General features: G+C 40.7%; 3 protein-coding genes and 1 pseudogene across 6 annotated transcripts; 3 read left to right on the top strand and 1 right to left on the bottom strand.

Annotated features, from left to right (window-relative positions):
* The first annotated feature begins 81,825 nt into the window (after positions 1-81,825).
* GRIN3A (glutamate ionotropic receptor NMDA type subunit 3A) lies at positions 81,826-252,770 on the top strand. Of its 4 annotated transcripts, XR_010407841.1 has the most exons (12): positions 81,826-83,385; positions 124,954-125,558; positions 140,670-141,717; positions 184,461-184,606; positions 188,526-188,641; positions 197,089-197,240; positions 226,865-227,029; positions 228,300-228,376; positions 229,783-229,911; positions 232,717-233,045; positions 235,002-235,232; positions 252,717-252,770. XR_010407841.1 is itself a non-coding variant. In XM_064579873.1 (11 exons), exons 1-11 carry the CDS (start codon positions 82,687-82,689, stop codon positions 235,046-235,048), a joined length of 3,513 nt encoding a protein of 1,170 aa, XP_064435943.1. In that variant the 5' UTR covers positions 81,826-82,686; the 3' UTR covers positions 235,049-236,772. The 4 variants fall into 4 exon arrangements, 3 of the variants coding, with proteins under 3 accessions (XP_064435943.1, XP_045738763.1, XP_045738764.1); XM_064579873.1 differs by lacking the exon at positions 252,717-252,770 and having other exon boundaries at positions 235,002-236,772; XM_045882807.3 differs by lacking the exons at positions 229,783-229,911; positions 252,717-252,770 and having other exon boundaries at positions 81,827-83,385; positions 235,002-236,772.
* Positions 144,912-145,685, top strand: LOC123849857 (actin-related protein 2/3 complex subunit 3-like; annotated as a pseudogene).
* On the top strand, positions 211,802-213,031 carry PPP3R2 (protein phosphatase 3 regulatory subunit B, beta). Its single transcript, XM_045882810.3, has one exon. It carries the CDS (start codon positions 212,058-212,060, stop codon positions 212,568-212,570), a length of 513 nt encoding a protein of 170 aa, XP_045738766.1. The 5' UTR covers positions 211,802-212,057; the 3' UTR covers positions 212,571-213,031.
* RNF20 (ring finger protein 20) lies at positions 242,484-267,331 on the bottom strand. Its single transcript, XM_045882803.2, has 20 exons — positions 267,176-267,331; positions 265,914-266,068; positions 260,677-260,844; positions 260,411-260,558; positions 260,073-260,255; positions 255,486-255,604; positions 253,672-253,818; positions 253,418-253,495; positions 253,106-253,225; positions 251,148-251,327; positions 249,848-249,983; positions 249,398-249,519; positions 248,912-249,282; positions 248,004-248,121; positions 247,255-247,404; positions 245,914-246,126; positions 244,928-245,053; positions 244,636-244,776; positions 243,839-243,940; positions 242,484-243,593 (listed from the first exon to the last, which is right to left on the bottom strand). Exons 2-20 carry the CDS (start codon positions 266,040-266,042, stop codon positions 243,417-243,419), a joined length of 2,928 nt encoding a protein of 975 aa, XP_045738759.1. The 5' UTR covers positions 266,043-266,068; positions 267,176-267,331; the 3' UTR covers positions 242,484-243,416.
* Between the last annotated feature and the right edge of the window lie 21,027 nt (positions 267,332-288,358).

Below are 288,358 nucleotides of genomic sequence, written 5' to 3'. Positions count from 1 at the left end.
ACAGAATATGGTCAAGAAAGAAAAAAAAAAGAAAAAGATAAAAACAAACAAATAAACAAACAAAAACAGAATATGGTCAAATATGATCAGGCTGGTGCGTAGATCAGTGCCACACACTAGATTTTGGGTGTACCTCTGAAACAAATAATACATTATATGTTAAAAAAAAAAAGAAGAAGAATTAGAAGAAGATAGCAGGAAGGGAAAAATGAAGGGGGGGAAATCGGAGGGGGAGACGAACCATGAGAGACTATGGACTCTGAGAAACAAACTGAGGGTTCTAGAGGGGCAGGGGGTGGGGGGATGGGTTAGCCTGGTGATGGGTATTAAAGAGGGCAGGTACTGAATGGAGCACTGGGTGTTATATGCAAACAATGAATCATGGAACACTACATCAAAAAAGAATGTAATGTATGGTGATTAACATAACATAATAAAATAAAATAAAATAAAAAGAAATATAGATGGTATTTAAGCCATGAGGCAAGATGACATTACCAAAAGAGTGAATGTAGATAAAGAAGGCAAGAGTTCAAAGATGTGAGCTTTGGAGCACTCCAACTAATTTAGAAGTTTCAGGGCATAAGAAGAAAACAGCAAGAAAAGACAGAAAAGAATTAGCAACTAGTGAGTTAGAAGGAAAATTACATGATGTGATACTCTGGAAGACATGTAAAAATAGTCTTTCAAGGAAGAGAGTCATCAGTTACCTATTAGTGGTAGGGGGAAATGCTGATTAGTATGTGTTTAAAAGATACCAGGAATGATTATCTTGATCTCAGGTAAGGTTGAATTCAAGGGAGAATGCATAAATTATAAAAATAGGGTATTTGGGGGATGCCTGGCTGGCTCAGTTGGAAGAGCATGTGACTCGAATTTGGGGTCATGAGTTTGAGCCCCACATTGGGTGTAGAGCTCACTAAAAAAAAAAATAACCTTTAAAAAAATAAGGTGCTTTCCAATTATAAGATGCACAATTTATACTTAAAGAATAACAGTTATTAATATATGCACCAAATAACATTTATAAGGTAAAAATCACAGAAGATACAAAGATCAATAGGTCAATATTCAAAATAATGGGTTTCCATTTTTTCTCTTAGCTCATGGCAGATCAAATGGACTAGAATACATTTTTAAAAACTATCAAAAGTGAAAAATATATGTAATTGATATAAATATAAAAGTCTATACTTTGAATATAAGTAATAGACCTTCTCTAAGTTAATGCAACAGTCACAAAAATTGATTATAGAGTCAACCACTAAGCAAACTTCAATAAATTCCAAAATTTAGACTAAGTATAGGCAACATTCTCTGACCATAACAAAACCGAGAACAAAAATTCCTCCAACTGGGGTGTTACACTAGTGCTTCTCATCCATATTTCTAGTATCTCTACTTTTTGTCATTCCAGAACATGGTAGGATTGTATTTCCCTACACTCCTGAATGTAGATATGGTGACTTGAACTAGCCGATAAAATGTGAGCAGACATATTTAAGGTGCGATTCTCGATTCCTCTGCAACCTATGCTGCAGTGACGGGCAACATTTCAGATGGTTCTGGGTAAGCATTGACTGAGCACAGTCTTCAACTGACCCTAATCAACATGAAGTTAGCATTAATCTATCCCATATTGACTGATACAAACACTTGACTAAATAAGTCCAAATTGAAATTATAGAACAACTATAAAAAAATAATAAAAACATTATATCAAAGCCTATAATATACTTTTTTAAAAGCTATGCTTTAAGTAAACATAAAAATATAGAAGAAAGACCTTCCTTCTAGAACACTGCCATTAATGTGACCCACTTTCAAAACTTGCAGTCTCTTTCCCTCCCTCTTCCAAAATTCACAATTCCAGGAAAGAAAACCCAACTGGCCCAGCTTGAGTTAGTTATATAAACAAAAGTGGGGGATTCAATAGCACAACCATGGCCTCTTAGGCTTTCAATGCCCTCCATTGTGTTTTGAGCTATTTCCAGATGAGAAAAATTATTTTATTACATTTCACTGTTTAGTCACCTGCTGCCTACAATGACTCAACTCTGTAGATCCTGGACTTTGTTTTATTTTAAGATTTTATGTATTTATTTGACACAGAGAGAGAGGGAGACAGCACAAGCAGGGGGAGTGGCAGACAGAGGGAGAGGGAGAAGCAGGCTCCCCACTGAGCAGGGAGCCTGATATCGGGCTCGATCCCAGGACCCTGGGATCGTGACCTGAGCCAAAGGCACATGTTTAATCGACTGAGCCACCTAGGCGCTCCAGATCCTGGACTTTCTAAACAGTGACACCAAGATATAGTTGCTAAATGGAAGATTACTACATGATGTTCTACTGTCTCCCACTGAGGAAGTACTTGGCATTAGTGATACATGTCTGGTGGACAGGGCTATCACTTGAATAAGAAAGTTAATAATATGCATTGAAAACTGTATGTTCCTTGCCAGTTTCTCTCAGAATTGTCATGAATTCTAAACTTAGAATCTAGAAATTTATAAAGTTTTATAATAATGCTAATGTGCTGTGTATATACTGTACAAAGAGAAATAGTGTTTATGGAGAAAAATATGAGGAGAAGCAACATACATTTCTTTGAATTAATCAGTTGAGGCATTTTGGTCCAACTTCTTTTGGCATGGTTGTTTGTATGTCCTGACTCCTAGAGCCACCACAAATGTCTGGTACAGGTTTTCCAAACTTTCTCTCTTGTCCTCTCCACCCAAACAAAGGATTTTCATCCAACTTGACTCTTGCCTTTGATGGGACAAAAGCCAATTTACTTCAGTAAGGCCCACTCTTTAAACAGCTTCCAGAAGTAGAATTGTGTACTCCATAAGGAATCATGGACATCACTAAAGCCTCTTCAATGGCAAGAGCAAGGGGAAAAAAAAGAACATCCAGATGGCTATGCTGGAAGTCTTTTCTCTCTTCTGGATCTACCCAGGGATGGATTCTGATCAGATGAATGCTACTGGACTCCTTTCAAGGCATTAAATGTAATTAGCTGTTAATTGTTATCGTTAAAGGACTCTGCTAAGTGGCTATCAGGGCACCATCTGGACAACTCATCGCATTCACTGGGGAAACCCTGAAATCTCCGTCCAAAATGTTTGTGTCACTCGAAGACATTTACAATACCTGTCAAAAACCTTGTATCCAGTGGGAAAGTTGTTCACAGATGGTTGATATTAAAGACAGAAATGCTCTTTTGTGGGTCAAAATTTCACTTTATTTGCTCTTTAAAGCAATCAGTTTTGAGTGAGTATAAAGAATAATATGTTTTCCTACATCTTTAACAACACCATCTATATCATCTGGGCATTTGGTTGCAAACAACAGAAAATGACACAGATAGTCTAAAGCACAAAGAGAATTTATTGGAATGATATCGGAAGACTGGAGGACCAGGCTTGTAAACTTGACAGGTACCAAGTGAGTTCTGGAGAGCTATGCAGAAGGTAACCAGGGAAGGTCACACAACTCCAACAGTTACCAATTTGCTCAAGATTCCAAGTCCTACAAGATAACACCTGTTGGCCAAGCCCATGTCTGATTTTACTGGGATAAAGAAAGGGGACATATGTCTCTCAGTTCATACCATAGAAGGTAACAACTGCCTTCAAGTAAAAGGCCTCTGAATGCATACAAGAATACAACTAAGAAGCATGCCTAGAAGCCATACATCCCCCAAATGGGAGATATTTATGTTATTTTACCACAAATCAAACCCCTATATGACAGCTGGAAAAAACTCTCTTCCAGTTATATTTGGAAAATCATTCTTGACCCAATCATTAAGCAAATCTAAGCACATTTTATTTAGAAAATATTACAGGGGGAGGGGAACCTGGGTGGCTCAGTCAGTTAAGTGCCTGCCTTCGGCTCAGGTCATGATCCCAGGGTGCTGGGATCGAGCCCCACGTCAGGCTCCCTGCTCAGGGGGAAGCCTGCTTCTCCCTCTCCCTCTGCCTGCTGCTCCCCTTGTGTGTGCTCTCTCTCTCTCTCTCTGTCAAGTAAAAAAATAAAATCAAAAAAAAAGAAGAAGTTATTACAGGGAAATCCTGGCAATTGTGGAGGAAGCAGTACACTCCTTACTCTTTGAGATCAGTATGATAAAAGGAAAAATCATGCTGTTCTCCAAGATAAGCTACTGGTCTCATTAGCCATTTTCATGATACATAATGTTATTTTTAAAGTTTCATTAATTTTTTTCACTTATTCAGTCCGTATGCATCTGTTAAGTTTTTTATGTGTCCCCGTGTATGGTGATGGTGGATGGATATGAAACAGTATTTAGCACTGTCTCTACTTAATCTAATTGGGAAAACAAGATGTATTTACCCCAAACAATTAGTGAATAATATAATATAAATTATATACTTTGATTAAAGTCAATTAAAATTCTGAATATCCTGATGCTTTCTTAATATTCAGTTCCCGACAAGTCTTTCTGGGCTTGGAAAACAGATATGGCAGAAAAGCTAATTTTATTTTCTACTTCCCATCTGCTACGTAATAATATGCCAAAATGTTACCAATTTTCTCCTTTTACCCAGATATTTAGGTACATCCTATCTAGTTCTAGCAACCTGCTTGCTCCTCCTTTTTCATCCTGTTAACTCCAGTTCATCCTTCAAGAGTCACTTCTGAAGCACCTCCCATAGGAAGAATTTCCTGATACACACTCTATAGATTAGGTATCTTTAATCTGTGTTCTGGACATCCTGTTTCATCCCCTAATCCCCCAGAAAATTCATCCCCACCTCTACTCCCCTACTTCATTTCCCTTCACCCACCCCTCAAGAAGAAGGAAGAGTACCAATGAGGATCAAGGACAAAATGGAATTCTCAGGGACATACATGTAAACCAGAATACCATGGGATAACATTCACAGTCGGCGGTGGGGGTGGTGGATGACAGGATTATAAAGAGAATTAGAGGAGAGAAAATGCTGGCCCTTGGAAATTTGGCAGGGCCCAGAAGTTCTAAACAAGTTAAATAATGACCTCTCTGCAGAATCCAACATGTTTCCCTTCTTTAGCATGCTTAGCTGATTGATTGTCAGCTGCCCTGTAGCAAGACCTGTGGATCAGCATCATTATTGTATCTCTGTGTGGAATAGATAGGAGAGGTGCAGGCTGTGCACTTCTATGGTGAAATCAAAGTAGCACTGGGGCTACTGGAAACATTCCTGCAAAGTAGGTGTATCAGTCACAGTCACACTTATCAGTGATTTACTATAAAGAATTAATGAATAGGATAAAAGGAGTAAAAAGGCAAAAAATAAATACTGAGGTATTACAGAAATGGTAAATGCAAGAAGCAGCTACTGGCCTAGGGAACTAAGAACTTAGAAGCTTAGGAGAAAGGTTCTAAAGAACTGGGCATTCACCTCTAAAGGGGGCACTGCTAGCTGGCACTGGTACCTCACAGCTCACAAGAGGCCCTGGGGGGGACACAGCTGGCGAGTGTTAGTAACCTGGAAAGATTCAATGAGGCTGGCACAGGAAATATAAAAAAGGAAGTGAAACCTGGAGCCACCTGCTGCTACTGGAACCAGTGGCTGTGTTTAAAATGAAGACCATTGGGGCGCCTGGGTGGCTCAGTCGGTTAAGTGTCTGCCTTCGGCTCAGGTCATGATCTCAGGGTCCTGGGATTGAGCCCCGCATCGGGCTCCCTGCTCAGTGGGGAGCCTGCTTCTCCATCTGCCCCTCCCCACTCATGTGCTCACTTGCACTCTCTCTCTCAAATTAATAAAATCTTAAAAAAAAAAAAAAAATGAAGCACCATTGCTGGAGTGGCCCTGATGGGATTAGGAGACAAAACAGAGCAGTCTCCTCTTCCATCCTTCAGGTTTCCCATTTCTCTCTAGTTCCCCATCTTAAGAGTGTCTACTAGGAGCCAGCTGGTAGAAGGGGACTGTGTAGCTTTCCGAATCCCAACCGCCGAAGTTGGGAGATAAGCACTTCATAGTCAGTAGGAAAGGCCAGTAGGCAGGGAAGGAATCTCTAAGGTTAAAGTTAGGTGTCAATTCTTCTCCTTTTTAGATTTCAGACTCTGAAGTTTAGGTTTTCAACACTTCTGAGGCCATCCCAGACACTGCCATAAGCCTCACAATTATACTTTTTATCAGACCTTTGACATGAACCAACTTGTCCATCCATTAGGGAATGGCCTCTAAGTTGCCTCTAAATTACCAACTTGTCCATTCTTTAAGTTGCGTTGCTGATTTTTTTTAAAGTTTCTAGAAAGTGACTAATTTCTTGCTGCTTCTTTCATCAACGTAATTACTGATCCAATTAGAAATACTTCTTAAAAATGCAAATTTCCCTTTAGTTCCCAGGAACAGGGCTTTCTTGATCTTGTCTGCAAAGGTAGGGACCCATTTCTACTCTGAAAACTTCTGACCTTTAGACAAAGAAAGAATTCGCACACCGTAGAGGGAGTAATGAGTCTGATCCCTAGGCAGCTATGAGCTGTCAGTCACATCTCGTTTTCATCACATTTATCAATTTTTGTTCTTAAAAAAAAAAACATGTTTGTAATTCTGCATGCCCTTCTTTAAGCACGATTAACCAATACAACAAAAATGAAAGATAAGTTTTCCATGAGCCTCATAAGGCTGTACTCCAGCTGAGCACAGTTTTATCAGTGAAATAATGATGAATGTTTTTTTTCATACCTACGCACAACATTGAGTTAAAATCAACACTGCATGACTCTCTTTTAAAACTCTTTTGACAGTTCTACCCTGTAGCTTGGCCTTAAGCCTGTCTTGTCTTTATGGGCTATCAGATTTGTTCAGGAATCTCCAACAAGCCGGAGCCCTCAGGACATGCAGCTTAGTGGTACACAATGGAGGAAACATTCTTTCCTGGCTTTGAATCTACTAAGCAATTTCTCCCCCTCTGATTTTACAGCTGGTGTCCAGTTGGTCAGTGAAGCATATCTGCAACGAAAGGAAAATAGCTCTGGGGAGGTAACATGCACTGTAGAGTAAAACAATCAACAATGGAAAGGTCCTTTGTGGTTTATTCTCTCTCAATTTTTGGAAAACGTCTTTCATACTTCCCCTCAAAAATTAAGCAATATAAAATCATTGTTCAATTCAAGAAATTAACTTTTACAATGACAGCCTTAGCACTGTGTTAGAAACAGTAAACCGGAGTCTTAAAATTCCCAAAGTTTTTTTTACAATGTAGTAGGAATAACATACTTTTTTTCACTCAACATTTTAATTTAACCATGGAGAGGTGAGGGTCTATGCCCCTTCCCCCTGATTTCGTGTGCAGTCTGTGATTGCTTTAATGAACAAAATACTGCAGGACATAGGAAACGGACAGATCCACTTCCTTACTTCCTATTTCTTTTGGAACACTCCCTCTTTTTTTAAAACACATATAGCAATGTGTAAGTTTAAAGTGTACAACATGGCGATTTGATACATTTCTATATTGCAGTATGATTACCACCATAGTATTAGCTACCATCTCTATCACATCACGTACTTATCATTTCTTCTTTGTGGTGAGAGCATTTAACAGTCAACAGGCACCCACTATACAGGGTTCGTCACCTAATGGAAGATAGCATCCTTAAGACATTTGGAGGTTTTTAGTCGAGCACACTAGTAACCCCCCCTTTTTTTTTGGCCCCACACATATATACCCCATCTTTGTGTAATGTGTACTCTGAAAGAGGGGGAAAACATTGACATACAAGAGTCCATGATAAGGTAGACAATTCTAAGTTCCATGTCCTATGATTTACCCTGACGTGAGCAGCATCTCAGGAAGGAGGATTAGTAGGCATTGCCTCTGATTTCCCTCCCATCTTTCTTTTGCTCCTCCTTCAGCCGTAGTGTCTTCCTCACTCATTCCCACCTCATCTCTGTATTTGATCTCACCAAATCCAGAATGAAGACTCTGGCCACAGAGAGGGAGAATAGAGCGGGAAAATGAGTGTCAAACCACCAGAAATAATCCTTCATCAGCCGCAAAGCATTGTTTTTTGTTTGTTTGTTTGTTTGTTTGTTTTGGAGTGGTGTAGGGAGTTTTTTGTGTTCATGGCTCCTGGAGCATTTCTTCAGCCACTGCAATGAAAACCACCTATTAAAATTGCAACCCTGGGGCGCGTGGGTGGCTCAGTCGGTTGAATGTCCGACTCTTGATTTCAGCTCAGGTCATGATCTCAGGGTCGTGAGATTGAACCCCATGTTGGCTCCGCGATGGGCTGGGCATGGAGTCCATTTAAGATTCTCTCTCTCCCTCTTCCCTCTGCCCCTTCCTTCCCACTCACATTCTCTCTCCCCCGCTTCTCTCTTAAAAAAAAAAAAAATTGCAACCCTACTGATACATTCCACGTTCCTCTATCTGATTTATTTTTCTCCATAGAACTTATTGCCAGATGCTATACTATGTATTTACTTATGTGTCTTGCTTATTTTTGTCCCCCCTAATAGAATGTAAGTTCCAAGAAAACAGGAATGTCTATTTTATGCACTAATATATCTCTGTCCCCTAGAATAGAGCCAGGCCCATGTAAGATTCCCAATGAATATTTGTTAAATTATTGCTGTTAAATGAGCTTGTATAGGTAACCCTCAGAACATATCATTGTTGATATTAGAAAAATGTGCTCCAAAATTCAAAGGGCCTACTTTGGAATATTAGCCTTTAAAGCAGTCTACTCAGAAATAGGGGTTTCATTTTTTATTTATCTTTGCAGCATCTAATTTTTTAAGAAACTCAGCAGTGTAAAAATATTCCATAAATTAGTGTTAAATAATATCAAATACATAATTTTCTTCTCGGATTTTTCTCAGCCTTGACCTTGGTCAAGACAAACTATTAATAACTTGCTAAGGAATAAAATTTTGCTTCTTGCTAATGAAAATTTTCTATACTTAACCCATTTCTGTGAACACAATCTGGTGACCTTTTTCCATATCTAGTTTTTAGCATTGGGCTTTTCTCTACTGTTTCCTTTTTTTATAATTATTTATGAGTGTTAAGAACTTCCAAGCCATTTGTACAAATAATAGGTGACCACAATAAATATATATCACTTTGAACAACAACAACAAAAAAAAAACACATTGACATAATAACTTGAATGCTTGGATAAATGCTATAAATAACTAAAATTAAAATAATTAAAATCTATGTCTTGTCACTCTTCTGTGTCTTCATCTCCAATAACCCATATCTTAAGGATTTTTTAACTCATGTGTATATATTACTTCACAGTTTGCAAAACTCATTCATGCATACGGTCTTACTTAATTCCCACAGTAACAATGAAGTATTTTTATCAGTTAGCCATTGTTGTATAACAAACCATCACAAAACCTCAGTGGCATAAACCTTTTATCTTTGCTCATGAGTTGGTCGCATTGGCTGCACTGTTCAGCTGAGTTCAGAGGGGGCTCATTTATGCATCTGCAATTAGCTGCATATCACCTTTACAGCTTTGGTGACCTTACCTGGGTTCTCTCACATGCCCTGGGCCTTAGCTGGTCAAAGTGGGCTGTCTTAACTGCTTCATATTCCTCATCCCTTAGTTTGGGCATGTTCTCATGACAAAAAGTAGAGGAGCAAGAGAAAAAGCCAAGCCTCAGATTGTTTTATTTGCTACTGTACCATTGGCCAAAGCAAGTCACATGCTTGACCCCAGAGTTATAGTGTGAGGGAAAAAAATGTTGCTATAGGAGTGCCATTAATTAAGGTCATGAAAGATATCAACCTACAGCAAGGACTATTATTTTCATTATTTTATATATAAGGGAACAAGACTTGAGGAGGTTAGATAATTGCCTGAGGGAAATCAGCCATGTGAATGAGCCAGAAGCTCAGGTCTTCTGACTCCAAATGTGTTCTTTCCTCTAACATGACTGACCTATTCATTTATACTTATAAAAGCTGAAAACTTCCCCCCAGCCCCCACACTCTGGAAGGATAGAACCACCCACACTCTGGAAAGATAGAACCATTTCAAATTACATGGTACTTCAGTATTCCAAAAACAAAAGTTAGGATGTCAATAAGATTACGTGCCCTTTTGTTTAGTAGATAAATGCAAATCCTATTAGTTCATACTAATCTCTATTGTTTTTAATTATCAAATTGTTATTGAACCTTTGATGTGCATTGTTTGTCCCTCCAGCTAAATTACCACCTTCTTCCAGAGATTCCACGTCCTATATGTTCTATGGCTTTGTATATCTCCTAGTGCCTGACAGAGGGCTGATGCAGATAGTAGCTGTACCACATGATCGATAAAGCTAAAATAACATGAGGTCAGCTTAATAGAGTTCTCTGTTGAAATTAAGATTAAAAGGAGAAATCAAAATTGATCTGGGATTGAGTGAATGGTAAGAAATGATTTCCAACTGTGCTTCCTTAAGATCATTCCAGCTAATATATATGAATATTTTCCTTATATTTATTTGCTCTGCTCTCACAGTTGGAAATCAACTAAGGTGAACTGCCAAGGGCTAATTGGTGAACTAATTCTTTTATTCAGTGTAATAGCCATCACAAATGTTGGGTTCAATGAGGTAATCACTTTTCCATTACAAAAATCGCATCTAGATTTTCTTTACTACACTCAGAAATAACTGGGTTCATGTCATTCTCTATCCTCTATAGTTTTTTAATTCAATGACTTTATCAGAATTGGAAAGGGTAACTGTTGAGAGGAATATAAGGTTCTGCAAATATTTTTGTGTATGGGTAAGTCAGATTGTCCCCTTTCCCATGTCTGAGTCACCCTCTGGAAATGGAAGAAGGGAACAAAAAGGTAATGTAATAATTTTCTGTGAAAACTCTGAACACGCCATTCTCTTTTAGCAGTGTTTGAGTTTTAGAAGAAAGCACCAGATGATGCATGTTGTTTAGTTCCCATTGACAAGACTCTATAGAGAAAGGTAATGGAAAAACTCTACGGTGCTAAAATATATGGGCATCAATTTCCACATTTCAGTAAAAACTGAAATTCTTTCTTTAATGTTGAGTTTTAGCTCTTCGGTTGGGAGCAACTCAAAGCCAAATCAAAGTATATAGGCACCTCAGAATCCTTGAAAAGGGGAACTTATCTTCCTCATAAATAAACCTCTCAAAAAGATCCTGTTCATAGTCAAGGGTAACTTCACTATTAAAGCAACAATTAAGTGGCTATAAATGTGAAGAATGCTTCGCATTACCTATAAATAGGTCTATACTTTTTGAAGCACATTGCGGTAATGCCTGAGGATAATGCTATTTCCTTCTGACTTAGAATGACATTGGCTGAATTGTTACAGATATGGAAACATTGATTGAGGGGCGCCTGGGTGGCTCAGTCGTTAAGTGTCTGCCTTTGGCTCAGGTCATGATCCCAGGGTCCTGGGATTGAGCCCTGCATCAGGCTCCCTGCTCTGCAGGAAGCCTGCTTCTCCCTCTCCCACTCCCCCTGCTTGTGTTCCTGCTCTCGCTGTCCCTCTCTGTGTGTCAAATAAATAAATAAAATCTTTAAAAAAAAAAAAAAACATTGATTGATAGTGACAGGCAAACCAAACTGCTGTACGAAATTTGAGATAAGGGTGGATTCAATGGTAGATTATTTTTGAACAATAGGACAACATAGACACTGGAATTCTGAGTTCAGAGTTAGACTCAATCAATGTCAGTTTCTGAAAATAAAAAACATAACCACTATGATGGTTGATTTTATGTGTCAACTTGACTGGGCTAAGAGATGCCCAGATAGCTGATAAAACATTGTTCCTGGGTATGTCTGTGAGGGTATTTCTGGAAAGATTAGCATTTGAATCAGTAGACTAAGTAGATCTGCCATCACATTGTGGGCAGGCATCATCCAGTCCACTGAGGAACCAAATAAAACAAAAAGGCAGAGGAAAGGCGAATTCTCTTTTCTTGAACTGGCATGTCCATCTTCTCTTGCTCTTAGACATCAGAGCTCCTGGTTCTTGGCCTTTGGATACCAGGATTGAATTACACCACTGGCTTCCCTAGTTCTCCAGCATGCAGATGGCCAATCACGGGACCTCCTGGCTTCCATAGCTATGTGAACCAATTCCCACAATAAATCTCCTCTTTAATCTCTATTTGTATCCTATTGGTTCTGTTTCTCTGGAGAACCCTGATTAAGACAACCACTAAGAAGAATCTTTTCCTATGTGCAGATTGACAATAAACAACTCATCCCTCTCTCTAACAACAGGATTCACATAAAATGCATCATCCGGAGCAGCTTCATTGTGGAATAACATGGCCAACAGCATGGCCCTAAAATGTTTTCCTTCAAGACTCTTTATAAGTTGTAATAACAACAGTTTGTGTATGTGAAAATCAGACAAGGCCTAAAGGAAATAAGATTTCCTATAAGAAATTTTTTAATGTATAATAATGAAGTATATTTTTAAGGGACAGCAGTTCATAACCACCAGATATATTTCATGGTAATAACGATGAGGCTGAAAAAGATGCCAAAAAAATTAGGGGAATAATGATTACAACCAGCATGATTACAACAGTTATAAGCTATTTTAAGACTGGATGTTTGAAGAAATGGGTGCTGCATCCCTATATGCCACCAACAAGCCTTAGGAAAGTCTCGTTATGGTTTTCTCTCCAACACAGTGGGAGATTGGATTATATGATCCCTTCTACCATTGGGACATATTGACCTTTCTCTCTCTGGATTTTGGGAAACCATACAGTGAACCTCATTATTACCTTTTCTAATTTTCATTATGCTTTAATTTATTCTCTATGATAATTTTCAAAAGTTATTTAATACCAGGGAATAATACCTCTTATTTGATTCACAATGATGATGTGGTTATTAAGTCTCTAGCATTTATTTTAATTTCTTGGAAGAAAGCAATAGAAAAAGGACATTTTATGCTTCAAATACTGTTATATAATGGTTGTCATTTTTTATAAAGTCACAATTCTTATGAAGAATAATTTCCCTTATTAATAATGAAATATTAAAATATTCTTCAAATGATATTTTATTGCTGAGGATTATGTAACAAAAGTTGTACTTTCATAAATTGTTAGTGAATAGATTAGTATAAGCCTAGTAGAATGAAATTTGATAGCCTGATCAAGAGTGACAAAAATGTTCAGTATTTTATTTCAATGTTGGCTGTAGACTTCAAGTAGCTCAGTCCTACAGAAAAAAGCAACTTAGAGCTTAACTCTGTATCATTATATCATATTTGAAAATGTGTTCAGAAGATAGAAAATGGGATCAAGCATGAAATCACAAAATCAGCACTTAGGCTTGTGGATCTTAAAAGATGTTTCCCAAGATTTCACATCTTGAAGTTCAGACTGTTTCAACTGTTCTATTCAAAGCAAAAGTCACTATTCCTGAAGTCCAGTTCCAGAAGTAGAAAGAAAAGGAAGAAGCAAGAATAAGTCAATACATGGAAAAGCATGTCTCTTACTGCCTAAGTCTAAAGAAGTAAGATACCAGTTTATCAGCAGTAAAACTCATTTGATTACATCAAAAAATAATGGCTATCTTTACATTTTTGTTGTCATTGTTGTCATTGTTGTTGATGTCCAGGGGAGAGTTTGCCAAAAATAAATAAAGAAATACAATAAAATAAAAAATAAAAATAAATAAATCACTGTAGCTGATGGCAGGAAGGCAATGTGCTGTGAGTTGCCCAATGCTTGGAAATAAGACATCAGGTGCTCTGCTCATCTAGTCCACCAGGTGCCATCTCAGGATGAAGGACTAGGCCTATAGGTACTTTTTAAGATTTCAAAAATGTATATCTTCTTCACATGTGTTACTTTTTTATTTTTCCTTTTTCTGTATGATTAGCAGCTAAGCTATTAAAAACAGCCATTTCTAGTTGCCATCTTGGTGTGTGACAGCAAAGTCAGTTGAGTGGAGAGGACCACTGGGAAGGCTGGGGAGATGGGAGACCGTTGCACTTCATAGCCATATCCTGGGGAAGCAATGCCCAAGGCGTGGAGTAGATGATAAACCAACTGCAAAGGAAAAAAGGAGATACAGTCCAAATCTGAGAAGTGGGATTTAGCTGGAGAAAAACTGGGGGAAGGGGATGTGCAAGGGAGTTCAGGCAGCCTAAAAATGACCATAACAATTTTAGATACAGATTTAAGATGAGTCCAGAAAATCAGTTTGCTAGAAAAGTGAAATAGTTGTTTTTCTGCCAACTTTCATGACTCTATTATTTTCATGCATCTATATTAAAATCCTTACATTGCCATGTTCCCTCCAGGGACTCCCCCATTGTTTCACACCTCTAGCACACACTGCCGAAAGCTGACTCTGGATTTCACCTCAAATGAAAATGTTCACAGTTTGAATTTGCAAAGCAGTGATACTAATTCCCTCTAAGGCACCAACAACCTATAGAGAGGTGAGAAGCTTCATATTTTTTAAATTTCTGGAATCTATATAGCAAATAGGACTATATACATACATATGCATATATATACATGCATACATATTTACACCATATGTGTATGTATATACAAACATATTATCCATGCATATATATACAAAATATACAGACACACATGTTAGGAAATGTTAAGGAAGTGACAGAACCAAGAAGTTTGTTGTATTTTCCTAGGACATTTATCCTATTTCTTGGTAGGATTAAATCCAAAGCAGTCCATTTTATAGGAACTGAAAACTAGGGAGAAATAATCCAGAAGCTCCATTTCAAGTGGTTTTCAGGGGAAAACAATTAATTTAATCATGACCTAAACATAGCACAAGCCACAGATATTGGAAGAGCAATATTGTCCAGGAATACTATTGCACAGAGATCAGGCATTGCTGATTTCATGTAATAGTAACCTCTTGGATGTGGTTGACAAGCATACTCCAAGTTGAAAAAGAGAGAGGAACTCACAGTTATGAAAATAGAGCCTAAATAGAGCTTGAAATGCTGTAAGATGGTATTCCCTGATTGGGTCCTCCTAGTCTGATTCACTTGGGAGTCAGAATCACTAGATTAATACAACATAAACTAGAAAACCAGCACTAATTTAATCTACTTGTAGTATTAAAAACCCCCTTCCCAGGGCACCTGGGTGGCTCAGTTGGTTAAGCATCTGACTCTTAATTTCCGCTCAGGTCATGATCTCAGGGTCATGAGATGGAGCCCTGCATCAGGCTCCATGCTTAGCACAGAGTCTGCTTGAGATGCTCCTCCTCTCCCTCTCCCTCTGCCCCTCCCCCTACTCTCTCTCTCTCTCAAATAAATAAATAAATAAAATCTTTAACAACCCACTTCCCTTTTTTTTTTTAAACTGGCAGCTCAGAAGAATTTCTTGCTACTAGATAAATAACTTAGTGATAAGCACCAAAAAAGTTTAAATTCTTGAGAACATCCACTTTCCCTTACTTACATCATCTTTCAATATTCTTGTTAAATATCATCAGTTCTTTAACGGTTGTGTAATTTGTGTCCTGCATAAATGCATTCGGTCACCGGGTGCAAAGACAAAAGAATCCAGCCCCGGATCTCTTTAAGTCATGCGCCCTGGGAAGGGGTGGCCTCTGCCAGGAAGGAGGGAGGACCTTTTCCTAATTCACCTCCGCTGGCATTCTCAAGCTAACATCGGCTCTGCTCTAGCCTCCTACTGCAATACCGAAATTTCCATTCTCTGTCTTCTCTCTTCTCTTTTCTCTATCCACCTCCAAAATCCTCTTCTTTTCTAAGGCAAACTCTTTTGGTTGTCACCTAGTTTCTTGACCCCTGGTGACCCATTTTCTCAGAGTCTGACTTTACCCAGAAGTTTCTTATTTTGGTGTTGACCATGATCACGATCTCTTTTAACCCCATGATTTTTGCCCCTGTTTCTGTGACAATGCGGCTTATTAGCCATAGCTCTTGTAGCAACGGGGCACAGAGCTGCCTGCAGTGAAGGCTAATACATGCAGCAGACCGAAGATTGCTTTCTCAGGGCAGGAAGCCGTGCCAGGGACATCAGGCCCAGGTAACTACAGTATACACATTGATGGGCATCTCCAGAAGTGCCGCATTTCCTTCAGAAATAGTTGCAAGGAGACTTAAAGTAAGAATGGAAAACTCACACAGTGAAGTGCAAGTCAACCTAAAACTATAGATACAACCATATTTGAGAAACTAGCTGGATTTAGAAAACATAATTTGTTTTTGTAGCAAGTTTATATAAAGTACACAGTGGACTATCTCAGAAGATTAAGTTCAAAACATTTACTTAGGCAATAATTTGTACGGTTGTGACCCATGTCGAAGTGAGACTATACAAGTATATCTAGTGCTAGAGTATGGAACATCAAAGTTTAAAAAATATAATATGGAGTTGCGCCTGGGTGCTCAGTCAGTTAAGCATCTGCCTTCGGCTCAGGTCATGATCTCAGGGTCCTGGGATCATGCCCCATGTGAGGCTCCCTGCTCTGCTGGGAGCCTGCTTCTCCCTCTCCTTCTGCCCGCCACCACTCCCTCCCCCCACCGCTTGTGCTTGCCCTTTCTCTCTGTCAAACAAATAAATTCTTTAAGAATATATATATACGTGTGTGTGTATATATATATATATATAAAATATGGAATATAGAAAGTAGACATGAGTGCCTACAGAAAGAGAGGGACTAGTTATAAAAAACAGTGATTGCATATTCAGGGGATGGAAACTATAGGCCAGTAGATTCAATAGGTATCTTAGAGGATAGCTATCTATCCTCTAAGGGGTAAAACTATAGTCTTAGTTTAGTCTCTCCTTAATTTAGGAGAGGCACTCCCTAAAATTAAACAAATCTATTTTCATCAAATGAGATTTCTGATTAAATGTTGTAGCCTTTGTCTATTGCCTACAGGGAAAGAAAATGCTGATCTGCTAACAAGAGTAATTCAATCCTAGCTATGGTTATATTTTTTCATTACAAGTGAGTAAATTGATATTCTAGTTTATACATCTCTCTGTCTTTATTGAAATGAAACAATTTCCTAGGGTCTAATTGTCTCAGAGTTGTGACAAGATCAAATTTCTGGCTTTGCAAAGCTCAAGACTAGACCCTGGAATGTGATGAGTCAACCACTAGACCATATCTCTAAATGGCTCTCCTAACCTGCAGTCACAATCCCCAGTGGACATCGCAACATCATGAACCTGCGAAATCACTACACCTTGCTTTCTGAATTTCATATGAATTTCATTTGTTTGCTTTCTTAATACTTTCATTTGGTATATTTACTAAAAGATGTTCACCACATTAGCAGTTAGGGGACATATATAGTTTATACATAGTGAATAATTTAAATTTAATAATTTAAGAAAGAGTCATTTTTTACACATGCATAATTTAAGTTAAATTCCAGGATTTCTAAGGCTGAGAGTGATATTTAATAACAAAATAGGAAAGAATATGAAGCCAATATCTTTTGCATCAAATGCAAAACATTTTCCAGTACTCAAGTAGAGGCCATTGTCATTCAATCAAAAGCTAGCACAGCCTATCTGGTCCTGATAAACCACAAGAGAAGAGAAAACCACTCTGGGCCAAAGGTAACTTCAGCCAGAATGTTTCAAAGCTTGTATCACAGGAAAATTAAACTCCTCACTTTCTAATTAAAAGAGCTAAGGGGTTAAATAAAGAATTGATGAGAACTGCACTTAAAATTTTATAGTTGAGAAATTACAGCTAAAGACTGGGAATTCTCTGCAATTTGTACAATATTAAAGATCTAATATTCTTCGCCATTCCTTTGCCACAAATAAATGCCTATTGTAATACTGTGATTTATAATGGAAATATATATTTGGTCTTCATCCCCATTTCTGGCACCAAACTCCTAAAACCCTTGGAATTTCCTAAGTGATTAGAGTGATAAAGATGTCTTTTGTTGTATTACTGAGGTGACTTTTGGAAAGCACCTAAGGCTAGAGGCCAGTTGCCAGAGGACCCAACAAAGTGGATCAGTCATTAATGGCCAGTGATTAATCAGTCATGCATATGTAAGAAGCCTCCATAAATACCCAAAAGGACTGAGTTCAGAGAGCTTCTGGGTTGGTGAACACATGGAGATTTGGAGAGAATGGTGCTCTTTGAGAGGGCATGGAAGCTGCACATCTTTTCCCATACCTTGCCCTATACATCTCTTCCATCTGACTGTTCCTGAGTTATAGCCTTTCATAATAAACTGGTGATCCAGTAAGTAAAATGTTTCTCTGAGTTCTGTGAACCTCTCTATTAAATTAATCAAACCCATGGAAGGGGTCATGGATACCTCTGATTTATAGCCGGGGGGTCAGATATACAGGGGCTCTGTAACAACCTAGGCTTGCAGCTGGCATCTGAAGTGGATGTGGGAGGAGGGGAGTCTTGTGGGACTGAACCCTTAACATGTGGGATCTGATGCTATCTCTAGGTAGATAGTGTCACAGTCAAGCTAAATTGTAGGACACCCATCTGGTGTCTGACAATTGCTTATTGGTGTAAAGAAGCCCCCACTGCCCACCCCCCATACACACACACACAATCACACACACGTCAGTATTGGTTTCAGGAACCCAAAGACCTATGCTCAGGTAGACCAGCGCATCTTGTGTAGAGGTCCTAAGTAAGTGGGTGTGCCATATGTTTGTACACTTAAAATTTGCACATGGACCATGAGGCCAAAATGTCTAATATTCCTTTCTAACCACAAGGAATTTACCTCCCCATCTAAAAAAAAATTAAACTGTAAAAGCTTTTCAAAAAGTTTGTAGAATTGTCTTCAGATATATGTACATAGCACATTATAGAAGAAGCAATGAATAAAAGACTACCACTGCCTTCTGGCTTCCATTCAGTGGGGAGATCATATAATGTCCCTGTGTTCCCATATGCGAAACAAATAATCAAACCAAACGATCCAAGGTTCCTTCCATTTCTGACTGTCCAAGATTCTCTAAGACACCAAAAGTGGGAGGTTTTGAGGAACAGTTGAAGAAAAACCATAGTGCCCTGCAAAGCAACAATAACATATTGGCAAGGCATTATGCAATTATGTCCAGTAACATTCTCAGTTGATAGTTCCTTACCAAATGTGATTCTCTGGTGACATTTTTCTGCTTATAGCAGCTAGAATTTTCAGAGTACAGTCAATAGTGGAATATTAAACAGTGTTTTCACTAAGCATCTTCAAAATACCTTCATTATCTCCCATAACTTCGTTTTTTAAACTCAGAGGTTTTATCTGAAAGACACATGGCTTTTCTTTACTAAATGTCATTTCCTGTTTTTCTACATATACAATAAGTATGTTTATATTTTACTAAATTTGGAAAATATAGCAAAATAAAAATTATTTGCAGTGTCTCAGATGACTCTCACAAAGATCAAAGATATTCATTAATAACACCTTTCAGTCTTTTTTTCCATAAAAAGAATAGAATGTTGTAATTTTTTTAAAGATTTATTTATTTATTTGAGAGAGAGAGAGCAAGCAGGAGTGGGAGGGGGGAGAGGGAGAGGGAGAGAGAGAATCTCAAGCAGATTCCCCACTGAGCATGGAGCTTGACACAGGGCTGGATCCCAGGACCCTGAGATCATGACCTGAGCCAAAACCAAGAGTTAGTCGCTCAACTGACTGAGCCACCCAGGCGCCCTGAAAGTTGTTATTTAAAATTAGACATTCTGGGGGCGCCTGGGTGGCTCAGTTGGTTGAGTGACTGCCTTCGGCTCGGGTCATGATCCTGGAGTCCCGGGATGGAGTCCCGCATTGGGCTCCCTGCTCGGCGGGGAGTCTGCTTCTCCCTCTGACCCTCCTCCCTCTCATGCTCTCTGTATCTCATTGTCTCTCTCGCAAATAAAAAATAAAATCTTTAAAAATAAATAAATAAAAAATAAAAATAAATAAAAAATAAATAAAATTAGACATTCTGGGCGCCTGGGTGGCTCAGATGGTTAAGCATCTGCCTTCGGCTTAGGTCATGATCTCAGGGTCCTGGGATCGAGCCCCGCATCGGGCTCCCTGCTTGGCGGGGAGCCTGCTTCTCCCTCTCCCTCTACTGTTCCCCCTGCTTGTGCTCTCTCGCTCTCTCTGGCAAATAAATAAATAAAATCTTTAAAAAATAAAAAAAATAAAAAATAAAATTAGACATTCTGTAAATATGTTTATAATTTACATTTTCCATTTAACAATATATCTTGAGCACTTAAATATGTCATTAAATAGTATTATTAAACATGATTTTAATAATTGCACAATACTTCATTCAACTCTTTATGGGAAGACATTGAGTTTGTTTTGAATATACCAATATTATAAATCATGCCTCAACAAAGATTCCTGTATGTAAATCCTTTGGTGGATCTCTTTAGATGTTCTAAGAATATATTCCTAGAGGAGAAATTACCCAGTCAAAAAGTGCAAGGATGTTAAGGCTCCTCTGGCATATTGCATCACTTCCCTCCAGAGAAGTCATAATTGCACCCTAGTCCAAACTAGGCATTACCATTTTTCAAAGCATACACATTTGAAAATTTAAAGCTGATAACATGCTTCTATTTATTTTACTTTGGTTGTTCTTGGAGTTGAATATTTTCCCCATATTTTATTGGCTAGTTTTCTTCTTGTGAATTTTTTGCTCATGTTCTTGACCTATTTCTCTATTGGGGCATTTGTATTTCTCATATTGATTTCTATCACTGTTTTTTATATTAAAGATATTAAACTCTCACAAAATACCCAAGATACTTAAAGCCAGGTTGACATATGACCTCCAGTAGGCATATATATTTGTTGTTCAGATATTTTTAGTAAAATCTCATTATAATGTTCTTTCCTTTGATTTTATGTTTGGAGAATCTTTTCCTACCCTAAAATTAGAAACATATTCAACATTATTTTCTTCTATTTTTCTATACTTTCATTTTTTTCTCTTAACTCTATTCATACTGGACTTTATTCTGATATGAAATCTGAGAAAGAGAACTAACTTTATCTTAATTCCAAAATGTTTATCAATTGTTAAAATAATATCTGTTTAATAATCCCACTGATTTGAAAAGCTAGTGATTCATCCATTCAGATGTTACTGAGTGCCTATTATGTTTACTGTTCTGTCATACAAAACATTTTTTACTTATTCTGTTTTCTGTACGTAGGTTCATTTGGATTCATTGACCTATCTGATTATCATCAGGCCAATACCATACTTTTTAAATTATTATAGCTTTGCATATCTCTTAAAGAATTTCTACTATTCTAAGTAGTCTTCAGCCATTACTTGACTTTAATTTTGGCCCAATGCTTATTGAGAATGTCTTTTTTTTCAATTCCCACAAAAGTAAGTTTGAGTTTACATGGGGGGTATATTAACTTACATTAATTTCAAATTTTAGCCCATTTTGATCAAAGAATATGACTTTTCATTTGCTGGTTTGGAGAGTTAATTGATGCCTTTTATAGCCTAATTTAAGGAAAGGTTTGCACATGTTCTATGGAATTTTAAAAAGAAAATATATTCTCTGTAGCACACAAAGTTTGCTAGTTGTCTATTAAATTAGAAATGTTTTTCTTTAATAATTTCAAATAACTAGTTTGTTTAAGTTATTCCATTTTCTTCAACAAATGATTATTTGAACTCTCCAAGGCACTGGGTAAAAAGTGAGCAGCAAGCTACATGGTATTTATCTTCAAATATGAAAGTTGAATATGTTGATGTTTATCTGAATGGTTTACATATTCCAATTTGAACTTTGTTTCTGCTCCTCTCCACTCATTGGTTCTCATTGTTGTTAACTCTTTTTCTTCGTGTCTGCCTTCAGGTAGAGTGTTTCAGTTTTATCCACCCATGATTGATATGATTTTTTTCATGTTGTTTATCTTGCTTTTTCTTGTCAATAATGCATTTTAGTTTGTTTTGTTTTTAAATAATGCATTATAGTTTTAAATCCTAGATAAACATTCCTTATTTCCTCAATCCCTATTTTTATCTAAACCTATTTACCATTTTGACTTCTTTTTTTTCTTGACCCTATATTCTTGCATCATACTGGAAACACCAAACAATCGTCTCTGTCCCACAGTACGAATTTTCCGAAGTATACTTTTGTCTGAGTCTTCAGGATGTTGTTCCCTTTCTTTTGTTCTGCTTTATTCATTCATATGTTTATATTTTTCTCTTTAGTCATCTTCAAGCAAGATAAGATTAAATTTAATTCTTGTCATTAGAGAAATTTTGCATTTTGCCTTCAGCTTCAATCACTTTATTATTTACGTGACAGTTGGGTTCTATTCTCAAAATCTACAGCTGGAAGACAGACAAGCAATTTTCAACCCAATTTCCTAGAAAATATGTATTTATAATCAGGTTATCTGATTTTTTTGTTTTGTTTTTGTGGTGTAAGAGTTCTTGGTGTATTTGGATATTAACTCCTTATCAGATATATAATATGTAAATATTTTCTCCCATTCTGTAGGTTGCTTTTTCACTCTGTTGATGTGTCCTCTGATGCCCAAAAGTTTTTAAGTTTGATGTAGTCCCATTTGTCTACTTTTGCTACCAGTGGTGACATATTTAATAGTATCCCCAGACACTTAGTCAACAATAAACCTTATAATTTTCAAATGGCCAGAAGATTAATCTGTTTGTTTACAAAGTATGTTATTAGAGATACAAATCCTAAAGGGTCATTGTGAAGGGTTGTTATCTAAGCACTGTGTGAAGTTTCCAAATTTTCTCAATTCCTAACACCCTTAGTGTCTTCTGAAAAAATGTCACCCCCTAAGTCAAAAGAAACACTGAACATTTCTGTTTATTAAGTAGTTTGGTACTAATAGGCCCTAGAGCAAGTCTACTAGCAAGATGGCATCTTATATATTGTAACAATCAGTGACATCCCATCACCTTTGTCCTATTCTGTTTGTTAGAAACAAGTCACAGATCCCACCCACACTCAAGGGGCAGGGATCACACAAGCACATGAACACTAAAAGTTGGGGATCATGGAGGCTACCTTAAAGTCTGTCCACCACAATAGTTAATATGAAAATAAGTACATGTTTAATCTGTATTAATATTTGATACTCAGTGATATAAGTGTGCTAAAAAAACTTTAATTATCCAAATCATGTCTACTATCTTAATGAGCATTAGCTGTTATTGCCTTTATTTAAATGTCAATTTTGACAAAAATATAACAGCACCTCACAGGCAATTTCAGAAAACTGGAAGTGTTTTTAGCAATAATTTGGTCCTACATCAACACTCAGCAGTGAGGAACGTGACTGTCTTCGTGGAGGCATCATTTTCTCTTCATTTAATGACATGTCATAGGTATATTACCTGTTGGAAGGTGTTAAGGTGTAAATGGGCAAATCATACCAAGCAAGGAAAGATCCAATGCAGACTGCACATTTTTATGAAAGAGTACTGTGGTATGGTTTCTAAAAGTTCCCTTACTTATTTATTCAGCAAATTTTTTTTAATATATATATTTTTTAAAGATCCCATTTATTTATTTGACAGAGAGAGACACAGAGAGAGAGGGAACACAAGCAAGGGGAGTGTGAGAGGGAGAAGCAGGCTCTCTGCGGAGTGGGAGCCTGATGCAGGGCTCGATCCCAGGACCCCAGGATCATGACCTGAGCTGAAGGCAGACGCATAACGACTGAGCCACCCAGGAGCCCCTTATTCAGCAAATATTTATTGTTCATTTACTATATGCCATATACCGTGCTAGTTATTAAAGACACAAAGAGAAGAGTAGGTAGTTACAATGGATCTGTCTTTGTATTAGTCCCTAAGTATTTCCCTAGGAACTTATCCCAGTCTGACTTACTTAAGGTCCAGATTTCTTACAAATTACATTTTTATTAATGGTTTGGCAAGATCTTCATTACTCTCTAATCAGCCACATTTATTTTCTTTCCTTTTCGTATTGATGAGCAATGGGCTCATTATTGCCTTCATTTTAGAGTCATTAATTTTACACTCTTCATTTCTTGGAATAATAGAATAGAATGACAGAAAGGATCTTCAAATGTCATTTTTATGTAAAAATCCATCTGATCCTGGAATCCTGTATACAACATCTCAGCCAACAGTTATGTCTAGTTCATTTCAAATACATTCTGTGATAGGCAACTCCCTCCCTCCAAAGGCAACCTATTCAGTGTATGTGCCCAGCCAATGTTTCTTAAACTACTGCCCATCAGTTGGGTATTATACGAGGTGCTGGTTACACAATTGTTGTGTTGTGGGAGTCAAACACTCATGGCCCTTGCCCCTCAGGGGAAGACAGACAATAACCAAGAGAGAAATTAATGATGCCTACTGGTAAGTAGTAATGGGTTCAAAAGGGAGGGAGCACAAGGCTATGATAGAGAATAGCAGAGGATAGTCAGAGAAGGAGTTTCTTGGGAAATAACAGTTAAGATCTTAGGGATGATGAAAATACAACTGTGTTGGTAGTGAGGTGGCCCGAAATGTCTGGGTATGCTTAAGGAACAGAAACAGAGCTAGTGTGGCTCTGGCCTGGCAGACAAGGAGGGAGAGTGGCATGAGACAAGGCTAGAGAAGAAAGTTCTCATTTTAAATGGAAATCAGTCTCCCTTTCATTCCTACTCATTAGTCCCACTTTTCTCCCTTTGGGCCATTCAGAACAGATGGACCTGATCTGCCTCTAAGAACATTTACTAGAAGCATCTCTCTTGGACATCTGTGGCTTCCCTTCACTCAGTGAAGCCTCTCCATCCCTTCACTCCTTCCTAGGACTGACAGGCCTCACTTCCAGAGTCTGGTCTGGGTTTCAAAGGATGTTCTTCTTCTTTTTTTTTTTTTTTTATTACTATGTTATGTTAATCACCATACATTACATCATTAGTTTTTGATGTAGTGTTCCATGATTCATTATTCGCGTATAACACCCAGTGCTCCATGCAGAACATGCCCTCTTTAATCCCATCATCAGGCTAACCCAAATGATGGAAAATAAAGAAGCTGAGAAAAAGAGAGATAAACAACTACTGGATCACGAGGGCAGAATTTGAGAGATAAGCGATACCATAAGATGAAACAACATTAGAATAATTGGGTCCCAGAAGAAGAAAGAGAGAGGAGGGCAGAAGGCATATTGGAGCAAATTATAGCAGAGAACTTCCCTAATTTGGGGAAGGAAACAGGCATCAAAATCCAGGAGGCACAGAGAACCCCTCTCAAAATCAATAAAAATAGGTCAACAGCCCAACATCAAAGGATGTTCTTCTCAGTAAAAACACAATTAGTTCAAATTGCCTTCTAACCAAGAAGGAAATACCTCACTACTTCCCGCTTCATCCCCTGGGTTTGAGTCTTTTTAAATATCTTCTTTAGACCTGGGGATTTACCAGCTCTCTCCCTGCTAAACCTCCCCTCATTGTTCTAACTTCTGTAAAAAGCACCACCTTGACCCTGGCATCCCAAACTCTCCAGATTTTGTATTCTCTCACACCCTTCTCTGTACCACGTCAAATCGCCTCTGGTCTGTGACTCTCTGCTGCCCTCTTTTTGCCATAATCGGTGTGAGCTGATGACAAGCCCTCTGTTGCCACACATCCCCCTGTACACTGAAGGCCGGAAAGCTCCATCCTAAAACAGAGCAGCCCCTCCCCTGAGTACAGGCAGAAACCATTTCCTCAGACAGAAGATACAAAACCCACAGGATATACCAGCCCTACCCACACACTGTGAGTGTGTGTGTGTGTGTGTGTGTGTGTGTGTGTGTAGCCAAGTTTCTAGAAATACAGTAGGTCAGAAAGTTCTTGCCCTTTAAAAGAGTATGGCCTCATGGGGGATCTAGCTATATAAACTGGAAATACTATACTTTAGCCAGTGCTATGATCAGGAAATTATATAATGCTATAGGAACATTTAAAAGGAGGAATATAACTATGATTTGGGAACCAAAGAGGCTTCAGGTCTCAAACTGTGATCTGAAAATAGGAGTGAAGACTGTTTCATATAGAACAAAGTTTAGCACATAGAACCCAATATGCTTGGCCACCTGCAGAAAATTGTGTAACTCACATGACACATGCCATCACTTCAGACCTTGGGTTACTTATTCTGCTTCAAGATCTACTCATCCATCAAAAACTAGGGCCATCTTTTGGCCAAAGATGACTTCTAAGAAACCTAACAGTTAAGCCCACCCATCTCAAATCTCTGCTGTCTTTCCTAGTACCCAAGGAAAGCCTTCTTATTTGCTATCTTTAACCATATCACCAGCTCATAATACTCTGTGCTGCTTTCCCCGAACACAGCCACCATTGCTCCCCTCAGTCCCAAACCTTTCCACTGTGCCCTCTAGAATCCCAGTTGAGTTATAAAATCCCTTTATATCCACAGGCTTTTCACTGTTTCCTTCATCCCTCTCCTGCCATAAGTTAAACTTGTTTCAGCCATTTCAGGCTGCTAGAGTACTATAGACTGGATGGCTTGTAAACAACAGAACTCTATTTCTCACCGTTTTGGAGGCTAAGTCCAAGATCAAAGTGTTGGGGACTCTCCTGCAAGGACCTGCTTCCTGATTCATAGACGGTGTCTTGCTGTGTGTTAGCAGAAGTGAGGGAGCCCTCCGGTGCGTCCTTTATGCGGGCCCTGATTGCACTCATGAGGGCTCCACCCTCATGACCTAATCACATCCCAAAGGCCCCACCTCCTAACACAGTCACACTGGGGATTACGTTTCAACATTTGAATTCTGGGGAACACAAACATTCAGTCTGCTGCACTCCTCTCAAAATCTTGTTTCTCCTGCAACCTTCTCAAAGGAAGATTTCCCATTCTCTCGCATTCCAAACGTTGTTCTTAGCACTGTGAAGGATGTGGCATCCTGTCATCTAGTCACTCTCCCCTCCTAGTCGCTATCAGTCACATCATCTACTGTTACCTGATCATTAAAGACGAAGCAGTAACTGTCTTCATCCCCACTCTGCTCTTGCCCTGGAGAGCTTCAGGATCCACATAGATGATAGAAGCTACCATGGTCCATCACTTATGAATGTGGTTTTCCTCTTTCTCTCTGGCAACTCCATCTCGGTGTCATTTACAGGATCTTATTCTCTGCATATCCCTGTAGTAGTAAACCACAGTATTGTCTCTCTTTTCTTCTCAGTCCACACCTTCTCCCTGGTAAATCTTATTTACAACTACAGCTCTAATTTACATCTAAGTGCTAATAAATGCCAAATCTTTGCCTCCATCATCATATCTCTCTTGAGCTCCAGAGACACATACCTAACTGTTTAAACAGGTAATATTTTTGATGGCCCACGGGTAGCAAAACTCAGTATGTCCACAGATAAATTCATTCCCTTTTCCCCGAACGAGGTGCTCATCCTCAGAGTGACACATGTGTAAGCCAGAAATATGGGTTCATCTCTTGTTGTTCCTTCACCAGTTCTTCTGCCCACCCCACCTCAAGGCCATTTCTAGACCTCCTCTCCATTGCCATTTGTCTAATTCCAGGTCACCATCTTCGCATACGTTAATCTGATTATACCATTTCCCTGATTTAAAAATAAAGAAATAGAACCCTTATGCCCTCAGGATGAAGCAGACTTCCCAACGTAGAATGACCTTCCCTTCTGATCTGGCTCCTTGTCACCTTGCCTTTCATTCCTCTTTCATTGTCTTTCATTCCTCTAGTACCACACACCTCCATGTGCCCCAACCATGCTGAACCACTGAACCTCAAAAGCTTCTCGGAACAATGACAACTCTACTTGCATCTAAGACTAGAAGACTTCCTTATTAATTGTCTGAGGGTGGAGGACAGAGGTTTCTAATGAAACCATCACAATGAACCCCCAGATTTGTGAATAAAGATAGCTAGTTACACATAGATTTGGTTTCTACAGAGAATTCTGTTAAGTTCTGAGGGGGCCACTAGAAAAAGAGGGGGGGTGAAACACCATTAACAAGAAAATTTTAGCTCCACCGGCTCTTTAAATTATGACAACACTTACACATGATTGGCCCAGAATTTAGGCTGCAGTGAACCATCTCTAATGACTCAATTCCAAGGCTAATAGAGCCAAGCAACTCCTTGAAGATCCTCTGTGTCCTCTCATTTTTAAATCTCCAGATGCTGGCACATAATCAATGCCTCACTGTATGCTGAAGATCCCTTGCAGGGATTGTAACCATGTAACCTAGATTCTCCAGGACAATTATCATCTCTATTCTTCTCTGTAAACCATGGAAATGTTACATAAATTACAGTTTTTGTGAAAATAATCATGGAGAGGATCAAGTAAGTAAGCATTGCAATAAAATTATATATGTTTAAAGACAAAGAATGGAAAAGATTTGAGAAATCAGAAGCCAAGAAAGTACTGTGATATGTCATGAAAATAATGCATGCTAACCCATGTCACACATGTCTAGGTATATCATGTTAAGTGTGTATACAAATAGATCAGATAAAAATAAATCACATTAAGGCAACATTCTGCAAGGATGTTACTCTCCTGGTTGGCACAATCTTAGTATCAGAATTAAAATGAAGAGCAAGAGGACTTGCCACCTTCTTGTTTTCTTTCTTTCCTTTTAGTAACTCTTGGGACTTAATGAATTAATTTGAGAAAACGGAAAAATCTGAGTCAATTATATGAAAACAATATACATTTTACAATGGAGTTAAGTCCACTATAGCAATTTATAACCACTTTGACTACTGTTTTGATAGACTCTCATAGCTTCATTTATTCACTTAATACTGAGCACCTCCTATGTGTCAGATACTGTTCTAGGTACTTGGAATATGAATAAAACAAACAGAGGTCCCTGCTCTTAAGAAACTTATATTCTAGTAGTAGAGAGACAGTACCAATAAATGTGTAAATTAGTATGTTAAGAGATGATAAAGTCTATGAAAAAAAAGGTGTAGGGCAAAGGGATTGGGAGCGCCAGTGAAGGCAATTGGGGTGGCAGTTATAATATTAACAGGATGATCAGGGAGGGCTTTATTTGGAAGGCAAGAGTTGAGCAAACACGTGAAAAGGATGAAAGGGAGAACATGTTTCCAGGTGGAGGGGCCAGCAGGACTGAATGTCCTATGATGGGAGGACTTTTCACAGTGTGATTTCACATTTATATTTTGATTATTTCCTTAATCTGCCTCCTTCATTAGCCTATAATCTGCGAAAAGGAAAGACCATATCTATTTTGTTCCATTTCTCTCCAGCATGTCGTCCAGGGGCTGGTACAGATTAGGTGCTCAGAAAATATTTGGTGAATGATTAAATAAATGAAGATTAACTTGTACATTTAACCTAATGAACTAGAAAAACTCCTAACCTGCTTTGACTAAGACAACATTGTCTATTCTAGCCTACTCTGGATTTTGCTCCTTCATTCCCTTTTGGCTAATTCTGGCCTTACTCCATTACTGACCAACCTAATCTGAAATAGGATGATTGTTTCCTTGCATCAGATACCTATTACTAATTGCAGAAAATCGTCAGCCTCCTTCTCTATCTGCTAACTTTAAGTATGAGAATTCTCATAACCCTTCCTATACCTCTAATAAATGTCTGCAAACAATTACTTTTCTCCACAGGAATTATTTCTGCTTTCTCTTGCATAACTGAATAGGTCCTTTTCTCTTTATTCTCTGGCTAGCTGCCTATGTTCAGCAGGAGCAGTATTCTGCTCTACTGTGTGATGGACAGGGGGTTATCCCACTTGTTTTTGGCAGGAAGAGGATCTTCAAATTTGGCTCTGAACTGAAAATGGGTAACACATTAAAAGATAAGGTCACCACTATTCTTCCTGTGTAACTTGCTATTAAACATTTTCTTTGCACTAATTAACTCAGGAATTTTGCTGTTTAACTATTTGGGGCTCAACACCATGAAAGATATAAAGATACAATAAACTGGTTGAGCTCACACAGACATTTGAAAACCTGCACAACTGTGGTTGAGAGAAAAACAAAATGACATTCTTGTAGTTCAAATTTGCATGAAGTAAGTTTGAAAATATTTCTATTTCTTTTACTGTTCAAAATAAAAACAGAGAAAATCAAACAGAACACACAGGGAAGTGTCCATCAACAGATGAAAGAATAAAGAAATTATAAGATAGATATATATACAATATACATACATATATATAATATATATACAATATACAATAGAATATTATTCAGCCTTCAAAAAAAAAAGGGGGGATCCTGCCATTTGCAGCAACATGGATGAACATGAAGGATATTATGCTAAGTGAAATAAACCAGACACAAAAAGAAAATAACAGAATGATCTCGCTTATGTGTGAAATCTAAAAAAAAAGTGAAATACATAAAGACAGAGAAAAGAATGGTGGTAACCAGAGGTGGGAAGGTGGGAGAAATAGGGACATGTTGGTCAAAGGGCACAGAGTTGCAGTTATATAGGATGAATACAATCTAGTGTAACCTAGAGATCTAATGTACCACATGTTGACTATAGTTAATAATGCTATATTGAGTACTGGAAATTTGCTAAGGGAGTAGATTTCAGATGCTCTCATCACCAAGAAAGAAAAAAAAGGTACCTATGTGAGAAGATATGTTACTTAGCTTGACTGTAGTAATCATTTCAATATGTATATGTCTATCAAATCATCATGTTGTACATATCAAGCATACATAATTTTTATTAATGAAATTAAATACACAAGAGAAATCTTTCAGTATAATATGTAAAAAGGAATACTTTTCCTAAATGGACCATTTACTCATAATATTTGGTGTTATAATGGAAATAAGGTTTATAGAACACCTACTATGTTCTAAGATTAAATAATATAATACATGTAAAATGTGTCTATTCATAATAGACACATAATGAATGTAAGATATTTTTATCAACATGAGTTCACCTTTATGCTTCATTCATCCATGGGCTAAGTACAGAATAATCTGGAAATAAATTTTATAGTAGAAGAATCTGATCCCACTTAAAAAATTTAATCTAAGAAATACCAGTGAGCCCTCAACTGTAATATATAGAGATTCAACAAAGGTATCAAATAGAGTTTGTATCAAAGGAGGAGATAATTCTATATTGTAATATTTAACATTTATCAGTTTAGCATATTGATTAAGAATATACTTTCTAGGGGTAGCCTCCCTGAGTTGAATCTGTTCTGCTGCTTATTTGCCATGTGTCCGTGAGCAGATTATCTCATCTTAAAGCCATAGCTTTTTTCAATAAAATGAGGCTAAATTCCACATATAAGTGAAGTCATATGCTATTTGTCTTTCTTTGACCAACTTACTTCACCTAGCACAATATCTTCTAGGTTCATCCATGTTGTCACAAATGGCAAGATCTCATTTTTTTTATGGTTGATTAATATTCCATTGTGTATATATACCACATCTCTTATCCATTCATCTATCAGTGGACACTTGGATTGAATAGGGAATATAGTCAATAAGATTATAATAATGTTTGGTGACAGATGATAACTACGCTTACCATGATGAGTACTATGTAATGTATAGAATTGTTGAATCAATTGTTGTACACTTGAAGCTAGTATAACAGTGTATGTTAATTATACTTCAATAAAAAAATTAGGCTAAAAATATTACCCACCTGTGATGGTTAATGTTATGTGTCAACTTGACTAGGTTGTGGTACCTAGTTGTTTGTTCATTTACCAGTCAAGATATTGCTGTGAAATATTTTTAAGAAATGATTAACATTTAAACTTTGAGTCAAGCATATTACCCTTCATGTGGGTGGGCCTCATCCAATCAGTTGAAAGCCTTAAAGAAAAGACAGATCCCCCAAGAAAGAAGGAATTCAGCCTCCTGACTATCTTCACCCTCAAGACTACAACACCAATTTTTTCCCTGGGTCTTCAGCTTGCCGCCTGCCTGCAGATTTTGGAATTGCCAGCCCTCAAAATCTTGTCAGCCAATTCATAAGAATGAATCTCTCTTAAGGTGATGATAGATAGATAGATAGATAGATAGATAGATAGATAGATAGATAGATAGATAGGTGATAGATAGATGATGGATAGATGATAGATTTCACACCCTATTGGTACTATGTCTCTGGAGAACCCTAATATACTACCCTCCCTCATAGTAGTATTGTAAAAATCTTTGCTCTGAAATTTACTTTGACTTGACATTAATATAGTCACTTCAGCTTCCTTGTGATTATTGTTAGCATGTTTCTTATATTCCATCCTCTTACTTTTAATCCATTTGTACATTTAATGTAGGTAACATATAGTTGAGTCTCACTTTTTTTATCCTGACAATTTCTGCCTTAAACTGGGGTGTTTAAAATATTCCTTGTTTTGGGTGCCTGGGTGGTTCAGTTGGTTAAGCGACTGCCTTCGGCTCAGGTCATGATCCCGGAGTCCTGGGATCGAGTCCCGCATCGGGCTCCCTGCTCGGCGGGGAGTCTGCTTCTCCCTCTGACCCTCCTCCCTCTCATGCTCTCTGTATCTCATTCTCTCTGTCTCAAATAAATAAATAAAATCTTTAAAAAAAAATAAAATAAAATAAAATAAAATATTCCTTGTTTAGCTCCACACTTATATTTGGTATTATTTTCCTTCCACCTGAAAGACTTCCTTTCATAATCTTATAATACAATAGTCTTTTTTATTTATGAAAGATATTTATACTGGGTATAGAATTCTAATTTGGCAGGGTTTGTTTGGGTTTTTTTAAAGATGTTACTCTACTGTCTTCTCATTTGCATCACTTCTAATGTGAAATCTGCTGCAATCCTTATCTGTGTTCCCCAAGACATGATGTATCTTGTTCTCTGGCAGCTCTTAAGATTTTTCTCTGTCACTGGTTTTGCAAAATTTATTTATGATGTATTTTGGCATAATTATTTCACATTTCTTGTGCTTGGGGTTCATTGAGTTTCTTGCATCTGTGGGATCATCCAATTAGAAATTTTTCAGCCTCTATTTTTTCAAATATTTTTCTGCTTCTCCCTTTTTAGGAACCCTAATTGCACGCATTGTAGGTGACTTAAAGTAGTCACACAGCTCACTAAAGCACTCCTAATTTATTATTATCATTATTATTATTTATTTATTTATTTATTTTTCCCCTCTGTGTTTCATTTTGGATAGTTTGTGCTTCTATGTCTTGAAATTCAGTAATCTTTTTATTTGCAGTGTCCAGGCTGTCTTTAATTCCATCCTGTATACTTTCATCTCAGGCATTGTAGCTTCCATCAATAGAAGTTCAATTTGGATTTTTAAAAATATATTTCATATCACTACTTAACATATTCAATATTTCCTATAGTTTCTGAACATATAAAGTACAGTTATAAATAACTGTGTCAATGTCAAGGTCTGCTAATTCTAATAATGTCTAATACCTGGACAGTTTTAATATAGGGATTTTTCTCCTTTTTATGAATTTTACTTTCCTGCTATATGACTGATGATTTTTTATTGGATGCCAAACTTTGTGAATTTTATCTCATCTGGTGCTAGATTTCTTTTTCATGTCAATAAAAACCCTTGAACTTTATTCCAAGATGCACAGTTTGATCTTTTTGGGCCTTGCTTTTAACATTTGTTGGGCAAAACCAGAGCAGCGTTTAGCCTAGGGTTAATGATTCCCCACCCCTGGGAAAGACCCTTCTGAATGTTCTTTCCAATGCTCATGAATTTTGAGGTTTCCAGTCTGGCTAATGGGAACAAGCACTATTTCTAGCTCTGTGTGACAGCCAGCTATTCTTCCCTCCGAAGCATTCAGATTTGTCTTTCTCCTGTGCCTCAGTGGTTTCTTCATATGCATATGTTAATTACCACTCTGCTAAATACCCAAGGGGGAATCTCTGCAGATCTCCAGAGTTCTCTGTGCCTTCCTCTCCTCTCTAATACTCTGTCTCATGAATTCCAGCTACCCTGATCTCTCCAGACTCTCATCTTTGTCTTCTGGACTCAAGAAGTTTCCTGGGGCAGGGGGACCTGGGTGGCTTAGTCAGTTAATCATCAGACTCTTGGTTTTGGCTCAGGTCATGATCTCACGGGTCATGAGATCAACCCTGCATCAAGCCCTGCCTTGGGCTCTGCATTCAGCAGGGAGTCTGCTTGAGATTCTCTCCCTCTGCCCCCCACCCCACTTGCACTTGCTGTCTCTTTTTCTCTCTCTTTCTCTCTCTCTCAAATAAATAAATAAATCTTAAAAAAAAAAATCTCTTGGGGTAGACCTAGATTTCCCCCTCCCTATATCATGGCATGGAAATGTTCTCAAGTCAGTAAGGTAGAAAAATTGCAGAGCTCACCTCAATTGTTTCCCATCTCTCAGAGATATCTCTCCTCCATTGCTTCATGTACAATGTCTTGAGAACTGTTCGTATGCTGTGGTATTTTTTAGTTATTTCAGACAGAAGGGTAAATCATGTCCTTGCTAGTCCATCTTAGCCAGAAGAAGTCCAATGTTATGGAAAATTTAATAAGATAATGTAAGAAAAGTGCTTGGAAAGAATTCAATGAATGTTAGCTAGTATTATTATTGTTATTAGCATTAGAGTTTTAAGCCATTTAGATTTTGAGGCACTTTTAGGCAAATCTCATTGTATGAACTCAGTTTTAATAAATATGAGGAAAGTGTGGAACAATGAAAATATTAACAGCAATAATAATTGAGCACTAAGTGCTTTAAATTAATTGTCCATTTAATTTCAGTTCAACACTATAAAGTAAGGTAATATTATCAGCATTTTATAGATGAAGAATCTCAGGTCCAGAGAGGTTAAATAAATTGTTCAAGGTTAAATAGCTCCTAAGTGGTAAGTAGAGAACAGAGCCAAGGTGTGTCTAACCCCAGAGCCCAAACTCTTAACCATCATACATCACTGCCAGATCACTTCTAAGCAACTGTGAGGAAATTCTTGTTTCATAGACCCAAAGACTTTGCAAAATAATTGATAAAACTATCTCTTAATGTTATTATGGGTTTTTCTAACTGTTAACATCAGAAAGTCATTTCCACAGGTATACAGTATCTTATAAAAGCATGGGTTCCAGTGTGACATTCTTAAGCTTGAAGTCCTGCCACATGGGGCAAATAACAAATTTAATGATGGTGTTTACTCTTCTCAGCACAAAGCAGATTTGTTGATAAGATGCTTAGCACATCAACGGATAACAGGAGCTCCAGGTTCAGTAGTGCAAAACATAAAGGTAGTAAGAATGATTTAATGAAGCTGTCAGTTAACTGCAAAAGAACAAGATTAGGACTAAGGGGCAAGGGCCAGGTGTGCAATCACTGTGCCAAATAAGTCATCTGATGCTTCTCCAGTTGATATGGTAGTTATTATAAAATATTCTATTGTTTCCATAGATACACCATACAAAAAATTAAACTTAAGACATTCTATGAATTTAAGTAAAGTTCAGACAGATTTTCTCATGTGCAAATGTAAGATTTTTAAAGCCTGTGCTTAATCCTAAAATAATATCAATATTTAATAGTTATTTTAATACAGAAAATTTCAAAGAAAAAAAAGGTCACCATAATTCTGTCCTGTCAACTTAAAAAAAAACCTAATCCATATATGTGGGCAAAAAATTCAAGCAATAAAGAAAAGTTAAAAAAAATGAAGTAGGAGCACCTGGGTGGCTCAGCCAGTTGAACATCTGGCTCTTGATTTCAGCCCAGGTCATGATCTCAAGGTCTTGGGATCAAGCCCCACACTGGCCTCCATTTGAGGATTCTCTCTCTCTCCCTCTGCCCCTCCCCCTGCTCCTGCTTGCCCTCTCTCTCTCTCAAATAAATAAATAAATCTTTTTTTTAAAAAAAATAAGCATTTCTTCTCTGTTCTTCCCATCCTCTCACCCCTCCCCTTTGGTTCTTCTTCCCAAAGGTAATTATGATTAATTTTTGTGATGTTCATCTTTGAAAAAAGAGAGATACATAGATATGTAGAAATTTTCTTTTTAAAAACCTATTGAAATTATTTTCATTATTTTTAAGATATTTTTAAGAGATTATACCACCACATATACTCTAGTTTCTATCACTAATTGAGTCTATTTCAATTATTTTCCATAGTATTATTTTCAAAATGTGCAGGCAGAATGTATCAGCTCAGAATGTATCAAACCAAAAACAAATACCTGAGCTTACATTGAAATTTAAACTGCTAGTAAAAGTGAGAAAATGGAGCATGCGCATGGTTCAGTGGTAATCACTACAGTTGGACCAAGTGAAGGAGGTGCAAGGAAGTTTTATGGTAATTGAATGGATTGTCCAGGTCATTGAAAAGAAATACTGCACCATCTTATCAGTTTTCCTGATTATAGCTAATAAAACAGTACAGAGATAATCTATGAAAACCTGGCATCTTTACTCTTTCCTCTCTTTTTATTTTTAATCTGCTTGCTTCTTTGCAGTTTCTGGCAAGTTGTTCTCATTTGGGGTTTGTTTTGGGGTTTTGTGACACTCTTTAGCTATCTTGCCTTTTGTTTTATGATATCTAATTAATAAACTCTAATCATGGTGAGGTATGATTATCTATTTGGGAGTCACTCTCTCTTTACACAGCATCTTGACTTATTCCCAAGACTTAGATTAATTGTATCACTGATCTGAAAATTAGTCTCCCACCTGAACTAAATCTACCTTTTGCAAAAATCAAGAAAAAGTGGGACTTTGGGCATGGGTTCTATTCTTAATTGCTGTGATTTCATACTTATTCTCTCCCTTGAGAACTAACAAGAAATTTTATAGAAAGGAAAAATGGGGGGAAATTGAGTTCTTCCCACCCTTCTCAAGAAAAAAGTTATAAGAATGTGGATCTAGGGGCACCTGGGTAGCTCAGTTGGTTTAGCTTCTGACTCTTGGTTTCAGCTCAGGATGTGGGATCGAGCCCCTCGTCAGGCTCCACACTCAGCAAGGAGTCTGCTGGAGATTCTCTACCTCTTCTTCTCCCTCTGCCCCTCCCTCCTCAAATAAATAAATCCTAAAAACAAAAAAGAATGTGGATCTAGAGGATTTCCACTGAATAAACTAAAAACTAAGTCAAAAAAGAGGCTATGAAAAACTCAGTTCTGATAATATTTAGAGTCTATAACTGATAAAAGGATGTAATTTTGAAATGTCTTTAATTCCCTACTTATTTCCATTTTTCTCTGCATAGTATCCTGTAGTGATCAGCAGCACAACATCCAAACAAAAAGTATCCATGTGCCTGTTTAAAGGGGACTTACGGATATAACCTAATAGGTAAACAGTTTTCTAACTCAGTTTTCTCACTCTGGTATTTGCCTGGGTTCAAATTCTAACTCTGTATTTTAGCACTCATCTTCAGACAAGTTATTAAATTCCTCTAAGTCTTGGTTTCCTCAATTTTAAAATAAAGTAATAATAGTTAACCCACCAACTGTTGTAAGGATTAAATGAGGAAAATGCACCTAGAACCATCAGTACTTAGGAAAAAGAGAGAAAGAGAGGAATCTAATGTGGTATTTTATGTCAACTCTTGCCAGACATTTATGCAACTCACTGTGTGATTTCTAATTCTCACACACATAGTAGCCATGATATTTTATCTCAAAAATAAGGAAACCGAGGCTCAAAATGAACAACCAACCCAAGAGCAAACATTTGGCAATTGGTGTAGTTGGGATTCAAATCCAGGTCTTTTTAACTTAAAAGATTTCTTTCCCTTCATACCACAGTGTCTTGCAAACAGAGCAAACTGGATGCAAATATGGACATAGTTCTTACCAAGAGATGGTATTAATCTCCATAGGGTTACTTGTGAATGTTTTAAAAAGATAAACTGTATTAAAGATTTAAGCCAGTGCTTGACACATACTCTTCATCATTATCATGATGTCCCATTTTGCTTCCTAAAACCCTTGTGGAGTGTGGATTCTGTCTTCCGTCCCCATATTGGTCAGCCTCTGCTGCACTTTCTTTTTAAAGTATATCAGAGTTGATCACTGATTCGTGGGTTAGATAACTAGACATTCTCGTTCTGTATTAATACCAGACACACGTATAACATATAAATGTAAATAGAATGCATGATGTTAATTTTAATATTAATTTTTTCCCAAGTACACATATACCCCAAGCTACCCTGTTACTTCAAATGAGCCAGGCTTAAGGGTATATCTTCAAGTCAAGAAGCCATATTTGTGTGTACAGATTAATATAAAAATATGAGAAAATGCAGAGTCCATATTATCCATACTATTCAATGTATCTGAATTTTTTTAAAAAATTTTTCCAGCTTTGTTGAGGTATAATTGACATATAACATTATATAAAGTGTACAATGTGATGATTTGATACACATATATATTGCAAAATGATTACCACAATAAGGTTAGTTAACATATCTATAACTTCACATAATTGCCACTTGTGTGTGTGCACATGTGCACACGTGTTGAGAACATTTAAGATCTACTCTGCAACTTTCAAGTATTTAATATAGCATTATTAACTATAGCCACTATGCTGTACATTAGATCCCCAGAACTTATTCATCTTATAACTAGAAGTTTGTATGTACCCTTTGACCAACATCTCCACATTTCCCCCATCCCCCAGCAACTAGAAACCACTATTTTACTCTGTTTCTATGAGTTTGGCTTTTTTAGATATCACATATCAGTGAGATCATATGGTCTTTGTATTTCTTCTTTTTTTTTTTTAAAGATTTTATTTATTTATTTGAGAGAGAGAGAATGAGAGAGAGAGAGAGAGCATGAGGGGGGTAGGGTCAGAGGGAGAAGCAGACTCCCCGCCGAGCAGGGAGCCCGATGCGGGACTCGATCCCGGGACTCCAGGATCATGACCTGAGCCGAAGGCAGTCGCTTAACCAACTGAGCCACCCAGGCGCCCCGTGTATTTCTTTACCTTATTTTACTTAGCAAAATGCCCTCAAAGTCCATCCATGTTGTTGCAAATGGCAGGATTTTTTTTCTCTCTCATGATTGAATAATATTCCACTGTATATATACCACATGTCCTTTATCCATTCATCCACTGATGGATACCTAAGTTGTTTCCATGTCTTGGCTATTGTGAATGGTGCTGCAATGAACATGGGAGTGCAGATATCTCTTCTAGATCCTGATTTCATCTCCTTTGGATAATATGCCCAAGATGGAATTGCTGGATCATATGTAGTTCTATTTCTTTGTTTTTGAGGAGCCTCCACACTGTTTACCATGGTGGCCGCACCAATTTTCAATGTGACTGGATTTATTCAGATGTTTTACTTAAGGTATCATCTCTTCCACAAAGGAATTGGAAGGCAGCTCACAGCACCTATCTGATTGTTCCTGGTTTTATTTGGTCTGATCAGTGGTTCTCAATTGGAGGCAATTTTGCCCCCCAGGGGAATTTGCCAATGCTTGGACAAATTTTTAGTTGCCACCACTTGATGGGCAGAAGAGTGCTCCTGGGCACCTAGTGGACAGAGGCCAGGGATGCTGCTAAACATCCTAAGATGCACAGCACAGCAAAGAATTACCAGCCCAAAATGAAGAGTACTGAGATCGAAAAACTGTTGCTTAGATCAGTAGTTCTCAAACCTGGCTGCACATTAGAATTACCTAGAGAACTTTTTAAAATGGCAAGATTGCCTGGACCTCCCCACAACCAAAAATTTGGACCTGAGTGGCCTGGGGTAGACGCTGGCATATTGGTACGTAGATATTTATATATGCCAGTTCCACAGGTGATGTGCAGGTTGCTGCACAATTCAAATTGTGAACCACTCACTGGTCTAGATGAAGCTAATGAGTTTAAATAAAGATATGGAAAAGATAGTTACAGTGGGAGGAAATCCTTATTGCGATTTTTGCCAGAACTTCTGCCCTCCCTCCTTCCTCTCCAGCTGTGCCAGGACTGTCTTTTGCCAGAGATCCCATCAGAATTCGCTCTTTGTTACGGCATTTCCCCAAATGGTGTGTTTGCTAATGGGAATAAATCTCATTTAAGTTAGACTCAAAAAACTCAACATGTTCACCACTCACAACACCATGTTTATGGCTTTTACCTAAACTCCTTCCTATGAACAGCCATGTGGTTATTTTTGTTTCTCTGTCCCCAAAATGCCTTTGTTTCCCTCTCTTAACTTGGATCTGCAGTGTTGCTCCCCTTCCTGCAAATTCATCCTGTTCTTGGCTCCTCCTTCACATGCTCTCTTTGGTCCACTGCTTAATTACTTCTAACTCATCCAGAAACGCACCTCTTCCAGCCAGATTCTCTCGCATGATCCTAAGTCAAAGTGCAGAAAACTGTGGAGTCCTCATGAAACATCAGTGGTTCAGAATCCCTTCTGGCTCTCTTCTCTGTACCAGAAGTAGCTTATTAAATTACTGCTGTTATTGTTTAATGGGAAGTCAAAATAAGTGGGGGGGAGAAAAGAGGTTATTTAATTTCTCTAATTTAAGTTTCTCCACACAGATTAACTTACAAAGCTCACTAGGCTGAGTGAAAGATTTAAAAATATACTATGGAAAATGATTTGGGGCACATTTGCAACAGGGCTGATGATTGTGAATGTTGTACAATAAATGTATAGATCATTCCCTCCTCCAGATAACAGTTTTACCATCAGCTGCTGGAAGTCCAATTTCTGCCAAAGGAGCAAGGTTATTTTAAGTTATTTGACAAAATGGTTTTAACTCCCAGAAATAAAGCAAGTTGCTCTAATGCATATCAGCTGTGGGCTTTATTTCCTCCTCATGTAACATGCTTCTGCAGAGTAAATGGAAAACTCCTACAGACTATGGAAGTTGGACATTTTCTGTTTTTAAAAAATGGCAAATGAAAATGGTAGAAGCAACATAGTTAGAGATTTCAGAGTTCTGAGAGATTTCAGAGCTCTGATGGCTGCCATATGGCAAAGGTAATCCTGTAACACAGACCAAGGAGAGCAGAGCATTAAACATAATGTGATTTGTATCATGGAAATATTTATCATCAGTGCCAAAGAGAATCTGAGGAGTGTTTGAACAAGAAATAACTTGGTGCAGCCATAAAAAAAGGATGAGATCTTGCCATTTGCGACAACATGGGTGGACCTGGAGGGTATTATGTTTAGTGAAACAAGTCAGACTGAGAAAGACAAATACTGTATGATTTCACTCATACGTGGAATCAAAAAGACAAAGCAAACAAAACAAAATGAAGAATAAACAAACAAAAAACAGAACCAGACCTATAAATACAGAGAACAAACTGATGGTTGCCAGAGGGAAAAGGGTGGGAAGATGGGCAAAATGGGTGAAGGGGAGTGGGAGATACAGGCTTCCAGTTATGGACTGAATAAGTCATGGGACTAAAAGGCACAGCATAGGGAATATAGTCAATGATATTGTAATAACGTTGTATGGAGACAGATGGTAGCTACACTTACAGTGAACAGAGCATAATGCATGGAGAAATTAAATCACTATACTGTATACCTGAAACTAATGTAACATTGCATATCAACTATATTCAAATTAAAAATTATTAAAAAAAGAAATGACTTGGAAAAGATAAACACCTATGCTCATGAATTACAAAGGAACTATTCCTTTCTTAGCCATTTTACCTCTTAACTCCCTGTATTGGGTAAACCTGTTACAGCTGAGGCCTATAAATTTTTTTTTTTTCATAAAAGACCAAATAGTAAATATCTTAGGCTTTGGGGGCTATAACTGTATCTGTTTCAACATCTCAGCTGTGCCTCTATGGTTTTAAGGCAGCTACAGACAACACATAAACAAATGGGCTTGAGTGCATTCATTAAGATCACTAATAACCTTCGCATTGCTAAATTCAGTGTTCAGTGTTTGGTCTCCCCTATGTTCCTCCCAGCATTTGACAGAGTTGATCATTCCCTCCCCCCTTGAAACACTTTCTTCATTTGAATAACAGGACACTTCACTCACCTGATCTTCACATTCTCTCACCAGCTGCTCCTTCTTGCTTTCTTTCCAATCTCTGGTATTAGTGAAGTGGCCCAAGATTCAGTTTTTGAGTCTCTTTTCTATCCTCACTTTTTCTATTGGAGCTCATCCAATCCTACAGATTTAAATACCTTGTATGTATTAATGACGCTTAGTCTCATGTCTCCATCCAAGTCTTCTTCACTGCACTGAGATTTATGTAGCCAGTTACCTTATGACATGTTCACTTCCATATTTAATTGGCATCTGAAATTATATAAAAAAATGGATCATCCAATATTTCCCGTTAACCTGTTCTGCCCCCAGCCTTTCTCATTTTGATTGATGGCAACTCCTTTCTTCAGTGGCTGAGGTCAAAAATCTTGAGTAATCTTTACTCCTTCCTGTCTTTTTCTCCCATGCCACCTCCAATCCATCGGAATATCCTGTTGTCTCTACCTTTAAAACATCCAGAATATAATCACTTTCCATTCCCTTGGTCCTACTCAAATCCAAAACATCGTCTTCTGGCACCTGAATTATTTTAGTAATAATAGGAGGCAATCATTTCCCAGCTAGTCCCCCTCTTCCCACCCCTGCCCCCTACAGTCTATTCTAAATGCAGCAACCAGAGCAATCCTTTTAAAGTTTAACTTGGATCATGTCACTCCTTGGCTCAAAACCCTCCTATGGCTTCCCATCTCCCTCAGAGTAAAAGTCAAATATATTACTGTAGCCTACAGAGACCTAAATGCTTTTGCTCCTTGTTATTTCCCATATTGGAATGTATAGTAATCCCCCCAAATTCATTGTCTACTTGGAACCTCAGAATCTGATCTTATTTGGAAATAGAGTCTTTGCAGGTATAATAACTTAGGGCAAGGTCATACTGGATTAGGGGGGCCCTAATCAGTGACTAATGTCCTCATAGGAAGAGAATCAGAGATAGAGACACACAAGGTGTGGGATAGGGCCCGGAAGAGAGAAAGACATGGGAGGCAGAGACTGGAGTGATGTATCTACAAACCAAGGAATGAGAAGAATTGCAGGCAACCACCAGAAGCTAAGAGAGGCAAACAGAAGCTCCATAATGAACCAAGCTGTCAACCCCTACAATCCAGACTTCTGCCTCTAGCATCATGAGAGAATACATGTATGTTGTTTTAAGCCACCCTTAAAACAACTTTGTGGCACTTGCTTATGGCAGCCTTAGGAAATTACACTTCTTTCATCTCCTTCTGCTCTTTCTCTTGCTCCATCTCCTCCAGCTACAACCTGCTTGCTACCCTCCTCAAATTATCCAATGCCTTCCACTCTTTCAGAATAAAATTTAAAGTTCCTAACAGAGCATACCGCCCTAATTATCCAGTATCTGTCTACCTCTCAAGCTTTATTTTCTGACACTCCCACTATTTTTCAACTTTACAAAAATATCCATTTCTTCATTCTTTTTATTCAGCCATTTGCTAAGCATTTGTGGAGCACCAACCCACGTATGACAATTCTGTTTTAACAACAAGAAATGTAATGAAGCTAGATGACGTCCCTATTCTCGTGGTGCTTATCATATTCTCTTTATTGAGACAATAACTAACAAAATTAACACATTCAAAGAGGAATAAGTGCTATGAATAAAATAAATCAGAAAACTGTTATGGAGTAACTAGATGGGAAAGGTGGTCAGAAAAGACCTGAGTACCAAGAAGTCAACCTTTGAAAATCTGGAGAGAACTTTCTAGAGAGGGAACAAGGGCAAAGACTGAGGAGAAAGGAGGTCAGCAGTTTCAAGAAACAGAAAGGTCAGTGTATTTGAAGAGCCACTGGCAGGGAGAGAGTGGACCAGGAGAAATAAGGGATTTGGCATTATGAAGCCAAAAGAGGGTACAGCAGGGGAGTGATATAACAGATTTTTCTTTTAAAAGGAGCACTTTGGCTGCTGGGTAAAGAGTGAATTATAAGGAATAAAGGTAGAAGCAGAATTTGTAGGTTCCTGAGCACACCACACTTGCCCACCATAATGATCTTGTATTGAAGGAAAGTAAACATGTGGTTCAATAAAGGACTGCTCAACTCTCTACTCCTATATCACTTTAATTTCCATGTATTTATTTATTCATTCATCAGGTATTATTACAGGTTAATTCTGTACCAGTAGGGTTAGATGTTCAAGGATATAGACATTACTATGGTAAACATTGGCCCTGCCCTTGTGAAATGTAAGGTTTAGTGGGGAAACATACATTGAACATATACACATGCAAGTAAAGATTACAAATTTTGTTAAGGGCTCAAGGTAAAACTATAAATTGTTCTGAGATAAAGTAGAGGTGTGGTGTATTTTGGAATTATTAGTAAAGGAAGGTGTTCAGAGGAAGGGACATTTAAACCAGTACCTGAAGAACGAGTACAGAGACTCGTTACAACAGAGACTCACTTCTCTATTTTACAACTTCAGCAAACTTTTGCTCATCCTATAGATCTCAGCCAAAATACTGGCACCTCTCTGAAGCCTCCTGTCATTTACCAAGGAAGATCTGAGTACTTTTTCCTCCAGAAATCCCGTTGCAACCGAGGGAATCAGAGCACATTGTTAGAGCCCACAGTCCTTTGGAAGGATCAGAGAATAATGTATGTTTCTGGTGTCTGTGTTATTTTTCTTTATATACTAGAGAAAATGTTGCCACTGTCACTCTGTCTCAATTTACTCCAGCCCCCCAAGTTGAAGGTGGATGAAAGAATTGGTTGCACTTTTAAAGGGGTCATAGCCATTTCTATAAAAAGCCAACATGCTAGAGCACACCTTAACCTAAATTCAGTACATACAAGTTAAAAGGAGAGCTTTAAAATATCAAGTGCTGAAAGAGATGGCTATATATAATAAATGTTTTTATGTTTGGTTTTTGTTTGTTGCTTCTAATGCTGATCTCAACACTATGGAATGGACACTACCCTGGATAGCTACCAATATCTTATTCAACCCTCCCAATAGTCCTGAGAGAGAAGTCTCCCCACTATAATCCTTACCAAGTGGATTTCTTTCAAGTACATCAGAATCTTGCATATTTATAAAGTTCATGCTGCTCAACTTTCAAATTCAGTCTTCACTGAGCAAGAAGTGAAGTATACATTTGATGGTTTCTTGCAGAAGAAATACATTTTTTCCTCTTTCCCAACCAGTTTTTGATTTTTCTCTTTTGTCCTCAGAATACTCCTGTGGGGATTTTCTCATCCTCTAGCCATTGTCAAACCCTAATCCTTCTTACAGGCACCGATATCTAGATGCCGAACCCACAGATGAAAAGCAATTTCCTCCTGAAGTTTCCTGATGGGAATAGCAGTGGACTCTCAAGAGCCCACGCTGGGAAATATTATGGAAACTTAGAAGGAATTACACCCTTTCTTCCAAGCCTTCAGACTGTCTGAAAACAATTCAACACATGTTGAGTGCCTAAGTGCCCTTAGGCTAGCTAGTTTCAGTGAGGTTAAAGGGGTTCTGCAAGCTCTCCCATAAAAACCAAATGAAAAGCTGCACTGAAACTCTGAAAGTCTAATCTAGAAAGACGTTGCAGTGGAACCCAAGGTTCCTTGATTAACACAATGCTTCCCGTTCCCCTTTCTCCTAATGAATGGGCCGTTGCCTCCTTGTCCAGTCGGTGTGACTTTGAGTTGCCACAGATGAGAAGGCCTTTGCATGACCACAGTTGCCTACATGGAAAAAGCAGCACACTCATGAAGTTGTTCGGGGCCAGCTGTCAAATCAGAGATGAAAGGACTGATTTTTTTAGGAGTTCACGGAGCAGATGAGGAAAACACTTAAAGTGCTGTCAAGGTGCAGCTGTCCTTGAAGAAATGGCTTCCTGACAGCTGCTGGTACATTCCTTCCTGCCAATGTTTAATTTCTCTTGGAGAGGCAGGGCTTTAATTAGGTTCCTAGGGCAGCTAGCTCTGTATCTTTGACCTTATCAAGGATCCAGGATTTCAAAGCACAAGCTTAGATAGGTCTCCCTTCATTACTGATCAAAAGTCTCCCCAGGAACACTTCTGGGCTCAGACTTCAGTTCCTCAAAAACCAAAGCTGCCTTTTCATGCTTCCTTCTAATGGGTAGTCTCCTACTAGCATCCCTGGTTCTTCAAGGGAGCAGGGAGTGTTCAGGAGACAGAAATTAGATGCAATTCGTATAAGAAAATTTTCATGTCTGAAGCTACTTACATACTCCACTCTAAAGGCCTTCTAATATTGGAAGAGGTTTGCATCTGGTTTATTGACTTGATTTTCAAATGTATAACATTCTGAGTGGGAGGGAAAAAAATTCCTGTAATTGAATACTGGGGCTTAGTTTCAACCTGGTTGAGAGTGAGTAATTCCTCTAAAAAGACAGATGTTGAATTTTAATAATAGAATTTTTCTGGCATGTAAAATTAAGCATAGAGCATCTGCTTTTACAATGCCAACATCTGTTTCTTTGACATCCCTGCCTTCCCTTCTGCTAGATCCAACTGTGAATTTGCTATAGAATCTGATATGAAAAACAGATAAAATTGTTCTTGACATGTTGAATTCTACAGGGCCAGCATAAACCAGACTATCAGGATTAAACTCACATTCTAAAAGAAGAAAAACTTCTGAGTCATTCCTGCTCATGATACTCAGATTTCCAGTTGAAATCAGGAAATGCAGACTTTTTTGAGGAAAGGTTGACATCATTTACAAATGACATTGCATGTTACAGGAAGCTTTTTGAAAAATTATTTAAAAAGCAACTGTTGGGGCACCTGGGTGGCTCAGTTGGTTAAGCGGCTGCCTTCAGCTCAGCTCATGATCTTGGGGTCCTGGGATTAAGCCCTGCATTGGGCTCCCTGCTCTGGGGAGAGCCTGCTTCTCCTTCTCCCTTACCTGCTGCTGCCCCTGCTTGTGCTCTCTCTCTCTCTCAAATAAATAAATAAAATCTTTTTAAAAAAATAAATAAAAGGCAACTGTCTGAGCCTGTCATTAATAAAATCATGTAGTAGATGTCAGTCACTGAGAAAATTCACCCAAGAAAAGATATTTCTTTGATTATAAGCTTTAAAAAAGGGCATTCAGAAAGACTAAAATCACTAAAAATGCAATACAGTTTTACAGTGAGAAGAAAATTATCATTAAGTGACCATAATGATCTTGTATTGAAGGAAAGTAAACATGTGGTTCAATAATGGACTGCTCAACTCTCTACTCCTATATCACTTTAATTTCCATGTATTTATTTATTCATTCATCAGGTATTATTACAGGTTAATTCTGTACCAGTAGGGTTAGGTGTTCAAGGATATAGACATTACTATGGTAAACATTGGCCCTGCCCTTGTGAAATGTAAGGTTTAGTGGGGAAACATACATTGAACATATACACGTGCAAGTAAAGATTACAAATTTTGTTAAGGGCTCGAGGTAAAACTATAAATTGTTCTGAGATAAAGTAGAGGTGTGGTGTATTTTGGAATTATTAGTAAAGGAAGGTGTTCAGAGGAAGGGACATTTAAACCAGTACCTGAAGAACGAGTAGACACTAATAATAAGGAGAAAGTAAGGTCTTAGGGATGGGGGAAAGGGCAACATATGAGAAACTGAAAAAGGCCAATATGGCTAGAAAGTATAATGAGTAAGGGCAGAGGATGAGATGAGATAAAAGAGATACAACTGGATCCATGCTGATCTCTGCAACCATCTCAGTATTGCCCTAGATTCAGAAGCCACTGTTGTTCTTGGCTTAGAACAAGGAAGCCCCAGAACAGAGACTTACTGGTCTACTGACTGGTGGTATGACCTCACTGCTGGCATGCCCCTGGTCACAAGTGCAACCCTATATCCCAATTTGAGTAATGGGTCACTTGCCATTTTACTCCTTGGAGTCCCACACTGAGGACTTCCACCAATGTTCCCAGTTCTGCTGGGCCTGAGGTCAGGCTGGTGCTGGCAGTGCCCCTGCGCTGATCATCAAACCTCTGCACCATGGTTGAGCATTCTTGTACTACACTCGAGGGTTATAAAAAACAGCAATTCATCTAAGTTCCTGCAGGCAATAGGAGTGGCTTTTAGAACCTGGACATCCAGGCCTCAGGAACAGAAGAAACTAGAGATTTGTGTTGGGTCCTTGGCAGCTCTAGGGACCTTATGCTTCTTCCCTCAAATGCTTATCAATTTATATAACATAGCTGTTCTCTCCCTGCCTGTGTCTCCTGGCTTCTCTACCAGCTTTGCGTCTATTACCCATGGCTCCTCCCTTGTAACTTTCATTCTACATGATTCTGCCATGTTTCCTCAGTATTATCCAGAGATAGAATCTGATGGAGTCAATTTGTCTTTTTGCATCAGCCCAGCTTATTGAGTACTTGAGCTTGGATCAGTATCATCCTTTAATCCCATCAGCTATGTCCGAGGGCATAGAGCCTGATATCAAAAAACACTGCTGCCCTTCCTGCTTTCAAACTATACTACAGAGCTATGGTAATCAAAACGATATTGTGCTGGCATAAAAATAGACACATAGGCCAGTGGAACAGAATCAAGAGCCCAGAAGTAAGCCTTCCCATGTACAATCAACTAATATTTAACAAAGAAGCAAAGAATACTCAGTGGGAAAAGGATAGTTTCTTCAATAACTAATGTTGGGGAAAATGGATAATCACATGCAGAATGAAATTGGACCCCTATCTTACTCCACTCCCAAAAATGAACTCAAAATGGAGTAAGGACTTAAACATAGGTCCTAAAACAAGAAAACTTCTAGAATAAAACAGAGGAAAAGTTCCTTGGCATTGGTCTTGGCAATGATTTTTAAAAATATGACACCCAAAGCACAAGCAATAAAAGCAAAAAAATAAATAAGTTAGCCTGTATCAAACTAAGAAACTTCTACACAGCAAAATAAATAATTAACAAACTGAAAAGGCAACCTACAGAATAGGAGAAAATATTTGCAAATTATATATCTGATAAGGAGTTAAAAAATATCACCTCACACCTGTTGGAATGGTCATCAAAAATACAGGAGATAACAAATGTTGGCAAGGATGTGGAGAAAAAGGAACCCTTATGCACTAGTGGTGGGAATGTAAATTGGTATAACCACTAGGGAAAATAGTATGGAGATTCCTCAAAAAATTAAAAATAGAACTACCATATGACTCAGCTATCCCACTTTTCTGCATATATCCAAAGGAAATGAAATCAGGATCTCAAAAGAGATATCTGCACTCCCATGTTCATTGAAGCATTATTCACAATAGCCGAGATAGAGATATAACCTAAGTGTCCATTCACAGATGAATGGATGAAGAAAATGTGGGATATATATATAATTCTGTATACATACATACACAGTGGAATATTATTCAGTCATGAGAAAGAAAAAAAATCCTTCCATTTGGGACAACGTGGATAGAACTTGAGGGCATTATGCTAAGTGAAATAAGTCGGACAGAGAAAAACAAATGCTGCATGATCTCACTTATATGTAGAATGTAAAAAAGCCAAACTCAGAAACAGAATAGAATGGAAGTTACTAGTGGATGGGGGAGGGGGAAGATGTTGGTCAAAAGGTATAAACTTTCAGTTAAGATGAATAAGTTCTGGAAATATAATGTACTGCATGGTAACTATAGTTAACAATACTGTGTATATACTCAAAAGTACCTGAGAGAGTAGAACTTAAACTTTCTCACCACAAAAAAAGAAATGGTAATTATGTGAGGTAAAAAAGGTATTAACTTTTCCTACTGTGGTAATCATTTCACAATATATAAATCTATTAAATCAACGCGTCGTACGTCTTAAAATTACATGTTTTATGTCAATTGTACCTAAATAAAGCTGAAAAAAAATAAAAATGAAAGAACATTGCTGCCAAGGTATTATCTATTTAGCACACATTGTATCCATAACGTGGCTGCTCAGAAAGAACTGTCTTAGTTGTTAAAACCTGTTTACCTCAATTTCCTCATTTGCAAATGAGGGCAATGCCACCTTTACCTCCTTCAAAAAGATATTATGATTATAATATGAGATGTGGGTTGTAAAATCACCTAAAAAGTTAAAATCACATACTGTGGTTCAGGCATTATTAAACCTAAAATATTATTATCATCATCAAATTAAAGATATAACACTAGAACTCCACCATATTGCTACCATATTGAAGGGAGAAGGATAATACCTATGATCTTCAAATATCATCTTTCAGCATCATTTCTCCTTCTTGTTCCTGTACCATTTATTGTATGTTTATATCTCTATTTCCTCCACTAGACCATTAACTCAGCAAATATTTTTTGAGCCAGACACTATGCTAGGAATCTGATACGCAACACTGGGCAATATAGAGTGGTCTCTGAACCCAAGAAGTTTATTGTCTAACTCAAAAGACAGACAACTAAAAATCCATACCTATAAGCAGTGATAAGCATACGACAGCTTCGTATGTCCTCCTTAATATCCAGCATCTAAATAAGTATTCACAAGGCCGTGACCATGTGTAACTGCTATCATCATGCCTCCCAGTAGATAACGGAGTGTTTGCTGGAGGATGAGTGCACATTTAACAAGTTCAACCTTCTGGGACCCATCCAGGAAAAGGATATCTGGTCTAGTCTGAAACTGAGAGGAGGAATTCCCAGGTGGAGCGTCTTTTTCAAGTTAGAGAGGCCAATATCAAAAAGTCAGTTGCTGAAATATATATGAAAGTAATAGGCACATGGTAAGCACTCAGTAAATGTTAGCTGCTATTATTTTTTTAATTTTTATTGTCTCTGGACTACAAATATACCACTGTAATGAAGAATCAAGTGACGCATTTAGAGGCTTTTCATAATTAAAAAGCTGCAACATAAACTATGTACAAAGAGCAAATTATTTGACTCACGTTATAATTGAATCGGGGCTAAAATTAGGTGTCTCCTAGTGGTGGCATCAAAATCAGTTTTATTTCCTTGACTGTCTTTGAAAATGATCCTGTAAACACATGATAGAAACAATAAGAACAAAGAGGGAATGATCAAACGAGGTACAGTTTGTGAGAAAAATGACTGTTTGTTGTGTTTAAATTTCTAGGAACGTGATGCACTCCATAACTGTGGTTTCACTCTCACTGCTTTCCATTAAATTTGGGAGATTGTTGGTTGGTTAAGCTGAGTGCTTCTTTTCATTATCCTTAGAGCACAAATAATAAGTTGATTTTCAAACTGCAAATGCTTTCTTTTTAATCAAGCTTTTGCCAGAGTGGAACTTAAGTTCAAGAGTTGTTATTACTTTAAAAATCTGTTTTAACAACACAAATCACTATGGTTTCTAAGCACTCTATTGCCTACAAATCGTGTTAACATGTGCACCCAGAGACTTGGGTGTTGGTCCAAATCTTATAAATCTAAATGAGAAAGAAAACAAAGTTCAATGACTATAGATAGAAAAACAAGTACTGTGAATGCCCTGGTTTTAAACACTTTGGCTTATTCTAAAGATCATACAGATAAATGATGTGAAGACATTGTCTACATATTTGTTCTCAAATTACTAATTCTGAAAAGTACAAAGAATATCTTTATTGGGTACCTGCACATATACCGATTTAAAGAAAAAAATCTTTTACAACAATAGTATCTTCACATTTAAGAAGATGCCCTATGAATAAACACCTCTATTGAATTTATTTGGGAACATTTAGGGTAATAGTCCAGTCAATTAAATAATAAACCCAGGGTCCGTTACCCAAATCAATGGTAGAATACCTATTGCATTGCTTTTTCCAAAAATTCAAAACATACTACACTGTATTTCATAACCCCATATAATGTTTGACTAACACTGAGAATTTGATCATTCTAAATCCTGGGATTGCAGGGCTCCTTATCGTATCATCCCCCTAGCATTTAAGTCCACTTGTCTTGAAGGTAATGTACGAACACCGGGAAGCCTTTGACGTTAATCTGCTTTGACGGTAGAATAGCCTCTTCTGAGTAGATAGAAAAGGATCAAAGAATAGCCCTTGTCCTCAGTCCTCTTTTAAAAAGCAAATAAAACAAGGAGGGAGAGTATGAAAGACACAAATTCTCCATAAAAAGACATATTATACATTTTTTATTTTAAAAATTTACATAGAAAGCCATGAATGTTGTTGTGTTTGTACGTATAAAAACTTCAAACAATAGTGTCTCTATTTTCCAGATGCTTTCCCCAAGACAGCTGCTACTCTATTTGGTTTATAAGCATACGGCACACATGTTCATATACAGATATGTAATTTTGTATTTCCTTTTTAGGTTAACCAGTGCCTTTATTTATTTTTCTGAAAGTTTCTTTTGGGGTGCCTGGGTGGCTCAGTCAGTTGGGTGTCTGCCTTTGGCTCAGGTCATGATCTTGGGGCCCTGGGAGCAAGCCCAGCATCAGGCTCCCTGCTCAGCAGAGAGTCTGCTTCTCCCTCTCCCTCTGCCCCACCCCTGCTTCTGCACTCTCTCTCTCTCTATATATATATATCTCTCTCAAGTAAATGAGTAGAATCTTTACAAAAATAAAAAGTGGGCGCCTGGGTGGCTCAGTTGGTTAAGCGACTGCCTTCGGCTCAGGTCATGATCCTGGAGTCCCTGGATCGAGTCCCGCATCGGGCTCCCTGCTCAGCAGGGAGTCTGCTTCTCCCTCTGACCCTCCTCCCTCTCATGCTCTCTGTCTCTCATTCTCTCTGTCTCAAATAAATTTAAAAAAAAAAAATCTTTAAAAAAAAAATAAAAAGTAAAAATTTCTTTTTTGCCTAGTAATATATCCTGGAGCTTTTCAAATGTCAGTACATATATATCTATCTGATTCTTTGGAACTCCTACAGACATGGTGTTCTATGAATGTGAGCACCACAATTCATTCAACTAATTGATTGATTTTGTTCTTACAAATAATGCTGTGGTAAACATACTTGTACTTACTATACCCACATCTGAATACCACTCTGAGATAGATACCTAAAAGTGGGATTGCTGCCTTGATGATTACACTTATTTAAATCTTTATGAGCAGGTGCCAAATTACCATCCCAAAAGGTTATACCAATTTATACATCCAGCAGCAGAGCATAAATGGGACTTCCCAGTTCCCCACACTCTCAAGATCGTGATTAAAATTTGCCAATGTGTTAGGTGAAAATATCTTATTATTTTTATTTCCATTTTCCTGATTATTAGTAAGGTTGAGTATCCTTACATGTGTTTATGGGGCATTTGTTTTTCTTCTTCTGAATTCTGTTACTTTTTACTATACATCTTCTGTTAGGATTGCTTTTCTCCTGATAAGACAATTTGAAGAGCTGGGCTTTGAGGGGAAGGATGGTACTTCAATGGGGAAATGAGAAATACTGTAGACAAACACATCTTCCATTGTTACTGAATATTGTAACCCACAACCATGACTGAGTAGTAATTGAGTAGATTTAATGTACTAACATAAGATAACATAAATTCTAAGATTCTGAATGCTATGTAAGTTTCACTTAATAGTATTTCAGGTAACCTTCAACAAATTGCTTTACTTCTCTGCAGCTTAGTTACCTCATCTGTAAAATGGAGATAATCTTACCAACTGATAGAGTTGTGTTGAGGGTTAAATGAGTTTGATGTATATAAAGTGCTTGGAATAGTGCCTGGCCTAGAGTAATTGCTATACTAGTATTAATTATTATTATAATTTCCAGGAGGAAGATTGTGTAAATAACTCATTGTACCTCATTGTACATGTGCAGTTGAATAGAATGTATGTGAAAAATGGTGATATAAAGAGCAATGCAAGAATTACATTATATATATAGTGAGAATTTCTCATTATGTCAGTGGGGATGGGGTGGTGAGCAGTAATTATGAAATCTCCCAAGAGAGGAACAGGTATCTGAGAAGCCTATCTGATGTTGCCAACCAGCTGTTTTGGTTATATTTCTCTTCCTGGAGTGCATGTTGGTGAGTGTGTGAAGGGCAGGAAAGCCAACTAGGGCAGGAAATCCTACCAGAGGAATTCAAAGCAGGGAGTACTAGCAAAACATCCAAGTCAAAATCTTTGAGGGCGACATGAAAGTTAGGAGCTCCTCAGACACAATGTGAAGAGTGGGAGGGACTCAGCCCAGTCCCAGAAACAGGACAGAAGTTGAGTCAGAATGAGAACAGGCAGGAATTCAAGAACAGGAAGTGAAACAATTGCATCACTCTTGCTTGAACTATATGCCTCACTTTTATGAGTCACTGGATGTTAGGCTTACACACAAGGACAAAAAGATTCAACACTGAAACAAAATGGGCAATTAGCGTGATCTAGATTGACTAGACTAAAACCACCATGATCTCAAGTGTGTGTATTGTTGCTTTGTGCCACGGACATGATATGCAGCAAGCACTCTGAATTCAGGGCTCTAAGGACTCTGAATATGACACTAAGGATCTGCCCATCACACTGCAGTCCAGGACTCAAAGACATGGATCAACTTTATAAGGTATCTAACCAATGCACTTCCAACATTAACTCCACTCCCCATTGATAAATGTTAACATTAAAAGGGATTTTAAAGTGTAAAGAGGCTTCTGTAACTAGCAAAAAAAAAAAAAAAAAAAGAAGGACGTAAATGAGAGAACAAGAGATTAATTTGCTTTCCTAAACCCTGGAGTTGAAATCATGGTGAATTCTTCCTAAACTAAGACAACTGCAATGAAGAGTTTACTTCCATACCCTTCTCCTGCAGCTTTTAGGCTCCTGCCTGTATTTACAGAAAGGTATCTTTCATTTTCTTTTTAAGATTCTGAATATTTAAGCTTGACATATCCTCTGAATTATTTCTGGAGACTCATTCTGGTATTGTGACCATTCACAGTTTGACATATTTGTATGTTATTGAAACCTTGCAGAGATTTTCCATGAGGAATTTTAGTGATAGTATTAATTTTGAGTATCAGGTGTGTGCTATTATAAAATTATATCCACAGCATGAATTGTAACAGCATCTTGACCATATTTTGTTAGGGAGGAGAGGGCAAGGTGTGAGGGGGTGGGGGAAGGGGGGGTTGAGGAGGGAAGCAGGTTGTGGAAAAGGCCCTGAACTTGCAGTCAAAAATCCATGATTGAGACAAGTATCACCACTTACCAGCTAGACAAATCACTGAACTTCCTTTCTTATATTTGTGAAATAAATAACTGTGGGAATTAAAAATCTAGTATGTGTGAAATTTCTCCATAATAATAATAGCTAACACTTTGGAGTGCATACCATGTGCCAAGAACTCAGCTAAGGGCATTATATGGATCATTTCACTTAATCCTCACAACAACCCTGTGAGTTAGGAATTAGTTGCATCATTTTACAGATGAACAGCTTGGAGAAGTCAAATAACTTGCCCAAAACTACAATGCTTGTAAGTGTAGTAAGTGGGGTTTCAAGCTCAGTACTAACTCCAAAATTAAACTTAATCACTGTTTTATATACTACTTCCTTCCATGTTTTATTGGCTCCTAATACACATATCAGCACAAAATAACTTTCAGCTGTTGTGCCAACTCTGACACTCAAGAATTCTATGTTTGATAAGGATTTTTCTTATAGACCACTATTACTCAATAAAACATTGTGCTGTGTTTCATTTAAAAATTTCATTTCATTTAATCCTCATAATAATCCTATATTGTAGAGTTATCCCCATTTTACAGAGGAGGGAAATGAAGCATAGAGAAGTTAATTAAATTCCCCAATATCACACAGCTAGGTATGTGGGAACCGTGATTTGAACTCAAATTCACCTGGCTCCAGAGTCCATTTCCTTAAAGACAATACTATACAGAGTCACCTCTTATTCAGGGGGTAATTCTAAAGTCAGTATATAAGGATAAGGCAAAAATTGCATTAAATCAAAGCTACCACTAAGAGTCCTTTTAATCACAGATCAAGTACCATACATGGACATATTCTAGACTACAATGGGGACCCATAAATGCAACACCAGAAATTTTTCCTCCAGGATTGGAACAGATTGCTGTTCCTTCAATTGAGCACAGATGAAATAGTTAGTTTATGTTTAGAGGCCATGTTTTTGAAAAGTAATTGTCTTTAATATAAGAATCATGCCCAGCTCAATAAAGTGTTCTTATTATAAGAAGTAAATGGAAACTGAAGCCAACTGACTGAATAGCGAAGTAATGTTTCCCATTTCATGCTCTCTCCTGGGCATATAGCCATTGAATGAAATGGCTCACCTGTAATACTGAATTTTTACTTTTCTTTCCTTTTGAACACATGTAATGTGCTGCCACTACACTGTGAGGTCACATCAAGGGTCACTCTGAATTCAGGGCTCTGAATTATTTAGTGTCATTATTAATGATTCATGTAGGTTATAGTATAAGAGTGGCAGTTTTTGCCATAACTGTAGTTCTTAAGTATCAGCTAAATCTGAAGCTCACTTTTCCTCTCATCTCCATGTAGTTTATACTTCTCTTTTGTAATATTTAACACATTTTTCTTATTTGACCATAAGTCTGCAAGGGCAGGAACAATGACTGGCCTGATAACCACTTTATCCCAGAATCCAGAATAGCTGGAACAATGGCCCAACTCAAAAATATGTTGAATAATGAATGAATAGACAAATCAATGATTATGTTCTCTTTAAAGTTAGAAGCTTGCTACAATGTCAGAAGAACCCATATTATTTTATGGCGTTAATCTTCACTCGGTTTGACCCTCTCATCCTGAAGCCATGGAGAACATAATCTGTTAGGTTTCCTGGACCTCTACCTATCAAATATGCTGAGTGCTTTATGACACAGAATGTTGAGTCAAGGTAAGAGAATGGACTCAGTAGTCAGACTGCCTGAGTTCATGTGCCCAGGCATTTACCTAACCTCTCCAAGCCTCAGTTTCTTCATCTGTAAAATGGGTAAGATAATAATTATAATTAACCTTTCTTAAGTATAAATTATGTGACAGGCACTGTTCTAAATGCTTTATACAGTTAAGTTCATTTAACATTCCCAGACTCCAAGCAAGATGGCATCTATAAATATAAGGATCTTGTTCTGATCTTGCAGCTAGGAAGCAGGAAGCTGGGCTGGCATTTTACCTGAGCATTGCAACTCCAAAGCCTGTGTTTGTAACCAGTGCTCTCACAGCATGGTCATGCTTACGGTGGCCAGCCTCAAAAAGCATTGGGCACAGTGTCCACTACATAAAGACGTCTCAATAAATGTTAGGTCTGATCATTAATAATAACAATAATAATATAATAATTGTATGCTCTGCATTCAACAGGGCATGGTAACCACAGGGAATGCTGTGGTCTGGCTGCCCTAATCCCCCATCAGAACAAAGACCTCCTTATCCCAAGCTACAATGTTGATGGCTGACAACTCATGACCAAGTCCCAAGTCTTTGGGAAATGCCCTCGGATAAAGGCACCTAGATTCACACCCTCTTGAGGCAGTTCTCTTCCAATGTCTGGTTGATGAGAGAAGGGTGGGGGAGTAGGAGCAAAGGCCCTGTCCCCTTGCCTCAATTTGGAACAACCCTGAGAGACCAGCCCTGCTCCCAAGGCTTCCTGTGGGATCTGTTGAAACTTCTACTGCAACTGCATCACCTCCTCCTTCTGCAAAATCTTGCTTCCCTCATCCCCTATGGTGCTGTTCCCCAGCACATTCTCCAGTAAACTTCTTGCATTCAAATCTTCGTGGGAGAGTCTGTTTCCAGAAGAACTGGCCTAAGACAATAAGAGAAGACTGCACAGTGCCTCACACCTTCCTGAAGCCATAGGATGCTCCATGAGCCCTTGGTTTCTCAAAGAGAATTGTATCCCAGGTCTCTCACAGACCTGGGAGAGCAGGAGCTTCCCAGGATGGGCCCACTCTTTCTGGAATCCTCTTTCTTTCTTTGTTACATTCCTACCCAAATGCTTTTCCTGATACATACCTTTCTCTACCCACCAATTTCCATATTGAATTTTAAGCTCAGGCCCCCAACTTTTTCATTGATAAGGTGATGATAAAGGTATATAAAATTACTTAACAAGGTTGGAGTCAATTTATCAATTATAATAAAAACGTTAAAACTAGAATTTCCAAGGAAATATAAAATTGAATCCAATTTAAAATGTCCTGGCATTCATTTCTTAATTTTGGTGCCTAAATAGGAGCACCATCCTCAAAATAATCTTGATTTGACTTATGCACAAATATTAACTCTTACATTTATAGCTTAAAAACTCAAGTTATTAATACAGAATTGGTGATAATCTTGCAATTTCCCTAAATCATACTGTAAAAACAGAGTCTCCATCTCAGATTACTCTTTGATGGAGCCCAAGTGAGGCTGCAATTTTATATGCTCTGGATTGGCTGAGTTGAGCTTTCCTGACCTGGGCCCAACAGTCTCCAAACTTGATAGGCTGTGCAAAGAGTTATGTATAGGTTAATGGAATTAACCAGGAAAAAAAAGGGGGGTGGGAAAGAAATGTTCATGAATCTTCAATGCCTGAGCATAAAAACACAATGATTCACTCCTAATTCTTGCAAAAGAATTATGTGGTTCACTTGCCATGCTCCAGCAAGCGATGGTGTTTCACCTGACAATTGATCAATTCTGATTGTAATATTAACTTTTGAGTGATCTTGGATTGACATTATTTTGAAGATAAAAAGCCTGTGTATTTTATCTATATCCAAACACTTGCTCATATGACAATAAAGTAATTTTACACTAATTGGCTAACTGAACATGTGATATGCTGAAGCGATACTAACAAAGCACAAACATAAGAGAAAGAGAAGAGTAAACACAAGCTGTCGTTCCAAGACTACAATCCTCAGAGAAAATGCAGCAGGCATTTGCCCATGAAGAAATGCCCACGGTCTTCCATATGGGGACATCCCTCAGCCTATTTTGGGTGCTGGTATAAATTTAAAATTGAGGGACACAAGGAACATTTTCCAGAGGGTTTGCTATGGTTGAATGTGTGTGCACCACTTCCCCCCAAATTCATATGTTGAAATCCTAACTCCCAAAGGTGATGGTATTAGGAGGAGGAACTTTTGGGAGGTGATTAGATCATGAAGGTGGAGCTTTCATGAATGGGATTGGTGCCCTTATAAATGAAACCCTCTAAACTCCTTAGACTCTTCCACCATGTAAAGGTACAAGGTGAAATTTGCCACCCAGAGGAGGGCCCTCACCTAACCAGGAGGCACTCTGATGGCAAACTTCCAACCTCCAGAACCATAAGAAATAAATTTCTGTTGTATACAAACTAGCCAGTCTGTAGGGTTTGGTTCTAGCAGCCTACCGGACTAAGACAGGGTTCTCACATCTAAAGATGACTTCTCTAAGCATCCACAGAAGCTTTCCCCTACAGAAGGAGTACTTGAAGTTTACCCAAAATAAGTAAGTGAAGCTTTTCTCCCTTTCCTTATCAGGGAAAGGAAGTGTCACAACCATCTACACATGACTCTTGAGTCTCTTAGAAGGAAGTGATTCCACAGAACAGTGCCTGTGAAGAGACTCACTGAATCCAGAAAGTGGATGATACAAAGTTCAGGATCCTACCCCAGCAACTTAGAGAAACCTCTTCTCTCAACACAGTCCAGCAGCCCCAGCTGTGATGACTGCCCATTCCTCCACAGAACCAGCCATAACTAGTGGTTTTATTTTCATTGGCAGCTCCTTTTATGATTCAGATGTTCCCAGTTTCCTCAGTTAGTTTTCCAGAGCTACTAAGCCATCTTTCCGTATTATGTGCAAATTGATAGGGTGTCAGGGAGGTGGGATGTAGTTAACTGACTGTATTCTTTGCAGTTTTTATCATTTTACACCTAAGGGTATACAGGCCCCTGTGTTGGGGATTAACTATTTACCTAGTTTCTAAGTTTTTTAAATATGCTACATTTTAAGCTCAGGCCCCAATTTGAATAATGATAAAATAAATTGCTTTACCTTTTTTTTTTTCCAGATCCTAGAAAAGTTTACAAAGACACAAATTAGATGTTGTTTTTAAATAGCAGGTAACCCTTACCTCCCAGCATTCAGATGCAGATAAGTAAGTCAGTTACAAGTGGTTTGAATGAACCTTAGGATATTTATGAATATATAAATTATGAGCAAAATAAAAGGGATCAAAATGCATTCTCTTTTAGTTAAAATTATTTGATGTGCTGCAATGTACATTATCATTATTGAGCATTTCTACCTTAATTTAAATGAGTGTGTTTTTAAAATGCTTGTTTATCACAAGATTTTAACGTGGAAGAACTATACACCAAGCTTTAGAAAATCTTCACAAGCAAACCAAGAAACAACTCTTAACTATAGAGAACAAACTGCTGCTTACCAGAGGGGAGGTGGGTGGAAGGTTGGGTGAAATAAGTCATGGGGATTAAGGAGTGCACTTGTGATGAGCACTGGGTGATGTATGAAATTGTTGAATCACTATATTGTATAGCTGAAACTAATATAGTGATGTATGTTAACTACACTGGACTTAAAATAAAAACTTAATAAAAATAAATAAATAAAAATTAAAACACTAAAAAAAAAATCTTTAGAAAATATGATGTCAACAAGAATGCAAAAACTAAGAGATCAAATGTATAAGTAGGTGACCTCTGAAGTCCTTTCATTTATAAGAATCTAACATCTAGAAATTCTTTGTTTGCATTCGGGGTGAGTATGCCCCTTATCAAATTTAAGAAATTTAGATAAATGCATAATGTGTCATTTACACACTTCTCTCTTAATTCAAACAGAATATACAGAATATGGTGGGATTGATTGATTGATTGGATGGTTGGATTTTGATCTATTATTTCACACAAAGGATTTGAGACAACTGGCAAACAAAAACCATGAAAGGCAATAGTGGGATATAAATGCACGTAAAACACAAAATCAAAAAATTAAAACAAAAAAAGCAAAACTATCCAATTTTCCCAGCACCATTTATTGAAGAGACTGTCTTTTTTCCATTGCATCTTTTTTCCTGCTTTGTCAAAGGTTATTTGACCATAGAGTTGAGAGTCCATATCTGGGTTCTCTATTCTGTTCCGTTGGTCTGTATGTCTGTTTTTGTGCCAGTACCATGCTGTCTTGGTGATCACAGCTTTGTAATATAGCTTGAAATTGGGCAACGTGATGCCCCCAGCTTTGTTTTTCTTTTTCAACATGTCCTTGGCGATTTGGGGTCTTTTCTGATTCCATACAAGTTTTAGGATTGTTTGTTCCAGCACTTTGAAAAATGTCATTGGAATTTTGATCGGGATGGCATTGAAGGTATAGACTGCTCTGGGTAGCATAGACATTTTAACAATGTTTATTCTTCCAATCCATGAGCATAGAATATTTTTCCATCTTTTTGTGTCTTCTTCAATTTCTTTCATGAGTGTTCTGTAGTTCCTAGAGTATAGTTCCTTTACCTCTTTGGTTAGGTTTATTTTGAGGTATCTTATGGTTTTTGGTGCTATTGTAAATGGAATCATTTCTCTAATTTCTCTTTCTACAATTGCACTGTTAGTGTATAAGAAAGCAACTGATTTCTGTGCATTGATTTTTATCCTGCCACATTACTGAATTGCTGTATGAGTTCTAGTAATTTGTGGGTGGAGTCTTTTGGGTTTTCCACATAAAGTATCATGTCGTCTGCGAAAACAGAGAGTTTGACTTCTTCTTTGCCAATTTGAATACCTTTTATTTCTTTTTGTTGTCTGATTGCTGTTGCTAGGACTTCTAGTACTATATTGAACAATAATGGCGAGAGTGGGCATCCCCGACGTGTTCCTGATCTTAAGGGAAAGGCTTTCAGCTTTTCCCCATTGAGGATGATATTCACTGTGGGTTTTTCATAGATGGATTTTATGAACTTGAGGAATGTTCCCTCTATCCCTATACTCTGAAGAGTTTTAATCAGGAAAGGATGTTGTATTTTGTCAAATGCTTTTTCTGCATCAATTGAGAGGACCATATGGTTCAGAAGAATGAAACTCGACCATTCTCTAACACCATACACAAAGACAAACTCAAAATGGATGAAAGACCTCAATGTGAGACAGGAATCCATCAAAATCCTAGAGGAGAACATAGGCAGTAACCTCTTTGACATCACCCACAGCAACTTCTTTCAAGATACATCTCCAAAAGCTAGTGAAACAAAAGCAAAAATAAACTTTTGGGACTTCATCAAGATAAAAAGCTTCTGCACAGCAAAGGCAACAGTCAACAAAACAAAGAGGCAACCCACAGAATGGGGGAAGATATTTGCAAATGACACTACAGATAAACGGGTGGTATCCAAGATCTATAAAGAACTTCTCAAACTCAACACCCAAAAAACAAATAATCAAGTCAAAAAATGGGCAGAAGATATGAAAAGACACTTCTCTGAAGAAGACATACAAATGGCTAACAGACACATGAAAAAATGTTCATCATCATTAGCCATCAGGGAAATTCAAATCAAAACCACATTGAGATACCACCTTACACCAGTTAGAATGGCAAAAATGGACAGGGAAAGAAACAACAAATGTTAGAGAGGTTGTGGAGAAAGGGGAACCCCCTTACACTGTTGGTGGGAATGCAAGTTGGTACAGCCACTTTGGAAAACAGTGTGGAGGTGCCTCAAAAATTAAAAATAGAGCTACCCTATGACCCAGCAATTGCACTCCTGGGTATTTACCCCAAAGACACAGATGTAGTGAAAAGAAGGGCCATATGCACCGCAATGTTCATAGCAGCAATGTCTGCAATAGCCAAACTGTGGAAAGAGCCAAGATGCCCTTCAACAGATGACTGGATAAAGATGTGGTCCATATACACAATGGAATATTACTGAGCCATCAGAAAGGATGAATACCCAACTTTTACATCAACATGGATGGGACTGGAGGAGATTATGCAAAGTGAAATAAGTCAAGCAGAGAAAGTCAATTATCATATGGTTTCACTTATTTGTGGAACATAAGGAATCGCATGGAGGACATTAGGAGAAGGAAGGGAAAAATGAAGGGAGAGAAATCGGAAGGAGAGATGAACCATGAGAGACTATGGACTCTGAGAAACAAACAGGGTTTTAGAGGGGAGGGGGGTGGGGATGGGTTGGCCCGATGATGGGTATTAAGGAGGGCACATATTGCATGGAGCACTGGGTGTTATACGAAAACAATGGATCATGGACCACTACATCAAAAACTAACGATGTAGGGCGCCTGGGTGGCTCAGTTGGTTAAGCGACTGCCTTCGGCTCAGGTCATGATCCTGGAGTCCCGGGATCGAGTCCCACGTCAGGCTCCCTGCTCAGCAGGGAGTCTGCCTCTCTCTCTGACCCTCCCCCCTCTCATGCTCTCTATCTCATTCTCTCTCTCAAATAAATAAATAAAATCTTAAAAAAAAATAAATAAAAAAAAACTAATGATGTATTGTATGGTGACTAACATAACATAATAAAATTTAAAAAAATAATAATAATAATAATGTCATTATACTTGCTTTATCTGAAACTCTTAAGTTGGTACTGAGCTTTTTGGTAAAGGCAGTGAAAGGGGTAATTAGGACCAATTATCCTTTTTATTTCTAGAAAGGAGGGAATATGATAGTTCTTAAAGAGAAACCAAGATTTTTCTGTAAATTATTTTTAAAAGAGTTGCTCACAATTTTATGTAAGCACAACTAAGTTAGATGGTAGAGAAAATCTTCAGCCTTATTTCCAGCAAATGCTTTCGCAAATTTTGTTGTAACAAGTAAAAAAAAAAGACGAGTGCATAATATTAAGTATAATTTATTATGTGCAATTCTTAAAGAGAAACAACTAATGCAATCTAAATGTACAGGTTTGTGGTGGTGGAATCCAATTGAGAGGGAGAATAAATGGATCTATGCCTTCTGTTGCACTCTATTGAAATGTAGAGAGGCTTTCAAAGACTTTGGAGTTAGATAATACAGTTTACCTATATATCGAAGCCCTGTATTTTTCATAGTTTTGGTGGTGGTGGCTTTTTATGGTATATAGAGTTTATGTTTAGTCAGTAATAATAGCTAATATTGAGTGTCTATCATGTGCCATTATGATAATCCAGGAGTTCAGAAAATTTACTCCATCCAAAATTTGAGCCTTCCTTCCTACTCAGATGTTAGGTCCTGGGGTTGATGATTGATCCATTCTTTTCACTCTATACACCACTTGGCTTAACTTTCTCTTTATGAATTTTCCAAAATCACCAGTAACACTTCTCATCACATCCTAACACTTATGTCACCTTAACACAAAGAAATATGTATTAGAACATTTCAGCCTAAGATGAGTTCCCAGCTGGGCTGAGTCTATTTGGCCACAATCGTAAACTCATAGGTATACAAGGATTGGCATTTTAGAGAGATTGTCTGCATCTGTAGGTCCTGCTCCCAGCAGCTTCTATCAGGTCCTTCTTTGTCTTGTCTGTTTGTGGGTGAGGACTTTTGTTTTGTTGTTTTCTATTGTTTTGTTTCTGCTATGAATCACTTTTATACTCGAGCAAACCAGAGGTGGAGGGTGGGAGGGAGAGCCAAAGCTGAAACCTCTAGTGGCCCCTACCACTTATTCATGCATCAGTCCATATATGTGATATATCTATTCTTCTGATTGCTAGATAGCAAGTAAAAAATGGTTAATACAGTTCATACCTAATCTGCTGGAAGTAGGAAAGTCTGCCCCCTGTTACTACATATTTATTTGGTATCATAAGCAAGTTTGGGGAGGTACCAAAGAGTTAAATTCATATATATCATCCAAGGAAGAGTGGATCTCAATATCTCTTTGTACAATCGAACCTATTTTCCTTGGCTCAAAGGTTAACTTATTAAAACAAACACATGACAGAAATGCAATACAATGCATTTAAGACTATAAATGTCAATGCTGTGTGGTATGTGTGTGTGTGTGTGTATGACTGATGAAAAATTACCAGCACCAAAACTGTTTCCCTGAGCAGTACTTTCATGGGTTCCAGAGAATCTAGAAAATATCAATTCATCTGGCTGAAAGGACTTTAGAAAATATTAACTACTTCATAAAGCCAAAAGATAACACGAGAAAAGATAACATGATGCTTCAAGCTCACTTCAAAGGAGTATCATTTGACTCAGGTTTCTATAGATCACAGAAGTCTTTGTTCATGATGTTCATGATGGAAGCTTTAAATGTCCATTTATTCAGGGCCTTCTCTTCTAAAATCCATGATATAAAGGAACACCAAGTAAAATTCTACATATTTCCATTCATTAAGATGTTCTAGAATGAAAATTGGCACCTGTATATGAAAAAAGCTCAGTGTCCCTAATTTTTTATTCCATGATTAGAATGAATACCATGGAGGTTAAGAGAAGTAGGAAGATTCAGAATCGCAAGGATGTTCTAAAAGAAAAGAAACCAACATCTATACAATTGTATGACCACTGAAGATATTTCACCTTAAAATAATGTCAAATCCAAAAGGAATAAATAGTAATCTGTCTATTCAGTTTATTCTGTATAGTGTCCAAACTTTAAGTACAGGTTTACCATAAGCATTTAAAATTTTCCATACTACTAACTAGACACTCTGCCAAGCACTTCACCTGCATCTTTTCATTTCATTATCACGAAAGCCCTATCAACGCCCATTTTATAAATGAAGAAACCAAGGTTTAGAATTCTCACAAAAGAGATAAATCAGGAGGCTGACTTCAGTCTGATCAGGAACCTACTATGTTGACACTCCAAGTTGGCAGACAATCAGATGTCACTTTTCACTGTTGTAAGAGGATGCACTGAAGGTAAAGAGATTTAGGAATTTGAATTTAGGAAATCTGAGTTTAAGTTATGTGATCTTGGACAGTCACTTAAACACTTAACATCTCAACATCCTCTTCTGTAAAATGGACACAATGAAAAAATAATGTCTCAAAGTTTTTGTATAAATCAAATGAAATAATGCATGTGAATGTATTTTTATCAATATGAAATTTTGTATGGGTCTTATTATCATTAATTTCCTGAGGTTTAATTCCTCTCTTCTGATTATCTCTTCAGATCTGCACTGGTATAGGAATCAGGCTCATTAGAATGCTCTAAGTAAAAGTTGGAAGTGTTTCTCTATAAATAAAATGTGTGAACTTCAAAGCATCAGCACTGCAATGTTTTTTGGTTTTTATTTTTTGGCTCCTTAGAAATGTACTTGCTTATTTCCTGCCTCCTAAATATATTTCAAATATGAAAGGTAACTAGGTGATTACTTGCTAAATTAGTTATAACTTTAATTTGCGTATCATTTTTTTACATTAAAATGTGTAAATGAGGTGCTGCTAATTTTTAAAAAAATGATAACCATTATTTTTACTAATAATTTTTGGTCATCTCCAATGTGTGAATGAAGATTTTATAGACAGAATTATAATCAAAGTGTATGCAATCCATACTTGGTGGGGTTTTTTCATATTTATAGGTAATTTACCAAATGCTAAAATTTCCATATTCATCATTTTTACTGACTGAATGAAATAACATAGAATTAACAGGCCATAAAAAACTTACTCATAGCCCTATTGTTTATTAATTATTTATGTTGCTTTCTAGGTTTCCACAATGTTTCAGTTGTGCAGCAAAATACCTTTCTACCTCTACTTTCTGGTTTTTCTTCCTTTCTACCTTCTTTCTGTTCTTTTTCTCTTCTGTTTTCTAGTATTAATTTTTCTGAAGCAGATCATTTCATCAGAAAGCATTAACGGGAGGAGTAGGAGACCTGGATTTAGTCTCCTCTCAGGAATTCAGCTGGATAGGGATCAAACCATTCTGAACACCTACAAACTCAACAGGAGATTGAAGAAAAGAATAGCAACAACTCCCTGAACAGAAAAGCGACCACTTTCTGGAAGGTAGGACGTGCGGAGAAGTGAATCCGAGGCAATATTCAGGAGGATAGACAGCGGGGGAGGGGCCTCCGTCGGCCGCTTCTGGCAAGTGATAGAGCCGTGGAGCACAAAATTGGAACTTTTAAAAGTCTGCTCCGCTGAGGGACGTCACTCCAGTGGCTAACTGGGGGGTGGAACCCTCACGGGACAGTGTGGTCTCAGGACCGTCGGGGTCATAGAAAGACCGGGGGTGCCTGAGTGTGGCAGAGCTCCCAGGTATCAGAGCAGGGAAGCTGCTACAGAGACGGAGCCGAGGAGTGGGCTCTCAGCTCGGGGTTGCCATAAACCGTGATCCGCGGCACAGTCGGGCCACTGCTCTTCCAGCAGGGACCCGACAAGCGGCAGATCCGGGGAGACTCCCCTTCTTCCCCCGGGAGGAGAGGTGCGGGAGCGCACCACAGGAATCTGCTGGGTTTGGATACTCCACCCGGGGTCGGGTGCCAGAGATAGAAACGCGCTGTCACAGGCCGGGTGAGCACGGAGTGTGGCCGGAGACCGGGGAGACAGGAGTGACTGACTGCTTTTCTCTGGGGGCGCACTAAGGAGTGGGGCCCCGAGTTCTTGGCTCCTCCGGGGCGGAGATTGGGAGACTGCCATTTTCACTCTCCGTCTCCAAAGCTGTACAGAAAGCTTGCAGAGAACAAAAGCTCCGGAGAGCAAACCCGAGTCCATTACTTAGCCCTTATTTTTGTACATATGTAAGTTTTTCTTTCTTTAAAATTTTGGGAGGCACTTTCTTCTAACAGACCAAAATACACCCAAAATCTAGTGTGTGGCACTGATCTATATACCATATAGATCATATTTGATCACATTCTGGTTTTTTTTGTTTTGTTCTGTTTTTGTTTGTTTTTATCTTTTTCTTTGTTTTTTCTTTTTCTTTTTTCTCTCTTTCCCTTTATTTTCCCACTGCTTCAGGTCTTTTGTTGATTTGTTTAGAGTATATTTTCTGGGGACGTTGTTACTCTGCTAGCATTTTCTTCTCTCATTAATCTATTCTCCTCTGCACAAAATGACAAGACGGAAAAAATCACCTCAACAAAAAGAACAAGAGGTAGTACCGACTGCCAGGGACCTACTCAATATGGACATTAGTACAATGTCAGATCTAGAGTTCAGAATCATCACTTTAAAGACACTAGCTGGGCTTGAAAAAAGCATGGAAGTTAGAGAAACCCTTTCTGGAGAAGTAAAAGAACTAAAATCTAACCAAGTAGAAATCAAAAAGGCTATTAATGAGGTGCAATCAAATATGGGGGCGCTAACTGCTAGGATAAATGAGGCAGAAGAGAGAATCAGTGATATAGAAGACCAAATGATGGAAAATAAAGAAGCTGAGAAAAAGAGATAAACAACTACTGGATCATGAGGGCAGAATTCGTGAGATAAGCGATACCATAAGACGAAACAACATTAGAATAATTGGGATCCCAGAAGAAGAAAGAGAGAGAGGGGAAGAAGGTATAATGGAGCAAATTATAGCAGACAACTTCCCTAATTTGGGGAAGGAAACAGGCATCAAAATCCAGGAAGCACAGAGAACCCCTCTCAAAATCAATAAAAATAGGTCAACACCCTGACATCTAATAGTAAAACTTACGAGTCTCAGAGACAAAGAGAAAATCCTGAAAGCAGCTCGGGAGAAGAGATCTGTAACCTACAAGGGTAGAAACATTAGATTGGCAACAGACCTATCCACAGAGACCTGGCAGGCCAGAAAGGACTGGCAGGATATATTCAGAGCACTAAATGAGAAAAATATGCAGCCAAGAATACTCTATCCATCTAGGCTGTCATTGAAAATTGAAGGAGAGATAAAAAGCTTCCAGGACAAACAAAAACTAAAGGAATTTGCAAACATGAAACCAGCCCTACAAGAAATCTTGAAAGGGGTCCTCTAAGCAAAGAGAGAGCCTAAAAGCAACATAGACCAGAAAGGAACACAGACAGTATACAGTAACAGTCACCTTACAGGCAATACAATGGCACTAAATTCCTATCTTCCAATAGTTACCCTGAATGTAAATGGGCTAAATGCCCCAATCAAAAGACACAGGCTATCAGATTGGATTAAAAGACAAGACCCATCGATATGCTGTCTAAGAGACTCATTTTAGACCCAAAGACACCCCCAGATTGAAAGTGAGGGGGTGGAAAACGATTTACCATGCTAATGGACACCAAAAGAAAGTTGGGATGGAAATTGAAGCAGTCATCAAAAATCTCCCAAAAAACAAAAGCCCAGGGCCAGATGGCTTCCCAGGGGAATTCTACCAAACATTTCAAGAAGAATTAATACCTATTCTTCTGAAACTGTTCCAAAAAATAGAAATGGAAGGAAAACTTCCAAACTCATTTTATGAGGCCAGCATTACCTTGATCCCAAATCCAGACAAAGACCCCATCAGAAAGGAGAATTACAGACCAATATCCCTGATGAACATGGATGCAAAAATTCTCACCAAAATACTAGCCAATAGGATCCAACAGTACATTAAAAGGATTATTCACCACGACCAAGTGGGATTTATCCCTGGGCTACCAGCGTGGTTCAACATCCGCAAATCAATCAATGTGATACAATACATTAACAAAAGAAAGAACAAGAATCATATGATCCTCTCAATAGATGCAGAAAAAGCATTTGACAAAGTACAGCATCCTTTCTTGATCAAAACTCTTCAGAGTATAGGCATAGAGGGTACATACCTCAATATCATAAAAGCCATCTATGAAAAACCTACAGCGAATATCATTCTCAATGGGTAAAAACTGAGAGCTTTCCCCCTAAGGTCAGGAACGCGGCAGGGATGTCCACTATCACCACTGCTATTCAACATAGTATTGGAAGTCCTAGCCACAGCAATCAGACAACAAAAAGAAATAAAAGGGATCCGAATCGGCAAAGAATTCAAACTCTCACTCTTTGCAGATGATATGATACTTTATGTGGAAAACCCCAAAGACTCCACCCCAAAACTGCTAGAACTCATACAGGAATTCAGTAAAGTGGCAGGATATAAAATCAATGCACAGAAATCAGTGGCATTCCTATACAACAAAAAGACAGAAGAAAGAGAAATTAAGGAGTCGATCCCATTTACAACTGCACCCAAAACCATAAGATACCTAGGCATAAATCTAACCAAAGTGGCAAAGGATCTGTACTCAGAAAACTATAAAATACTCATGAAAGAAATTGAGGAAGACACAAAGAAATGGAAAAACGTGCCATGCTCATGGATTGGAAGAACAAATATTGTGAAGAAGTCAATGCTACCTAGAGCAATCTACACATTCAAGGCAATCCCCATCAAAATACCATCCACTTTTTTCAAAGAAATGGAACAAATAATCCTAAAATTTGTATGGAACCAGAAAAGACCCCGCATAGCCAGAGGAATGTTGAAAAAGAGAAGCAAAGCTGGCGGCATCACAATTCCAGACTTCCAACTATTACAAAGCTGTCATCATCAAGACAGTATGGTACTGGCACAAAAACAGACACATAGATCCATGGAACAGAATAGAGAGCCCAGAAATGGACCCTCCACTCTATGGTCAACTCATCTTTGACAAAGCAGGAAAGAATGTCCAATGGAAAAAAGACAGTCTCTTCAACAAATGGTGTTGGGAAAATTGGATAGCCAGATGCAGAAGAATGAAACTGGACCATTTCCTTACACCACACACAAAAATAGACTCCAAATGGTTGAAAGACCTCAATGTGAGACAGGAGTCCATCAAAATCCTAAAGGAGAACACAAGCAGCAACCTCTTCGACCTCAGCCGCAGCAACTTCTTCCTAGAAACATGGCCAAAGGCAACGGAAGCAAGGGGAAAAATGAACTATTGGGATCTCATCAAGATAAAAAGCTTTTGCAAAGCAAAGGAAACAGTCAACAAAACCAAAAGACAACCGATAGAATGGGAGAAGATATTTGCAAATGACTTATCAGATAAAGGGCTGGTATCCAAAATCTATAAAGAACTCATCAAACTCAACACCCAAAGAACAGAGAAGCCAATCAAGAAATGGGCAGAAGACATGAACAGACATTTGTCCAAAGAAGACATCCAAATGGCCAACAGACACATGAAAAAGTGCTCAATATCCCTCGGCATCAGGGAAATCCAAATCAAAACCTCAATGAGATACCACCTCACACCAGTCAGAATGGCTAAAATTAACAAGTCAGGAAACGACAGATGTTGGTGGGGATGTGGAGAAAGGGGAACCCTCCTGCACTGTTGGTGGGAATGCAAGCTGGTGCAGCCACTCTGGAAAACAGTATGGAGGTTCCTCAAAAAGTTGAAAATAGAGCTACCATATGATCCAGCAATTGCACTACTGGGTATTTACCCCAAAGATACAAAAGTAGGGATCCAAAAGGGTACGTGCACCCCGATGTTTATAGCAGCAATGTCCACAATAGCCAAACTGTGGAAAGAGCCAAGATGTCCATCGACAGATGAATGGATAAAGAAGAGGTGGTATATATATACAATGGAATATTATGCAGCCATCAAAAGGAATGAAATCTTGCCATTTGCAATGACATGGATGGAACTGGAGGGTATTATGCTGAGCGAAATAAGTCAAACAGAGAAAGACATGTATCATATGATCTCACTGATATGAGGAATTCTTAATCTCAGGAAACAAACTGAGGGTTGCTGGAGTGGGGGGTGGGGTGGGAGGGATGGGGTGACTGGGTGATAGACACTGGGGAGGGTATGTGCTCTGGTAAGCACTGTGAACTGTGCAAGACTGTTGAATCTCAGATCTGTACCTCTGAAACAAATAATGCAATATATGTTAAGAAAAAAAAAAAAAGAAGAAGGTAGCAGGAGGGGAAGAATGAAGAGGGGGAAATTGGAGGGGGAGACAAACCATGAGAGACGATGGACTCTGAAAAACAAACTGAGGGTTCTAGAGGGGAGGGGGGTGGGAGGATGGGTTAGCCTGGTGATGAGTATTGAGGAGGGCACGTTCTGCATGGAGCACTGGGTGTTATGCACAAAAAATGAATCATGGAACACTACATCTAAAACTAATGATGTAATGTATGGGGATTAACATAACAATAAAAAAATTTAAAAAATAAAAAAGAAAGCATTAACAGTTGTGTGCCCCTCCATAGATGTCGATAGCTTGATTTTACAATCAGCATAGAAGTAGTCCTACTTCTTCAGAGCATCAACAACGTGGCCTTAAGCACTTTGATCTCTATATTTTAATTTTACTATGTGATTATACGTAGCTCTTTAATCTCACTGAAGTATATTAGGTAAAGAGTGAATTTTCTCAATGTCACTTCCAAGAAGAGGTCACTTAACAATAGCATCCCCCACTGTTTTTATGCCTACGGACAGGAATTATATTTTGATATATTTTTCCTTCTTGATAATCAATTTTCCTTAAATTGGCCAATTTAAGTTTTTCACCATCAAAAATGTACATTTGAAAGCTAAATTAAATTTTAATTATGCAGAAGTAAAGTGACATTTCTATAACTCAAGATGCGACCTAGTTGGAGACCATAAAATTTGGAAACCCCTATGGTTACTATGACAAATACAAATATATATTTCTATGTCTGTATACATATATTAACCTTATATTTAGGCTTTATTTGATCCTATTAGTCCCATATTATGATTTTTGGAATATATTATATTTTCTTTAATCTGTCATTGTTCTGTCGATTCCTTTGTGTTTGATATCCTTACAAAGAACCCAGTTGCAATTCAGGAAGTATCTTCCATTTCAAGCTTTATCCCTCATATCTTTTTAATGCTTTGTTAGAATGATAAAATTCTCCAACACTAGTGAGATCTCAAAGCAGGGACCTTTTCATTTGTTTCTGCATTCTACACTAGCATGCCCCTAACACAGAGCCATGACATGTGATGTGTCAACAGTTAGTAAATTATGAGTATTCCCAGCCTTTATCTAACTCTGGCGACTGAGGAAGATTCTGGCTTAAAGTCCTCAGTCACCTGACAACTGGATTGGGCCTGGTTCCTTTGGGGGAAGAAAGCTAGAGGCAGAGAAAAGACTGGGAGAAAACAGGCTAACACTGAGGAAATCTTCAAACAGGATAGGCTGGCAGATTTTAGGGACAATTTGGGATGAAAGAAATGTGAAAGCACTTTCAGTGAAGAAAGAAATGAATCGGAAAGATGAAAAATTTAAATATTACTGCAGTGTATGTGTATCTCTTCATGCTATTTGAAAAATGCAAGTAAAGTATTTGTTATCTTAAGATTACTTTGTGACTGGATGTGATCATTTTAACCTTGATACCACTTAAACTAGGTACCATGTGAATACATGGAATGTTTTTTCATAAGTCCATGCTGAGTATGTTCAATTTCATGATGGTTGAAGATCTTCATTGTGTTGGATCACACAAAGGATGTGAATCTTCACCATGTGAGAATGTAGAAGTAAATTAAAGTGCTTAGACTGAATGTAATCTATCCCCAGAATATACTATGGAGACATTTGAGGATTTTTTTCTTAATCCATAAATCTCTGCTTTATCTTTGGAATATTTCTCCTCAAAGTGAACAAGATGCATCTAATTAATTTTTTTTCCCACAGATTTATACTTGTGTCTCAGTCACTTTGCTGCAAAATGGATACCAAGAAAACCTCAGCAACCATAGCATTTATTTGTCACTCACCAGAATATTGTTCACTGGGGCTCAGCTGCAGCTCCCACCTGCAGTTAGGTCCAGGTCTGTTCTACAAACCTCTCATGGTCTTTGAACCAGCAGCCATTCAAGGAATGTTCTTCTATGGGTGAAAGGGATAAGCCCCCCAAAAAACAAGCTCAACTGTGCAAGCACATTTTAAGCCTTCATTTGCATCATGTCCACTAAAATCCCATTGATCAAAGCAATGAGTTAGCCAACCCACAAGTCAAAGACTAGGTAAATACACGTTACCATAGCATGAGGTCATATTACTACTATGCGGAATGCAGAATTGAGATGGATTTAACTTATACATACTGCTAAATTATATTTTCATTATACATATATTACATTTCACATTATATTATATGTGAATACATTGCTAAAGCCTTTCATACTACACTCATATTCAGTAATTATCATATTTTCTGATCTTATGAAAAACACAAAAATTGTATTGGCTAGTTTCATTTCTTTAAGCCCTATCCCTTCACTGTGTAGACAAAGAAGACTTAACTGGTATTAGAAGAATCAGAATGAAATAATGCCTGGGAAACCTATAGACATTGTCGTCACTTCAAACCTGTGGATGCCAAAGTGAACAAACTATAGGCAATCTCCCTAAGCCATCCCATACACACACAGATGCCTGCACCACTAACTGTGGACGCTGCCAGGACGAGGTTCCTGGCCACCCACTTCTGGAATGAAGATGATGTATTTTGGCACTGGGGAAGATACCAATAAAAAAAAAAAATTCGTAATAGTAAAAAACACCATGGTGGAGAGGCTGATAAACCAGGAAAATCACAACTTGATTTAGAAAGCAGCAGGGAGCTAGTAGGGACACTTAAAGAGGAAGATTGAATAGCTGGTACAATAGTAAAGAAGATTGCTTTTGCTGAAGACCCTTTCGAAACTCCACAGAAACATGACTGTGACGCTAACCAGATGAAGGACTTTAGGAAGAGCCATACTAAGGTGGGAGGAAACTGCAAATCTCCCAGTTAAAAAACATGAATGAGGATTAAGACAGATATGGTCATTAGAAACAAATGGGCTGCAAGTGTTTTCATTATCAGAAAAGCTCAGCCCTCAGCTTATAGGCATCAAATGTCAGAGCCAAACAGGGGTCTTTTTGCCTGGGAGCAGATCAGAAGAGAAACACCAGCTCCACCAGCTGCGGTCATCATAGTAGATGTTGTCTCCCTGTTTTGATTGCTATAGAAGAAATGGGGTTGTAGTTCTGTGTCTGCCTTAAGCTGTGGAACCTTGGACTACCATTTATTGACTCTCTGCCTCAGGCATCAGCTATTCATAATGGATTTAAAACTATATAAATATATTAATATATCTACTCTCTTTGACTTGAAAGAGAATTAAAAAAATTCTGCAAGAAAGCATTAAGCTCTTCAAAGAGGTGTCATCCCATTCCAGAGTACAGTAGTTACTATTTTCATCCTGCCTCATCTTAATCAGTCTCATTAGACCAGCATTCTTAATGGATGAAGTGTTTTCCCATTGAGTTCTTGGTAGAGTTCCATGTGATCACAAGCTAATTATTGCTGCTACTGCCTGAGTCTTGCTCAGTTTGCTCTCTATAGTGTACCCTGCAGTGATAGTAGTGTTGGCGGTAGGGGCCAACTGATTTTTTTTTAAAGATTTATTTATTAGAGAGAGAGAGAGCATGCGTCAGAGCGGGGGGGGGAGGGGCAGAGGGAGAGGAAGAGAATTTTTAAGCAGATTCCCCATTGAGCATGGAGCCCCATGCAAGGCTCGATCCCAGGATCCTGATATCATGACCCGAGCTAAATCAAGAGTTGGGTGCTTCACCCTCTGAGCCACCAAGAAAAACCCAACTGATTTTTCTAACCCAGTGATAGTACACCAAAAGAAAAGGGACAATGTATTTCTGAGGGGATTTCAAATTCTGGAAGAGATCGTTTCTATTTCGACAACAATTTCTAGATGACTAACTCTTATTTCAAAGAGAGGCTCAGTTCTCAGAAGGTTCTCCTTCAGCATAATCATGAGATTTTTTTTTTCTGCCTTTATCAATGATAGCACCTTGAAATGGCATGGAGGATAATTCTGCTCAGCAAAAGGTCACACTCCATAATACGACGTATATATCCAAACTCATTTTTGAGTGATCTAGCTTATACCATGCAAACTCTTCAATCCTTTGATCAAGATAGAAGCTTTGTCAATACAGTATGTGAAGAGGAGACTCCAGTCATGCCTTAGAGAGCAGAAAGTTTCCCTTTGAATTGAACTTTTCCCAATGAGAATATTCCAGAAGCACCATCTCAAATCACAGAGATTTTCACATATTAAAATATTCCTTGAGATCCTGAGTATGCGGTTGCTGAAAAGAGATCCTAAGGAGGATAATAATGAGTTATAAGATAATATTTCCAATGACATTTAAAACCATAGCCAAGAGGTGCCTGGGTGGCTCAGTCGTTGGGCGTCTGCTTTTGGCTCGGGTCATGGTCCCGGGGTCCTGGGATTGAGCCCCACATCGGGCTCCCTGTTTGGCAGGAGGCCTGCTTCTCCCTCTCCAACTCCCCCTGCTTGTGTTCCCTCTCTTGCTGTGTCTCCCTCTGTCAAATAAATAAAATGAAATCTTTAAAAAAAAAAAAAAAAACCGTAGCCAAGGTAAGAGTCATTTCACGTATGAAATAGACAAAAAATATCTGCTAGAAAGTTTGTGGCCCAATAAGAAAATAGAAAATCACAATCATTCATGCCTATTTATGTGTAGTATTAAACAGTAAGAAATCCATTTCTTAAGATCTCCTTGAATATTAAGACTTCTAGAGTTGGCATTTACATACTCTGACAGTGATAGTCAAGTAACTTTATGATTATGTTCATCTCTGTACATTAGCTAGATAGTGGTTCCAGAGTCAGTCAGGTCTGATCATCACGCTTCCATTCACACTTGGAAGTGGAAATGAAAAGAGTTTGGACTTTGGAGTCAGGGGATCAAATTTGATTTTGCTTCCCAGTTCTTAGCAAATGATTCAACCTCACTAAGCATGAGTTTCATCATCTATAAAATAAGGATAACAGTGTATTGAATCATAAAATTAAAAGATCATGTATGCAAACCGCCCCACATGTAGAAGTCACTCAAGATAATAAGCTCTAGAATGATAAAGATTTCATAATTCTTTTCTGGTGAAAAAACCTTCCTTAAAGCCTCTTTCTAAAGAAACAAAAACTGTTTTTCTTAAACAAAATGCTTTTCCAGATGTAAGGCATGAGAACCATGAAGGCAAATAGCCTTTGCAAAAGTCCCCAATTCTTTGGCTACAGCTATAAAATTCGTGCTACAAACTGGGCACAAAAAAGTCCTTTAAAAATGTTGCAGTTTGTGATGGGCCAAGTTTTATTCCAAAACTCATTTGGATAAACACTAAATTGGAGTGATTATTACCAAAGGGGAAAAAAAGAAGAGAGAGAGAGAGACTACCACATTGGCCTTTCCAAGTCCTATTTGAGTTTCCTGTAGTGTGTGGTTTAGGAGAAGAATCAAGAAATCCAAACACTCAGCTAATAATCCTGGTGGATGTTGAAAAGGCCACGCACTTGTCACAACTGATAACTTACTCCCCTGACAATAACTAGACTGAGGACACCCCAGTGTTCTTTTTCATAGCTGAAAGGCAAAAACTATTGGCAGTTCCTAATTTGTTGATAGGTAATAGTCTTGGCCTGAATTTGGTTTCCTGGGTGTAGGTGATCATGTGGTACAAAGGAAGAGACATTCCCTTTTATATTTTCCAGTGTCACGACAAAGACTGAGCACTATTTGAAATAGAAAAGACAGACTAATTTTTTGCTTCCCTTTCTTTGCCCCATTTTCCTAACTCCTGATGCTCCTTTTCTCTTATTCCAGTCCCTCGGGTTGCCTAAAACTCCTTCAGTGAAATCCTACTTAGTCCTTTCTTATGTCCCTAAATCCCCTTGTAATGCAAAATGAACTCCTTCCCCCCATCAAAAAAAAATTCCCAACAGGATATTAATTTTACAATAATCAGGGTTAAATAATTTATCCTAATAATCCCATAACCATGAAAGTTACTTGCATTTTTTGAAGAGAATGACTAGTGCCAAAATTAATGCCTAATGAGTAGAATATAGAACAGTATTATAAGGTATCAAGTGAATATAGGCTTTTTTTTTAAAGGGGGAACAAAAAAAGAATAATTAGGCTTTAGATAGATTGGACCTTAGGGTCTGCTCCTCAAAACTGACCTGATTTGTCTGTGATTCATTCCTTCTTCAAATTCTGCTACCATCGCTTCTCTACCAATTCTACATATTTTTTTTAAATTTTTGTTATTTAAGTATAGTTGATACACAATGTTATATTAGTTTCAGGAGCACAACACGATGATTCCACAATTCTATATACTACACAAAGTTCACCACAAGTGTAGTTACCATCTGTCACCACACAATGTTATTATGGGATTATTGACTATATTTCCTATGCTGTACTTTTCATCTCTGTGACTTAATTTATTTTATAACTGGAAGCTTGTGCCTCTTCATTCCCTTCACCTATTTTGCCCATCCCCCCAAACAGCCCCCTGCCTTGTGGCAACCACCACTTTGTTCTCTGTATTTATGATTCTGTTTCTGCTTTTTGTTTGTTTGTTTGTTCCTTTGTTTTGTTTGCTTGTTTTTACCCAGGAGGATTCCCATAAACACAGGGTCTCTGGCAATAGAGACAAAGACGTTGATGTGAGGAGGGCACCATTTGGGCTTAGGGAATTATTAGCTAGAGGTGAGCACATTTTTCATCTGAATATTGATCAACAACAACCACCACCTACATTGCTAATATCACATAAAAGTCTGACCCGGAGATAGGAACATGGCATTTAATATTATTGTCCACTTACAAAAACAAAGCTAAATATGGGTAGAACTTGAAATCTGTCAGGGTATAGGCAAAAAGAAAGAAAAAAGGTAATTTCCCAAGCCTTTAGAAATATGTGACTGAACTGAAAGGCCTAAAAAAGCCTCCCACTCCCATGGAACTTGAAAGGGTTCACAGGAGTCCACACACTGCCGGGTAGACAACTGCCAGGAGCTGTCACCACAACCCCAGTACAAAGGAGAAATCTGTGTTTCAGGAGGTTAAATGTTGCACCCATAGGGAAACAGTGCTGAAAATAGAATCCAGGTTTCTGACTCCCACAGCATCCTTCACTGCAGCCTCTCTTGGGCGACCTCCAGAATATCTCAGCGTTTGGTTTACCGGTTGCTGGTACCAGAAAGCACAGATGTGCACAAAAGCACATTTTAAATTGTGAGCATTTGGATTTGCTTTTGTTTATTTGACTCTCCAACATGGGTTCTTAGATCAGTAGTTCTCATTTAGAATCTGGTAATAAAAAGAGCTTCATCTTCTCTGGGTGAGCCAATGTTGAAATTTGGCTGATTCTTGCTACCAATAATGCAGCTGGGATGAACTCAGAATCTCAAATCCACGCTGCCACTCACTAACTATGCAATGACTTTGTGCAAATAACTCAACTTTTCTCAAATAAAATTTCCTATCCTATAGAATGGGAATAATTAACATTAATCTGATAAAATGGTTTATGATTTGACAGTAATGTCCTCTCTCACATGGATTATTGCCAACAGCCTTATATCTGGTCTCCTGACTCCTACCCTTGCCTACCTTTCATCTATTATCAACAGAGCAGCTAGCTAGAGTAGTCCTGTTAAAACATAAGTCCTGTCGGTCTTCTGCTTAACACCTGCCCCCATACCTTCTCACCCCCTTCAGAGTAGAAGCCAAAATTCTTCATTGGCTTACATTATCTGCCACCTCCTCATTGCTTCTCTGGCCTGACCTGTCACCACTCTTACCTAGAGCATTTTGCTCCAGCAACTCTGGATGCCTATTATTTTTTAAGATTTTATCTATTTATTTGAGAGAGAGTAAAAGTGAGAGAGATCACAGAGGGAGAGGGATAGGGAGAAGCAGACTCGCTGCTGAGCAGAGAGCCCAACATGGGCTCAATTGCAGGACCCTGAGATCATGACCTGAGCCAAAGGCAGACGCTTAACCGATTGAGCCACCCAGGTGCCCCTGGACCCCTCACTATTCCTCAGACATGCCAGAAACACCCTGCCTCAGGGCCTTTGCACTTGCTGTTTCCTCCACTTGGAAATTCTTGCTTGAATGTTTATATGAATCACCCCGTCACCTCCCTTTAACTCTTTATTCAAAAGTTATGTTCTCAGAGGGGTTTACCCTGGCTCTGCTCTCTAAAATTACAACCCACTCTCCTCCTAATGCTTCCTCTTTGCTGGTCTACTTTTCTTCTTAGCATCAACTAACATCTCCTACATTTACTTCTTCGTATGCTTTACTGTCTATCTCTCCCACTAGAATATAAGCTCAATGTCAGCATTTTGCTCACTCATTAAATATGTGGTTTGTGGGGGGAAAAACCCTCAACTTCCCTGATCTGGAGTTTATTCATCTACCCCCAGGACAGTTCTGCAGCAATACCTGGCACAGAGTAGGAACTTAATAAATGGTTGTTGAACTGATGACTGAATCTAAAAGAGCTCTCAACATTATGACCATTGAAGCATGAAAAAGGAGAAGAAGGAAGGGAAAAGAGAAAGGGAGATGTGAGGAAAGGAGAGAAAAGAATCATTCAGAGACACTCAGGTGACAGTGATATGGATAAAAAGAACCAAGCAACAAAAGACAATGGAAAAGGGAGCCAGTACATCATCCTCAAAAAGCCCAGGAAAGAAACAAAAAATGAAGCACAGGAAGGAAGGGCTGTTTGTCACTGTGAACACTCAGTATTTGCAAGATTTAGCTATGGTTTTATCATGAGCTGGTAGAGCACGTTCCTCAGAATCTTGGGAATCATCTTTTCTCCTGTGAATAAGCAGTTCAGCTGTTCCCTCAAGGGGTCATGGACTTGAGAGGCCTAAAGAACATAGGATCAAATTAACCACCAGACCCATCTATTCTTCATCACCATCTATTTTCTTGAGAACCTGATTTGAACATGTATGTAATGCCAAGTACTAAGATAACCACTCTAGGGCATGGTCATCATCTGGAATGTCACACTCCTCAATGCGCACACACACGCAAAGAAGCACATCTTCTGACTACACAATTAATAGATTCCCAGTATTCCTGCAATGCAAGGACCACAAAATTCTATACTTTTCTTATTCAGTGCCCAATCAGTGGAATCCTCTGAAGCAAGCAAGAATTTCCAGCATCCATACATGGGATGCTCTCCAGGGTCTCAGGAGGGACCACTTCCCTTGCGGTTCACCCTTTATTATGATTTTCACTCCTTTTCTTTTCTGGCACCCCAGGCTTGCAGGAGTTATTTTGGTTGTCAGATAAGTTTTACTCTGAGACGCCTTTAAAGGTCTGTTTTGAGGAAAACAGCATTCACTTCGCAACCTTCTTGGGAATTTTATTTAGCGAGAGCTAAAGGATTTAAAGCATGATGGAAACTTTAGCTCATGAATCAGAATAGCCCTCCAGAGCTAAAAGCTAGCTGTATTTGCATAACAATTTAGCAGCTCCAAACAGCAAGGCAAGGTCAGGTGAAATAAATTGCCAAGGTCATGGTTCTCTTGAAGTGGTATTGAAATTCAGAACCTGCAGTTCCCCAGTCTTCCTTACCCCAAGGATGTGTCTCCTAATCTCCTTCTAAAGGATACCGTGGCATAAAATAAATCTATTGCATGCGTGGAAACCACAGGCCCGCCCTTAACCCTCTGTTGTGCTTCTAATTTCAGATTCAGATCCTGGAGGAAGAGACCAAATCCTAAGCCACTGACTTCACTGCATTACTATACAAATGGAAGAACTTACTAGAAACAGTGATCTGGAGGACTCTTGGTCTAAACTAGACACTGCTGTTGATCGTGCCTGAAACTCCAAAAGTATTTTGAAGCTCTTTAATTTCTTGATCAAATAATTGCTTCAAATTCACTTTTTACTTCTGAGAATCTAAAAACATAGGGAATCCTTAAAAACCGCAGAGGCCCCCGTGCCCGAGAGAAGGAAGCTGAGGAGATTACATGTGTAAATTATTCTGGCTTTGGTGCCCTTAGCGAGAAAAACCTTTAAAGCGACACGCCGAAGAGAAGCTCGTTAAAGTCACAGCTTCTCAAAACCTATCCCAGTGAACCGCTGGAATTCAGAATCCTCAGGCACAACTCCGAATTCGGAATTCTCCGCGGCTCAGAGTCCTGCGTCGCACGGAATTTCGCAAACCAAGACCCGGCGCCTTTGCGGGGAGCGGACTTTCCAGGGGCGCGGGAAGCGCCACCCGGGAATCTCACCATCAGTGGGCGTTTAGCGCAGCCAAGCGACAGGCTGGCACCAGGGCTCAGCAACAGGGAGGCGCCGGCTGAGGCGGGGAGAACTTTGCTCTCCGAGCAGAACCACCCTTTGCTGGCCAGTCGCGTCGCTCCGCCGAGGAAGCAGGCGGCGGCGGCGGCGACAGGGCGGAAAGAGGAGCGAAGCAAGGAAGAGAGGAAGTAGCGAGACAGGAAGAAAGATGAAGCCAGTGCCGGGGGGCCCCGCCAGAGGGTGGCCGACGGTGGAGCAGGGAGGATTTGGCTTCTTTTTCGCACTCGGGGCGTGAACGCCTTCTCCTGCGCGACCCCAAGGAAATAAGGGGGTCTCGCCTGGGCAGAAAAGGAAAAGAAAAGAATCCAAGTGAGCGCGTTGCCCCCCTAGGAACTCCGGCTGCTTCCCAGCCCAGCCTCCCCGCGGGGCCGGACGCAGTGCCCGAGCCGCCCTGCAGATGGGGCGGGCAGGGAACGGGCGCCCAAGCCGCGGGTGACCGGCTACGGCCCGCCCGCCTGCCGGGCTCCGCGCAGGGACCGGGCGGGCAGAGGATGCGAGGCGGAGGGACCTGGGCGCACTAGGCTCCAACCTGGATGGCCCGGAGACCGCTTCGGCTCCTGGGGGCGCTTAGCCGTTCAGAGTGAGCTGCCCGCGGGACCTGGGGGCGGAGACCTTAGGCAGCGGCTGCAAGGGGGGTGAGTCGGCCGCAGGAGGGGGCGCGCTTTCTCCCTGGGGATCTCAGTAATGAGGAGACTGAGTTTGTGGTGGCTGCTGAGCAGGGTCTGTCTGCTGCTGCCGCCGCCCTGCGCTCTGGTGCTGGCCGGGGTGCCCGGCTCCTCCTCGCACCCGCAGCCCTGCCAGATCCTCAAGCGCATCGGGCACGCGGTGAGGGTGGGCGCGGTGCACTTGCAACCCTGGACCACGGCCCCCCGCGCCCCCAGCCGCGCTCCGGACCGCAGCCGGGCAGGCGCCCAGCGGGATGAGCCCGAGCCAAGGACTTGGCGACCCCCGGCGCCCTCGCCCGGCGCACGTCGGTTGGGGAGCGCCCTGCATGGCCGGGGCCCGCCGCGCGCCCGGAAGCCCGGGGAGGGCGCGGGGGCCGAGACCCTGTGGCCTCGGGACGCCCTCCTCTTCGCCGTGGACAACCTGAACCGCGTGGAAGGTCTGCTGCCCTACAACCTATCTTTGGAAGTAGTAATGGCCATCGAGGCGGGCCTGGGCGATCTGCCGCTCTTGCCCTTCTCCTCCCCAAGCTCGCCGTGGAGCAGTGACCCTTTCTCCTTTCTGCAGAGCGTGTGCCACACCGTGGTGGTGCAAGGGGTGTCGGCGCTGCTCGCCTTCCCCCAGAGCCAGGGCGAGATGATGGAGCTCGACTTGGTTAGCTCTGTCCTGCACATTCCAGTGATCAGCATCGTGCGCCACGAGTTTCCGCGGGAGAGTCAGGTGAGAGGAGTGGGGCGCCACTTGGGGGCCGGGACCTTATGGAGGGGAGAAAGGGGAAGGGTGAAGTCCGGAGGGACTTGGGGCTTTACAACTTTGATATTGTTTAAGGATCGGACCATATCCATAGATGGTTGGTTGAAGAAGTTCAGTAAAAGTAAAATAAGACAGTGTAAGTGCGGATGGAAATAAAATAAGAGGTAGGGGTAGCAGATGGAAGAAAGGAAGTGGGGGAAATAAGCGTAAAAAATACTCCTGTTTTGACCAGCTGGGGAAACCTAGTGAATGCCAGAGGGAAGTAGAAGTCAAAGTTCAGGAGCGTGGAGAGCAATGGATTTTCTAAAGACGATTGCGGGTGAGGGCGATGGTGGCGATGGAAGATCCCTGAGAATGCTAGTCTTTCACTCCCAAGAGGAACTAAGCATGTGGCGCCAAGAGCTGCATCTGCTCTGACTTCTTTAGAAGGTGTGCCTGAGGCTTGGGCGGTGGTGTACGGAAGGAAACAGCCCTCTGAATTCCTATGAGTAAATAGGAAATCTGCAACGAGTACGGAAGCAATAGGTAAAGAAGGGCGGTTAATTACGCTTGGGCATTGAAATGCATTAGAATTATTATCTGGTAGCGTAAAAATCGATGGGAGGACTCATCTGGGATTGGTTTTTTGGTCCCTACCTTTCTGTGTCATGTGGGCTCAGAGACTGGCTGTATGCAGTTGCTGTGTTCAGCTCATTTCTGTCTCAGTGATCTAGGACTAAAGAAAGAAGAATCTAATGCTTTCGTTTCTTATAGGTTAAAAAATTGAACATATTTTTAATAAAAGGAGCTATTTGTGAATTTACTGTTGACAATAATATAAATATTTAAAGAGAGGGCGGGAAAGGCAGCAAACTCCTATTTCAGCAATAGGAGTTTGCTGCCTTTTGTGCATTATTTTTATCAAAATATCAAGCTTCATTAAGCCTTGCACAAAGTATTTATGAAACAAATAGGTAATCGGTGTTGGCCCCATGTTAAAGATTGAGGAACTAAGGAAAGTTTTGGTCAGTGTACTAATAAAAGAGTCCAGACACTGCAGAATTTCTAACTCTACATATCATTTCACTATCCCTTTAGCTGGAAAAAAAAATTTCTAATCTCTTTTCTTCCACTTTTGATATATATACAGAGATAAAAGCTAAAATGAGTAAGGCCAAATACAAGTGAAAAGTTTGATAGAATCTATGCATAAAATATCAAGAGAGTACTAAAGATTTCTTTTTCTAGAAAAATGAATCTTACATTTTTAATCTTAGGAAGACTGGGCACCCGCTACTTTCAGCAGTTGCCCAGAAGATTGCTATTTAATGCTGAACTATAGAGATTTGATCTGCAGAGTGCAGGCTAATTAACTTTTATCTAAGACATTTCCGTCACCTGAATCTGAATGACTGTAGGCAGCAGATGGGAAGGCAGGGAAAACACAGGTGCACAATGCTGCCAATGGCCAAAGTGTTATAAACATGAAATTGCATCCATAGGGTGCATCATTATTAATATATATGCAGAATCAGATTGAACGAAATGCAAGAGTCAGCATCACGTGCTTCTCATCATTGCTTCTTTATTACCTAATACTTCATAAGTTGCCAATAGTGTTCACAGTCTCCAGACTCCTTTCCATTTGTAGATTGTTTGACAGATCTTAAATAGCAAGAATTTCCCCCAAATTAGTGTTCCTTAGTTAGAAAGGAAATTGTGCTCCATGCTGGATTTGTGCATCATCCAGCACATTACAACAAGGGGACTAGGGAAACCATGAAGCAGCGTCTAGAATCAGACAACTTCACAGCTTTAGGACCACTGTGGGAACAGTCTTCCAGGGACAACCCTTACAAGCTGACAATAAAATGAACACTCCGCCAAGCACAGTTTCTTCTGTACTTCAATTCAGAAATGTATTTTAAATCACTGTTGTCACTGTTATTTTCATGGCACACATCTTGAAAGGGGGAGATTATTATATTAACTCAGATCTCGTTTGCCCAACTGACATGTTCTTTCATTTATCTTTGTATTTTAAATTCAAACATATCTAACTTGTCTTACTTTTAGTATATCATTTAAATGTCATTCTATAATGTTCTGTATTAAGAATGTCCAACTCAGTGCCAAGTCACCTAATATGTAATTTTAGGATATGACCATAATCTGCTTTCAGCAAAAATAATAACTGATCTTTCCCTTGCTTCTGCTAAAAAGTAGACCTTTCTCCCATACACTGATATGATTAAAAAAAAAAAAAAAGAACAACTTTCAAAATATAGAAGAATGTCAGAGTCATTTTATACATTAAATAAAATTGACTTAATTGAGCCACTGTTCTCCTTGGATTCTACTGCCCAGTGACCTAATACATTGATTGGGCCAGTGCCTGAATAAAGGATTCTAGAAGAAAGAGGACTTGTCCACACAACCAAGTAAAATAAAATTGTGTCTCTTATTCAGACAAATCAAAATTGCTTGGAGCAGTAGTGACAACAGTGTTTTCTCTCAGTTTCTTCTGGGCTGTTGATTTCCTGCATATGAAACCTTTAATTAATAAATAGTGGTTTTGATAGTATTCTGCCACAGCTCATGAAAGGAGAGAGAGAGCACTGAAATGATCAAAACCCTGAGGAAAGCATTATAGTTTTATTTCACTATTTATTGGAAACAAACACATAAGATGATCAGCTTGTAAGGAACCAACTTTCTTCAAGCAGGGAAATCCATTATCAGTAAGATAATAAACTACCCACTTTTAGAAACCATATGTATTATCACTACATAATAAAAGCTTCATACAACATTACTACATAGGATAGGATTAAAGCACGTTTCCATCTAAAAAATTCTGACTTTGCTACACACTCAAACCTCCACTTGAGGCTAACTCATTTTATTAAAATGATAATTTCTTAGTTCTAAATTGTATTCCCATGACCTTCAAGTAATAATTCTGCAAATGGATCCAGATACATTTAAGTTATAGTAAGTTCCTAAAATTGTTCTTTCTCTTCCATTCCAGACCACCTTTTCTTCTAGGGTTTTGGTATAGTTTCTCCAAGGTTAACTCCTTGAAATTTGCCTGCTCAGTGACAGATACAGATTTCCCCCACTATCTGAAAGTAAAGCATTCCTCTGAAACCTTCTGTAAGCCAAAGTGGCATAAAGTGAAGAGTATTCCCCGCTTTCGATCAGTGCCACTTCACTTTGAGGAAAGACCTACCTTAGCACCTGTTTTCCCCGATGGAAAAAATTCAGAAGGAGATTTTCACTTTTATGAAAGCAAAGTGGCATAATGCGGAGTTTCAGAAAGTTGGGGATGGCGGTAGTGCGCTTTAGCCAAGGTTTTGCTTCCCACCGTCAGTCGCGGTCCGCTGTCGGGAAGCAGGTGATTTCTCCTCCCCTGACATAACGTCAAAAGGTCAGAGTAGCTTCCCGCCCCGCCCCCATGCCTACGTCTTCTTCCTCCGTTCATCTTATCACATAGACATTGTCTCATCTCATCACAAGAGGAAGGTGAGTGCAATACAATAAGATACTTTGAGAGAGAGACCATAGTCACATAATTTTTGTTACAGTATATGGTTATGTTTTATTTTGTTATTGTTAATCTCTTACTGTGCCTAATTTATAAATTAAGCTTTATCGTAGGTAGGTATGTATAGGAAAAAAAACACAGTATTTATAGTATAGGTACTATTACTATGGTTTCAGGCATTCACGGGGGGTCTTGGAATGTATCCCCCACGGATAAGGGGGGGACTACTTTATATATCAGGTGTGTCATTAGGGGATGAGTAAAGGACATTTATTTTTAAAAGATCTGCTCTCAACTATATTGGTTTTCCTTGACTTGCTCCATGCAAAGCACTGCTTTCTGTCCTCCGGGGGAAAAACACTCTTCTGTAATTCATGATGAATGGCTGATAGTAGCAGCTAATTGTTGCTGACTTGAAGATAAATGATTTCAAATTAAATGTCAAGTGATACAAAACTTTTCTTAGAAGTGATCTTTTACAGACTCCTTTTGAGGTACAGAGACTTGGGATTAATTTGGAAGTTTTTATTTTTAATTTGGGGATTTTTGGTTTTTTTTTTTACAATACTTAAATTTTTTTCCAGATAAATAGATCAGAAAAGGTTAGCAGATACATTCACTGGGCAATTAATCTGTCTCACCCGCTTTTCTTGTGCCTGCCACAGTCTAGTCATAGAGGATATTTGGTCTTGACCTTCTTTGACTATTCTGTCTTGGAGTTAATTTATGATTGAATCAACTGAACTAAGTATCTGCATCATCTGAAGACCAGTTTCATTGTTTAATTCCTTAATGTTTTATCTTTTGGTGTTGCAGAATCCACCATGGATTTTGTGCCATTAGACTTTATTTCATGAATACCTCCAGTCAAATGCCAATCATGTTGGTTAAAATGGCACAATATAATGGAAGGTACATTAAATAACAGTGAAAAGATTCTCAGCCTTCCTCTGCCTCTCACTGCCCATGTAATCTTGGGCAAGTGCCTCTGTCTCTGAACATCTATGCTTATCAGTCAAAAGAAGGTACTTACCAATCTGACAGATTTGTATTTGTGAATCAGATAAGAAAACAGAGTACTTTGGGAAAACTTATGGTGTCAGCCAAACAACTGGTAGAGAAGTGTTGGTCTGATAAGAATCATCCAAGTCCTAATTTTCCACTAATTCTCATTAGTAGTTACCAATCAAATTGGCATGTGATTCACAGTGTAACATGTCTTCATCCTCCACCTTACTCTCTATCCCTCATTTTCTTTCTCTTTAGAAAAAAAAAAAAGTAGGTTTAGCTCTCTCACAGAAAAGGGAAAAAAAAAAAAAAAAGAACTAGACTTCTAAGTACATTGTGCACTTGCCCCAAAATAGAAGATGTGCCGCAGGTACTATTTCTATGCCGATGGCAAATTTTCACCTATGACCATCTAACACAGTTTCTAGAGACTTAGGTTTGGCCATCGAAGCCTCAATAAGATGCCCGCGGTTTTTCAGAAATGTTGGTTTCTCACATCGGTTGTAAGTTTTTCCTATAAGTGAACTTAACAATAATAGATTGTTCATGAGAGTATGGCCTCCACCCACTATATCACTAAGCACACTGGCTCATCTGATACTATTTTCACAGCAAGTTTTTCTCGTTGGTTCATTCTGGCACAAGCTCCTTATCTCATCATGGACAGATAAGAGTTTGCAAACCAGGTACTTTGGGTACCAGTGCCCTAGACAACCATGGGGGGGCTCTCATAGCAAGGTATTGTTCATTTTGGTGACATCAGTAAATTCAGAGATGAAAGTCTCGTTGTCTCTTGTCCTGCCAACTCTAGCTGCTGCCACTCACATACACAGAAAAGTAGAGGAAGTGTACAACACCGGAAATGTGATGCTGAATCTATAAAACTAGGCAAGAAGGAAAAAAGAACATCTTGGCGTCTGCCACATTGCTTTTTGAGTGAATGCATGAATAACAAACTAACGGAAATCTTTAAGGCACTCATTTGTCTTTCTCAGATCTTTTCTTTATGGGATAGTGGGAGAAAAGAGCAATGGGGAAAAGGTGAACTAGGAGTAAGCTAGCTCCCTGTCCCCGCTCTCGCCCCATCCCTTCCCTTAAGCCAACCTAACACCTCAGCCAGATTTTCAGTTCTCCTTCCGAACATGTAAGATTCAGTCACTTTCAGGGGACACTGTGATCTCCTGCATTGAGGGAGCAAGCTGATCATACAGACCTGGACTCGTTGTGTCGGTTGGAGTAAATACTCACCCTGAAAGGCTAGTATCTGGCTGGCCAGGGATGGTCTACTGGTAGAGATGAGCCTTTAAGGATTCAAGTGGTAAAGAATTAAGCAGAATGACTTCTTTTTTCAGTCAGGCTGAATTATGCCCCATTGTTTTTCATTTGAGTCATAGATTTAGGAAAAAACTCAATCATATATATTTTTATGGCATTTATACTTTGCAAGTCTTCTTCACAAATGTGCTCACAGAATCCTCCTAACAGTCCTGTGAGGTAGAAAACAATGCATACAACATATAGAGTGCTAGAGGAGCCATGCATTCTAGGAAAAGAGAAGTCACCAAGAAGACAGACTTATAGCTCCTTACAAATTCAGTGTATTTGTTAGCCTACAATCCAAGAACAGACTGGATCCATCACTGCTTTTGAATTAACTCAGAAAAGAGGATAAAAGAGAGAGATATCTACGTCAGGTTTGATTGTTAAAAGCATATTTCATACTAAATAACCAATAATGGGAATTGACTTAAATGAATCATGATATATCTTTACAATGGAGTTCCACATACCCATTCAAAGGAAAATATATTGACACAGAGACAGAAAGAAATTTATATAATTTATATAAAGTATGACCTTGGTCCTGGAAACTATGAAGTCTAGAATTTTATTTATAAAAATTATAATAGAAGTCCATTTTTTCCCTATCCATGCTTTTATTTAAAAAAAGTGTGTATTACCTACATGATTAAAAATATTAAGAGAAAAAAGATAAGTTACCTGTATATTTCCTCACCAATGCTTTTGATACTTCAATATGAAAATATAGATTTTAGGAAAAAATAAGTTGTAGAGTATGCTTAGATTTATCAGAGTCCTTTCATATCTATTTTTCATTTTATCCTCACAATTACTTTGTGAGGTGAGCAAGACAAATAGTATTTATTACCTTTATTTTGCAAATGAGACAATAGGAACATAAATGAAAGAAATACAAAGTTGGAGTTAAGAGAAGAGGCTTTTGAGAAGCAGACTTATGTTTGACTCTTAGCTTTACAACTTTCTAGACATCTTACCTTGCAAATTATGCCTCAATTTCTTGATCATAAAATATGACTATCTCCTAAAGTTGTGATGAGGATGACACCATGTATGCAAAGTTCTAAGCACAGCATCTAGAGCACTGTGTGTTCTTATGATAATGATCATTCTTTTGATATAAAGTGTTGACATGGTAAGATTAATAAAAACTAAAATTATAAGAATAAGAACTCAAATATTCTGGGTCGCTCTCCAGAGTGTTTCTATATGCATTTTTTTTTTTAAGATTTATTTATTCCAGAGGGAGAGCGAGAGAAAGGAAGGGCATGAGTGGGGGGGGGGGCAGAGGGAGAAGGAGAGAATCTCAAGCAGACTCCTGCTGAGCATGGAGCTGGCCCTGGGGTTCCATCTTATGACCCCTGAGATCATGATCTGAGTGGAAACAAAGAGTCTGACACTCAACTGACTGAGCCAACCAGGCACCCCTCTATATGCATTTTCAAGATGCACAGGATATTCAAGCTTAGGAGATCCAGTTCCCTTGGACCAACCTAAGAAAAACAAAGAAAACTGCTGTTTTGAAACCCCACTTAGAGTTCCATTTCACTGAAATGCACCCTCAGCTTAGGTGTATATAAAATTGGGTAGCAAAAAAGTGAACTTTGAGGTCCAGTTTCAACTAGTTGCTCCTTTGTATTGGTTCTGAATGATTGGCTTTTTAGATCAGTTACATCAGAGGTAAAAATAATGTTCTATTTCTATTCGTTGGTGTGAGGAACTCATAATTCTTGCCTTATCTACTACCCTAATTTCTCATAGGAGTCTCCCAGGAATTAAACTTAAGGAACAGTAGAACCATGAGCCAGTTGATAGTTTAGACTTCTTGGGGGAAATGAGGTTGTTAGAGAGGGGAGAGTCTAATTTGACATGGATTGAAGGTTCAGAAGTTTCCCCTGTTTCATACAGACTTTATCTGTACTAATATAACTGACTTGTGGCATATGTTAGCTCAAAAGTTTAGAGACAGTAGCACTATTATATACTGAGGTTTACAGAAAATGGATACCCATAAGGCAGACTGTGTTTTATTGAATGCTGGCTATATCAAAACTGTTTGATACATACAACTTTGAGGGACTTTTTACATGCCTATTGCTGTTTTGATTATAAAAGTAATGCATATATATGCACTACTCCTTAAGGGTGTCCACAGATAACCTTGAGTAACATTTTGATATATTTTATTCTCTCAAGGCCAATGGTTTAAAATTTTTGGAAACCATTTAAAATTTTTAGAAACCATTGGGTATAATTAAAGAAAGCCCTACTGTCAGTCCAACTAGGTATTGACATCAAAGGACAGGAGAGAGAAAAACCTTTTTTTTTTTTTTTGTCCTAAAAACTCAGAATTGACAGGCTTTTTGAAACTTGGCAACTCTGAGCTGATGCTATTTCTATATTAAAAAGTGGTATTTTCCTTTGTATTTGCAATCTAGCTTTATATTTTCAACATTCTGCAAGTGGCTGAGTCTGTATAGTTCCAAACAATGGCTCAGTCTGCATCTTTCAGTACCATTCCTAAGAATGGCTTGGAAATGTGTTGTCACTACTCTCTTCTCAGTTAGGGGTGGTCATTAGCAGAACTTTCAGCATCAAGCACTTTGATGGCTGCAAAACCTACGTACAGACTATTGGTGTTTTTTGTATTGAAAGCCTCAACTCAAAGCCAAGCCAAACAAAAGTTGGGTTAATACTCTCCAGATTAAAAATAATTTTTTTTTTAAATTTCCATAAGCAAAGTGAGATGCTCAGCATGTCTTCATCTAACAGAATCACAACCTGGCAGATTGCAGAATTCTATTTGTTCGGTCCCAACCAGAGGTACTTAAACAGGGATTCCATTAAGTAAAGAATTTGCTTCTGTATATTGTGAATTTAATAGGTTCAGATGGAGAACTGTTCTTGTTTTGATGCTATACAAGGAATTAATTTGAGTCACCTCACATACTGTGTTACACACATAAGGAAATGGTTCAGAGTATATCTGAAAATGAATGATAAACCCATGCCTGAGTTAATCCAGTGTGCCTTCACCTGGTCACAGGCACAGAGAGCCATCTAGTGGTCCCTAAAGTACAGCTTTATGTTCAAGCATCCTAGAAATACAGCCTGACAAGGCAGGAAAAGGATTTCAAACAGCTTTCAGTCCTTGTCCCAGTCTTTTAACTGTGGGAAATTTAGGTTAATCCATCACAGAAAAGACCTTCTTCTGCCTTCCAAGAAGACCCAACAATCTGCTGTTTGGCCACCATATCTATAATTGCAGTTATAAACCTTAAAGATATCTGAAAGTGTATGTCTGGAAGGGAGGGGAAGCAAATGTGAATGACTCTTACTAACTTCAGCAAGGCAGAATGGCTAATTATTGTAGTGTTTACTCTCACTTTGGTTTATAATGCAACTTGAGAAGATGTAGCCATTTTATTGTGTTAAGCGTATCCTTTGCTCCTTTATTTCTAATTATTAAAAATGTATGCTCTTTGTGGATAATTCCAATAATTAAAAAATGCCAAAGAATAAAATAAAAATCACCCATAAACCCAAAACCCAGAGATCTAGACATGTGTATATATTATAAAATTGGGAACCATGCTATTTTATGATTTTTAGCTTGCATATTATAAATATCTTCCCATGTCATATTTTTTTCATTATTTTAATGGGTAGAAAATTTGGCTTTGAATAGATTGTTTCATTCGTTTAACTCCTGTTGTTTGAATCCAGGTATTTCCCACGAAAAAATCAGTAACACGTTAACTAATGGGACTTTACCAGACTCGTCCTCCTTAATATTCTTGTCATTTTTGGTGCTGTTTAGCACCCTCTCCTTGAGTTCTAGGACGCACCATCATGGTTTTCCTTTTTTTGGCTCTTTCATTGCTTTGTTTTGTTTTTTTAAAGATTTTATTTGACAGAGAGAGGTACAGCGAGAGGAGGAACACAAGCAGGGGGAGTGGGAGAGAGAGAAGCAGACTTCCCGCGGAGCAGGGAGCCCGATATGGGGCTCGATCCCAGGACTCCAAGATCATGACCTGAGCCGAAGGCAGACGCTTAACGACTGAGCCACCCAGGCGCCCTGATTCTTTCATTGTTTTTTTTACTGATTGTGCTTCTTGTCTTTGACCCCTTGTGGTAATAATCATAGAGCTGTGCTGTCCAGTATGGTAGCTGCCAGCCCTGTATGAATACTGAAGTTTAATTGAAATGATGTAAAATCTAAAAGTCAGTGTCCCAGGTGCTCTAAGTGCTCAGTGGCCTCATGTGGATAGTGGCTACGGTATTTGACATCACAGGTATACAACATTTTCTGTCTTCACTGAAAGTTCTGTTGGGTATTTCTATTGCTGTCGGAGGGCATGCAGTTGTAAGGAAAAGAGACTCACTGCAAGGAACTCAAAAGTGAGGGGTTTGTGCTGGAAACTATAGGAACCTGACCAGGAGCTGAGTTGGCAGGAGGCACAGACAGCCCGCACTGCTGGAAAGTGCAGGGGCAGCTACTCCCTTCCCTTCCTCTGGGGCCCAGAAGCTCTTCTCTGGGCTCCTCACTTCCCATCTGCTCCATCCTTCTCTCTGGAGCTTCTTCCTCTCCCCTGCCATAACTTCTACATGGATGGGGTTCTGATTTACCATGACAGGACATAGCCGGAACTTGGTAGGACTTTCACCTCTAATCATCTGTGGGTTTTATATCTCTTAGCTCACATTCTGCAGACATCTAATGGGCTCAAACTACATGGATTGCTTCCCCCTCCATCTCCTGTTCTATGTCCTCCGTTAATCCAATCAGCAATGGCCAGATTTCAGTGTTCAATAGAAGCCTTAGAATACAGCAGTAAATAACATAGCAAAACTCCCGCTCTCAAAGAATTTATATTCCAGTGGGGGAGATAGACAATAAGATATGCAAACATAAATATAATCGTTTTAAGTAGAGGCTAGTGCAATGGAGAAAAATAAAGCAGGGTCAAGGATTAGAGAATGACCGTGGTTAGTCACGAAGGCCTGTCTGAAGAGGTGACACCTAAGCAGAGAATGAAGTAAGAAGTGAATCATGCAAATTTCTAAGGGAAGAGCATTACAAGCAGAGAAAACAAAGTACAAAACCCCTGAGGTAGGAATGAGTATAGTAATAAATATTTGTTGAATAAATGAATAAATGGACTATCCCGAGGTAGTAGCCATTATAACATTTGTCAGTGGGCACATTTTCAAAAGAAGGTATAAAGAGTGAGGAAATAACCAGATCTAGCATACTCCGACACAGGGGTATTTCCCAAGGTGTAGACTGCTGAATTTGTTTCCTTGCCTATGGCAATACCAGGAATTTCTAACTGGAATTCCCAGTCATATCTCTCATTCTCACCTTAAATTCAAAATATTTAAAGATACCCTAAGGTGGTGTCCCCTCTCACCTCTAACAAGAATTCACAGGCTGTCTTGGACCTCTCTCTTTTCTTCGCATCTGATTCTGTTGCCTTCCTTAGTATATTTCCTTCTTCATCCTTCTTTTCATAAGACATTAGCTCCTCCCAGCAATACTCTTGAATAGCCTCTGTAGCTTTCCTTTCTTTCCTCCAAACCATTCTGCACCCTCTGTAGCTTTCCTTTCTTTCCTCCAAACCATTCTGCACCCTGCTGCTAGATAAATCTTCGGAAAGCAAAGCAACTTTCATTCATTTATTCATTCTTCATTTTTTATTCAACAAACACTTAGCAGGTATAATGCACTGAGCTTAAAGCCGCCTCCCTGCCCAAAAGCCATTTTACTGTGGCAGTATTATCATTCGTCTTCCACGCCCCAACACTCCTGAGGGACGAAACACATCTTAAATAACATTCACTACAAGAGTAATTCCCAGAATTGGAGCAGGGTACACCATGCTTAAGAGAATGTATCAGATTCTCCAAGTTTTGTGAGTATAGTTCAAAAAAGCCTTCCATCCCCCACTCTCAAGATTCTGACATGCCTCCCCTGAAGCTAGAGAAACACAGTTTAATAATTAGCAAACTTACAGAACCTGGTTCTCAAGACCTTTCACAAATATGTGCAAATAACTCTTTCTAATTCATGACATTCTTCTGACATACAGGTGTCCAGAAAGCATAAGATCTCTAGGGATAGAAATGTGTGTGTGTGATTTAAAAAAAAAAAATCAGTAAATGTAAGTTATTATATTAGAAAGCATTTCTCTATCATATATCTGTATAAAAAGGCAGATATACACCCAAGTTGTCATGATTTGCCGATGAATTATGCTCCTATTCAGAATTGATTTTTCCATTGAAACAATGTTATCTGTGGCTGTTAGGACCTCAGGCCAGGCCACAAAATCCTGTTTGGCCCATGATATGACAGAATTCTGGTATTAGTTCTGCAGACACTAAACACTATCTGTTACAGGCTCTTTCTGTTTGAGACCAAGGGGATATAGAGTGAGGAGGAAAACCAGAAGACCTGGCTTTTGATTATAATTCCAGAGTCATCTGTACAATCTTGGAAAACCTCTCTGAGTCTCACTTTTTTCTATTACAAATTAGAAATATTCACTCATTAAGCAGGTATTGGTGGAGTACTTCATGTGCTACTTTAAAGAATCGATATGGGTTTCTAAAGAATCGATATGGGTTTTATGTATATTACATAAAAACACTTTGTAAATTCAGATTTAAAAAATGGATGAGGGAGCGGCCTGGGTGGCTCAGTGGGTTAAGCATCCACTCTTGATTTCGGCTCAGGTCATGAGATCAAGCCCTGCCTTGGGCTCCCTGCTCAGTGAGGAGTCCGCTTGAGAGTCTCTCTCTAAAATAAATAAATAAATCTAAAAAAAAAAAAGAAAAAAAAAAAACAACAGATGAGAAGCATTCTTATTGAAACATCTTTTTTGTCAGGTAAACACTTCTCGTTCCACTTTTGGAAAGCCAGGACTTACCCTCCCCAGTACTGATTTGGCGGTGGGAACAGCCCACCCTTGTCCTGTCCTCCTGCACTGAACCAGGGTGGTCAGACCGCAACTCCAAAACGGGCAGCAGCCGCTGGGAAAGGAGGAAAGGAGAGCAGGGCCGTTTCACATTTACAGAGACGTGAAAAGTGCCTCTCCTGAACCCCCCTAGAGTCACGTACTCCATCCTAGGCCTGAGGAGGAGAAGAAGGGGCTTTGAGGAGCTGACAGGATAAGGAAGCTACAGCCAGGATGCAGGTTAGAATGAGAGACACTTTGGGAATCAAATATGAAAGCTCAGATTGCCCACTTACATCCATAAAAAAAAAAAAACCCGTTAGTTCAGAGTTAAGATTTCTTCAGTTTCTAAATAATATTTCATAATGGACTGGGATCCTGGAAAATAATCAAATCTCATTCTAACCTTCATTCCAAGTCTGCCTTTAATTAACACTTGCTGGGCAGGAGCTGCTTAGAAATCTTTCAGTTTCCATCTTTCAAAATTACTTCAGGATTCACCCCTGCTCCCGGGCCAGGAGAACCCTGACGATCCCCTTTGTACAAGGAAAGATCAGGAATAAACCAGCAGGCTTCACCTTGGCCACACCATCCATGCCTCCAGTACTTGATTGTCCTCTTAGCTGACTTCTCTGCCTTCATTCGTAGCTCGTCCCTTCCAGTTTCCAAGCTGCTGTCAGAAAGAGAAGTGTTCACTGGCCGCCTTAACCCTGAACCCTTAACTCCTTCCCGAAAACAACAGCGGCATTATTGCCCAGTTCAGGCCTACGTGTACTGCCTTCATAACTCTTGCCATATCTCGGCATCACCTATTGCTACCAATTTTTTTTTTTTAAAGATTTTTATTTATTTATTTGACAGAGAGAGAGATAGCGAGAGCGGGAACACAAGCAGGAGGTGTGGGAGAGGGAGAAGCAGGCTTCCTGCCGAGCAAGGAACCCGATGTGGGACTCGATCCCAGGACCCTGGGATCATGACCTGAGCCGAAGGCAGACGCTTAACGACTGAGCCACCCAGGCGCCTGCTACCAATTTTTTAAATTACTGTTTTACTTAAATAAATTTATTTTTTAAAATCTTTTTATGGTGACGTCAGTGAAGAACCAGTCCCCCTTGCCATAAGTAGAAAAAGGTACACCATGACATAAGTACCCCATGAAATCATTCTAGCTTGGTAGCCTTGCTGGAGCCCTTCTTTTAAACGGGGACATTTCCAGGTGTGAGGGAAGTGTTAAAGGCATACTGACACCGAATGGAGGCTTTCTCCTAGATGTAGCAGAAGGATTAAACACTAATTGAAAAGCGATTAACTTTCACACGGTGTGATTCAGTGTTACTTAATGTCAAGTCCCTGATCAACCTAAAATTCTCTCGTGAACCACCTCCCCTCTGCCAGCCTCTCACCCGTAGGCTGAATTCTAAGCAGCCTGGTGTGGCAGTCAGGACCCTTCGTTATCTGAGCCTTGCTTAACTCTTCTCATTTCTTCTTTATACTAACCCTCGGCCTTTGCACTCTGCTCAGCAATGCCGAAATGCACAATGCTGTTCCAAGCCTTGGCATGTGCTGTTCTCACTGCTTGGAATGCTCTTTCCCCTCGTGTCTGCCTGAAACTCCTGTTTCACCTTCAGACCTTTGCTCAAATGTCAGTTCACCGCCCATCCTCTCCCAGCCACAGTTGGCCACTTCCACTTCTGTATGACATTTCTACTTTGTACATTCTTCTTTACTAGATCTTCTTTATTCTTCTTTACTAGAGCTATCGGACGGGAGTGTTAATTATTTATTTACGCGTGTCTCTCTCTCCTCCACTAAATTAAACCCTAAGCTTCTAGCACGGTGCATGGCTCATAATAGATGCCCAGTGACTATTGTTTCAACTGAATGAATGGTCCGTTTCCATCCCTTCCAGTGTAACAGAACTGAGCATAAAACCTATGGAAAACCCACTGACTGCTCAGGTGGGGTCATGTGAACCTAAGAAAGTGTAGCACCTTGTGAAAAAGGATCCTCATTCACTGTGGTGGATAGAGTTCATGACCACCCAGAATTTACTGTTATGTAGAACAAAGCTGGTAGAGTCAGGCCTTGAGGAAATTGATTTTGTAAGAAGTAGAAAACCTGTTTCTACTCCCCTCTTAAGATTTTTTTTATACATCCTTCATTGTCCACAGATCGGTTTTCAATTTCCTGGAGACCACAAGTGACAGAAAAGTGACATTGCTCGCAGGTCTTTAAGCCACTGCTTTCCCGAATTTTAATCCCCTCCGCCTTCAGCCAATTTCGCTATATTGTATAGCCAAAGATTCTCGACATGTAAATTAAAGAAAGTCAGAGTGGATGAAAAGTAAAGTTACTGGAATAATCACCAGTTAAGAAGAGAAAAAGCCTGGAATTGTATTTTATCCTGTCATCCCTTGTCAAACAAAATAATCAGAAAATCAGACAAGAGTTCAGATCCAGCCAAGACTAACCAGTTCTATTCCTGGCTCCTTTTCTTCCATTACATATAATTCCTTAGGCTTTCAGACCTCTGGAGCGGTGGCCGTCTGTGTATTAGCAACACACAGATAACATTTCAAAATTTGATTTCCGAACTTACCAAATCAGAACCCCTGGGACCGGAGCACAGAAATCTGCCTAAAAACAAACAACCTCACAGGTGATTGTGTCCACAGGTGATCCGGAGTATCATATTTTGGGGTCACGTTATCCTAAGAGTCTCCCCTAATGTGATTTTCAAACTGTGACCAGGCACCACCTGAAAAAAAAAAGCCTAAGGTAATGTTTAAAGTGCAGATCCTCTCGACCTCACTGAGTTCCACTAAATTATATGCTATGGCCTCATATATGCTTTTTTTTTTTTTAAAGAAACTCCCCCAGGTGATTCATATATGCACAGTACAGTTTGAGATCAATGACCTGGGGCAGAGGTTTCAAACTCAGATGCCTTATAGGGGCCAGGAAGTTAATGGAAATGTGAAAAACAGTCCCAGATAATACGGTAGGGAGTAGTAAAAACTATAGGCAACTGAAGAGTGCCTAACCTTTCTAAAGGAGGCAGCCAGCCACCACTCAGCTGCAACCAGCTTTTCACCCATGGGGATGTTGCCAGATACTGTGAATGTTCAAAGGAAGCCAGGCTGGGGATTCTTTTTTAATGTAAACATTTCCCTAAATGTTGACTACGAACTCACTTTTTTTTTTTTTTTTGGCTTTATTGAGGTGTAATTGACAAATAAAACTGTAAGGTATTGAAAGCATACAACATGATGATTTGATACACACACACACTGTAAAAGGATTCCTTCCATCAAATTAATTAAGTAACTTACATTTTAAAATGCAATCTGCAGCCTCGCCGGGGCCAGAGGGTCACCAATTTGACACGTCTAGACTGGGAAGTGTCAAGGCATTTATCATAGACAAGTATTAACCAGAAATGCCTCAGCGACTGGCTAAGCAATAGGAGGTGACATGGGCCTGTCACCGTAAGTACCGTAGCTTTAAGGTGCAGCGAGAAAGAACTAAAATAAGTACCTATTGTAAAGGACAGGTGGCCACCCTCATTTGAAAGCAAGAGAACAAGAGGGAAAAAAAGGCACTAGAAGATAATGAATGTAATCAATTCCAGGTGTGCTCATAAATGGACTCTTAGAAATCTTACTCATAAAATAGAGATAATGAGATAATGATAACTCCTCGTGGTGTCTGAGGTATTGATTAAGTATACTATATCAAGTGGGTTAGCAACATCACCTGACATACAGTAGGTATTCAAAAAAAAAAAATGCTGCTACTCTTATTTCACCTTTCCTTAAGCCTCTCTTCCCTCACATTAAAATTCAACAGGCACTGAAGAAAAGTAAGCTCATGGCAAAAAGCTGACAAATTCCCTTGATATTCTTGTTTTTGTTTTCAAGAAAGCTGATAATACTTCTATGATGAGATCATTATCAAGGTAGTGATGACAAAGTGATTTTGAGTCCCTCATAAGAATGTCATTTCAGAATACAGAAATGTCCTTGAATCTCATCATTGGGTTTCTTTCCTCTATCATGAGTTCAGTGATTCTAAATCCTGTACAAAGGAAGTTGCTAAACAAGTGGTCTGAAGAATTCTGGATAATTTTGGAAAAGTTGATAATACTCTGGTCTAGGAAGGTTACCTTCACTTTATAGCACTCTGTTATTCATTGACGTTAAAAAAAAATAACAATTTTTTAAATACTTTTATATAAAAACAATCTAATGGTGATGTTAAAAAATGTATTTACAGTTTTAAAGACTAATCATTTCAGGGTACCGCTGTGGCTCAATTGGTTAAGGATCTGATTCTTGATTTCAGCTCTGGTCATGATCTCAGGGTTGTGAGATAGAGCCCCACATGGGGTTCCATGCTCAGCGGGAGTCTGCTTCTCTCCCTCTCCTTCTGCCCCTCTGCTCCCCCCCAAATAAATAAATCTTTTTTTTAAAAAAAAGAACTCACAATTTCATCACCTTCACATCTATTTCCTTCCAATTTTTATCCTCTTATGTACATTTTTATCTCTGTGAGGTCAATGTTTTCTGTTTTACTTGCCATTATAACCCAAGTACCTATTAAAGTCCTTTGCACATTATAGTCACTTAAATACCTATTTAAGGAATGAATGAATGCACTTCTGAAATGATAAATGTACAGTCAGTTTTGAATTCTGCTTTGCTGTCTCTCCCATTAGGTCATGAACCTTATGTCTCCACAAACTTCAAACAAATCCTATTGCTCTACTTGTTTTCTTCTAATTATAAAATCAGAGGGGCGCCTGGGTGGCTCAGTTGGTTAAGCGACTGCCTTCGGCTCGGGTCATGATCCTGGAGTCCCGGGATCGAGTCCTGCATCGGGCTCCCTGCTCAGCAGGGAGTCTGCTTCTCCCTCTGACCCTCCCCCCTCTCATGCTCTATCTCATTCTCTCTCTCAAATAAATAAATTAAAAAAAAAATCTAATTATAAAATCAGGAAAATATGAAAGCCTGGAAAAACTCTCTTAATCCTGCTGTCCAGAAATGCTCACTGTTAATTTGCTGAGGTATTTCTCCCAGTGTTTGTTACATAAAACTTTTTCTTTAAACATGGAGAGTTTCTATTCAGAGTCTTTCATTTGATGTGGTATTGCTAGTGTTTCCCCATGTCATGGGAAACACACTGTCATGATTATTTTATTAACTGCATATTATCCTAAGCTTTGGGATATGCCTAGAATGTTGACATTTAAGTTTTTTACAATTTTTTTCATAAAATTTTCCACAATAAAGATCTTTGTTCATAGACTCTTTGTCTACTTTATGGATTATTTCCTTAGCATCAATTCCTGGAAGAGGAAAATAAATGCTGTGTAGTTGGGGCATATGGATGGCATATTTTCTACACCATTATATGTTTCGGCATGTCTTTCTCATTTTTCTTACAAATAAAAGACAGATTAACAAGGCATAAAATTCCCAAATAAATTCACTTCATTGTCTTTGAGCATTTAATGTAGCAGAAATGAGAAACCCATGATATTTATAATTATCCTTTGGAAGGTTACTCTTTTCCTTTTCTTTCTTCCTAAGCGCTTGACGGTTTTTTTTAATTAAAACACGTTGCCAGATAAGTCTAAGTACTATTCATCCCTATTGATTATGCCAAGGATGAGCTAAATCCATCAAATTGAGGTTTTTGTTTGTTTTAAGAAAAAATTTTTCTTCAGAGATGTCTTCAATTAGTCCTTCTGGTCCTATGGTTATGGTTTCTTTCTTAGATACACCATAATTCTTAGGTTTGTTCCCCATATTTAGGTGACCAAATAGTTTATATCCAAACCAGGGCAATTTTGAAAGCGAAAGGGGTTAATAATTACACAGGACAATACACATGAAACAGGAACTGTGTGAGCACAAACTAAGACACATAACTTCCCTGCCATTGTTTTTCATTATTTACAGTTCTTGATCCTTTTGTTATGTATCCTGAAAGATTTTCTGTATTGTGTCTTCCATATCACTAATTCAATCCTTTGCAATATCTATTATACCTTTTATGCTTCCAGAGCATATTTGAAATCTATTATTGGATTTTTAGTTTCCCTGTTTCTTTCCATATAACACTGTTCTTTTCATTCCATCCTATTATTCATCTCAACATGTTCTCTTGTGAATTACTTACATTTCATAAAAGTCATGTTACCCTGCTATTGATTAAATATCAGGGGTTTTGTGAGTTTTGTTTTTCTATTTTTTCTTTGGCTTCTAAAATCATTTTCCTTTTCTTTGCCTGTTCTTCAGCATTTGCATAGGGCCCATGTTGTTTTGTCTTTTTCTTGGGTGAGGGAGGTTTTTATTATGGAACAATGAGAAACCTATACCTTGTTTGCCAACAGACTAGCTGCTTAGATTGCTAATTGCCTTACTTTGAATTCACTTATGTTCTGGCTAAATCTCCGTCTAATAAAAACAGGTGGACACAAAGTTGCTGTGTATAACACCTAAGCCAAATTTCAGTCTTAGCAGCCATCAAGCATGTGATGTGACTGCTGAACCAAGCTGGAATCTACTTCTCCCCTGCTGAGTTGCTTTTTGATGATATGAACCAGTGGCTCTCAATCAATTCCTCAACCTAGGGAATTCACACTTTCAAAATTCACACTTAGGCTCCATCCTAGATCTCCTGGCTCAAAACCTTAAGAAACATAGGCTTGTGAATATAAAAAAAATTCCCAGTTGTTTCCAGGTGCCACTTGGTTGGGAATCACTTATCTGAACCAATGAAATACATGAAAAGAACACCACACACACACACACACACACACACACACACACACACACACACTGCTCTTGGTTTGCATGTCTATTAGGGTGATTTCTGACTCTGCTACCTTCTCTGGTGCTTTTCTTATGGGAATTAAACCTCTCCCATACACACTTCCCTTGGAGATGCATTCTATCTAGATTCAGGAATAAAAAAATACTAAGCAGAGGAAGAAAATGATTGAATGTCATTCTGACTAACTCAAAAAGCAGGACCCATACAGTAGAGGGGCCATGTGACTCTTTAATTGAACTAAGTGGCAGAAGGAAAGATATTATAGTCAGTATAGGAATTAAGAGCTAGAGGACCCAGATTACCTGCTTGAATCCCATCCTACTACTTACAGTAGCTAAATGCAACTAGACAAGCCACTTACCCTCTCTAAGTTTTAGTTTCCTCATCTATGAGACAGGGATAATAGAATCTATTCCACTGGATTTTAAAAAGATTAAATGAAATAACCTATAGAAAGTGTTATGAAAGGCCTAGTACATATGAAATATTCAAGAAATATTAGTTACTATTCTTTTCAGATACAATATTAATTTCATATTTTTTCTCGTTCTGCCAGCTTGCAGTTTGTGCAACATCCTTGATTGTTAATAGAAGTTTCTAGAGTTGTGAGTTTCTGTATTTTTATGTCTCATTTGATATTTTAGTGGGAAGTTGAGGAATGCTGCATCAGATCAGTTTGTGCATTTTATTGGAATTTTATGAATAAGTTCTAGAATGGTTACTCATCACTGTGGTTTTAGCTTAAATAGAGAATCAATCATTTCATTTCTGTCCATGCCTTCACGCCATTTCCTGCTGGCTGCCTTGTCTACCTCATTTCTTCCTCCACCTAGTTCTGTGACTTAGAGCAGTAACCTGGTCTGAAACATGCCAATACTGGATAAGCTAGTGACATTCAGGACGAACGTTGTTCTGTGTGGTTCAAAAGGACCCCATGGGTGCTAGTCACTAGGAGGAAGTTTAGCTCAAAACCAAGATCTTTCAAAGCTGTCCAAGTGATTAAATAAACTGTCATAGATATTGAGTGTATCAGTGAGGGCCACTCAGGACATAGAAGCCACACCAATTATTTAAAGAGTAAAATCTTAATATAATGGTACAAAGTTGTTAGTCAGGTAGCTGGAAGGATAAGAAGAAAACTCCCTGGTATGAAGATAGCAAATCCTGGAAGCAGTTACCTTCCCCAAGCTGAGGAAACAATAGGAAGAGGCTGCAAATATTAACACTTAGAAGCTTAGAGGAAGAGCTCGTGAAGCTGAATCTCAGGTATTTGAGAAAAGTAGTGCTGTTCAGCTGCTGATGGTGGCTTTGAGCGCTGAGGAGGGATCCTAAGGGGCTCAGATCCAGACCCTAAACGGGCTGCTTGGTGTTGGTATCTTTGAGGTGTAGGATAAAGTGGTTCTGCAGGTGTTACAAAGGCTGCTTAGATTTAATGCTGCCCTGGGAAGGAACCGCTGAAGGGATGCAAACGCATTGCTGAGGTGATGCTTAAAGGAACCGGAAGCAGACATAAAACCCACTGGAAGTGAAGAGAGGACAGGAAGAAGCAAGTCCCTGCTCTTCCTCCAGCCTTGCAGTCTCCGTCTAGTTGCCTTTATTGGCAGAGCTTACCAGGATCCTCCTGGCAAAGCAGAAATGTGATGTGTCCTAGAGTACTAGCTGGCACTAGAGTACTAGCTCTTGCATCCCAAAGCAGAGAAGGGAAAAGTGGGTTTAGAGCCAAGAGGCAATAGCCACATCCACACAGTGAGTCACTTAAAGTATCAAAGAAATGGTAGTGTTGATTGCTAGCATTCACTGCACCATTACCATGTGCTAGGCATCATGCATTTTCATATTTCTTACTAAATCTTCTCAGGTTAATATTTTTTACCCACATATTATTGGTGAAAAGATTAGGAGTTACTTGGTTAAGGGCACTTATTTAAGGACCTCACTTGCTCAAGGTCACTCAACTACAAAAAGGTGTAGCTAGGAGTCAGGTTCACTCTTTTGTAGCTCCAAAGTCTCTACGCAGCTCTGCCTTCTATCGTGTACGGCATTGATGCTATGATTTCTTCTAACTCTGAGATGTGTTTGTGAGTAATTAATGTCTCTTTGCTCAACATTGTTGATTTTGTTTTATTCTCAATAAAATTATTATTTCACAACATTTAACTTATTATGTTAGGCATGTGTGCCTAACTGCTGAGAGCTGTGGAGACTGGGCAATTTTCCAATTCATCTGAACTAAACAGATAGTTGAATCAGACAATACGAAGTTTAGGAAAATATATTGATGTGAATTATTTGCTTTGGCCATGTACTTTGTCTTTCAGATTGCCTGGAACAATGCCTGGTTGCCAATTGACTTTATGCCTTGTAATGTCACTGTAATTGTTTGGCAAAATTCCCCCCTTGGGTACCTCATCATCAGAGGTTGACTGTCCTCAGTAGCGTCTCTATTAGAAAAGCATCTTGGATAAACTGATTATACATTTTTGCCATAAATAGAAATCTCTAGGTTATAATATAGATCTATGGAACAGGGTAGAAATCGGGAAGAATTAACCTATTAAAGATCTCTAACTAGTAGAGATCCCTCTTTAGATAATAAATTACTGCTCTTGAGAATAGACATAGGACATCAGTCACCTTCAAACATTAATATAGCCACTAATGTCTGCAAAAAATTACTAATATCTGCACACACTTTGGCATTCTCCGTGTAACAATAAGTGAATGTTTATCTTAATTCGTATTTCTGTTTGGGACTCAGAGAAATAAGAATTCTCTGATAGAGAATTTGGTTGGAATACAAAACCACTATTATCTGTTATTCAAGATTTTTTGATAGTTGAGGTTTAGATCCTTAAATATGTTAGCTCCCTAGTTTCTACTCACCCACCCCTACTCTGCCCAGACTCCCAGTTATCATTTACCTATAAATACTTCTCCAGTTTTTAAAGACTGGATGATACTGCCAATACTTCAAATCTCTTGATAGCTCTTCTGGCCTCCCAAATTACTGGGATTCACTCAGAATTCTTAAAACAAAGGATTTCCATGAAAAACAATTCAGAGGAATAAGAGTAAAAAAGATTGTATATTGAATAAGTTTAAGTTGGGGATATCCAAATAACACTTTTTGCAAGGCCCTTTCTTTACACCATCATATTGATAGAGTATGGAAATACCATTCCTTTATTTTCTAACAGACTCTATCATAACTGAAAGAGGAGTAAGTCCAGTGTGAATTTAGGGTAGAGTGTCTCATTCCCTTTAGGTCTTGGGTACAGGGCATGGGACTTTTTTGGTATGTGTATAATAAAACAAACACTCTCATTTGATGAGGATTTTACAATTTACAAAGTAATTTCCATTCACATAAGCTACGTACACATAACAACCTCCAACACTCTAGAAGGAAGGTGTTACTTCCCCAAAATACAAATGAAGTTATAAACTGAGCCTCATGTAGACTGTTTTACCAAGCAAGTATTAAAATGAAATTTGTTGATTTTAAGTCCAGTGCTCTGTCCTCTAAATCACTGTGGATTCAGAGGTTCTGCTTCTGAGAGCTTAGTAGCGAATGTATGAGCTGTTGTGGCACCAACTTCAAAATCCAAAGGTCCTGACTCCTCTCTTGAGACTTTAATCACCAGGCTCTGCTGCCTCAACAAAAACAGGAATATTCCACCAAAGGTCCCATAAGCAGAAAGTTGTACTCTATTTCAATAAATGATATATTCTTCAAAACTGTCTGTAGATTACCGCTTTGGCATCTTAAAACATTATTTATTATCATCTGAAGCTGCTGAAATGGATAAATAATCTTATTTCTTTCTGGAAAAGATTGTTTGAATTTTCTGAGACCTATTTGACCTTGAGTGAATATTAACATTTTTATCATTAGCTTCCCTTATTCATGTCCAACTTCTAGAAATTTTAAACAACCCATCATCTCAGGAAAAGTTAGCTTCAAAAGAGAAAAAAAAATACTTAAAGAATTGCAATACAGGTTATGGCTGGGAGAATCGGAACATGCAGTTAAAAGAGAAGGTCCATTGCCAAGGGTCATTGGAGCATTTTGGAATTGCCTGTGTGTTATGGTCATTTTGAATCTTTTTCAAAGGTTTATGAAAACATTTATAACAGTTACAGTTTTAATCTTGAGCTTTCTACTATTATATGGGATTCATAAAATATGTCCTACGACATATTCATATGTTGGGGATTTACTGCAAAATTTTATGTGAGAGTCTGCAAAGTTACTTTGAGGACTTTTAATAAACATCTGGGAGACATTAGTGTAGACCTTATAATTTTGGACCTGGATGCTCAGTTATCTGGTATAAAAATGTCAGGCTAGCCATAGAAATGCATAAGACAAATCATTATCCCATTATTTCTGAAGATTTATGCCTTAAGCAGATGATAAATTTAATTCTGGATCTCTAAATCAAAATGACTCATTCATTATTAATTATAATTATATAAATGGAACCCTATCATGGTAGGTGTCATATAGGTAATGCCTAGGCCATATTAATATCCATGACCTTGAGCTCACTGGGGGTGGCTAACCCACAGTACCTCATCTCTTCTTCCATACAGAGCATTCTATTCCCACACTGTGGCTTAGCAATACTAGCACATAGTTCCCCAGTGTGAGTGGAGCAAAATATGCTTTAATTGGTTCTATCTGTAAAGCCATCACAAAAACCACATTGTCTTTTTTTTATTATTATGTTATGTTAATCACCATACATCACATCATTAGTTTTTGTTGTAGCGTTCCATGATTCATTGTTTCGCATAACACCCAGTGCTCCATGCAGAACGTGTGCCCTCTTTAATACCCATCACCAGGCTAACCCATCCTCCCACCCCCCTCCCCTCTAGAACCCTCAGTTTGTTTTTCAGAGTCCGTCGTCTCTCATGGTTCGTCTCCCCATCCAATTTCCCCCCCCTTCATTCTTCCCCTCCTGCTATCGTCTTCTTTTTTTTTTTTTTAACATATAATGTATTATTTGTTTCAGAGGTACAGGTCTGTGATTCAACAGTCTTGCACAATTCACAGCGCTCACCATAGCACATACCCTCCCCAATGTCTACCACCCAGCTGCCCCATCCCTCCCACCCCCCACCACTCCAGCAACCCTCAGTTTGTTTCCTGAGATTAAGAATTCCTCATATTAGTGAGGTCATATGATACATGTCTTCCTCTGATTGGCTTATTTCGCTCAGCATAACACTCTCCAGTTCCATCCACGTAGTTGCAAATGGCAAGATTTCATTCCTTTTGATGGCTGCATAATATTCCATTGTATATATATACCACATTGTCTTGTTTAAAAAGATATTTAAAAGACACATGATGCCAATCTCCCCCACCATTGGACAACCCATTGCCCATAATAAATAATGTTAAATCTCTGAAAATCATAAAATTAGCAATTCAAGTCCTCAAATGTGATTGCATTAGTCACTTAGTGATCTATTGTCTACTCTTAGCACTTAATCACTGACATGGCCTCAGGGCCCTTTAGAATGTAAAATATTTTTACCCTCCTCAGCTAACTCACTTTATACTTTTCATCCAAATAGTAGATTTGTTCTCATTCCCTTTTTATCTAAATCTATTACATATTCAGTACCTCTAAGCACCACCGCCACCCCAGCATTTTCATTGAACTCCCTCTTTTCTTCACCTGATGTTCAGCAAGATACAACTGGTTAACATTAAGGGGAAAGTCTTGCCAAAGAACTATCAAAAGAGAAGTGAGCCACTTCTGACTTCATGCTCCCTTCCACTCTCCTTCTGTGCAGAAACATTAAATGTGGGGGATAGCAGAACATTACCCTTGCCTGGAGGTACCTAGCATTCCAAGAGGGGAGTAAAAGTTCACTGGCTACTAATCCCAAATCCTTAGGATAGATTGTCTGCCAGAGTTAAGAATGAAAACAATTGCACTGATACTATCTTAAAACTGTAGGCATATTATGCAGTGTTCAAAATGTTTCTGTTAGTACAGGGAGCAATTGTAAAAATCTAAAACAAAACAAAACAAAAAAACAGTGCTTACTCAAACTAGAGAGAAAAGTGTGTTAATAATGAGTCTGTGTTTAAAATAATATGAGCCCCATCTACATCCATATCTTATATCTGAGGAGCTGCCAATCTGGAATATTTTAAAACACATATGAAGAAGGCATCACAAGGGCAACCAAAAGGGAGGCCTCTCTGCTGTGCCAAAGATATGCAGGATCAAACAATAAACTAGCCATAAATAAGAGCAGTCAAGTGGGTGTATATGGGATTTGCATTGAATGCTATAGTTTTACCTTATTAGATATAAATAATTATTGGTGATAATAAGTTAAGCTAGCCAGTGTGTCCCCAGTTAAGTTCATTAACTATTACCATGGACAGAGAAGTAGAGATTTCTGCTGATGTAGCTACAGCCCTGGGGCTTATGGACTACTGTGCATGATGCTACACTCCGTAAGACAAAATATACTGTTGGGAAATTTTGCTCTGCATTTTTAACATACTATTTCCACAGTTGACATTTCAACATCATGATTGTTTGCTCTCGTGAGAGATACTAGCATCTTTTGCAAATTTCAGTGGTTGTTGAATAATTGCTGTTGGGATGTTTCTTGCTTCTCATTTGCTGATTTAGTCTCACCACCTCATTACAAGTCTGATTTCTTTCCTGAAATCTCTTAAGTTTCATCTGCAAGTGAAAAAAAAAAAAAAAGGCGATCAATCCTTTCGGACTTGAGAGACTATAAAATTTGGTCATTTGGCAACACATTCATTCTCGTTCTTTCTCTTGGTCTCCCTTGTGTGCAACGTTCTACATTTTTAGATAAGTGCTGGGGTGAAGAATGAAATCTGTGTCCAAAGAACAAATTGAAGCTTCCTGGCCTATCTGGGAATTAAATGAGCTGTTGCTTAAAAAAGAACCTATGATGACCTCCTCTGGCAGCACATTCTAGTGTTCTGCCACATGGACAGTGAGGAGTGTTTTCCTAATGACCTGCATTAAAAGGAGAGGCTCCATTTCCCTGAAATGGTTTACTATATAATGTGTCATGAACTAAATGCAACAAAGTCAGTCCTTCCAGCTCCCTGATTGCATAATCCGATTATATTGTTCTTAAAGAATTCCTCTCCAAACTATAGCTTTATCTACAAGTGGTGAGAATGGGTCAGGAAAGAATCATAGTTAATATTGTTTACTTCTTAGGGTTATTACTGAAGGCATCACATTCATCCTGAATTCACATTCATCTTGAGACAGACCATGGCCACCCAGGGAGTTTTTAGTGCATCTGACCCATTTTCATTTGTTCTGACTTTGCATTGTTAGCAATAATCGCGTCTCGGATAAACCTCATTGGCTATGATACTGCCATTGTGCAAAGCTTGACTTTGCATTATGTTAATCAACAGCAGAGATTGATTATTTTGCAGTAAGTGGAAAGGTCAGAAGGATGAATTAACTACCAAATTGTTGATGAGGAGCCTCTGTATTCCTTTGAAAAGAAGGTTCTAGTAGTAGTAGGTAGGGCAGAACTAAGTTGGAGGGAATGAAATATAAATTAATTAAGTCCTTCCCATCTGAATTTTAACACCATTTCTGTAAGAAAATCTTGCCTGATTCCCCAGACTAGGTCACTCTGGAATATACTCTCTATACCCTTTACTTCAGGTTCTTGGAACTTACCGTTATAATTACAAATTTACTTGGAATGAATTTCGCCTCTCATTTTTTTTAACAAGTCTCACCAGGCAGTGAAATGTAGTGTTTAAAAAGATGGCTTCTAGAGACTCATTTTGAATCCTATCTTGGCTTCTTACTAGTTTTGTGACCTCAGTTTTATCCTCTGTAAAATGGGCACATTAGTAGTTCCTATATCATAGAGTTATTGTAAGGATTGAATGAATTAATAGTTGTAAAACACTTAGAACACCACCTGGCACACAGTGAACATTCATCCATTAAGTGTTACCTATTATTATTCTATATTAATGTTCTATTTTATTAATGTCTGCCTCCCCCCTCAAAGTCTAAGCTACGTGAAGAGAGAGGGCACGTCTGTTTTGTTCATTCCCATTACATTCCCAATATATGTTACAGTGCCTGACATATACTAGCAATTCAACAAATGTTTTCTGTTTAAAAAAATAGCTAAAATATATTGCCTAGAAACCTGAGATACTCTGGAAGTGAATATGACCTCAAACACCAAAGGATTAAATTTTGCCTCTCTAAGCATTACATTAAGGTATCAAATGAATGAGCCCTATTCTATCAGAAAATACTGTATGAGAATATTTTAGGAAACATGATTTGATCCACAGTTATCCAATTTTGCAGTAAAGAGCCATGCCATAACGAGTTTTTTCAAATACTATCTAAAATGTATCATCTTTTGGGGCACCTGGGTGGCTCAGTCGGTTAAGTGTCTGCCTTCGGCTCAGGTCATGATCCCAGGGTCCTGGGATCAAGCCCCACATCGGGTTCCCTGCTCAGCGGGGAGCCTGCTTCTCCCTCTCTCTCTGCCTGCCGCTCTGCCTACTTGTGTTCTCTCGCTCTGTCAAATAAATAAAATCTTTAAAAAAAAAAGTATCATCTTTTTAGGACAATAGCAAAGCAGCAAGCTGTTTGAATACAATGATAATTGTTTCTAATGCTTAGGAAATATAGTCACTTAGCATTAGTATGCTCCTTTTAAAGAAAGCCCTTTGTCTTGTGTTTTTATACACTAGAGAAAACGAGAGAAACTAGAGAAACGGCCACAAAGGAGGTAAATGTTGAGATAAAGAAATTTAGAGACTAAGATAGAGATCAAGAAGAGACAGGGATGGAGGTGGAAGTGGGGGCAAAGGGAGCACCAGACAGGCTTGGATGGAGACAGAGGTAGCAAAGAAAGACAGGTTTCTGTAGGTCAAGCATCCCAAACTAATTCCACGGGGACAATTTCTGGGATATGTCTTATCAGTCAAAAAATGAGCTTTTGGAAATTTTTAGAGGAAAGGTAAGTTTTAATATGTAATAGAGAGATATCGAGTCAGTGTCAGTCAACCAACAAATGCCATTAAACAGTATTCTGTGCCCAGAGGATGTAGCGTCTGGGCGCTCCAAAAACTTTCAGCTTCATAGTGAGAGGGTGTTGAACAGATCCATCAACAAATAAGTAAGTTCATTTCCATCACGGACCAGTGCCCAAGAACATGAAGTTGTGTCCCATGAAGGTGATGGATTTGATGGTGGGTGGTTCGTGGGGAGGCTGCTAATGTTAAATAGAAAGCCCAGAAATGAACTGAATAGGAAGAAACCAGAGAGGGAGACAAACCATGAGAGACTCTAGACTCTGGGGAAACAAACTGAGGATTACAGAACGGAGGGGGGTGAGGGGATGGGGTAACCGGCTGATGGGCATTAAGGAGGGCACGTGTTGTGATGAGCACTGGGTGTTATACACAACTAATGAATCATTGAACACTACATCAAAAACTAATGATGTACTATATGTTGGCTAACTGAACATTAAAAAAAAAAAAAAAAAAAAGCCCAGAAATTTGAGCTGAGACCTGAATGTTGAGAAGGAATCAGCCATCTGGGGGAAGTGTTCTCACTTTGCATAAAGGAACAGCAAGAATTGTGCTGAAATTTGGTTGTCAAGTCCCTCCCCACCTCCACACCATGTATAGCTGTGTCTCTGAATTCAAGTAAATAGAAGCCTGATTACTTGCTTTTTTATATGCTCAATACTAAGATATTTCCAGTTGTGCATAGTAATAATAGGTTATTTTTAAGTTTCAAAATCCTAATAAAACTTCTGTCATCTTCCTTTATCTGTCCTCTTCTTTCTCTTAACATATTCTTCTTTACTTACTGTCACTTCCATGTACTTTGTTAGAACACCTTTCTCGGTTGGTCACTGGGATTCCAAAGTCATTTCTCTAGGGCTGTTACGGGTACTTCACTTGAAATAACAGATGAGCAACTGAACGGTTGCCTCAACATTGATACCTCCGTATATTGAGTTATGTTTTAGATGCATCAGTGTTGAACATTTAAACAAAGTCGACTATGAATAATTTATAAAGCACAATAAGTATTTCCCCGCAACCGTCTTTAGTGTAAAGAAAACGAGTGACACACACTGAGTTTGCACATGTCATGATTCACTTGTATTTCTTTTTTTTTTTTTTAAGATTTTATTTATTTATTTGACAGAGAGATAGCGAGAGCAGGAACACAAGCTGCGGGAGTGGGAGAGGGAGAGGGAGAAGCAGGCTTCCCGCCGAGCAGGGAGCCCAATGCGGGGCTCGATCCCAGGACCCTGGGATCATGACCTGAGCCGAAGGCAGACGCTTAACGACTGAGCCACCCAGGCGCCCTTCACTTGTATTTCTAAACAGTGCCTTGGGCACCTATGAAGTTGAGCAATTCTGTCAGTCTTCTCAGCATTCAGGTGCTACTTTCCTGATTGACAGCAGAGAATATTTGTGTCATCTGGAAGGAGAAGATTTTATGGGAAAGCAGATAATAATTACTCTTGCCTCTAGAGAGAAACCCTATTAGTCAAATAGGAAGGAAAATGACTCATCAAAAATAGGCCCACATCTCAGCTAAAGGTCAGGCTTCTCTGTCTAAATCTAAACTACACATCACCATTTGTTCATTCAAGCAACGAATCTTCACCGTGAGTCTCTTCTGGGCACTGTTACTCAGGATTTTACTATAAAAGACAATATATCTAGCTCCCAAATGGTCAGGGAAGGAGAGAGATGAGGAAAGGAGTAATGCCTGCATCATGTTGTAAGCGGTTGGGGGATGTGCAGAGCGCGGGAGGGCTGCAGATAAAAGGGAGGAAGTAACACAGCTCAAGGGTGAGGCAAGTCGGCCATGTTTAACTGAAGGAAAGCTGTCTGGAAGTTTGTGAGGCCAAAAGAGAGGGGAAGAGAGTTCCTGGCGGAGAAAGTGAACTACCCACGAATGTGGAGGCGACACAGCCAGGGCACTTGGGAGGTCCAAGTTTGGGGGGATTGCTTCCAAGATAAAAGGAAACTGATATATTTAGGCAATTGGATAAACAGGACGAGATGACACCACTGTTGTGCTTCCGAGGAGGTAAGCGTGAGGGTGAGAATACATAGAATGTCACTGACTGCTCTGATGGATCCTGTGTAATCTGGAAAGGGAGGCAGGAGATAGGACACCAGGGTTCTCCAGGACCAGCCAGGACACAGAAAGGGGAGAGAATCATCAACATTGTGAATTTAGCATTTTGAGTGCTGGTCTATATTATAAAGACAGAGTTATCAATTCCCTTTTTTTTTTTTTTTTCTGGAAATAATAAAGACCTCTCAGGGTCCCTGTTCTCTTTTTGGGTCTGTGCTCCATGACTGACTTAGAAAACTTAGTGATGGTCTTTGGAGGTTCTTCCCATTTGAAAGCCTAAAAGCTTTTGGCAGGAGTTTCGAAGAAAATAATGCCGACAGAGGCTAAAAAATGTTAAAAGAATGACTGTATAAGGACAGTAAATAATTCCAGAAAGACATAATTCCAGGGCTTACACAGTAAATCAGATGGAAACCCAGAAAACTCATTGTATTTGATTTGATTCTTTTTAACACTAAATATATTAGTAATTAATTTTTCTGTGCTCTCAGAATATGATGTGATTATATATGTTTGTCACAGTGGGGAAGAAAAATTATTGAATTCATAAATCAATGCACTCTTTCTACCTCTTTTATAAAGGGCAGTTATTTGTGGCTTAAGGACTACAGAGAGATTAGAGTGTGCAAATTTGGGCTGAGCCCGAATCTTTCCTTTAAAATTCAGGAGATAAAATTCAACACAAGCAGATATTCATAAATATTAAAATGCAGTCATATTCATTAAAGATCATAAGGAAGACAGACCACCTCAAAAAAATTAGTACCTTCCTCATTTGAGAAATGCCTTTAAATCATTCTTACCCTTTAATTCATGGCATTCCTTAAACGGTACAGGAGTTTGTGTTAGGTGAACCTTAAGGTGAACTTCCAATCCAAACCAAATCATAAAATCATAAGTACACTAATTGGCTTTTGGTAGATCATTTAAACTTAATCGTTCTGCCCTATCTGATTATTACTGGGCTTGAATGGATACAGGCAATGATTTGACAAGTGAGTTCACAACAGGGCCAGTTGCAATACAAATCTTAATTTTGATAACTAGCCAACTAGGTCTTTTTTCATTTCATAATCAGTGACAATGCTCATACAGACCCTCCTGGAAGAACATAGACCCGTTCGTTCAGGATTCATTGTCCTAGACCTGAGGTCGCCACAACTGCTTAAAAAGCCTCTGAGTTTGATCACCAATTCATGAGAAAGTATTGCCTTCTGACTAGAGACTTTAAGAACTAAATCAACATTTCCAGTGCCGTCTTACTCTAAACCAGGACTTGAAAGGTACAAAGAATTAATTATGCTAATGTGTGCCTGGTAATGCAAGTGAAATAAAATGTCATTGCAGCAAAGCTTAATCATAATTAGTGGATCACAAGTTTTAAAATAAGGTGCTAAAATGGAAATTTACTGAGATACTGTTTAATGGCATGCTAATACTCTTTATGGTGTTAAACTGGTCAATGTCAGGTAGCAGGCAATGAATGTGAGTATATACAAATTTTTTTAATTTCCAAATGAAATAAGAAGCTGTTATGCAATTAAACTGATTTAGTGTTAATCTAGGACACTAAACCAGTATATATGAAAGCCATATTACATCAAAATTAGTTGAACCATGGTTTAAATGTACAAAACCTGTATTTGTATCAGTAAAAAAAAATGGCTTAAGGAATTGAGAAAAAAAGCTTATGTCAACTGTGGTGTCGGTCCTAGAGGGTATCTAAAAATAGAAATAATCAGCATTTAGCTGAGTTTTCGTTCTCACTGTAATAAAGCAAATTAGCATGTGACATAAGCCATCTCTTAATAATAGTTTCAAGCTACATTGACCAAAGTAATCAAATTTCCATAGGAAATTTAACTTGCATGCTAGACAGTTTAATTATCTGGTGCACATTTCAATAGTTCCCATTATAAGAAAATATGCCAGAGTTTGTCACCGAGAGTGTCTGTAACAATAGTTTGAACACTTCGATAAATTTTAATTATCTTATAAATCATCTGCCTGCTGATACATACAAATGTGTACATTCATTCAAATATTACTTAATTTGACCAAAACCTGGGTGGTGAAATAGTAACTAAAGTCACTCTTAAACTAACAACTTTATTCCAAAAGTTCTTAAAATATAAAAATAATCTTGTCTTTTTGTAATATGAACATTCAAAAGTTGGCATAGAATTTGACGATTAAATCTAGCTTTAATATCCAACTCCAGAAATGCCTCCTTTACCTCTCTGTAGGTTATTGATCCTGCCACCCCCTACTGTCCAGAAAATAGATATGCAAACGGATCATGTCATCTGTTTTTATAATGCTCTGTAAAGTGTTTGTAAAGTACCTTCACAGGCACTCCCCGCCCTGAAGTAGTTGGTGGACTATTAGTAATTATTCTCTCGTCACGGTTGAAGAAATGGAAACCACAATCCCCAGAACAGTCCTGATCTCAAAACCAGTCCACAGCCTCCTAAGTACTGCTAAAGCTGATCCATTTTGCTTATAGGATGGTCTTGATGTATGTTACGCTTATTTTAGACAAAATCGTGAAATGAGAGTTAGGCTCTTTTTTTGAGGTCAAAGTATCTTAAAAGGGGTTTCAAGAAGTTGGTGAAGGTGGGCACACTGACACAATGAAAAGGGACGGGAGATAGCCTGACACCGTGGCAGGAAAGAGAGAAAATACACTTTCTAAAGAGGCTCAAGAGTTCCAACATCGCCAGAGCTCAACTCCCCTTGGTCCAGTCAACGTTGACACCTGCTGGCCCCATGGCCCTGCAGTCAGGTACAAAGACTACTGCAGACATCAAAATGCTGTGAGTCATCAGGGCAGGATCAACTGTGTCAGCCCAAGGAAGTGTGCTAGTTTTATTCACAACACTAATGATAATGATAGTAATAATAATAATAATAATAAGGAGGAAGAGGCTGATATTTACCAAATATTCACTACACATTAGGCATGTGACATAGCCTCCCTAATTATCATATTCTCCCTCCATCTAGCCTCCTCTTCTCTTCACATTCATCTGTGGGCCCTTGACCTCCACCTGTAGATTTGGTCCTGCCCCAGTGTCCAGGGCTTGTCCAAAATGTGAGCAAGAACGCTGTGATGATATTTGCCTCTTAATCTAAAACCGAAAAGCCAAATCAACATTCCTTTTAGTCTGGCTTAGACCTTGGGCCCTGTTTCTTGTCACTGGTCTCCTGCTTTATTTCTAAACTATCAATTTGTGTCCTGGTGGTGATGATAGTCCCCTATAGAGTTTAACGTCCGTGAAAGAAAAGACAGTATCGGTCTTATTCACTACTGTAGTCTCAATAGTCAGCATCCAGTGACTGGCACAAAATAGGTGCTCAAAATACGTATTCAACTGTTCATTAAATAAAGCAAATGGACCACCAGTCTAGCCCTTATACTTAGATTCTCCTGGTTTTAACGCTCCTAATCTCAGCAGCAACAGCATTGCTATGAACTACCACTTACTATTTACTGTGTGCTGATGCTTTAATGTATTATGTTATTTAATCCTCACAAACCTTGCAAGAATCATTTTCATTGCACAGAAAAGGAAAGTGAAGCTCCATGAGGCTAAATGATTTCCACAAAGTCTGTTAAACTGGTAAAAGAACCACAGTTCGAACAGAGATCTGAGTTACTCCACATAGAGCCACCGTGTTCTCCTCTGGACTCTCCTGGGAATTGCCGTGACCTGAAACCCAGACCAAGGTTTTGGATCTTCTTGCTTGCTGATAGTCTTTCCTGATGCCAAATGCCTCCCTGTCCTTGGTTCACCCTTTCCTGTGTTGGGACATTTTGCCTGAGCTGACTGCTCCCCTAAGCACCATACAACTACATATCTTCGGTAGCCACATCCTTTTGATCGAAGCCCTCCATTCCCCAAGTATACCGGTGACAGTTTTAAGCACCAGAAGTTGCCCCCTGGGTAGGGTATATCTTACCAGGGCTCAGAAAGTGAGTGGCAGCCAGAGACTTTAAAGATTACAAAAGGTCAGGTGAGAGAAACAAAGTATAACCACCTAGATACAAAAGGCAGAAATGGGGTGGAATATGGATGAACAAATTGGGTATCAATAATTAAATGGAAATCGAATGAGAAAAAAAATATGTGATGAAAAGCTGAGTGTGGATAACTTGAGTAATCACCACAAACCACACTGCTATGCCCCTGACTTCCCTTTTTGGAAATCAGCCTGGAATGAAGAAGGATTAAGTTGGTTCAAAGGGTATAGCACGCATGCTTCCAGTGTTTCTTCTGCCTGGAAACATGCATTGCTCTATCCATCGCCCAGCATGTCATAGGCTTTCAACACTTTTGGTTGGATGAATAAAGCAGCCAGTTGTTCTTGAAGACCATGTTATGCATGCCAACATTTCCTCTTAAGACCAGGTCCATCTAACCAGTTTCCTCTCTATTCCAGGAGGTGAATTCTAGTCTTCCCCATACTGCTGCAGTGAAAGAGACTGCACCCAGCCTGACTGGCAATATTATGCCCATTGCACCAGGCATCCATATTCCTGCCTTCTGAAGCATTCGTTGTGTTCTACTACTTTGTTATGTATTGTCTTATATATCACTCAAAAATCCTGAGGGATATGTCCTAAGATCTTTGCTGACACCCTCATACATTATGGTGGAACGCCATTACAGATTATAGTTTCAACCATGAAATTCAGTAGAATCTAAATGAAAAATTTAAGTGAGCCTTTCCAAACTTTCTTCTACCAAACACAAAAACAGATGTCATTAATTATACAACTGACTTTCTTTGTTCAACTGCTGTTAATGAAGAAATACAAGTCTTGTCATTTCACAAGAGTTGCTGCAAATGGAAGGACAAGTGAAGAAAACTGCTGGGAAGCCATGTGCCTGCTGAGTGGCAGGTTCAACCCCTCCCTGGCTCCCAGGTGCCAGCCACAGGGGGCATGTCATTCTAACCCATGCCATCACACATTTTTTTTTTTAAGATTTTATTTATTTATTTGACAGAGAGAGACACAGCGAGAGAGGGAACACAAGCAGGGGGAGTGGAAGAGGGAGAAGCAGGCTTCCCGCGGAGCAGGAAGCCCGATGTGGGGCTCGATCCCAGGACCCTGGGATCATGAGCTGAGCCGAAGGCAGATGCTTAATGACTGAGCCACCCAGGAGCCCCTGCCATGACACATCTTAAAAGTGACTGGATTCCATGAGCTTTAGGATTACTTGCAAATAATCGGACCTGCAAATATTGTCTATAAATGTCAAGGCTCTACCTCACAAGTGCTTATCAAGGGAAAGGAGTAGTATAGAGTACTAGCCAAAAGCACAGGCTTTCAAGTCCTACAAAGCTGGGTTTTGGATCCAGGCTCTTATTTCTTAGTAGCTGCGCAACCTTGGAAAAATTACTCTTTCTGAGCCTCATTTTTGTCGTTTATTTAAAAAAGCTAATCATTGTCGTCACCTCAGGAGGCCACTGTAAGGATAAAATAAGACAATATGCATAAAGCACCAGGGCTATTGGTAGATACTAGCTCTTCATTTGTATTATTATTATTAGATTACAATTTCTGGGCATGGACTATGCCTTCTGTTTGCCTGAATCCCTAATGCAATGGTAAAAAAAAAAAAAGAACCAGTTCATTTATTTAAAAGCCTGGACTTCTAAAGGAATAAGCTTTAATTTTCAGAAAAAATAAAAGTCTTGTGTATAATATAGGTCAAATGAGGTGTGAGATAATGAGAAACCACAAACCTCCTACAGCCTCCTTGGCTGAGGAGAAGTGATAACAGGGAGAACACCAGTTCTGAGCCCCTTGAACACTTCCAGTAATCAGCAGACTCATGAAAGGAAGGGAATTTCATCTCTGTTAAAAGTAGTGGAAATATTATGCCCATTTGAGCTTTCTGAGCTTTGGCCTAGAAGGCAAAACTAAATGGTTTGCTTGCCTGGGAAAGGCTGAGAGAATTCCATTTTTTTCTTCACTCTCAAAGCAAACCTGGCTTCGTTACCTCTTTTCTTCTGTCAGGGAACGTCTCAAAGCATCTCGCAAGCTCTTGACTGCCGCCAATCCTGTTTCTGAAACTTGTACTGATCCAGAAAATAGCTGAATCTCTGCTCTGGGGAAGAACAAAGATTGATGGATTTCCAGCAATTGGTGCCCAAAGTTCCTTACCTTGTAAAGTGACACTAGAATTAGTACCAAAGAAAGAGGGGTTTTGGGGTTTTTTTCTTTTGGGGTGGGAAGCAGATACTCTGCAGTGAACATAATGTCTCCCAAATAAATAGCCTCCCCCAGCCTGAGATAGAGTTGCTGTTTTCCTGCTAGGGAGTTGGTGTAATTGGTATTAGTAAAAGATGTATATTGCAGGGACTATTGTGTGAAAATAGACGAAAAGGAACAATAGCAAAGAAAAAAAACACATTGCAGTCACTTTAAAAGCACTTCCAACACCATGACTTAACTCTAGGCAAATTGTAATAGCTACCACTTCCTAGGCCTTCCCTGTGCACCAGGGAGATGGGGAATTTATGACTCAGAGACACTAAGTGACTTGAAGAAGTCCGCTTGGCTTATAAATAATGGAGCCAGAATTTAAGAGATTACCAGGATTACTGTCCCTAGCCATTCTACTTCCCCAGAAAAGGAGAGACAAGCTCAGCTGACTGAAGAAGACCGTGGCCGAGCCCCAGATTTTGATGGAAGTTTTATTTACTATTAGGCTTGAATTTTAGTGTTACAAGTTTTCATATCTGTGTGTGTGTGTATGTGCACGCACGCATGCATAGACATGCGCACCTCTGCTTTTATTATTATATGGAGAGAAACTGGAAGATGTTGCATCTGAGGCTACTAGATAAATACATCACTAGATGCTTCCAAACTATTATTTAGTAAATATTTGTTTGAAGAATGGTGTTAAAGGATAAATCTGTTAAAGGATTAACTTCAACAACTGGAATTTCTTAATAGAATTATTTGTGGGGACGAGTGTGATTATACAGATTAATAATTATCCATGGCGGGCGGGGGGGATGGTTGTCCTTCATTTTACTACCATGTCACTCTCATGCCAAATGCAGTTGTTTCTGCCTGGTGCTAAATGCTAATTTCACTTCTCTATTTAGCAAGAGGAGAATATTTTCATTTCATTTCTGCTTCCATTAAAGTTTGCTCCTTACATACCTATTTAATGAATCCCTCTGAAGGAAGTTTATGGAGGAGACTTTGTTCCAACTAGGGGCAAAATATTGGGTCTTGAAGCTCTGCTGGAAGTGGCCTTCTTCTCAGTCTTTCAGTGCAGAGATTATTATCATAGCCTAGGACTTGAGGTGAGCAAAAGAAAACTGCATTTGACAAATACTATCTCTGATTAATTAAGAACCGTGTGATAAGAGATGGCTGAGTTATGGTCTTTATCCTAAGGAAGCTTCCAGTCTAGTGTGGGAGATAAACACTTAATTGAATAGCTACAGTCTGGTGTAAAGAGTTCTGTATTAGAGGGATGACCAAAATGAGACCATGACACAGACATGAGATGATTAATTCTGCTTGGTTAGGAGTCAGAGGAACAATCAGATTGACAAAAAGCCAATTCACCATTACAGGAAATCAACAGGGCAAAAATATTGTGAGAAAAAAAGATCAACAGTTATGTCAACTATACTTCAATTTTTATTTTTTAAAACAAAAAAAATTTTAAAGTTTAACAGCAGCAGAAATGGTAGTAAATGTTACATGAGCTAGTTTCTGGAAATCTGCATGGAAGAGCTGAGTTTTGAAGGATAAATATGAATACAGGCAAAAGCATCCTGGAGATGTTGAGAGATCAACATACCCCATTTGTGTAGGTGTGAAAATGCTCACTCTGATACAAAAAAAAATAAATTGTCCACTATGACTCATCTTGGTTTGCATGTTTGGAGTGTTGGAGGGGAAGTTAAAGACTAGAAATGGCCTCCTAAGCCATACTATTGATTCTGAAATTTGTTCTATGGGTGACTCAGAGGTTATGGTGCAGAAGAATGGTATGGTCATATTTATGTTTTAGAAAGAAAGCTGGCAACAGAATAGGGAGCTGAGGACAAGAAGTTAGTTGGGAATAATTTGTTCCTGCCGGCTAAATGTAGAGCTTGCCCTCCGTTCCTTTTTGCTTCTGGAAGAGGGTTAAAGCAGAGGAGGAAATAGAAAGGAAGAAAAGCTAAAAGAGGACAAGAAGAACATTCTGGAGGAATTTATATTGATCAATAGTAGGAGTGAAGAAGGGAAGCTTCCATTCCTTTCACCTCAAGATCTTGTATGGTGGCATCTCAAGCCTGGAAACCAGGAACTACCTACTGGACGCCATCTCCTGGTTTCTAACACCCCTCCCTTTTTTGCCTCTCACATCTGATCATGTCATTAAATTTTAATGAAAAAAAAAAAAACTTTTCTCATGTCCTTCCTGCCATGACCAACACTGGCTTCCAGTTTAAATATTTAGCACCTAATAAACATGCCGAAGGGCTTATTTTCCCTCTCCCTGTTGAATGCTGCCCACAGATGATTCTCCAGAAGTTCTGCTTTTATCATTACAAACCCTGCTCAAAAGCTTAATTTGAAGGACAAAAGTTAAATTCTTAGAATAAATTTTAAAACTCCATCCTACCTACCAACATGATTGCTGTCATTTACTGCCTTTGGCCATGGTTTTTCTCCCATAAATCCCTTCTGAATCTTCACCTTTTAGTCTGCTCATATTAAAATTCTTTTGGTCCTTCATAGAATTAAAAGTTCAGCTCAGGGCGCCTGGGTGGCTCACTTGGTTAAGCGACTGCCTTCGGCTCAGGTCATGATCCTGGAGTCCCAGGATCGAGTCCCGCATCAGGCTCCCTGCTCAGCAGGGAGTGTGCTTCTCCCTCCGACCCTCCCCCCTCTCATGTTCTCTCTCTATCTCATTCTCTCTCTCAAATAAATAAATAAAATCTTTTAAAAAATTAAAAAAAAAAGTTCAGCTCAAATCTTATTTCTCGTTACACATTTTTAGGTGGGTAAGGGGAGGCCACACTTAAACCTTTTATTCAGCGCTTGAAACTTTATTGAGAAAACCTTCCTTATTTCTCTACAAATATTGTTTGCCTGAATGTTTAGAAGTTCTTAAAAATAGTCCTATAGTCTAATAGTTTCCAGTGGGAACATGTTTAGTTCGATTCAGCCAATATTTATTGTGCACCTAGAATGTGGAAGGTATTGTGCTAAACATTCTCAGGATGTCAATGTTAAGGGATAAGTAAGTCAAATGTCTGCTCTCAGGAAGAACAGTTAACAAATTTATTCATTGGAGAACTATTTCCACTTCACCTGTATGATTAGTGATTTGTGACTTTTCAAATAAGAAAAGATAAGAAAAATACTCTTCCTTCATTGATTTGGTGAATCCAGTAAGTAGATGAAATTGTGATGGAAGTTCCATAAATGTGTTTAAATGGCACACATTTCACATTTCACAGCAAAAATCCCGTCAGTAGACACAAATGCAATCAAGTCTTCAGTACTAAACTCTACACTTTATCCTAATGTATATATTGCTAATTATAACAGGTCTTCATCCATTCGGGCTGTTATAACAAAATACCACAGACTGTGTGGCTTGTAAACAACAGAAATTGATTTCTCACAGTTCTAGAGGTTGGAAGTCAGCGATCAGGGTGCCAGTATAATCAAGTAAGGGCCCTCTACTGGGTCACAGCCTGCCAACTTCTCACTATGTACTCATACAGTAGTGGGGGCTAGGGAGCTCTCAAGCCTCTTGGGCATTAATCTTATTCATGTGGATTCTGCCCTCATGGCTTTGTCACTTCCCAAAGGCCCCACCTCCTCCTACCATCACATTGAGCATTAGGATTTCAACATGAATTTGGGGGGAACACAAACATTCAGACTGTAGCACCATTATATTAAAAATGCCTTCCTCAGAGGCTAAAAGTTTAGGAAACTGGTGTATCCATTTTCCACACCATCCTTATATAAGTGCCTGCACTGTTTTAGACTTCTCTGCTATTCGTTTTATTTATTTATTTATTTATTTATTTATTTATTTATTTATTTTTAAAGATTTTATTTATTTATTTGACAGAGAGAGACACAGCGAGAGAGGGAACACAAGCAGGGGGAATGGAAGAGGGAGAAGCAGGCTTCCCCGCAGAGCAGGGAGCCCGATGTGGGGCTCGATCCCAGGACCCTGGGATCATGAGCTGAGCCGAAGGCAGATGCTTAATGACTGAGCCACCCAGGCGCCCTCTGCTATTCATTTTAAAGGAAAGCAAACATAATTTCTTTTAATTATTTCACCTGAGAGGAGAATTTAACAAGTGAGTTAATAAGAGCCATAGTTAGAAACGGAATACATGAAGGAGACAAGCTTTAAGGAAGTAGAAAAGCCTGATAAAAAGACCACTTGTATCAGCCCTGACATTTACACCAAAAACCATTTGCCCTCTGGTACTCTTAGCAAGGAAAATCAGTTGTAAGGATTCAGTGATTCCATTAGATAGGAAACATAGTTTTCCAGATGATGGGAATTTTATCCCAGAGGCATTTGAATACCGCAGGGAAAAATAAAGGACTAAGTAAGCCTCATAAGAAAGCAAACATACCCTCTGTTGCCATCTTTGGCCAATGCTTTCTAATTCTTCTTTTTCATATCTTTAAATACAGAATCCCCTTCACCTACAACTGAGTTTAGAAAATTCATTAAGTTCTGATGCTGATGTCACTGTCTCAATCCTGACCATGAACAACTGGTACAATTTTAGCTTGTTGCTGTGCCAAGAAGACTGGAACATCACAGACTTCCTCCTCCTTACCCAGAAAAATTCCAAGTTCCACCTTGGCTCTATCATCAACATCACCACCAACCTCTCCTCCACTGAGGACCTCTTGAGCTTCCTGCAGGTCCAGCTTGAGAGTATTAGGAACAGTACGCCTGCCATGGTGATGTTTGGCTGTGACATGGAAGGTATCCGGCAGATTTTTGAAATTACCACCCAGTTTGGAGTAACCCCCCCTGAGCTCCGTTGGGTGCTGGGGGATTCCCAGAACGTCGAGGAACTAAGGACAGAAGGTTTGCCCCTCGGGCTCATTGCTCATGGAAAAACAACGCAGTCCGTCTTTGAGTACTATGTACAAGATGCCATGGAACTGGTTGCGAGAGCTGTAGCCACGGCCACCATGATCCGGCCAGAACTCGCGCTTATCCCCAGCACGATGAACTGCATGGAAGCAGAAGCCGCAAATCTCACTTCAGGACAATATTTATCAAGGTAGGACGCAAGGCCTGTCTTACATCCCCACTCCTAGGGTTTTGACAGGAAGCAGAATTTCCCTGTCTCTCTCCTCTTTGCAGAAATCTTGACTTTGAGTAACTCTAATAAGATTTCTGAGAGGCTTCTGGTTACACAGGTGAGTATTTCATGATCTGTCATCTGGAATTGGATCTACAGATTTGAAAGCGCATGGTGTATCATAGGGAACACAGAGTCCTGCTTTTAAGCCCTGGCTTAGCCCCTTACTAGCTATTTGTTCTTGACAAATTGTTTAAAAACTCTGACCCTCAGTTCTAATTAATAAAGTAGGATTACATTGAATAGTTTGATAGATGATATTTAAGATACCATGAAATTATATATGAAAAGTACCTAACGCCGTGCTCAGCTCATAGTAGATACACAACAAATGTTTCTGTCCCTGCCCACTCTTATATCAACGGACTTAGACAAATCTCTTGAAATCTATACAGAGAAAAAAATAGTCGAGCAGGAAGTGGATTTTTCTCTCTCCTCCCAGTCTGTGATGCTTAAAGCAGTGTAGAGTTATAGTTAAAGACACAGACCCTGGAGCCAGACTCTCTGAGCTTGAATTTTAGCTCTGCCACTTACTGCTTGTGTGACTTGGTCAAGTTACTTAACGTCTCTGAGCCTTAGTTTCCTGTATCCTATATCCATTTTTGTAAAATCGACATAACAATAGATCCTACTATCAATGGGGTCCTTGTAATAGATAGGTGATAGATAGCTAGTTAGCTAGCTAGCTGGCTAGATGATCGATAGGTAATAGATAGCTGGACAGAACTAAGAGTTCTACAAGAGTTTTATTGCCAAAACATGGAGTTATATGTGTGTGTATATATATACACGTAATTAGGTACCTCTAATTAGGTACCTTTTTATTTAGGTACCTTTCTTCTCCAGTTTCTCAGTCTGGTTCAGAAGCTAGAATGAAAAAGCCCATTTAATTTAAAGAATAACCCATAATATGGAAGTAGTTTTCATGATCCCTGGGAAAAGGAGACTATCCTTAAAAGATATTTTGTAGGGGCCTAGTTTTTTTCATGAAAAGGACCACCTGTGATCAGACCAAATCAGAGAAATTTTTGCTCTTTTAGAGGTGAAGGCTTAGCTCCAGACTGGTCCCATTTTTAAAGTTTATTTACTTATTTTTAGTAATCTCTAAACCCAACTGGGGCTCAAACTCACAACCCTGAGGTCAAGAGTCACATGCTCTTCTAATTGAGCAGGCAGCTCTCTTGAAGCAAGGACATCTTACTATACTGAGAAACAAAAGACAACCTCACAGTGTCTTGCCTTTTAGAAAGACATGACTATTTGATGAAATGTCAGGTGGTCATAAGCATTTTACATTTAATCTTACATATATGGATTGAGCACCTACTATGTGGAAGGCAACATGCTAAATGCCCTATATTGGCAGTTTAATCACAGCCTATACAGTCCCTAAAGAGTGTTGTTAACACAATAAAATAATTCAAAATTCATTTATTAGGAAACTACTGATGATAAAATTAGGTATTCTGTCATCATCTGAACTTTCCATTTTCCACATACTGTATTTGAATTTCCACAAGATTAAAGTCTATGCACATTTTATTTTACAGTTGCTATCAAGATTTAATCTACTGTTTTTGAACTAGCACATAATTGAGGCTCAGGATTTTATCTGGGATAAGAAAATTCTTCATAACAAAAATATAAGCAAAACTTTGATGTGTAGTTTTGAATAGTCATTATTTTGGAAGGACAATCATAAACAGCAGACTGGAAAAACCCCTTATGAAAGCTACATTAAGTTATTTAGCATCTTTCTGCCTCATATAAAATGGAGGACACAAGAAAAATGATTCTGTTTGGATCCTAAAAATGTTTAGAAACTACAGGGAGAAATATTTGTGACTGGGGTTGTATATACCCTAGGGGTTCATTTTATCAAGATCAAACTGATCTTTCTGCTCCTCACGGTTTAATTTATATTAAAGTTATGTGCCTCCTCTCACAAGGATCCCATGGTACTTTGTACATGAAATTATATGATGGTACTTAGCCCATTCCATCATCATTATTTGTCTATGTGAGCTAAAGTTTATAAATTTATACTCTGAGCTAAAGTATAAATATTATTAAGTAGAGACACTATTATTCAGCCTAGTTTAATGCCTAGCACATAGCAGCCACTTAATAGACATTTATTGAAATAGAAGGAAGGAAAGGAAATTTTATATTATATTTACATCCTATATTATCTGTGGCTGTAGAAGAAAATTAGGTGGTTGGTAGATAAATACAATTTGGTCTAAATTAAAAACATAGTCTTTTTTTACTTAGGTACTTAGTGTCTTTCTTCTTTTCCTTTTTTTTTTTTTTTTTTTTTATGGATTGTTAGGTCTGTGGATAACCTTTGCCCCTGTGGCTGTTTCCAAATGTTTATTTCACAAAGTTTAAAGTTTAAAAGAAGAGTGTAAGGTTTGGAGCCCAGCAGCGATTCGCAACGTATAAGGGTCAGTGACAATGTTTTCATCGCTATAGATGTGTTTGAGAGTGAACTCTCAAGAACTTCAGGAAATATGCCTAGGACTTCTTAGGCTCCCTGAGGAATATGGTCAAAGAGAAAGTTTCAAAGTGTTCAGGAAAGGTTCAAGGGAAGTGGGCTAAACCCTGGAAGGAGTCTTTATAATGAATAACTGAAAAGCCTCCTTAAGCCATAAAACATCTGTGGAATTTCCATCAGTCTTATTTATTTTTGTTGAACACAGTCTTTTAGGAAGTTCGTTATTCTCAGTCCATAAGTCACATCTGCATACAGTAATTCTCTTAATTGTCCCTAAATTTTGTGAGGCTGACCCCACTCCTTCACTGTGTAATGAAAGCCGTGAGGATAATGAGCCATGAATAGCCGGCGTCAGTTATGCAAGCTTTCATTTCTCACACAGTCATTTTCAGTTTGGCCTGACAGAATTGTTAACATTTTAAAATGTTAATGAAATCACCAAAAACATGGATTTTTCAGCATAGGCTTTAGACTTGAAAAATGATTTCTCATGACAGACTACATAGGTGCAATTATAGGTATAAGGGATTTTTTTTTTTTTTAAGATTTTATTTATTTATTTGAGAGAGAGAGAATGAGAGACAGAGAGCATGAGAGGGAGGAGGGTCAGAGGGAGAAGCAGACTCCCTGCCGAGGAGGGAGCCTGATGCAGGACTCGATCCCGGGACTCCAGGATCATGACCTGAGCTGAAGGCAGTCGCTTAACCAACTGAGCCACCCAGGCGCCCGGTATAAGGGATTTTATTCTTCCAGGCTCCCCACTCGCCAAAGCTAATGTCCATCATAAGTACATGAAGACAAAACCACTTGGAGGCTAAGTTCATAGTGTGATCTTTAACAATTTATTTGCAAGTTTTTTTATTAAATGTTAATTATTTGAAGCGATGATGTCTGGTATGTTATTCAGTAACATGAGTGTTTTTGTGCAGCCGATGACTATTTGTTGAACTAGGGTGAGGTAGACAGAATGAAGACGTGCATCCTGCCATTTTCAAGCTGACAGCCTAGTGCCTGAGGTTGAAAAATAAGGAAATGATAAAACAAAAAGACACGTGATTCTTAAAAATAGAGATATGTTCATATAGACAGAGGAGAAAATAATTAACTCTTCTCAGAGACTGAGGAAGAAAGACTGGAATTGAATCTTGCTAAATGAGTCATTTTCTGGTTTGGAGCAAATTCACAGTCATAGGAAATGGCAAGACCCTAAAGAGAAATTTGGTACAGTTGGAGCATACATTGCATATGAAGAGGATTTGACATGATTCTGGAAAAGTAGTTAATTTGATAGCATGCCACACAGGGTTTTTATGCCAAGCTAAGAAGTGTGCATTTTATATGCATACGGGATGTCACTTGAATGGCGGAACATTAGCCATGACATATTTATAAAGTTATAATCCTGTAACGAATTAACCAGATAAAGTAATGCAGCATAAAAACCTTGAAAGTAATTTTTTCAACCATTATGATAGAAAAATTGTTTTTACTTCTCAAAATTAGTTTTAGCCTACCTGCATTTTCTCCCTTATTGCATTATAAACGCCAGATTCTGGCGAAAGTAAGTAGGAGTTTGACCTACTGTTTCTAGGTTTAAGATTTGCCCATGCTTACTTTAGGCCCTGGATGCTGATGAACCTGTTGTTCCTAGAGAAAGAGCTCCCTAGGGTTAGTCATAGCATGGTTGAAGACTGTTATCCTTTCTTTAAGGATTCCAAGAGTCTAAACACAGACCCTCGTTCTCTTGGCCTAAGAAGTCCCTGACCCTTTAGCTTACTAATTATGGTCCTGATAGTTATTCTAGCTTCTCAACAGGCCATAGAATCTTGCCTTTATTCTTTGAACAGCTTCTGCAGGTGAGTTCTGTATCAAGTAGGCAGTGATTAGTTCATTTATTCATTCAAAACCATTTGTTAAAGCTTACTAATACTAGGTGAAGCCTTTGGCTAATGCTGGAGACACAAAGAGTAGAAAATAGGGGCCCTGCTCTCAGGAAGCTTACAATCCCCTTCTTCTCTCACTAAGAGAAGATATGCTCCTCTAATTATCGGCATCTTTTTATCCACTTTCTTTGGCCTAGCTATCTATCATTCTTCATTGGGACAGCACCCATTCTATCATTATTGTCTGGCATTAGCTAGCATTGTTAGGCTCCCTCCTCATTTGTCCTTGAAGAATGGTCCAGCATGCTAGAGACCCTTTCTCCCCCAAGCGCTGTTCGTCTTCATGCTTGCATGGTCAAGCAATACCAAGATTCACTGCCCTTTCATTCATAGTAAATGTTGCTTTATTTATTGATTCTGCACATATTCTTTACACCCTACTATGTGCCAGGTATTGTGAGGCACTAGGAAACTTCAGAAAAGAAGACCAAAACAAATATCCATTCAAAAATCCCAAGATATAAATTGATGGGCCCCATTTTATTCCTGGACATTAAAAGAGTTCCAGAAGAACTTGAGGCTGCATGATATAATTCTAATTTTGGATGTTCTTGCCCACCTTTACAATAATTTGCTGGCACTGTGACCATAGCAAAGTTATTTAACCTTTGGAAACTTTAATTTCCTTAACTATAAGTAGTCCCACCTTGAAAACTCTAAGTGGTGTATGCCTAGGGTCATACAGCTAGTACTTTATAGGGGAAGATTTTAAACCGGTTCATCTAAATCCAAATTCCCAATTCAGAATTAATATAAACCTTCCTTAATTGGGATCCCATTACTTTGCAATTCATATTCTTTCAGTCAAAACTATATAAAATCAGCAGGCATGATGACCCATGTATAAGCGTTCTTGTCCTGAGGACCCTACTGAGTCAAACTAGTTAGCCTATAGGTTTCATCAGGTACTTAGAAGAGATACAGTTGCATTGAACATGGGAGCCAGGGGGTGGAGGCTGGTAACACCGGTTCCTTGTATCCCCAAGCAATGGTGTGTCCAGCTGTTACTCCTAAGTTAACACTCTCTGCTCTAGAAAGCACATGCCTTGGTGTCATGAATCTCAGGGACCAACACTTAAGGTCTGTTTCCAGATGTTTCCAGTAGGAACCCCTATCACTGGACTAACTTGACTGAAATCCTTTGGATTTGCCTCGCTCTCTCACTTAAGTCATGCCAAGAGCTGAGTCTGAAATTTTCACTAAGTCATGGAAGCCTCAAGTAAGGAACATTGGAAACTAGGTATTCCCTCAGGACTCTGTTTTGATGAAAACAGCTCAAATTTGCTTAGTCCAGCATCCAGCAGGTTTTAAACTGTGGAATTTTTCCAAATTAGGAGAGCTTCCAAGCTTTTATTTGCCGGAGAGGAAATTGTGCTCTTTGTTGACTTTTTTACTTTGTATGCATCTACTACAAAATTTGGAAATATGTCAGAAAGAGGTATGAAAGTACAGAGGGTAATACTGCAGCTCTACTCTGAATTCCAGATCTATCTCTCAGGCCACTTCCATCTCCAGACCCTATAACCCTTTAAATGGACGAGGGACTGGTAAATACTGCATGATGTGCCAGTGCCAGGGCTCTGCTGCTGGAGGGGGTACGAGCACCTGGGTTAGCGCTGGAGCCAGATCCAGAGAGCAAGAATGAAGCAAGTTGGGGTATTCCGCAAAGCAACCGGGAGTAGTCCGAGGCTTGGGCACAGACCACAGGTGTGGAGAAGAGTCAGGTCCATACCAAAAAGCAAAGGGAAAGGAAAACAACTTAAGGTTATGGAACAGACCTAACCACGATGTGAGAGAAAAACACAGAAGGAAAAAAGTGCCAAATTGTCACTTGTGGCACACGAAAGCAGGAGGAGGAGGAGGGTTCTATCCATGTGTCTGTGTTTTTGATGTGTATGTATTCACACCAGAAGGTATATTAACACAATCGCATAGGCTACTATTTTTCTCCTCTTGGGGAAAAAAACAAGAAGGACAGGAGCTGTCCTTCTGCTGTACAGTTCACTTGTAAGTAACTGAGTTTTGCTGATGATGGCAAAGCATAGACTCAAAGGATTCATATGTTTGTACATATGTATATTTAACATGTTACTAAATTGCTCTTATCCCTTAACTGATAGAAATTTATTTTAAGAGATGAGCTTTGTAAGTTGATGTGATCAGTGATTAAAATATGTGGGGGGGCCCTCTGCTCTAAGGGTTGAAATTTAGCAATTTCTAATTCCTATTAAGTTCCTTACCATCGGAGAGGTTTCCCGTTGAACTAATTTCTATTTTTGATACTGTGCATTATTCAGGGTGAACAATTTGTAAAGTGCAGATGCAGATACTTCCTGGCTGGCTGTTTTAGCCCTATTCTTCTGGCAAAGTGATGTAGAGCTCTTTAAGAGATACATGTCTGATCTGAGCAAAAGACATGTGTTTAATTTCATTTCATTTCATTCATTAATTTCATTTAATTTCATTAATCCCACAGACATCACTGAGCAGTGACCCTGGCCAGGCACTGTGCTGTGCCTAAGATACAAAGATGGCTCGGTACTCTCTAGGTGCTTAGATGCACGCTGAAGTCTCTTTCAGCTTGACAGCCTGCAGTGTTACAGCAGAGCAGTGGAAAGGGAGGGTTTGTTTATTCCTGCCAGCCACTCTGTGGAAGAGACTGCTCTCGGAATGTGGAGAGTGTCAAAATCCACACCCTCACAGATTTATGGGCCACAGAGTCAAAGATGGAGGTGATCATCTGCCAAATGCTTGCACTTTAGGATCACTACGAAGGATTAGAGAGGACAGTGAAGGCATCATTTCACATGGAGCTCAAGAAATCATCTATGTTTAATATTTAATTTGGAGAGCTGTCCCAATCACAGAGAACAAAATGGAAGAGAGCAATGTCCTCCAGCAGAACTGGACCATGGGTAAGCTCTGTGGCTGAGGTGGCAAATTCATGTCCTCAGGCAGGGGTCTGCTGCAATGAAAGAGGCTGCAAAGTCAAAGCTGAACTAGTAACAGCTGGCCATACAGATAGGCAAAGGGTCCCCGGGGCCATTTAAAAAAGAAAAGGGAGATGGTATAAAAGACGTGAAAAGAATAAAGGGAGGTAAATAGATGGATTTCAGAAAGAGTGAGAGAGGGCCTAGAGTGTGGCAACAACAACAAAAATCGTAAAAATTAACTAGGGATGATCAAGAGCTGATTCAAGACAACACCTCCTTTTAACAGGACAGAGTATGGGTGATTCTGTTCTCCAAAGTCCACTGACAGGAAAAGAGGGAAAGAGAGGAAGAAGAGAAAATTCAGAAAAATAAAATAAGAGAAAGAGCGTAAAGAAATAATGAGATAACCATGGATTAACCCACATGTCAGAAACTGTGAGGAACCTGGAGGAAGGGGAAGTAATCTAGAGCCCTGGGAAGAGACACAAAATGAGGGTAATTTAGAGAACCAGGGGCACGAGGGAAAAGTCTTGGAGAATGAAGGAAAACCACACTCATGGATTAAAGTGCAAACATAAAATATAAATAGCTAATAATTCAGACACCTGGATGTCTATACTGATTGTAAGAGATCAGAACTGTGTGTGAGTTCTCTAAAAGACGTTAAGACTATCCAAAGACAGAATAGTTTGGGGCTCTTCAATGAAAAAGAGCAGGAAAAAAACTGGGTGAGTATGAGCTTGTCACAGATGTAAAAGTGTAGAACTTTGGAGGATGTGACTTTTGACTGGCAGATTCGTTACATGATTGTAGATAATGAATCATGTGAAGAGAAGATGGGATTTCTGAACATTAGTAGATCTCTTCCCAACTTTCCTCCCCTCCCCCTTACCCCCCGCCCCAGGGAAAGGAGAATGGGAAACTTTAAGGATATTCCTTTGTCTCATACTAAAAGGGCTTCATTGAGCTTCTGCTATAGTCAGTAGCTCTAGAGCTAAATTAAAAGGGACCAAGAAATAAATACTTAGATTCACTGTATAGGAACAAGTCAACCTGACAGAATTAGGTGGTGCTGCTGCTGGGAGGGAAGTTGAAGAGAATGTCACTAACAATAATAGAAGCAAAGGCAAAAATTCAAAATTAAGTTCTCACAGTCTAAAAAATTTTATAGAGCTTTATGGAGGATGAAAAAACTCTCATTCCTCAGGGGGGTGGGGGAACATTAAATACGATGAGATGATCATGGGAAAAGAAATTCAGCTCATTTTTCAAGATATAAGAGAATGAGGATACGGATTCTTTTAATGATACAAAAGAAAGTTCCCAAAGGGGAGAATACATTTTATGGCTTTACAGAGTAAAATAGATATGCCCGTATACAAATAAGATTAATGGAAGGCAACGGTAGGGGAAAAGCAAAACAAAACAAAACAAAGATAAGAGGGCAATTTAAAAAGAAATAAAAAGCAAATGAGAGAAATAGATATACAAAGGTAAGTTGAGTGAAAAAAGATCAAAGTAGAAATAAATATCTGACCTATAAACACCTGGGCACCGAAGAAGACACGGGAGGTTGATGATGTATTTAAGGAATGATTTGGTTTCTACCAAAACCAAAAACTTGGAAACAATGGGATTATTACAGAATTAGTTCATAAGCAAGAAAAGGTACAGATTTATAAAAAATATAAAAAACATAATACTAGCAAAACTATACGCTGAATAAGAAGAAAAATCAGGGGGCAACAGATCTTAAAATCTGTTTAGAGCATGGCAACATTATTTGTAGTGGGAGATTTTTATTTAACTTTAGTAAATTTTAGACCAAGTTTTTACAAAGTAAAAATAGTACATGAATAATGTAATTAGGTAAATTAAGATAAACACTGCAGTTAACATTCTCTTATTAAGGAATATAGAAATATTTGACACAGTTGATCACTGCCCCTCCTTGAAACATCTCTTTTACTTGGCTTCTAGAACCCAACGCAGTCTTCTCTTCTCTTAGCTTCTGGTTAACTTCTCAGGTCCCTTTGCTAGTTCTTCCTCAGCAGCACTACCTTCGAGTGTTCGAGTGCCCCAGATTTACTCCTGGGTTTTCTCATCTACAGTTAACTCATCTTGTGATCTCATTTGGTCTCCTTAAATACTGTGTCTAGAGGGATGGCTTCCAGTTTCGTAGCTCCTGTTCACACCTCATTCCTGAGCTCCACGTGATCTCCAACTACCTACTTGACATCTGCCGTTGGATTTCTAGAAGTTACCTCTAACTTAAGCTGAGCAAACTGAACTGGTAGTTCTCACCCACATCAAATCTGATTCTCCTACAGTTTTCTTTACCTCGGTGGCAATTCCATGCCTCCGCTTGCTCGGGGCAAAAACTTTGGTGTCATCCTTGTGTCTCCTTTTCCTAGCAACCATATCTGAGCCATCAGCAAATCCTATTATTCCCAGCTCCAAAGTATATCAAGATCCGACCTTCACGCTACCATCTCAGGCTAAACCATCATCACCTTTTGTCTGGGTGTTGGAAACAGTCCCCTAACTGGTCTTTCTGCTGCTGTTCTTTTCTTCAGTTCATTCTCAACACAGCACTGTGGTGATCCTGTTAAAATGTAAGTCATGTCATATTGCTTCTCCTCTCAAAATCCACCGATGGCTTTCCACCTCATGCAGAGAAGAAACAAAGTCCTTACAATGACCCACAACATGATATTTCCCCAACTCCCACTACCTATACATTGTCTCTGACTTTGTCTTAAACTCTTATGCCCCTCACTCCTATAGGTGTTCCTCAAGCAATAGACACGACCCCACTTTAAGAAAGCCAGACTCGGTGCTCCCTCTATAGGGAATGTTCTATCTAGATCTCCTCCTTCTGGTTAGCTCCTTCCCTTTCTTCTGCTCTTTACGAAAATACCTCCTTCTTTGCTGGCCTCTCTAGTTTAAAATTTCACCCCACTGTTGCCAACCCAGACACATCTTATCTCCTTACTCTGCTTTATTTTTCCTCCTTTGCACTTAGCAGCTCTAATATCCCATACATAGTACCTATTTATGACATTTATTCTGTCTCCTTCAGTTGAATATAAGCTGCATAGATTTGTGTCTGTTTTGTTCATTACTATAGCCCCTAGCCCCTAGCACAGTGCCTGGCACACAGTACTGTTGAATGAATCAATGATTGAATGGATGACGTGTTGTTTTTTTAACATCTTTGTTCATTTGTTTTAATGAATAAGGAAATCCTTTAATTAGCATGTCAAGTTTTGTGTGCAAATGTGGCTTCTAAAATATATCTTAAATGTATTAAACACCGATCTTGCTTATACTGTGAACTGTCTCAAAAAGAGTTTTTATATAATTTGCAAAGTACACATTTTATCTTGGCTCCTATACAAATCGACACATATTCTTAATTAGCGAGATAATTGGGAGCTTTTCCTAAAGTGATAAGTTACCTCAATGCAAATTCACTAATGAGCTTCATTCTTTTTTTTATTTTTTATTTTTTTAAAGATTTTATTTATTTATTTGAGAGAGCGAGAATGAGAGTACATGAGAGGGGGAGGGTCAGAGGGAGAAGCAGGCTCCTCGCTGAGCAGGGAGCCCGATGCGGGACTCGATCCCGGGACTCCAGGATCATGACCTGAGCCGAAGGCAGTCGCTTAACCAACTGAGCCACCCAGGCGCCCTGAGCTTCATTCTTTTGAGCACAGTGGTATCTTGGGAGGTATGCTGATAAAAAACATAGATACCTGACTGCTTTGTTAAACACTAGACAGGAAAGGCACGGTGCTAAACTAGGCTCTTACTCAGAGAGACATCCAAGCCCTTATCACACATGACAAAGCTACCGTAATATTCTTCTAAGTGGTCTCCTGGTCACCATCTCTTCCCTCCTATGTACACAGAGTACCTGTTTCCAGATCAATATTACTAATGCAGACCTCTGCCTATATCATTACTCTGCTCAGAAATCTTCATGGCTCCCCTTTTCCCATTAAATAAAATCCAATCTCATAAAATGGACATGCAAAGCCTCTACAGTCTCGTTGCGATCTGCTTTTCCTATATTATTTTCTCCTGTTTTTCTACCCTGCTCTGCAATCAGATTTTTGTGCTTCCTACCTCTTGTTATATTTTCCACTTCCTTACCTTCCCTCATAATATTCTTGAAGCTGGAAAGTTTATTTAGAATTCATTTCTAGGCTAGAGCAGTAGTGCGATCAACACAGAGTGTGGTGATATTATTGGTCCCTGTGACCCAGGCTCTAAGTTTCTATTAAAAGAATTTAAGATCACTTTTCTCCTCTTTTATACCCACATTGCTCTATGGTCTTACACTGAGCTGATATTCAGCTAAATACTCCGGGACTTATTTATGTGACCTTCCATCAAGCTGAGTTTCACACATCCTTAGTGTGGTTTGTGGACGAAATGCAGCCCTCTGCATTTGGTGCCTTAAAATGACTACTTTTCTTTTTGAAGACTATCTCTCCTGATGACGCCATCATTTCTCCGCTTACACAGCTATTACCTTAGCTCTTGCCACCTTAAGCCCCTTATGAAACAAGCAGAGAGAGAAGGAGGGAAGGAGTATTATTCTTCACATATGAAAGTGTGCTCAGCCCCCTCCTCCCTCCAAACCATTTTCTATATAGCTAACAGGGGAAAAACCTTTTTAAAATCAAATCTGATGGTCATGTCCTTCCCCAGATAAAATCCCCTCCGTGGCTCCCCATTACCTTCATCATAAACTCAGACCTTTTGAAATTCATTTCCCATCTTTATCTCCCATCTTATTTCTCACCACGTATGACTCCGCTCCAGCTCTGGCTTTGGCACACACAGCTCCCTGGCATGATAATATCAGTCCCCAGCTTCTCTTCCCGGCTATTTTTTCGTACACACTCAACTCTGGCACCTTCTCTAAGCAGCTTCCCTGTCATGTCTGCAGTAGAATGTGCAGGAGCCCTTGGTCTCTGTCCCAGTGGCACCCAGATTTACCTCTATCATGACCCTCGAATTGCCTCTTTACTTCTCTTTCTCCGCATCGGAAGACTTTCACGTCCTTGAGAACAATGAGTGTGTCTTTCATCTCTGTAACTCTAAGGTTAAGAACGGTATTTGCATCAGTTTCTCCTGTCAATAAATTTATTCCTGATTTTTCGTTTTCTTGTTCATCCAAGAAGAATCCAGACAGAATAAAAAGGACCATGGTAGAAACTGATTAGAGCAAAAGTGACATTTCAACCATTTAATCAGTGGGCATTTCAACTTTGCTTTTGCATTGTCATCACGTTACAAAGAATATATAGTGAAGGGGACTATAACTAAAAGCTATCAATGAGATTATTTTACTTTACCCTCTCTGTAAAACTGAAAATAAAATAGACCGAAATCATCTGTCATAAATGGGGATTCTCTGAGACCCAATTTCTTGGTGCCAGTTGCATAGTGAAACAGGCACTGGGTTTTCTGGTGTGGGAACACTGAAGACATTTAGATTTGCGTTTCTGTGACAAATGGATGCCTCAGAGACAACTGAGCATTGTCCTTCAGTCACCACCATCTTGGATGTTATTGAACATCAATAATGAATAAGTTTTACTGGAATGAAGGAGTTACGTAATCTCTGAAAGATTTCTGAGATGAGTATATATTTTTTCAGTGGTAGTCCTTCAAGGGTCTATCCAGCTAGAAATCTATAACAAGTAAGTCCCAAATATTCTTAAAATAGTGAAGGGATTCTCTTTCTACAACTCCAACTTTACTGATCATCAAATTGACCAAATGAAATGTTTACTACAAACCATTTTGTTCCCTAGACTATGTCAGTTTGTGTGTGTGTGTGTGTGTGTGTGTCTGTGAGAGAGAGAGAACACATCTAATTGTAGATTGCTCATTAGAAACACAGTTGTAGTCAATCTTCCTTTATAGTACCTAGGTAATTTATCAATTGGTTAATCTGTATATTTTAATGATTTGGTTCCCTACTTCTCTAAAGAAGCATAAAACTATTTTAAAATCTAAGAACTGAGACTTCGTTACTTGTTGCAAAATAAAATTCATTTTAAGTGGTAGAGAGTCCCACTGGGGAATGCTAACATGAATAATTACCATTACATGCAATCTACCAAAATGAGCAGTTTCATTACATTTAGTGATAGGAGCATCTTCAAATGTGATTTACATTTATATCTCTAATGAAAATTAGTACATTCTTCACACAATTTGATTTTTCTAGGTCCTTTCTGTGACAGCATAACTTCTTACTACTTGTTTTTGCATTTATAAATTACTGAGTAATGTTGGTGGCAGGCAATGGATGAATGTGTTTTGCTGAGAGTCTAGACTTGTATCACCTGATTCCTCAAAAAAACTTCTATGTTACGTTCCACATTTCATTATAATTCCTTTTAATTTAAAATGTGTCTTGAGTACCCTCTATGAGTTTCTCGTAATGCAATACTTGGTGTCTCCAACTAGAGAAGTTCTGTTAGAGATTAGGGAAAAGTGACCTGGGGACAGCCTTGATTGAAAAAACTTGAATGACATTGAATAATAGGTACCATATGTGAAACATCTGTTCTAGGTCAAATGGTAGGGTATATACTTTCCATGTATTATTTCCAGCCATTGTAACGGAGGCAGTATCATTTTCCCCCATTTTGCTGAAGACAAAACCAAGGATAATGCTAGAAGGTGGCTGGACCAAAATCCAAACAGAGGTGTGTCTGATGTCAAAGTCTAGGCTTTTCTTTGGGCACAGGCCATAATTAAGAGTAAGAAAGTACCACAAGTTTATATATTACTTCGTATTGCCTTATCTTCCCAGACACTGACCAAGCATTTTCCTGCCTTGCCCATATCAGAACATATATTTGAGAGTGCCAGGTTCCCTAGGTTAGGAATCAGTATATCATTCAGTTGGTAATTTTCCTTTCTTTGACTTGGGCAGAGAAACTCTCTCCAGAGCCAGAGCCAATTGTTTTTCTCTAATGACTTAGAGGGAGGGTAGCCTGAGGTTATCCTGAGATCTGCAAGTCTATTTCTCATCTTTTTCTTTGTTCCGTGGCCAGGAGGCCACTTTGACTGGCCTTATGGGGATAGATGTGTTGATTGTTTCCACTGTGAAAAGAGAAACATTGAAAGTAAGATTAGGCTATTTTCTGGAATTATGAATGCAGTTTTAAAGCAATTATAAAAGGATAGGCATACTTACTAAAGCTTGCACCAAAAACGGTATTTATTGAGCTGATTTCATTGCAATTGAATAGAGTGAACAGTAGAAATGAAACATGTTAAAGATGCTGAGAACCTCCATAGCTTGGAAAGTTGTGAGGATATATAATTAACAGTTTACAACAGGAAACAATTAACACATCCCTTAACTAGGAATAAAGAGATTTGGAGTAAGACCAAGAGTCACGCACCTAGCCTAGATGTTAGACCTAAGGGTAAGATCTCATTTGCTCAATGAAATAAGACTCTTCTCTTAGGAAGAGTCTGGCTTATTAATTCCTGAGGAAATTATAGGCAGTGCCTTTAAAAAAAATTAGAGTTTCTTTTTATTAAGGCAGAGATGAGCACTCCTTCCTGTCTTTGGCCTCACCTCTTTTCCTTACTTTTTGCGTTTGCTCCTCTTTGCCAGGTTTCTAGCCAACACCACTTTCAGAGGCCTCAGTGGTTCCATCAAAGTAAAAGGTTCCACTATCATCAGCTCAGAGAACAACTTTTTCATCTGGAATCTGCAACATGACCCCATGGGAAAGCCAATGTGGACCCGTTTGGGCAGATGGCAAGGCGGCAAGATTGTCATGGACTATGGAATATGGCCAGAGCAGACCCAGAGGCACAAAACCCACTTCCAATACCCGAGTAAGCTACACTTGAGAGTGGTTACCCTGATCGAGCATCCATTTGTCTTCACACGGGAGGTAGATGATGAAGGCTTTTGCCCTGCTGGCCAACTCTGTCTAAACCCCATGACTAATGACTCCTCCATGTTGGACAGCCTTTTTAACAGCCTTCATAGCAGTAATGATACAGTGCCCATCAAATTCAAGAAGTGCTGCTATGGATATTGCATTGATCTGCTGGAAAAGCTAGCGGAAGACATGAACTTTGACTTTGACCTCTATATTGTTGGGGATGGCAAGTATGGAGCCTGGAAAAATGGGCACTGGACTGGGCTGGTGGGTGATCTCCTGAGTGGGTCAGCCCACCTGGCAGTCACCTCCTTCAGCATCAATACTGCACGAAGCCAGGTGATAGATTTCACCAGTCCTTTCTTTTCCACCAGCTTGGGCATCTTAGTGAGGACCCGAGACACAGCAGCTCCCATTGGAGCCTTCATGTGGCCACTCCATTGGACAATGTGGCTGGGGATTTTTGTGGCTCTGCACATCACTGCCATCTTCCTCACTCTGTATGAATGGAAGAGCCCCTTTGGTATGACTCCCAAGGGACGGAATAGAAGTAAAGTCTTCTCCTTTTCTTCAGCCTTGAATGTATGTTATGCCCTCTTGTTTGGTAGAACAGCAGCCATCAAACCCCCAAAATGCTGGACTGGCAGGTTTCTAATGAACCTTTGGGCCATTTTCTGTATGTTTTGCCTTTCTACATACACGGCAAACTTGGCTGCTGTCATGGTAGGTGAGAAGATCTATGAAGAGCTTTCTGGAATACATGATCCTAAGGTAATGCTTCTTTTTACTCTTGTCCGTTTTAACTCCATATATTATGTCTTATGCTGTAGTATGTCGATGTTCTTTCATCTAACAGAATATTCTCTCAGCCATCTCTGGAGACCAAGAGCTAAATTAAATATTTTGTTGTTTTATTGAATGAAACAAAAAGAGTGAGGGATTTTAAGGGGGTGTTTGTTCTAGAGAAAGTCTTTCTGCTGGGAATATCTATTAGTAAGTTTTTTATGTGTTATTTATGCATCTGACAGAATGGCCATCAAGGAATAGACTCACAAAGTATTTTCACCCAAAGCAGACTTCAAAAACTGATTAATTACTTCTCTTGGGAATTAATGGAAATAAATAGTAGGATCCACATTTAAATTGCAAGGAATCTTTTTTTTTCTTTTTCTTTTTTTGCCATTAAAAAATAGTAAAATGGATGCCTGGGTGGCTCAGTCAGTTAAGCGACTACCTTCGGCTCAGGTCATGATCTCAGGGTCCTGGGATCGAGCCCCATGTTGGGCTCCCTGCTCAGCGGGGGGCCTTCTTCTCCCTCTCCCACTCCCCCTGCTTGTGTTCCCTCTCTTGCTATGTTTTTCTGTCAAATAAATAAATAAAATCTTCAAAAAAAAATAGTAAAATGGAAAAAACTAACATTTTATCATAAACACCCGAAGTCAGATGCTAGAGAACTCAATGGGTATAGAACAAGGAGTACTGAACAAACTAAGATGGCAAGATTAGCTAAAAACTGGGTGTCTTTATACAGTAAGGAAAGCCATACAGCTGGCCACCTTGGCTGGATGGTATGGCGCCAGCAGTCACATTATAATGTCCAAGGTCATTCAAAGAAAGGATATCTATTCTAGTCTGCCTTTGATATCCTGGGCATCTGACCCTAAGGGGAGAAGGGAGGAGTTGGATGGAGTTCAGGTATACAGGTAAAGCGGTGGTGACACTCAAGTAAGGAGAGCCATACCTGTGTTCTGTCTGGATTAAAACAGGACCCCTTTCAGTGACTAGTCCAACCTAGGGGGAGTAGTAAGGAGGTGGTGGTTGAAGCTCAAGGAAATTGGAAGAAGGCCCAAGGGCATACTACAGTCCTGACGGGAAACAGAATTCAGATCCAGAGCAGAAGCATGTCCCAATGCATACGACCCATCTAGGAGAGATTAGAGTAAGTTGCAATTCACTGGGCATGCCTGGGACACGCTGTGTTTAAAGCAACTTGAGCTCAGCTGAGCATTTCAAATTGGGAAACACTCATCATGTCTTTTCAAATACCCCTTTTCACACCAAGTCTCAAGGTATTAAAACTTTACTATAAATTTCTATTGAACATTTAAAATTAATTTCATAGAGCATCAACATATAGGACATTTGCAACTATCTTTATAAAACGATGAAGTGGCCCAGAGGACTGCCTGCAGCTTTAGAGACTTCTCGTAAATGGTTTGGATTAAGATATAAGGTCTGTTCTGCAAACAAATGAACATGAGAAACTTGGCCCATAACTGCAAACCTCCTGGTAAGTGACATGAACCTCATGAAAAGGTTCAACAAACAGTGGCTTACTGATTAGGCAAGGATTGCATTGTCTTCTAATGAACACTCAGGGCTTCAGGTTATGAGCTGGAATCCAGTGAATACCAATAAGTCTGTAGCATAAATAGATGTCACCCTAAGGAGAGATTTTTGTGATGCGTCTGCAGTGGTATTAGCAGCTGCTGTTTATTCTTTATCCGAGTTGGCCTGTAGATCTCCCAAAGTTTCACTGTCTTGTTAGAGGCTTACCCAGATTTTTACATGAATCTTGCTAATGTAATGCTTAAATTAGAAACTTGAGGTGGGGGGCACCTGGGTGGCTCAGTCAGTTAAGAGTCTGCCTTCAGCTCAGGTCATGATCTCAGGGTCCTGGGATTGAGCCCTGCATCGGGCTCCCTGCTCAGCTGGGAGCTTGCTTCTCCCTTTCCCTCTGCCTGCCTCTTTTCCTACTTGTGCTCTCTCTCTCTCTGTCAAATAAATAAATAAAATCTTTAAAAAATAAAGACTAACTCACAAACTGGAGCTCAAAAAATGTTTGCCTAAGGAGTTGGAGCAGAAGGCTGACTGGGAAGAGGAGTTAAGTTGTAGCATTAGTTCAGTTCTGGTCAAAATCTGAAAAGAATTTTTTTTGACAGAAGTTATTCCAAAATTCATTTGTAGGGGTGCCTGGATGGCCCAGTCGGTTAAGCGTCTGCCTTCAGCTCAGGTCATGATCCCAGGGTCCTGGGATCGAGCCCCACGTTGGGCTCCCAGCTCAGCAGGGGAGGAGAAGCCTGCTTCTCCCTCTCCCTCTGCCACTACCCCCTGCTTGTGCTCACTTTGCTGTCTCTCTCTCAAATAAATAAATAAATAAAATCTTTTTAAAATTTTAAAAAATAAAGTACTTTCAATTTGAGATAATAAACTAATTTCCACTAAGGTTCCCCCTCAAAATGTATATTTCTCCTCCTGTGTTGTTTCTATGGTAAAGTCTCTCACTTACGGGTTTTTATCATATAAAGATACCCAGATCATTTGACTAAGCAATACTTGACATCTGGACTTCGGACGAATACTGTTGGTGACAGAAGTGTTCCATTTTCTTCCAGATATGTGGTATTATGCAAATGACAGTGTCTTCACCCTCCCACAGAGAGATATGATTAAAATAATTTTCCTACCCTTTCAGTCACTCAGCATTCATCCTTAAGTGTATTGCAGTTACTTACAGGAGTGCTTTTCGGTCCTACCAATGCTAAACTCTTTAGGAGACTGTATCTTTTTTCTTACACTAAGTGACGTAGAGAAATTCAGAGGTAAATAAATCCGGCAGAGGAGAAAACAACTTAGAAACTTGTAAACATGCTGAAGTTTAGAAACAGGAAATAGTGTCAAAGTTCAAGGACAGGGCAGTCTCCTTCCAGTTAGTACATCAAGGGAAGGCTTAATTAACAAGATAAAAATGTGTGCTTATTCTTGAAGAACACTTGGAAACTGGACACATGTGTCAAGGGGGGAATGGTCATTCCAAGCAAAGGGACAGAGTGAGCTGCTTTGCAGTGGAAAGTGGAAGGCACAGTTAGGATATCTTGAGGAGTTCGGTTTAGCCATAGCATATATTCCATGAAAGGAGGGAGGTGGGATCCATGTCTAAAAATTAAGTTTACCCTTCCGCCTAACTTCCGCCTACCCCGCCCGGGCCCCCGGACCGAAAGCACCGCGCTTGAACCCCAATCTCCTCGTCTATCTTGAAACACCAGCACCGCCAAGATGCCGGCTTACCACTCTTCTCTCATGGACCCTGACACCAAACTCATTGGAAACATGGCACTGTTGCCTATCAGAAGTCAGTTCAAAGGACCTGCCCCTAGAGAGACAAAAGATAGATATTGTGGATGAAGCCATCTATTATTTTAAGGCCAATGTCTTCTTCAAAAACTATGAGATTAAGAATGAAGCTGATAGAACCTTGATATATATAACTCTCTACATTTCTGAGTGTCTAAAGAAACTCCAGAAGTGCAATTCCAAAAGCCAAGGTGAAAAAGAAATGTATACGCTGGGAATCACTAATTTTCCCATTTCTGGAGAGCCTGGTTTTCCACTTAATGCAATTTATGCCAAACCTGCAAACAAACAGGAAGATGAGGTGATGAGGGCCTACTTACAGCAGCTGAGACAAGAGACTGGACTGAGACTTTGTGAGAAAGTTTTTGACCCTCAGAATGATAAACCTAGCAAGTGGTGGACTTGCTTTGTGAAGAGGCAGTTCATGAACAAGAGTCTTTCAGGACCTGGACAGTGAAAGGAACCTGAGCAGACACTTTCCACAGCCGTGGGCAGCATTTTACAGCAAGATGTACACAGTTATTTGCATTTATTTGATAAAGTTTTATACAGAAGAGAGAAGAGAGCATGTCTTCACTTGAAGAGCTCTTTATCAAGAATTTGGGTGAGGGAGGGAAAAATGGGTGATTTGAAATTGTCTGCAGTATTAAGCTGGTGCTTAATAAAAATAAGTAAGAATAAAGAAAAAAAAATTAAGTTTAGTTGACATAACAGAAGATCTTTGACATCAAGCTAAGACTAGTGAACTTCATCTGACAGTAGAGATGCACTGACATTCTTGAACAATGGAATGGCAGAGTGGAAGATACCCATTTAGGATGGTTGCTGTGGTAGCAGCACATAAACCAGATTAGAAGAGAAAGACCGTGAACAGAAGTTGTAGCTCTAGTCATTGACAGAAAGAAGACAGATGCAAGAAATCAGGTGGTGACTTGGCGATGAACTGAGTGTGAGAGGCAACAAAGAGTCACCTTCCAAGTCACAGGCCTCAGTGTCTGAGATGCTGGTACCATTCAAGTGAGCGGAGAAGGGAGTTTATTTTCACTAGAAAATACGTGATCAGGGGCACCTGGGTGGCTCAGTCGGTTAAGCGTCTGCCTTCGGCTCAGGTCATAATCCCAGGGTCCTGGGATCGAGCCCTGTGTCGGGCTCCCTGCTCAGTGGAGAGTCTGCTTCTCCCTCTCCCTCTGCCTGCCTCTCTGCCTACTTGTGCTCTCTATCTCTGTCAAATAAATAAATAAAAATCTTTAAAAAAAAAAAAAAAGAAAATACGTGATCGGTTCAGTTTCACATGTGGCATTTTAAAATCTGTTTTGGTCATCCAGGGGAGATCCAGCAGGCATTTGGAAGCCAGAGTTCAGGAATGAGTGAAGCGTGGGAGTCCTGGCCAGAGAGATGATCTTGTGTATTGAAGCTCTCGGAGAGTATGAGATCCCCAAGGGAGAAGGTGGTAGGGAGAAAAATTGCTGTTTGAAAGAAAGCAGCAGACATGAAGAAGTCTCATGGTGTTGGAGAACAGGATTTGTGGAGAGACGAGATGGAGAATTAAGGAGATAAAGGTGCCCTGTAACAAAGTCACACAGACCCTTGAGTGCCCCTCTCTAGAGCTTGGATTTTTACTTTTTTGAGGTGAAGATTGATATTATCCTATCTGCCGTGCCTAGCTTCTTGTCAGCAGTTATCAGAGGACAAAGGCCGATCAGGGCCCAGTCCAAACTGAGAATTGTTAGTGCGTGCGTGTGCCTGTGTGTGCCTGTGTGTGTGTGTGTTTTATGTCTGATGAAGCTGGGCCTATATGGTTTGCTTTTTCCTAGTATTTTTCCAAACTCCATTCAAATTCTCTTGACGGCATTTTAGTTCAAGTAAGTGAAAACGTATCATTTATGTAGAAGTCACAGATCTCTGTAGTTTTCTTGGGACATTTGTTTGTCTGCTGTAAGGTAAAAATCCCCTCAATCTGAATGAAAGGTGACATGATGGCATATTGGTCACACTCTGAAGATTCTTCTACCCCGAACTCACGATCTAATTTCTTTTCATCTCCTTTCATGCTCCTCACTTGCTAGATATTAGGACTGCCCCCAGGATACCATGCTGCCATTCTCATCCCAGTTCCAGCCCTCACAGCTCACTTAATTCACCTCAGGCAAATTTCCCTGTGCCTCCACATTAATGCCTTCTCTAACTCTTCTTTAGTTACCTCGGAATAATCTCCCGGTGCTTCCCTGTTTTGATTGTGTGCCTGAAAACTTTGAGAATCACACCTCTCAGACTTTTCTAGAAGCACCTTTTGAAGAAACATGCTCCTAGGAATGATGTCTTCAGCTCTTAGAGGCCTTCTAAGCCCCCAGATCTGAGAAAGGGACTCCCCAAGTTTCATCTCCTCTTTCCTTAAAACTACTTTTCTGTTGCATATAATATTTTAAATTGTAATAATAGTGGGGTTTTCTGGGAAATGGTTTATATTTCTAGCCAAAAATTTGAGCTACAGCTTTTTTTTTTTTTTAATATCAGTCTTGGAATCCAAACATCACCTATAAAATATTCCTATGGGAAAATGTGTTTGGATGAAAACCTATCGACTTGAAAAGTGAGATTTGTGATCTGTATTTATATACAACCCATCAGTAAATTGAGTCTTGGCCACATAAGTATTTGTAACCATGATATCAGATAACTTAGAGTGAATGTAATAGCACCATATTTCTTCTCGATCATAATAGTTTAGCATGCTGGCTATACATTTATCACAATTAATAAAACTTAAGAGCATGAGTATTTTATCACCATTTCAGAGTTGAGATTCACTGGCTTCAACCAACCACTTTGAATCAAATAAAATTAAAAGCAAAATACTGTGCAGGGCAGACCAGTTTATGACCTATTGCAGGAGCCAAGGCAGGTTGGAATACTTCTTTCTTTTACTGACGGGGGTCAGACGGAAGAAATCATCTTGTTGCTGGCTGCTCCTGTAGCTAACCCCAAGGAAGACGGCCTGGACCGCGGTGCAAATGAAATTCAAGAGGATGGTTCTATCCTCACTTAACTATTTTTGCCAGAATAATTTATTTTACACTAACAGTAATATATGTAGCTTCTCCCAGTCTCCCACCACCTCTTCTGGGAAGTAAGCTCCATGCTTCAAAGTGGGTGGGCTCCTGAAGCATGAGACCATGAAAGCAAGAATTTATGAGTGATATATTTAATAGAGCTTATCTGGGTATTTCTCCGACATAAAACTAGCACTATTCATTATAGGCAATGCAGAACATAGGGTAAAGTAGACAAATGGAAGCAAGCACTCATTGCCTCATCATCCAAAGCCATTTCCTCTTAGCATTTGGGGATGATTGACAGGTGGATAGAAACCACAGTATTATTTTTATCCAGCAAAGTCTTCATCTAGGTGTGTGATCTAAGGTGTAGACCTGGGCATTCTTAGAACCTCCCAGCCACTGACATTCGATCTGCAGAGATATAAGACAAGATGAGAAAATCCCTTCATAAAGCACAAAGTACACTAAGAAATAAAGCCCCACCTCTTCTCATTGAGTTGAATTGGCCCAGCTGAAAGGATACATGAGCATTCGAAATGAGCTACTTGCTGATTTTAATGGACCTTCTAGTTATTTTCTAGCTTCTCACATAAAGTGCCCCTTTAGCTCTGTGTGTCTAATACCAAAAAAAATCAGCTCCTTAGAGGGAATATGAGGTTAGGGTCATTTTTGTACAGGCAAATGATGGTGCTGCTTTAGAAAAACAATCCTGGTGAACATTCAAGTAAATATTAAAAATTAAATAGACCGCTGTGAAGGCAAGAGCAAACTTTAACCAGAAATCCTGAAGTAAAGGACACTCTCATAGCTCTAGTAGGAAATGATAAGCATTTCCCCAAATAATAAAAACCACCTTTGTTGATCTTCATATAACAGCATCTGGCTGCCCAATAAAATATATGAATTCATGCAGTAAAGGCTGGCCTTCAACAAAGGAGGGGTGCCAGAACTCCAAGGCAGATGAGACTGAACATGGAGTTGGAGGTGAGGTTAATTCATCCAGTAACAGTAGCTTCTGTTCTGGGCACCATGCTCGGTGGCTGAGAGTTTAGCAGTGAGAAAACTGACACCGCCCTTGTAACATAGAGTTTAGTGGGAAAGAAAGACACTCATCAAGGGAGCACATAGATCAGCTAATGATTTAAACCATGGTAAGTTCCTGTAGAGGAAAATACACCAGAATCTGAGAGTCTCACAGGAGACCCGATCCACTGGAGAATCAGAGAAGGCCCCCAGCCCGGCTGAGATCTGAAGAATGTAAATGAGCTAAAAAGGAGTCTCAGGAGGTGTTAAGAAAAGAGCCTGTGCAGAAGCCCCAAGACCAGAGGGAGAGAACTGCAGTTGTGGCCACTCCATCATGAGCTACGAGAGACTGGAAAGCCGGAGAAAGGGGGACAAGAGTAGGGAAAGTAATAAGGTAAAGGACAGACATTCTAGAGAGAAAATTTCTCAAAAGAAGAAAATAATCGAGAAATGCTATAGTCTGAGAAGAGCCACCATTCCCACGGGCTCCATGTACTTCCAGCTAGAAAACTTAATAGGAGGCGCATCCCATTCTCTCTGGCAGCAAAACCTCTAATAGATCAGGGAAGTGTTCTCCATGAGAATTGCATTAAAACACTTTCTTTTTTTTTTAAAGATTTTATTTATTTATTTGACAGAGAGACACAGTGAGAGAGGGAACACAAGCAGGGGGAGTGGGAGAGAGAGAAGCAGGCTCCCCGCCAAGCAGGGAGCCCAATGCGGGGCCCGATCCCAGGACCCTGGGATCATGACCTGAGCCGAAGGCAGACGCTTAACGACTGAGCCACCCAGGTGCCCCCATTAAAACACTTTCTAATGTACAAATCAAAATGGTTTGGGTAGAAAATTGAGTGTGTTGATGGTGCTGTGTATCTTACACATACTAAAAACTATTGAGTTATATACTTTAAATGGGTGAATTGTCTGGTTTGTGAATTTTGGCTCAGTAAGACTGTTTTAATCAATTATAAACAAATAAGCAAACTGCCATATTACTGAATTGGAAGACTGAATTTTTAAAGATGGTAAATATGCCCTTGGTTAGTTAATAGGTGTGAAACAATTCCAAAGAAAATACCAAAGGACTTTTTTGTTGACTTGGGTGATTGTTGCTGAATCTTCTAAAAATATATATATTAAATTTAATCTTAAAAAAGAAGATTCAAGGGATTTATTCTTCTAGATATTGAGATACTTAATATTAGTAATAATAACAGAATATCTAATACTCATTGACTACTCCCATAAGACAGGCACTGTTGTAAACGACATTAATATATTACCCACTCCCACCGAGTGATTATGGAAGTTAAAATAATCCAAGTAAAGCAACTTACATTGTGTCTGACAACTAGGGGATACAATATAAGAAAGTGAAAAGTCTTGGGGCGCCTGGGTGGCTCAGTTGGTTAAGCGACTGCCTTCGGCTCGGGTCATGATCCTGGAGTCCCTGGATCGAGTCCTGCATCGGGCTCCCTGCTCGGCAGGGAGCCTGCTTCTCCCTCTGACCCTCCCCTCTCTCATGTGCTCTCTCTCTCTCATTCTCTCTGTCTCAAATAAATAATAAAATAAAATCTTTAAAAAAAAAAAAAGAAAGTGAAAAGTCTTGTCAGATTTTAATACCAATATTAATTATATGTATCTTGAACAGTTAGTTCTCTGTCTCTTTCTCATCACTGTGAACTGGGCAAATGGCAAGATTCTCCTTCTGAGCTAACTTCTAGAGAGCTTGGAGGCAAATTTCTTGCCCACTAACAGCAGATTTATTTTCATTGCAGTATGCCTTTTAAAAAACATCGTTCCTGGCTTCATTTGGGTTTTTTTTTTTCTGCTTCATCCTATTTTAATGTATGCTGTCTTCTATTTTGTGTGACCTTTAAGCTGCTGCCTTAAATCTTTTCAGGAAGAGAGCAAGGTATACATTAAGTAATGTCAAAATGAGATAATAAATAGGGAATATTAATAGCAATTCAAAAAAGAAATAAAATTGACCAACAAATACAAAAAAAGTTAAATCTTACTTGAAATCAAAGAAATGCTAATTGAAACAGTAATGAGATGATATTTTTAGCTGTCATATTAGGAAACTTTTACTGATAGTTCTCAGTCTTGGTTGAAGTACATTGAGACCAACACCAGCATACCCTGCTATTGGGAGGGTAGTTTGGTACAGAAGTTCATAAATCAATTTGGCCATTTCTTTTTTTTTTTTTTTAATTTTTTTATTCTTATATTATCCCCATACATTACATCATTAGTTTTAGATGTAGTGTTCCATGATTCATTGTTTGTGCATACCACCCAGTGCTCCATGCAGAACGTGCCCTCCTCAATACCCATCACCAAGCTAACCCATCCTCCCACCCCCCTTCCCTCTAGAACCCTCAGTTTGTTTTTCAGAGTTCATCGTCTCTCATGGTTTGTCTACCCCTCCGATTCCCCCCCCTTCATTCTTCCCCTCCTGCTATCTTCTTCTTTTTTGTTTTTTCTTAACATATATTGCATTATTTGTTTCAGAGGTACAGATCTGTGATTCAACAGTCTTGCACAATTCACAGCGCTTACCAGAGCACATACCCTCTCCAGTGTCTATCACCCAGTCACCCCATCCCTCCCACCCCACCCCCCACTCCAGCAACCTTCAGTTTGTTTCCTGTGATTAAGAATTCCTCATATCAGTGAGATCATATGATACATGTCTTTCTCTGTTTGACTTATTTCGCTCAACATAATACCCTCCAGTTCCATCCACATCTTTGCAAATGGCAAGATCTCATTCCTTTTGATGGCTGCATAATATTCCATTGTATATATATACCACCTCTTCTTTATCCATTCATCTGTCGATGGACATCTTGGCTCTTTCCACAGTTTGGCTATTGTGGACATTGCTGCTATAAACATCGGGGAGCATGTACCCTTTCAGATCCCTACTTTTGTATCTTTGGGGTAAATACCCAGTAGTGCAATTGCTGGATCATATGGTAGCTCTATTTTCAACTTTTTGAGGAACCTCCATACAGTTTTCCAGAGTGGCTGCACCAGCTTGCATTCCCACCGACAGTGTAGGAGGGTTCCCCTTTCTCCGCATCCCCGCCAACATCTGTCGTTTCCTGACTTGTTAATTTTAGCCATTCTGACTGGTGTGAGGTGGTATCTCATTGAGGTTTTGATTTGGATTTCCCTGATGCCGAGCGATATTGAGCACTTTTTCATGTGTCTGTTGGCCATTTGGATGTCTTCTTTGGAAAAATGTCTGTTCATGTCTTCTGCCCATTTCTTGATTGGCTTCTTTGTTCTTTGGGTGTTGAGTTGAATGAGTTCTTTATAGATTTTGGATACCAGTCCTTTATCTGATATGTCATTTGCAAATATCTTCTCCCATTCTGTCGGTTGTCTTTTGGTTTTGTTGACTGTTTCCTTTGCTTTGCAAAAGCTTTTTATCTTGATGAAGTCCCAATAGTTCATTTTTGCCCTTGCTTCCCTTGCCTTTGGCCATGTTTCTAGGAAGAACTTGCTGCGGCTGAGGTCGAAGAGGTTGCTGCTTGTGTTCTCCTTTAGGATTTTGATGGACTCCTGTCTCACATTGAGGTCTTTCAACCATTTGGAGTCTATTTTTGTGTGTGGTGTAAGGAAATGGTCCAGTTTCATTCTTCTGCGTGTGGCTATCCAATTTTCCCAACACCATTTGTTGAAGAGACTGTCTTTTTTCCATTGGACATTCTTTCCTGTTTTGTCGAAGATTAGTTGACCATAGAGTGGAGGGTCCATTTCTGGGCTCTCTATTCTGTTCCATTGATCTATGTGTCTGTTTTTGTGCCAGTACCATACTGTCTTGATGTCTATTACAGCTTTGTAATAGAGCTGGAAGTCTGGAATTGTGATGCCGCCGGCTTTGCTTTTCTTTTTCAACATTCCTCTGGCTATGCGGGGTCTTTTCTGGTTCCATACAAATTTTAGGAGTATTTGTTCCATTTCTTTGCAAAAAGTGGATGGTATTTTGATGGGGATTGCCTTGAATGTGTAGATTGCTCTAGGTAGCATTGACTTCTTCACAATATTTGTTCTTCCAATCCATGAGCATGGAACGTTTTTCCATTTCTTTGTGTCTTCCTCAGTTTCTTTCATGAGTATTTTATAGTTTTCTGAGTACAGATCCTTTGCCTCTTTGGTTAGATTTATGCCTAGGTATCTTATGGTTTTGGGTGCAATTGTAAATGGGATCGACTCCTTAATTTCTCTTTCTTCTGTCTTGTTGTTGGTGTATAGGAATGCCACTGACTTCTGTGCATTGATTTTATATCCTGCCACTTTACTGAATTCCTGTATGAGTTCTAGCACTTTTGGGGTGGAGTCTTTGGGGTTTTCCACATAAAGTATCATATCATCTGCAAAGAGTGAGAGTTTGACTTCTTCTTTGCCGATTTGGATGCCTTTTATTTCTTTTTGTTGTCTGATTGCTGTGGCTAGGACTTCCTATACTATGTTGAATAGCAGTGGTGATAGTGGACATCCCTGCCGCGTTCCTGACCTTAGGGGGAAAGCTCTCAGTTTTTCCCCATTGAGAATGATATTCGCTGTAGGTTTTTCATAGATGGCTTTTATGATATTGAGGTATGTACCCTCTATGCCTATACTCTGAAGAGTTTTGATCAAGAAAGGATGCTGTACTTTGTCAAATGCTTTTTCTGCATCTATTGAGAGGATCATATGATTCTTGTTCTGTCTTTTGTTAATGTATTGTATCACGTTGATTGATTTGTGGATGTTGAACCAACCTTGCAGCCCAGGGATAAATCCCACTTGGTCGTGGTGAATAATCCTTTTAATGTACTGTTGGATCCTATTGGCCAGTATTTCGGTGAGAATTTTTGCATCCATGTTCATCAGGGATATTGGTCTGTAATTCTCCTTTTTGATGGGGTCTTTGTCTGGTTTTGGGATCAAGGTAATGCTGGCCTCATAAAATGAATTTGGAAGTTTTCCTTCCATTTCTATTTTTTGGAACAGTTTCAGAAGAATAGGTATTCATTCTTCTTGGAATGTTTGGTAGAATTCCCCTGGGAAGCCATCTGGCCCTGGGCTTTTGTTTTTTGGGAGATTTTTGATGACTGCTTCAATTTCCTTAGTGGTTATAGGTCTGTTCAGGTTTTCTATTTCTTCCTGGTTCAGTTTTGGGAGTTGATACATCTCTAGGAATGCATCCGTTTCTTCCAGGTTATCTAATTTGCTGGCATAGAGTTGCTCATAATATGTTCTTATAATTGTTTGTATTTCTTTGGTGTTGGTTGTGATCTCTCCTCTTTCATTCATGATTTTGTTGATTTGGGTCATTTCTCTTCTCTTTTTGATAAGTCTGGCCAGGGGTTTATCAATCTTGTTAATTCTTTCAAAGAACCAGCTCCTAGTTTCGTTGATCTGTTCTACTGTTCTTTTGGTTTCTATTTCATTGATTTCTGCTCTGATCTTTATTATTTCTCTTCTCCTGCTGGGTTTAGGTTTTATTTGCAGTTCTTTCTCCTTTCTTTTGGTGTCCATTAGCATGGTAAATGGTTTTCCACCCCCTCACTTTCAATCTGGGGGTGTCTTTGGGTCTAAAATGAGTCTCTTGCAGACAGCATATCGATGGGTCTTGTTTTTTAATCCAATCTGATAGCCTGTGTCTTTTGATTGGGGCATTTAGCCCATTTACATTCAGGGTAACTATTGGAAGATAGGAATTTAGTGCCATTGTATTGCCTGTAAGGTGACTGTTACTGTATACTGTCTGTGTTCCTTTCTGGTCTATGTTGCTTTTAGGCTCTCTCTTTGCTTAGAGGACCCCTTTCAAGATTTCTTGTAGGGCTGGTTTCGTGTTTGCAAATTCCTTTAGTTTTTGTTTGTCCTGGAAGCTTTTTATCTCTCCTTCAATTTTCAATGACAGCCTAGATGGATAGAGTATTCTTGGCTGCATATTTTTCTCATTTAGTGCTCTGAATATATCCTGCCAGTCCTTTCTGGCCTGCCAGGTCTCTGTGGATAGGTCTGTTGCCAATTTAATGTTTCTACCCTTGTAGGTTACAGATCTCTTCTCCCGAGCTGCTTTCAGGATTTTCTCTTTGTCTCTGAGACTCCTAAGTTTTACTATTAGATGTCAGGGTGTTGACCTATTTTTATTGATTTTGAGAGGGGTTCTCTGTGCTTCCTGGATTTTGATGCCTGTTTCCTTCCCCAAATTAGGGAAGTTGTCTGCTATAATTTGCTCCATTATACCTTCTTCCCCTCTCTCTCTTTCTTCTTCTTCTGGGATCCCAATTATTCTAATGTTGTTTCCTCTTATGGTATCGCTTATCTCTCGAATTCTGCCCTCGTGATCCAGTAGTTGTTTGTCTCTCTTTTTCTCAGCTTCTTTATTTTCTATCATTTGGTCTTCTATATCACTGATTTCCTCTTCTGCCTCATTTATCCTAGCAGTTAGTGCCCCCATATTTGACTGAACCTCATTAATAGCCTTTTTGATTTCAACTTGGTTAGATTTTCGTTCTTTTACTTCTCCAGAAAGGGTTTCTCTAATAACTTCCATGTTTTTCTCAAGCCCAGCTAGTATCTTTAAAGTGATGATTCTGAACTCTAGATCTGATATCGTACTAATGTCCATATTGAGTAGGTCCCTGGCAGTCGGTACTACCTCTTGTTCTTTTTGTGATTGAGGCGATTTTTTCCATCTTGTCATTTTGTGCAGAGGAGAATAGATTAATGAGAGAACAAAATGCTAGCAGAGTAACAACGTCCCCAGAAAATATACTCTAAACAAATCAGAAAAGACCTGAAGCAGTGGGAAAATAAAGGGAAAGAGAGAAAAAAGAAAAAGATAAAGATAAAAACAAAAACAGAACAAAACAAAACAACAACAACAAAAAAAAAGAATGTGATCAAATATGATCAGGCTGGTATATAGATCAATGCCACACAGTAGATTTTGGGTGTATTTTGGTCTGTTAGAAGAAAGTGCCTCCCAAAATTTTAAAGAAAGAAAAACTTATATATGTACAAAAATAGGGTTGATATGATGAAGGGATGGAATATGACTGTAAAGATGGAAATTATAAAAAAATTTTATAAAAGGAATTGATAAGAAGTTGTTTGAAAAAAGAAAGAAGAGGATTTAAAAAAAGAAAAAAAAGGGAGAGAATGTGATCAGGCAGGGAGTAGAAAAAAAACCATATACTGGAGATTTAGGGTATATTTTGATCTCTTAGAAGAAACTATCTCAAAATTTTAAAGAGAGAACAACTTATATATATATGCCAAAAATACGGGTAACTACTATGAAGGGATAGAATATGACTCTAAAAATGAAAAATAAAAATGTTTTTTTAAAAAAAGGGATTGATAAGATGTTGGTTGAAAAAGGGAAAAAGAAAAATTAAAAAAAAAAAAAAGACAGTTAAAAAAAAAATTAACTTTGAAAGACTAAAGAATCGGGCGCCTGGGTGGCTCAGTTGGTTAAGCGACTGCCTTCGGCTCAGGTCATGATCCTGGAGTCCCGGGATCGAGTCCCGCATCAGGCTCCCTGCTCAGCGAGGAGCCTGCTTCTCCCTCTGACCCTCCCCCCTCTCATGTACTCTCTCTCATTCTTGCTCTCTCAAATGAATAAATAAATCTTTTTAAAAAAAAAAGAAAAGAAAGACTAAAGAATCATTGTAAAAAAGCCATGAATTCTATGTGCAGTATTCCCCTATCGCTGGAGTTCTGCCGTTCTCATTGATCGGTAAACTTGGTCTTGGCTGGCTGTTCTCGCTGATCTTCTGGGGAGGGGCCTGTTGCCGTGGTTTCCAAATGTCTTTGCCGGAGGCGGAATTGCCCCGCCCTTGCCCCCTCCCGGCTAAGTAATCTGCTCGGGTTTGCTCTCCAGAGCTTTTGTTCCCTGCGAGCTTTCCGTACAGCTTTGGAGGCGGAGGGTGAAAATGGCGGCCTCCCAATCTCCACCCCGGAGGAGCCAAGAACTCGGGGCCCTGCTCCTCAGTGAGCCCCCAGAGAGAAGCCGTCAGTCACTCCCGGCTCCCCGGTCTCCAGCCGCACTCCTTGCTCACCTGGCCTGTGACCGCGCGTTTCTATCTCTGGCACCCGACCCGTGTGGAGTCTCCAAACCCAGCAGATCCCTGCGGTGCACTCCCGCGCCGCTCCTCCTGGGGGAGGAAGGTGAGTCTCCCCGGATCTGCCGCTTGTTGGGTCCCTGCTGGAGGAGCAGGGGCCCGACTGTGCCGCAGATCCCGGTTTATGGCCACCCCGAGCTGAGAGCCCGCGCATGGGCTCCATCTCTGCAGCCAGCTTCCCTGCTCCGATACCTGGGAGCTCTGCCGCACTCAGGCACCCCTGGTCTTTCTGTGACCCCGAGGGTCCTGAGACCACACTGTCCCGCGACGGTTCCACCCCCAGTTTAGCCACCAGAGTGACGTCCCTCAGCGGACCAGACTTTTAAAAGTTCCGATTTTGTGCTCCGCGGCTCTATCACTTGCCGGAAGCGGCCAACAGAGGCCCCTCCCCCGCTGTCTATCCTCCCAAATATCGGCTCGGATTCACTTCTCCACACGTCCTACCTTCCAGAAAGTGGTCGCTTTTCTGTTCAGAGAGTTGTTGCTATTCTTTTCTTCGATGTCCTGTTGAGTTTGTAGGTGTTCAGAATGGTTTGATCCCTATCCAGCTGAATTCCTGAGAGGAGACAAAATCCAGGTCTCCTACTCCTCCGCCATCTTGCTCCGCCCCAATTTGGCCATTTCTATCAAGAGCCTTAAAAGGGTTTCCTTATGCCCTTTCATCCTTGACTTCCACTTCTAGGAATCGACCCAAAGGAAGTAGCTTAATATATGGACAGTAATATAGTACAAAGATTCATTGCAGTGTTACTCAAAACAACAAAAACTTGGAAACCATGTAAATGTCCAACAATAACACAATTAATGCATTATAATATTCCTATGTGCTATAAAGATGTAGCCAGTAGAGATGATTTTGAAGAGCCTTTTAGAATGTCAAAAAACCATACACCTGAAACATAGTAATATATGTCAACCGTACTTCAACTAAAAAAACTATAATAAAAAAAATTTTAATTAAATATCAAAATATAAGAGAAAATGAAAAGTGGGAATATCAAGCCGTATGGTGTATTTCCGGTTTTGTCATATGCATATGTACAACTCTAAAGAGAAGGGACGAGAAGGAAATATAACATTAACAGCACTGATACCTGAGCAGTGTAATTACAGGAAATATTTACTTCATTATTTCCACTCCATATTTCCTACAATGTTCATGGATTATTTATGAAATGAGGAAGGACATAATAAGCCAAGTAAGAATGAGAATAACGTAGACATGAGACAGTAGTCACAACAGTGTTTTCTCCACATGTAGTGCTGCTGTCTGCAGACTTTCACATCCAGGCAGGTAGAGTTCCTCAATGAGTAGCCCTCCCGTAGTGAAATGTTTACATTTTAAAGATGCTGAGCTTTTCCACAGAGACTTTCAGAAACAAATTGTCATTACCACTCAGTTTATTCATAGGACTTAGCACAATCTGAAATTATCATGTCATCCATTTGTTTTCTTGTTAATTGTCCCACTGTGTCTTCCTCACCACTAGATTCTCACAGTTTTGGGTGAACAGTAAATATTCAGTAAATGTTGTTCGATTAATAAATGAATGAGGGGCACCTGGGTGGCTCAGTAGGTTAAGCATCTGCCTTCAGCCCAGGTCATGATCTTAGGGTCCTGGGATCAAGTCCTGCATCAGGCTCTCTGCTCAGTGGGGAGTCTGCTTCTCCCTCCCCCTCTGTGTTCTCTCTCTCCCTCTCTCTCAGATAAATAAAATCTTTTAAAAAATAAAATAAAATGAATGAATGAAAAATGGCAGCATCATTGGAATAGGGCTATAGTTTTCTATAGGGATTACTTTGAAATCAGTTCTTTTGATTCAAAAGCATCCTTTCAAAAGACCATTTAAAACCATGCTCCTCCTAGAGGCTATAGAACAAATAGAAAGAAAGCCACAGTAAGGGGCAATGTACTATATGATACAAAGGGCAAAATTTAATATTGGACAGATCTAAGTGTGATATATGCCTCAATCATAGTGAGTTTGGCAAGTTACTTGCCATGACCTCTGTGAGGATTACAGGAAAAAATGGATGTGAAATATCTAGCTGAAGTTCTGATTCCATCTACACTAAATTATAAACTCCATGAGAGTGGAGACCAGATCAATATAAAATAAAGCACGTGTATCCCTAGAGCCTATGCATATAGCTACCACTCAGTTAGATAAGTGTTGGGTAAGTAATGGACTTGTCATGAGGCCAAGCTGAGGTGATCAATATGTGTCCAGTAGAAGAGAGGTAGAAGATAGGAACACCTTTCACTTGCAGTTGGAGAGTATACCCAGATGAGTTCCAAATGATATCCAAAAAGTGACCTGGAGTGTTGGAGCCATGAATTTGGTACAATCAGAGCAAAAAAAAGCTAAGACCATGATGCCCATAGTGGAGCCAAGGATGGAGTTGGTTTCCTTGAATGAGAGCATGAGACAGGTAATGCTGCCCCAGCCTGGGTGGTTCTGGGTCCCTGGCAGCAGATTGTGGAGTTGGGTTAGAAACATTTAATGCTCCAGTAAAGATCAGACACACAGTACCTGATACCTATTGGGAGTTGAAAAACTGGGTATTTCCCTTCCCTTCCTGACTGTTCTTCAATTCAAACAACTTTGGAAAACCAAAAAGATTTTGCTAATTCACATTGATAAATGGAAAACTGAACAAATGAGCATGTGATCTGTTTACTTCTTCACCTACTTCCAAACTATTTTTGAGATAGCATCTTCATAGAATTTTTTGAATAACTGCAGTTTTATGACTTTCAAATAGATACAGTAATTCATACTAACAGCAGCAAAGTGTTTTCAATTAGACACCCTGCTGGGTTTGCATTAATGAATGTCTAAGATCACTTCCTTCATTTGAATACAGAGAATGTGCCAAATTTTTGCAAACCTTTCTCTTAAATTAGGGGAGAATTGGTTTCTAGCTTTCTTTACATTATTAATCTGCTTAGCAAGCACTATCTTTATGCATACTTTCTGTATCAATAAATATATCATAGGATATCTACAAATATTCACATCTTACATAATTATAAACAATTATTAGTACACATGTCTATCAACTGTGTGTTCATATACAGACATTTATATTACTTTAAAAGTTAACACATGTTCAATGGACACACATATTTGTAATTAGGGAGAGCTAAGTTACTCCAAGTCATTCTTAGACATAATGTGGAAATCTCGTGGCTACATGCTCCAACTGCAAGTGAGAAGGGCTCCCACCCTCTGCCTCTGTCCTGCTGGACACATCTTGGCCACCTCTGCCTGATCTCACAAGCATTCGTACCACACTCATATTCAATGCCATGGAATGAATAGAAGGAAAGCCCCAGTAGGAGACAATATAGGGTGATACAAAGGACAAAATCCTGTTGTTAGATAGATAAAAAGTCTGATGCAGCTAAGGTTTGAGAGTTTGCTCTGTGATGAACCTCATTTTCACGCTCAATAAATCTCTCTATGTGTCTGAAGAAGTTGCAGGCAACTCCCGAAGGGGCTTCTTTTATGTCCAAAATACATATTTTAGCTCCACAAACAGTGTGAATTAGGGTGAGTGTTGGATTCTTATGATTTAGCCTCAACTTCACATTTTGATCCATAATCAGCTTAGAAGCTAGCATGACCTAACCACCCTGTGTCTCCATCCAGTAGCATGTCAGGAAGCTTAACTGGGAGCTCAGCTCCATTGTGAACTCGGTCTGGGAAATTAAGCCAAGTTAGGGCTCACTTTTCCCAGCTGCAGCTGCATGCAAGTCTGCTCCAGCCAACTGCACAGATACATCTATGTAAAAAATATGTATGTATATATAATGTATATATTGTATATATTATATATACTGTATATAATGTATGTATTGTATATATATCATATAGGTATATATGTATAATGTATACATAATACATAATGTATATGTAATATATATGATGTTATTTATAGCTTGAATTCAGAATGATGTTTTGTCAGAATCCATTAGTATTTTTCGAACTCAAGAACTGAACTTAGGGCATTTTACTAGGAAGCTGCTACCTACAAAAATGCCAAATGACAGAAAATCAAACAGTGTCAACCAAAACAAGACCTATTAATGTTTCCTTAAATTATATTTGAACTGGGATTTTTTTTCTATAAATGATCTGAACATATAAAATTAATGGAGGTGACTCTATTGGCAAATAAGAATATAAGTGAATGTAGGCATATAAAATATGTATCTCCTGTGATTTACATGTTTAAAATGATCAATCCTGAGGGTCATACATATGAACCTTCATATGATGTATGCATTAGCTATATAATAAGACCCCTGATACAGTTTCAGGGGCAGGAACTGAAAATAGCATCAATAAATAATAATGATAATAAATTTGTTGGATACCATGTTCCAGGGATTGTGCTAACTGCTTTACACTGATTTTTCTCATTTAAATTTTACTACATCCACACAGATGAGGAAATTGGGCTAAAAGAAATTAGGTAACTTGTCCAAGGCCATCTAACTAATAAATGGTAGAGGCAGGATTCATACCCAACAAAACCTGACTTATTATTCCTGTTCAGTATTTCATTGTCACATGCAGTAAGAATGTTCTTCCCAACTTGATGTATTTTTTTTTTTTAAGATTGTTTTTATTTGCGAGAGAGAGAATGAGAGACAAAGAGCATGAGAGGGAGGAGGGTCAGAGGGAGAAGCAGACTCCCTGCCGAGCAGGGAGCCCGATGCGGGACTCGATCCCGGGACTCCAGGATCATGACCTGAGCTGAAGGCAGTCGCTTAACCAACTGAGCCACCCAGGCGCCCTTGATGTATTTTTTTAAAGATTTTATTTATTTATTTGAGAGAGCACGAGCAGGAGGAAGGGCAGGGGAAGAGAGGAGGGACAAGCAGACTCCCCATTGAGCTAGGAGCCTGACGTGGGGCGGATCCCAGGACCCTGAGATCATGACCTGAGCCAAAGTCAGATGCCCTGAAGTGACTGAGCCACCCATGCGCGCACCCCCCCAACGTGATGCCTTTGAAGTAGTCCTTTCCCCACCCCTGGACTTAGTCTGGGAAAGCTGCTCTCACACAAAGGTGATTCAGGGGCAGGGACTGCTGCTGAGGCTGCGGCATTTGAATTTGTGCACACGGTTCGCATGGGATGGAGTGAGAGACACGCAGATCCAGGAGGGATTTACTCCTACTCCACCCTCACCGCCGTCATCACTAACGCCCTACCCAGAGAAGTGTTGCCGCTGGAATATGTCCTTCCGGGCACTTGGTAAACTAAGGATGCGTTATTCATCCACACTGTCTCCCTGTGGCGCCGCCGTCACAGCCGCGGATGCCACCCTGCTCCCCGCCACCGCTCCCGTGACGTGGCAGCTTCTCTTCTCTGGGCTGCGGTTCGGGGTTTCCAAAGGAAGCATGAGCCCTGGTGCTAACTGATCTCTGGGAAATCCCTCAAACTGTTACTCCACTCCACCTTCAGCACCGCTCAGTTCACATCGGTTTTATTCAGAAGAGAGACTGAATCAGTCTCTGTTCATCAGGATATTGTTTATACTGTTGAAAGTCTAGGAATAATCACTAGTCATTAAGAGGAGATGGGCTAAAGTAGGGCACATTCTTCCACTGAAATACAATGTTGCTGTTAAGAAAAAAAAATGAGCTAGATACGTAGTCAAGTTAAAAAAAAAGTAGACTATACAAAATAAGCATATAAAATAAAACAATCTGTAAAAACATGCTATAAGTCTTAGTTTCACTGAATTGGCACCCTTGTACAAGGATTGCTCACCACTAGAATACAGTGATATCAGGGGCATCTCAATTCTTTCTTCCTGGCACAGGTCCTGAAATTCTCCCAACAGCCATTTCTTCATATTAGGAAATTTTCCTCCAGGTGGCTCCTATATAAATAGCACTGCATATATTTCAAGATAAGACAAATGTTCCCTGAAAGAGGTGATACTTCGGTTAGTTTCCTGTATGGGTTATTAATTTAGACTAGATAATTCTACCTATACAGAGAGCAAGGAAAATATGTACCATTGGACCATTTGATGAATTTTAGGGAGAAGACACCATCAAATCTGTCTAGAAGAGTACAGAGGAGGAGGCAGGTAGCCTAACTTGCTGCCAAGACTCAGTTTCCCCTCACTCTTGACTTCTTAGAGCTGAGGCCACTTTTGCCTCATGTTCAGACACAGGCCTCTTCCTTACCTTTCGCCCCACAGGCTCAGAAAACAATCCCATTCTCATTCAGGGAGAATTAATATGCCCTATCTAGATCCTTTCCCCTCAGAAGTGAGGTCCAAGGACCAGCAATGTTAACATCTCCAGGGGCTTGTTAGAAATGCAGAATCTCAGGCCCTACTCCAGTCCTACTGAACCAGAATCTGCATTTTAATGCAATCCCTGGGTGTTTGTTTCATTTCTGTGGTACAGCTGGAGAAGTATCACTGTTGGTCAGTTCCCACATGACCCAGCATCTGGTCACTTTGCTGCTGGCCCCATTCTTACCTTTCACCTCCAGTCAGTGACGGATTCCAGGACTAAACTCCACATCCACCTTAGAATTAGTGTCATGTTAATTTCAAGGTTCTAGTGCCTTCTAGCTGTCATCCTCTCCCAACATCTGGGAGATGCTTTGGCTCAGAGCCCTAGCCGGCCAGTTACAATTTTAGCCCAGCTGGTAAACATCTTGGATAATGGACCTATGAAGTTTTGCTCTTCATTGTCCACCTGCCTCACCATCACACTGATCTACACTACCTTGTGCCTTGTAGCCAGACCAGCAACACACCAGTCCATCATCTAAAGAATTTCAGAAAAGACTCCCTGGTCTCTGTTACTGGTCTGCTGTCAGCGCAAGGAAACTCTTCTTTGTGTTGCTTCTTAAGCCTTTTTACTCTTGTTCTTTCCTCTGTGGAGATAGTAACCAGTTTATCAGCTTCTTCTCTGAACCATGATTAACCCATCTCTCACCCCACTCTTTACATCTCGTGAATCACTTGACAAACCATTGTTTCCAGCTCATCCAGAGGGATGAAAGGTGCTGCCCCTGGATTCACATCACGTTACCACAGGCATGCTCTTGCACAAGTTCTTAGCTACAACGGAGTACTGAAAGAAGAAAAGTATTACATAGAGGAAACTCAAGCTTTTATCCTGATCCAGCAATTTTCTTTTCACTTCTACATGCTTTTAGAAAACGACCATTTTGTTTCTCTGGTATGACAAATAAGAACGACACAAACCATGTGCGAAGCACTCCATTGCCTCCCAGATGCTTCAGGCCAGCACCTCAGTGTAGCCCCTACATCTCTGTAGCACAAAAGGCATTTAAATAGGAGAGAAGACAGAGGCTAAGGAGAGTTAAGTGATTTTTTTCCAAAGTTCAAGCTGCTACTTAAACCGACGCTTCCTAATTTCAGATCCATCACGATTTCAGTACAATGTGCTGCCTCATATAAACCATATTCAAAAACTTATTCAGCATATAAGGGTAGGAATATTCATGGCTCCCAAAGCTTTGCTCAGCATTTCAGGAATCTAATTTGAGGAAAATAATTATCAGAACAAATAAGAAATTCATCTGTTTACTGCTTGATGTAGATCTAGTATTTGTGAATTACCTTAGGTTTTTGGATGGTTTGAACTTCCAGAAAGCTGAGTATTTTGCAGGTCACATAATGAAATCAAGCAGCGAGTATGCGGAGAGCCAATCTGAAGTCCAAAAAAGCACAATATATCTGCTTTCTGTCATGTATCAAATGACTAATAGGCAGCAGGGGCTTTCAGGGTTATAATTTTAGCCCAAGGTTCTGGTAACTACATGAAATCCTTGAATGGTTTATGATATCCTAAGGTGAAATTATAGCTCCCCATGGGCAAGAGTTGTTGAAATGCTTTCAGCCATTGAGTACCATAACTAGCCTGTTCTCTACAGCAATTATAGGAAAAACTATATTAAATGCTTAGTCATATTGACTAATGACTTCAAATATAGAAATTATTTTTTAAAATGAGAATGGCAGGCAGGGAGGCAATTCATCCATCCATTCCATAAATATGTAAAAGTCACCATATGTCTACCTCTAAGGCAAAGGCTGGGGTTACAGCAACAGACAAGTCCGACCCCTAACCCTGCCCTCAAAGAACTTTGATTTTAGCAGAGGAATCAGACATTAAACAACCAAAACTCTGAGATAAATGTTATGATGATGAATAGAATATTATGCCAATGTATTAACAGGAACCTGACCAAATGGGAAGGGAGGGACACAGAGAAGGCCTCCTTGAGGAAGTACAGAGCTAAACTCTGTATGATGAGTCAGAATTATAAAGTATAAGAAGAGGGGAAAGCTTTTTCTTACCAAGCACATATTGGGAGTAAGATATTGAGACCTTGAAAAGAAAGTACAGAAATCTAGCCTCCCTCCAAATGGTAGGAACAGCTGTGTGGATACGCTAGAGGAAAAAGTGAGAGAGAATCAGAAAATAATGACCTTGAGCACATTGTGCTAATTGAGATAAGTTAGAGAAAGACAAGTACTGAATGATAACATTCATATGTGGTATCTAAAAAAATCAAACTCGTAAAAAACAGAGTAAAATGGTGGTTACCAGGGGATGGGGAATAGGGGAATAAAATTGATGTTTTTAAAGGGTGCAAACTTGTAACAAGCAGTAAATAAGCCATAGACATCTAATGCACAGTATAATACAGATAACAATATTGTACTGTAACTATATAACGTGATAAATATCACTAGGATGGCAATCATTACAATATCTAAATGTATCAAAGTAACACACTGTACACCTTAAATTTACACCATGTTACATGTCAAGTATATTTGCTAAAAAAGAAAAAGAATACAGTATAGTAAAATGGATATACATACTTCTCATATATATACACCTATATACAAATATGTGCATATATATTCTATCTAATATAATGGATGTATGTGTGATGTATGTGTGTATGAGAAATAGATAGTATATATAATATAGTATGTATGTACTTTTGATATGTGTGTAGAGATGTATATATGTACATGTACATGCACCAGAGCAGAATTTGCAATGAGAAAACACTAGGCCATTTTTTTTTATTATTATGTTATGTTAATCACCACACATTACATCATTAATTTTTGATGTAGTGTTCCATGATTCATTGTTTGTGCATAACACCCAGTGCTCCATGCAGAACGTGCCCTCTTTAATACCCATCACCAGGCTAACCCATCCTCCCACCCCCCTCCCCTCTAGAACCCTCAGTTTGTTTTTCAGAGTCCATCGTCTCTCATGGTTCGTCTCCCCATCCAATTTCCCCCCCTTCATTTTTCCCCTCCTGCTATCATCTTCTCCTTCTTCTTCTTCTTCTTCTTCTCCTTCTTCTTCTTCTTCTCCTTCTTCTTCTTCTTCTTCTTCTTCGTCTTCTTCTTCTTCTTCTTTGTCGTCTTCTTCTTCTTCTTCTTCTTCTTCCCCTGATGCCAAGTGGTGTTGAGCACTTTTTCATGTGTCTGTTGGCCATTTGGATGTCTTCTTTGGAAAAATGTCTGTTCATGTCTTCTGCCCATTTCTTGATTGGATCATTTGTTCTTTGGGTGTTGAGTTTAAGAAGTTATAGATTTGGGATACTAGCCCTTTATCTGATATGTCATTTGCAAATATCTTCTCCCATTCTGTCGGTTGTCTTTTGGTTTTGTTGACTGTTTCTTTTGCTGTGCAAAAGCTTTTTATCTTGATGAGGTCCCAAGAGTTCATTTTTGCCCTTGCTTCCCTTGCCTTTGGCCATGTTTCTAGGAAGAACTTGCTGCGGTTGAGGTCGAAGAGGTTGCTGCCTGTGTTCTCCTTTAGGATTTTGATGGACTCCTGTCTCACATTGAGGTCTTTCAACCATTTGGAGTCTATTTTTGTGTGTAGTGTAAGGAAATGGTCCAGTTTCATTCTTCTGCATGTGGCTGTCCAATTTTCCCAACACCGTTTGTTGAAGAGACTGTCTTTTTTCCATTGGACATTCTTTCCTACTTTGTCGAAGATTAGTTGACCATAGAGTTGAGGGTCCATTTCTGGGCTCTCTATTCTGTTCCATTGATCTATGTGTCTGTTTTTAACACTAGGCCATTTTATTTTTTTTTTTAAGATTTTATTTATTTATCTGACAGAGAGAGACACAGTGAGAGAGGGAACACAAGCAGGGGGAGTGGGAGAGAGAGAAGCAGGCTTCCCGCCGAGCAGGGGGCCCAGTGCGGGGCTCGATCCCAGGACCCTGGGATCATGACCTGAGCTGAAGGCAGACGCTTAACGACTGAGCCACCCAGGCGCCCCAACACTAGGCCATTTTTTATAAACTGCCTCATCTCTAGTCGCAAAAAAAAAAAAAAAAGAATAAGATTCAAAGACTATAGAGATAATATTCAAGGAGTAACTAATTAGGATGACAAAATCAGATAAGATCATAAAATATTGTGTTGCCTGAAACTAACCCTCTATGTTAACTATATTGGAATTAAAATTAAAATAAAATATTGTGTTGAATGGAACAATAGGTACAAGATTCTAAAAGAAGAGGTTATTTAATGTGAAACAGTCACCTAGGGAAGATGTCATTCATTTTGGAGAATCTAAAGTTTGCCACCAAATGGAAAAGGCAGGGAAGACTTACTGACTACACAAGTCATCTCGCAACAATATTTCAATATCATTTGAAATTATTTCAATATCATTGCAAATTATTTTTTGCAGTGATAATATTTTCATTTGTATCACACTTTATACATACATATTTTCTTATCTTGTGAAGGGGTACACTGACAGTTTTAGCATAGTTAAATATAAATAAATCCTCTAAAGTCACACACATTAAATGAAAATTAGATACAATAAAGACTGTATTTCAGAATATCAAATAATAGGTAGGAGGAAAAATCAAATTAGAGACACAAACCAATAGGACAAAATACTGACTTAAACACGTGCCCCAAATTCTAAATAGAAATCCTTAGATATAGGAAGAATTGGTTTTGGCTTTATGGTAATTATTAGTAATTCTGCTTGAAAGTTGATTTCACTAAGAAAGTGACATTTTTAGAAAAAGTCTCAACAATGTGCCATTTACAGGAGACACTTAAAACAGACCTGTGCTGAGCCACTGGGTGGCTCATGATCTCAGGGTTGTGAGGTCAAACGCCACATTGGGCTCCTGTGGAGCCTGCTTAAGAATCTCTCTCCCTCTCCCTCTGCCCCTCCCCCCTCTAAAAAAAAGACCTGAGCTAAAAAATTAAAAGCTTGATTAATATAGTTCAGAAGGCACAGAAATTATTTTTAAATGTATTTTGTTACTTTAGAGTTCATCATAAATTTAAAAATATTAAAGGTAACCTAAATATTTATTTCCTCTCTGAAAAGCTGTGTGCCAATCAAACATTGCAATGAAACTCTGAAAACAAATATTTTAACCATTTTGCAATAAATAATATATATAGAAAGAATCTAGCTGACCTCTGAAACAAGTGTCATATATGACTGAAGTGTTAATAGCCATTCATACTTGGAATTTTTTATGCATTAATCATACTTGGAGTACAAATGAACAGCATTTTCCAACTACAATAACTCAAGAATAAATGGAAACATTGTGCAAGTGTTTCATTTTTCAAAATCACCTTGGGCTGAGTCAAACCATGGAAAATTTTAGCTCAAAGGAAAATTCTCCCTTTCCCCTAAAAAATCATAAGGATGTGAAAACGGGATTATAATGGAAGCCGTCTTGCAACATTAACTGCAGTGTTCATTTCCCTAAAAGCTATAATTCATGGCTGTTCTATAGCCTTTTTCTTTCAGCAATTATGCATATTAGAGGAAAGTTTGAATACATAAAAACTAAATACTGATGGAAAACCAAGTCTCATAAAAAACACGTTGACTTGACTAGTTTGCAGTGAAGAAAAATATGAGAGCTCACCAGCCTGCCCAAGCCCCAGGCGAACCTGGTCCATGGAGGTTGGGAAAAGCATGAAAACTCCAGCCATAGGGCATTGCACAGCATTTACTGCCTGGCATCCGTAATCAGCTGGTGGTCAGTTGCATCACTAGGGGACTGTGCCTTCGGCGGGGAGGAAGATGTTGGCAATTACTGGCTGTCTGGGGAATTGAATGCAAAAATTCCTTTTCTAAACAGACAAACTGTGACAGAGAATACCTCAAACCTATTCCTCCTTCTTTCAATTTCTCTTCTCTTCTCTCTTCTTCTGAGGTTTATGGGTGACATGAAAGCATCTCATGAGAATTGGCCCATGCCATTTTGATTATGTATTTCCAGAACCTAGTGCAGAGCCTGGCACTTGATAAACGTTTGCCAAAAACCAGTGAAAGTTCTCTACATTCTGTTTCAAGTCAGAAAACTTGCCTTTGAGTCTTATCTCTGCTTTATAACTGGACTTTGTGATCCTGGACAAGGTGCTTAAACTCTAAACCTCAAATTCCTCACTTAAGTAGAAATGAAAACAGTACCTACTCCTAGCACTGTCCTTAGGCAGTTATAAGATAATGCATATAAAATCCCTGAGCAGATTGCAGGCCTCTGACAATATTCTGTGATTATTTGTTAAATCTAAATTCTCCAGAGTTGTAGGTGACCAGAGGAATGAAGAAGGACAAATTATATCTAATACAAGGGCTGAGGATGCACTCTAGTTACTTTTCTTAGACCTCTAACAGTAGGCCAAGACCAAATGCATCCTTGACTTCCCCAGGAAGAATTACAGCCAACATTCATGGCACTCAGGATTTATGCTTTGACATACATCTTTAAAATAAAGCCTGTGACCATTTTTAAATAGGAAATCTCGGAAGAAGCCCAGAAATATTACCAAGGAATATGAAATTTATTTGTAGAATTTACAGACTTATAATAACCCTCCAAGCAAGTAGCATAAATTTTAAAATCTGAAAGGAACACACACACACAATGAACTTATTATGCCCCCTCGTTATCAGATTAATAAATCCGCCAGCAAGTTATTCTCCATGCCTAGAGTCTGTGGAAGATATAAAGAAGATTGCATATAATTTTTGTCCTCAGAAAATGTGTAATCAAGTTGAGATTAAAACACCACAGTAAAGGAGGAAAGGAATTGTGTTCATCATTAAGTACCCAGTGAGGATATCAGTATCCCTGACCGCCCTATCAGAAGTGGCCTCCCCACCTGACTTTCTGTCTCATCATACCATCTTTTCTCTTCTTCTCTTCAATTTATCACTAATCTGTAATTATCTGGTTTGCTTTTTTTTTTTTTAATTTTATTTTTTTGTTTGAGAGAGATCGGGAGCACAAGCCGGGGAGGGGCAGAGGGAGAGGGAGAAGCAGGCTCCCTGCTGAGCAAGGAGCCCGATGTGGGGCTCCATTCCAGGACCCTGGGATTATGACCCGAGCCAAAGGCAGACGCTGAACTGACTGAGCCACCCAGGTGCCCCTGTGGTTTGCTTTTCATTAACTATTTTTCTCTATAAGAATAGAGACCTATATTAGTCCTAGTGACCATCAACTAGGACACGGTATATATGATATATATATGCTCAATCAATGAATTCTTTGTTCTTCCTATCACCTGACTCAGGGATCCTTACTGAGATGGCAGGCAAGACTAAATCAAAATATGCTTGAAAACTTTTAGCAAGAAGTTATTCATTTCTTCTTCCACGTTCTTCCTACCAATTCATTTAATTCCAAAACTAATGATGAGGCATTGTGGTGGGTTCTAAAACAGTTTTCAAGGACACTCATATTCCCTTAAGAAATACATTCAAGTAAACAACTAATCATGCCACACAGTGATTAGTGAAATAATAAAAATATGTAAAAGGGAGAAGTAGCTCCCATGAGGATAGTTAACTCTTTCTTGGGAAGGTCAGAGAGGCTTTTAAAAGGATATGTATCTAATCTGGATTTTCTAGGAAGACTAGGAGGAAGGGAAAACGGGAACTTCAGACAGAGGTAATTGTGCAAAGGCAAAAATTGGGCCAGATGACATGAGCACTAGGCTCAGAGACAGAAGATCTTAGTTAAATTTCTGGATCTTCATTTATAATTGTTACCACTCTGTCAGTTACCTCTTACTACAATAATACCATATAACAAACCACACAACATCCCAGTGGCATACAACAGAAAGCATTTATGTAGCTCTCAAAATAGCCAGGTTCAGCAGACCGCGTCTGGGCTCACTTACATACATATTTAGGGGTCAGCTGTCTGTTGGCTCATCTGGGGTTGCTTCAATACTTGGTAAGGTTACTTGGCTCTGTTCCACATATCTCATCCTCCAGCAGACTAATCTAGGTATGTCCTTCTCATGGTGATAGCAGAGGGCTATAGCACAAAGCAGAAAGATACCAGCATTTTCCCAAGACTGTGCTTGCATCATTTCTGCTAATATTCCAGGGACCAAAGTCAGTCACCTGGCCAGAACCAGAGTCAAAGAAGGAGGGCACTCATGGTGACATGGCAAAGGGAAGAATCGGAGCCATGAATACAATTAATAGACTGTGCACACTTAATGTCTCTAGAGTTTAGTTTTCTATTCAATAAATGAAGAACACAGCAGTTCCTCCCTCTTGACATCCCAGGGTTTTGGGGAGGATATGTATAGAAGGTGTTTTTGAAGTTCTTTAGCTGAGAATAAATAGAGAAATAACAAAGAAAGTTACTATGGAAATCGAAGAGATCGGTGTGTCTCTGTATACACCAGCTAACTAGACATTTAAACTTAAACTTCTATTTCATGTTCCTTAAACAAAACGATCAGCTCAAACAAGGCTAGTACATTTTCTAGGCTGTAATCAAAAAAGGACCTCTAAATACCAAATTCAGTCCCTTAGAGCTCAAGGTAAACACAAGAATATTCATGATAACCACTACAATATCAGCAACAGCTACTTCTAGAGGAGGCAATAGAATCAGGGAGGAAAAAGAGATACTATAATGGTTTATGCCATGAAACTTCTGTTTGCATTATTTTACAGTGATAATAGATTCATGTATTACTTATAGCATTATGTAAATTATTATGTTTTGGAAATTTTTTTTATAAAGTGAAACTAGTTAAGTTTTTCCATAATTACCATTTCAATAGTTTAAACATTAATCCAGATATTCAGGGTTGTTTCTATTCACTTTTCATTCTTAAGTATCTGTGTGTTCACTGAACATTATTTTAGTTTGCATGACATATATTCTCAAGAGTCTAGGAAACTAGGTTCTTCTCTCAACTTTGCCATAGTCAAGTCTGTGGTCTTGGGGTATTCATTTAACCTTGGTCAACTCTAGTTTCTTCATCTGCAAATTAAAGATTATTAATTAAATGGTTCTAACATCACCTTAGGTCTAGCATGCTATAATTCTGGGAAGAAATGGTTCATTTGCAAATGAGCCTGCTTATCTGAATATTACCAATCAGAATATAAACCCAAAAAATTTTTTAAAAAGAGGAAGGAAGTATTAATTCGGGGTTTAATAAGGAAACGTTTTTAATTTTTTTTATTTTTTAAGTTTTTTTAAAGATTTTATTTATTTGACAGAGAGAGACACAGCGAGAGAGGGAACACAAGCAGGGGGAGTAGAAGAGGGAGAAGCAGGCTTCCCGCAGAGCAGGGAGCCCGATGCGGGGCTCGATCCCAGGACCCTGGGACCATGACCCGAGCTGAAGGCAGACGCGTATCGACTGAGCCACCTACGCGCCCCTAAACAGATTTTTTAAATCAATATTTTTAGTTAAAAATAGTTCATTATTTTTAATGTATACTGATGTACCAGATGATGATTTTAAAACAAATAGCGTCCACTTACAATTACTTTTTTAAACTGACAAAATACATTTAACCTGTTTTGGAACATATGCTTTTTAAACTCGGTATAGATTAACATCATGAATTTTGCAAGTTCTGAGTCAGCTTTTTTTTTTTTTTTACTTCTCTACGCTATGGGCATATTCATTCATCAAACACCTACTAAGCATTTACTTCTACCGTCGAATCACTAGAGACAGTTCATGGATCTGTTCTTCTAGTTTGCACCAAGCCAGTTTCTGCCGGTTTGCTGTGAGGATGACTCAAGCGAGTGGGGTCAGAACTCAGATTCAGGTAGTGGCAGCGGCAGCGGACAAGTTCGTGTGTCCAATGTGCGTACGACGTAGCTCCACTTAGCGGTTTATAAGCGTGGCCAAATTGCTTAACCTTGCTGATCCTCATTTTTCTCAACTGCAAACTTTATGAATCATTGCATGCTTTTTTTTTTTTTTTTTAACTGCTGCATGAAAATTCTCTCCAGTGTGCGGAAGAAGAAGAACGAAAATGCGTTTTTAACCCAGCTGACTGCCGCCCTCTGGTGCTTTTAGCTCACAAAGCAAAATGCTACTCTGGTTGGGCTGCTCTTGCGATTCATTTAACGGGAGCAAATGTGCTAAACAGAAGAGAAAGATAAGCAAACACCAGCTCAGTCATTAACTGGGAGATGGTCTCAAGTGGGAAAACTGGGAGCGACAGTACAGGCAAGATGCCCTGGTGGGAGGAGAGGCATCTTCTCTTGGATACGTTGATTCAGAATCAATGCTTGAATCTTTGAGAGCCCCTCCACCGCAAGGGCTCCATCACTGATTCCCTGAGCTCCAGAGCAAAGACAGATTGCCTATTCAGCCATGGCAAATAAAATTATTGGATACAGCCCAAGTCACCCCCACGGGCTAGCCTAGGAGAAAAATAAAGCAGAAGGAAAGGATTTCTTTTCTCGCTGTTATTCAGTAGCTTGTCTTTTTGTTTGTTTGATGTTTTGCTTTAGCAGCTTCTCAAAGAGGCTGGTTTCCTGGGGCCCATGCTGTGGGATTACTGACTTTTAGACTAAACCTCCTATGGTACTTTTGCACCCAACCCCACCCTGAATGAAGATCAAATTGGACATGCTTTAATGTTTAATTCTTCTGGGCTATATAATTAAGTAAAAACTGGCATTAAAACAAGTTCCTGTGCCACAAGGATTTGGGTGGAGTTGTGCCAAAAAGCTTACATCACTAGACTGGGGGTAAATTTATAGCTGTTTTCATTCATTTGCATTTAATCAGCCCAGAATTGCTGACTCTAGGTTCAGTGAGGACCTTACTGCCTGCTCAGTCTGCAGGGTACAGTACTCCTGGTGATGGGCAATGACTCAAGTGAGAAGTTTGAGTTCCACAGTCCACAGGTCATTTTTCACCTTGAAGTTTGGCTGGGTAGCCAGTCAATTACAGAAACAAAAAGCCAGGGTTATTCTGATGCCATGGGCTTAAAGGAATCCTCCCCTTTTCCGTAAAAGGTGTTGCTTCTGACCTCAGCTGACCTGGTTCATGCCCCAATTCTGCCACTTACAGTGGATTCACGTCTTTGGAGGAATTATGGTTCTAGACCATTGCATAATGATCAGCATTACCTTTGAAAATCCCATTTAGACAATATCTTACATGTAGCTGGGTTCTAGAGTCAGCTGATAAGTATGTATAACAACGGACTCCCAAGAGCATGGGCTGAAGAGCCAGGGGAAAGTTATTTCATGTCTCTGAGCTTCATTTCCCCACCAATGAACTGGGGTTATTAACAGAACCTACCTCATAGGGGTATAGGAAGGCTGAAATGAGATGATGAATGTGGGGGGCCCATATATATAATCAGCACAATAAATGACAGCTATGGGTATTAAGAGATTGTTAAGAGCTAATTAAGCTCCTGGAATCAGCTCTTGGGTCCATGTACAATGGCTGAACTCTTTCAAGTAACCATTTTGCAGATAATGGGTCACAGCAGTTAAGGGGATAGCCGGTAAAACCATAGTGGTTGAGAGAGAAAACAATAGAGGCACACAGACTGCCCAGTTCTGTCATTTACGGGCTCCCCCTTAGACAAGTTAGTTGCTCTGTGCCTCAGGATTCTCATCTATAAAATGGGTAAACTGAGAGAATCAGCCTCATAGGCTTGGGGTAAGGATTTAGAAAGTTGAGATGTGTAAAGCATTTGAACAGTGTGTGGCAGGTGGTGAGCTCCATCATCATCATCACCACCACCACCGTTGTGATTATGATTATTCCATGTTTCTTCATTTGGAAACACCGGTAGTGTGGGTAGCATCAGTAGTGAAATAATTCGTCTGACATATAAGGGAGAAGTGGACTTTGCTCCAAAAATCACGGAACATAAAATGGATTAGAAGGGGATTTTGAAGGGGCGCCTGGGTGGCTCAGTAGGTTAAGCATCTGCCTTCGGCTCAGGTCATTTTTCAGGGTCCTGGGATCAAGCCCCACATCGGGCTCTCTGCTCAGTGGGGAATCTGTTTCTCCCTCTCCCTCTGCCCCTCCCCCTGCTTGTACTCTCTCTCTCAAATAAATAAATGGAATCTTTAAAAAAAGGAGGGGGGGATTTTGAATAAGACAATTGGAAGGGTCTCAGTGAACTGAATAGGAGAGGCAGTCCAGATGAATAGAATACGGCAGTGAGACTAGGTCCAGAGAAGAAGCCAAAAAGACTTCCATGAGAGAAAGGGAACAGGAAATAAAGACATAGGTAGAACATTTGTAGTAGAATAGCTACAAATTCCCCTGTAGAAATCCTATAATTATTTGGTTTGGTCTCTCTAGTGTCTGAAGGCTAGATACTATAAAAACCATGATAATAGGAAAAAACAAAAGAACAAGAAAAACCCATAATGGGCTCTCCCCTTGTATTACTATACCTGACACAGAAATACACCATGGACTTCCAGAGGCCTAGGAAATGAGTACTGCAATGCCATTTCATGCATGTTGCTGAACAAATTTAATTGTTTAAAGAAGGAAATAAAGACCAGAAACTTCCAGGGGCGCCTGGCTGGCTCAGTTGGTGGAGCATGTGAGTCTTGATCTCAGGGTTGTGAGTTTGAGCCCCACGTTGGGTGTAGAGATTACTTAAAAACAAAATCTTAAAAAAAAAAAAAAAAAGACTGGAACTTATGAACTTACAGTTTCATAAATCGTAGTTGGGGAAGTGTTGTTGAACATAGCATACTAAAAAGAAGAAATAATTATTTTTATCAGCCATATTCATTTGGGGAGGGGATTAGTCACTCGACAGGATTATATTTGAGCCTGATTTAAGGTTTTTCAAGATCACCTTTGCCTTATTTGTGGGACCTGGAGCAAGTCCCTTCTTCACTCTTCTCATTCTGGACCTAAATCTCTTTACAGTATTGATCAAGAAGTACTATAGGGGAATGTTTAGATTCAAAGACTCTGGAGTCTAAGTTCGGAACCTTCCTCTATGCTTATTGGCTGAATGATCTTGGACAGTTTATTTAAACGCAAGTCTTAGTTTCTTGTGTGAAAGTTGGAGAAGATAGTACATACCTCATAAGGTTGTTTTGAGGCTTGAAATATATAATCCAAGTTAAGGTTTTAGCACAATGCTTGACATACAGAGAGTGCCTTAATAAATGGAAGCTACCTGTATTATTAGCTATAAAAATAAATGATCTGTAGCATGTCGTCCAGCCTAGACTCCGTATTTTTATAGCCTCCCCGACTTTGGCAGCTCTTTTCAAGTTCAGTCCCTAGACCCCACCAGTAGCTTACGTAGAGGCGGGGGGGAAGCATTCAGATGGCCAGTGTGGTAGCAGAGACGTGCGTGAAGATGTGGGAGTGCTGGTAGGGGAGGAAGGAGCAGGGTTCAGTCCTCCCACAGCCACCCCAAGACCGCTAGATATTGAGCACAAGCATTTTACCGCCCGCCCCCCCACCCAGGGATGCAGGATGAATGTGCTTGTTTTCGGGAGCTTGGCCAATCCATCTAGCTTGTTTTTTACCTTTTATAAATAGAACACAGAAACCATCAGACTGCCTGTGCCTTGTGAATGGAGTAAGATGCATGAGTGAGTTTTGTAAACGGCACAGTTCAAATGTTGCTGTTTTTGCCGCTCTTGCTATAACTGTGATAGATACCTTGTTCAGAAACCCGGAGGGTATCAGCTCTCTGTCTTATTTCTTTAGGCTGGCACTTGTTTGCATTAAATTGACCATGGTCTTGAGGAATGCCTATCAGACCTATAGCTTTTTCAGAGAAGGAGAATCTTTCCTGAAGGCAGTATAAACTAGAGATTAATGGTATGAGTTCCCCAGATTCAGTTCCTGGGTCTGCCATTTTCTGGTTGTATGGCCTTGGGCAAGTTGCTAAACCACTTTAAGCTTCAGTTCCCCTGTCTTTAAAATGGGGATAATGATTATACATACCCAGAAAGGATGCTGTAAGGATTAAATGAGGTGATGAATGTAAGATCTTGGCACAGTGCCTAGAATGAAGGAAACATCCAGTAAGGGTTAGCTATTACCATTATTACAATAATGAAAGAAATACTATAGGAATCATAAATAACTCCAGCTTTGATGAGATGACAGATACACAAAGGCTGCATCTAAAGGATGAGGAAGGAGGAAAGTGGCAAAGAAGAGAACGAGACAAAGGGAAAAACTCAGCTAGCGTGAGTGGATGTGTCCCTGGCCAGTTCTGACTTCAGGTCTATGGAGACTGCTCTGGTGGTACTCTGCCCTTGGATTTAAGATTTAATTCCAAATTAGTCCAAGTGTCATACTAATGCTTTGATTTGAAATTTTGTGACCAGAGTTTTTCTATTACTGACCCTAAAAAGAAACAAAAGACAGTCGAAGTCGGGCCCCCTGTTGGGATACGGATACTCCACGCAGCTAGACGGGAGACGTGCGGTCATTCCAAAGCCGAAATCTGTGCAGTGCCAGGAAGCCTGCTGGGATTTGTCAGACCTACCTCTGTCCATTCACCTGCGAAGGTGGCATCCCATAAGTGATGGATGGGTTTTTAGAATGGAGAGTAACATTTCAAATACGGGAATCAATGAAATAGTTAGGTCAATATTGTCTATACCACGGGCTGGAAGACATTTTCCGTGTGGGCCAGATAGGAATATTTTAGACTTTGTGAAACCATATAGTTTCTTTCACACCTACTCAGCTCTACTGTTGTAGGACAAGAGCAGCTGTAGACAGTATGTAAATCAATGGGCATGGCTGTGTGCCAATAAACCTTGGTTTACAAAAGCAAGTGACGGGCTGGCATTGGCCCATGCAGCGTAGTTTGCTAACCTCTAGTCTATGCAAGGGTTTTGAGGCAATGACTCAAGTTGTCAGAAGCACCTGGACTAAAGCTCGTATAAATCAAACATGATGTCAAAGAATGTTGTCGACTAGAGATAAGCTGACCTAACATAGAGGGCTTCAGACTAAAAATGAAAAGAGAGGAAGTAAAATGCTCAAATGTAAATAGAGAGCCTAGCTTTTGTAGAAGAAAATAGGAATGACACACACACACACACGAATTACAACATAAAATGTATTCAGTAATTCACATTAGAGAAAGACTGAGCGAGGCTCGGGAACATTGTTTCCAGCCTCATTGTTCTGTATTCCAGTGTTCAGAGCGTGAGTAATAACTCAGTGAACACACATCACTGTTTGCTGGGAATAGTCTTAATGTGCCCGTTGCCTCTGTAATAATCAATAGTGACCCCTTTGGGAGAAGTGCCCTAGTTCGCAATATAAATTATATGGCCACACCTCTAAGAACCAAAATAGTTTTTTAAATTGTAGCACAGGCAGGTTTGCGTTAGTTAAAGCTAAAATTTGGACAGTAACACAAGCCTGTAAAGGCAGAATGTAGGGCCAGATAGGGTGAGGGCTTCAAGTCACACAGAGTCGGATTCAAATCTTCATTTATCACTTTCTGCTGGTCTTGTACAATGTGCTGAATCTCCCCAAATCTTAACCCTTCATATATAATAATAAATAATAAAAGTAACAATCTCATTAGATTTAAATGTATCAAGATATAGTAAATACACAAAAATATTCACTGTTATTTCATTATTATTATATATTTAAATGGGTAGACTGACTAGGTGGGACATAGAGTCATTCTTCCTATACAGAAGATAGGCTTTAAGAGGAGTGACTTCCTTTTCTCTGAAGACATTCAAGCAGAGATGTAACAGGCACTTAATAGTGATGTTATAAATAAGCCTTGCTACTCAAAGTCTGACTAGCGTGAACCAAGTGTCAGCATCACCTGGGAGCTTATCAGAAATGCAGACTCTCAGGCTCCAAACTAGACCTAATGAATCAGAATCTACATCTTAAATACCAGGTAGTATGTTTAGCTTTGCCATAAAGGATTCAGAAATCAGTGGATGATTATAGTAGATGACTTTTAAAGCCCTTCAGAACTCTGAGACCATTCCATATTATTGAGTCCACAGGTTTTAAGTGGATAAAATAATGGCATGGGGAGGATCTATGGTCTCAATAGCTAGTATATCCCATTCCGCTGGGGAGATTAAGAATGGCCCTGTCCACCCAATTCCGAAGAACATTAAACATTACATTCCATTTCTTAAAGTACAATCTCAGATAAATACAAATATGGACAATAAATGAAAATACCCAGCATTTAGACTGTTTTTTGTTTTGTTTTTGTTTTTTTTATCTAAAGCATCATATCTCCTTGGACATAGCCCCTTGATCGTTCCTTGGGTTTGTTTCCATTTTGTTTTGAGCCACTTCTCTGCTTTCTGCAGAACGCATGTCTGATTATTCTCCATGCAGGTGCTCTGGGTAGAGTTCAGTATTCCATTAATACCGAACAGTTCACATACAAATAGAGAGTTTAACCTTAGATATTTCCCCAAGGCCTGAAGAGGTTGAAACAAATATAAACAGAACTAGAAGAGCTGGTGAAACAGTTAGCTGAAACTTTAAAGAGATTTTCCTCTCCCTGGGACTTCCTGGTGATAGCTGTAATGTAACACAACTGCTTTAGCTCTTTGTAAGCTTTTACCGTCCCTCCCTGATGCAGGCTTCCTGACGTCCCTGGCTGTTCAAGTTATACACCACGTGGACACACAGGATGGACTGTGCTGGCCCATCGGGTTGCATCAATTGCTTCATAGATCCCTTTTCTGATTCCATTATCCTGTGACTGCCTGAGTAGCCCATTATTTTTTTCTATTAGAATCTCACACACAGAAATAAAAAGAATATATCGCTTCAAAAGAATTAAGATAAGAATTCAAGGGAAAAAAATAATTTTTAAGAGGAAAGAAAGACAACATGAAGTGTGACAAAAGTATATAACGTGTCTAACCTAAGGAAATTTTATGTTAGTAATGATGACTTATTACACCAATATTTATCAGGCAACTACTGTGTGCCAGGCACTGTGTTTGTTGCATGATGATGATGATAGATTTAATAGTAGCTAGTATTTGTTGATGACTTAATGAGTACTCAAATGAGATAGGCATGGGCCCTGCCCTCATGGGAACTTACAAGCTAATAGGAAAAGCAGACATTGCACAAATAATTCCAAGTTTTATCAATACTATGGCAGGGCATAATGGGAGAGCGTGTCAGGTGGCCTAATCTAGTCTAGGGGTCAGTGAAAGCTCTGGTAAAGCAATATTTAAGAGTGAGCTACACAAAGGAAAGGTGGGGTTGAGGAGAAAAAGAGCATTCCAGGCAGAGTGAAGACTATGGGCAAGAGCTCTGGTCAAGCAAAAAGTGTATGTTGGAAGAACTGAGAGAACTGCTAAAGCTTAGAGGACCAGGAGGAGAGTGGGGAGATGAGGCTGGACAGAAGAAAACAGAGCAAGGTCATGCTGAATCATGGAGTTCCCTTGAGAAGGCCACATTTATCCCAAGGCCAATGGGGAGCCACTGATAGGTGTTAAGCAAATGAGTGAATGATTAGCTTTGGGCTCCAAGATTACTCTGACTGGAATGGAGGGGAAGAGAGGAAGTATGCAGAGGGCAGAAATGATGGTGACTTGGACCAAAGAGGTCGGCAGTGTTTCTCCAACGTAGAGTGGGGTCCCTGTCAGGCTAATAAAATACTTCTTCCCATTGGAGTTTGGTTATTTGTGTTAGTGTTGAAGGAAATTTCCCTTCTCAAAACCTCAAAACTGTTCCCTTCACAGGCATCAGAGCCATGGCCATGAGCAAAAGGCAAACTGAAAGGCGTGGAAAAGAAGAAACACAAAGGGCTAGTTCTCCACTGGAATATGAGCCTGGATCTGCTGGTTCATGACTCCATCCCATGACATAGGAAGGAATGAAGTACTAATGCATTCAGCAGAGAAAAGAGCGTCAGGGTTTGCCTAGAAATAGTTCAAAGGCCATAAAACTACTGTCCCAGAATAATGTGAGAAAATGGGCTTCTTTTTTTTAAGATTTATTTATTTATTTGAGAGAGAGAGAGAGAGAGAGCACAAGCGAGGGGAGGGGCAGGGGGGAGAGAGAGAGGATCCTCAAGCAGGCTCCCCCGCTGAGCCTGATGCAGGGCTCAATCCCAAGACCTTGAGGTCATGACCTGAGCTGAAATCAAGAGCCGGCCACTCAACGGACTGAGCCCCCCAGGTGCCCTGAGGAAACGGACTTCTAAAAGGGGTTCTTTTCATATATAAGACAAAAGTATTTTAATTACTGGTCTAAGATCCCTATACCCTAAAAGGAGGGTTCATTTCAAAAGCCAGAGCTGTAAGCTAAATTGTTAGCTCCTTTTGTGCTAAGTGGGATGACAAAGCCCTCACTTCCCTGTGTGTTCAAAGAATAGTTATCGATCATTTGTAAAGCATTTTAATTGAACAACTACATGATAAAAGGCCTTGGGATACAGTGGTTCATAACATGTTCATCACACACAGCTTCCAGTCCAGTGAAGAAGCTGAAAGTCTAGACATTAAGCTGTTACACAATTAAATTTAAGAAGTGCAGGGACACCTGTGTGGCTCAGTCAGTTAAGTGCATCTGACTCGTGATTTTGCCTCAGGTCATGATCTCTCAGGGTCATGAGATCAAGCCCCGCATCAGGCTCTGTGCTGGGCATGGAGCCTGCTTGAGGTTCTCTCTCTCCCTCTCCCTCTGCCCCTCCTGCCCAACTCATGCAAGTGCTCTCTCTCTCTGTAAAAAAAAAATTTAACAAGTGCAACTGTGATAGGTTCTAGCAAAGAAAATTATGTGTACTGTGAAGGCTTATGGAAAGAGGGTGCCGCACAGACAGCAAGTTAGGGAAGTGCTGAAAGCTGAGAGAAGTCAGGTGGGTGGAGAGAGAATAAGACAAGTGTAAAGTGAGTTAATTTGGCAAACACATATAGCACACCTGTCAGGTGCCAAGTGTCATATAGGTCTCTGATATGCAAATAAGTAATTCAGTCTGCATGTTGGGAAAAAGAACATGGGCTGAGTCTTGCTAATTACTAACTGAGAATTTGTCACTTTAACTACCCAAACCTCAGCATCTTAATCTGTAAAACATGAAAATATCTATCTTGCAGGATTATTGTGGGAATTAAAAATATTTAAGGCCCTTAGCTCACTGCCAGACACATAAGTAGCAAGTTTTGTAATGACCATACCAAGAGTCAGTATAACATAGTATCAGAAGTGATGTTCACAGTGTTCAAAAACTCACTATTTTCCATCAGACTGCCTGGGTTCAAATCCCAGGTCCACCATTTACTAGCTCTATAACTTTGGGCAAATGACAAACTTTCTGATCTTTAGTTTCTTCATCTATAAAAGGAAGATAATAGAAGTACCTCCTAAGTTTCTTGGGAGGATCAAAGAGGTAATGCATGAGAAGTGTGAAATATGGTTACATAAATAGCTAGACTACATATTATGTACATGCAAGATACTGTACCAGCACAATAAATAAGGAGTAAATTGTTTTTGTTTTTATTCAAGATAGGAGAGTGAAGCGAGATAAGACCAGAGATTTCAAAGACCAAGTCTTGATCTTGGCCTTAAAAAATGAGTAGGTGTTGGGGCGCCTGGGTGGCTCAGTCGTTAAACGTCTGCCTTCGGCTCAGGTTATGATCCCAGGGTCCTGGGATCGAGCCCTGCATCGGGCTCCCTGCTCGGCGGGAAGCCTGCTTCTCCCTCTCCCACTCCCCCTGCTTGTGTTCCCTCTCTCTCTGTGTCTCTCTCTGTCAAATAAATAAAAAAAAAAGAAGACAATTACAAACATAGTTACATAAAATGCTGCCTACAATTTCAGGAGCTTTATAAACTCCACAAAGCCCATCCATGGATTCCTGTCCCAGGACTTCAAGTCAGAAGCAATGACATCAAATCTGTTAACATAAAGTAGAACAAAGAAGTGCAGGAAATCTAATGTGACAATTGTGGAGAAGTTGCCTCTCTAAAATACTCCTGACTACAGGATATTCAACTCTCTTTATAACACAGCCCAATCCCAATTCATTCTTATATTGGAAATAATGTTAAGTCTAGATGCTACATTAACACTTCTGTACACCTTTCATAAATAATAATGTTGCATGTGCTATATCTTTATTATCCTTTAGTGACAGAAAAGCTCTGCAGAGCACATGTGCTACTTCTCACTGCAAGGTCCTATACCCTGGAGAACTATAGTAGTGGGTCTACCCCGGCTGCCCTTCTCCTCTGTGACTCCTAAGTGCCTTATATCCCATTCCATTTGGGCAAATATGTAGCATGACTCAGCACTGGAAAATACAGTTACAGTTATCTAAAGGAAAGAGATAATTTCATAATTACACGAAAAATAAATTCAACAAACTTAAAATACAGCATAAAATGGATAAACATAAAAGGGATGTATTCACTACTTTGGGTCAGGTGTGTTTCAGTCTCAAGATACAGGGTTTTAACTTGGTCTTTGTGTAGTTCTAACCAAGGAGAAGCACAGCCTTTAATTTATTGTCTTTATACTTTCTCCAATATGCAATTTATAATAATGAGGCTGGTTCTGCATGCCAATTTATAGTGTCTAAAGAATTCTGATAAGTTTCAGCATAAAGCAGAAAACTGTTTTATGTTTGTTGTTTCCATACATTTGCTTCTGAAGATGGAACAATTACTTATGTGAAAACCGGGGTATGAAAGACTATGTCCATGTCTGTACATTTCTGTGTAGGTGTTTATATCGCTGTGTGTTTGAAAAGTTCTAAATCACTAATCAAGTCCAAAGAGTGATGGAAGAGATAATTTTTGAAAACAATCCTAAGAATAATTTGTATTAAAGACATTTCTTTCTCCCTCATAGCTACATCATCCCTCTCAAGGCTTCCGCTTTGGAACTGTCCGGGAAAGCAGTGCTGAAGATTATGTGAGGCAAAGCTTCCCAGAGATGCATGAGTATATGAGAAGGTACAATGTACCAGCCACCCCTGATGGAGTGGAGTATCTGAAGTGAGTGTCAACCTCTTGGGTCCAGAAAGTTCTCACTGAGAGAGAAGTCTTAGCTACTGTATTTGTTGGTTTTTTAAAATGACAGCTAAGTATACCCACTGTGTGTTCAGTAATACCTCACACTGTGTAAGAGCGAGAAGGCAGTATGGAATAGTGTGCATTTAATTATGTGACCTAGATTACTAGTTACCTGCATCGTCCCCAGTTGGCAGTAGCTTTGCTCAAAGTGCCCGTGGGGCATTAGTGTAGCAGATGGTGGGGGAAGTAAATGTTGGCTTGACATCACTTGAGAAAACAATGGTGCTGAAATGATCAAACACTCAGGGAATGTGGCCAAAGGATAAAGTGTCCCAAAGCAGCCCTTTCCTTCACAGTGAATTTCTAAGCCCATGGACTGTCTCCTCTTGCCACAAGGAAATGGAATTTATCTTAGAGATTTCCTGTAGACGGGAAATAAGATAAAAGGCAATGATTCCCATGCCTGCATCCTTCTCATCAGAATTTATGAGAAGCAATCAAGAGCAATCACATTGCCATGGCAGATTATCAGAGCCTGTAATTCAGCAAAGCTGAATGCAAAGGAGGGTGGTGTAGTTATGGATCTGCTCATCTAGTCCGCCTGGGAGAAGGATAAGCACCACACCACAGTGTGAGGGTGAGCAGTCCTCTCCCTTGTGCCTGATAGTCCCAGGACAAGGACACATGTCCAAGCCCCCAATCCCTAAACTCATGCAGCCCCAGGACTCTGGTTTTACCTATGGCCAACCACAGTAATCTTCCCAATGGACAGAAGGACTTGCCACCTCAAATTCTCTTTTAGGGGAGAAGGGAAACAAATAAATAATTGTATGAGACGTAAGAGCTAATATGTTTCTGAAGAGCTCTGGTGACAGGACCCTAATACTCCTTATGGACTTCTATAGAGTCTAGAGAGGAAGGCTTGTGCTCTCAGATTTGCAAAGTTATGTAGGATGAAATGCTACTTTTGCACTATGAAATGGCACTTTTGGTTTTGCAAGAACATTAAAATGTTAGAGTCCTTCTCTAACAGAGTTGAGTGCTCCTTTGCCTTCCAGCTCCTCTTCTGTATTCTCTTCTTCAGTCAAATTCACGGCTGAGAGAGAGAAGAAGATGTCAGGGGGATGGCAATGGCTCCCTGCTAGACAGTAATCGCTGACAAAGCGGGCCTTTCTGGCAGTGTGAAAAGAGCGAGATGCACCACTACCGTGGTAGTCCCCAGGTCCCTCCACTCAGGGTATTCATTTATTCTGGAGGCTTCACCTGAGAAGGGTCCAATACTCCGGGTTGTCCCCACTCTAGCCTGGAGAGATGGAGTCATTAGAAAAGCAGGCACCAGTGAAGAAGCTGAGACCTGAAGGAAGCAACTTGTCCACAGTAATATAGCCAGCAAGTGGCAGAGTCAGGACTAGAACCAGGTCTCTAGAATCCATTTGCTGTTGCAGGACAGTCTAGGAACCACAACAGAAAAGTAGGTCTTTGATGTTCAAAGAATAGTCTATGTTCCAGCAGCATCCACGTTCCCATTAGCACTTCGGAGTTTGTGAGAAATGCAGACTGCCAGGCCCCATCCCGGAGACTGCATATTAACAAGCTCTCCAGGTGATTCGCTGGTGGAGGTGACATTGGAATATAGGCAGAACTTACCATTCGTGCCCTCTTGACTTCTTGTCTTTGGGCTTCTCTCTCCATGTTTGGTCCCAGTCACTGCCTATGCTCTTAGCCACCACTCCAAGAAACCACAGTCCTCATATTATCCCCCTGATATCCCAGAGCCCTAACCTGCCGAACACACCTCCAGAGTCACTTATGAGCATATGTATTAGGGTGGCATATGTATTATTTTGTGGTATATGTATGATTAAATGAATTCTCAAAAAGGCAGAGCATGATTCCATAGTGGGAGAAACACCTGGGGAACCTGCCAACTGGAAGGATGATTCAACTAGTCTAAAAGCTGCTTATACCTGGGTCACACCCATCCACTTCCTCACCAGTGATTCAGGGCCCCATGGGAGTCTGTGAGCTAATTGCTTCTTGCCTTCCTATGCAAGAGAGACCTGTCATAACTAACTTCACTTTGCAGTCCAAAATCAGGAGTAATTATTTAAGGATACCACTGAAAGTGGACCTCAGTAATTATTGCTTAGAAAAACTGAACCCCAATTTTTTCTATTGCCATTGCTACTTCAAATATTTGCGGAGTGCTGGTAAGTGGTGACTAGTTGCTGTGTAGCTCCCAAGGTACATTTTGTTACTGTGGCAGTAAAACTTTTATTGGAGAAACATCTTTCAGCTTGATTTTTATTTTATTGCCAAGATTCCATTAAGCTTCCTCATCATCAGCTCCTAGGAGACAGTTCACATCCTCAACCCTTTCTGAAGCTTCCCACAGCTGTGGAGCTGGGAGATGTTTTTTATTTTGGTTAAAGTTAAACACAGATCTCATTATGACTTCCATCCAATACCCCTGGAAAAGGGAATGCATTTTGAATAGGCTGGAAGAGTAGAAAGAGGAAGCAATGGTCACTGGCATCAAGAAAAGGGAAGTTGGCCTATTTACTCTGTGTCAATGTATGGCCCAGACAAAGCCATCCATGTAAATATGTACTTCCTTCGGACTGATGATGACGTGTCTAAGTGTGTCTTTCTTTTTTAGATTTTTGATGGGCCCTAGCCTTGTTCTATTCTGAGTTTAAGGCCACTCCACTCTATGAATTCCAATAGACTCATTTTTGGCTCTGAGACAGGAATGACTGAGTCTAGATGGAATAGAGAAGAGTTGTTCTCTTTGCCAAGATGTTTGGATAGTCCTGAGGTCAGAAAGCCTTTCTTAAATGGCTGTATATCCTACACCTTTCCAAAAAGGATTTGAGGTGGCTGAAAACAAGACTCATTGCATACAGCTTAAACGGTTCCTTTTAAAATGCCCCCTTCCTTGCCTCCTTTGTAATTGGGAACTCTGCCGGTGCTGAGACATACCTTCCTCTGGACCGTTTCTGTGCCTATATTTAAAAAATGGGGAGAACACATGAAGGATGCACAAGGCATCTGTTGGTATCTTGAGCCCAGTCCACATCTGATTCACTGATAACAAGCCAGGGACACCTACCTTAAATGATTCCTGCCTGAATTGCCTCCTAGGATGGGAGTGAAACATGAACCTCTGGAGATATATTAATAGAGCAGATCACTAAGATCTATTACCTATGCTTCCCCCTCCAGGTAATGAATGCTAGCCCATGGACTTTAAAGAGACCTCTCAACTCCCTTTTCCCCAGGACTGCTAGATCTCATATTTGTATTTCCTTATTATGTATTCCTAAATATGAAATGATACCTGATTGCTGAAGAATATGATAGTGATCATGACAGAAAGAAATAAAAATTTCCACATATTGATTAATGAGATCACATGACTCCCACACTTACTAGCTATGTAACCTGGATCCAGTTACTTTGACTCTTGAAGGCTCAATTTCCTCATCTGCTAAAATGGGATAATACCAATACCACCCACCTCACAGCCATTATGAGTGATACAGTGTGTGGAGAACAATCAATACTGTGCCTCGCACAAACGAGTCACTCAGTTAATGTAAGAGAAATGAACCTTCCCATTCAATTCAGTCACTCTGGGTTTATTGTTGGATTTAGAAGTAATAAAAGGAATTGGTAGATAAACTCATTGGAAAGATGTCATGCTGTCTTAGAAGAGTGTCTGTTTCCCCTGGTCTATTTTCCATGCGTCAGTGAGATGTCAACAAGGCTGAGTCAGCAGCTACCTAGCTTGGGCTGCCCTTTCTTTCCAGGTTTCTGTCCCCTAAACAAAAGCCAGCTGTCAACCTCCTGTCTATTAATGAATCATTTTTCTCTTTTCTTCTCTTGGTCTTAAATATAGGAATGATCCAGAGAAACTAGACGCCTTCATCATGGACAAAGCCCTTTTGGATTATGAAGTGTCAATAGATGCTGACTGCAAACTTCTAACCGTGGGGAAGCCATTTGCTATAGAAGGTATGAGCCAGTCACTCTTGATTCACTTTAACTCAGGATATGCTCAGTTTGCCAACCAAGCAAGTCATAAATGCCAGAGTCAGAGCAAAAAGCTATTCATCTTCCCTTGTTTTCATCTTCAACTCATAAGCACTTAGCTATTAAGTTGCTGAAGCTAGGAATTTATTTTTCACCTACTCCATAAAAATTTATTTATCCAATTGTTTGAAAAACAACAACAAACATTGTTGTTACCCAGATGATGTTGCCTCAGATATCTGAGAATAGTGCATAGTATAACAAATGGGGAGTCCAATTTTGATTTAATCTGTATTTTCTAATTCCTGTGATGAATCTGATGCAAAAACTAGAATGATCGCATTCTACAACTGGAAGGACCTCAATGTTGATCTAAGCCAATCTACTCCATTTATCCACAAGAAAGCCCAGGGACATTACATCATTTTTTCATAATCACAATTAAATGATAATACTGGAATTAGAATCCAAATCTCATGGTTCCTAAATAAATGTTTTTTCCACTAGGTGGGAAAACAATAGAAAAAGAAATCTTCTGTATCTTAGTAACCTTTAAGAGTCCTAAACAAAACCTTGTTTGGGATTTCGAGTTTGCCTTTCTCCCCCCTGACAGCAAATTTTTGCTCCCAACTTGATCAACCAATCAATCAAACTTCAGGGCCAAAGAAGGATTGCTTTGTCAGTTGCTCCTTTCATTCTGGACAACAGTTGATATATGGAGCTGATAGTTTGAACCAGCAAATTTCACATCTCCCAATTCCCAGCTTCCCTTCTCTGACAGTACATGCTGGCTCTCAAGATAGCCGTGCTCACTTGTCAGAAAACACTTTGACTTGAAACAATCCCATGAGGGTGCCCAAGTCCTATTTCCAGAAAACTCTGCTTTTCCGTATGTTAACTAGTGTATCAAAACTATTCTGATTTCAGTTTCCCAGCCACAGTTGGTCTCTGTCTCCCCTAAACATATCAGCAAATTTTTTACTTCAGTCTTTGTTTTTATGATGAATGAGAATGTAAGAGCTGATGTTGTTTCTTTGAGCCTCTCCTAAGAGAAATCAATCTTCTCTCCAGGCAAAGTGACCTCCACCTGAACCAGGGATAGAACTCAGGAAGAGAGATTTAGTGGTAGTTGTCTTCTATTAAAACTACAATCTGAGATAGAAAAGTCTAAAAAAAAAAAAGAAGAAGAAGAAGACAAAGAAGGCAAGAAAACCAAAAGGACATTTATCATATAACCCCATTTTGATGTAACAATGGAAAAATTCCCTTTTTTTTTGTGGCATCTGGGGATCTGGAAAGGATGTTACATTTTTTTTCTGTCCTAGATGTACTGGGTAATTGAGGTCCCTTCTGCCTTTAGCAGCTACTAACAATGAATCATTTGTAGCAGGCATAAGAATGAGGGACCCCATTCTCCACCTTTGTCTTCAGGGGGCAACCCTATCTTGTCAAAAGACAGTGGTGAGATGGCTTGTTTGCCTCTCCTAGACCCCAGTGCCAGATGCCAAACAATTAACTCCCCACTAGTTTCCTGTTTACATTTCCATCTGTGCTCCTGAGACTGAGTGTCTTACAGTTCCCATCATCCCCACACACCACATTGTTTTCAAAGGGGATAAGCACAAAATGGTGCATGAAAGAGCTCTTCGGCAAGAGAACAGAAAGACCACCGATTTGAATAGAAAGCATTCCCCTCATTGTTGGTTTATTCAAAAAAAAAAAAAAATCACTGCTGGTTTATTCTGGGTGAGGTGCAAATCAGAAAATTTAATTCAGTACCGCCCCTGCCACCAAGTTCACAGCCTGAAAACAGAACTTGGTGAAACACAAAGGGAGGATACTTACAAGTTACAAACAGCAATGTGATAGAGATACCAGCAAAAGTCTTGATCACTCCTTTTTTAAAAAAATGTTAATCTCATAAATTTTTAGGGAATATTTCTCTCGATGAAATTTTTGAAAATATCATATGCTTTGACAACATTTATGTTTCTTGAACTTATAAAAATGTGGACTTATTAATTAATCAGACTTTAGAGGCATAAAAATGTCATGAAAGCAATTTACGAACAATTCTTACCCTTTTAGCTTACAGGAATGTTTTATAGATGTATCTGTATCCCCTGTGTAATAACAGTTATGTAATAGATGGTGTATTACCTATTATGTAACTCATGAGGTTAAATTTGAAATAAGTATCTAATTCACAGACTGATGCATGATGCAGTTCATCAAGGGACCCTGATAACTGCATATACTTTCCCAGGTGCTTCCCTGGCTTCAGGAACTTAGGAGGGAAGGGCGAGTCCATTGATTGCTTCAGGTTGAATGTACATTCACTTTATATAGTATTGATATCACACCAGCTCCTTGTGACAACTGCTCACCCATCCCAACTCCACCATTCTGCATTTATTTAGGCTTAAAAGGTAAAGGTGGGGCCAGTGTGAGCCAGTGGCGCCACTTTGAGTTTGAAACCTTTTCCTGAGGACTCAGCACAGCAAACCGAAACTCTCCAGAATTCAGAAGCCTGTGGAAAGTCTTTTGTCACGTTAAATACCATCCACCAGGGACACAAAGACGTATAGTGTGCTCTGGAAAAAAAGAAAGTGTTGAGACGCCTGGGTGGCTCAGATGGTTAAGCGTCTGCCTTCGGCTCAGGTCATGATCCCAGAGTCCTGGGATCGAGTCCTGCATCGGGCTCCCTGCTAGGCGGGGAGCCTGCTTCTCCCTCTGCCGCTGCCTCTCTCTATCTCTCTCTGACTCTCATGAATAAATAAAACAAACAAACAAACAAACAAACAAACAAATTAAAAAAAAAAAGAAAGTGTTAAGATAAATGAATACGTGTCCCAAATTTATGCATTGGAGTTAGCTGACAATAAAGGTCAAACGGGAAGAAAGAGTAATGGAACAGCACAGTAATGATTTGTGACCTTTCTGCCAAAGATCTTTGCCTGTTTTTTGAGTTTGTTCTTTTACTTCCTTCCCACTAATTATTTAATACAGTGCTTGGAGCACTGGCTCTGGAGTCCAAGCGCTTGGGTGAGAATAGAGTTGCTGTTACTCACTATGCCCCATGGGACAAGTCATTTTATCTGTTCTTCAGGCCCCTCATCTGTATAATGGGTCTATGACTACCAATCTAGAGTGGAGTTGTGAAGGTTAAGTGAAATAATGCATGTGAAGCATGGACAAGCACGGAGTGCCCAGTAAATTATTGTTATTATTCAGTATATTGAATTAATAGACTGAGACTGATTCCCCAGAAAATTATCCTAGGATAGATAGCCCTCACATATCTCAGCTTCTCCCACACACTTCTCTTCCACTCTCATGTGTTGGGGGTAAGGGAAACCCATTTTTAAAGTCTACTCTACAGTTGGGGCTATTACAATATGTTCTCAACCATTGCCCCAGAGTAGCTAAATGTGGTATTCCAAGGACAAACAGCAAAAATGAATTAATCTTTCTTTCCTGAAGCCTTTTTAACCCTATCTAAGATCTCATTTTCAAAATATCTATTACCCAACTACATTTCAGGAAGATTCTTTTAGTCTATGAATTTCTAACTAGCCAAAATATATTTCCCCCACTCTTAGCTGAGTAAAGCTGATTTATCCATGGGGAAAAGATCAGAATTCTGTTCTGAAAATTGTTCTCTTGGGCTATTAAGCTGTATCCAATTTCCAGGGTGCCTGATGCCTTCATCTTTAGGGTTGAAGGATTCCATTTTGCTTCATCCATCAACCACAAAATAGTCAACCTCGTCTTTATTGCAAAGCCACGTTTCTAATGATAATGAAAGCAACTCAGGCTGCTAGGTTGAGTCAGCAATTTAAAAATAAGAATTCTTTGACCAATGAACACAATCAAATTTGAAGAGCAACCAATAAAGAGAAGGACAGAAATGAAACCTTCAAAGTTTTACTATTTTATGTTTCTGAATGAAATGGATTTTTATGTCTTTTAACAAATACCTCATCTAATCACCACATAACTTTTTTCCTGTGAGAAATTTCTCCCCTGGTTCTATATGCATAGTTTGTTTTAATTAGCTCATAATAACTATTATTGATGCTAATAATCATTTAAATGTCAATACTTAATATATGTATTAAAATAGAGAATTTAAAAGGACAGTAATCTATTTTTAGCAGTCAATTGCAAATTAACCTTGACGTGGTGGAGTAGAGTGATTTAATATTTATTATTTCCTATGTAGCAATGTTTTATAAATGTCCCTGCAACTTCAACATAGCTTTTTCCCTAAGGCATTTTTAATACTTTTGTTGTAGTGCCACAAATTCTATTCTTAGAATTATATAGATTTATCATAAGTATTAATTCCAGCTTTTTAAACTTTGCATCACGTATTTCTGTCTCATCTACCCCAAATGCCACTATCAAGAATCAATCTAAGATGCCTCCTCTCATCCTCCCATCGGGTAGCAAGTTCTCATTCCTCTGAACTCCATAAAGTTGTATCCATCCTCCTCATTGCATCTGGTTTTCATATTTGACCTTTATTGAATTTATGCATCATCTGTCTTGTTTTCCAGAAAAGTACTGTAACTTTCTCCCATGTTGTCTAGTTATTTATGTCTGCCTCATCGCCCCCATAGCTTCATAAGGATAGAATTGGTGTCTGAGTTAACTTGGAAACCTCTAGAGCCCTCGGCGGGGTATCTGGCACAGAATAAGCATTCAACATATGTTTGTGGAATTAATGAATGGATGAATAGGTGTGCAATAAGTGTGTATCAAGTGAAAACATTTCTGCCATTATTACACTAAGCTGGGCTGGAATTGTTGGCTTTGAGACAATTTTTAGAAGAAAGAGTATAGTCAGGGGGTGTCCTTGCTAATTAATTTCTCTTCTATGTAACATCATGTACCAGGTAGGGCAGCACTTAAAATTTATTTCCACAACTTACTGAAAAGTTTATAAACAAAATCTGCCCATGAGTAATATATATTTTGTCTGCTGAAAACCAACTGTCAGTTTAGATGATTGTGGTTTTTTTACTGAATTGCCTGGTTTGGGGAGATTACATCAACATGATTTCAGTGATAGAGCCTGTGTTGGAGGGGAGGAAATAGGCCAAGTATTCCCTTGTCTTGGTCACATGCTACTCTGGACACAGTGGAAAGAGAATTGGTTTTAGACTCAAACAGACATACTTTCAAATGCTAGCTTTGCCACCTACGAGCTCGTGACCTTGGGCAGTTTATTATTCACTCTTTAAGTCCTAAAGTAATACATATCACGCTTAAGTTCTTATAGGGATTAGACACGTGTGGAATATTATCTGGTACACAGTAGGACTCAATATATTCTAGTTCTTGTTATTAAATTTCCAGAGTGATTTAACTCAACTACATACCACAGTCTAGTCTACAATCTTAGTCTAATGCATGATCTACAAAATGGGATAAGGTACATACAAAGTTTATTATAGTGCATAGTATTTGGTAATCTCTCAATACATATCAGAAATTGTTGTTGAAAATTATTGCCTCAGGGGGGAAATACAGTAATATTCAGCAAACCTGGTCTAGTTATCCTGAAGATCAACCCACTTCCATCAGATAGTTCCAAGTCCTCCTACTATATGTTATATATGCCCCAGTTCTCTCTCATGGCATTTATCTCACTTGTAATGAAATAATCATTACATAGTGCAATAATAGCTATCTCCCTAATAGCGTATACACTCAATGATGGCAGGGCCTGTATCTGTCTTGCTCACTGCTAAATCCTGATCGCTTAACACAGTGCCTAGTCACTCAGTAAATATTTGTTGAATGAGTGAGTGATGAATGCATGAGTCAGTAAGTCATTGAATATTATTATACACATGACTAGTGTTGTGCTGACATGTAAATAAGTACTGAAAGAATGAACTTGCAGCTGAGTTGTCAATAGCATTCATTATAATAAAAGTTTCTAAAGAAAACTGCTTACTTCCTTATGGTTAGTTACCCATTATAAAAAATGTTATTTAATGATAACATCAGCAGAAGAACAGGCTGCCTATGTAAAGTCTTTTATTGTTGGTCTTGCTTTTCAAGCCAAAACTACTAGGCACAAAGTAGGCACTCAAAATAGCTCTTTGAATGGAAAATTCTAATCATGCTCTTGACATTGTCATCACTTCCCTGACTTGCCATTGTTAGGGAACAAACAAAATTATCAGGGGGAAAAAAAAACCATACAGCTCTTTAAAACTCAAAGATGTTTTCTGTGTTATTTATTTCTTCTCTTTTATTGGTTATAAACACATCTCAAGCCTCATTTTTTTTAAAAAAGGATTTGTGTATACGCAATAAAAAAAATGGAACAAAAACTAATGTCCTTGGAAATAAATTGTAAGATAGAATAATTATAGCAAGTATTTGTTTTTATGAAGTATCTTTGAATTCTTGACAGCCTTTTAGTCTTTATCAGTGAAAAAAGAACGAGCTATACTCTTAATTTATCTTCCTCAATCACCCTGAGGGCAAAATGTCTTTTTTTGACTATGCTGTCCAATAGCTAAAGACAAATGTAGTTAATTAGCTCTTTCACATGGCTCATCAAAGAGCTTAACGGTGAATTAACAGTTTGGGAAGGAAGTAAAGCCACATAGAGCGAGGATACATAGTCCAAGCTGATTAATTAAACTCTGACAACACATTACATCCACCTTTGTGCTCCTCCGTCATCCTTTCCCCTGCCTCTCTTGCCTTAAATAACCACTGTCCTGGATATTTGGCTTATTAGTTCCTTGCTTTTCTTCTAACTGTACTTCTGCCACGTACATATGAATTCCTAAAAATATACTATTTTGTTTTGAATATGTTTACATTTACACAATGGATTCATGCTGTAATCTTCTGGGACTGATCTTTTTTACTCAGTATTGCTTGGAGTCATCCATATTATCCTATGTAGTTCTAATTCATATGTTTCACACTATATACTATTCCAATTATGTAATATTCCACAATTTATTTACCCATTCTCTTGTCAAAGAACATTTGGGTTGTTCCCAAATTTTTACTATTATGAACAGTGCCTCTAAGAACATTCTGGTACATATCTCCTGGTGTGGTTGTAGAGGAGCTCTTTAGAAATGTACTTAAAATTATTGGTCTTAGAGCATATGAATGTTCAACTACACAAAATAATAGCAAACTATTTTGGAGCACCTGGGTGGCTCAGATGGTTCAATGTCTGCCTTCAGGTCAGATCATGATCCCAGGTTCCTGGGATCGAGCCCTGCGTCGGGCTCCTTGCTCAGCGGACAGCCTGCTTCTCCCTCTCCCTGCTCTTCCCCCTGCTTGTGCTCTCTCTCTCCCTCTCTCTCTCTGTCAAATAAATAATTAAAATCTTTTAAAAAATAACAAATTATTTTCCACAGTGGTTATATTAATTTGTATTCGCAGAAGCAACATATAAGTGATCTTATGACCTACATCTTAAGACCTACATCTTCTCCAACGCTTGGTCTTACCAGACTCTTTTTTGGGGGGGGCGGGAACAAGTTTTTGTGGATGTTTTAATTCTCATGCTATACTGTATGTTCACATGGTCTCATTATTAAAAAACTGACAAAAGTATTGCTGGAATTTCATCTTCATTTCTTCATGTTGGATGAAATTCCAGCAATAAGAAATGAACAAAAGATTGGAGCTGAAGACCTTAAGTGCTTGCTTTTTGCCCATTGACCAGAAAAGTAGAACTATCTGCATTATCTATGCAGCATGGGATTTTTGTTATTTTTACCTAAAGACTTCTCTTTTTGGTAATGACAAACGTGTTTAAAAAAAAAAAATGCCTGGTTTTTCTCAATACACCTTTAAAGGTTTTTAAATTGTTTCATATCTGGTCAAGTTGAGATTTTTAAGAACCTCATTTTTAATTTGTAATAAAAGTTTACAACCTGATCTTTTTCAGAAAAGTCAACCAATGGCAAGCACCCGTTAATAAAGGTCTTAAATAATAATAATTTTAAAAAACTGACAAAAGTAAAAGAGGGTGATGCATGACCAATGACTAGAGAATGTCATAAACCAGAGGTTATATTTAATCCAATTTTGTGTGTTGAAGGTTCAGAGGAGGGGTTCTAGGAGAGGTGCGTAGGGAATCCTAGTCCTGGTAAAGTCTTCAAAGGTATCATCTCAAAATTATCTTGGGATGCAGTGTGCCACTGGAACACAATGCATAGCCCATTTCTCTCCTTTCCAGATTCATCTCTTCTGCTCAGAGAGGCAGCAGATGCATAGTCATCATACCTTGGACCTCTCTGAGTCCTTTGAAGGAAAGATGCTGAAAGCTTACCCTACCCTTGGTACCAGAGCTGATGACAATATCACACAAGTGTGTGACGCCCCTTAGGCTCCTCTCAGACGAAAAGCTGATCTGAGATTATATTTTCTTCTAGGGTATGGTATTGGTCTCCCACCCAACTCTCCACTGACCTCCAATATATCCGAGCTCATCAGTCAGTACAAGTCACATGGGTTTATGGATGTGTTGCATGACAAGTGGTACAAGGTGGTTCCCTGTGGGAAGAGAAGCTTTGCTGTCACTGAGGTAAGGAAAAAGTACGGATCATGTTGATGCTTTGTATGGCTTTACCTTGAAGACTATGAAGAAATCCGGTTACATGTGTCCTGTGGTCAATAAACCAGGCTATTACATCTACTAGAACTCACCATGATATTTGCATTACTCCTAACTTCACTTGAAGAGTGCCCATTCCGGTCGGAATTTTCAATAAGACAAGTTCGTCTTCGATTAAAATGTAATGTTATTTTGATGAATGAATGTCTGAATTTCCACTCTTTTTCTGTATGTTGTATCCACAAGCGCAGAAGAAACGCTGTTCGAAATACAGCAATAGTATCTGAGATTGTCATTAATAGTGTTTGGTTTAACTGTTAATTGCTGGACAGGATGTGGACTTCAGAATATCTTTCAAGATCTAATCAAAGCTAATTTCCCAGTGGTCCAACCATGAATCCTTTGTGGGTTTAGAAAAATAGACACACCTTATGGGTAATTCTTAGATTACTGGATCATAGATTTTTTAAACTGAAAACAACCAATACCGTTCTTTTACAGATGAGAAGCTAATACCTAGAGAGCCTAAGTGATTTGCCCAAGGCACACAAATAGTCAGAATCTACATCTTTCTATTGCAGTGCTCTGCCTCTACAATGTAATTAGAAAGAAACCATCAAAGTAGATAATTGAGATAGGAGACTAAAAGATATAACAAGAACCATAGGTTCAGGTATTTAAGAGAGAAGCCAAATAAACTAGTAAAGGTCAGCCAGACATTAAAACAAACAAACAAACAAAACACACCACAGCCAACAACAATAATGACTTCAGATATCCTCTATTTTGGCAAATTTGTATTTCTACACAGACGCTTCTGAGCTCCGGAACCATATGCCTATCTTCCCGTTTGACATCCCCACTTGAATATCCTACAGGCGTCTCACATTTAACTTGTCAAAAACTGAACCTTTGATCTACTCTCCTAAAACTGCTTTTCCTCCTGTGCTTCACATCTTAGGCAATGATGCCTCCGTCCATTCAGTTACTCATTCCAGAAACTGCCAAGGATCCTTCATGCCTCCCACATCTCACCTTCTGCATCCATCAACAAGCCATACTTTTCCCTTCTATAAAATATGTCTCAAGTATGCCCGTTTATCGCCATCTTCACTGTCATCGCTCTAGTTCAAGCCCTCATCCCTCATCTGGACCACTGCAAAAGTCTCCTAACTGCTCTCTGTTTTCATGCCTGCCTTTCTCCAGTTTGTTTTCCACGCGGCAGATCACTCTTTTGCTTAGAAGTCTGCAGTGGGCTGCCATGTGAATTAGGGAACAATCTGAAATGCAGAACATGGCCTACAGTGCCCTGTGGGACTTGAGCCTGCCTACATCTTCAGTCTCATCTCATGCCACGTTCCTCCTGACTCACTACAGCCCCACCACCATGGTCATTTAATTTATTTTTTAAAAGATGTATGTATTTATTTATTTGAGAGAGAGAAAGAGAGAGTGCATGCAAGTGGAGGGAGGGGCAGGGGAAGAGGCTCTCAAGCAGACTCCACACTGAGCCCAGAGCCTGACGCGCGGCTTGATCTCATGACCCGGAGATCATGACTGGAGCCAAAACCAAGAGTAGGGTGCTCAACCAACTGAGCCACCCAGGAGTCCCCACAGTGGTCATTTTAGATAGAGACATGCCAGTGGCTTCCGTCTTGACATCTTGGCACATGCTGTTACATCCTTCTTCCCAAATACTCTTACCCCTGCCATTTACCAGCAAATGCCTCTCATTATAAACTCCCAGCTGAAATCTCACTTCTCCAGAGCCTGCCCATAATCCCTGTTCCAATCTGAATCATATCTTCCATCTCATTGAGAAGATAGTCATAGAGCAAAGATTTAAAGGAAGCAAAGAGGAAAATGGGGAATTAGGGAACTAGCCTGTTCTGTTTCTTACCATGTGGCAAAAGCTGTATTGGGGAAATTAACTCGTTGGTTCCTTCTACAGCCCTGTTAGGCAGACATTTTTATCTGTATTTGGAGAGGTTTGCATGGCTTTTTCTAAAAGAAGTAAAATTGGTCTTATACTGGTCAGCTGAATTAAGTCAGCCAAGAAAGCAAACAAACCAGTTGCTTCAGTTGTACAAAGCAACAATCACTTGGTGTTTTCTACCATTCGCTGTGACCATGGCTAACTCATGCCAAAATCTCCAAGTGATTCAAAGTCGACAGCAAGACGTTAGACATGACAAAAGGAGCTTCGCAGACATGTCCCCAGAGCCAGCCATATGGAATGATTTGCACCTCCTGGATCACACGCACACCTCTAGGCTGTTGTCATTTCAGAGGACCATCAGACGGGTATCAGCTGGAGGGACCATCTGACTCCACTGGACAAGCCTTTGAGGGTGCAGGGTTCTGCAGACTCAGAGAACCTAACTCCACTGGGCACATAGAGGGGAATGTCCTTTTGGAGACTAACATAAATCTATTTATTCGAGTATGAAAAGAGCTACTACAAAGCATGATAAATGTGAAGCCATACATTTCTGAACTTGTATCCTGAATCTACCAATTAACCACTGAATGACTTAACTGCTATTAGGTCTGAGTTTCCTCATCCATGAATGAATATGATAAAACCTGTCTTGCTATTTTGTTCTGAGAAGAGGAGATCATTTTGGGAAAGACCTAATAAGAAAACTGACACAGTAAGTAGTAAATAATGGAAGTGTTCATAGCTCCTCTCCCTCCATCAGAATTGCCTGAGGTTCATAGATATCTTCAGCTATCTTCCTGCAGCTCTTTTTAGAAGTGAGGAAACCTTCCCCCAAGGACCCTTAGTGGATTTCCTCATGTGTCATTGGCCAAAATGGTGTCATCTGCCCTGCATAATCCAATCAATGTGAGGGGAATGAGATCATCATGATAGATTAGACCAGTCATGACTCATCCCCTTGGACTGAAGATGGGCCAGCTTCCCTTGAAATGCATGATCACATAGAGAAGACCTAAACAAAAGCAGGATTCCCTTAGGAAGAAAGAGATGGGAGAATGGATGCTGAATAAGCAATCACCCACCTCTTCTACACCCACTCAATCGATGGAAAAAGTTGCTTCCTCTCATCCCACCCACTTCCATTCATCTATACAATCAGGTATTTGGATTTTATCATCTGCAAGAGCCCTCCCAGCTTTGATCCAGTGATGATGGTTTCCCTTTATATTATCCTGAGAGAAGAGTATTGATATTCTTTACAGTATAGCATCATGGTTGAAAACAGGGGCTTTGGAGACAGTTCTGGATTTGAACCCTTTAAGCTCTGTGTTATGTTACTTGGCCATTCTGAGCCTCATCTTCTGCAAATTGGGGGACTTTATAGGATTGAGGTAAAAATTAAGTCAGATAATGCTTGTAAAATATTGAGCTTATGCCCAAATATGCTAACCACAAGGTCACTTACGTTAAGGATTTTGAAGTTTCACCATAAATGTTCCAGGACTGTGTGGACTTATCAGTAATCTCAAACAAAACCAAATTAAGTGTGGACAAATAAGAAGACAGATTTTGAATAACAATCAGCAGAAGCCAAACTCAAGGGAGGGGGATTTGGGGAAGTCTGGATGTAGTGAGCCAGGAGGAGTTGGATAAGAGACTGACATCAGGATCAAGTTATGGTTGTTAAGACAGCCCTGGGCCCACAGATCAGCTGAATTTGGAAGGGGAGAGAGGTAGGAGTGAAGAGAGTGGGAGATGTATATTCTTAATTAGAACCTCAGGGACCGAAATGAAAGAAGATTCTGTGTGTGTGGTGGTAAGAGAGCCACCCCGAGCCTCAGGGAATGTTCTGAACACACATGGAGCTATTCGTTCTGAAGAACGGTGCTCTGCACTATGGCAGCTCCTGGTTTATGCAATAACTACTCTATGATGAGACGCAGGTATGTCCTGGAGGGCACCTCTCCCAGCAGGGGCTCTTGAGGAAGATGTTCCTCTGTTTATTTCTGACCTGACCTCCCATTTCCCAGATCAAGTCCCAGCCTATATATGTTGCCACAGAGTAATTGAACACCCTTGCCCTCCGAAAAAATATCCTAGTTTGGCTAATGAGTAATCTGGTCACCTAGTAACACGACATGAAAGATGGTTTTTCTTCCTATTTCTGGTAATTGGACATTAGTACTTTGTCCCCTGTGAGAACCTTGATTTATTCACCTCCCATCTCTTGGCAACCCCAGAGCTGTCTAGCTGCAGTCTCTCTGGAAGATAAACTCATGTTTTTTAATTCCAGAGCTTTATCCGGTCCCCAGAGTTGCCTAGAAAATTGCAGGTCCAGTTCTGCCGGCCAGACTTCAGCAATTCTCAGAGGAATTTTAAATCGACCTCAGATGTTTCTCCATGGTCCTCCTAGCACAACTCTGCCTGTGCCCACGGCAGACTCATTGGCACTCAGTTCCACTGGGGAAAACATATGGCAGACTTTAAGTTCCTCCATTTTCTTTTGATTCAGGGAAAAAAAAAAAATGTCATTTTTTGGTAAAGTCACGGAGTGAATTTAGAGTTCCAGAGCAACCGTTTTGTGAAATCTGTTATTTGCAAACCAGGAAAAGGAAGGTGGCAGATTACAGCTTAGCAAACTCCCAAGATTCTTCAAGAAATTAAGATCTATGATGATACCTTTTTTTTGAAAGTCTCTTTTAAATAATGGATCAAGTAAATAATTGGTTGAAACTTTCAACCAACTGCAAATAGCAAAGAAGGAGAGGAAATAGTGGTCTTGGCAGAGAATGGATAGCACACTCAAAGAGTCCGAGGAATTTCCAAGAAACCATTTGCAAAGGTATGGTTTAAGGAAACCAACAGAAAGAGTACATTCTCCCAGGGCAAGTAAAGTGGAAGAGCAATTACCACATCAGGCTCAAAGGAAAAAACGGAGAGAGCCATTCCTAGAACCCGGGGGGAGGGGATAGCAGAGGGCTTTCTAACAGGAGCTGTAGTCTGACGAGGAACAAAGCCAACCTGCAGTGACCTGGCTGGGAGATGGCCAGAGAATAAATACCTGACCTCAGCTCCTCTAACCTCTTCATCTCCTACCATGGCCTTAGATCAAGGGAGCCTGTCAGTGTGGTCCACAGAGGACCTCCCCAGGGCACAAAGCTGGATGGAGAAAGGTGGAGAGTGGGTCTGGAAGGGCAAAAGAATGTCCAGCACAAACTCTCACAGCAGATGAAGATGGGGGATGGGACTGCTAGAGGAATGTGCCCGCAGCCTGACTATCTGAGAATGTGTAGCTTCTGCACCCAAACACAGGTCCAGCCTGCAGGGAGATAGACAGCTCATGCCTTGCCTTGGTCAGAAAGAGAAGAGAATACAACCACCGGGACAACACTGATCTTGGAAGCCAGGCCACCCTGGCTCTACCATGACTATGAGGAGGCGCTTTATGTCCTTGGAAAGGTTACGTAACCTCTCTCAACTTCAGTTGAATCCGTATCTTGCTGGATTGTTACAGGGTTTTCTGCCTCTGAATCCAAGGGTCTCCTTGTTGAGTGCTGAGGTAAACAAATACATACTAAGCAGGAAGTTGAGCATTGCCATGAAAGGAGTTCCATCTCTAGAATTCAGAGGCCTTGATTACATGGTGTAAGGAAAAGGAGAAGTAAAGTTTGGAACAGTATAAAAGTAAATCATTGTACTTTTCAGTGTTTCTTAATATCAAGGAAAGTGCACGATAGGAAACTCTGCACCATTCCATCTCTGAGCTCATCCTCAACTTGACCTCCATTCCATCCTTGAAATTACTCCATCCATGGCCTCCCCAGTCCTGAACTTCATCTAATAAGGGACGGGACCACTGGGAAGGAATGAAGTGAGATGTCTGCTAAGCTCATTATTAGTTTGTTTTTTAAAGCTGAAGTTAAATGGTTTGTTTTCAAGAGCACTGTAGAGGTGCAAATGTAAAAATAACCCATTTCAAAATTATCTACATCACAAAGTCATGAACACAAACTACTTAACCTCTTTAAGTTTCCTCTGCTCAATGGAGAGAACAATATTTGATGCTCCTGGCTTGGTGTAAGAAACAGAGATAATGTACATAAAAGAGCCTGACATCTACAAACGTAGGTGTTGAGTGAATGGTAGTTGTCATATTTGTCTTGACTCTGACATGAACCAACTGAGTGACCTTCAGCACATCCCTAAAGTTCTCTAAAGCTTGTTTCCTCACCTTAAGATTGAGCTGTGTAGCATGTTTGGCTTAGAGAATGCTGTAGTTCCCAGGCTGATATGACAGGTTTGGAGGGATCCTGAAAGATACAGATCCTGGGACACAGAGAAGGACAGACTGGCTGGCCTCCAGTCTGGGCTCTCCATCTCTGACCACTGCCCCAGAACACCAAAATGTGCATCTCATATGAAACTTCTTAATATTTGTTCACTGAGAAAATGGAGTTTTCTCCAGGTAAATCCATTCTTCCCTCCATTAATTTTTTGTTGGGAGGAGGAAAGCGTTAGTCAACTCTACATTGAAAGCCAAATAGATCACACAAGTCACATCAAGAAACTTCAATGCTGGTCAGTTTTCTTTCCAGTTTGTCTTTAAAAACACAAAGGAAATGGCATGGGGGTGGGAGAGGAGTGAGTTTTAATGCAGTCTTTTCTGCTCTTGACAACTAGGTCACATCTCAACAGCCTCCTGCCCCTCTCATCCCTACCCCTTCCTTTTTCAATTTAAAATGTCACTGTTATTCAACCTGATGAAAGTTATGGTGAGGCAAGGAGAGTTAATGACTGTAGATTGCTTTAAATTAAAATCCCGTGTATCGGGAGCCACCTTGACAGCTGAGTGCTTCCCTTGGCATAGCCTAAGTAATTAAGTTTCATATTTAAGCCAAGCATAAGGTCAGATGGATCCTATCCAGGTAATGCTTTGTGCTGAAGAAGCACAAAGCCGTACGTATGTCCTTTTATGACGTGGAGTGGAATTGCGCATGGAGAAAGGGAGGCCAATCTCCAAAAGGCCTCACCTTCTTATACTCTGCTACCAAAATGAATTCATTCATTCATTCCTCCATCCATGCATCCATCCATACAGATATGTATTGAACGCCTGTGTGCCGGCCCTGCATCAGGAGCAGCTGATGCAGAGATGAGTACAGAACTCACAGGCAGGGAGACAGACCTGTGAACAAACCCCTGATGCCACACCGTCACAGGAGCAGCAGGAGAAGATACAAGGTAGAGCAGTGACACAGGCAAGCCCATGAATCACTCATGGAAGAGCAAGAATGAATCCGAGAAGGCTTCCTGGAGGAGGTAACCCCTGTCGGGGGAAGAACCCTCCAGTCAGAGCATGACCAAGACACTGAGGCATGGAATTATAAACAGTGCAGTTCGGCCCCACCCTTTAGAGACACTGCACCCAGTGATGCTGGATGGACAGGACTTTATGACCTCCTCAGGGATGCTGATATCGTACGTAGATGACCACCTTTCCTTGTGTTCTGCCTTACAGCTCCCCTGCGACCCCCACAAGAGCAGACACATCTTTTTAAATCTCCATATGGAAGGCAGTCTGAAATAATTGAAAAAATTTCAGCTCCGAATTAGACATACTGAGGTTTGACACCCCGCTCCATCCCTGTGTGTCCATGCAAGCCATGCAACTTCTAAAACTTCAGATCCTTACCCCCAAACTGGGGATAATAATAGAATATACCTATAAGTAGTGAAATATATTTAATGAGCTATTTTAGGAAGAATGCTTAGCTTAATAAATGTTCCCTCCTCTTCCCCTGAGTATAGAATTATGTGTACAGAAGAAAAAATATTTGGTAAATTACAAGCGCATGCAGGAAATTACAGTTGGTGCACCCGCCCTTTTGGACCCATCTCCAAGAAAGCAGGAGCATCTTACAGTTAACAAGCATCTTACAATTCCAACGTAAAGATTCTTTTATGTGTTATTTACATATGTTATAAAACTGAAGACTGTTTTACTGGAGGACTTGAGAAATACATGATTCTGGAATTTTCTACCTTGCAAAGTGCTGAATTAACCAGATTATCGTATCATGTGGTTCCTTTCTTCCAACTCAGCTTCTAGGTTTGAGTGGGGAAACACTTGTGCAGACCATTACGATACACTTAAATCAGATTTTTAGAGAAACAACAGTAACTATTTTCTTTAAATGTGATCAGTGGTATTTCCAAGTCAGGTGACTGGGTGGGCAGGCTGGAGCCCTACAATTCTCCCCTGTTGCTTTCCTCTCATGCCACATCATCACAAAGGTGGGACTGTTACTCTGTTGCTCTCTGCTTACAATAGATGACAGAAGTTGAAATTCTGCTACAAGGAAAACTAATTCCAGCCAGTGCCCTCTTCACCCTTGTTAATGACCAAGTAAACAGACCTCATGGAATAAGGGTCTCTTCCTTTGTATACCAGAGATGCTTGGGCATAAAATATACCCAAGACCGAATACTGTTAATAGTTTTTGCTTTTTCCCTTGGTTACATTCAATGGACTCATGAATATTTATGAATATGGTTATTTACTATGCAACTAAAAGGTGTGAACAGTGTTCAAACTGGTTAGGACTATTGTGAGAGATGGTCTTCCTTCCACTTTTTGAGATTTCCATACACTGAAATCTATAGGGGAATCACATGAAACAGGACTCCTCCCTAATTATTCCCGGTGCTAATAAGTAGTTGCTTCCAGGCTCTCAAGATTCTGGCTTGAAAAAAAAAACAGAAAGCTTGGAAATGTGTGAAGATTGCCATCTAGTGGCTGTGATGTGAAGTGTCACAAACTATCAGAAAAGCCATCTCTTGTTCCTCACAAACATCGTTAACCAAGTCTAAGAAGGTGAGAAATTGCCCTCACATTCCCTCTGTCACGTCCAAGGTCTCTGAAGACACTCTCTCCCGATGGAGCTGTCGGAGTTGGTGGAATTTCAGGACACGTTAGATGAGAAGGCAGCATCGTGGGGGAGCCCAGGGATCCGTAAAGGGTGCCCCTCTCATCACACATCATAGGTGGCTTCCTGCAACATCTGAGCACAGGGCTGGTTAGCCTGAGAAGTCAGTGCAGTGCCATGTGGAGCCTCACCTCTGCCCCCTCCCTCTATCCGTGTCCAATAAGACGTCAGGTCTGGTTGGTATGGGTTGAATTATGTCCCCCAAAAAGACATGTTGAGGTTCTAATGAACTAACCCCTGGTACCTCAGAAGGAGGCCCGGTTTGGAAACAGGATCATTGCAGACAGGATTAGTTAAATTGAGGCGTGGTCACACTATAGAAGGATGGGTCCCTGATCCAACATGCCCAGCGTCCTTATAAGAGGACAGTCATTCTGGGGAGGCAGACACAGGGAGAACACCATGACCATGAGGCAGAGATTCGATTTATGCAGCTGCAAACCAAGGGATGCCAAAGACTGCCAGCAAACCGTCATATGCTCGGAATCCGCAAAGAAGGAGTCATCTACAGGTTTCAGAGGGAATACGGCCCTGCTGACGTCTGGAGTTCAGACTTCTCTAGTCTCCAGAACTGGGAGACAGTCAACTTCTGTTTAAGCCCCCAGTTTATGGTTCTTTGTTATGACAGCCAAGCAGATGGGTACCCCTGGCCTTTCACCTCCAGCACCTCTTTCAGCCTGCCGCACTCTCCGAGCATGTGTGGTCGTCCTCGGTGGCTGGCTGCTCGTCTCTCCCCTGTTCAGTTCACCCTTCACAATGCCAGAGTCATCTTTCTAGAATAGAATCCTGATTCAGTCACTCTTGTGCACTTTCAGTCACCTTTGTGTGTCCTATAGAAACCAAATGTCTTGGCCAAATATTCAAACTCCCATTGATCTGGTTCCTTCCATTTCACTTTGGTATTTTACTCAGGTACTTCAGCCACATTGCACCAGGTGCTGCCATCCCCACCTGCTCCCTTTCCCACTTCTGTGGTTACGGTACCTGTCCCCCTTGTCTTTGTCAGGATCAAACAGTAGTACTTCTTGCAAAGAAAAGTCTTTCTCCATTTGTCCCCAGCAAGAATTCTAGGAATTCCTAACCACATCTCGGTTCTCTGAATTCTTATAGCTCTTAGCCTTTACCTTTCTGATGACATCCTGCCTTTTCCATCGTGTGTTATAATTAATTACAACTTCCTGATGCCTCAAGTCACTCAGCAGTCAGTAAGCTTTCTGAGTAGGGACCATCCCTGAATGCTGTCAGTGCTCTACATGTTGAAGAAACACGATTGGATAAGTGATGCCCTGTAAGGAATGACTGAATAAACGTTGCACTTTCTTCAGTGTCTTGGGGACGGTCAGACATTTCTTCACTTCATCTAATACCATGCTCTCCTGCAACCTCCCTGTTCTGGCCACAGTGGTGTTTTTCAAGTTCGCCTACTTGATATGCTCCTCCTGCCCCAGTGCCTTTGCACATGTCGTTCCTTCTTCCCAGAACACTCATCCCTGCCCAGAACAACTGGTTAATTTCTTCTTCTCCTTAATATTTCAGCTCAGTCATCACTTCCCCAATTAAGCTTTAGTTCCTCTTTCTGACTGGATCAAATTCCCATTGTGTGAACTCCCCTGACACCACAAATCACTATTGTGTTACCTCTTACCTGCAACACTCACTGCAGGTGCCCCTTTAACATTTCTGGACATGATAATTTGGTTAATGTCCATTTTCCCTGCAAAACTATAAGCTCTATGAGGACAGAGACAGCTGGAAGAGTATCTGCTTTGGATCACCACAGTATGCCTCTCGTATTGTAGATGTTCAATAAATATTTGTGGAGAAAACAAATGAATGGTTGAGTGTATCTGCATGTATGTATATGTAAACAGTCTATTAAAATTTTCCAGGCAAGCCTAAAGTAGGCAATAATTATAACATCTATCATTTGGTACCTACTACATGCTAGGCACGGGGCCTAATTCTTTAATGTGTGCTATCCCATTTAATCCTGAAAATGATGCTATGAGTTAGCAGTTGTCCCTGTTTTCCAGATGAGCATGATTCAAATAAATAATTCTGCCCAAGATCAGAGTTGTTAAATAGCAAAACGATGATTGAATACCCGTGCTCATATTAAACACCATGCCAGAATTACAAAACAATATCAAACATATTATTCTTGATCCTTTTGAATACACATGATAAACATAAAAGACTGACCAAATTGCACTACATCCTTCCAGTCATACTCTTTATTAAATTGTGGATTTCTCAATAGCAAAACTATATATTTCTCAAGGGGCTGTATCTTGTTTACCACAGAAGACCCATCAGCTGACACAGAGCCTGGCACACAGTAGGTGTTCGATATATATTTGAACTTGAAACAAAGTTTGTCACATCCAAGAAAAACAAAACGCATATAGCCAGAGCCAAACATCTGCTTTGGAGAAAGCAAATAGAGGAGTAAGAAAGGGACAAGAAAGAAGATAGGGTACAAAAGGTATTGAGAACCTACTGTCCACCGGAATGCTATTTTAGATGGCTTTTTTATTATTTGAGATGTTCTCTCACTTAAACCTAAAATAACACTATGACGCCATTATATTATTCCTGCTTTGCAGGTGAGAAATCTGATGCTCGGTTTTAAACTCAGGGCTATGTGGTCCCACAGTCTGTAGGATGGCTAACCCCAACACAAATTGATGTTAATATGATGATTGACAACATCACAGATAGGTGAGGGTTTCCAGGTCAAGGTCAACAACCCACCGCCTGGGAATCTCCCAGAATGACTGTGATACTGCTCAGAAACCCATTCTCCTGACTAACTTGAAAGATGAGGCCTTACATGAGCCACAGGACTCATCACTTCCATTTTTGTTGATTTTATTTTCCATTGGCAGTTATTTTTGCACATGACCATCTCATAGTTCTTTCCCTGAAAACTCTTGAGGAAAAAAATAATGACTTGCTGAAATGGAAGTGCCATCCGGCTCCTGATTTCTTCCGGAACAGTCAACCCTTTTAATTTACTTAGTGCAGTGAATGTCCGAAGGTCCAGATGCCTCCACAGTGATAAACAGAAAGAGTAACAGTGAAAATGACTAGGAATAACAGCCAGAGAAAATTGAATCAATGGCATTGAGCCCCATAATAATGCTGAACTACGAAGTTTATGAAATGTGGAGCAATGGGGAACTCAATTTCACATTGACTAAAACTTAAGATCCAGCATGACATTGCATCCTCTGCAGGGCAGGAGTAAAGCAATTCTTGGTTGCACCCTGAATTGTTTTAGTGAAATGGTACCATCTTCCTGATAGTGTCTGTTCGACCATGAGTTAACTCTTGTGACAATACTTCTCTTATGTAACATTTCTTTTTTTTTTTTTAAGATTTTATTTATTCATTTTAGACACAGAGATACAGAGAGAGAGAGAGAGCATGAGCAGCGGGAGAAGCAGAGGGAGAGGGAGAAGCAGGCTCCCTCCCGAGCCAGGAGCCCAATGTGGGGCTTGATCCCAGGACCCTAGGATCATGACCTGAGCCGAAGACATACGTTTAACCATCTGAGCCACCCAGGCGCCCCTCTTATGTAACATTTCTATATGCATTCCTGCATCTCGCTCTCAGAATAACCACATGCAGTGGAGAAGGCAGTTATAATTACTATCACCATTTTACAGATGAGGACACTGAGGCTGGGGCAGGAATGTCTCCTCTAAGGGCTCACAGCTAATCTGAGCAGAGCAGGGACTGGAACCTGGTCCACTGAATTCTTTTTTTTTTTTTTTTTTTGGAGATTTTATTTATTTATTTGACAGAGATAGAGATAGCGAGAGCAGGAACACAAGCAGGGGGAGTGGGAGAGGGAGAAGCAGGTTTCCCGCTGAGCAGGGAGCCCGATGCGGGGCTCGATCCCAGGACCCTGGGATCATGACCTGAGCCGAAGGCAGACACTTAACAACTGAGCCACCCAGGCGCCCCTGGTCTGCTGAATTCTTATGCTCTCTCCACTACCCTTCACTACCTCCTAATAAAACACAGAGGAATAGAGGAATACACTTACTAAAGTTTCCACACTAATATCTCCTTTCCAAATGACGACCATCAGGGGTACGTCAGTGAGGACTCCAGAAGTGTGCTTGATGGGTCAGTGAGGTCCTCGAGCCTGCGATTGAAGGTCTGCAGTCAGTCCTCAAGGAATGTGCTGAACTGGGGGAGCCAAAGCTAATGCTGAGGGACGTGCTTAGAGCAATGAGTGACGCGCTGCACGTGGTACCAAGGAATGCTCATTAAATGACACGCATACATGTGAGGACCCTGGCTGCCAACTGTTCATTCTTTAAGACTTCATCTCCACCAGCAGGGGCAATAGGACTGAAATTAGTAAGAATAATAATGATGATAATGATTTATCATATTGGCTAATACCAGCTTTAATCCTCATACAGCTGTACAAAATGTATGATTAGCCCCATTTCACAGATGGGAAAACATGTTAAGCAAGTTGTTTAAAGCCTTACTGCTACTAAGCGGGCAGTTCAGAGCTGATGCGGGGTTGTTCTGTTTAAATTTTTTCCATCCTGTCATGCTTCTTTCAGATCTAGTTCATTCAATCAGTTGGGATAATAATTCGGTCGTTAAATATTGCAGCCTACGAAACTTCCCTTTCCCCTTGAACTGTCCAGCTCTTGGGTGAGGTGTCCCATAGCTCTGTGGTGCCAGTTTCAGCACAGTTGCCTTTAGAGTGATATTTTGGCTGAACTTAAAACACGAAGAAGGTGCTAGCATTTTTTACGTGAATGTGTGCCCCCTTCAGTTTGATTTAGTGGCCTGGGGTTCCCCCTAGTCCCTGTGAACTGCATTGCTCTTGAGTCAAATTTACTTCTTATGCATTTGGAGTAACTGATGTGCTCCTAAAGGAAGAAGGAATAGGGGGTGGCGGGCGCATGAGATTCATGTTTAACAAAAAGAACAAATCCAGTTTAAGCAAAGAGGAAAGAGTGAGACAGCAGAAGGACCACTCAAAACATGCAAAAGCCTTCTCAAAACATGCAAAAGCCTTCTCTGCGCACATTACAGCCATTCCAAACGTGGTCCGCAGGATGGCCACCAGGCTCTGGTTCAAAAAAGATGAAGACCAGCCATAAGATGATGGCTTCCAAGTATCAGGGCAACCAAGGCTATATTCTTGGGAACTGTGTTTTCTTGAAAGATGCCCCGAATTCAGCATTGTGTATATTCCTCAGGAATATGTTACCACTTTTCGGTGATCGTGTGAGAAATTCTGTGTGATATCTGGGTGGTCTCTTACAAAGACCCTGAACCCCATGTCTTGAAAAAGGTCAGGGACCACTGTACCAGAAGGATGTCAATCCTGGTAGAGAATTTAGGAAATATGTATAAGATCGACGCTTTAATGTATTACCTCATTTAGTCCTTGCACTAGGCCGGCGAAGAAGCATGAAGAGCCCGTGACTGCAGTTCGCTCAGTCATTCTGTACATACTGATTAAGCACATACCGCACGTCGGGCACTGTGCTGGGGACACTGCCCTTTTGGAGTTTACTAAGGAAAAGTGAGGAAGTGAGAAGATAAAATATTAGCAAGGGAACTAGGGAGAAAAGAAGGAAGGAGGGCGGAGCAGCCTGTCAGCCTGTCGCTCTCCTGGGGGTCCATCTCCCCAACCTCCACCCCGCTCCGCTCTCTCCTACCTTCTCCCCGTCCCTCCCCTCCCTGCTCCATCGCTTCCATCAGGTGGAGGGGGGGGACCGCGAGCCCTCCAAGCCTCCGCCCCCCCACCCCCCACCCCACCGCGCAACCGTCAACCCGCCCGCGCCCACCGCCCTTGGGAGCGGTGCTGCGTCCACAATGGGAAATGAAGCCAGTTACCCGGAGGAGATATGCTCCCGCTTCAACACCGATGAAATTAAAAGGCTAGGCAAGAGGTTTAAGAAGCTGGACTTGGACTGTTCGGGCTCTCTGAGTGTGGAAGAGTTCTTGTCCGTGCCCGAGCTGCAGCAGAACCCGTTGGTGCAGCGAGTGATCGACATCTTCGACACCGACGGCAACGGAGAAGTGGACTTCAGGGAGTTCATCCTGGGGGCCTCCCAGTTCAGCGTCAGGGGGGACGAGGAGCAGAAGTTGAGGTTCGCCTTCAGCATCTACGACATTGATAAGGATGGCTTCATTTCCAACGGGGAGCTCTTCCAGGTGCTGAAGCTGATGGTGGGCAACAACCTGAAGGACTGGCAGTTACAGCAGCTCGTGGACAAAACCATCATCATCCTGGATCAGGATGGAGACGGGAAAATATCCTTCGAGGAATTCAGCGCTGTGGTCGGAGGCCTGGAGGTCCACAAGAAGTTGGTGGTGATTGTGTGAGCTTTTAAGAGCACCACCCACCAACTCTTACTTCCCTTTCTGTCTCTTTTAAGATCAGCTCAAGGCAGCCCAGCAGCTGTCTCTCTGACTTATTTGGAAGCGTTTCTCTTTGTGAAGCCACATTTTTCTAACACGAACCTCATGACCAACTCTGTGTTGTTAATTCTTTTTCTCTCAATGATTCAGGGTAACACCCTGATTGGGGGAGACCAAGATGAAGGAGAATGGTGGGGAAAGAAAATCAAAAGGCCTTTCTAAACATCCTTTTCTGTGTTTTGATTCAGAAACCAAACTATAGAGTCAAGAAGAACTTTAAAAATCCAAAAATAAGAAAATATACATATCTTTGCCTTTATTCTCATAGTTTTATAGATGGGAGGAAATTGCACAATTTAAATCAGGTGAACTCTTCATTTACTCGTATCCAGGTTCTCTTGACAGATTGTTAACTTCCTGTTATGGCAAGAGAAACAGATCTGTTTCTCTTGGCTGAGCAACTTTCAATCAGCTCTCTCTGGGCAGTGAAAGCCCGTCTTTCCCTTTCCTAGCCTGCAGCCTGCTCCCCATCTTGTATCCAGAAATCCCTGAGCCCGTCTGGAGGGCTCCTCCTGTCCTGTCGTTCCAGCTCCTGACCAGGAACTGGTCTCAGGACTCTTACAAGAAATGCTAAGCCTGGACTAAGTGCCCAGCCCAACTCTCAGCCTCAGTGGCAGTTTTTCAGGGTGGGCTACCCATCCTGATATGAAGTTCAGTTAAGATTGCCTCCAGCCAAACAGGGCAGGGACCTTCCCAGAAAGCTCTTACCTCCAAAACCCAGCCCCTCCATCACCCCCAGTTAGAGGGAAAGGGACAGATTCAGAGTCGTTCTTCCCACAAGACAGAGGCAGAGATGGGCAACTACGTCTCTGCAGCAGGGGGAAATGCCGTCTGCACTAGCTAAACTCAGTTTTAAACATCAGACCTGGGACCTGGCAGGGAAGCTGAGAGCTCTTTCACCCCAGGAAGCCTTTTCTCTAATGGAACATTCAGCCCAGAATTCCTTACATGAGAATACACCTGCAGCTAAGGTGTGTACTGGAGCCTAGTCACACTGGGTGAGGGCAATGTGTGTGCATCTCTTCCTAGCTCCGTGTTTAGTGATGTCATGTTGATAGATTGAAATTGGCCATGGGAGGGACGCCTGGGTGGCTTAGTTGGTTTAAGTGTCTGCCTTTGGCTCAGGTCATGATCCCAGGGTCCTGGGATCGAGTCCCGCATCGGGCTCCTTGCTCAGCAGGGAGGCTCCTTCTCCCTCTGCCTGCCGCTCCCCCTGCTTGGGCTCTCTCTCTCTGACAAATAAAATCTTTTTTTTTTTTTTTTTAAAGATTTTATTTATTTATTTATTTGAGAGAGAGAATGAGAGACAGCATGAGAGGGAGGAGGGTCAGAGGGAGAAGCAGACTCCCTGCCGAGCAGGGAGCCCGATGCGGGACTCGATCCCGGGACTCCAGGATCATGACCTGAGCCGAAGGCAGTCGCTTAACCAACTGAGCCACCCAGGCGCCCTGACAAATAAAATCTTAAGAAAAAGAAAAAGAAAGAGATTGGCCATGGTGGAACTGGCACATCACGGAAAGGAGCAAAACCTTTTCCCGTTGTTTGGTTTGGAGAACTCGTGTACCAATAAATATACCACTGCCTATACTCCAGATGTTACCAGCTCTCCGAGGCCCCACGTACCGTCAGTTCTTAGAAAACCAGCTGCCCTTGGTCCCAGCACTTGCCACTTCACACCAGACCTCTTCCTTACGGTGAACCACTGCCCATGGAAAGGTTGAAAGCTCCCCAAACACCAGGACAATGAAACCTACTTCCCTACACAGGACAAAACTCAGGTGATTTTTCTCAGAATGAGGAAGATCTGTTTGAAAGATGATATTATCCTTCTATTTTGAAGAAGCCAGTTGCTAGTCTTAAAAAAACAAAAGTAGGAAAAATAAGTCCACACATTTAATTACTGTCAGGGCATCCATCTACCAAGGCTCCCCGCCATACTTTTTATTTAGTAGATTATTAAGGAAGCACAAAAAAAATAGGAATCTCTGTCCCTTTAAATCCTGTGCAGTTCTAAAAAATGTATTAATAATAAATGGCCCCAACCCTGTAGTGATATGAGTCATAGCCCCATTGCAGGATAACATCGTTGAAAGATTCAGACACACCTGAATTTGGAGTGTGTCTTTATACACTCCAGCTCCAATTTACTACTGGGTTCTTAGGAGTCATTTATTAGCTGTGTGAGCATGAGCGAGTTATTTAACCTCGCAGTATCAGTTCTCCTAATTAAAACGAGGATCCATTGTACGGTTATTTTGAGGATTCAAAAATATAAAACATTGGCTGGCTGGCTTGCTTGGTTGGCAGAGCATGCAACTCTTGATCTCCGGGTTGTGAGTTTGAGCCCCATGTTGGGTGTAGAGCCTACTAAAAAATAGTAAGACAAGTGCCTAGGGCACAGTGGGTTCATTCTAATTCCCTTCCCTTCCCCCTTACTCCACTTCTATTAGATCAAGATACATAAGGGAAACAGGACGCTTAATTTTTCCTTTTGAACCCTTTCTTAGTACTTAGCTACACCACTCTAAAATTAACCGGATGTTTGTGTAAGCCTAATCCAGAAAAGAAACAATGTCATAGTCCTCCCCACCCCCTCATTTGCAGAGGGAACAATAGACTTCTTGACTAGAGAAAGTTTAAAAGAAAGACTCTTGGGCAGCCTGGGTGGATCAGTCGGTTAAGCATCTGCCTTTGGCGCATGATTCTGGGATCCTGGGGTCCTGGGATCCTGGAGTCCTGGGATCAAGTCCCGCATCAGGCTCCTTGCTCAGTGGGGAGCCTCCTGTTCCCCCGGCTTGTGCTCTCTCCCTCTGTCTCTCTCTCTGACAAATAAATCTTAAAAAATCTTTTGAAAAATAAATAAAAGAAAGACTCTCATTCTAGCCCAACCTATTTGACTTTGTGATGGAAACTGTGCATGAGGAAAGCGAGCATGTGTAGTGCTAGCCGAGAAGGCCTCCCAGAGACATTTTTGTATACCCTGCAATGTACACATTAAAATATGGAAATTTAAAAATTATGACCAAGGGTTTGAAACATGTTGGATTTCATGTTTAAATTTAACAAGAGGAGGAAAAATATCTCAGCTTCTGGAATGGCTGGAAATAACAAGTTAATTGCTCGATCAATCTACTTAACATAGTTACCCAGAGCTTTATGGCAATGACCTTGAACTGAGAGCCTGTTTCCAGTTTCAGCAACTGGAAAGATCTGACTGTATGGATATTTGGGAAGATCACATTTACTTCCAAGTTAGAATGCTCTGACTTTTCTGTTAGTTGCTAGTTGCCAACAAATGTAGTTCTGTACAACTCCTTGGGTGATAATGGTAGTTAACACTTAATTGAACCACTGTTCCAGATTCTGTTGAAGTTGTTATAGCATTTAATCATAATAACACTGTGAAGTAGGTAACATCATTCAGTTTAATACATGATGCTATAGAGAGATCTAGAATCTTCTCTAAGATCTCCCAGCTGGTAAGTGGCAAAGCAAGAACTTGAACCAGGCTTCTTCTTTTTTTCTTAAGATTTATTCATTTGAGAGAGAGTGTGCATCCAGTGTGGGGAGGGGCAGAGGGAGAGAATCTTCCAGCAGATCCCCCCCCGCCAAGTGCAGAGCCTGTGGGGCTTGATCCCACTACCCATGAGATCACTACTGGAGCTGAAACCAACAGCCAGACGCTTAACTGACTGAGTCACCCAGGTGCCCCTGAACCAGGCTTTCTGACCCCAGATGCTGAGTTCACTGCATTACCTCTTATTTTTATGGGTCCTATATTTACCTGCTTCAAAATATTTCTGATGGTTTTATTAATATAATCAAATAAAACCTCAGTCAGTTTTCAGAAAAGGGGTGAATTACGTGTCAGGGAGCAAGAAGCCCCTACCTCTTTGGTTTTACATATTGAAAAAAAAAAAAGTTAAGCAAGGCAGTCTTGAGTCATCTTCCACCTTCATCTCATTTTGAAAAGTAAGTGATGGTATTTAGATTAAACTGATAACAGCAACCAATACAGTTCTAGGCTGTAGAGATCAGTAATAGTATGTTGTTATGAATCCTATATTAAGGGATTGTATCTGCCCTCTATGTTGCAACCCCAAACCACTAGACTTCTTTTTTTTTTTTAAACATAGGAGAAGATATGGCTGCAGCACTGTTGGTTTATCCTCTAAGTCTATCATGCTTTAGAGGCATTCTCAGGGAAAAACCTCTCAGGAAATTTTTTTTGGTTTAGTTACACACTCTGTTCTTCACTCATGCTGTTGATTCCCTTTGTTAGCATGTAGGAGGCCATTGATCTGGCTACTGTGTTTTACCTATTTTGCTTGCCTTGAAAAGGGAAAGGCTTGGGTGTTCTTAAAGACAAGGTGGCGCCGTAATAGGCCACTAGACTGAGAATCAGAACTGGACCCCCCTCCTTTCATATTGGCTACCGTAGCTATCCCCAAGGCTGGTGACTGTGTGAATAGCAGCAAATCGTGTGTCCGCTTTAAAGGCATTAGCTGATTCACAGTGAAAAACCACAACACTGAAGGGACACCAGCAGCAAGATAGCTGTGTACATCAAAAGGGACAGCCTGACGGCTCATAGGCTTGCTTTGACCCACCAGTACGTTTTTTGTTGTTGTTAGTTTTCCATGATGTTTGTGCTCACGATTCTTTTATTTGCCAATATTTTTAAAATCTGAAGATCTTAAAATCAAAATGAGCATAAAGGAGTGCATGCTACCCCAAGATGAGAGTGCCCTTTTATTGGCTAAGGTACCTCTGAAGCATGCGGCTAAAATGGAAAGGCTCAACGAAGAGAAAATAACATGCTCCACTCTTTAGTACAAACACTCAAGATGCCTAAAATGTTCATTATTTTTCAAAAATAAAGCAACTGGTCATAAAACACTTATCCCAACAATGGATATTTTCTAACAGCTGAAACAATACACAGGGTTACTATAGTCAAAACAAATACAGGGCGCCTGGGTGGCTCAGTTGGGTAAGCGACTGCCTTCGGCTCAGGTCATGATCCTGGAGTCCCGGGATCGAGTCCCGCATCGGGCTCCCTGCTCGGCAGGGAGCCTGCTTCTCCCTCTGCCCTCCCCCCTCTCATGTGCTCTCTGTCTCTCTCATTCTCTCTGTCTCAAATAAATAAATAAAATCTTTAAAAAAAAAAAAAAACAAATACAGCCATATAAGATTTCAAATCTTATATATAATTTCAAATTAAAATCTAACAAAAGCTAACAGTAAAGCTTAAAATTAGAGAAACAGAAATAGCATGTAGGAAAGAGGTTAATAGCTTTTTTTTTTTCAATAAAAAGCCTCACCTTGTCTGAAATGCATAATTGGCAAAGGATGTAAATATATGATTCATACAAAAGGAGATGGGAAAAACAAACATCAAAAAATAGCCTCACTAAGTAAATACAAATCAAAATGTTTAAAACCAGGGAAGTGCGGCTCCTGGGTGGCTCAGTCGTTAAGCATCTGCCTTCAGCTCAGGTCATGATCCCAGGGTCCTGGGATCGAGCCCCACATCGGGTTCCCTGCTGAGCAGGGAGCCTGCTTCTCCCTCTCCCACTCCCCCTGCTTATTTTCCCTCTCTCGCTGTGTCTCTTTCTGTCAAATAAATAAAATCTTTTAAAAAAATAAAACCAGGAAAGTGATTACGTGTAAAACAGGCTTGCAAGGATGTGAGCACTCTGTGCATTGGGGTAACACCAGGAACAGCGTTCACACTTGGTGAAAGCTCGCCGTACATCACGAGGCATCAAAACAGTTACATCATCTGACCTGTTAATCCCACCCACGGCATATATATATCTCAGGGAATCAAAACCAATTTTTTAAATGCTGTACACAAAAGATTTTTTGTTCCAGCAATATTTATCACATATAAATAATAAATAATATTAAAGAAAATTAAACACCTGACAGTTTGAGATTAGTTAGGTCAATTATGGTAAGTAATAGGCGATAATATAAAGCCATCAAAATTAATAAAGTCACCGTATAAATGCACACATTTTTAGAAAATAATGTTTTTTTTAAAAAGCATAGTTGTTATATGCTATGTTAACATAACTCTGGAAAACACATATGCATATGGTTCATATGCAGTTCAGGAGAGAAAAATGGAAGAACAAAGAATTTTGTAGGGACACCTGGCTGGCTCAGTCGGTTAAAGCCTATGACTCTTGATCTCAGGGTCGTGAGTTTGAGCCCCACATTGGGTGAAGACAATTAAAAATAAGATTTTTTTTAAAAAAGAAAGTATTTGTGTAAGAAAAGGATTATGATTAATCATCTCTAAGCTTTAGAAATATTTTTCTGAGTTGCTTTAAAAATAAATTAAGATTTCTGAAAGACCACACAATGGAACTGATGTAGCAAATTGAGCACCAGGTTCAAGGCTAGAAAATGGTTCCCGAAGCCTAGAAGGAGCAGGGGTTTGGGGAACGCAAGGAACAGAAAGGCAGCCTTTCCTCAGCAGCATGGGCAGTGCCGTGTTGATGGAGCCATGAAGCAGATTCCAGATTAAAGAAGACAGAGGTGCCCCAGCCCCAGGGCCTGGGAAGTGATGGGACATTCCCACAGACACCAACTGCTGTCCATCTAGATTATTTTGCTCATCCAAATGTGTGAGCACTGTTAACTTCGCTTATGCATTGTCCTGCTGGATTTTGCAAATCATCTCCCTTTTTGTTTCTTTTGTTAAATGTGATTTTTCAGTCTGCCTTCATTGATGAGGAAATTCCAGATCCTCTGAGTGAACATCCTCTTTCTCCCTTTTCATGATTATTGTTAATTTTTTTAGAAATTCCAAATGATTACCCCTTACTCCCTTACCCTACTGTCCAGCCAGGCAAACGCTATCCCCTGGGAGCTGTCCTTGGTGCCTCGGAGCCCACACCTCATGCAGGTCTCCATCTTCTGTCCCTCTCCCACAAAGGGTCATACGTATGGACACAACAATGAATCTGCCAGATTGCTGGAGCTGCTGCTCCTCTGGACAGAATAGTGGGTGGGAAAAAAAGCGTATAAATAGAAACAACATTTGCTTCCTACGCATCCTGCTTCCAAGTATCCAGGAGTCATCCATATTTCAGAAGCTCCATAGCCTTTCTTTTCTTTACCTCTCACTAAAATCATTATTCCTCCCCTACTCCTGTTCTTACTAAAGAAGAAGAAAATTAGTTTGAACACCAGGATTGGGCTTTTCAGACAGGAGATAATGCAAAGTTCAATGCACCAGATCATTAAAATATAAAATGATTTCCTCTGGTTCTTGTAGTTATTTTGCTCTGGGGGAAGCCTACTTTAATAGGTACTGGAAATCTTGAGATTAATTGTAACTAAGTTTCTTGTCAGATATATACTTTATTTAATAATAGGCATTTATTGAGCACCTGCTATACACCAAGCTTTTGGAGGCATGCAAAGAAAGGCAAAGCCTCACTGTGTCAGAGAAAATTTCCTAGAACAGACTCCTGCATTCACTTTGGTGTTCTGCATGAGAAATAAAGTCTATCTCAAGATAGGTTCTATTTACACCTCGGAGCTAGAGGAGCTTAGTCCTTCAAGCAGTCAATCAGGTCAGGTTCTTGGGTTGCCAGCAACAGATGAATTTAAGCAAGAAAAAGGGGGATTATCAAAAGAATAGTGGGGAGCTCAATGTTCTGAAGTAAGGAGAATGACTGATGATGTCTCAGGAACCACAGGACTCCAGGGACGGTAGTGGCAGGAAACAGGGCACCGTGTCTGTGAGGCACTGGCATTGGAAACGACTCAGACTCAACCACTTTCAGTGACAATGTCTCTGCCTCAAATGCAAATTGACTTACCTTGGGTCACATGCTTGGCCTCAGGGGACCAAAGAACCGGGAGTCTGTGATTGGTAGACACACCAAAACATATGAAGGGGGAGAGGGCAGTTCCCCAAGGAAAGGGTCCTAAGCAAATAAAATCAACACAGTACACGCCCAACACAAGCCAGCTGAAATTAGGGCATTCAATCTCTAACTTTTTATTTTATTAATTGTAAATATATTTCCCCCCAGTTAAATCCCCAGAGTGATGAACACTGGCATTATGATGTCGGGATGGCAGGTTTTCCGAGCTCTCTGTTTTCTCATCTATCAATCGAGAATATCCGTCTCTGTCTTTTCTCCCTCACAGAATTATTCTTTTTTTTTTTTTTAAGATTTTATTTATTTATTTGAGAGAGAGAGAGCACATGAGAGGGGGGAGGGTCAGAAAGAGAAGCAGACTCCCTGCTGAGCAGGGAGCCCGATGCGGGACTCGATCCCGGGACTCCAGGATCATGACCTGAGCCCAAGGCAGTCGCTCAACCAACTGAGCCACCCAGGCGCCCATCCCTCACAGAATTATTCTAAAACTCTCCTGAGATATACAAAAGTGTTTGGGGGGAAAATATGTATACGTTTACATTATACAAAAAAGATTCTAGCTTTCATCCATTCATTCAAAAATATTAATTGAACACCTAGTAAATGCTGGCACTGTTCTAGGCAATCAAGGTCCACTCTGAACAAAATGGCAAAACCCCTGGCCTCTTGGAGCTTACATTCTATGTGAGAAGGGAAATAGGCAATACACTCATATATATTATGTCAGAAGAAAAATAAAACAGAGTAAGGGGCATAGGTTGTGTCCAGGAAAGGAAGGGGAGGGGCAAAGGTTTTGCCTTTTTAACCACATGCTTAGGGTAGACTTTACCGATAAATGACATTTGAGGAGAGACTTGCAGAAAATGAGGGGAAGGAACAGTATTGATGGCTGACAGAAGAGTTACAGGCAGAGAGAACAGAAAATGAAGACCCTCAGCTGCTCCATAGACTTAAAGGGGAAGCCCAAGTAGCTGAGCAGAGTGAAGTTAGGAAGTGTGGGACAAATCGTGGAAGGTTATGTAGGCCATACGTTTACTCTAGATGAGATGGAAAACCATTGCCGGGCATTGAATGACATGATATGTTGAGGGAGCCAAGCTGGATGCTGTGCAGAAGACAGACTGAGGGGGTCAGGGAACCAAAGAGAAGGCTATTTCAATAGTCTAGGTGAGCGATGATGGTGGCACAGACCAGAGTGGTTGGTGGAGGTGGTGGAAAGTCGTCAGATTCTGGGTATACTTTGAAGGTGGGGTCCGCCATATTTGCAGACACACTATGTGTGGAATGCTAAAGAAAGAGAGCAGTTAAAGATGACTCTAAGGTTTTTGGCCTGAGCAATAGCAAGGACAGAGATTCTCTGATGAGAAAGACTGTGTGAAGAGCAGTTTTCAGTGGGGAAAATTAGTTTATTTTAGTGTGTTAAGTTTGGGATGTCTGTTAGATATCCACGTAGAGAGACTGAATAGGGATTTGGGGAAGATATAAATTTAGAAGTCATTGGCAGATAGGTAGGATTTAAAGCCATGAGTCTGGATAAGAAAGTGCTAAAGAATCAAAGGCATGCCAATATTTATGATCGGAAAGATGAGGAACGAGTAAACAAGACTGAAGTAGAACAAAGAGAGAGGTATCCCAGAAACAGTGAAGAAAATATATCAAAGAGGATGAATAATCCTCCTGATTATGTATCCAACCTGACACATGAATACAAGGTGAAAAATGACTGTTGGACATGGCAATGTGGAGGTCTTTGTGATGGCTTTGACAGGAGTTGTCTAGGTTATAGACCAAAAGTGAATGGGGACAGAGGAATTGAAAACAAGTATAGCCAACTCCTTCGAGGACCAGAGAAAGTGTGTAGTTGGGGTGTGTGGAGAGATGTTGCCCTGGGGGCTGGGGAGGCTTAGCTCTTCGGACTCAGTAACATCTAAGGCATGATGCATGAAATACTCGAATTGCGTTTCTTTTTTTTTTTTTAATTTTTTTATTGTTATGTTAATCCCCATACATTACATCATTAGTTTTAGATGTAGTGTTCCATGATTCATTGTTTGTGCATAACACCCAGTGCTCCATGCAGAACGTGCCCTCCTCAATACCCATCACCAGGCTAACCCATCCTCCCACCCTCCTCCCCTCTAGAACCCTCAGTTTGTTTTTCAGAGTCCATCGTCTCTCATGGTTCGTCTACCCCTCCGATTTCCCCCCCTTCATTCTTCCCCTCCTGCTATCTTCTTTTTTGTTTTTTCTTAACATATATTGCATTATTTGTTTCAGAGGTACAGATCTGAGATTCAACAGTCTTGCACAATTCACAGCGCTTACCAGAGCACATACCCTCTCCAGTGTCTATCACCCAGTCACCCCATCCCTCCCACCCCACCCCCCGCTCCAGCAACCCTCAGTTTGTTTCCTGCGATTAAGAATTCCTCATATCAGTGAGGTCATATGATACATGTCTTTCTCTGATTGACTTATTTCGCTCAGCATAATACCCTCCAGTTCCATCCACGTCGTTGCAAATCGAACTTCATTTCTTGCTGGAGGTTTCAGAATTAGTTATCTCACCAGCTGTCAGATGTTTCAAATGTCCACATCTGAGCAAGATGCAAAGCAAGTTTAGGCAGCAACAAAATTGGTGGTCTTGGCCTCTATGTGTCACTGGGAGCGCTCATGATCTGGGCAGAGACCGCTCAGAACATTTGCCAGAACAGGCATCTCCCTTTATCTGAATCTAGTCCATTCCTGGAAATACATTAGCTAGTGAATTTCCAGATGGTAGAAGTCCTTTCCATTGTTTTAAATGGGGGAAAAAAGAAACCACCAAAGCATTCCCACCTCATCTAAAAATCCCAACGAGTTTCTTTAAATATCACTAAAACACTCCTAGACACATGGGGCACCTGGGTGACTCAGTCAGTTAAGCGTCTCCCTTCGCCTCAGGTCTTGATCCCGGGATCCAGGTGGCAAGGAGTACCTATAAATGGGATTCACTTGAAAGGCAGTGCACGCTTTAGCACAGACAGTCCTGGATCCACAGCCTGGCTCCCCCATTTATTAGCTTGTAAGATCTTGGGGAAGGTGGCTAATCTCTATGAGAGTCAGTTTCCTTGAATGTGAAATGGGGATAATAATACTTAAAGGGTTATTAAAAGATCATAATATGCGTAATGATGCCTGGCACACATATTAGATGCCCAATTTAAAAGAAACAGTAACTATATCTATTCATCTATTAGTATGTGGGTGTAAACAACAGAAATTTAAATTAAAAAAAGAGGGGGCACCTGGGTGGCTCAGTCGGTTAAGTGTCCAACCCTTGGTTTCAGCTCAGGTCATGATCTCAGGGTCGTGAGATCAAGCCCCACGTCAGGCTCAGCTCAGAGTCTGCTCAAGATTCTCCCTCTCCCCTCTACCCCTCCCCCTGCTCATGCTTGTGAGCGCGCGCTCTCTCTCTCTCTCTGTCAAATAAATAAATAAATAAAATCTAAAATAAACTGAATCCAGCCTATTTGTTATTGAGGTAAGGAGAGGAAAATTAGATTAGTTATTGTCATGCACAAAAAAACGGAAGGGGAAGCCATGTGTTTAAAAGGCAAGATGTTTCATTGTAAGTTACATCTTTCTCCCTCATCTTGGCAGCACCTTACAAGAAAGCGGTGCCCGTCTATTGTTTTGCTGATTGTTTGATGATGTTAAGTCAAAAATGAATTCCATTTTTTTCTTCATCCATAGCAGTAATAACTCATTAAATCCTTATATAATAGCCATATCCTGTACACATTACGACAGGTCCAGCCCAAGGGCTATTTTCAGACATATTTCTAATCTGCTTTCTGGAGGTCAGTGTTACACAGTTGGTCGCCACTTGTCCTAGGAGAAGCCCTAGTACTTGCATAGCTCTCGGGGCCCGATACACCTCTTGCCTTTCCTAGACCAGCATTCCTTATTCCCTAGCGCTGGGCTTCTGCCTCATTCTCAGGTGATCGGCCTAGTTGTCCTGCCTTGTGCTCAGTTGCCTAGACCAGGCCATGCTCTATGTCCCTGCTCACCTCCAGTCATTAGTTCTCCAGGGATCCGAGCAGCCGTCACTGATACGGAGCCACTGCTGGAGGTACCGTCATGGGGGAAAAGAGATTTCATGGCCCAGACTCCACCGGAGTCTGAAATCCCCAAGTTCTGCCTCTGAGCGCTGCCCCCAGATGGACGTCCTGGCATAACCGGGAGGTGGATCCGTGCCTGAACCACGTCTGGCTAGCTGTTTCTTCAGGATTCAGGTGGGGAGAATGAAAGAACGCCTTCAAGAGAATGGGGAGACACTGACATCAGTCAAGGCAGGGTGATTAAGAGTATAGGCTCTGGAGCCAGACTCCCTGGGTTTGTACCCTAGCTCTAACCTTCGCTAGCTATGTGACCTTGGACAAGTTGCTAAGCTATGTTGTTCCTAAGTTTCCTCACCTATAAAATGGAAGTGATGACAGTACCTACCTCATAGGTTGTTATGAATAGTAAGCAAGTTGCTACAGTGATAAAGTGCTCAGAGCTATGCCTTCCACATATTAAGTGCTAAATGATTACTGATGATGACCAAAAACCCCGAGCAGAGGGATGACATCAGGCTCCTTAGCACTGGTATCCAAGGGCTTGCTTAGTATGGCCCTGTTTCTCCCTCACAGCGCATGCCTCCTGCACCAGACCTACCCCTCAGCCACCAGGGTCTGCTTCACAACCCCCTACATCACTGTGCCAGACATCACTTCTTTTTTTTTTTTTTTAAGATTTTATTTATTTATTTGACAGAGAGAGACACAGAGGGAACACAAGCAGGGGGAGTGGGAGAGGGAGAGGCAGGCTCCCCACTGAGCAGGAACCAGATGCGGGGCTCGATCCCAGGACCCTGGGATCATGACCTGAGCCGAAGGCAGACGCTTAACCATCTGAGCCACCCAGGCGCCCCGCCAGACATCACTTCTTTCCCTCTGTTTCCACAACCTTCAGAGTGCTTACTTTCCCACCCAAGCCTCCACATTCTACCTCTCTTATGAACCAACTTCTCCACAAAACTGAGACGACACGGATCAGTGTCTGTATCATGGCGTATGAATGTTTGCTCCATCCCTAGACTCAGGTTGATTAAAGGCAGGGACATAACCCTCCTATCTTCATCCCGTGGTACCTCAAAGAGTGCCTGAAGTAGTGTGTCCAACGTCTTTCTTTCTGCAGGATTGACTCTTGTCATTGATGTCCGTGACTGAATAATACCCATTTCACAGAGAACTTGTAAGGATTCTCTTAGATCTCATATGTAAATCACATAGTAAAGTACCTGCCACATACAGTTGTTGTAACTATAGTTGCTGTAACTGCTGCTGGCTTTTTTGGGGGGGGAGGAGGGGAAGGATGGGGAGAGGGAGAGAGAGAATCCCCATGCAGACTCCACGCCCAGTGCAGAGCCTGATGTGGGGCTCAATCTCACGACCCTGAGATCATGACCTAAGCCGAAATCAGGAGTCATGCCCTTAGCTGACTGAGCCACGCAGGTGCCCCAGCTGCTGTTTTGTTGTAGAGCAGAAAGAGCCCAGGCTTCACAGCTAAACAAACATGGGCTTATAGACCAGCTTGGTCACTTAAAAGCTGCACGGACTTTAGTTTCTTCAACTGTAAGTTGTGGTTTTTAATACCTATCTCAGTGCAAAAAGGTAAGCAATCAATAAATATTAGGTCCCCCCCCCCCTTTTTTTTCCCTCCTCTCTGGCTGTCTAATTTTGTGACCTGCCTGAATTTACTTCACTTCCCTGGTCCCAGGTTCCTCATCTGAAAAATGAGAACACTGAAGTAGATGATCTCCATGTTCCTGCCAGATCTAAATGTCAAAATTATTGAAACTCATCATCCCTTCCCCTTAAACCTACTCATTCTGTGTCCCTGAGAAAGGTTCTTTCCTTGATAACTAGTCAGTGCTTCGGGATGTTAAGTTGTTTCAACCCTTGGTCTCTATCTCTCAGTCTCCCTCTAGAGCCAGTAGGGCGGTCCAGACCCCGGGACCCTTCATGCAAGAGGACTGTAGTGCGCGGCTCCCCAGGAAGCGTGTTGCGCGGCGGCCGTCCGCCCCGGCTGGGCCCCTCTCACAACGCAGTCCAGCGAAGCCTGCCAAGCCCCCGGGGAGGGCTGGGGAGGGGTAGTCCCCAGCTCTCCTGCGGTCCAGGGGAAAAAAGTATCTGCATCTAAAAGCAAGCGTGGGGCCAGGCGGAGCCTCGCATTCACGGCCTTTCCTTCCCTGTTCTGCCACAGACTTTGCAAATGGGCATCCAACACTTCTCTGGACTCTTTGTGCTGCTGTGCATCGGCTTTGGTCTGTCCATCTTGACAGCCGTTGGGGAGCACATGGTGTACAGGCTGCTGCTGCCGCGGATCAAGAGCAAATCGAGGCTGCAGTACTGGCTCCACACCAGCCAGGTGAGTGCGCGGGCGGCCTGCTCCGGTGTGAACCGCCCGAACTGCCACGGATGCCCCGCGGAGTGCGGAGCCCCACGTCCGGCAGGTGCCAGGTTCCCAGGAGAACCGCGGTGGCGCAGACAACTCCGTGTAGACGATGGCGTTCCCTCTATCCCGCTAATGCACTTTCCCCTTAGATCAGCCTGTCCCGTGACGCCCCCGCCTTGCTTCCGGCCCTCCGCTGTTGCTCACGCGGCAGCGATGGGAGTTGTCTTTCACCTGCCTTCCCTTAGTGGTGACCACCTGCCGACACGGTGTGCGAGAGTTTCTTCCTACAGACTCTCCCAGCCAAAACGGAAGCTCATTCAACGAGCTTGAAGCCCCTACTTGCCTGCCGATGAGCCCAGCGGCCCCCGTTCCGTCCGCATTTTCCGTGGCCCCGACGTGGGGAGCCGGCCGGTGCGCAGGCCGAGCCGCGCAGGACGGGCGTCCTGTGCCTGGACGCGGGCGCGCTCCGGCCCAGGCACCACGGGGACCGTCAGGCCGAGCCGCACGCTCCCTCGCACCGCTCGGCCTGACGGCGGGGGCCGCCGAGGGGCCGCCGAGGGGCCGCCGAGAGCAGAAGGGGCTGTGGCGGCTGTGGCGTCTGCCCCCCGGAGGTGGAGGCGCCCGGCGCCAGCCTGATCCCCCAGCCGGCCGCTCCCGCCTGCCTCCGCGGTGGCCGCGCGCGGGTCCGTGAGGCCGCCCCTGCCCCGCTCGTCGGCGACAGCGACCCTTTTTTACTAGTTAGGTCGCTGCCCTTGATTCGGCCACATGGGACCTGCTCTTTTTGCTTCGTCCTGGAAAGGAGCTGGTCTCCTCAGGGGAGCTGCGCAGACAGGTGGCCTCCGTCGGGTGCTCACGTGACTAGCGGAATTCTCCGGCTTCTTCCCTTCTTGGTTTTGGCTGCAAAGACGTTTTGACTCACCTTCAGCAATTCTGCAAGGTCCTTTGCCACACACTAGTTGTGACGACTCTTCTTTACATCACATACCTATTTACAACCCAGAGCATGTCTAAAGCTTCCTTCGAATTACTTTTTTCCCCCTCTAGATAGAACAATAGGTTAGAATTAAAATTTGGTTCTCTTGAGATTTAGGGCTGAAGGTTGATCTGTTTTCGGGCATCCCTGGCAATTTGTTGGAGGCGCAGATTTGCAACAGTGAGATACACTATTAAACTCAGGTGGTACTTGGTCCCCAGACTGTGTGTTTCTAATGATCTGTATGTGTGAATCTGTTCTTTTTGCCAGAGATTACATAGAGCACTAAACACGTCGTTTGTGGAGGAAAAGCAGCAGCGTTTCAAGACTACACGTGTGGAAAGGAGGTAAGAAGAGGCCAGCGCCAGGGGTCTTTAATGTTTGTGAAGATAAAAGTGGAGAGATGTAACTGGGACTCCCTGCTCAAAGGGGAAATTATGTATAAATAATTCAGATCAAACCAGGACCAAGTTGTTGGTGACACAAGCAGTGCCAATATATGTGGTTCCAAACAGAAATAGAACAAAGAAGAACAAACATGTCTGTACCTATACGGACAGGGAAATGCAGGATAGGCCAGGTACTCCTGGCGAAGGGTGCAGCTGTGGTCTCTGGAGTCACGCGTCCAGACCCTAACCTGTCACGGACCCTTGCCCTACATGGGGCGTAGCAAGGTATTTCTCTGACCTCGCTGTGCCTCCATGTCCTCGTTTGTGAAATTGAGATAAAAACAGTACCCACTTCCTAGAGATGCTATAAGGATTAAACAAGACAATACATGGAAAGGCCTGGAAACAAAGCCCTTTCAGCTCTCGTTACCGTGCACAGAGTACACGCAAGCCTGAATTCACGAGTCCTGCAGGCCGTTCACTTCGTGCCGTTTTGCCTTTCTGACATGTGTCTGCTCCCCACTCCTTTCCAGCACTCCTAGGAATATTTGAGATATGCAGCGGACGTGTTCTGCTTCATCTATTTCCTGGCATTCTTACTACAGACTCACCAGAAAAGCCTCCCAGCGATAGGGAGTACCAAGCATTAAATGCCTGGAGGACCCCTTCCCCGCGTGCAGCCCGTGGGTGACTGGTGGCTAAAGATGCCGGCCGCGTTCCGTCTGGCTCCTGGCTGGCCTTGGCAGCCTGCTCCCTGGGGCGGCCCTCCTCCTTTCTCGGGCCCAGAGGCCTCTGTTCAGGAGCAACTCTCACCGGTGGCAGATCTTCAGCTCAAAGCTTGGCTTTCTGGGTAATTTTGAAATCTGCCGCTCACACTTCTCACTCATGATAGAGGAAAAGGGAAAAGGGGGTGAAAAGCATCATTCTTTTTCATTGTTTATACCTCCTCTGGGACTGCTGCTGGCCCCCTGTCCCCAGTTTGCATCTAGCTTGTCAGCATCATTTCCGTTCTCTCTGGAAGCCTCTCTTTCCAGTCGGTGAGCACCTCCTGCCCTCTCAGGCTGTGGTATTCCTGCATCATGTTGCAGCCCTGTCGGTGACAAGCTGGAGACTAATCAGGTCACAGCTGTTCTATGTCATGTTACGTCTATTTTTTCTGTAATTATTTTTTAACCAGAGGAACGCAAGAAGACATAGTGGTGAAGACAGTGTCTCATGACAAAGCATGTGTTTACCATCTGTAATAGGAACAGGGAGCCCAGTGATCCCATTTCCAACTGTGATGTGGTTCCTAGTCACATCTCTCTCACCTCCGCTGAGAACCAAATGTGTCTTTCACTCATTATGTCCACTTTTCTTGGCAGATTCCCTTCTGGAGCCCCTTATTTTGAGAAGGAGCTAAGGCAGAACCTGCCCTCCTGGCTTATGCTGGGCCCACACTTCCTGTGCCACCTCCCTGCAGCCCAGCACCCAGCTGTGACCTTTCAAATGCAGTGAGTGTTTGAGGCCCCACAGCTGTCATGTCTCTTCTGAAGGCAATAGTGGAGCATTGAATTCCGAGGTTACAGAATTGATCTGTGGAAGCTCATTTTGCTCACTTTTAGTGCCAGACACCGTTCACCTACTGGTCATCTTACACGCTAAGGCTGAGGAAGGTTCGATAGAAAACAGAACGAAACACTGAAGAGGCCTCCAATTAGACATCAGATCTGACATCAGTATCTGTCATATTCTATTCACAGGTGGCCCAGAGTCACATGTCGATTACTGGGACACTTGTTATGCTAGCAACTTGAGTCTGTCATGGAATCCAGCTTCTGCTTCTGCTTCTGTATTCTATTCCCAGATATGTGTACAAAGCTCTGGAGAAAACCAGATCGGTTAGCTCTACTTAATCTGATTTCTGTGGTTGCCTGGGTGCCAGGAAAATGTGCAGATGCCCTACTCCCAGGTGCTCCCTCTGAATCATTCTATGGTACTACAGTTAGGTCTGCTGGGTTGAAAACTCTTTCCCGTTTTTTTTGGAAGAGTATCTATGCAAATGCCTATGTCTGCTACAATTCGGCATTCCTCCAGCGTGCTCCATATTTATAGAATGAATAAAACAATAGATAAGTGGGTGAATGCAGATGAGTGTGGCCCTGAGGACCAGGGATGGTGGATGTGTGTGCACCTGCTGGAGAATAAAGATTTCTTTGAGCTAAAAAAAAGATAGATGAACAAATTCTTAACATGTGGATTTGAGGAAAGGCATAAAGAAGTTCTGGGCCATGATACAAAAGTAGATGTTACTCCTTTTCTATTTAAAGCAGAGGGAAAAAGTAGATATTGCAAGACATTATGCATAGTCTTCGATTTATTCAACCTGGGATTTCATGTAAGTTTTGGTCTTCATCCCACTGGGTTTCCAATACACCCTTGCCCCAAGATATACAAAAATTATAAACGGTATAACACACACAAACAAGATTGTCTTGAAATTTTTCAAACTCAATTGGGAGGGATTTGAAGGAAAACTTAAAGGGAACTGTACAGCTCAAAGTAAAATTGTAACTGCCCCCCTGACCCAGGTTTAAAGCCAGCAGAACTTCAGTTGAAAGAGTCATTGTAGACTCTTACTAAGCCCAGGACACATGAAAGCTAAGCTGTGTTGCCACCTGCTCATTATATGCCACTGAAACTGAGAAACGTAAAGGAACTGCAGGGGAGTTTGGAATGTGTGTTTTAATGGCTTGGGGCATGTATCTTAGTTTTTGCTGTGTGAGAAAATTATCTCAGTGACTTAATTATTTTAAACAACAGCAAGTTAGCAATCTGTGGGTCAGCTGTGCGATTTGCTGGTCTGGGCCGGACTTGGCTGATCTTGGCTGGATTTGCTTATATGTCTGCAGCCAGCTTGTGGGGAAGAGGAAAGCAGCTAAGGGCTGGCTGGTCTATGGCCTCAGCTGGGTCCACTGGGAAGACTGGGGACTCTCTCCACACTGTTATCATCAGCAGACTAGTGTGGACTCATTCACATTGCAGCAGCAGGGTTCTGAGAGAGACCCTCAGGGGACCTGCACAAGGCTTCTTCAAAGTTTAGGCGTGGAACGGCCACCTGCCATTTCTGCTAGTTTGGCCAAAACAAGTCAGGAAACCAGACTAAATTCCAGGGGGAGGGAAAGCCAGACTTTCTTCCCTTGAATCCTCCTTGATAAAGGTGAGCTGCAAAGTCACATTACTGAGGGACATGGGTGGAAAGGAGGAAGAAACTTTATTAGCCCTCCCTCTGTCCCTCCCCTTCCCCGGAAAGAAAGAGTCCAGAAATAAAGTCTTGATTCAGTGACATGGATGGGAACAGAAACACAAGGACTTAATAGAGTGTTTCTATGTAGGTTTGCCCTGTGGTGGATTGCAAAAGCGGTCATAACCCTCCTTCTCCTCCAACAAGGCTAGAAGAAATCCGCAGCTATGCTGCTTGGGGCTCTAGTCTGTTCTTGTAGCAAGAAACTCTCCTCATTACATCTGACTGTCAGAGTTCCTTTCAGGCACCAAATCCCCTCCTCTTGTGCCCGCCCGGCAGTAAGTCTTGCTCTCTACAGCCATCTCCCTGACATGGTGGCAGGTGGTTTGACGCAAGCCTGAAAGAGGACTGTGAATCTGTTTCCATTGACTTTCATTATTCCAGCAAGAATTTGAGGCTTTCTTGGGGTTTCTTTTAAAGCTTCAGAACTGAGCTGTCATTCTCGACCCACATAAAATCATCCCTATAATGGAAAACTTTTTGCTGAAACCTGCAGCTTGTATGTTTTTATTCTCCTCAAACTCAAGTAGTAAACTTCAGGGTAGTCCTGTGGGACTGAGCATGAGCCATTTTATAGTCTCTACCAGCCGGCTTATGCTTAGAGCCCAACAGGTGAACAAATAGGCTCTCACTTTTTTACTAAAGCGCCATCTTTGTAGCCAGAGACTCTTTCAAGCCGGTGCTGTGCTCTGAGCCTCGCTGGCAGGATGGGAGTGGAAAGACATCCAGGGTTCTTCAAAAAAGAATACGCCACTCCCTGGTCTATCAGCCCTCCAGATGATACATCCATTCCAATTTCAGGGCAGCTTGAGACTTGGTAAGAACTTCAGTTGAAAAGCATTGTAATGGCTCTTTTTGTCCCTGTGCCACTCCAGCAGGCAGTCTGTCCGTGGCAATCTGTCTTCTGAATGCATGTCCAGCTCCATATTCACAGTTTGAAATGGCCAACAGCTGGGGAGCAACACTTTGAGAGCCGCAGAATGGAAGGTAAATCTAAAATGTCTTTGTTTCCTAGGGCCAGTGTGGGGCCCCGTCAGCTCACTGTGTGGAATACTTCCAATCTGAGTCAGGATAACCGACGAAAATACATCTTTAGTGATGAGGGAGGACAAAACCAGCTGAGCATCCGGACCCACCAAGACATCCCACTCCCTCCAAGGAGAAGAGAGCTCCCTGCCTCGCTGACCACCAACGGGAAGGCAGACTCCCTAAATGGAGCTCGGAACTCAGTGATGCAGGAACTCTCAGAGCTCGAGAAGCAGATTCAGGTGATCCGTCAGGAGCTGCAGCTGGCTGTGAGCAGGAAAACGGAGCTGGAAGAGTATCAAAGGACAAACCGGACTTGTGAGTCCTAGATGACCATGCTGCTCCCCTTCCCAGTTCCCGAATTCCTCTGAGCCCTTGAGACACTTTGTAATGCTCTTTTGTAACTACTGACAAAAATGTGGGGAAGCGGAGGTCTAGGTCTCTCTTAGAGGTCAAGTCTGCCCATCCTAGCCTAAAAATCAGCCACAGCTCTTCCCAAGCTGACTCCCTAGCTCTCCAGGGTAGGGGTCTTTCAGAGCAGTGATGGTAAATTAGGAGTAAACTCCGTGGAAAGGATCTATGAATGACCAGGCAACCCCAGCTCCTCATTGGGTACCATACTAGTAGTTCTGGGTTTTAGCCCTTTCTCTGCACTCTCACCAACGAGATAAAATGTTACTCATATGTGGTTTTAATCTTAGCATAGAACAGGATTATCCAGGGTTGTGGCTTTTGATACAACTCCCCCAACTAGATTTGTTCCTGCATTCTGAACGGGGAGCCAGATAAGAGCCAGGGGTGTGGGTATGCAAACAATTAAGCGAACTCTAGCATCACAGCAGACCAAGGATTGACCGGATCAAGCAGGAGCCCTGTTTTTGAGAGGGTCCCGTGTCTCCAACACCATCCTGACCAGCATTAGGAACAGCTTACGTGCCACGATGAAAGGGGACAGGGATGTGGTGAGCGGGAATAAGACAGGCAGAAGAGGCATTAAAAATGTACACCATGTTGAGAACAAAAGCTCTGGGCCAGAAAAACAATTTGGCTAAGGAAGGAATACGACAATACTTCGAATCTAACTACGCATCTCCACTACAGAGTGTGCCTTTTATAAAGGAAAGCAAAGCAAAGCAAGGACATGGCCTTAGATGAAACTGGACTACCCCTGCTTATTGCCCGCACGGGGCATGCAAGCTGGTTCTGTGGGTTAAGTGAAAAGGCTCAGCAAGCCACACACTAGCCCGTTCTCAAATCGGCAGTTGCCTCTTAGCTTTAGGCATTCCTAAAGCGGACCCCCCTGCAAACACCACAAGCTTTAACATATGGGACGGTGCCCTGTGCGGTCCATCTCTGTACAGGTAACTAGCACGCGAGTCTCCCAGCCCCACACCTACTCCTCCCTGAGGGGCTGAGACCAGGTGTGGTCCCTCCCGTTCTCTCCCAGGCCCCCTCTGATGCCCCCAAGGAACTGATTATCAGTAACCTGGCTTCCTGATCCCAGACATCCCTGTCCCGGGTGCAGTGGCGTGGACGTGCATGCAGGAAGGAAAAGTCACGGGGAACTATGGAACACCAGTTCCCAGTGCTAGTGTAGATGCGAGGCATCTAGGAACCCATTAGAATGCTGACCGACAGGGCCTTTTTCCCCGGAAGATAGGGTGAGGTGGGGAGTCTGGCTCAGAAACCTGTTAACCAACTCCCCCAGGTGACTGACACGCGTATTCCAAAAAGTACTCTTCGAGAAACACTGTTCTAGAAGGATGGCTGCTCCCGGCCTGGGGAGAAGAGCCTTTTGAGAGGTTTTTACATTGTAGCACACAGCTGCTGATTCACCTTCCAAACAGCCGCTCCCACCCCTGGGCACCACTTGGGACGAGACTCGCTCGGTTCTCACTTACTGAGCTCCGGCCTCATCTGTCAGGATGCCCAGCACGAATTCACGGCACTGTCCCAAGCACTGTGCTCTGTAACAGCTGCACATCCCTGGAAAGGCTCCGCAATCACAAAATTTCCCCTGCATTTCCACCAGGAGCTACCCAGTCCGCAGGGAGAGACACCACCTTCGGCTGTAATTAGTAACACTTTAGTTGTTTTTGTCTGAGAAAACCCTGGGGTGGATGGAGGCACAGAGAGACTGATGAGGGAGGTAAGAAGCTTCTAGTTAGACTTCATCCACCTCGCAGATGAAACAGTGAGGAAACAGGGGGAGCCCAGGAAACAGAAAGGACAGCCCTGCTTTGAAATGCCCTGTCCTCCCGTGTTCTCCCCCAGGCCCCGACGTAGATTTGCACCTGCCTTTGGAAGACATTGCCTCGTAGCCGCCCCCACCCGTCTGCAGGAGCCGAGGACGCCGCAGCACCTGCCGTCCTGCTCTGCGCGGCCCGATGAGCCGGGGCACCTCCCGACGACGAGCCAGCCATGCTCCTCACGGACTCGGGCCCTTTTCTAACTCAGCTCCTCCTGACTGTTCTTGAGAAGCTGGCTATTTAAAGGAACCCAGAGGTGAATTCTTTTGTAAAGAATCCTTTTGTAATGCAATTAATTCTCCCTTAACGTATCTGTTTTGTAAGTTTGGATTTTTGTATTGTGTGCTTAAGGGGTTTACCTTAAGCTTCTCTCCTGAGGCGTTCTAAGCGGTGGTAGCAGCCACACGGCCCTGCCTACCCACAAAGTGGATGGCCAGGGGCTGGCCAGCAGCAGCAGGGGCTGAAAGCAGGCTTGCTGCCGTCCGCATCGCTTGAAATGCCTCCGTGTTCTGGATGAAGACGAACCGCATAGCTGCTTGTGGTGGAACGAAGCGGTCCCAAGTAGTGGTGGTTGTCGTTATCGGTAGTAACTGAACAGTGTTTTGCAGTCTGTGAAAGTGTGTTGTGTTTTATAAAAAGAGTTCATGAGATGGTGGGTCCTTTGAAAACCCTCCTTTCTGTTCTGCTCCACCTGTCCTTTCAACTCCCCTCGGGCTCAAAAACCACAAAGATCAAGGTCTTCAGGTGGAGGATGGTATTTTAGGGAGGAAGAAAGAGGTAAGGGATTGCTCCCTTGCCTCCTCGTCCGGGCTCCTATTTCATGAGATGAGGAAGTCCATTCTTTTCCAAGCTCTGGTGCTGGGCAGCCGGACAACCTGACTGTGTCGCACATCCCACCCCGTTTTCCAAGGGGAAGTTCCTGGCACAGGAAGCACACAATACAATATGGCGGGTGAGCAGGAACAGATAGGCTATGTGCTTCATGTAAATAATACTGAGGGCCCCAGAGTGCGGAGGCCTCAAGGTAGAGGAGCAGCAAGGGGATCCCTCCAACTATTAAAGACGAGTTGGAAAAATGGGACAGCCAAGTGAGGCAGCCACAGGGACACAATCAGTTGAGGTCTTTAACGTGCCTGGAGGTGACTCCATCATTCGTGGTTCTTACTGTTGCACAAACCCTCTGCAGGAGCTGCTTCCGTGCCGACCAGGGAAGTGGTCAGTGAAGCAACTGCCAAGTAAAACCCGGCTACATCGGGGCAGTGGGCTTCTCGGTGTTGGGTCTAATAGGGCCTTGGAGCTAATAAGCACTTCCTTGGTATGGATAAAGAATGAAGGCGAAAGAAAGAAACTACTTTAGAGCCTCTCTCCTCCCAACTCATTTTTGATAAGCAAACCAGAAAATCCAACCAGTCATGGAAAGAACTTGTGTTTTAGTCATCAAAACCACTCCACTAGCTGCACTGTTGAGTTATTCCTTTCTTCACCTACCTACGCCACCCATCTAATCCAGGAGTCCCTCACTCTTTTTCGTTTTGTTCCCAATCGTTTTATGAAAATAATGTACTTAGAGGTATTTTCTTAAGGTTTGTAAAGAGTGTTTGCATTGTGTCTTCATTTTAACGTGTGTGCAATCGCTCCAGTCCAGGAAGAACTGAAATGCTGTCTTGTGAGCATGAAGTGAATAGGCTGTTTTGCTCCAGCCACTTTTCTTGTACAACCACGTGGATGGACTAGATGTTCTCAGGTCTTTTCCATCTTCAGTTTCTATGACTGTGGAATAAATGTTCAGATAGAAACTTCATTTTCTGATGTACTGCTGGCATTGTCTTGGGGGATTCAAATGTGGACATGGTACCAGTCCCTTCCTCACAGGAGACCCACTCATGCTAGGATTTATACTTGTTTCCTTAGTAGAGTCGACGTGGCACAAAATATGCTGAGAAAACTCAGAGCCCAGGCATCACAAAGTTCAATCGAAATGGCTTCATCTGAAAGACATTCTAGGAAAAGCCACAATACTGAGAGAGCTCTAAAAAACTCTGCCCTGGCCACCCTCATTTAGTAATTCAACAACCAGCTGCTACACAGCCTGTGTTTACGTGCCAAGTGCTGGAGACACATAGTGAATAATAAGATGGGCGTGGTCTCTGAGCTCAGGGACCTTCTCACAAGCTGTCCTTTTCACAACCTGTCAATAGACAATACTATAGTAGCTAACATTTATTGAGCATTTATTTTATTCCAGCTTCATTAAAACCCCATGACACAGGTTCTCTAGACCTAGTCTACAGTAGATAAACTAGACCTCCAGTTTACAGATGGGAAGACTAAGGCTCAGGGAATTATGGAAGTTGTCCAAGGTCACCCGGCTAGGAAGAGGAGTGGCCAAGACAGATTCACACACAGGCAGTGCAATTCCAGAACACCCATTTTACACTGTCGGGATTCTGATCGCTGCCTTACAACCCCCTCTCCTTCCTCCAACCCCCCCTTCAGTCTTTCTGCCATCGCGGCTCCGGCCCATGCCTCGCTGGGCCCCCAGCTCCACAGGGAAGGAAGCCGATGCACAAACTGCACCTGCCTTGCCCCGTCCACTGAACTCAACACTGTGGCCCCAAGTCTCACAGAAACAGCTGTTGCAGGCGTCTCTCTTGGCTTTCTGGCCCGAGAACTGGTACAGACGCAGCTGAGGATCCCTGAGCAGTCCTGCGGTCTCAGGCCCGCCGCGGTTTCTGACGCACCCGGCAGTTTCAGCTGCTTGGCCACCTTGCAAGCGTGAAGCTGCTAGCAGGACACATTGGTCAAATCTCGTACAAATACACACCTACTGTAACCTAGCTCAACTGCCAACTTACCCAAGGTTGTTTTGCATCAGTCACTCCTTGTTTGGATGCTGATTTTGAGCCCGGCATTGGGCTAGCTGCTGGCGAGAGAAAGAGAAAAAGCAAGATTCTGACCCCATGGAGCTCAGTCCAGCAGGGAGACACAAACTGGCAAACCAATGTGGCGTATATTCTGATAAATGCGTATCAGGTACTGTGGAGGCGAAAAAGACACTTGTCCTCTGCATGCGTGCGTGCGTGCGTGTGTGTGTGTGCACTTGCGCGCCCGCAGTGGAGAAACTAAGAGGAGGGTTAACAGGCACCCCAGGTAAAACAAACAGAATGTGCTAAGTTCCAGAGTTGGGAAACTATGACAATCAAAAAACGTAGGAACATCAGATAACTCAGTATGACAGAAAAATAAAGCACAGGTGGGTAACAAGCTGTAAGGACTGCAAAGAGAAAAGCAGAGGCAAGATCCCTATGCTAAATCGGATTTGTATCCCAAAGACTACAGGAACCATTAAATGATCTTAGGCTAAAGAGGGTTATAGTAGAAGATCAGGGTCCTCACTGCTTGGTGGTACTGGCTATCATTCACATACGTTCTATTTGTTTGTAGGACAGTGAGCAAATGAAGTTAACTTTTTGATGCCTGGGCATGACCTGGCCATGATATCATTTAACCAGCACAGGTGGACTTAGAGAGAGACATAAATAAACACATACAATCTAGATTCTAAATATGTCAGTCTTCTTTTTGCCTAGAAATAAGGAGAAAATGTAGAAGAAAAATTGACCTCTCAATTTATTTGCAATACAAGTTAGTATTTTGAGCATTTACTAGTTGCCAGGCATTCTGCTAAATGTTTTGTGTATATTGACTCATTTCATCCTCAATACAATTCTATAATGTAGTTATTATTTTATAGATTAAGAAACTGAAACAGAGAGCTGAAATAACCTAGTAAGAGGCAGGGCCATACTCATCCTAAGTCTGACTTCACGAGAAACATGTTTAGCACAGCACCTGGCATCACAATGCATCAAAGGGCTGGGCTGGGTGAGCAAGGAGAAATCTAAGATCCCTTTGGTTCAGTTCTACTCTGGAACAAAGTGCTATGGGAACTCAATGAATAGGGGAAGAATATGCAGTCCTAATCTAGGGCCTGGCAGAGAGCCTACATAAATTAGAAATCTTCAGAAAGACTTAAAAGACTCAAGTATTTTCATTTATTATCTTCCTGATGACATGCATTCTATTGGTACATGTCTCCACTTAGGGTAAAAGAAAAAACAGAGGTCTGATTGCCACATTATGATTCTGCTGCTAAACTGAGTGACCCTGGGACTTGTTTCCTCATCTTTAAAATAAGGACATGGGGAATACAAAGCTGGTGCAGCCACTCCAGAAAACAGGATGGAGGTTCCTCAAGAAGTTAAAAATAGAGCTACCCTACAACCCAGCAATTGCCCTACTAGGTATTTATCCCAAAGATACAGATGTAGTGAAAAGAAGGGGCACATGCACCCCAATGTTCATAACAGCAATGTCCACAATAGCCAAACCGTGGAAGAAGCTGAGATGCCCTTCAACAGATGGATGGATAAAGATGTGGTTCATATATACAATGGAATATTACTCAGCCATCAGAAAGGATGAATACCTACCATTTACATCAATGTGGATGGAACTGGATGGTATTATGCTAAGGGAAGTAAGTCAAGTAGAGAAAGACAATTATCACATGGTTTCACTCATATGTGGAACATTAGGAATAGTGAGGAGGACCATTGGGGAAGGGAGGAAAACTGAATGGGAAGAAACCAGAGAGGGAGACAAACCATGACAGACTCTTGACTCTAGGAAACAAACTGAGGGTTGCTGAAGGGGAGGTGGGGGGGGGGGAATGGGGTAACTGGGTGATGGGCATTAAGGAGGGCAAGTGATGTGATGAGCACTGGGTGTTATATGCACCTAATGAATCACTGAACACTACATCAAAAACTAATGATGTACTATATGTTGGCTAATTGAATTTAAATTAAAAAATTTAAAAAATAAAATAAGCACACGGTTTGAGGTCCCTTTTAGCTCCCACATCCTAGCTTTCAAATCATTCCACTCCATAGATTTCAGTAACCTGAAATCCTCATAGTGTTACTCTATTAATGCAAATATACTATGCTTCCAACTTTGTCCACAATTTCCCTCAAAAAAAAAAAAAAAAGACTAAACCTATAAAAGAAGCCATAGCTATCACGGATTGCCTCAAACAGAGCTATCAGTTTCAGAATTCATAATAATTTCCTTTGTTATCACCACAAAAGGAAATTTAAAGTTATATATTTCAGGATAATCCAAATTTGAAGGGTTATTTCAATATATGAGGAAAAATTGTTTCCACTTACGGGGTGAAAAAAATGAGTAAGGTTTGAATTATACACTGGTCCAATAAAGCAGACTTCTGAGGAACTGTTAGCAGAAGCAAGGAGCTGAATTAACTTAACCATGCGGACCTTCCCTGAGTGCTGTAGGCCAGGCCTCCTGATGGATAATGGGGACTATGTTGTTAAGACACTGCTCTTTCTATGTCCTAATTTTAGGACCTGTGATATATGCCACAAATAAGACCTTAATATCTAACATTAGGAAGAGACCAAATCTGGGGAGAAATTCCCAGAAAGTAAAGCTCAATTTCTGTGTGGTGGGACAATTACAGATCTAGGAAATGTTTAGGTTATTTCCATACCAGAGGTTTCCTATTATGTAAACCCAATCCAACATGTACACAACCCACCAGTTTCTACTTACTCTCAATGTAGCTGTCTTATCACGTCGAATCAGGCAGACTTTCGTAGTAAGAACTAGTTAAAACTTCTCTGCATACTCACTGGTACTTGGGTTTATCTATCAATTGATAATCCTCAGCAAAAACCTTAAAGACCAAATTTGAAAGGCATTCCACACCAACAAATGATCATGGAAACTGATGAGAGTGGAATATACCTTCCTTCAAGAAGCGAGCATCACCATCCCAGTAGGTCTAAAAGAAGACAAGTGATCATTTCTCTATTCTCCAGAATCTTCCCATGAAACCCCACAATATCAGACTCCGGAGTGCTGACCATTACACCATGGGGCCCACTTGAATCCTCACAACATCAAATCACATTCATCACTCAAGTGGCATGTACGTAGTACTATGTGCACAGAACTCCTGCCCTTGAAGAACAAAGATGCCTTGTGGACCTGGACAGAGATTTAAAAAAGCAAACAAGGAATCCCAATGGGAATTCATATAAGAATGCAACAGCTGGGGCGCCTGGGTGGCTCAGTCATTAAGCATCTGCCTTCAGCTCAGGTTATGATCCCAGGGTCCTGGGATCGAGCCCCACATCAGGCTCTCTGCTCCGCGGGAAGCCTGCTTCTCCCTCTCCCAACTCCCCCTGCTTGTGTTCCCTCTCTCGCTGTGTCTCTCTCTGTCAAATAAATAAAATCTTAAAAAAAAAAAAAAAAAAAAGAATGCAACAGCTTTCAGAAATAGCTGAGATCTTGAAAAAGATCCCTATGGAGGTAAGAATTTAAAAGCCAACCATGTAGTTAAGATATATGCCTTAAAGCATTATCAACCCTGATTTTGGTCCAAATTGCCAAGACAATTTCCAAGATAACAACAAAATAAAGAAAAAAGAGACCATCCCCTCAAGACCTGAAAAAAAGAGAGAAAGGGAAGACTCTAGTACTTCTCCAATAATCCTTGAAGTTGGCATTCTATATAAGCATTAAAGAAATTTTCTAAAAAGTTCCTTATGGATCTAAAACAATGATTCTTTTTTCTTAAAGATTTATTATAGGGGCTCCTGGGTGGCTCAGTCGGTTAAGCGTCTGCCTTCAGCTCAGGAGGTCATGATCTCAGGGTCCTGGGATGAAGCCCCACATCGGGCTCCCTGCTCAGCGGGGAGTCTGCTTCTCCCTCCCCCACTCCCCCTGCTTGTGTTCCCTCTCTCGCTGTGTTTCTCTCTGTCAAATAAATAAATAAATCTTTAAAAAAAAATTTATTTATTTTAGAGAGTGAGACAGAGAGTGCGTGGGGGGAGCAGAGGGAGAGGGGGAGAGAGAATCCTCAAGCAGACCCCCCACTGAGCAAGGAGCCTGATGTGGGGCGCGATCCCAGGATGCTGAGATCATGATCTGAGCCGAAATCAAGAATCAGATGCTTAACCAACGGAGCCACACAGGCGCTGTGATTTTTTTGGAGGATTGTGAGGTTTCAAATTTCCTTTGAGAATCTGAAAAAAGCTATGAATAAAGTACATACAACACAAACAAAATTTTGTATACAATTTGTGGGTATTTCTGAAGCCCATTCACTGGCCTCTTCTGTAGTAAGAAGCCAGACTGTCCAAAAATCATCACCATTTTTGGTAATTATCTCAAAATGTCTCTAAGAGCTATGTTGCTGGGACTTCAAGCTAGTTGGGACTAGAGGCTCCCTGCTCTTCCCAACTAGAGGAACTTCCCCTAAATCCAGCTCCCCATGGGACTAGTGGTTTTCTGCCACAATATTCCAGAGGCTGCAGTCCCCTGATGCTGGGCAGCCAGCTTTCTTAGCCAAATGTCATAAACAGTAAATATCCCAACCCAAACCACCTGCTGCCCAAGAAAAACACGAACACTAAAACAAACTGAATCCTGCTTTAATTGAAGCTTATGGAGTATAAAGTCCTACAGAAACATTACAGAGAATCTTCCGGAAAACAGGGATCACAGCAATCCCTGTAGAGAGGCAGATGAGAGTAATTCATAGCTCACTAAGGCCTCTCTGTATCAAGTTCCCAGAGTACCCAGAAGATCTCTTTATCATCTCAGTCCTGTTCCCCATCCTCCCCAAGCTTGATTTCATTGTAAGATAAAAACTAAATTTGAAATTATTCTGGCCTCAAGAAATTTAAAGACTTTTTAATGAGTAGGACATTCAAAACTTAAATAACTTCCAACATGGAACCCAGCTGACCTTAACAAGTTACTTTGTTAGGGAATAGAAAATGGACTGAATCATCCTGGACATAATTTCATTAAGGCTTCAAACCATCCAGGAAAAAGTGGCACAATTATACCATTTTATAATCCAACTTTACAAAAAGTTTACTACCCAAATCAAGAAATGTTTGTGCCCACAGAGAGCTTATTTCTAAAAGATCCTCCTCACCCCCCAAAACAGCCGTAGGTCTCCACTCTTCTTTGCTCCCTTCTCTGTGTCAGAAACACCAATTTACTTCTTCAGGAGGAATGGAAATCCAAGATTATATAGTAAGCCTGAAGAAGAAAATGCTAGGAAATCTAAAAGCAGGAAAGAAATAAGCTGGTGGGGAAGACAAATGAGAGTTGTTTGTTTCGAATTCATTCTTAAACCCAAGACTTGCCTTTACCGGTCCTTTTCCCTGAAATCATCTAGCTATTAGAGAGGAGAGCCTGGACGTAAAGTCTGTGAAGGAAAGGTCACTGGCAGACAAACTGCCCTGTAGGTGACAGTCAAGGAGAGAAGAGGTAGAGGTTTTGGTGGTTAATGAAGAAGTGCCTGTCTAGCCACTCCCTCTTCTACTCTTGGCTCGGCTCAACCAATATAGATGCGATGGAAATCATTGGCACCAAACGCAGCGTTACACTTGGGACATTTGCGCTGACGGGTGTCATAGCGTGTCTTCACACACTCAAAGCAGAAAACATGAAAACACTTGGTCAGTACGGCGTCCTTTTTACGCATGTTGCAACATGGACAGGTCAGGCGTGCCTAAAAAAAAAAAAAGAAGTCAGAGTCTGATCGACCATAAAGGTTTAAATGGCTATCATATGGAAGCAAACGAGCAGGAAACCCACGAAGCACGAAGACAAGAGTGCCACCCCCGCCCAAAAGAAACCATCCTCTGGTTCCCTTCATGTAAATAAGTTCAGTGTTTATTCTCCCAGTCTATCAGCAGGCCACTTCAGGCCTGAACAAAAAGAACACAAAGAAATCACCGAGGCAGTTTTCCTAACCTTGTAATCCTTAATCTCCTCCATCAGGATCTCATCACACTTGGGCACATTGTCTGGTTTCTTTGTGGTCTCCAGCTTCCTTCGAAGCCGAGAGATGTCCTCCTGTGGTAAGAGAGCATACCCATTAGACGCACTCCCCCAGACCTGCCATTCTGAGGAAAAAAATTGCTCCAACTTGAACTTTCTGCTCGGCAAAGAAAGGACTTTCTGTCCTCTCCCGGCCAATTATCTCTTAGGAATGCAGAGAACTGGAATGGCAAATACCTTCTTTTGTTCCAGAGCACAAAACCATAATCCTATTACCAAACTGAGTTGCACCTAACTACTGTCAATGCAGTTCTGTAAAAATACAGTCTAAGAATTTAAAAAAAAAAGATGAAAAATTTGATAAGCAACTTTATTTTAAGGCAATTACTTTCAAGCTGAAGGTAGAGTGGATTAAAATAATTTACAGATGTATGGATAAGGATAGAAAGTCATCATGAGAAACACTGGACATGCCAAAAATAGAAACACTATAGAACTTTAAAATCCTCTAGTTTGATATGTTGCTACTTCTTTATAAATTTACCAATTCATTCAATTCATAAGTATGTATTTCATGCCCACCGGTTGGTAGGCACCGTGACAGGCTTTGGGGGATATGGCAGTGAAGAAAACAGACTTGGTCTCTTCACTCAAGGAACTTATAATCAAGTAGGAGATGACACACATCAGACCAATGACTCTTTCATAACATTTCAGAGCTCAGAACATACGTAAAAGGTGAAATGTAAAGAAAACACAATTGCTCTTGCCTGGGCTCGTTTGAAATTGAACATGTCCTTTTCTTTGGTGACACTGTTCTCCACGATCTCATCCTGAAAATCATGGAGCTTCTTCTGAGCCAACTCCAGTTGCGCTTTGAGGTCATCTGCCAGCTGGGCTGCCTCCATCGCCTAGGCAGGATGTACAAATAGCGTCCACTTATTTCTAAGGAGGCAAAACGTTAACCCGGTCCAAGGAAGAAAGTGAACCTCTAATTTCATCCGTGTCCTACTTATTTGTTCCTCTGAGACTAACTTTAGATTACAGAGTAAGCAATCCTACCTTGCGTTTATTCATCTCTAAGGCTTGAGTCCTAAGACCCAGCTCCTTCTCCCCCGTGCCAATGTTGCTTTGTAAGAGATGCTCCTTCTCTTCCAATTTCCTTACTACCTGTAACTGCGCATCAACCTTTGAAAAAGAAAAATCATACTTTAACACAAACAGGAAAGAAAAAAAACTATGAACTGACTAGGTGCTGTTAATCCATAGGCCCACAAAAAGAGTCTGTTAGAAATCTCAAATCATCGCTCTCTTTACCCATGAACCCTTCAAAATACATGCAAGACCACAATACTTAAAAGCTTCCCTTTTCATACAAAAAAAACCAAAAAAATCATTGTTGATGATTCAAGCAAGAGTTTAAGAAACCACTGAAAATTCTTCTCCAAAATTGCCAAGAGCAAAAGGAATTACATTTACAGATATTCACCTTTTAGTCATACTAATTCTCGAAGCCTGGCAGTTCATACTAGACCATGTAAATTACAGCTCAAACAAAGGCCATGTGTATCTCTCTCAGAATGGTTAGAAGTTCTAAAGCAGTCTTTTTCTTGAAATTCACACACAAAGTGGAGTCACCATGAAAGGGTAAAAAGTCAAGTCACACCCCCACAGACTCTCATCCCAACATCCAGAGGTAATCAGGTAACCACTCTGTTTCTCATGCAGCCTTCCAGAAATTTGTAAACTACACAGCACACACACAAAGACGTACACATTTTTAAATAAAAGGGATAATAAAACAAATCACATAATGATAACATCTTCCATACTAGCAGATCCATATTTGTTTTAACAGCTAAACTGTACTTCTTTGCAGGGATGTATAATTTGTTTAAAAGAATGCTAAAAATATACATTTATACCAGAATGCTAACAATACACATTTTCAGGGTTTTTTTTTTTTTTAATGCCACAATAATCATTCTTTAACGCATGTAGAAAGTGCCCTACTTCAACAGAATTCTGGCAAGCTCTATTCAAATTACCTGAGTCTTTAGAGTCAAAACCTGGTCAGCTAGCTCCTCCTTCTCTTCTTTAAGTAACTTGTGGATCTGATTTGACTTGATACGCTCAGACATGAGCTTGAAATTTGCATCATCCTTCTCCCGCAACTGCTGCATTAAACGGATATTTTGCTCTTGCATGTCTTCAAAGGCCTGGCCTGTAACATCCATCTCCGAGAGGAGAGCCTCTTCCTCCTAAAATACGGAGAAAGAACCCTCATTTTAATAGAATCTTCTAACTCCAAAGAAACGAGCGCTGGAAACTAAGCTTTCCCAGTGTTCATTCAGAAATAAATTAACCTAGTGACAGAGAAACTCCGTTTTAAGCAGCTTAGTTTTGTCACTTGGCTTAGCCCGAGGAATACAAATGAAGCCTTAGTATCTGAAGCCACTGGCACTGATGATCTGATGCTCCGCTGATTTACATTCAGAGTAAACAGAACCCCTACACACCACAATGCAGCAAACTGACCAAGCAGCAGTTGGTGAAGAGAACTTCTATCACAAAGCCTCCCATTTTCCCACACTGTTCCACAACTGTAATACCACATTTCACTACAGACTTTCCAACAGTACCGCACAACAATCTGATGGGTGAAGATCAGTACCTAAAAATATGTATTTTTTAAAGATTTTATTTATTTATTTATTTGAGAAAGCATGAGAGCAAGATTGAGAGAACGAGTGGGGGGGGAGAGGCAGAGGGAGAAGCAGACTCCCCGCTGAGCAGGGAGCCCGACATGGGCCTCATTCCCAGGACTCTGGGATCATGACCTAAGCCAAAGGCAGCCACTAAACCGACTGAGACACCCAGGTGCCCAGTACCTAAAAATATTTTGACTTATATTTTGTGTTATGAGGAGACTGTGAGGAGAAAAGTCTTTACAGACCATGACCTGAGCTGAAGGCAGACGCTTAACGACTGAGCCACCCAGGCGCCCAGTTTTGTATATTTGTAATCATAATGTATATAAAACCTTATATATATATTTTTTTATATTTATTTTTTTTATTTTTATATTTATTTATTTTTCCCCCATTTAGACTCACTCCTGATTCCAGATCAGCAGAGGAAGGATAGATCCCTCCACAAACAATGTTTGAACAACTGGCTACCCAATTTGAAAATAAATTTCCTGCCTCACAAATACATAAAACAAAATAATAAAGAATGAAAGACGTCATTCTAAAAACAAATGTACATATAGGAGAAAAATATTCACAAAAAGAAAAAGACTGGAATGAAAGAGCACACTGCACTGTCAATAACTTGTCAAGTAACATTTATTTAAAAACCCAACTAAACAAAGAGAGTGTGCCCACCTGCTTGGCCATGGCCAGCTTCTTCTGCAGGTACTCTATCTGCTCCTCAACTGCCCGGATCTTCCTCAAGGCGTCCTCATCAGCCATCTTCTTGTTCTCCTTTTTCTCCTTATCCTCTAGATCCTTGAGTCTTTGCCTTAGGTCTTCCAACTAGAGAAGGTAAGGAATCATATGCATGAGAAGAAAAAGCTATAATACAATTTCAAAAATCAACTGATCCTGTATAGATGGAGGGCCCACAATACCAAAGAACCTTGAGAGAATTCGAAAGGGAAACGCTTTACTGGCAGGCCACATCACACTGCTCTAACTTCCCTCCATTCCCACATGACACACTTGTATAAGCAACGCTGGTGAGGAGTGCACGTGCACCTCTCTTTAGGATAGTGGTTCTCACCCTTTTTTTAAGGCCCCCAAATTGTAAGAGAATATGACATTCTTCCCAAAAGTAATCAGAAAAGTGACTCACTATAACAAAGATTTATGGGAAAAGCGTTAATGGGAAAGAGGGAATAAAAAGCCTGAAAAGGTTACTCCTATTCCCAGAAATTGTGATACACCTTACCACCTAGTGGACAATACAGAAATCTGTTTTATTTTAGATGATCTCTGAAAGGGAAGAAAATGCTGCTGAGTTTTAAATGCTAACTTTAAAGATGAAGAAAGAAACTACATCCTTCAGAAATGTGAAGGAAAATCCCATAAATGCAGACTGTAACAGAATGACAGGTAATGGCAGACGACATTACCTCTGCCTTAGACTTCTTCTCAGCCGCCATCAGCTGAACTTTGTCTCTCTGTTCCTTTGGGGCAGAGCGGTACATATCTAGCAATAGTTTCATCTCCTTTTGGCTCTCTTGTGCCTTCCTATGATGAGGGTGGTAGAGGGAAGGGAAGGGTGTAACGAGAAAACACAGGACATCAGAGCAAGGGAATTTGGAATTGAGCAAAATCATTTACAACAGTTCCATGTACATCTTACAGCACAGCTCTAAAAGAAAACTTCTTCACGGACCATCAGGAGACTTGTGGATATACTCAGAAACTATAGAAAAGCAAGCTAACTAATGGAATCATTTCTCCTTCAGACCAAGTTCTCCAACATAAAGTTATAAAATGGCACAGTATGTGACATTATGTTGGTATTTCATTAACCGACAGGTCTGTCTTACCATTTCCATGCCTGCAGGAATAAACCTCCTAAGACATCTCTTAAAATGATCTGATACATACACAAACTGGTTAACTGCTAGGCAAACAGATCAACGTTGTTCAAGTTATGCTGATACAAACTCTACCCATTATGATTTTAAATTATAGTTCATGCCAGCAATCTGCCAGCAGTTAATTTCAATAATTCTCATGAGTATTGCTTAAATCATGACACCCTGGTCCCTTAATTTGGATTCATGAAGAATAAGGCTATAAGTTCAGGGCTTACTGAGACCTGACCACTGAACCAGACTACGCGAGAGCCCGCACAAGCCATTTTGACTGCACACTTGATTAAAAATTGAGAGCACAATTAATTGTACATTTAGTTATACCCAAGATACTAAGATGGTCTGTAAGTCATGCCACCCACCAAACAGTTCATGCATGATGTCCTAACCTCAGCTTCTGAGTCAGAAACAGTTTCTCTAAATTCTGCTCTTACTTGAGTTCAATCTTCAATTGTTTGATAACTTCTGCTTCCTTTTTCCTTCCATCGTCATGTTTCCCTTTCTCTTTATCCTTAGCAGAGTCTCTTTCTTTCTCTGACTCTTTCAGTTTCTGCTTCTCTCGTTCCCTCTCCTTTTCCTTCTCCCGCTCTCTTTCTCTCTCCCTCTCTTTGTCCCTCCTTTCTCGTTCTCGTTCTTCCTCATCCCGTTTGGACTTAATTTCATTGACTTCTTCCTGAGATGCCTTTGACGCAGAGGACTGGGCAGCTAAGTCCTCAGGATCTTGCTTCAGTTCTGCAGGCTCATCCTTCGGGTCCTCAGTACTGGACTGAGACTGCAGGAGGGCAGTGCCGCTGCGCAGACGGGTCTGGGGGACAAAGAGGGAAAGGAAGCGCATCACTGACAGCAACCACCCTGCTCGCCTCCCTCGAACCCGGCTACACGAACAGAAGAGCAGCACTTAGTCTACCCGTCCTGGTTACCTTGTTCAGGTCAGACTGGGCTTCTCTCAATTTCCGCTTGTACCTCAGGACCTCGCCTTTCAGCTGGTGATTGTGATTCTGGAGGCTACTGATGAGGTGGCGCATCTCCCGGTTTATGGGGCCTTAAATACAGCAACAGCAATGTTACGAAGAACTGTGACCAGGGCAAAGGCACAAGGAGAGAAAGTGCGGAACACATCAGGGACCTCTGAGAAACAGGGAAAATTACCAAAAGAAAGATTCCTTCTCACAAGAAGAAAACAAAACTGGCCAGTCTGAGTTGGGAAAAACAAGCACCAAGCTGTGAGCCAAAATGAATTCCAGGATTTGGTTTAAGGGTCTTTAAGACATCGGAGCTCCACTTAATCCTAACAAGTCCAGGTAACCATACGGTATTGTTTAAGGAAGGCATATGCAGTAAGCTGCAGGGTGAAGCAAGAATAATCATACCTGCTTGCTCATTGGCGGCAAGGGTCTGCTCAAATTCTATCCTCAGCATCTCATACTCCTTGCGGACCTGGGCCAGTGTATCTTCCAGCTGGATCACTTCGGTCCTCAGCTTCTTATGAAGACTAACTTCATCTCGCTACATGCAAAAAAGGGAACCAATCAAAAATTCTTATCCAAGGGCGCCTGGGTGGCTCAGTTGGTTAAGCGACTGCCTTCGGCTCAGGTCATGATCCTGGAGTCCCGGGATCGAGTGCCGCATCGGGCTCCCTGCTTGGCAGGGAGTCTGCTTCTCCCTCTGACCCTCCTCCCTCTCATGCTCTCTGTCTCTCATTCTCTCTGTCTCTCAAATAAATTAATAAAATCTTTAAAAAAAAAAAAAAAATCCTTATCCAAATGTGGAAACATCATCATATTCTATTACTAGGTTTCCTAATTTTGACCCATAAGGATCTAAGAAGAAAAAAAGGAAATACTAAGAGGGATTACTCTGAAAAGTTCCAATTCAATCAATATATAATAAGCACCAGGCAGCTACGAAAAACTGATTTGAAAACTGGCAGGATATTAAAGAAATAGGGGAAATAGCCCCTTCCTGTGAGAATGTTATAATTTACAAGGAGTACAAACAATAAAACGGGATATAAACATTGTAAGGTAAGATATATTAAATTCAATTCATTTGTCAGACATACAGTAAAAGACCAACTATGACAAACATTACCTTAAGGACTATGGAAGGTATAGAAGTGAACACATGAATAAAAGTTTTTGCCTTAAAAAAAAAAAAAGTATTTACATTTGCCCGGACCCATATAATGGCTTATAAACGGTGCGGCAGCTTCTACCCACTACTCTCGCCCATGCACATAGGCTCCAGCCATAGTAAACTATTTCTAAATCTGTTCTTCTCACTGCTGAGAATGCCCTTCTATTTTGTCTACCAGTAAACCTGCATTTATACAAAACTTGTATTTACGTTTTCTACCAGTAAACTTAAGATTCACACTTTACTCTGGCAAGTGGTTATCAGGAAGGTTCCACAGGAAATCAGATGCTCTCCTTTATTACTGCCTCTTTTGGGTACGCCTCTGCTGTCCCATACCTCATTCTAATGGTCACTACTCTCCCCGCTAAGCTGTATGATCCCAGATGCCAGGATGCCCACCATCCAGCAGAGTAAAGACGTATGGCCACTCCATACACGCTTATCAAATGAGCGATAATTGCTCATGAGAGGGTAAAATTATAAAATTTACAAGGCAGAAAAGCTCATATATAGAAGACAAAGCGAGGCTGTTACCTCAATGAGCTCAACTTGGCGCTGGTGGGTCCCCCTAGTGCCATGAAGCAGTGTCCGAGCCTCATCCAAGTGCGCTTTCAACTGCAGGCTCTCATTGTACAGGACGGAGAACTGTGACTGCATACAGCGGTACTCCGGGGTCTCCTTAACCGCCTCCTCCACCGCGCTCCGCAGCTCCACCTGAGGAGGGCCCAAAAACGAGTCAGAAGCAGAAGCTAGCGTCTGTGCCCTAGATGCCAGACAGGGAATAAAACCTTAAACTCAGTGATGTCCTGTGCAATTAAGACAAGCTTTTTTTGTTTTGTTTTGTTTTTGTTTTTTAAGATTTATTTATTTGTCAGAGAGAGAGCGCACATGCAGGGGAGCAGCGGACAGAAGGAAAAGCAGGATCCCTGCCGAGCAGGGAGCCCAATGCAGGACTCAATCCAAGGACCCTGGCATCATGACCTGAGTTGAAGGCAGACACTTAACCGACTGAGCCACCCAGGTGTCCTGAATTAAGACAAGCTTTATGAAGATTATGGATTATATCTGCCCACTCTTCTAGTTCTGTAAAATCTACATCAAATTAAATCTGACCAGCCAAGAGGTGACACCAGGTAGGGGCGCCTGGGTGGCTCAGTTGGTTAAGCGACTGCCTTCGGCTCAGGTCATGATCCTGGAGTCCCAGGATCAAGTCCCACATCGGGCTCCCTGCTCGGCAGGAGTCTGCTTCTCCCTCTGGCCCTCCCTGCTCTTGTGCTCTCTTTCATTCTCTCTCTCAAATAAATAAATAAAATCTTAAGAAAAAAAAAAAAAAAAAAGAGGTGACACCAGGTACCTGTGTTCTCCACCCAAGAACTGTTTAATTGATACGTATTTTACATTATGTATCAACCTACACCCAATGACACTAGAAGAGCCCTATGAAATTTGTCAGATGTGGGGACACAGAAAACCCTATGAAATTTGTCAAGATGTTTAATTCTTAAAACATAGTCGAGGACCCTCGTCATTAACTTGTTCTTTTTATTAACAGTCACAGAGAAATATATTTTTGACACTGTATCAAAAATAGTTATGCTTCTCTTAAGCAACGATCTGCTTTAGTTACCCAAACACTTTAATTGATTTAACTCAGGTTGGGTTTTTTTTTTTATTTTTTGTTTTTTTCAGTACAAACATCTTTATTTACCTAGAAACAAATCAAATTATAAAAGACATTTGGCGGGGCACCTGGGTGGCTCAGTCGTTAAGCGTCTGCCTTCGGCTCAGGTCATGATCCCAGGGTCCTGGGATCAAGCCCTGCATCCGGCTCCCTGCTGGGAGGGAAGCCTGCTTCTCCCTCTCCCACTCCCCCTGCTTGTGTTCCCTTTCTTGCTGTATCTCTCTCTGTCAAATAAATAAATAAAATCTTAAAAAAAAAAAAAAAAAAAGACATGTGGCTATGACCAAAAGAGGGGCAGGAAGACTTTCAGAATCCATGTTCTTCCCACACCCCCAAGAACCTGGGGAGAGAAAATTCTAACAGGCAGGTTTGAAAACCAACAGGAACCATCACTGATCATGTCTCTTTCTCTGTTTTGGCAGGTAGGAACTGCAGAGCCAAATCCTATGACCCACATTTGGCAACTCCTGACACGTGAGTAGCCTCCCCTGCTACAGGATGTATGTATTCCCTGCACAGATCTTGTACACAAGCCCCATTTTTTAAAATCCATTTTGGATCATCACCCCAGTTTACCCTACTCATTTTTCTCAACAATTCCTAAGTTAAAGCACCTTGATTCAGTCTTTGTAGGTTGTTTTAGATCCTTTTCAGAACAAGGCACAGTACAAATAATTAAGTAAATAAATAGATACACCAACAAAACTCACATTTTTCTTTTCCCTCATAAGTTATGAGGGCCGACCAGCATGTATGTGAGTTGATCAGTGAAAAGTTTCATTTTACGGCCCTTCAGAAAGGTTTCTCCTACCTTCAGCTTCTCATTTTGGGTAGTGACCTCCTCCAGGTCTTGCCGAAGTTTCTCCAGCTCACAGTGACGGTTCTGAGCCAGCTCTTTATTCTCCTCAAGCTCTGCATTCATTTCCTCAAACTGGAGAGAAGCAGGAAAATAGCAAGATGAGCATAAAGAAAGAATTCTTAAGTCGTTGCCATTCCTAAGCTTCCACCTCACCTTCCCATTCTTCTAGCACAACCCCACCCTGCCACCTGTGAACTCCTCAGTACCGAGCACGACAGCTGACATGAGGTCAAAGACGTGTCCCGAGCGAGTGCCGGACTTTACCTTCCGGGCATTGATGGTGATTGTGCCACCATACAAACTGCTCCCCGCTCCATATACCTTATAGCCTTTTGAATTCACCTAAAGGAGGGACAGAGATTCTTTAGTGAGAGGAAAGCCGAAGATTTTAGTCTGATAACCAAAGTACTTTCAAGAGTCCATTTTGTCCCCAGGTACTACTACCCAGGTCCGTCCTTTCTGAGTAAACTCCTTAAAAAGGACTCTAGCCTCTAAACCGTGAATGAAACAGCACTTGCCCGTTCTAGGACTTCTGCTAAGTGTCGGTTGAGTCGCTGTTCCCTCTTCCGAATTTTGTCAATATCCCACTGCAGGTCATCGATCATGGACTCAAGGACAGACACTCGTGACTCAGCTGTCTCCACTTTACTCTGCAACTTGGAGAACTACATCCCAAAGACAGGCATCCAGAAAAAGAAAGCCAAAAAAAGAGTGAGAAAAGCAATACCTTCCATCACTATCTTACATCCCAAATCTCACAAAATTAACCCTTGCTTATGTATCATTGTAGACAAAATTTAAATAGAAGTTGCTTCACCTTCTTCCCAATGCATGAGTGTAAAAATAAAATCATGAAAACTCTAATTACAAAACTGTTACATGTTCACATTAATCTATATATACCCTTTGTGTTGGTTTTAAAAAATGGCCCCCAAAATCTTTGGTAGTCCTCCCATCAAGAGGTGGTGGCACTGTCCCCTCCTCTTGAATCTGGGTCAACTTTAGTGACCCAATGGAAATGATGCTACATAACTTGGAGGTTATGTCTGAAAGGCCATGCAGGTTCTACCTGCTGTTCTTGGGACATTCATTCTCTGGAAGAAGCCAGCTGCCATGTTAGAAGCCCAATTATCCTGAAACTGCCATGCTGGAGAGGCGACATGCAGGCGTTCCAGTGGACAACCGAAGGGGAGCTCCCACCCAGCTGACAGGCGACATCAACAGCCAGCCACAAAAGCCATGGTGGACGTCAGCTCAGCTGAGCAAAGCAATGTCTCTCTCCAGGGTTAGTAATGCTACATGAGATTTGGGAAAGGGCCAGAAGAGGTGAACCTTCTCACCCTGGTCGCACCTAATTAATGTCTCAAACGTGACAGAAAGTTATTCTATTTTTCAATACACTCCGATCTATTTATAAGCACTGCTATACTCTACACATTAATAAACTTCCCAGAAGATTCTCATGGAAACAGCCAGCATGGACCTTGGCACTCGAGTTTACAAAACAAGAGCATAATGAAGAACGTGGGCTTTGAAGTAAAACACCTACATTCAAATCACAGTTCAATCACTTGCTGGCTGTGTGTTCAGACCAGTTACCAACCTCCTTGAATCTGCTCCCTTGGCAGTAAGATGGGAATTGTTTGACCATTAGAGATGATACTCATCAAGTACCGAAGTGCTAGGCACTAAGTAGATGGTAACTACTAACTAAAGTATGTCAAATTTCAGCACAATATCCTTTCAACTAAACTGAAATGATAATCAGGTGTGTCAGAAAAATCTTAAAGGCCTATTATCACTTTATCTCAATCACTGTATATAAATAAATAAGTACCCGAGTCCTGACATGATTTAGTCATGGTACTATTTATGCCCAAGTGTGGGCTGAAAACCCATATTCCTCAAGTTCCCAGGCCATCATCAATACAATAGTTCCTACTGTCCCTTTCTCAGATGAATTTCTACCAACCCATTCCTCAGTAATATTGTGCATGGTATTTTATATTTGGGGTAATTCATCATTTGGGGGATTGGTGTGTTGTTTCACAAAACCCCACATGATGGTATTTCTTCCTAAAAACTAACACCGTAAAGTTTTCTATTTAACAGAGGCACAAGTCTAGGAGAAACATTTGATTTTTTTTTTTCCCCTTAACCTTTCCTCAGATTTTGATTTCTCAGACCTGGCTGCTTTAGCCTGCCCTGCATGCTCTTCAATATAAAAACAGGCTTTCTATAGTCAGATGATCCTCAAAGCATTCAAAATTCTGAGTCTATTCCAGTGCCACAGACCACTAGAAAGTAGTATCTCTCCTTTCGGATCAAGTACCTCCTGAGACATGGTGCGATGCTTCTCCTGAAGGAGGTCTGTCAATTCCTGTAGCCTCATGTTCTCCTGTCCAAGGAAGGAATTCAGCTCCTGCACCGCCTCCTCCACTATCAGATGATCTGAGAGAGAAGAACTGCACTTTAGTTTAGCATCTATAGTGTCCAGTTTTAAAACTGCACCTCCCACCAAAATATTAACATGCTATGTCACTTTATTCTCCTGAAAACCTTCAAGAAGTAGGCTGGTTTTTATTATCCTCACGTGACTGATTCAGTACCCAGACCTTAGCTGACTTGCTTAAAGAGATGAGCCAACCTTGTGCTTCAGGAGAGGATGACACAGAGCCAAGGTCACCTAACACCCATCCCTTTCCACAAAGTCAAAATGTAGTGAGAAAAGAAATGGAGGTTCTGTAACTTTATTTGGATAAGGCACAATCACCCAAAAAATGCATTTTAAAATTGTAGACAAGGCAGAGGTATCTCTCATCAGTGTCAGACTTCATAGCAATAACATTCTATTTCAAAAAGCTATCACAGGGGCGCCTGGGTGGCTCAGTCGGTTAAGCGTCTGCCTTCGGCTCAGGTCATGATCTCAGGGTCCTGGGATCGAGCCCCGTATTGGGCTCCCTGCTCCGCGGGAAGCCTGCTTCTCCCTCTCCCATTCCCCCTACTTGTGTTCCCTCTCTCGCGTGTCTCTCTCTGTCAAATAAATAAATAAAATCTTTAAAAAAAAAAAAAGCTATCACAAATTCCTATTATTCACTAACAGCAACATGAAGCATCTCTCTGTTGAAAGAGAGAAGGGGGGTGCAAAGGGGCAGAAATTTCCTTGTTCAAATGAGCACCTATAAAATCACAAAGGATAAAGATAAGAGCCTTCAATTACTTAACATATTCTGGAATATGATGCTAGGGGCACTCCTGAAGCTCAAAAGCCAAAATGTACACTATAATTTACAAAGAAAGGAGATAAATTTACAGAACTTATTACACCAAGTTAAAACTAGAGTCACAAATATAATAGCTCAAATCCAAATGTTAGCAAGTGAAACCAGGTACTCTCAGGATATATAGTGCCCTGGAGAGAGTTATCAGGAGGAAGAATTGTGGGCTCTCCTACTACCCCTTGGCATCACTCAGAAACACCATACAGAATAGGTTGGTCATGTGGTGGTTTTTGTGGTTTTTAACCAGGATTGCCTGCAGAATCATTTGTGGAACTTTAAGATTAGACACTTCCCTAGGACCCGTCCCACACCTACTAAATAATACCACCCATGGGCAAGGCCAAAAAAACATATGCTCCGGAAGCTCTCAAAGTGATTCTGGTTCATAACTCAAGTTAAGAACTAGGAGCTGAATTTTAGTCTTTTTAATGTCCTGAGATACTCAGAGGCCTAGAATACAATAAGAGCTCAATAAATACTTACTGAATTAATAAACAAGCTGATAAATGCAATTCTTTTGAATCAAGGATAAAATAAACATGGGGAAAAAATGAACTGCCAAAAAAGTATAGTTGATGCTACAATTCATACTTTATAGATCTTTATCTCTTAACAAGTTCAGCTTATCAACGGCAATTGCCTTTTATGCTATAAAAAAATAACTCAGTGATTTGTAACTCATAATGTATTTATTTTTGAACTTAAACTCTAACCTGTTAAAATGCATGCCATCAAAAATAATTTTAAAATACTATTCAGTATACCACCCATTTCAGTTCCTTTTTAAATATACCAATTATTTTACTGGATATTCATTTATAAAATCAAGTTTAACACTGGCATAACCTCTGCAGATGGCATATTATCTGCATATAATATGCATATGGTTTATCCATGCAGCATATTACTAGAATTTAACCATATCATCCAACTGTTCCAGTATAGCCAAGGGAGAAAGAAGTAACACCCAGCTCAGTTTACATTAGGTGATAGGGAGGATTTATAGCCACTCATTCACCATAATTAAGCATGCACTAGATACCAGATACAGAGATTAGCTAACCCATAAGTGGATGTAATATATGAATACAAAAGTCTGGGAGGACACAAACCACACTGCTTACAAAATGGTTATCTTTGAGAAGTGGGATGGGAGGACTTTTATAGTCTACTTTTATCTATCTCTGATTTATATATTCTAAAACTGGTATCCAAATAATTAAATACACAAATATGCTAATACACTTATGCAAAAGCAAAAGAAACCCTTTCCCATCAAATTTTCACAAGTCTTTTACATCCCTCATCTTCTAATTCTGTTGATAATTTAGCCCAAGTATCCTTAAAAAAAATTAGAGTAGGAGCGCCTGGGTGGCTCAGTTGGTTAAGCGTCTGCCTTCGGCTCAGGTCATGATCCTGGAGTCCCGGGATCGAGTCCTGCATCGGGCTCCCTGCTCAGCAGGGAGTCTGCTTCTCCCTCTCCCCCTGCTTATGCGCACCTTCTCTTTCTCTCTTGCTCACTCTCCCTCTCTCTCAAATAAATAAATAAAATATTAAAAAAAAAAATTACAGGGGTGCCTGGGTGGCTCAGTTGGTTAAGCGACTGCCTTCAGCTCAGGTCATGATCCTGGAGTCCCGGGATCGAGTCCTGCATCAGGTTCCCTGCTCAGCAGGGAGTCTGCTTCTCCCTCTGACCCTCCCCCCTCTCGTGCTCTCTCTCAAATAAATAAAATCTTAAAAAAAAAAAAAATTACAGAGAGTGCCTGGGTGGCTCAGTTGGTTAAGCGTCTGCCTTTTGCTCAGGTCATGATCCTGGAGTCCTGGGATCGAGTCCCACATTGGGCTCCCCGCTCAGCAGGGAATCTGCTTCTCCCTCTGACCCTCCCCCCTCTCATGCTCTCTCTCTTTCTCAAATAAATAAATAAAATCTTAATAAAAATAATATAAAAATTCTTATTTGCCCGCCCAATGGTTCATTACATCCAACATACTACTTTCAGAAATGAAAGGTTAAACATCTTTCCTTTTAAGTAGGCTCCAGGCTGAATGTGGGACTTGAACTCACAACCCTGAGATCAAGAGTCACATGCTCTACTAAGCCAGCCAGGCACCCCGAAAGGTTAAACATCTTAATAATAATCAGAGAAATTATGGTATTACAACTAGACCATGATTATTAAAAATGTGAAATCAGGGCATTTAAGAAGATGCAACCTAGCTACACAAATACTTTACTATACTGTAAAAGCTTAAATTTCTCCATTAACACTGACTAGTAACATAATTATTTCAAATAGACACTTCTCCATCCGTGTAATATTTTCTTTTATCTTTTTATTTTTTTGAGGGGGAGAGGGGCAGAGGGAGAGGGAATGAAAGAATCTTAAGCAGGCCTCATGCCCAGCACGAAGCCCAGTGCAGGGCTCGATCTTATGACCTGAGATCATGACCTGAGCCAAAATCAGGAGTTGGATGCTTAACCGACTGAGCTACCCAGCCGCCCCTCTTTTATCTTTTTAAACACAGAGACCATCTAACAATTCTAAAATCTGAGCCAACCCTTTCTGAAAATATTAGAGATAACAGATAAACAAAAAACAAGAACATATTAAAACTGACTCTTTGGGGGGGCACGCCTGGGTGGCTCATTCGGTTAAGTGTCTGACTCTTGATTTCAGCTCAGGTCATGATCTCAGGGTTGTGACATCGAGCCCCGGGTCGTGGAGTCTGCTTAAGATTCTCTCCCTCTCCGTCTGCCCTTCACAACCCCTCCCCCCACGCTCTCTCTCAAATAAATAATTATCTTTAGGGGTGCCTGGGTAGTTCAGTTGGTTAAGCGTCTGCCTTTGGCTCAGGTCATGATCCCAAGGTCCTGGGATTGAGTCCCGCGTTGGGCTCCCTGCTCAACAGGGAGCCTGCTTCTCTCTGCCCCTCTCCCTGCTCATGCTCTCTTGCTCTCTCGCTCATTCTCTCTCAATCTCAAATAAATAAATCATTAAGAAAAATAATAAATCTTTAAAAAAAAAACTGACTCGGGGCGCCTGGGTGGCTCAGTCGTTAAGCATCTATCTGCCTTCAGTTCAGGTCATGATCCCAGGGTCCTGGGATCGAGCCCCACATTGGGCTCCCTGCTCGGCAGGAAGCCTGCTTCTCTCTCTCCCACTCCCCAGGCTCGTGTTCCCTCTTTTGCTGTGTCTCTCTCTGTCAAATAAATAAATAAAATCTTTACAAAAAATTAAATTTAAAAAACTGACTCTTTGAAGTCAAAGTTCAACATCTAATAAACAAAATTTTTTAAATATAATTACCAATATTTAAAATAATATCCAAAAACAGAGCTACTCCTTAAATAATAAAATTAATTTTGCTACTTATAAAAGTGTTTAATTAACAGAGTATCAGAATGGGGCTTTCCTCAGCTTCTTACAAGACCGTCATGTGGCTCAAAATATGAAGCACTTGTAAAATATTAACATGCCATAGCAACGACATTACTGGTATTACCGGTAATACTGGAGATTGGATTCCAAGGAATGTAATCAAAAATAAATACATAAGTCTGCCAACTACAAATTAGCATGCAAAGGTGAGCTCTTATTCCTCCCCCTTTTCTCCCAGTCTCCTGGTTCTTGCCTCACCTCCACTGTTCAGCTTCCGCGATAAGAGCTCTACTTTTTCTTGTAATTTATCATAGACAGTCACAATCTGGGACACAGCTCGGCGGGAGGACTCCACACGCTCCTGCAGCTGAGACTCCATTTCTTCACTGGAACTGCTGGCCAGAGTAGCAAGGAAAGAGAAGGCTGGCTCTTGCCCTTCCCCTGAGGACACGGGGGGGAGGAAAAGAAGCTGTCAACGTTATAAAACTGGAAATACCAAAATCTTCTTTCTTTCCTCAAATGGAAATCCTGAAAGCAAAGCTCTACTTCAAAAACCCACATGGCATGTGGTGGTAGCATCCACCACAAATACTCACCTCTCTCTCGGTCATCTTTCCGTTCCTGATTACTATCAGAGTCTGGTTCTGGTTCCGGCACGACAAGGGCTTTTCTCTCCGTGAGGAGATCTCCCAAACCCTGCTCCAGATCGTAACGTTTAAGGATGATACGGATGTTTTCATCAAACTGGAGAAGGGTGGGCACGGTTATGAAAAAAACAAAACACAGCCTGGGAAATGAAGAGAGTGCTAAGGCAAACAAAAATGCTCAAATAAAAATCTGAGCAAATAAACGAGTGAGCTACCTGACTCCAGTACCGGTTGACAATCAGCAGCGAGGCGTCATCGGTGGCCTGTCTTCGTTCCAGTTTTTCGATGTGCTCACGGAGTTCATCTTCAATGGCCTGCCGTTGATCCAGCATTTCTGCCAGCTTGCGATTTTTGGTTTGCAGTGTTCGAATGTCTAGCTCCTCCTACCCCAGGAAACCAATCTTATTAGTCTCCACAAAGAAATCAGGCAAATCAGCTGTTAAATTCAACAGGGTCATATTAATTAGTAATTTCCTGTGACTAAAGCTATTCATTTTTAAAAATCTTACAACAAATAATTGGATAAGTAGGAACAGAGGAAGTAAAGGAAAGAACCTGCGATGAAGCGAAGTAAGAATGACACTAATATACTAGAACTTGGACCTCACCCATCTCACTGTTCTCTTCTCGTGGACACCCACAGTCCTGTGAGGCTCCACTATCCAGGTCGACCACCTTCTATCCTGACCACAGTTGCCATCTATCTCCTCAGCACCGCCCCCCACTCATTCAAGAAGCTTGGCACCTGGGTCCTTCTCTGCCCCAGTCCCTGCCAACATACCCAGTGAGCGCAGTACCCATGTGGATGTGTACACATGTGGACAAACCATCGAATCCTCCAGGGTCTAGGCTGCGTTCTGAATTCCTTAACTCCAATGAGTATCTCCCCCACTGTGCTTCAGCCACACAATTCAAAAGCCACATCTTGGACTTCTGCCATTATCTGGAACTATGCCACAACTGAAATCTTAAATTCCCTGAATAAAACCTTATCTTTCCAGGTACCTCATGCCCTTATCCCCATATACTGATCCTCATCTATATCTCCCAGAATTTTGAATTCTCTCCCTTTTCCTTGTCAGTCCCTTCTGTCTCCACTATCTTCCATACCTTGACCTCAACTTGTGCTCAGGATCTCATTCTCTTCTGTTTCTGCAAAAATATTGCTCCATCAGTAATTCCACACCTTTCTCAAATCTTTCATTTTTCTCCCTAATTCCTTCCCTAGGACAAGGTGGGGGCTGGAAGTGGGGAGGGTGGGGGGAGTATCCCAGGCAAAGAAACAGGATTGGAAAGGATTACATTTTTACTTTACCTAAGAATTCATGAATATTTTAAAGTAAGAACTGTTTATTAGAGCACCAATTTCTCGTCTTGCTTTTATTTGCCTTCTTCCATTTTGGCTAAAACATTCTTGATATGCCAAATTAGTCAAGAGTTTCCCAAATGTACAGCTTATTAATACTATTAATAAATGAAATCTTCGGGGCACCTGGGTGGCTCAGTTGGTTAAGCGACTGCCTTCGGCTCAGGTCATGATCCCGGGGTCCTGGGATGGAGTCCCGCATCGGGCTCCCTGCTCAGTGGGAAGCGTGCTTCTCCCTCTCCCACTCCCCCTGCTTGTGTTCCCTCTCTCTCTGTCAATTAAATAAATAAATAAAATCTTTAAAAAAATAATAAATAAATAAATAAATGGAATGAAATGAAATCCTCAACCTCTTCTCTGAGCCCTCCTTTTCCCTTCTTGCTCTAACTGAAACCTGGATGAGAATGCTGTTGCCCTGCAGGTTTCTCTGGCACTGCACTGGGCCTGGAGACAGGCAGGCATCTTCCTTGTTCTCCACTGCCACTTCCAGGCCATTAGCCCACCTGCCTCCCTAAAACCTCCTAGCTTTGCAGCTCACGCCACTGGTCCACACCACCTGCCACCCTGCCTTCCTGCACTGGGCTATAAACGCCCAGATCACTTCCCCATGTTTCCTGAAGATTTAGCACCTAGCTTATTACTACTTTCCAACGCTATTCCTGTCACAGTTCTTACTGATTTCAATTCCCATACAGATGATCTTTCCTGTATCTCAAATCATCAAGTCGTTGACTTCCTTTCCACCAATGATCTTGTCCTCTACCTCCCGCAGCCACCAAACTCCCAGTTAGTCTTAGTGTTAGCTGTATCTGTCTGCTCTCTAAGCTCAATTTCAGACATCCCATTCTCTACAATTACCACCTACTTTTCCAGCTCACTCTCTCTAGTTTCCTGATTCCTATAGTTCTTCACCTCCTCCAGGATCTACAATCCATTGGTTCTATACCTTTCCCAACCTTCATTCCTCTCACTTCCTCACTCCCTTCTTTATTGAACTTAAATTCTGCAATCAGTCATAATCACACCCTTTTCTAACCTCCTTCTTCCTTGCTCCTTCTTCACACTTACGTGGTAAAAACCCCACCCCTGGTAACATCCAACTCTCCACTCCTCCAGGCCTACATCCATGCAGCTGAACGTGACCACAAAACATAAAGTACCACGCTGCCTGGGCTCACTTTGAACTCATGATCACAGAGTCAAGTAGGTCCTCAGTGCTGCCCAGCAACAATACTCGATCTCTCTAGTCCGTTCCCTCTTCAAGATGACTACTTCATACCTTCTCCTGTCTCTTCAAACCTCCAACACTTCCTCCCCCATCCTCACTCTCAGATGAGTCGCCTCTGATTTCACTGAAAAAAAAACAGAAGCAATCAGAAGAGAATGTCCACATCTATCTCCCATAACTGCAGCTACCGACCTACATACATCTGAACTCATATTCACAGCCCTCCTCTTTGTTGCTACGGATCAACTGCCCCTGTTCCTAGTTAAGGCCAATCCCCCACTTGTGCGTTATAGCACATGCTCTCTCCCCTATTCGTGGAAATCACACCAGCAACCATCTCCTCTTTCTGCTACCTCATCAACTTTAGCATCTCTACCAAATCATTTCAATCAACATGCTGTAATAGCTCCTACTTTACAAAGAAAACAAAACCACTTCCCTCAACCCCACATTTCCATCTGGCTAATGCCACATTTTCTTTGTCTTGCTTTACATCAATACTCTTGCAAAACATGGTCTTTCCCCCTTTCCTCTTCTCTTCTCTTCAGCTCACTACAATCAGGCTTCTAGCACCACCACTCCATGAATACAGTTCTTATCAAGGCTCCCGAGAACCTTCTACTGCCAAACCTAATGTCTCACTGCTCTCCTCACTCAGTGCTCTCCTTACTCAAACCATCAGCAACACCTGAACAACTCCTTCGTGAAACAACATTCTCTTCATTTGCCTTCTGGACCCCCACTCTCTCTTGTTCTCCTACTTCATTTTCTGTCTCTTTGATCAGTCTCTTCTCATCACCTTGACGTGAAAATATCAAAGTGCTTCAGGGCTCTGTTGTCAGTCAAACCTCAAACCTCTTCCTTATCGACACTCACTTAGAGCTTCTAGTCTCATGGATTTAAATACCTCCTACAAAATGATGACCCCCAAATGCACAGCGTTAGCCAGACCTCTCCTCAGACTGCAGATTACAGTATCCAACCACCTACCCATTCAGATGTCTAATAAGTATCCCAAACTTGCATGTCCAAAATCAAACTCCTGCCTCATCCTCCACAGCTTCCCAAAAAGTCTGCTCCTCTCTTACTCCTCCCCAGCTCAGCAAGTGGACAGTCTGTACTTCCAAAATTCTGGATCTCATAAACTTTATCCAATCCATCAGCAAATCTTGTCAACACTACCTCCACAGTGACCCAAGCCACCACAATCCCTCATCAAGATTACTGCAACAGCCTCCTGTTGTGGACACTTTTGTGCCCCATGCCATGTCCTGTCAGCCTGCCAGACTTCAGCACAGCTATGGTGGACAGTTCCATCCACCGCCAGTGTTCCCACCTCAAGCTGCCCAGAGTCTTTTCATTTTTTGTTCCACAACCTCAGCTGGCTCACTACAACAACCTTGAAGCGCAGAGGAAGAGATATTGCCTTTAAGGGTAACCTTCAACCAACTGGGGCAGGAATTAGTGGATATATGCCCCAGCTCCCCACCCTTAGAGACATGAAATGGAAAGGAGAAGAGGGAAAAGGAACAAGGGAATGACTTTGCCAACTGAACTCATAAACCTTGCTCCTCTACAATCTATTCTCCAAGCGTAAGGCAGAGCATGTTACTCTCCTGCTTAAGACCTTCCAAAGGCTCCTCACTACCTTGTGGATAAAGTCCAAACTGGGATGTATCCTCTCTGCCTCCCTTAGAGCATGGGGCTATTAATCCCTATGAACAGCACTTCTCCCACTCATAACTGTTAGAACAATCTGTTCCCTTGGCAGTGCCACCTTACAAACTGAAGTCCAGGGGCTGTCTTCAGTGTAAAGCATAGTATCTGGCAAATAACAGATGCTCAACAAATATTTATATTTATTGAGTTAGCAAATGTCCTTGGGATGCATGATGAGATCCAGTGTTAAAACAAAATCACCGCCTGGCAGAGGATGGAGTAGCTGAACCCCAGAGACTCAGAAATGACACTTCATCAACAATTTACTCTGAATGTTCCCATTATTCTCTCTGATCCTGAGCCTAATTCAAATAAGCAAGAGATGTGGTTTTATAAGCTATACAAATGTAAAGCATTTTAACACCATATCCCCCTGGCTGAGTTCCAGAACACAGACTCCTGATCTAGATCCAAACCAATTATAGTGAGCTTCTGATGTCTAATGGACATATAACATTACTCTAAGCTTCTGGTGTATAACAGTCTAATGAAACTGTCAACTCCATAATAGCAAGGACAGAGACTATTTTATTCACCATTATATTCATAATATCTAGCCCAATAATAATTATTAATAGCTCACACATATTGCATACTTACCATATTAAAGGTAACGTTTTAAGCCCTAACAGGGGCTCTTTCATTTTATCCTCTCAACAACCCAATGAGGTGGGTATAATAATTACATTTTATACACAAGGAGAAGAGGCAAAGGGAGGAAAACAGAAGGCACGCAGCTAGGAAGTGGTAGTGCTGAGGATAAATTCCAGGTCGTCTGGCCTCAGACTCTGACCCTTCATCACTCCGTCAGTGATTTTGCTACACTGCCTCTTAGTACCTAGCACCTAACTTTTCAGTGAATGAAAAATGAATGTAGTTTCCCAATGCTAATGCCTATAATCAATGTGTATCAGGCACCACACCCTCCAGAGATTAGAAGCATACCTTTGAAAATAAACACCAAATGTCCACATACTCTTTTCAGAACTGACCACCACATCATTTCACCTACTTCTGACTATTTTCCTCTTCTTTTCAAATAAATTTTTCTTACATCAGAAAGCTTCCTAAACTCTTACTTTCAGGATGCAATTGAGAAAAAAAAAAAAGCGTACTCTCATAGCACTGTTTCCACATACCGTTGAAGAGACACCCCCGAGCTTAATCGTCTCCACTGTGGTCCCTGAATCTTCAACAGCTGTTTTCTTCTCCGGAGGCACGGATGTGCCAGGCTCTCCAGCTGCTCTTTTATTTCCAATTCCTGACATCTTGGCACCAGATGATAGCAGTCTTCCTGGAAGGGAAAAAAAAAAAAAAACCCAGAAACTTAGGTAAGAGATACAAGAAGAGACACAATAAAGAGATCACCTATAATGTAAAAACTAGCAATTTTTCTGGCCAGCCTTTTAACCGAAATCCATTAACTTCATACCAAGTGACACAAGCCCCAAATTCCTCTTGGAAAGAAAAAAGTAAACTGTGGAGTAAGAGTCAGGGCTGAATTTACACAACCACTAATTTCTGAATAGGATGCTGATAAGAAATGAGACAATGGGCAAAGGATGAAGACACCAAGAAAAATGTCAGAGAAATCTCACTTCCTGAAATGCCAGAATCAGAAAAAATAGTTTGATTAGGACAGGAACTAATTCTATTGTGTTGGAAAAATCACAGAGCTGAAAGAGATCTCAGAAATGTCTACTAAATCATTAATATTGAACAAGTCGTGTATCATCACTGAGGCTCAATTTCCTAAGCCAGAAATAAGAGTATATAATTACTGTGCCCCTTTCAAGGAATGAGTAAGTACAGAAAGAACATAGCACAATGCCTAACACGAAGAATGCACGCAGAAATACTAGCTCCCTTTCTTATACTTGCAGTTTCTTCCCTATTTGCAAACGTTCTCCTCATGATTTCGTGCAACCCTAGGGAGCCTGGACCTGAGAGTGAATCACCATTCTACCTCTCAGGGAGCCGTGTTGCCTTGAAGGAGTTCTCCAAGAGCTTCGGTTTCCTCCTACGTACAGTCGAGTGCAACAAACACTCCGTCTACCTAAACTGCCTCCCAGGGTTTCGGAGCTCAAAGGAGAAACGGATGCTAAAGCACTTTGCTGCTTTAGAAAGCAGCCCTGCCATCACCGAGACTACACACTACCCTGCTTCCTATTCAAGCTCCAGGAGAAGGCGTTATCGGCGGCAGTAACCTGAGTCGGACCTCGCCTGGAGAGAGGACACAGAGGGCCAAGACAAGGGCCGCACCCCGACCCGCGAGGCGGCAAGGACCCCAGCCTCCCGCGCCGCCAACTGCAGGCCCAGGAGAGGGAAGCCCCGGAGCCGGAGAGGGTGGAGATTCCCGAGGGCCCGCACAGTCCCGCAGTGCCCTTGGCCGAGATCTAACCTGGGTCCTAACAACCGGCGCCGCTGGGCAGCGGCACTCAGGCAGTTATTCACCAAGGTCCGCTCAGCGCCCCCACTTCTCACCCCCGACCCGCGGGCGAGGATCCATCGAAGCTTCCGGGGGGCGGGGCCAAGGACAGGAAGAAGGTCGAGAAAAGAGGAAGGCGCTTCAGCGCGGCCGGGCGGAAGTGACGCCCCGCGAGGGCGCCGAGCGCCCAGAAGCAAGTGCCGTCTCTGTAGCAACGCGAGGCAGCTGACCTCGGCGTGCACCCTGTCCCCGCAGTCGTTGGCCAGAGCGCCGTGACTTTTTGGCTTGTTGGCCTATGTTACTGCGACCTAGTTTTTCTACTGAAATAAAGTGCCTCTTACTAGTGCTGTGGAGACTCGTTCAGACTGCCGCTTGGCCGATGGTCCGGTCAACCTCCGGGTGGAAAGAACTAGCCTCAGCCATCTCAGGAAGTGGTTACTCGCGGCCCATTCGTGCTGAAATGAAGGGTTCTGGAGAAAATCCAAACGATTTGATGGGTTCCGGAGGCTTGTAGGTTTTTCTTACGGGAAACTATATACAGTCGTGCCAACACATTAGAATTCTTTGGGGAGTTGGGTCCTTCTAGGGTAGGGCCTGGCATGGGCATCGGTCCTCTATCGCTCTTCCACCCCCAAGATGCTAAGGTGCAAACAGGGTTGACAGTTACTGCTTTTCTGCTTCTTTGGAACAAGAAATTGACCAGGGAAAAGATAAGAAACATAAATCAAAAGTAGTTTCTGATCTCAACATTAGTCTATTTTAAGCTAATTAGGCATTGATTTTTAGTCAGTAACAAACTATTTCCCATTCAATTAAGCTAAATGCCTAATGAAAGGAAGGTAATCAATCTAACTTATCAGTGAAAAACTATGCCTCACAGAACTATGAAAAACTACCTAATGACATCATATAGGGGCTCAGAGGTGCAAGAATGATAGCTGTATCTTAACAAAAGGGAAGGAAAAGAACCAATGGAATTTAGGCAGCTTTGAAAAAAGGATCAAACCTAGGCCACGCTGGATTTCTGGTAGTATGAAGACTTTGGTTCCTGTACCCACAGGGTCTTACCTGTGCATGAAGTAAGAAGGTAAACAAGTGTTTGTGGTTCGGGGTATCAAAGTCGTTTTTGCCTAGTCAGGAAAGGAGTAACTGGCTCCAATGGAATTCAGATTTTGTTAGGTGAAGCAGAAGCCTGAGAACTGAGGTTTGGAGACCTAAGATATAGGGAAACCAAAGGAATCCATAAAAATCTGCGTTTTGTTCCTTTTCCTGCCTCTATTCTTGCTAGGATCTGCACCCCACCCCACTTTACACAAGCCTTGTAATGCAAATAGCATATGTCCTTTTGTAAGGGACAAGGAGTTAATGATTTCTCTAGTATAGATGACATCTAAGGACGGACCAGGTGAGAATGACTGGAGGAAGCTATCATTAGAGTGCTCCAGACCACCAGAGCTAGACATCTCAATGCCAAGACCCCTAGCTCCAAGGAATAACACCTGGGCCCTTGTCTTTGTTCTAACCAGTACCTGGATGCCTGAGAGGACACACACACCAGACCACCATCCTCAACAAAACCCCAGACCCCAAACAAAGACAAGACTCATGCTCCTTTCCTTTCTGAGTTTCCTGGATGCTCCATCTGTATCTGCTCTCTCTCCTCAATAAACTCTGCTCTCACTTGCTGCTGGCTCAAGTTTTATTTCCATCTTTCACGAAGCCAAGGATCCTCTTGGCTTATCCTGCAGGACGCCTCTGGGTCCCTGGACCTGGCCTGCTGGCATCAGACCCACCTGCTGAAACGTATTGCATGAGATAATGACACTAACTCTCTGACCTCCCTCCTTTGGCTGCTCCGCTCTTGATAAGCCTTGCATCCACAGGACCACCGAATGACAAGCAATTGTTCTTCTAGCCTAAAGTTTATAAACTAGAGTTTCACAGGCTGTATTTCATCAACAGATAAGCTTTGTTTATTTTGGACAGTATTGGCTGCCTTTTGTGGTTAAAAACAAAAACCAATTTAGTTTCCAACATTTAAAATAGGATATTTGAGGGATGCCTGGGTGGCTCAGTCCATTAAGCATCTGCCTTCAGCTCAGGTTATGATCCCAGGATCCTGGGATCAAGTCCCACATTGGGCTCCCTGCTCAGTGGGGAGCCTGCTTCTCCCTCTGCCAGCTACTCCCCCTGCTTGTGCTCTCTCTCTGACAAATAAATAAAATCTTTAAAACAAAACAAAAATAAAATAAAATAAAATAGAATATTTGACATAAAAATTCAGATTATCAATTCCTCTTGAAAATGTTGAAGCTCTAACATGTTCATATATTCTTGTATTCTTGCATGGTCACATTGCCTAGAACTGAGTAGTGCTTTCTCTTCTATTTCTGTTTACTATAATCCCCACTAATATCAGTTCCCTCACACTAGTTCAGTTTGAGTATCATCACCTGTGTGTCGTACTGTGACAAATCAATCACTGATACTAAATGAACATTGTTGGTTGCCTACCCAGCATCCATCCCCCCTCCCCTCACTTTCTTAACAGAACACAACCAGGATTTTATTCAAGTACCCATTTAGCCCCCTTTATTCTCTATGTCGTAGGGGAAGCTTACTTCACTTTCATCTCTAAAGACTGTCTTAATATAAATAGTAAATCTCATTCCCCAAGCAAAGTTCTGGTCTTAACAATGGACCATTTGATCAGCGTTAATTGCTTGGAATATTACAATAGGAGCAGTTTACTTATCTTCTAAGTTTTTTGTGTGAGGACTGAAACTGCTGGAAACTTCTTGCCAACCAGCTTGATAATGAAGCCAACACAGAGGTGGGCAGAACTAAGAGAATGTCAGGGAAATGATGAGAACACCCCTAACTTCAACCCACACTTCAGAGTGCTAACTTCACCCCTAACTTCAACCCACACTCAGACAAAAATTGAGAAAAGACCACCACTCTTCAAAGAACCTTTCAGTTCTCATCATGTAGAAAACCATATTCTCCAGCTACTGGTGAGATCTATCTTTTCTGAAAGCCCCAGTCAGCCATCTGACACCTTAAGAATGAGACTTTTCACATTACGTCTGACATAGCCTGTCTGATTCAAAGAGGTAGCCTCACCCTAAATATTGGGGAAATGGAATAGATGAAGGGGAGGATGACAGAGACCTCTCTCATTGAACACAATCCCTATTTCTGACCAGCCACCTCCTGTTCAACATCGTAATCCAGAGAAAAAAGGATAGCCCTAGAAAAGGAAGTTTGGCCCTCATAAATAGTAGACCAGCATTTGCTCTTCCGGCTTGCGACCTGTCTTTATTAACTACACAATTCTGCCACGAGGTGGCAGCAGGCGACATGCTCTCATCCCAGTTCCTCTCCTAAAGCTTTGGTTGCCCAGTACTGCACTTCATTATTCTTTGGTCCTGTCTTCAATTTAACTCTTAAAAATCTGGCCAGCTATTTAGGGTGGGCTTAATGCTCTCCTAAAGGACAAAGTTAAGATGCTTTGGATCTTTGCTTACCATTTTGTCTGTGCTCCTTTCAAATGTTCTGCTGTAAGATTATTGTTCTATCTCCATGCATTCAAATATTCCTAGAACTCTAGATTGGATTATTTGTGTGCTAACCATAATTCCTTTATTTATCCTTACTTTTAGTCAAGTTGTATTTTATTTAGTCTGACATCACTTGTTAAATATGAACATACAGATTCCATGGCTTAGTGAATCAGAATCTCCAGAGGAAAACTCTCTGGAAATGCAAGTTCTTACTTTTGTTAATTATGCCCTCTCCTTTTGGACATGTTTGAGGAACACTGCTCTAAGTGATGGTGTCCAGCTCTGCCTGATTGAGAGTGTTCTGCAGAAACCAGCTCCCTCCTCTTGTTCTCAGCTTCTCCTCACTCATAGACACTCACCATCACCACACATCTTTCTTCTTCCTCATATCCCTGCCTCCTTCTCCCCAGATCACTGGGTCCACTATGTTATGCCCTCTTCATATGATTTCTGCAGATTGTGCTGGTGGCTTTAGTCCAGGGAGCCAGGAAGCATGAGAGCTGATATAGTCACAAACTGTCAAAGAAGCCACCCTTCATTTAATGCTCTCCTAAAAAGCTACGCTGTGTCTATGGTACAGTCATAGAATAGGTTATTAGTATTTTTATGATTTTGATTTCCATTTGTTCACAGCACACCACAGCATCCACTGGATGACCAAAGGATAGTGATAACCAGTGCTGGAGGTCCCAAAACTATGAGAGGCCAAATGTCACTGTGTCTTGCCAAGAGACACAGAGGTCTGGGCTCCCACCTGACTCCTGCAAATGAACATGGAGTCTTGCTGAAAGGTGGTCTTAGTCCCAGCACACAGGGACTCTCTTGATACCTCAGATGGCGATTTGTAAGGAGATTATTGTATTTTACTCCAAAGCTATGGGCTGTGTTTATTCCTGCAGAGGGGAGAATGGAAGAAGAGCCTATTTCTCAACTCTTTCAACAACCCAGTGTTATAGACTGAATTGTGTTCCCCCCAAACTCATATGACCGCCCCTGCAATGTGATGGTATTTGGGGAAAGGGCCCTATGGAAGGAACAGGGAATCAAAACAATTTGTAGACTTTACAAACAAAATTCCATTGAGATGTTGATATAGTGCATCCTATTTATAGAATAATTTAGGGAGAAATGAAATTTTCTAATATTTAGTCTTCCCAACCAGAAACACATCATACCTCTCTATTATCTCAAGTCTTCCTTTATGTTTTAGTAAGATTTCATGGGTTTTCTTCTTATAAGTCTTTCAAGTCACTTATCAAGTTTATATCCAGATAGTCCCGAGGTTTTGTTGCTTTCAATAATGAGACTTTTTACATTATGTTTTTCCAATTGTTTATAAGTGCTATATAGGACAGCTATATATATTTTTTGCATTTGACTTATTCTTATTAGAAAATTTTGTGTTGAGTCTCTTGGGTATGGGGAGGGGCTGAGGGTAGAGAATAATTGTAGCATCTGCAAATAATGATAGTTTTTTTGCTGCCTTTCCAATATGTTGTGAGTAACCCAGGAAGAAATAAACCTTTATTTTTTCAAAGCTTCCTGATAGTTGTTACTGAGTTGAATCTTGCAATCATGTCTTTCAGAAGTGAACAGCTGACTGACCCACCTGGGTCAACCATCTAAATCATATCTGTCTTTTAAGGTCCAATTCAAGTTTCTATTCCTTTGACTAAGACTATCCAGATTATGTCCCAGCTCCTGTTGCTCAGACCCATCAGCTCTGACAATGAAGGTAGTGTTAAAACTTGAAATACAATGGAAGGAGGAGGCATCCCTAGAGAAGACTGGCTGATCAGTATAAAGTTTCCTCCCCAAGTGGTATTATATAGGTGAAGTCACCTATTTCCCACTCTGGGGCAAATACACAGAGCTGATTACAATTTTAGGAACTCCCCAGGGTGATCAGGGATAAATAAAACATTCATTATCCAAACTTATATGCAATGTTATAACCAAAATGCTGATTTGTTAATTATTTCAACAAGACCAGATATTTATATTCCTTGTAGCTGGTCTGTGCATGAAACTACATTTATAAATAATCAGAAGGCTACTTAGTGAATCCAGAATCAAAACAAACAAGATTAGATATATTATTTTAATATTGATGGGACCTGTTAAGAAGAGCTGGCTTAAGTTATGGAACGGCTTCACAATGGAAAATGTGTCTAACTTTACAGTGCTAACATGAACACCATGACATTATGAATAGTACGATCTCATTTTCATTTTTAAAATTAAACTATGTTGTATGATCAAAATTTGCTAAGTAGAACTTAAATGTTCTCACACACACAAAATTCGTTTCTCACAAAAAAAATTTCTTTTTTTTTTTAAGTAAAGCGATAGAAGTTTATTAAGTGAAGATACAGAAAAAGCTCTCAAGAGGGAGAGGGGTTGCCAACAGGGTTGCCAATGAGGGCATTTAGGGTTGGTCTTTTATAGAAAGCTAACCAGGGAACTTAAATCCTTTTAACATCTCTATTGATAACACCTTCACAAAAAATTTCTTACACACACACAAAAATAATCATTATCCCAGGCCAGGATAATTGTGCTTATCCTGTTCAACCCCTCTGAGGACAAATTTGGAGAGTCAGGTTCCCAGGCACACTCTCCCTCACCCTTGGAGTTCACAGAAATCTCAGAAGAATCCACGTGAATAGAGATCAGGCATCTTCCCCAGAGGCCATCAAGAGTGGTGAGCTGGATCACTGAACTCCAAAGAATCTATATCACGCCAAGTTCATAGTATAAGTATGGTCTTAATTTCAGCAAAACAACATCAAGCATCATGTCAAATATTGTTCATGTGAAGCTTGTTTGATTTTCTTTATATTTAATTTGTATATGTTTTGATTTGTGTAACTATATAAGCGCAGGCATTTATACGACTATTATGTTTATACATGTTTTAACTAACATTATAATAAAAATAATTTAGGTAAGCACTAGGTGGTCCATGAGAAACTTGTTTTCCTTTAGAGAGGGGCCTGTACATTACTTAAGTTTGAAAAATACTATTTATTAATTGTATATGTGCTGTCCTGTGTGGCTCATGATGATTATATATTTCTAGCTTTTAAATAATTCTGAGATCAGTGAAGAAGAATTCATATCAGTATAACAGACATAGTGTATCAATTTAAACCTTCATTGACTCTAACAAACTGCACATATTAAGATGTTACTCACATTCATTCCAATACATTCAGTTATGAATTTCTAGTGCCTGAATGCATAGTGGCCAATCCAGTTAAAAGGAGGTCTTGGGGTGCCTGAGTCGCTCATTCGGTTAAGCATGGGACTCTTGATCTCAGGGTTGTGAGTTCAAGAGCCCCTTTGGAGCCTACTTTAAAAAAAAAAAAAAAAGGAGATCTTGCAGCAGAGCTGTATGGTTCAAATCTTACCCTTGAGCACCACTTCCCACCTCAGAGGAATAATAAGGCTGACTACACTGATCACTAGCACAGTTACAGTTTTCTACAGTTGTGAAGTCAACAGAGACTGTCCCAAGCACCTCAGCTCATGTAAAGTCTTCCCAACCACCATCAGCCACATCACCTCCTGAGACTTCTGGCCCTCTGCCAACTCCCCCTCTGTCACTCTCAGAACCTCAGGAAACACACTGACCTCACATACGCGCACACACACACACACACACACTGACTACTGTGAATTTAAGTTGATGTGTTAACTTTCACAGGTAGCTCTTAGAATTTGAAGCTAGCTTGATCTTTACTGCAGGATGGTGGTATCATTTCCTGTTGAAGAGATTCATAAAGCAGGAGACACATGATCTCATGTGGAGCAGGTGGGAGGGAGTTAAGGCGACATCCCTTCCCTACCTTTTCTCCTAAAGCGTCATCCTGCCTGGTAGCATTTTCCCTTCACAATAGATTAAGTCACTATGCTTTCATTATTGAACCCAAACCTCAAATTACAATTTATGCACCAACCTAGAAGCTGGATTTATTGCAGCCTATAATTGCATAAGGCTTTAAAAGTAATTGGATGCCAGGGTAATAGGCATTTCAAAAGTATAGTGATATATTGTTCCTTGAACATGTCCAAGCCATGGAGAACGTTTTGACACTGCGTTGACATTTCAAATGTCAGTTGACCTTGAAGACTAATTCCCTCTAAGACCTGTATGGTATGGTCTCTTCTTGGCTTGTGTTTATTTTTATTAAGCTAATAATTATATGTGTGGACATTTACCCCTGAGTGGTCACCAAGCCTAATTTGATCACATTATTTGAAAAGTAGCCTTAACATGTAGAATAACAGCAGAGATGTGTGGTTACAGCTATTACTAAATGCTAAAATATCTGAAGTACTGAACATCTGGGTTTATATTTTTTTTGTTCTTGTGAAGACTGTCCCACTTTTTAAAATGCTTGCCAATCAGTCAACTTGTACTAGAAGTTTAAAATATAAGTCATACCCAACGACCCAACAATTAGAACACATAATTCTAATAATGTATTCTAAAAAAACCCAAAGCAAATAATTGTTTAAATATGACTACATAAAAATGTTTATCACAGCATTATTTGTAATTTCAAAATTTTAGAATCAATCTAAATACATGATGGGATGTCCATAATATAGAATTCTCTACAGACATTAACATTGTGATATAGAGCTGTATTTCTTAAAATGAAGTAAGCTTACAATGTGTTGCTGAGTGGAGTAAGCAGATTACAGGAATATGTGTAGAGCATCCATTTTTATAAGAAATGAGAAACATTTAAAACCAATGTGCTACCCGGTGAGGAGTTACACCGCTTTCTATTTCCACGGCATTTACCGTTCATTCCATTTTCTAAATCAATATTTTATTTATCAACTATTTACATACAAATAATATGAAAGGGTTTTGATACGTAAATTGAGCAAGCACAAACCTAGCTATTGAAAGAGAGAGCGTTGTTGCCATTGTTAAAAGACCTCCTCTCCTCCCACAGCAAAAAGCTGGATAGAGCCTGGCTTAGGCTTTGTTAAAAGAAACTGAGGCATCTTAAAAATTGTAAGAGTAGGGTACCTGGGTGGTGCAGTGTGTTAAGCATCCGACTCTTGGTTTCGGTTCAGGTCATGTTCTCAGGGTCATGAGATCAAGCCCCTGTTTGGGCTCTGTGCTCAGTGAGGCTAAGACTCTCTCTCCCTTTCCCTCTGCCCACCCCCCTCCCCGCTCTCTCTCTCTCTCTCAAATAAATAAATAAATCTTAAAAAAAAAAAAAAAAACCGTAGGAGTTTATTTGAGCAAAAATCTATTCCAATCAGGCAATGTCAAATTGCAAGCGGTTAGGAGTGCTCTCCCAAGAGGAGCTGACAGAAAGATTTTTATAGAGAAAAGGCGTAAGCAAAGTAAGGAAATTACTGACTGGCTGTGGCTTAAAGCCTAGTTGGCTGTTTGTGATCAGTTGCCCTTAGCTTTTTGATTTCCATAAGCTTGGGGCATTTACAGGCTCAGATTTTGGTTTGCTTAAGTAGGCCACCCACAGCATGAGAGCCACATCCTCCTAGCGGCCTCCTCGTTTAATTAATTTAACAGCTTCAAGGAGTCACAGGTGAGTCCTGAGAAACACATTGCTCAAGGCCGTCATTGGGCTGGACAGCAAACCTCCCCAAACAAAACGAGGGCCTCAACAAGAACTTCACGCTCAAGCACATGGTGTTCCCCCCATCCCACTCATTGCTTCTGCCAAAAGAACATTCAGAGAACTTTACTTAATAGGACTCTTTTATTGAGCAAGAAACAGATTGTTCCAGAACAGGGAGACTTCCTAGGGAAGGTGGTTGAGAAGTTCAGCTCTCAGTAGTTAACAGCTCAGTTTATGAAGCATGAAGGAGTACATCGTTTTCTGTTATGATTGGTTACTGGAAACTTACATTCCATTTCATTGCATATACTCACTCTGTGGCTGACTTGCTAGGAAGCTGTATGGTCATGCTATGAGGACATGAAGAAAACTTAAGTTTTGTTTAAGGTCAGAATCAGGAAATCAGGACCCCCAGGTGGTTATGATGATCATCCCATAGTATTTGTTGATGAGGAAAACCTTTCTCAAAGGCAACACCATCAAGAATTTATTCAAGGGATGACAGAAAATCTCAAAGTGGCCGATAGAGAGTTGAAGATAGATGGACTCCTTTATATTATAACTTATATGAAGAAAAGAAAAAGGTAAGCACTAATCAAACTACTTTCGATACTTTCTTTACAAAGAAATAAAATATTTAATTCTCAATGTTTCTAAGATTTAAATTACAATGCACTAAATAAATATTAGTTTGACTGTGTTTTTCATTTCCCCATACATTTCCAATAGTTTTTAAAGTTTTGGCATATTTTTTTTAAAGATTTTATTTATTTATTTGACAGAGAGAGCACAAGCAGGGGGAGTGGCAGGCAGAGGGAGAGGGAGAAGCAGGTTCCCCACTGAGCAGGGAGCCCAATGCAGGGCTCAATCCCAGGACTCTGGGATCATGACCTGAGCCAAAGGCAGACGCTTAACTGACTGAGCCACCCAGGTGCCCCTTGGCAAAAATGTTTAAGGTCATGAAACAACCATAAATTTTCTTTTTTTTTTTTTTTATTAATTTTTTTTTTTTTTAAGATTTTATTTATTTGCGAGAGAGACAATGAGAGACAGAGAGCATGAGAGGGAGGAGGGTCAGAGGGAGAAGCAGACTCCCCGCTGAGCAGGGAGCCCGATGTGGGACTCCATCCCAGGACTCCAGGATCATGACCTGAGCCGAAGGCAGTCGCTTAACCAACTGAGCCACCCAGGCGCCCCTAAATTTTCTGATTATTAAATTTGGTTCTGTGTGGCTCCCACTTGCACAAACATTCTGGCCCTTCACTTTTGTGCGAAGGGAGGACCGCCTGTACTTGAGAAGAGTTTTGTCATGCTCAGGTATCTGAACAATAGGTCGTTGGATATAAAATTCGGGATTCTAACTTTTCTTCCTTTAATCATTTGAAAATCCTACTGTATTGTTGATTGCTTCCATGATTGCCGTTGAGAAATCTAATGGCAATCTGATATTTGTCCCTTTGTATATGATCCGTTCATCCTTATAAGCTTTTATAATTTCTCTTTGCCTTCCGTATTCTTCTTAAATGTCCCTAAAAATGTATCATATTGTGGGGTTTTATTTACCTCTTCTCTCTGATATGCTTTTTCATCTTTTTTTTTAATTTCAAAAGTTTATCTGTAAAAAAAATTTACCTTTTATTTTCTCAATATTTTCTCCTCTCTTGTTTTTTTCCCTCTGTCTTTCTGGAACTCTTACTTCTAACCTCTGTTATCTTTCAGCTTCTCTTTTATATTGTCCTTTCTTATTTCTTTCTGGAAAACTCTTCAATCTGGTCTTCCTCAGCTTTATCCATCCTGCTATTTCACCTATCTTTTTTTACCTATATTTCTCCCTAATTCTCTTTTTTTTTACATTTTCTTTTTCTTGTTTGATATTATTAACATCTTCTCTTATCTCTTTTAGTATGTTTATTTTAGCTACTTTAAAATTACTTGTCTATTTGTTCTATTACTTTTTTTTTTTTAAGATTTTATTTATTTATTTAACAGAGAGAGACATAGCGAGACCAGGAACACAAGCAGGGGGAGTGGGAGAGGGAGAAGCAGGCTTCCCGCAGAGCGGGAAGCCCGATGTGGGACTCGATCCCAGGACCCTGGGATCATGATCTGAGCCGAAGGCAGACGCTTAACGACTGAGCCACCCAGGCGCCCTGTTCTATTACCTTTTGATGGAATTTATAACCTAGTATATTGTCTTTATTTTGAAATAGTTCTTCTTCTCATATGTCGTGTTATTTTGGCCAGTGGGCTTATTTTTCCCTGTGCACATATCAGGCAATATACTAGGGGGAAGGCCAGCCCTCATGTCAGCTCCTGGTTATGATGAATGAGGCCTGAAGTGGAGAGCCCAGACACCAAAAAAAAAAAAAATCTAAGTTAATCACACTCACTTTTCAAAATAATTTCTCAGGTCAAGACTCCAATTTTTCCCAGGGAGAAGAGCATTTGGGAGAGATACTTCCAAAAATGTTGCTCACCAGTCCTGGAGTTCGGGAAGGGAAGGGTGGGAAAGTTATTGCCCAGAGTGAGTCAATCCCATCTATTCCCTCAACTCCTTATACACATAAGACTCCGGCCCTACTGTGTGATAGAGACATCTGGGCCTGCGCTCTCAGTCACCGCAGGTGGAGGCACAAGGCAGGTTGTCTCAAAGCGATGAGAGAAGCAAGGACAGATTCCCACAGCTCTTCTCCTACTTCACCCTCCCACCACAATGCCTGGCCACCTCCTGTGCCCAGTTCAAAGTCCTCACTCCACCCCCCCTTGTTTATATGCCCCCATTAGTGAAAAGTGATGAGGGAAATGGTGGAGACCTGACTTCACTACAAATGGTCTGTTCTATTTCTGACTCTAATCAGAGTTTCTTCCCCGTTCAGCGGGTAGGATGAGACACACGCTATCCTGTTCACACACCAGGTAAAAACAGCCTCCCATCCCACCACAGACATTTCTCCATTTCTTGCTTCCTCCAGGATTGTTCTCGATGGAGGGAGCCAGCAGTAGGACTAGAAAAGTGTCTTGGTTGGAACCAGAGCAGAACCTACAGCCAGCCCATCTCCATTCTCTCCTCCCTCCAGCTGCTTTCCATTCTCCAACATTCAGTTGTTCTTACCTCCTCACCCACTCCTCCCTTGCCTTTATTCCATTTGCTCTTTAACCTTATCCAGTCTGGCTTCTGCCCCCAACACTCCACTGAGAAACCTCAGCATCTCAATAGACTCCAGTCTTGCTGCTCATCCATGTTGTGTCCTCATTTCTAACACTTTGACACAACTGATGAATGCCTTCTTGAAGAACGTGCGCTTGGTTTCTATGATACCATCACAGTGTCCTGATTTTCTTCCTGTTTCACAGACTCATTCTTTTCAGGCTCACTTGCTTATTTCCTCCACCACCACCCAACCCCTAAATGTTAGAGGGCCCTAAGCACTCAGCTGGCCATAAAGGGTAGATAGTGAAGGGGACCCTTCCAGTAACTTTCATTCACTTTATAGCAATTAGAGTGAACTTTTATTTTTATTTCTTTATTTTTTTTAAGAGAAAGAGAGAGGGCACCTGGGTGGCTCAGTTGGTTAAGCGACTGCCTTCAGCTCAGGTCATGATCCCAGGGTCCTGGGATCGAGTCCCACATCAGGCTCCCTGTTCTACAGGGAGCCTGCTTCTCCCTCTCCCACTCCCCCTGCTTGTGTTCCCTCTCTCGCTGTGTCTCTCTCTGTCAAATAAATAAATAAAATCTTAAAAAAAAAAAAAAAGAAAAGAAAAATTAAAAAAAAAAAAAGAGAAAAAGAGAGTGTGCACACACAGGTGGGGGGGTGGGCAGACAGAGAGGGAGAGAGAGAATCTTAAGCAGGCTCCATGCTCAGCCCAGAGCCCAAAATGGAGCTTGTCTCACGACCCTGAGATCATCACCTGAGCCAAAATCAAGAGTGGGATGCTTAACTGACAGCCACCCAGGCGCCCCTAGAGTGATCTCTTAAAAACACAAACTGAATAATGCCACCTCCTGGCTTCCCATTGCACTTGGAATAAAATGTAATCATGTGGCTATGGTTTATAAGATTTGCATGGTCTGATCACTTTTCCCACCTATTCATTAAGCTCCAACTCTGTTCAGGCTCAGAGCTTTTTTTTTTAATCACTACTATCTCTCTGGAACTTAAGCAGTAGTGCCTGGCAAATAGTAGACACTTGTAGTAGGCTGAATCATGGTTTTTGATGTCTACATCCTAACTCTGGAACCTTTAAATATGTTATTTTATATTGCAAAGATGTAATTAACTTAAGGATCTTGAGATGGGGAGGTCTGAATGTTTGTGTGCCCCCAAAATTCATATGTTGAAATCCTAACCCCCAAGGTGATGGCAGTAGGAGGTGGGGCCTTTGGGAGGTGGTTAGGTCATGAGGCCAGAACCCTTGTGATTGGGATTAGTGCGCTTATCAAAGAGACCCCGGGGAGCTGGCCTGTCCCTCTAGCATTGAGGTTTCAATGAGAAAACAGCCATCAGCGAGGAAGCTGGTCCTCACCACACACCAAACTTGCCAGCACCATGGTGCTGGCCTTTCCAGCCTCCAGAACTGTCAGAAAGAAACGTTTGTTGTTTATAAGCCACCAGTCTGTGGCATTCTGTTATAGCAGCCCCAATGGACCAGAACAGGGAGATTATCCTGGATTACCCAGGTGAGCCCTGAAAGTGATCACAAGGATCCTTAATAAGAGGGAGGCAGGAAAGTTAAAGGAGGAAGAAAATGATGGGCTGATAGAAGAAGGGGGAAAAAAGGTGATGAGATACAGGGCCATGAACCAAGAATGTGGTCAGCCGCTAGAACCTGGAATAGATCAGGAAGCAGATTCTTCCTTAAAGCCTCCAGAAAGAACCAGCCCTGCTGACCTCTTGATTTTAGTCCATAAAACAGACTTCTGACCTTCAGAATTATAAGAGAATACATTTGTGCTGTTTTGCGACAGTGGTAGGAAACGAATATAGCACTCAAAGAATCGGTCGGAGGATTGAATGAATTTAAAATATCATCACTTTATATGTATGTCCAAATATGGTATCTCTCACCCCTCCCCAAAGCAGAAACAGTCCTGGTGGAAGTATCCCCTGGTCGTTTTGGGGACTGATTTCCCAACTGGAGTTGTTTATATGCCCCCATTAAATGTGAAAAGTGATGAGGGAAATGGTGGAGACCTGACTTCACTACAAATGGTCTGTTCTATTTCTGACTCTAATCAGAGTCTCTTCCCCGTTCAGCGGGTAGGATGAGACACACGCCATCCTGTTCCCTTTAGTTTTTCTTTCTCTTTGTTCACCCTGCCTCCGACCCAAATGTTCTCTAGTTCCAAAATAAAAGCCTCAGCATTGCAATGAATGCAAATACACAATGGTGGGAAACAGCCAAAAGTGTCCTGTTACACACACACACACACACACACACCCCACAGAATAAGAGAGATGGGAACACATAAAGATATGAATTTGGATTAGATTTTGATTTTTACTTTCAGGAAATTTTGATTTTCTTTTTATTTGACTGTATTTGTACATTTTTCACATGAGCATAAACTATTTATAAAATAAGTAAACTTTAAAATAGAAACTATATCAATTAGGTATAACCTATTTTTAGAATCACTGTGGGGTCGGAGTGCCTGGGTGGCTCAGTTGGTTAAACATCTGACTCCTGGTTTCAGCTCAGGTCATGATCTCAGGGTTGTGAGGTTAAGCTCCACTTTGAGCTCCGTGCCGGGTGTGGAGCCTGCTTGAGATTCTTTCTCTCCCTCTGCCCCTCCCCTTCCCCTTCCCTCTCTCTCCCTCTGGAAAAAAAAAAAGAAAGAAATCACTGTGGAGTTGCAGCCAAGAGCTTGACAAAAATACAAGAGGATGGGGCGCCTGGGTGGCACACTTGTTTAAGCATACGACTCTTGATTTTGGCTCAGATCATGATCTCAGGGTGGTGAGATCCAGCCCCACGTTAGGCTCCGTGCTGGGCATGGAGCCTGCTTAGGATTCTCTTTCTCCTTCTCCCTCTGCTCCTCCCCCCATCCCCACCCAGCTCTCTCTCTTAAAAAAAAAAAAAATGAGAGGTTCAAAAACTAATGATGTAATGTATGGTGATTAACATAACAATAAAAAAATTTTTTTAAATGAGAGGAATGTAAATTGCTAGGACTGCCTCAAAGAGTCTTAATACAATCAGGTGATGGAAGTTAGTTACTAATGCAAACACGGCAAACAAAACTGTTCCTAAAAGGCATGGGTGAGCAAATCCCCAGTATACAGAGTGGCATCCTGACTGTAACAGACTGCTTGGCATATATGCATCTGATTCCTATTCCTGGGGTTTTGACCCAGTATCTTCAGCTTCCGTGAGAAGCTAAAACAACAACTCTCCTTAGTTAGGTGTGTGGCTTTTCAATCCTGGGAAGATTTATAATTAAGTATAGAGCAAATGAATTGAATTAAGCACATAGTATTGGGGCGCCTGGGGTGGCTCAGTTGGTTAAGCGTCTGCCATCAGGTCCTGATCGCAGGATCCTGGGATGGACCCTGCATCCGGCTCTCTGCGCTCTCTGCTCAGCGGCGAGTCTGCTTCTCCCTCTCCCTCTCCCTCTGTGCTCTCTCTCTCTCAAATAAATAAGTAAAAAAAAATTTTTTTTAAAGCACATAGTATTAATACTTTCATTTAATTCAGGAAAAGCTGTGTTTGTTTACAATGTTTAAGAGAATCTGGCAGTCAGTCTTATAATTTTAGGTTGAAAGACATAGGAGAATTTGATTGTAGAAATTGCTTTGAATGTTACAAGATTTTAGAGGTATTCTATACAGAAATGTATTAGATGTTCAAAAGTTGTTTAAATACTTAGTAAGCTTTTGCTTAAAAAAAGTGTTGAGTTTATGCTGAGATAACTAAAACATGTAAGAAAATCAAATACATTTAAATATACAAATGTAATTTCAAATCAATTAATTAAAAAAGGAAAATTACTTATTTACATATAAAATTATCAGATTTATAAACAGAAAAACAGATTTATAGATTAAACTTACAGAGTTGGGACGCCTGGGTGGCTCAGTCATTTAAGCGTCTGCCTTTGGCTCAGGTCATGAGCCTGGGGTCCTTGCTCAGCAGGGAGCCTGCTTCTCCCTCTGCTGCTCCCCCTGCTTGTGCTCGCTCTCACTCTCTGACAAATAAATAAATAAATAAATCTTTAAAATAAAATAAAATAAACTTACAGAGTTAAAAAAGTAGATTGTAAGAATCTCCACATTAGGGACGCCTGGGTGGCTCAGATGGTTAAGCATCTGCCTTCTGCTCAGGTCATGATCCCAGGGTCCTGGGATCAAGTCCCGCATCGGGCTCCCGGCTCAGCGGGGAGCCTGCTTCTCCCTCTGACCCTCTTCCCTCTGATGCTGTTTCTCTCTCGCTCGCTCTCTAAAAAATAAATAAAATCTTAAAAAAAAAAAAAAAGAATCTCCACATTAATATATTCACTTAATTTTCAATCCATGTAATACCATGTAGGTATTTCTCAAAAAGCAGAAAAACAATTCCTCTGACATTAAAAAACATAAACTCATTATCATAACTAAATACTTATAGCAACAATAGAAGAAAACAAAATCTCATGTTTAAAAAAAGCTGATGATATGTACATTATATTTAAATAGGAAATTTTATAAAAATGTATGCCAATCAAATAAAAAGTTAGTTTGGCATCCCTCTAGAAATTTGGATAAGTTATTGCTCATGAACTCTGGGTCTCAAATAAAATAAATTGGACATCAGACAGTAAAAATGAGCACAATTTGAAAAAAGACTCACAGTAAAAATACCATATTATATTTCATTAAGCAACTCTTGCTTGTAGATATCAAGGATCAACTATAGCTTCCACCCGATCAAGGCTACCTGAAAGGATAATAACACAGGTAGTGTCCAGACCTACTTACAACTGGTTCCTTAATCTCCTTACTCATTCATTCGTTCGTTCATTCATTCCAAAAACACCCATTATAACCAACTGGTCTATGACAAGACTGCTACATGCCCACAAGGAGCTCATTTTCCAGAAAGGTAATCCCCCCTAGGGCAAGGGCTATTGGCCGAGGCCACGTTATGCATGGCTTTAACTGTCACGCAAATGAGCTTGAACTTTTGGTCTGGTGGAGTGTTTTAAACTGGAGAGAAACCTGATCTGGTTTATATTTTTAGAAATTCACTGGGTTAGCCCCCTGGAGGTTTGTTTAGAAGCCAAAGACTACAGAGGCTAAGATTGAATAGGAGACTATTAACAGGTGAGAGATGATGTCTTTATCTATGCTCTGCTGTCAAAGTCAGGTGAGCAGAGTGAGGAGTCTATTTATAGATGCACAATGTTAGTTCCGGCTAATCAAAGTTTTACTGCAATAAAAATAGATTAGAATATCTACTTTGGGACTTAACCCCGGAAGGTCTCTGCTTTGGGTTTTTTTTCTCTTTTGTGAAATGGTTAGAATCGCAGGATTAGGTGATGGTTAGAGGTTACCATGACACAATTTCCAATGTTGAGGGTGGTGAGCAATTGGAGATCCTATTCACGGTGGATGAAGAAGGAAACCAAGAGTGTTCAGATAAGTTGTAGGCACTTTTTGGGACAGTCTGCAGCATATCTTTAATGAAATGTTTATGGTGTTTTGGTAAAGTAACAGTTTCAATAAAGTTTTTCCTCCTCATGGGGGTGCCTGTGTGGCTCCGTCAGTTAAGCATCTGCCTTTGGTTCATCATGATCCCAAGGTCCTGGGATCAAGCCCCATGAATATCTGGCTCCCTGCTCAGTGGGGAGCCTGCTTCTCTCTCTCCCGCTCCTCCCTACTCATGTTCTCTCTCACTTGCTCTACTCTCTCTCTCAAATAAATAAACCTTAAAAAAAAAATAAAAGTTTTTCCTCACAACTCACAAAGATTCTTTGCTTGACCAAACTTTAGTCAGGCTCCTGAATCTCCTCTTAGGCCCTTCTGTACACTTCCTTGTAAATTCCAGTGTTAACCAGAACCCTGCTACATCAGTTTAGCAGGAAACCCTGCCCTGGATATCTGATCACTGCGGCTTATCTTCAGCAAGAATCCTGTGAAGTACCTTGAACCAAAATCACCCTTTACACCTGATGCTTCCTTCCCCTTAGTAATTTGCTATACACCAATCCCTATCCTGTTCCTTGGCTATATAGTCCCACTTGCTCACGCTATCTTTGGAGTTGAGTTTAATTCCCTTCTGCAAGACCCCATTTCAGGGTCCGTACACCTACCATCATGGCCCCTCTTGATGCCTTACCGTCTTCATTAAGTGCCACTGAACAATTTTTTTTAAACACAAGCAAGAGGATGGACAAGTAAAGATCATATACACAGATGGAAGCTGTTGTCAGGGTGCTAGTTTCTGTGTTGGGTGGTGATTTCTTTTTTTTTTTTAAGATTTTATTTATTTATTTATGAGAGCGAGAGTGGGGAGGGGCAAAGGGAGAGGGAGAATCTCAAGCAGGCTCCACACCCAGGTCGGAGCCTGATAACAGGGCTTGATCTCCTGACCCTGAGATCATGACCTGAGCCAAAATCAAGAGTTGGCCACTTAACCAACTGAGCCACCCAGGCCCCCTCCATGTTGGGTGGTGATTTCAAGGGCATTTCTTGTATTATTATTATTATCATTAATAGATAGAAGTCCTTACATAGACACGTAATGAGAATTATGATTAATCTCTCTCTGTGACCCCAAAGTCCAGTCTTATAAAAAAAAGAAGAAAAAAAGAGAAAACACCCTCCCTACCACAAGGGAGGGAAGGTAGCTAATGTGGAACAAAGAGGGGGGCTTACCAAATGAGAACCAGAATCTTGGAATCTAGTCTTTCCAAGAATTTTCCCAGTCTTTCCTATGTTACCACGCCTCCTACCTCTCTCTAGAATCCCTCAATTTATTATCTTTCATGAAATCCCTTGATAGCTGTTCAACTTTGGGCTTTAACCTGAAAAACTGGCTCCCTGTTCTTCTTGTATTAGAAAAATATAGTTATTATTACCTATGCATAACGATAATCATATAAAATAATAATAAACACCCTTGAAACTACCATCCAACATGGAAATTAGAGACTTCCCGTATGATTTTAACAAATGGAGTATGAAACAACCTCAAATCATTGTGTACTTCTCTTCCTATTGGATGAAGTTCAATCACATATAATTTTAAAGAGCCAACATCACAATAATAAAACATTTTTTAACCTCTCATGTAGAAGAAATCTGGAAGGAGAAGGTCTAGAACTGGTCCAGGAAATGGGACCAGCTTCCCAAGCTGTTCTCTGTGCCAGATCCAGCTGTCAGCCTAGGCAGTCTTTCCTATACTTCCAGACATTCCTAATGACAGACTCCTTGAGAGCAGGACACACATCTCATTCTTATCTCATTCTCATCCATGGTGTTGGCACTATGTCAGAACAATTCTTCTATCAATATTGGCTGTAAAATAGAGGATGGACGGATGCCCTGGTGGATGGAGGGATGCTCAGGAGGATGGATGTAAGATTCTAATGGAATTTAATATCTAGTACCAACTATGCTGACATAAGAAAAATTACATAAGCATTTATTCGCTTTACTGCCTTATCTTGTGAATAGACCTTTTAGAATAGGTGTCTGCAAACCAGGCAGTAAATATTTGAGGTTTTGTGAGTCATAAGGTGTCTGTCACAACTCTTCAACTCACTATGGCAGGAACAGACACATGTAAAGGAATGACTGTGCACCAGTGACGTGAAATTTGGATTTCATATAATTTTCACATGCACCAAAATATTCTTCTTTTTATTTTTTAACCATCCAGTAGTATAAAAACCATTCTTGGGGCACCTGGGTGGCTCAGTTGGTTAACAGACAGCCTTCAGCTTGGGTCGTGATCCCAGGGTCCTGGGATCAAGCCCCAAGTCGGGGTCCCTGCTCCTCCGGGAAGCTGCTTCTCCCTCTCCCTCTGGCTGCCACTCCCCCTGCTTGTGCTCTCTGTCAAATAAATAAATAAAATCTTTTAAAAAAGAATAAAAAACATTCTTAGTTTGTGGGCTGCACAAAATCAGGCAGTGAGCTGTAGTTTGCTAACCCCCGGCCTAGAAAGGCAAGCTGACAGAATTAGAAGCACTAAGAAAGGCAATAAAACTATGAGGTGGAAACGCTAGGAAGCCAGAGTGGAATCTAGCTGGCTTTCATTTTCCTTTGGCTTTCCTTTTTCCTCCCCAGGGTCATTCCACATTGCTTTCCTGGGCTCCTCGGGACTTGTTTTCAACCAATGTGCCCATTTTCTCACACCTCCAGTGTTACATCATTCAGAACAGTAATTGCTTAAAATAGGATTCTGGAAGACCAAAGAACGTTCGAGACCCAAAGTAATAGCTTTCTAATGAAGGGCTTTCGTGCACTGAGAGATGTCATTTCATTTTTTTTTTATTTTATTTGACTGAGAGACACAGCAAGAGAGGGAACACAAGCAGGGGGAGTGGGAGAGGGAGAAGCAGGCTTCCCGCAGAGCAGGGAGCCCGATGCGGGGCTCGATCCCAGGACCCTGGGACCACGACCTGAGCCGAAGGCAGACACCTAACGACTGAGCCACCCAGGCGCCCCGAGAGATGTCATTTCATTAACATGAATAAATCTCTATGCGTCCCCATGATGAAATATCATGCCGGCTTCTATTCCTCTCACAAAAGAAACATGCTTCCTGCTTGCATGACTTGGGACAGCCCTGAAGGCAGGAACAGATGTACATACCTATGCTGGAACGAGTAGTGATGACCTACCCGAGAGGAAAAAATATTCTACAGTTCTCATGTGGAGACTGAATTGACTTGAGACCTCACTGCTCTTTTTAGAAGTGCTTAGATTTTAGGTAGTTTCACATTCATGATATGTGAATAAAATAAAGGGTACAGTGTATGACAGATCACATCGTCACAT

Source organism: Mirounga angustirostris, unplaced genomic scaffold (assembly GCF_029215605.1).
Source record: "Mirounga angustirostris isolate CCGP_5_RB_7025 unplaced genomic scaffold, mMirAng1.0.hap1 SCAF_15, whole genome shotgun sequence".
Classification (NCBI taxonomy): domain Eukaryota; kingdom Metazoa; phylum Chordata; class Mammalia; order Carnivora; family Phocidae; genus Mirounga; species Mirounga angustirostris.
This window is presented reverse-complemented; position numbering and strand designations above follow the sequence as displayed.

Bases quoted from the DNA above. Each gene is read 5' to 3' on its own strand.
- PPP3R2 (XM_045882810.3), top strand. From the start codon at position 212,058: ATGGGAAATGAAGCCAGTTACCCGGAGGAGATATGCTCCCGCTTCAAC.
- GRIN3A (XM_064579873.1), top strand. From the start codon at position 82,687: ATGAGGAGACTGAGTTTGTGGTGGCTGCTGAGCAGGGTCTGTCTGCTG. The intron at 184,607-188,525 runs GTGAGTGTCAAC...TCTTAAATATAG, and splicing joins GATGGAGTGGAGTATCTGAA to GAATGATCCAGAGAAACTAG. The intron at 227,030-228,299 runs GTGAGTGCGCGG...TCTTTTTGCCAG, and splicing joins ACTGGCTCCACACCAGCCAG to AGATTACATAGAGCACTAAA.
- RNF20 (XM_045882803.2), bottom strand. From the start codon at position 266,042: ATGTCAGGAATTGGAAATAAAAGAGCAGCTGGAGAGCCTGGCACATCC. The intron at 253,819-255,485 runs GTACTTGATCCG...TTTGGGATGTAG, and splicing joins ATCGCACCATGTCTCAGGAG to TTCTCCAAGTTGCAGAGTAA. The intron at 243,594-243,838 runs GTTAGGAAAACT...TTTTTTTTTTAG, and splicing joins AGGAGATTAAGGATTACAAG to GCACGCCTGACCTGTCCATG.